Below are 288,358 nucleotides of genomic sequence, written 5' to 3'. Positions count from 1 at the left end.
AAGTAGCTATCACGTAAACTGTTGTCAAACTGATTTTTCCCAATTGAAATAAAAATTTAAATAATTTTTATTTGGTTGTATCATATATTACTATAATGAGAGTAATCTTTACATGGAAACAAAAATATAGCTATCAGATAAAGACCTCTAAACCTTAAAAAAATTCTTTGAGTTTTATGGATGTTAATAGCTCGCTGTAGTCATTCTTACCCTCATCATTCTCTGTCATCCGCCAACCCATTCCACTGAAGCGCTACGTATTCCCAAGAAATCCTCCGCCAACTCTACCTTTCATGTCTGGGGTGGGGGTGGACTACTGAGTTTAATTAAGACATCTTACATATTCACGGGTGAGAGATGACTTACTAGATGACAAACAGCTTTCCAATAGCTAGACCACCAATAAAATGACACCACTCTCCAACAACCATTAGCTGCCAATCATCTCCCAGGAAGGGACAGGGTCTTATGTGACTCTTCCTATCCACAATGAAATGACAGGCCAACTCCTGTGTGGGTCGTATGCAAATATCCACAGCTGCATAAGTTCCTGTGGCCAACAGTTCTGTCCTATCCAGGTGACATCTTTTCCTGGCATACTATCTTGTCTTCTGGGTTCATTCATCGTTTCTGCCCCTTCTTCTGTGGGATTCCCTGAGCCTTGGCAGGAGTGGTATAAATGTCCTGGTTAGGGCTGAACACTCCATTATCAACTTTCACTGGCACTTTTTTCAGTGCTAAGATGCTGCCTTAACGGCATTTTTTAAGAAACTTCTAATGATGGCCAGGAAAAGCATGGATCTCTATGTATAAACATAAACATTAGAAGTCAAATTAATAACATGTCCATTAGCAAGCACTACTAGTGGGTACCTCTCCAGAGCCATTGATCTCTCCAGCTATGGTGATCTTAATGAGAATGGACCCCATAGACATGTATTTGAATGCTTGGTCTCCAGTTGGTGGAACTGTTCAGAACAGATTAGAAGGTGTGGCCTTAGTGACACTACATGCTGGTGAGGATGTGGAGAGAGAGGAACACTCCTTCATTGCTGGTGGGAATGCAAACTAGTACAACCACTTTGGAAATCTATCTAGCGCTATCTTAGAAAACTGGGAATAAGGTTTCCTCAAGAGCCAGCTATTCCACTCTTTGGAATATACCCAGAAGATGCTCCAGCACACAACAAAAACATTTGCTCTACCATGTTCATAGCAGCCTTATTCATAATAGCCAGAACCTGGAAACAGCCTAAGTGTCCCTCAGTACAAGAATAGATAAAGAAACTGTGGTACATATACACTATGAAATGCTACTTAGCTATTAAAAATAAGGAATACTCGAAATCTGTGGACAAATGGATTGAACTAGAAATGATCATAATGAGTGATTTAACCCAGAAGCAGAAATACTTAAATGGTATATACTCACCTATACCTGGGCACTAGCCCATGGGGCATGTCCCATGAAAATCTTCACTTACCAGGAAAGTGAGACAGAGGGGAGGACATCCTATTGGGACTCTAGGTGAGAAAATCATGAGAGAATGGGGAAATAGAAGGATCCAGAGGGTCTTACAAACCTACAAGAACATTATGACGGGTGGATCTGGGCCCAGGGGTCCCGCTCAAACTATGGCACCAGCCAAGGACAATACAAGCAGTAAACTTCAAACCCCTACCCAGATCTAGCTAATGGACAGGACATTCTCCACAGTTGAGTGGAAAGTGGGGTCTGACTTTCACATGAACTCTGCTGCCCCATATTTGACCATGTCTCCTTGATGAGGAGGCCTGATGGAAGGATCAGAGGAAGGATAGCAGGCTACCGAGAAGGGACTTGATACCCTATGAGCATATACAGGGGGAGGAGGTCCCCTCAGTCACAGTCATAGGGGAGGGAAGTAAGGGGGAAATGGGAGGGAGAGAGGGAGGAATGAGAAGATACAAGGCATGGGCTAACAATTGAGATGTAATATGAATAAAATATAATAAAAAAAAAGGTGTAGCCTTGTTGGAGATGTTCAAGGGGCCAGGCTTTAAGTTTTCAAAAGCCCATGCCCCACCGTTCCCAGTGAGTGTGTGCTCTCTCTCTCTCTTCTCTCTCTCTCTCTCTCTCTCTCTCTCTCTCTCTCTCTCTCTCTCTCTCTCTCTCTCTCTCTCTCTCTCTCTCCTGCCTCTTGCTTGTGAATCAGATGTAAACTCTCAACTACTACTCCAGAACTGTACTCGGTTGCCTGCTGCTGTGCTCCCTGACATGATGGATATGGACTCACTTTCTCATAAGCCATGATAAATGCTACCTTCTGTGTCTTGCCTTTAACATGTTATCTTATCATAGCAATAAAAAAGTAACTAGACGCTAGCCACGAGCTCTTGGCCAGGTCTAATGTACCAAGCATGGATTCCTTACAGTAGGGCAAGCCTCAAATCTAATCAGAAAGCAGCTGATTTTTCCTCTTCATAATTAAGCCACTATTGCACCAGAGGCCACATCGTGCCTTGGCAGGTCAGTATGGTATCTCAGAAGGACTACCACTGGGGAAGACTACTGATGGCTTTCTACTCCCAGAAGCATAGCACGTCCTGGCACTAGAAAGCCCAATTCTAGCTTGGTTTCTCTGTGTTCTACACTCAAAGTGAGTGACTCATGTCTTTAACAATAAGGCCTTAGCATCAAGCTCTGGTGGGCAACCAAGAATGGCAGCAAAATATTGTATAATTTGGGGGACCTCGTGGATTTCAAAGAAAAGAGCCTCTGAGTACAAATGTCAGCCACTAAATATCACAAAGAGTATAATTTTGTGTTTATGTCAGGAATGTATATGCAGTGACCCACAATTAAGATAAAAATCAGTTGCTGATACCTCAGGCTTCTTCTCCTGGGTGGAATTTCCATTCTCTAAGACCAAGGCCAGATAGTATCTTGAATATTTCAAATGTCAACGATGTGTTTTATATGTCTACAACTTGCTATCATTAAGAAAGACAAGGTTCACTTATTTGCTTGGTTTCCGGCTACAGAATAACTGCATGCGCCCACGGAGGTTTTTGTTGTTGTCGTTTGTTGTTGTATTGTGGTTGTTGTTGTTATTGGGAGAAGTTAAGAGCAAGGAAATAATTTCTTATGAATGCCCATGTGTTGCACCCTGTCCTGTGCGTGAGCTACCAGACTGGCATGCCTTGTTGTGTTTTAGTCTCTTCTCATCGACTAACCAGAAAGATTGAGAGAATTTTTTACTTCTCCGCATTCGATGTAGATGACCAAGCTGATCAGGGAAAACACCCTTTTCTAACTTCTCAAGCTCCTCTATCCATTCATATGTCTTTCCCAGGTACAAGAAAACCTGCACATCCCCACACCTATATTTAACTATCACCTACTCCAAATATCAGCCATCCAAGAGAAAGTAGCCAGGAGTATACATCCAATTCCATAGGTCTCAGACTGCAGGGATCTTTCACTGTTGCTTCTATAGTCTAATTTGGGTAAAATGGAATCCACGATTTCTGAAAGTCTCCAGAGACTCAGTTATTAATTAATTTTTGTTCATTTTCTACACATCCAGTACTCTCATTCTTCTAGGTTTTGTGAAGACCATTAATAAATAAAGAAAGGGAAAGTCGTGATTAGGAGCCTAGATTGTGATCACATGTTTAAATTTTAATTCAGTGTGTGATCCTTTATTATGTTTTTGTTTAGTGGGTCTGAGAGGTGAACCCACTATTCTATGTGCTAAGCACATGTTCTGCACTGAAATGCACTTGCAGTTAACTTGTAATTTTGATTTTGGACTCAGCACCTCACCTTCTTGTGTCTAACTTTCTTCATCTGTAATCAGTTCATTCATCTTCCACCTATTAAAAAGATAAGATATATAAAAATTGTTATATTTGACATAGACAGGACAGTTCATATATCTGAGTATTTTATCATCATTATTTATAGTATCTACCATTTATATAATAACTGGCCATAACTGGAATAAAAGGTGAGATGGTAAGTGTTAATTACAGGTTCAATAAATAAAACAACATGGAAAATTAGTAGTTTGGTAGAAACATATCAGAAAAGAATTTCCAAAGATGAGAGAACACAATCTAACTTTTTTTTTCTTTTTCACAATCTAACTTTTAAAGTCTGTATGATATAAGTACTTTAATTCAAAAGCCTAGAGATCTATTCTAATGTCAGGTTGTCTCACAGAATTTATAATATGAGTAACCAAGTTCTTCAAATTATCTGGCATCATTTCCTGTCACTTTCTCATTATTATTGGGTTAAGGGAGCTGCTGACATTAGTAATTCCTCTACTATTGGTGAAAGCTGGAGAATTTGGGGATTTGTTGCTATAATTATTATTCTAATAAAATAAAAACTCACCTTTAAAAGACCAGCATCACATTTTTTCCTAAGAGATTATATATTTTTATCTACCCTTTAAGAAACAAAATGAGTATATGTTATTTTTGTTTTGATTTTTAAGTCTCCTAAATTTGGACTGCAGTATAGGCTTTCATCCAAAAACACCATGCCTTCCAACTTTCCTTACTACTATGGAAACTCAGATTTAAAATTTACTAATTTTACATTAAATAAAAGTTGACATCTGCCTCAATCCACCTATATATAAGCTCTTGATCCAATTCTGTCTTCTTCTCTGTTATCCCTGTTAGTGTCTGAGTGTACCCTTCCCCCATCCGACCTCATATAAATTAATCACCATCAAAATTTCCTAAGTAGGGTCTGGAGAGACGGCCAAGCAGTTTAAAGTTTTTGCTATTCTCATAAAGAACCAAAGTTTGGTTCCCAGCACCCATGTCAGGTGGCTCACAACCACTTGAAACTTCAGTTCCAAGGAATCTAGCGCCCTCTTCTGGCTTCCTCACACTACTACCACCACCACCATCACCATCACAATCACCTCACACATGTGTTATACCCAGACTGCTAGTTCTCCAAAGACCACCAGGAGTCCACAGCTGTATACAAAAACAAGGAGCCTTTATTCAAGCAGATCAGTAGTGAGAGCTCCATTGTTAGGCAGGATTTGTATTGTGGTCACAGCAAGGAATGGGAGTTTTCAGTTTGGCAGTTTGCAGGATTGGTTGACATTTAGCAAGGTTGGGTTGGTGGTAGGGTGTTAGACCAGCCTGACCACAAAATGCTTAAGCAATCTATCTATAACATCTGAGGACATTAGGTACTTGATTGCTTCTGGCCTAGGGTGGTTCCTTCCTGGAACAGTTTGTGGTTTTCCGGGCAACAGAGGTGAACTTAGGGACAAGCTCAAGATGGTGCCTGCTGACAAAATGGAGTCACATTAGCTAAAGCTTTTCACATGCACATAAATAAATTTTTTTTACATGTTTTTCTTAAGTGTCCATTTAGTACATTTGCCACCCTACTGTTAGCTTCACAAATACAACTGTGTTGCTTTTAAGTACCATCAGAATACTTCAGAATTTTTTTCTATCTTTTAGGAAAAGCACTATAAAACTGCTGAGTACCCGACGCAGTCTTTCTATTCTTCCTTCAGCTCACCTTGCAAGCTGTCTTCCTACCATGGCCCTGAACACATTAGTCCAATACTAGCTACATCCTTACCTATTCTATACATTCTATGAATTTCAAGTTGTGCCTCTGTGCAGAACATATTGCCCAAATCTTCTCTGGGATTACTTCTTCATCTTTAAAAAAAAATATTTACTCTGCGGTGTGTGTGTGTGTGTGTGTGTGTGTGTGTGTGTGTGTGTGTGTGTGTTTGGCCTGTGTGAGGTTATGTGTGCCACATTCCTGCAAGAGCCTACAGAGTTCAGAAGATGGTGTCAGATCCTCTTGAACTGGATTTCCAAGTGGTTGGGAGCCAGCCAGCATGTGAGTGCTGGGAACCTAGCCTGTGTCCTCTGAAAGAGAAACAAACACTCTCAGCCTCAGAGCCATCTTTCCATCTCCATTCCTTGACATTCTTCATTCCTAAAAGAAATCGTGACCTTGCCTCGTCAGTGGAAGCTTTTCAAGCTGCCTCTGCCTGTGCAGGCTATGTGTAGCACCACTTTGCACTGACTTTGCAATGCTGTTTAGATGTACATGCTTTAAAAAATGAGCAGGGGCGATTACGGTATAACCCATGTGCTATATTGTATCATAGTTCATGTAGACCTAGTTGTTCACTATTTTTAACTGATACACTTGTAAATTGTCTATGTCAGTCATTTTCCTTTTTTTTTCCCTCTTCCCTTGCTAACATTTTAAAAATGATTTTTAAAGACCTCTTTATGCGTTCAGAAAATCATAATCTTCTTGGTGGTGCGTGTCTCCACAAGCATGTGGGAGGCTAAGGGGAGTTCAGGATGCTGCAGGTGAGGCCACTAGTCCAGTGAAAGGCATGCTGGTCATTCCTCGGCTTGGCTTCCAGGAATCTGGGGTAATCTTTCTGTCAACACTGAGTTCTGTGGCTTCCCCAGCATCTTCTCCTTGTCTTCCTCCTGGTGCCTCATCTGTGTGCACAGCTCTGTGTTAACCACGCTTTGTTAATGTTCACACAGTATGTAACCACATGCTTTGGGATAGAAATAAAAGTGCCAGCTATCATTTATTGCTGATGCCCTGCTCACTTAGCTTTAATGCAGTGATTTTCAATTGTGGGTCGTAACTGGGGGGGGGGGGGGTCGCATATCAGATATCCTACACATCCGACATTTACATTAAGATTCATAACAGTAGCAAAATTACAGTTATGAAGCAGCAATGAAAATAATTTTAGGGATGTGGGTCACCACAACATGAGGAACAGTATTAAAGGGTTGTAGCATTAGGAAGGTTGAGAACCACTGCCCTAGAGAAACTGTAAATCTAAGGCACATATGATTCACAACTGATGTGTGAGGAAAGGCACAAGAGACCCAGTGAGTTGCTGGGCTAGTAAATGTGAAAACCCGCTTTTCAACACGTTTATGCCATTCCAAAACACCTGAACCTTCAGTAGGAGCAACACACTTATAGCACATACATAAATAAGAAATCAGGGTTTTCTGGTATCCCCTATGGAAAGAGCAAAAACCTAGGAAAAGTGCTAGGAATTCTGGTAAAATATAATCACGGCTATGGCAACAAAACCTGGCTTCCGAAATGTTTCTCCACCACCCACAGCCAGGACGTCGGTGTAAGAATTGAAATTCAGAAGGCAAGAGCCTCCGTCCAAACATCACAGATTTTCATCTTTGTGACCACGGTGGGAAAATCGCGTCAGCATCAGGTTCCTGTCTACAGCGGTGGGAAAGCACCGTGTTCTGTTTAGCTCTTGCAGCTCTGCAGTGCTGTTTATTTACTATCTTCATTTTCCTACAGAAAGTAGCACCAAGCACACAAAGAATGTTCCCAGTATTTATTTCTGGTTTTCGCACTTTAGCAAAGTGGTTGTTTATTTCAGTGACTTAGGGGAAAAAAAAGATAAAATAATTCTCCTTGAAATAACAGGCATCGTTTTACAGTTCCACTTCCTTACACCTGGGGTTTTCTCTCCAGGCTGTGAAGTTTTGCACGGTTTCTTCTGTGATTCACTCTTGACTTGGACAGCAGGCCTGTTTTCCTGTGGAAGTGAATGTGTTTCTTTCCCAGAGAAAAGATGGCTGGAAAGAAAGGCTGTTTCTCATGTTCGGCTGCTCTGCCTCGTAATCGTCACAGTTAGCCTTGGCTCGGCACTTGTGGAGAGTTTATGGGTTCTCTGAGACTATTTCCGTTCTCACTTTAGGGGGAAAGTGATTTAAAGTCTCTGCTTCTGAAATTGCAGTCGCTGAGGGACTTCTCTGTAGGGAACTTTAGAGAGAAGGAAGTTCTGATTGATTGTGCCTGCGCAGTGACTTCCTGGACCTGTGAAGCGGTACAGCACCCGGGTAAGAAGCAGGAGAGAAAAAGCCTGACGCTGGAAATATGTGCTCCTGAGCAGTTAGAAGCAGCCACCAGAATCGGTTTCTCAGCTGAGCATGGTGGTACATGTCCTAACCCCCAACACACGGGAAGCAGAGACAGGAGGATTCCTGTGATTCGAAACCAGTGTCATCTCCGTAGTAAATCCCAAAGCCAGCCAGCTACTTAGTGAAACCCCATTTCAAGAAAAGATTTAAAAAAAAAACAAAACAAAACAAAAGCAGGCTGTGGAGATGGTATGGCTGATAAAGAGTCTCACAGTGTGAGGAGCAGAGTTCAGAACACCAGAACTCCCTGTCTTTACCTAAAAGTGCAGAGTGGTAAGGGAAGATTCTTGACGTCAGCCTTGGGCTTCCACACACATGTGCAAATCTGTGTACAGCCCCATATATGCACACATAAGAACACACACACACACACACACACACACACACACACACACACACACACTCCCCTCTCTCTTTCCCATCCCTCCTCAATGCCTCTCTCCCCTGCTGAAAATATAAGTCTCAGTATTTTTCCCTCTTTCCCCTGTCTCTTAATATCTTAGTTCTGAGCTACAAGATATGTCAGTCCCTTACTGATTTTGTCTGGCCCTTTAGCATTTTCATTTCACTGAATACTTTTCGTTGGTCAACTTGCCACACATTCTTAAGTATGAGTTTTACCCAATTTTGTGTTCTTTATTAATTTATCTTAGTTTTATTTAATAATGTCTTTTCCCTAAGGAAATTCTCCTCAGGGTTTCCTGGGCCTTGGAACATCTCATATCCTCTGCTGTGCTTGATCAATACAGCATTTCTGTGCTTGGAGGCTGAGATAAATTTCTCCCATGTTGTTGTTGGAGAAATAGCTCTAAGTGGATATAAACTATATGGTTTTAAGTTCTTGAGACTCTAGTCAGAGTCAGGTCTAGACTAATCTAAGTTTCTGAAGCAGCTTTTTTGATACCTTATCCACATCACCAACTCAGCTTTCCTTTTAAAAGAGACTACTTTCTCTTGAGAGCACCCCAGATTTTGTGATTGAGAATTCTCTGCTGGGCAGCGTGGTTCACACCTATAACGCCAGCACTATGGAGGCTGGACAGGAAGATAAACAGTTGGAGGCCATGTAACTACATGTTGAAGAAAGAAAGATAGAACAAAAAGTAGATTAGTGAATCTATTCCTCAACTTAATGCCTCAATTGTCACTCACAAGTTTATTTTTAATTCACTGGTATAGAATTTTGTATATAGATGCAAAATAAGTTTTACTCTAGATACAGTGGTATAGAATTCAAATGTAAGTTTATTCTTCACATATTATATATAAATATTTCCACTCTAATATGAGGTATTATATGAATATAACTCAATTATAATACAAGGTTTACTTCCAATACCTTGAAAGTGCTAGTGCAGGCTGCTTAGGATAAGTAAGATATATAAGTTAATTGTTAGCTGATCAAATAATGGCCATGTAAATCACTAGTCTTCTTTTATCATGAAAATCTTAGGTGTGACAGATAGATATGTCTCTATAGAAAGATAAGGTAGGCTAGTTAGATGAGGTCTTCAAAAACGGCAGAGACTTGTAGAATATGGCATTTAAAATATTTTTATTATTTTGAAGATTCACTGACAATAAGACAGGTTACTCCTGGAAACACACAGCCTACCTCAAAGAGGATGATGAGCATCAAAGAACCTTCTTATGGAGATGGCTTCAAATGTAGCAAACAAGCCACTGGACAAAATGTCCTCATTTCTACCATAGACAGAATTCTGTCTAAAGAAGGAAAAGCTTGGATGCAGGCAGAACCAATGGCCAAACTCTGCCAAAACAGGGTAACTAAGCTCCTACCTCACAAGTATGTCTGTCAGATATATTGGGCCAGAAGGCTGAAGAAAATGTTCCAATGTGATAAGTAGGAGAATGGGCAAATAGAAGGATCCAGAGGTTCTTTGAAATCTACAAAAAAAACATCATGACGGTGAATCTGGGTCATGGGGGGGTGTTGCTCAAAATACTGCACCAACCAAGAACATTACAAGCAGTAAACATCAAACCCCTACTCAGATCTAGCCAATGGACAGGACATTCTCCACAGTTATGTGGAGAGCGGGGACTAACTCGGACATGAACTCTGGTGCCCCATATATGACCACTTCCCCTTGATGGAGAGGCAGGGTGGCACTCAAAGAAAGAATAGGCAGGCTACCAAGATGAGACTTGATAGCCTATGACCATATAGTGGGGGAGGAGGTCTTCCTCGGTCATAGACCTAGGGGAGGGGAACAGGGTGAAAGCGGGAGGGAGGGAGGATTGGGAGGATACAAGTGATGGGATAACAGTTGAGTTTTACTCTGAATAAATTAATTAAATTATTTTTTAAAAAGAGTTTTGGTGACTATTCAGGTAGAAAACTGTGTCAGTCTTCTCATTTGGAAAGCTACTAACCTGCACTGCTGTCATGTTCAGATAATCAAGCTTATTCCTGATCAAGTCTCTGATGGGGTTAAAGACCAGGTAGCTTAGCTTTCCAATGAAGCCTAGTTGTTTACTGGTTAAGATGTTCTTAGGTCTAGATAGGTGTTCTAAGTTGATAATGACAATATGTGATGGAGACTGATTTACACTCTGAATTTTAGATGCACCAAGATAGGAAAGATGTTTTCTTCAAGGCTGCCAAATACAAATAGCCAAAACACGAAGAATGTAACATTTATGTAATTCCTGATTGTGTCATGGTTCTTCTTGCTATAGGTAGTTTATTGTATATATGTGTAATAATATAAATGTACATGTAAAAATAAAAAGAGTTGTGACATCTGTGAGCTATTGGTAGGGGAATTGTACTCCTTCTTAAAATAGAGGGCACTGTGGCTCACAAGCTGCTGATGCACAAAGAAGCCCTTTCACAGGACATGATTGGGGCCTGTGATGGCTGATTTTATGACAATTAGATACAGGATAGAGTCACCTGAGAGGAGCAAACCTCAATTGGGAAAATGCCTCCATAAGATTGAGCTATGGGCAAGACTATGGAATATTTTTTAAATTAGTGATTAATATAGGAGGGCCCAGCCCACTTTGACTGGGTTGTCCCTGCACTGGTGGTCCTGGGTTCTATAAGAAAGCAGGATGGATAAGCCTTGAGGAACAGGGCAGTAAGCCTCATTCCTCAATGGCCTCTGCAGTAGCTCTTGTCTCCAGGTTCTTGCCCTGTTTGAGTACCTGTGCTGACTTCCTTTGATGATAAACGGTGAGTGTTATAGAAGGAAAAGTTAAATAAACTCTTTCCTTCCCAAGTTGCTTCAGTCATGGTGTTTCATTACAGAAGTAGTAACCCTAACTAAGACAAGTTGGTACCAGGATATTGCTGTGACAGATATGATCCTGCAAGGTTTCTTTTTTGGGAGGGAGGTGGAAGGACTTTGGAACTTTGGGCTAGAAAAGCCATTGAATGTTGAGAGTGCAGTGGGTTGATTTATAGGAACTTTGAAGAAAAGAATGTTGAGAGCAGTGAAGACAATGGAGGTCTGTCCTGGGACATTTCAGAAGGAAGCAAAGACTCTACCAGGCCATTTAAGTTAAGAACCTGTGGTTTCTGGTCCCCTGGGGCTGAAGAATCAGCTGTGATTAACAAGATACCAGACCCACTAGGGTAAAACATTTGTTATACTAGGACATTGGATGCTATGGATAAAACATATACAATAATAATAATAATAATAATAATAATAATAATAATAATAATAATAATGATAAGCCTTCTGGGAAGTGTTTTCTCAGGGTCAGCACTCTGAAGCTGTGTTTCAGAATTGGCCATGGTTGTGTGTCTTGCTGGCAGCTGAACTTGGTCATTTAAGAGTCACCTAAGTGGTAATGGTTTTGAAGGAATGAAGAAGTCTTGAATAGCAGCTAAGACTTCTCACTGTGAGAAGCCAGGAAAAGCTATTGGTGAAAGTGCAGCCCAGCTGCAACAGAAGATGACAGTGTTTTTGGAGATGCCAATACCATGAAATGACCACCAAGTTCAGCTGCAGCTGTGGAAAGGAGCCTGCCCAAGCCTAGTAGATAAGCTGTGGGTGCTACAGATCGTATAGCTAGAGACATGATGCATAAAAAATGTGACTGGATCCCAGACATTGGACAATGATTTCTTTACACATTTATAATGTTCAGATTGTGACTGTGCCCTCATTTTTTTTCCTCTTGAAGTAAGAAACTATTTAACTTACTTTTGACTTTATGGTAGCCCACAGTTTGAGAGACTGAATTTTTAGAAGAGATTTTGGATTTCAAAAGAGGCTTCGGATTTTTACAGAAAATGAGATTTTAAAGTGCTTGAATTGGTAAAGACTGTGGGACTTTGAAGTTTTTAATGTGTTCTTGTATTTGCAGTATTTATTATCTGATATCTTCAAAGTGAACTGAAAAAGGGAAAGGTTATATCTTTAAAAGCATTGTCTGTAAAGCTAATAAGGAGTCAATTGTACTAGCTAATTTTATGCTAACTTGACACAGGCTAGAATCACCTAAGAGGAGGGAACCCCAATTGAGAAAATGCCTCCAGAAGATTGGGCTATAGGCAACTATGCAGAACATTTTCTTAATTAGTGATTGATGGGGGAGGAGGCGGACCATTTTGAGTGATGCTACCCTTGGACTTGTGGTGCTGGGTCTTATAAGAAAGCAGGCTGAGCAAACCATAGTGAGCAAGCCAGTAAGCAGGACACCTCCTTGATCTTTGTATTGGCTCCTGCCACTAGGTTCCTACCTTGTTTGCGTTCCTGTCCAGACTTCCTTTGATGATACACAGTGATATGGAAGGGTAAGCCAAAGTAGCTTTGGTCATGGGGTTTCATCACAGCAATAATAACCTCAACTAAGGCAGATGATTTTCTTAACTTGATGCCTTGTGTCAAGTATTGACAATAAATTTGCTGGCATTTCTGGAGGCTATTTCTCAAGTTCCCAAGAGAAACATCCTATGTGCCTTCATACAAATAATAGTCCTCTCTTGAAACAGTGGGGCACATACCAAGAAACTAGGTGAGGCCATCCGTGTCTTTCTGTTATATTTCAACAAGTACACTTATCAGTCAATTCATATATCAATGGAGTAGGTTCTAACGTAAATATAAGTATAGCGGAACAATTTATCAACATATATTCTTCAAATCTCTTCTTGGATCTATTCAGATAATTTTTTAACTATTAAATAACTAGCTAGTGAATCTTAGATATAGTGCTATGTATTCTTTCTCTATCTCTTCTCCTTTTTTCTATCTTCTCTTCCCTTTATAATAATCTAACATCAAGGCTTGAGATAGGCAGGATTGACCAAGGTGAGGAAAACTGGAATATCACCTCAGCCACAAAGGGCAGAAAGGTAGTGACTAGTCAGCCAATATTGATAGGACACGACTGATTCTTGTCAAGACTGAAGGTCTTATTGTTTTGAAGCATAAAGTGATGCTTTCACTTGGGTGAGAAAAAATATCAGCACTGGTGTCAAATTGCTCACAATAACAATTAACAACAGATCACTCAGGTTTGAGAGGAAATCTCAGAAAGGTGTAGTAAGTACAAGCGTTTGTAGCTAGAGTTAAAAGTTAATAGTGCAACCAAACTGCCCTCATCTGGGAAATAAATCTTAGAAGTAGACTTGACTTCCAGATAAATATCATAATGCCATATGTCATAGATATGGTTCAATCTATTATAGAAGAGAAAGAACCAGGAAATTAATAGTATTAACAAGGGATCACCTTGAAAATTAAAGATTACTTTGGGTGCAAATAAATACCTGAGAAACTGGTTTAAAAAGTCATGCCTGTTGGTACAAGCACTTGTAAGAACAGATATCATAGTACTTAGACAGGAGTGTGACGTGTTCAAAGTTTGTCTGGGGAACACAGTGACTTAAGACAAGACTGCCTAACTCTGTAAGAACTTGTCACAAAATAAAAGGAAAGGAGTATATAGTATTGTGGTAGAGCCCTTACTTAGCATAGGCAAACCCCTTGTTCAAACTCTGCCTCACAACTAGGAAAAAGAATCACTAAGATCCTACTATCTCTGAGTATCCTCTCCCTGAGTGCCACCAGGCCTCCCCACCAAGGGGAAGTGGTCAAATATGGGGCACTAGAGTTCATGCCATGAGAAAGGATAAGCAGGCTACCAAGATGGGACCTGATAGGCTGTGACCATATGGTGGGGGAGGATGTCGCCTTCTGTCACAGACCTAGGGGAGGTAAATAGGGTGAAAGAGGGAGGGAGGGAGGAACAGGAGGATACAAGTGAAGGGATAACAATTTAGATGTAATCTGAATAAATTAATAAAAACTAAAAAAAATTTTTTTAAAGATTCTACTAGTTTAGGTATCAAAGATTTGGTCAATAAATGGATTGTTTTATTTTATTTTCAAATTATAATCAGTAAAACTTTGAAGTGCTTGGGGGAAGCAAATAGCCAGTGAAGAAATTTAACTTTTACAACATGTGTGAGATTTTGTTTTGGTTGTGGGCTGATCTGTGATGCTGAAATGACATCCTCCAGGGTGGTACAAATAAATAGTTTCTTCCTTTCTAGGCCTTATATTTCTGAGGGATAGAGGTTAGCTATTGATGTTTTAAGGTGTAAGAGGCTATTAAACAAGACATTTTGCTTTAAAAGTACCATCTCCTCCAAGAACTCTGTCAAAAATATGTGCTGGCTTCAACATTGTTATCTTTTTTTTTTTTAACACTAGAGATATACCAGTACTTTTTAAGGCAACCAAGAGCCTTGGTAATAACCTATATTATTTGGAAATTTCTTGGATTCCCTTGATCAACAATTCACAAAGAGATTTCCCATGCCTGGCACTGAGGTTTTGTTAGATGGTTATGGCTTTTGGGAGGAGCATTGTCACTCAAGTGGTGTAACTTCACTCTGTGTGTGTGTGGGTGTGTGGGTGGGTGGGTGTGCGTGCGTGCACGCGTACATGCGAATTTTCCCCTTCTGTAGCAAAATCCTCAGTTTTGTATTGGGAGACTTTTGCCCTTTTACATCCATGTAACCTTACCATAATTTAGCTGATCTAACTGCAAGGGTCTTATCTCTACCTAAGCTCATACAGAGAAGCATGCAGGATAAAGTGACATTGGCAATAAATAGTGGTCTCATGACAGAACCATAAAGATAAAGCTTGGAGACTCTTCACATAATTGCACCTCAGTATAACCTTGGGCTCCTCACTTACAGAAAAAAAATTGCATATAATTTAAAGCACCACTATATTTTGATTTCTTATAACTCGTAGCCAAACTTTATCCCTGTATCAAAATATTTTCTATAGGATTTTAAAAGAAAGACAGCCTCTTTAATATGGGAGTCTGGCTATTTAATAGAACAGACTGGCCCAGACCTTTTATGTAGTTCAAGTTAGCTGTCAGAGTCCCAAATTCTGAGATAACAGGCATATGCCACCCCACCTTGGCAGTAAACAATTTTTTAGAATTATGTATATTATTTCATGAGATTATAATATTTTCTTCTGGGAAATAAAATAAATGAATCTTTGTTTTATCTTATCAACTTTTGGTTATATCAGAATGTCCTTTTTAACAAACACAACCTTCCTTCTCTAAATGTATTTTTCTTGATTCTTTAGTAAAATTTCAGTTTTCCCTTTTATAATGAAATCTTTATTCTCCTTAGAATTTATTTGTTCATTTGTGGAAGATCAAGTGAGCACACTACATCAAAAATGCAGGAATACAATTTCAATTTTCTTTTGTTTGTTTGGTGACTAATTCCCCAAGCTCCAATTCATTGAATATTCCATCATTTTAAAAAATAACCAGCACTGCCAACTCTGTGATGCATCATGTTTCCATAAATATTTGTCTCTGATTCTAAGCTTATTATTCTCTTTCTTACCAGATTTTATTACTAAATCAATAGAGTGTATTAATCACTAGAGAAATGAACTTTGCTATCTGGTAGAAAAATGTTGATCTTTCACAAGAGCTATCTTAGATCTCTTCTTAGGGTTTTCTTGTACCATAAAAATACTTATAATGAATTCTAACATGAATTTTAGCATTACCTTTGCAGATGATTGCAGTCGATAATGGCAACAGCAAATAAATTATGATTTTAACTGGAATGTTTAAAAGGTACAAATATGAAATTCAAAGTGGATTTATAACTTTCTCAGCTCTTTAATGAATTATGATTTTAAAGATCATTTAATATTTTCTATGTAGAAAGTCATATCACCTAAAAATAATAGACTTTTTTCTTGTGACAATTTTATTGATAGTGCGAAGGATTTTTTGGAGAAGATTAGCAATGGCCTTTGTAATATGGGTAGGTTATAACCAATCAGCCAAGCAGTTAATAGAATAAGAAGGCCAACATCTTTGAACAAGAGAGAACTCTCCATCACAGCACCATATGACGTCCCTTACACCACTGGTGCTACTGGTTCCACCAATTGGTCCTTAACTGTGTGAAGCACTGACTTGTTTTCCACTAAGTTCACTTTAAAGACATTGGGTAAACATCCTTCTGTTGGTCCAAGGCTTGGCTTGAGAAAGTGGTACAGATGTCTACTGCTTGGCAACCTCAGCTTATTAGCATGTAATATCTACTTACAGCTTTCTCCTCTACTTTTAGCTTAATGCTTTATCTTCCCTTTGATTGGTCATTAGTTTATTTTATAACCTTTGAAGGCTTCTCAGCTAAACAATAATTTCAATTGATGTTTCTGAACTGTAATGTTATAAAACAAAATACAACTCCTTGTTACAGAGCAAATGATACTTGGGTAAGATGCTAGAAGGAAAAGGAAATTCTTTAAGACCTTCCTTCTGCATGACTGTGGACCTGCTATTTTGACCTCATTTTAGAAGTAAATACCATCACAGTAGCTTTAAACAGTTATGACATTCTATTTAGCTCTAGGGCCCAGACTTCATAAAATGCTCATGGTGTAGAGACTTGTGTCCCTGAAACATGCAAACCCAGGTCCCCTGATATACAGTGTAGATAAGGGTCCTTTATATGTGGGTGAGGTGTCTCTCTCATTCCCAAGAGAACTCTGAGTTTGACCACTTTCCTGGAACTCCCACCTGCATCATCTGGACAGACATTTTCTTCAGGCATGGTAGCAATCAATGCTTTAGGCTACACTAGACTGGCATCCTTTCCTCTGCCCACATCTAGGACAAATTTAGGTGTGTCCTATCACTTATTGCAATTTACGGATTAATCATCTTACAGAGTTAAACTCAGAGCAGATTTTTATATCACAATTCTACAGGATATAAATGTGTTTGGTTCTTCTTTATTTATGCTTAATATTAAACACTATTACTGCTGTCAAGACTCATATGACGATTATTTTTCCATTTTGTTAACAATTTTTAGATAAAATTAACAAATTTAAGACTGCATATAAATTCTACTTATTTTCAGTTGATATTTACTAACTACCATTTCATCCTAGTGGAAATAGTGATGCTTGAGGCCTGCATCCTGCCCATCTGAATCTTGATTCTCCGATAATCTAAAGAATTCTGTTCCTAGGACGTGTTCAAAGCTGTGTGTCACCTGAACAGAGTGGTTTTTATGCAGTTTCACTTCTCTAAACAAAATGAGATCTCAGTATGAAAATTCAGCTCCCGTGATTTCTAGACACTGAGGAGAGAACATGCATTCTGATGTGAACAGAAAGGAAATGGATTTTTGTCCAGGAGTGATGCAGCACGGTATCAGACATAAGAGAATGCACTGCCCGCTGCAGCCGCCATCTGTTGGTCCTCATTAGGATGCCATCAGAATGACACTAGCTCAGTGCAGAGGCGGTTGATGGATGTGCTTCAGAGCCTCCTCCCCAGCAGCCAACACAACATGCTGCCCTGGGTCACGTGGGTAGAAGCCCAAATCTGGCCTCTGGGGACAGACCAGGCCTTGTGCAGAAGTGGCCACTGGCTGTAACACTAGTCCTCTGTCAAGGGTCTTCCCTCTTAGAAGCCCAGCATTGTTTTATTGCCAGACTAAGGCCAGCGCACTGTAACTTGCTTTCTAGGAAATTGCCTGGTGTTGATTGGGAGAATAAAAAACATAACAAAAGAAAGGGAAAGAAATGATAGCTATAAGAGAGAAGGAAAGATAGAGAGGGAGGGAGGAAGGGAAGGAGGGAGGGAGTGAGGGAGGGAGAGAGAGAGAGAGAGAGAAAGAGGTCACATAAAAAGGGAAAGGGAAGAGAGAAAGGAAGAGAAGTAGAAAAGCAAAAATAAATTTATGAAATACTCAGAAATTCAGGAATACCTACCAAGATCTCAAAGCTGTGCTCTGTACCCAATTGGTGAGTAAGTTCCTAGTAAATCTGCTGGCTTTTTTCTTCTATTTCCAGGAATAAATCTCAAAAATAGCTGTCTTAGTGCATGGGCTTGATGATGACAGAGCCACCAGGGCTGCGCTCTCAAACTGTTCACTGCCATCCAGACTCATCCTATATCTCTGGATGGAATAGTTGTATACAACTTTCCTAAGTGCCTAGGGGCTGGCCTCATGATTCTTTATTGTTTTCCTTTTATTTACTTCCTTTGACCTATGCCAAAGCCCACACCATTTTAGCTATAATGACTTTAAAGATCACATTTATACTGTTTTTACAAGCCCTTGAGTGTTTTCCATTTTCTAAAATTGTCTTAAGCTACAATTAGGGTTTTATTCACTCCATCTCTATGTACACATTTGAGAGAGTCTTGTAATAATACAGAGTAATGTGCTGCATTGATTAACTAGTAATGAAAACACTAATGACTTTTATTCTTACTCCTTTACCCCAAAAACCAAGTGGAGATTCTTACTAAGTATAATGTTTTGTTTGCATTGATTTGGATTTTATATATAGGAAATTGTATCTATAACAAATAACAGCTATTTAGCTTCATCTTAAGTCCCCATTTCCGCTTCTCTCACACAATCAGCTGTTGTCACCTTTCAGCTGCAGTGGATGTGAACTTCCATTTCTCACCAGAGGGATGGAAGTTCTTCTAAAAGGTTATTACTAAGGGGACCATTTTCTCTGTTTGTTTGCCTGGTGAGAGGCCTTTTGTTCTGAGATATAAATATTCTTCTCAGGCCAAAATAGACAACACAGAAACATTAAAAAAAATATGGGCTCTCAAAGGAACATTTTTTAAAAACAGCCAAAACTGAAAAGATTTTAAATGGGCTACACTAATGTATACCATTCTTCAAGGGTTATCAAATGGCTTAAGTTTATTTTTTTGCTCCAATATAGAAGCAGATATATGAGTTTAGATATAAAATGTGCTGTGCTGAATTATACAAGACATCCCACTTGGCAATACAGATCAAATTTAAGATAACAGAAGAAGGTCGTTGAGAAATCCACATATTCTATAATCCCATTAAATTCTGATTTTCTAGACTGATAAATCAGAGATTGACATTCACTGTAGGCTGTGGGGCTGCTGGGGGCCACTGAAGTATGAGCAGTACTAACTCACAGTGCTCTTTTCTCCAGGGTAACTAAATTACAAGTAGGACCTGGTAGGGCATGCTAACTACTTAGACCAAAATCGCTGAACTTAACTCTTTAAATGAGTAAACTTTATATGTGAATTATGACACAATAATGTAATTTGAAAGCCTTATTCTCTCTCTGGGACACTGGTAGCACAGCACAAGCTGTTCTGGCTCTAAAGTCATCAGTGAAGAAGTACATATTTCTCCCATGTTACCACCTAAAACCCTTCTTTTATCCCTGCTGGCCTCTAGGATTTAATGAGTGCCTTTGTTTCTCTGTAAGGTCTGGTTGAGGGTGGTATATTCCAATTTCTGACAGCTGTTGTTATCCATTTCAGCTATCAGGCCTGAAATTTGATGGCATGTATAAATGACACATTCACTGAAGGAACTCTTGTGAACTGTCACTATAAATTACTATGTACACAGACCCCAGACGGTGCCAAAAAGACAAGGATTGGGCACGCATTACATAGTGATGGGATGTGATCAAAATTTGATGACTATTTTACAGGAGAATACATCTGCAAGCATATGTGTGTATGTAGACAGTACTGGCAAGGTAAAAAAGCACATAGATAACATTCATGTAGCATGGGGGTGTATGGAGGGAAGTGGGCCTTGCTACAAATCTACAAGTAATCAAGGGTATGGGTAGATATGAAGAACCACTTTGGGGGAGGAAAAGGAACTGGTCTAAAGCTGAGCTAATAAAAATTCAGTATTATGCATTGTTTTATTTTATTTTTGTTTTTGCTTTTATAACTATTTATTTATTTACTTTTATATTTTTAACTAAAATAAATCATTTCTTCCCTTCCTTTTCTACCCTCCAACTACTACCATATGCCCTCCCTCTGACCCCTCCCAGGCCTCCCCACTTTCAAATTGATAATAATAATCAAACACAAAGAAATTATTTTATTTTTCAGTACAACATAAAAGTGGAAATTTGAGACCAAAGCCTAGCTTAACTCAGAAATTGCTTGCTACCCAAACATGAAGACCTGAGCTCAATTGATGCCCTGGAAGCTGGATGTGGTAGTACATGTGTGCCTGGAGCTGTAAGGGAGATAGCACATAGCCACACCATGAGGTGAAACTGGCTGGTCACTGAGGCCTCATGGGTCAGTCTAAGGCCAATGGAAAGTCTTGCCTCACAAAAACAGGTGAATGGCAATCCCAAATTGTCCTCTGTCCTACACACACACACACACACACACACACACACACACACACACACACACACATACACACACACATGTGCACCTGCACACACATGAATACACACAAACACATACAAATACCAATAATAGTTTTATTATTCACTATAACATGTATCATTTGTAGATAGACCTTAATCTAAAACAAGCATTACTGCTGGTATTTTTATTTTGTTTGGTTTTTTGTTTGTTCTCTACTAAGAGTTGAACCTGGGGCTTCCTGCATGCTAGACAGAAGCTCTCCCAGTAGGCAACATTTACAGCTCTCCTCTTACTTTTAATTTTGAGACTGGCTCTTGTAGAGTTGCCCAGGCTGGCCTTAAATTTACTCTAATGAAACTGACCTTGAACTTATCACCTTCTTTCCTCAGCCTTCCAAATAAATAGGATTGTGGGTGTGTTCCACCAGGTGTGACTCTTTACATCCTTCAAGTGAATGAATGTATTAATAAAAAGCATGTTGTTGCTGAGTGTTCATGAAGGAAAGTTGTCTGCTTGTGATTTCTATTATGAGTTTCATCATTTATAGTTACTGGAGTCTGAGTGATGTCCCAGCTGCTCTGCCTGCCTTTCAGGCTTGTCTAGGTCATTCCAGGGAGGATGGAGCCCATCTCTCAAAGGAGATTTGTCTGGTAGTACTTTCCTGGTGGAAACAACATTCCACAGTTGCTAGAACATGATCCTCCTCCTCATCCTCCTTGTCCTCGTCTTCCTTCCTCTCCTTCCTCCTCATTCTTCCTCTTTCTCTTCCCCTCCCTCTTAATCTCCTTTTTCTTCCTTTTGAGACATGGTCTCTTTACATAGCTCTGGCTGTCCTAGAACTTGCTTTGTAGATAAATCTGACCTCCAACTCAGAGAGAGCTGCCTGGTTCTCCTTCCCAAATGCTGAGAATAAAAAGTCTGTCTTATTTTTTCTTCAACATATGAGCATGCTACCAGTTTGTCACCCCTGATTCTAAAGAAGTCTTTTCTCCACCTTCAGATAATGGAAGCTTGGTGTGGGTGGTATGCTATAAAATTTACTGACATTTAAATTGACACCTATATATGGTATATTCATATATATGTTGTATGTGTGCTGCTGTTATACTTTGTTCTTATTCATTACCCTCCAAGATAACACATTTGTACTTAATTTTGATGCCATGTCTGTTCAAACAAGTCAACCGTGAATTTTCTACATACAGATCATGAATAATATTGGACCCTAGACTCACTGAAGCATGAGAAGCTGGCACACAAAAGATGTGTGGAAGGAGAGAAGAAAAGAAAAGAAACAGAGACAGGATGGGACAAAGGAAAAAAAGAACGTTAAACTCTAAGCTGTCCCATTTTTTGCCTGCAGCACAACATAATAGGAATGAGTAGAATTTCTCCATGAACTACATATTCATTTGTTTGTAGGGGGTGCCCGAAGATAATTCAACATCATAATTAATAATATTAGTAGTAGTAGTAGTATTTTATTTATTATTTATTTGTTTAATAATTTTACAGCATGCTCCCAGCCTCCTCACTCCTCTCCTCCCAGTCCCGATTTCCCTCTGTCGTTCTTCTCAGAGAAAGGGAGGCCGCACGGGGTGACAATCCACTGTGGTACCTCAAGTCATGGTAGAACTAAGTGCATCCTCTTCCACTGAGGCCTGACAAGACAGCCCATCTAGGGAAAATGGATCCAAAGGCAGGCAACAGTCAGAGACAGCCCCTACTCTCATTGATAGGGGATCTATAGTTTGAACAAGCTGCACATCTGCCACAGATGTGTAGGGAGCCTAGGTCCAACCCATACATGCTCTTTGGTTGGTGCTTCAGTCTCTGTGAGCCCCCATGGGCCCAAGTTATTTGACTCTGTAGGTCTCCGTGTGGTGCCCTTGACCCCTCCCGCTTTCTTTATCCTTCCTCCTACTCTTCCACAAAACTCCCCAAGCTCAGCCCATTGTTTGGCTGTGGGTCTCTGCATCTGTTTCTATTAGTTGCTGCATGAAGCCTCTCAGAAGACAGTTTTGCTAGTCACCTGTCTGAAAGCATAGCAGAGTAACATTAATAGTAACAGGTTGGCTTTCCCTCATTGGGTAGGTCTCAAGTTGGTCCAGTGATTAATTTGCCATCCCCTCAATGTCTGTTCCATCTTAATCCCTACATTTCTTGTAGGTAAGACAATTTTTGGGCTGAAGGTTTTATGGGTGGGTTGGTGTCCCCTTTCCTCCAAAGAAAGTCACAGCTGAATGTAGGAGGTATTCTTGTGAGGATCCTTAACCCCACTGCTAGGAGTCTCAGCTAGAGTCACCCCTATACACTCCTAGGGGCCTCCCTTATCCCACTACCTCACTGTCGCTCCCTGGTGCCTGCTGATCAAGATATAGAACTCTCGGTTACCTCTCCAGCACCATGTCTGCCTGCATGCTGCCATGCTTCCTGCCATGATTCTAATGGACTAAACCTCTTTAACCCATATTCCCTTTACAAAAGTTGCCATGGTCGTGCAGTCTCTTTACAGCAATAAAATCCTAACTAAGACACTATGCATCTTACAAGCTCAGTGTGTTTGAGCAAATTGTTTATTAACTTCTCAGCCTTATATGCTTATCTGTAAAACAAATACAACTCCTGTCTCTGGGGCTTAGCTACAAAGTATTACCTAAAAGAAGCTAGAAAAGTAACCAAGTGCCTCTCTGCTCAGTAGAGAAAGTATCTGTGGGGCCAGACATGGGATTTAATGAGCAAGTGGTTTGGTGCACAAGCATGAGGACCTGAGTTCAGATCTTAGCATCCCTATAAGAGCCAGCACAGGGCACATGACTACTTTAAAAAAACATAGCACTGGGAAGAATAGATAGAGGAGTCATGGGGACTCACTAACAAGCCAATCAGCTGACATGATGGTTTTTAAGCTTAGTGAGAGACCCTGTCTTGAAATATGGTGAAGAAATTGAAGAAAAGACATCTCAGTGTCAACCTGTGTCCTTGCATATAAATTCACATTTGCATATACTCTCCATCCATACACAAATACATCTGTTATGATTGTTGAAAAGCCTTGATTTGTGAATATAAGGTCTTCTCAGCTTCTAATTAGTATATGGAACAAGGGAGGAGGAGGAGAAGGAGTCAACAATAACAGAGGCTATTCAGGTAACTGATTACAATCTAAAAAATGAAAAGGACAATAGAGAAAAATCTTCTCAGATGCCTTTCCATGGTGCAAAGATTTCCTACAGGAAGGAAAGCAATTGACTTTGCCTTTTGTCTATCCTCAAATTCAAGGACCATTCCATGTCTGAACCAATCTGAATGTTGAGTAGATGCCCATCTGGCCCATGGGTGCTGAGATCTGAGCTGTTGGACTCTGTCATTTCTGCATTTGCATGTGTCAACTCTAAACACATAAGGAAGGTGGCTACTTGGGATACATTTCATTCTGGAATGAATAGACTCCACACAGAAATTCTTATATGCGATAGGAAAGAATGGAAGGGGACAGTGCTAGCTAAGCACACACATTTCTTTTCCAGTGATTTAGAGGCCCGTGTAGCAGATGGCAAGGGGAGAGCTATCAGCTGAGAGATACATAAAATGAATGCCTCTGAGGTCACCCCCGCCATGACTACATAGGAGGAAAGGACCTAAGCAGTACGTGTGTGAGCAGAAAGGACAGCTGTGGACCATCCACTCACCCTACTTGTTGATAAATAATAAGGTAACAGCTGATTCACAGGCTGAAAAGAGAGGGAGGGAATATGAAGTTCCATATAGGAGAAAAAAATGTGCAATAGAGTGGAAAGAAGCACACCTTAGACCTTCTGAGGAAGGCACACAGCTGGGTATGGTTTCATTCAGAATTTAAGAGGAAATGTCAGGAGTTTCCTTGTCACCTTCAACAAATGAAGGAAGTAGGCTTTATGCAATAAAAGCACAAAGGGAAAAAGGGTTACATAATACTATCCATAACCTCCTTCAATGAGGATGGAGAGGAAGCATGTTGGGCTTTGTTTTTAATCTCAGTATTAATCACAATACCAGGTGAATGGTAACCGTATCGTCAATATAGAGTCAATATAGATGATAATCAGTATCTACTGCCTTTGTTCATCTCTAAGTGTAATGATTACCAATAGCATTTTCTTTTTATGATTTGATTGGATGGTATTGTAATAAATACAAGTTTCTAAATAAAGGAAAACCTATGAATTGTGTTCTTCAGTCCTATTAGCTACTATTGGCATTGATGCTGAATAGCCTGCTAGGGAAGGGACACTGACATGTGTTAAGATTTATTTCCCACCAAGCTGAATGCTTAATGTCCTGTCCCTCTCAGCTATGCTACAGGCATGGTCCAATCTCAATTCTACTTGCTCTCTTTCTCTTGCTATACTTCCTAGCAAACATGGGAAGATTCTAATTTAGTGACTTCTATTCTTCTGCTTTTTCCTCTAGGTTTTATCTCTCTTGCATGTAGGAAACAAAAAACCTGATATGTTTAACTCTGAAAGACATATTCATGACCTGATCATGGCAATGACAAAAAAGTCATGGACAGGAGCCTCACATAGCAGGATTCATATAAGAGAGGTATTCAGAGACACAGATTAGAAACTCACTCTGTCCTACACCTAAGAATGATATTTTTAGAGCCTCCTGTCTCAGCAATATGTATAGATACAAATTATATATGTATATATGTGTGTGTGATATATGCATGTATAATATATATATATGAAATCAAGGCTCAAATCCTTTGTGATGGAACAGTCAAATATGCACATGTATACACATAAGAGAACACTAAAGGTCCTATGTAAGATTGCCTTCTATCTAGTGAATTGTATCCTGGCTTTCACATTTTTTAAGGAAGTAATACTTATGCTCAAGACCCCTTTCCCAGGGGGTCATTATATTCTATTGGCTTTGAAATCTCTTTTTTCCAGATGTAACCAATAAAATTGTGGGCAAAGTCTAAGATTTGATCACCCTAAAAAACAGTAGGACTGGGGAGATAGCTCAGTCAGTAAATCAGTAAAATGCTTTCTGCAAAAAGTATGAGTTTAATTCCCAGTACTCATGTAAAAACCAGACATGGTGGCACATTCCTATAACCCCAGTGTTGCAAAGCAGAGATGGGAGTTTCTAGAGCTTATTGGCTAGACAGTTAGCTAATCAGAGAGCTTTGAGTTCAGAGAGAGAAAGATCTTGTTCCAAAGATTAAGGAGAAGAGCAATTGGGAAAGATCAATACTGACTTTTCACCTCCACACCCTCATGTGAATATGCAAACACACACACACACATACACACACACACACACACGTCTTTTTTTTAAAAAGAAGGAGTCCTCTAGTTGTTAAAATGAGCAAATGATATTTTAAAAGTCAGAAAAGGCAAAACAAGAGAGTCTTACCTCAGGCTTAACCTTGCATGGGTGTTTTTCTCCAGAGAGAACAGCATGAAAAATAATCATCTTACCTAAGGCATTTCTCCAGAAATGTGTCGTCAGCCACTCACTTGGCAATTTTCTTGTTTAGCCATTATGAACTCAGGAGCTTGGGAGTCTTTTATGTGTTACTGAAAATGTCAGATTAAGAAGAAAAGGGCCATATCAGTGAATCCATGTGTTACATAAAACAATAAATTTAAAAGGTAAAAAACACAAGGCTGGGGAGATGGCTCAGTGAGTAAAGTGCTTGTTGGGCGAGCATAAAGACTGAGTTCAGATCCGCAGTACCCATGTAAAAGCCTGGGTTTGTCAGTGTGCTTCTGTAGCTCACTGGCCGGCCAGCCTGGTGGATGTTTGCTGGGCCCCAAGTTTAGTGAAAAACCAGGTCTCAACAAAATTAGAGACTCAAGGAGGAAGAGGCAAACATCAGCCTCTGGCCTCCACATGTATGCACATGAATCCATGCTCTGGCACACACAAATTTTCAACACACACACACACACACACACACACACACACACACACACACACACACACACACACACAACATAAGCTTAGCACGATTTTCAAAGTTAACCAGAAAGACTGGCAAAATGCAACAGCTAGTTCAAAGAAAAATTTTAAAATTTTTATTTTATATAAAAAATGTATTCATGTAACAGCAACATTTAAAGACTGGTGAAAATTGACATTTCCAAGGATTCACAGGGAGAAGTGAATTGTCCTTCCCACTGGACAAAACTTGTTTGTGTTTTATTGAATTGGAATGGTCCTTTATTGAATCCTGCTTAGAACATTTGGTTCCCAACTTGTGTCGCTACTGTAATATTTAAGGTATGTTTAGAAGGTGGGCCTGGCTGGCAAAAGGTAGTCCCTAAGGGCAGAACTTTCAGAGTATACCCACTGCTGCCTCCTTGTTTGTGGAGCAGTGGCACTTCTTTACCACACACTTTCGCAGGCACAGACTGGCTACTTTTATCCACCCATCGCATCTTCCCAGCCAGGCAGAACAAAAATCTCCTTGAATCAGTTGACCTAAATAAAACTCTAATCTATGAAGTTGTTTCTATCAGCTATTTTGTCACAGTGACCCAATCATTTGCATTCTTATTAGCTATTCACAACTTGCTAATATCTCAGACACAAGAAAGACAGAAAGCCTCAGTGTTTTCCGATAACTCAGAGAGCTGTGCTCCCTTTTAAATATAAATTCACCTTCTAATGTGTTGGGTCTCCAGACTCTTCCGCAGATCTTCTGCATGGAATTTGATTGCTCTTAGACACTTTGTGCTAGTGTCTTACTAGCTCTTGCTCTCAGAAGTTGAGCACCTTCTACCTAGTTTCCAGAATCAGAGAACACCAGCGACCTGCCTTTGGTCTGCCCAACCCTCACTTTTAAAGTGTAGCCATCCTATTTAACATTAACTGTCAACTTGTCAGAGCATAGGGTCATCTGAAAAGCAAGTGTCAGTTGGGTTATAGTCTTGATCCTGTTGGTCTGTGAGCATATCTGTGATGGATTGTCTTGACTGATAATTGATCCATGAGAATGCAGCACAGCATGACATCCTGAGCAGATAGTCCTTTTGTATAAGGATGCTAAGAATTGAGCCAGCAAGCAGTGCTTACCCATGGTTCCTCTTTTGAACTTCTGCCTTGACGTCCCCCAGTGGATTATGACCTGGATGTGTATGCTAAATAAAACCCTTTCCTCCCTACCGTGTTGGGGTTTCTATTGCTTTAGTAAAACATCATGAACAGGTAATTTAGGATTTATTTTGTGCTTAAGGTTCCATAGGAATAAGAGTCCGTCACCATTATGGCAGGGAAGCATAGCAGCCAGCGCCATGCATGGCAGCAGGAATACCCAAGAGCTGCCAGCAGAAAACAAGAACACAAACATGGAATGGCGCGTGGGTTTTGAAACCTCAAAGCCGCCCCCTAGTGACACACTTCCTCCACCAAGGCCACACCTCCTAAACTTCTCCCAACAGTGCCACAGCTAAGAACCACATACTCAAATGTGCAACAGTATGGAGGCCATCTCAATGAAACCATCTCTCTCCCAGGTTGCTTGTACTCAGTGCATCTTAGCATAATGACAGAAAGGAAACTAGACCCCTAGCTCTTCCCTCAATCTGGCCTCAGAAATATTATCACCAGCAACACTAGTGTCCCTGTGTTCCATCTCCTTGCAGCTACTCCCCAGACTCTTGTCATCTCCCTCTTACACCATCACTAATGTGTAAGTTCTAAGTTAGCATAAGCATATGCACAACGCAGGTGAAGAAGACATAGATAGACATTGTCATGTCCTCCACTTGCAGAAGGAAACATCCTAGGCATGGCTGTGGTTGTCTTCTGTGAGCAACAGCACTTTGTACTGAATATTGTCTTCTCCATGCCCCACAGAGACCTTATTTACTACCCCTGGAGGGACCCTGTTCTGACATTTTCCAGATTCATCCTTGTAGACACCTGCCTTCCTACATGTTAGGTGAGCCTTGAAAATGAAGGTCATGTGCTTAACATCTTCATATGCTGTCATCTTCACTCAATTCTTAGGGGAAAAAAACAGACAGTTCAATTGAATTATGAAAGAGTTTAATGTGTGCCATCAAATAGCAAAGCAGCTGAAATACGTTACTTTACAGTGCTTCCCACAATAGAAGGTGAACTGTGCTGAGATGGAAGCAAATGAAAATCAGAGTGCAAAGGCTAAAAAAAAAAAGTCAACAAACTTGGGATCAAATAAATGTTGACCTATTCCAGTGGGTGTCTCGTTTCTAACAGTGTAAGAACATCCTAGGAAAGCAACCTCACTCCTTGACAAGGCTGAGCCCACCCGAGTATGTACACAATTTCAGTTTGCGTCACTTTCATTTGTATTATTGTGTCTTATTTGATACCCCATATTTCTACAGACTTCTTGGACCCAATCAGATATGTGATGCCTTATCAGAGCCTGTGCCTGTGTGCATCATTGTCAAGTGTTAACTTTATTTCAAGTCGGCTGAACGCATTGTCACATGTTTTCTGAAACCTACTAGAAGTGTGTGAGTACAGCTGACCACACTTACTCCTCCATACCCTCCTCGCCTCGCTTGCTACCAATCAAAGCCAATGAGTTCCATAAGAGCTTGGAATTCACTCCCACAGCTGTTGGAACAGCTCCTCCAGCTAAGCAGAAAACACGGGCATTGCTAAAGTTGATTACAATGGCCCACATTTCTCCAGTGTTTATTCTCTTGAGGGATAGGTCTCAACTCTAACTTCTCCAGATTCCTTTTCTGTATCCACTCCCCCCGCACCAGGGAAGAGAGATTGGGAAAGAAAAGCTTCCAACTTCTGTTCCTTTTTGTCCTTGGAAACACTCTGCATTCTTTACTTCTGACAGTATCTATTCTGCCCTTCTTTGAGCTATCAATTTCATAGAGTCTAAATTCCAATGTCAGGAACCCAAGGCCTGCCTTTTTGGCCCATAGTTCATATGGGATCATTGCATGACTGAGTATCTTTCTTCTATGCAAGCTTGATTTTAGTCTTATCAGCCCTTAGCAATCCTTTCATCTATGGCAGAAGCCAATTCCCCAACTCCAGGGTAATTTGGAGTTTGGTTTTGCACTAGGCTCCCAGGGGCTGTAGGAGAAGCATGGGAGGTGACGGCTGAGGGGGTCTGGAAGTAAGAGGATTGAACAAAAGCAAGTTGTGTTTGACAGTCAGAAATGCCAAAGTTTCTTCTGGGCAGGCTATTTCTTCCCCTATGGAAGCTCACCGGAAGTGCATTACCTACCTAGTTCACAGTCTGTTTCCAGAAGGTACTACGTGGAAGTAACATTTTACCCTGCTGGATTTATTTCTTACCTTGCCTTTGCTCCATCAAGGCTCAAAAAAGCTGCCATACAATTACAGCAAGCTGACAGGCACTTCACAGTCTTCCCAAGCTCTTACGTGGGTTTGCTTCCTCCCCGCCTTCAATTTTCCAAAGAGTAATTGGAGTGAGTCAGTCTCGCCTGTTGCCTCCAATTTCCAGTGCACCCTCCTTACAGAGGACTAAGGCAGGTACGGCTTCAGCCTCCTTACCACTTTGCAGTTGGGGGCCAACAGGCAACCGTGTTTTCACCTTTCCAGCTTCTGTTTCACTCTACTGAATTCAACGCTGGCTTATGATTTAAGAGTTCATTTTGATGATCAAAGTCCTTTTTGTTGATTCCAGTTCAAGCAAGACCAGCACTAACCCGTTGTGCTGCTCAGGCCAGTGTTCCTTCCCAAACCCACCCCCCACAATCCTATGATTTTACAACTTAGGCAATGTGTTTTCATTGTTGTTAAAACCTGTCAGGTTCTTTTTTTGTTCTATAACTTTTCTTATATAATTCTTCTTTAAAGTGTTTTTTTCAGTGATAATTAGTGGCTTGTACCTGAAATACTAACACTTGGGAGAGAGATAAGGAAATGGTTTTGAGTTCAAGGCCAGCCTTAGCTATGTAGAGAGCTCCAGGGTAGCCAGGGCTACAAAATATGACCCTGCATCAGAAACCCAAAAGAAAAATAACTTATGTGTGCATGTGTGCGTGCGTGCATAGTGTGTGTGTGTGTGTGTGTGTGTGTGTATGTGTGTGTGTGCACGCTCGCGCGCTGTATTGCTGAGTTCTGATGTTCAAGGTTGCTACCTTCCCAGTGTGTTGTTCTCCCCAGTGCACACTAATGCCCATTTATAGTCCCCAGAGACTCCTCCCTTTTCATTGGAAATGCTGGAGTATTCGAGCTGTTTTCTGTGTTCACGCTGGAAATGGACAGGCAGGATGATTTTTGGTAACAAGGACTTAAACTCTCTTGCTAGCAGAACTACCTCCTGATTGGAAAACCCCTGTGTTCTAAACAACAAGCCCACTGAATGTACACATATATGCTATATATGTATGTGGTACACATGTATAATGTATTATGTATGTATCTACACATATATGTCATATATACGTAAGTTGTGTGTATATGTACATATGTGTGTTCACACATGTCTGCTTGTGTCTGTGTGTATGTATTCATGTGTACATTGCATATATGTGTACTTATATGCATATGTACATGTGTGCATGTATGCATATACATATATGTATGTGAACATGTGTGTGAGGATGAATCTTACTTTCACAAGAAGACAATTATCCTACCCTAGCTACTCCTAGAATACATAAATAACTCAACTTTCTATCTAAAGATATCATTTCATTGCTTATCTATTTTAGTTGTTACTAACACTGTCAATTACATGAAACCTTGAGATTCATATAGATGAAGAAGCTTAAAGAATTACCAGTGTTGCAGAAAACAGATGGCTCATCACTGTGCCCTGCAGAATGTATGCACTGTTAGCAGAGTATAATTATCACTGGGAGTCCTAGTGAGGGCCACCTACTGGAGGTTCAGGAAAAGCTTTGCAATGCACTGCACATGAAGATCTGGGTAAAGTTAGTGAGATGACTAAAGCAGTCATGGGATCACTTGAGAGGAAACACATTCACACTCAGCGGGATAAGCAGGCCTGTTGAACCAGGGGTCTATATGCAGTAAAAGCACCAGAGGCAGAATAAATAGGGGCTGATTTTCAGGAACGTTGGGAAGAGCCAAGCCTGGCTACTCGGAAGCCAGAATGACCCTGGAGACTAAAGTGTAGAGCTGGGCACATACCACAGGCAGGAGGGGCAGGATGCGAGAGTTGTAATTAGCTTGCATTGTCATGAACAAATGCTCTTGAAAACATTCTTTTTTAGGTGAACCTTGGCTACATACACATGATTAACCGGGAAAGCACAGGCTACCATGTCCCTGGCTACTTCATGAGGTGACTACTTTCCCAAGTATGGCTTTACTCAGTGAAGTTATTTATTCTGGCAGGAACCAAACCTAACACATTCTGCTTCCCTCCACTTACCCTGAGTGTGCCTCAGGGCAGAAGCACACAGTGGGCACAGGAGCAATACATCTACCTCGAGAGGAAGTAGAAAAAGTGTCTTCATGTCACACTTATATGTTTTGTTAACATTAAGTACTTGCATGACAGAAATACAGAGATAGTAAAATGAGTCCCCTGCTCAAACAGGTTTTCATGAACTATAATAACATGAGCTCAATGCATGACCTCTGTGAAATTCTTCGGCTTGTTGGCCCCACTTCTCCTAGCACCTAGATAATCCCAAAAGGTCATCTGCCATTGCCCCACCTTAAATGTTTGTCACACCATGGATGCCCTTGAACAATGTATTATTGTCTTTTAATGTCCTTGAACTTTATAAAACATAGATCCACTTTTAGTGTAGTCTTCTAAGATGCTTTTATTAACAAGTAACCTGTTTCTCAGGCTGAGTCAGCCACACTGATGCATTGGCTTCCACTGCTGCACACTGTCAATCAGGTATAAATCTCACCGTGGGTATTTGTCCATCACTCTAGCAGCAGACAGGTAGGCTCCTCTGACTCCCACATTGCTGCTTCCTGGACTATCTTTCCATAAGACTCCCCATGGATTTTCAGCTACCCACTGCTGTGACTGCAATCAAATCTTACAAACTTTACTTTTATCTGATCTTGATAGTAGGAATGTAGTTATTAAATGTAAAGATCATTTTAGAGACATTTTATTTATCTACTTATTTATTTATCTGGTTATTTATTTGTGATGTGTAATGTGAGTGTCTATGTATGTGGATGGCCACCATGTACATACCTGGTACCCATGGAGCCCAAAAGAGGCTTCAAGTCCACTCAGGCTGGAGATATAGGCAGTTGTTAGCTGATATATAGGTTCTTGGAATAGAACCCAGTTCCTTTTCAAGAGGCAACAAGGGCTTTTAAATCATTGCTCCATCTCTTCAGCCCAAAATGAGACATTATGGTGTGATGTTTGAAGACTCGGAAAAATGTCAGCTCACACACATGCACTCACACACACATTTATCTACACATGCATACCATATGAGTGCACAAATTAAAAGAATTTTGTATATTGATAAAAAATCATGGTCATGTCAAAAACAAGTCTAATTTTATCACAAAAATATATATTCCAGGTCTAATAGATAGATATGATTCTATAGATATATAAGGTAAAATAGTTAAATAAGGTCTTCAAAAGCCTCACAGACCTACTTAAAGGTATTTTTATTATTCTAAAGATTCTTTGACAACAAGACATGTTAACTCCTGGCAAAACCCAGCCTACCTCAAAGAAAATGATGAGCAACAAAGAACCTCTTTATGGAAATGGCTTCAAATGTGGCAAACAAGCCACTGGGCAAAATGTCCTCCTTTCTGCCACAGACAGAATTCTGCCTAAAAAAATAGGCAAATTTAGATGCAGGCAGAGTTGGTGGCTGAACACTGCTAAGACAGGGTAAACAAATCCTCAATAGTTCCTGCCTAACAAATATTTCTGTCAGATATATTGGGCCAGAAGGCTGAAGATGATGCTCCAACATGTTGGGTTACTATTCAGGCAGTAAACTGTCTCAATAATTTTTTCATTTTGGAGCCTGCTAGCCTGCACTTCTGGTTCACTCAGGTATTTAACTTTTATTCCTTCTCAAATATCTGATGGGTTTCAAGACCAGAGAGTTTAGTCTCTCAATTAAGCTTATTAGGTTAGGGTTTAAGATGTTTTCATGTCTTTATAGATGTTTTAAGTTAATAGAGATGAGATATGATAGATATTGACCTTCGTTCAGAAATTTAGACCCAAGAAGATAGGAAAGATGTTTATTTAAAGCTTGTCAAATACAAATAGCCAAGTCACTATGAATATAACATTTATAGAATTCCTGATTATCTCATGGTTCTTTCTGTTGTATGTAGTTTAATTTATTCATGTATAATAATATAAATGTATATATTAAAAAGAAACAGAATAAAAAATAATGTAAATTTTACCTCTGAAACATTAAGGAAGGCAGAATATTTACATTTCTGTGAATATACAGATCTGATAAGCCAAAAGCAATACTAGAAAATAGACCATATATAATCCTATACAATAAAAGATCTTTAGGAGGAATCTCCATACTCAATCTCAAGCTGTACTATAGAGCAATAGTAATTAAAACAGCATGGTGCTGGCAGAGCAATAGGCTGGTTGATCAATGGAATTGAATCAAAGACCCAGAAATGAATCCACACACATATAGTTACTTGATTTTTGACAAAGAAGCCACATCTATTCAATGGAAAAAGGATAGCATCTGCAACAAATGCTGCTGGTCTAACTGGATGTCTACATGTAGAAAAATGCAATTAGACCCATATTTGTCACCATGCACAAAACTCAAGTCCAAGTGGATTAAAGACCTCAACATAAAGCCAGAGACACTGAATCAGTTAGAAGAAAAAAAGGGGAAGAGCCTAGAACACATTGGCACAGGAGACAACGTCCTGAACAGAATACCAACAGCACAGGCCTTAAAGTCAACAGTTAACAAATGGGACCTCATGAGGCTGAGAAGCTTCTGTAAGGCAGGAGACATTGTCAACAGAACAAAGCTACAGCCTACAGACTGGGAAAAGATCTTCACCAACCCTACATCTGACAAAGGTCTAATATCCAAAATATATAAAGAACTCAAGACATTAAACACCACCAAACCAAATATCCCAATTGAGAAATGGGGCTCAGAACTAAACAGAGAATTCTCAACAGAGGAATATCGAATGGCTGAGAAACACTTAAAGATATGCTCAACATCTTTAGTCATCAGAGAAATGAAAATCAAAATGACTCTGAGACTCCATCTTACACCCATCAGAATGACTAAAATAAAAACCTCAAGTGACACCACATGCTGGCAAGGATGTAGAGAAAGAGGAACACTCCTTCATTGCTGGTGGGAATGTGAACTTGTACAACCACTTTGGAAATCTATCTGGCTCCATGTCAGAAAACTGGGAATAGGGCTTCCTCAAGACCCAGCTATTTCACTCCTTGGAATACACCCAGAAAATGCTCCACCACACAAGGATGTATGTTCAACCATGTTCATAGCAGCCTTATTCATAATAGCCAAAATTTGGAAACAGCCTAAATGTCTCTCAGTTGAAGAATGGATAAAGAAACTGTGGTACATTTACACTGTGGAATACTACTCAGCTATTAAAAACAAGAAATTCCTGAAATTTGTAGATAAATGGATGGGACTAGCAAATGATCATACTGAGTGAGTTAACCCAGAAGCAGAAAGACTTACAGGATATATACTCACTTATAATTGGTCACTAGCCCAAAAATCATGTCTCATTAAAATCTTTTCTTACCAGGAGATTGGGATAGATGTGAGGACATCTCCTGGGATTCTAGGTAAGAGAAATATAGGACAAGGGGCAATAGAAGGAACCAGAGGGTCCTAGAAATCTATAAGAGGAACATCATGATGGGTGGATCAGAGCCCAGGGGGGTCTGCTCAAACTGTTATACTAACCAAGGACAATACAAGTAGTAAACATGGTACCCCTACTCTGATCTAACCAAAGGTCAGGACATTCTCCACAGTTATGTGGAGAGCAGGGACTGACTCTGACATGAACTCTGGTGCCCCATATTTGACCACCTCCCCTTGGTGGGGAGGCCTGGTGGCACTCAAAGGAAGAATAAGCAGGCTACCAAGATGAGACTTGATAGCCTATGACCTTATAGTGGGGGAGGAGGTCCCCCTCGGTCATAGACCTAGGGGAGAGGAATAGCGTGAAAGCAGGAGGGAGGGAAGAATGGGAGGATACAAATGATGGGATAGCAATTGAGTTGTAATCTGAATAAATTAATAAAATTAAATTTTAAAAAAGAAAAAAATAGGCCATATAACAGCATTGTAATCTTGACTCTACCTTTCTTATATGGCAAGAAGACCAAGAAGCAGTAGGAATGCAAAGCCTCTTTGTAACCAGCTCAATTTTTGACAGGTGGAGCTGGTAATAATAATATTGACAGCAACAAGCATGTTTGTGCTGTCATCATGCCTAAGTAAAGAAGCCATAGGAAGGCTTAACATTTCTTAGTGGGAATTAGGGGAGGTATTAGTGCTAAAACTGAACATCGGCATCTAAGACAGCACCGGGTGTATACATCAGGTGTGAGACTCAGTTGTCTCTCTCTCTAAGATCCATAGGTTAAAGTCCTGACTCTTGGTGCCTTATAGTATGAGCTTGGGTAGAGATAAGACCCTTGCAGGTAGAATCCATTAAATTATGGCAAGGTAACATGGAAGTAAGAGTCCCCTAATACAGCACTGAGGATTTTCTTACAGAAGGGGAAAATTTGCAAGTGTGCACACATAGACACCACACACAGACACATGTGCACACACACATGCACCACACACTTATACACATGCATACACATGCACATACATGCATGCCACACACATGCACATACTCTTGTGCACACATACACACATCCATGTACCCACATGTATCACAAATGCACACACACACAAACACACATGCATGCACTCACAAACCACACACATACATACACATGCATACACACATGCACATACATGCACACACATGCAACACACAGTGACATATCTGCTTTTATACCTTATTTGATGAACAGAAATAGACTCTTCAAATCAAGTTGGAAAATATATTACAAACTCTAAAATGTAATCTTCATATTGAATATAATATGAAATTCAGATGTAGAATTGTTATTTACTCTGATGTTACTTTGTAAAAACTATTTGTGTATATATTTACATGTGTGTTGCATTATGGATGTAGATATACATGGAGACCAGAAGAGGCCATCTGATCTCTAGAGTTGCTGGCAGTTGTAACCCACCCAACAATGTGGTTGCTGGAAGCCAAACTCAGATCTTCTGAAAGAGAGTCAAGTGTCCTTAACCACTGATCAGTCTTTCTAACCCTACCATGTTAGTTTTCTTACTATCAGAATGGAGACACTTATGCTATCATACAACATGTGAACAGCTAAGTCAATCACAATAAATTTTAATTTTTAAAATAACTAATACTTCAAATACCCTCATAAATTTACAAAATGGAAGGAGTCTCAAAAGTCTAGTACAGAGATTTTTGGGTTTCTCAAAACTATTTCAAGGAGTCTGTGAGGCCAAACCAATTTCAGGATAATCCGAATACACCATTGGCTGAGAAAGACTCATTCTTGCATTCATGTACAGTAGACATGTTCAGAAACTGTTAGTCATATGGTGCATATCGGATGAGGCTCTCTTCCTTTCCAGTTGTATATCCATGGGTGATTGTATTTTCTTTATATAGTTCAGCTAGAACAATGTGCCATAAAAAGTTGAATGCAAAAGCTCATGTGAGAATCCAGCTGACTGTAACTATCAGATACTAAAAATACTGGTAAAACCATGCCACTGTGTTCAGTAAACTCTTATTAACTTGGAAATAGAAAATTTTCATCACTTAAATATATCCCTTAGATTAACTAGGTTGTAGTGGGACTAATACTAATTTTTAAATAATATTTCCCTTCAGATTAACATGTGACAGAATAAAGTACATAAGAAGACTCTGCAGTCCTCCACAGATTTTGAGCTGTGAAGAAGTGCTGAGTCTGAAACATTAAGAACAGATACAGAATGTGCTCTCTCACTTTAGTAAGAAGTATCAAAACACACACACACACACACACACACACACACACACACACACACACACACACACACACACTGGCAGGATGCTGAATCGCTAGGGCAGATTGCTTGAGACTGAAGGGTTTAAAGGTTATTGGTATTTTAACATCTTTTAAGCATCTTATCTGTGTTGCTAACATTTTCCACTTCAGGACATGGGTTTAGTTTTGTTTTGTTTTGTTGCATCCAATGAAAGGCAATTTGTTTTCATTTGCACTGCTGTTCTTCCCTTAAAAAAAAACAAAAACAAAAAACAAATCTCCCTGCCCTCAAGCCATCATTTAGGGCCAAAAGTTGCAAAGTGTCTCTTAATTATTTTTCCAAAGAGTCTCAGCTCATAAAATTCTGCCAGATTTAAGGTCTACTGACAAATTAGCCATAAGCTGTTTGAAGGTAGAATTTATCAAAGTAATTTGTGTTGCACCAGCAGTTTTTATAGAAATGGCCTTGAAAACAACACCGAGCAGGAGGACCTATTTTCCAGGGAGTACTCATACAGAGACTTGAACGAAAATTAATTTTGTATTTAATTAACCATAGGTCCCATTACCCCAAGATGTTAGTATTGTCAATGATACATCCCAAAGATTTTGAGTAACACATTCTTTAGTAGCTCTGTTTGTTCATTTGTTTGACTTTATTTTGCGTTCAAACTGAGCCTGTCTTCAGTATCTACAAATAAGAACTGGATGCGTGACTTCGAGCTAGTTACCGGGGGTCACACACCATGTTCTTAATGTATTGTGAGATTGGTGGCATATGCTTTCCTGGAGTGATTATGAGCATTACATATTGTAATACATGAAAATAAACACAGCAGGACCTAATTGATGTGCAAGTGCTACAAAACACCCAATGCTATTTTTACTTTTGTAAATACTTGCAAATCTGTGTTGGAGTCAGCAAAACAGCTCCCTCACTGTCTTTGGAATAGTCTAGAATCTGTGGCCCTCCCTTTTTCTGTGATTCATATTACCTTCTCCTCTAGCCTCTAGAAACTCCTTGCTGTGAATCCCTTCTTCTCTCTGGAGTATCAAGAAGATCCATTGCCTAGAATATTTTTCAGTTTCTCTTTCTCCTATACCACATGCCTCTGACCAAGCAGGCTCTTCTGCTTTTGTTCTCTTCCACTTGATGTCTCATGCTTCCATCTATGGGACGATACACCTCTCTCCTGGGTTCTTCAACATCTTCCCTCTGGAAGTTGTGGGATTGTTATTCTCCTTGGGATGACTTTTAGACCCCCTCTCCCTCTCTTCCCTTTATCATTTTGATTCCTAGGAAAAATAGGAATTAAAATACAAAAATTAGCAAGGAATCTAAAGCAAACAAATAAATATCCCCCCCCCCTTTTTTTGGTGTTTTTAGACAGGGTTTCTCTGTATAGCCTTGGCTGTCCTGGACTCACTTTATAGACCAGGCTGGCCTCAAACTCACAGATAAATAAACCTTGGTTAGCCTTCTGTCTTGTCTCTCTGATATTTGAGATTAGAAAATGGCTCAGATTGAGTCTCACACAGAGAGTTTTTCACAAATCTAAACTCTCATATGTCAATAACTCTTCAAATCAGTTATTGTTAATTTCACCCTTCTCCCAGCAAAATCCTAGAATTACCCACAGCTTATAGAGATCAGGGAAGAGTGAGGGTCATTCAGCAAGCATTACTGTTGTATCTTCCAGATACAGGAAACTGGGAAATTCCAAGTAGACCTGAGCTTTTGCATCACCATTCTGGGCCCAAATCCCAAATCCAGAAGATACAAATGTCCTCAATATTATCCTACACCTCACTCTCCTAGGTGTTCTGAGTGCCCATTGTTTTAAAGTGGAAAAAGAGTATCAATCATTCATATGACTATTATAAAAAATAATAAACCATCTTTCCATATTGCCCTAAAACATCCAAACAGATTGTGAGTGGCCCTCTTGAAATTTGAAGCATTTATACTGAATTATGTTTAAATAAGAATTTTCCTTTAGTGAAGAAATTAAATCTGAATAGTATCATGTGATCATGTATGAGAGCTTCTGAACCATACCAGATGTACCAAATGGTCAAGATCAATGTTGCCATTCTCATTTGCTTCCCCATTTTCTACACATTCTTCAAAGGCTGGAATATTTTTATGACTGTAGACTACACTAGAGAACTTGGCAACTGCTTTTGACAAGGGAGAAAATCTGTCAATCATATTCTTTGAAGCATATAACTCTCTGACATTTACTCATCAGAATGCAAGTTGCAAGATGAGAATTAGAGCTGTTGTTGTTGGCACATTCTTCATTACTGTGAGCAACTTAATATTTTATAAAGTGCTGGGAAGAATCTGTTTTTAGGTTTAGTTTTACTGAATCCTTGTTTCATACTGTCACCAGTATGTACCTTATTTCTCTTCACCATTTTTGTGAGTTCCATGTTTCACATTGGCACAATGAATTGTAAGAATAAAGCAGTGTCTTGATAAGGCCATATATTCTCCACTACATAACAGCATTAGCAACAGTCAAGCCAAGAAATTGCTTCAAAGTCTTCTTCATATGACCTTAGCAAATGTCATTGTATCAGTCTGTTTGTTCATGTCTTTGTAGTTACACTGTTTACAGAATTTTAATGCATCTATCTTTACTTATATGTGTATAGGTGAATTCAAAATTATGCATATGAGTTTTATTTACAGTGCTTCAGAATAAAATATGTGTGTAGATTGCATATGTATATATATATATGCATATATGAATAAGCACATGTGCGTGTGTGTGTGCATGTGTGTGTGTGCATATGTTCCTGTGGGCTACCTTACAAATGCTAAATATTTCATTTCCCTTCTCTTTGGAAACTGAGAGAGCTCATCCTTTTTAACCTGTTGTTACATAAGCTGGGTTAGTTGAAACACTGGGTTTATCAGAAGGAAATGGATTTTGCAATTTCTCACTGTATCTGTTATTTCTTCCTTCCTGGCAGATGCTACTGATGTGACTGCTGATGAATCACGCTTCTGACAAAGAAGATGAGAAGCTGTTTAATTGAAGTAGCTTTGAGAGAGTGCACCTATTTTACTTTGCTTGGAGTTTATTGATGAAACTACGCGTCCTCTTTCGTCTCTCCAGCTTGTGTGAATTTGATGACGCTGATCAGGTTCACCCATGGAAATCTTGTCTCAGCTATGCTAAAATGAAAAGGAACAAGAATCCCAGTAGGTGGCAAGGTCTCCCAGGGTCAGCCGCTCTCTGCCCCGATTTGGGGTAGTAAAATCCAATTTCAACTCAGCCCATGTGAACTGGGAGACAGCAGGTGACCTCACTGGCTTGCAGAATTTGGGCTTCTTCAGTTGTGTAACAGGACCAATCGCATCTGTTTCAGTAGCAGGAAGATATTTAGGAGAGTATCAGATGGTCACGAACAAAATTGCGATCATTGAACACAAACATCCACTAAAGCAATAGATGGGACTCAGAGCCACACTCCAGGTTAGAGGCCCAAGATGAAAGAACAGTGTGGCCAGTAGAGCTGAGGCCCAGGCTATCCCTGCACTGGTCACAGGGTCTTTGGAACAGTTTCTCTAGGGCACAACTCTGTATCATTCCACTATACAGCTACCCTGAGGGGACTCTCTGTTCTGTTGTCCGTGGAATGAAATTTAAACTTTTAGTTTGTGACTTGAGGCCCTTAGGCATTAAGCTTCAACTTCTCTTTGCAGTTTGATTGCCTGCAGTCACTTGCTTTACACCATCTCCAAATGAGTCACCAGTTCCATGAGGATCCAGATCATCCAGATCCCTGAAGCTCCTTATATGAAATGCTTTATCAGGTTTCTGCTTTGTGTTGTAACCAGGAATGTTACCTATTTGCACAGTTAGTACCTTTCAGGACTGGGTCTGCATCAAGCACTCAAGCACGCATCCTCTCATTATTTTAGAGGCCTTTGCATGTTCGAAACATGAAAAAACACATTATGTGATGAAGAAATAAGTGAGCAGATGCATGGGAAGCATCCAACAGCAATATTAATTGTATCTTCTGATCACCTCCATGCATGCATGTTAACAGTGAACAATTAGAAATGTGCCATTATTTCATAAGCCACAAATAACTGAATCCAGGCTATTTCACATGTCCTGGGCCAGAGGAATCATAGAATCATAACAAAATCTGGTGAATCTAGGAATGAGCCTTATCTTTGTCATATAATGATATTATTTTTATGAAATAGAAAAGTCTAAAGAAATTGAGCGGTACTATTTCTTATAGTCTGTTTCAACCTTCTAGCTTTTGAAACCTAAAATCCCACTCCCAGTGACACACCTTCTTCAATAAGGGCACATCTTCTAATTCCCTCCAAACAGTTCCACCAACTGAGCACCTAGTATTAAAACATATGAGCCCATGGAGGTCATTCTAATTCAAACCACCACACCTATGCTCCTGAAAATGATCTTAATTAAATTTACAAAATAGAAGAGAGACAAAGCTAGGAAGAAAGTAGATATCAATGGGTGTAGAAAGGAGACAATAGTTGGGAATGAAAGGTGACTGTGGTCAAAAACATTTGAAAATGTAATAAAGCCCACTATTATATAAAATTAATACATAATAATTAAAAACTTAAAAGTGGGTATATTTATTAATTTATGTATGATACCCAATTTGATTAATGGTAATGAATGCTTCTTCTATACCTAGCACTTTGCCATATGGTAGGAATGCAAAAAAATCATTTTTATGTTTTTAAAAAGCTTTGGATACTGAGGAAGTGAATTAAGAATTTTACCCATTTGTGAACCACAATAAGGACTGCCTGGCAGACATATAGACTGAAAGCATGAATATTATGGCAATAAGCAACCACATTCTGGTTGGATTCAAAGCCCACCTCCAAGACAGAACTCATACCTGGTGCTCATAATTGAGCCAAAAAAAATCCATGGCTGGTTGTCTTACACTCCAGGGAGAATGTTATATTGTTCTGCTTTATGGACATAGTACTAAATGGCCACCCAGGTTTTTGTTTTTATATCCATAGATTAATAGATATTTCAACTCTCATAAAAGAGACTTCTTCACACTGTAGATGGAAACTAATACCAAGACCAACAACTGTTCAATGTCCAGAGAATAAGGGGCTATGGAATACATAGCCCTCAACAAGACATCTATATCACACCATCTCTTCCTAAAGCTCAGATATTACTGAGGAACCGAGAAAAATGGGTCTGAAAAATAATAATAAGGTAGATAACTATAGAAGAAAAAAAACTTTGTCAACTAGCTTCTATTCAAATTTATATGGCTTGCACATGGGCATACTCTTGCAGAAAACACATACACACATGCATCCACGCATGCACACAAACAAGCAAGCACATCAATAAAACCCAAAGTAAGAAATCTTTTGTCTGTACATATTGTACATTGTGCAGCTTGCTAAATGGAAGATCACATGGAGCATATTCCGGCAGAAGTAAGAACATGGCTTCTAGGAAGGCCGCTGAAGTGGCTGGCAACACGTGACTAATGATTTCATGGTGTCATTAAAGAGGAAAAAGAAAATGACCTAAAATTATACCCTAGAGTCAGGATAACACATCTAATCTCCCAGAGACAAGCTCTAACCACAGTCCCAACAGTTTCACGGCAACTGTTTTCTTTTATGTGCATACTCCCTAAAAAAAGTATATCTGGAAGCAGACAAGATATTCCATTTGCTCATTTTCTACTGAAAAGGAACAGAAAGAAAAAAAATTAAAACAAAAGTGACTCACATAACTAGGTTTGCACACACAGCTCAGGCTGCAACACCAGTTAGCCCACTGTGTTGTTCAAGAGTCATGGGGCATCTCTTCATCACCAGACTAAGAACAGGACAGGGGTACACATGACAGCAGGACCTAACGTTTCTTTCTGTACTTCCCAGAATGCCCTTCTCTACCAGAGCCACCTCAACCCCCAGGATGTATTAGTTCTGTGTTGTTCAGCAAATCAGTTGCTTTTGTAGACTTCATAGGGTTTCTTTGTACTTAGTTTTGTTTTCCCTTGTTAAATTAAGTTAATACATATTTTCCTAAAAATACTGAGAGGGTTAAATTACACTTCAAAACATCCGAACAAGCTTATGAAATGCTCAGCCTGTTGGATAATAAGCAAATCCTTCCTGCTTCTCTTTCCTCTACCTCCTTCTCTCTTTTTTTCCCACATTCTTCCCAGTAGACATCTGCACATTCAGATTTAAATCCTGTTGTCTTAAGAGTGGAAATGTCATTTATCTAAAACTTCAAGTTGTTTTCATGCTAATAAGATCCCCCAAATTGATGAAGGTAACTTGACAGAGTCCCTAGAGGCAGGGAGGCCTTCAAAGGCCCAAAGTTCTCCTCAGCTCCTTGACCTTCACCAGAGACTTGGATGCAGCAATAAACCTTCCAGAGCTACAGAATGACTCATCCTCTGCCAGGCCCATATGCAGACTTTTCCATCTCATTAACAAAATGCTTATTCCACACAAAACCTTGAAGAAAAAGCAATTCTCTCACAAATAAAAAATAATCTCTTCTCTCCAATCTCTAAAACTGGATTAAACATCCCAATATAAAAAGGAAAATATTTCTTTTTTTTTTATAATAAAAATGACTTTCTACTCCAGACCCGGCAAGAGACAGTGTCTTCTTTAGTTCTCCATAGCTATGTGGCACTTTTTTTACATAAAAGTACTAGCTATCATTTTGAGTCATACATAAATGTACAAAAACACCAGGGAAGAGAACTAAATAGAGGTTTGGCAAAGGGAGATATACGCCGAAGTCTCTGTATTACACTTGTGAAGGGAGATAGTGCCTTAGTGTACTGATAAACTTAATGTTCAATAACATTTAAATTCATAGTAGATAGGCAAAGTAATTGGAGTAAAAAAAAAAGAAGGCATAAACATATGCCTGTATCCAAGAAAAGTGAGCAAATATTTATAAACAAGAGAATAAATGCTAAATATAGGAAATATAGAAAACCAAATGCTATTGCAGATAAGAAATATTGTGTGCTGAGGAGCACTGCAGCATCAATCCTATTTAGGTCACCCCTGCAGAGTGTAAACCTGATCTACTAATCTAGTGTGCTTTGCAAGTGTTTCATCCCAAACTGACAACATTGATGAAGTATCTGACTCTAAGTTAAATTTCACGTTCTTGGAAGTTCATTCATATGAATTAGATTCATCAACAATATTGGGAAAGGATATGTTAGGAAAAGAAGCAGATGAGAGCGATCCAGTAGAAACTGACATACTTACGAGACAGTGGGATATTATATCGCTGCAAACTGATGTCAAATTGTGTCATGTCAATGATCTCCTGATAAAAATTTATTCCTCCCTATGTAGGTTAACAACCTTCATGCTGTTAGAAAAGAGACAAGGCATAGTTTTATGACTTTAAGAGAAAGTCAATCTGTAGTATTCTAGCTGGAAGAGCAGAGGAGACCATGCCCAGGCATTGTCCTCTATCAGCTAGGCATTGTCATCCAGCATCCCTGAGCATTTCATCTTGTGTTCCACCATGTTGTGTCCCTCCTGCACACCACATGAAAATTATAAAGTCTATAAATACTAGCTTGACAAAATGATGAGTCGAAATATTTCGAGGATCTCAGCTACAATTTCTATCAAACCGTGGGCTGGCGTTCAAATGCACCTTGTTAGTGACACTGACTTCCAAAGTTACCATCAAAGTACCTGTGCCTGTCACCATTTGGCATAGATGACCAAGATATTACTCCTAATTCTATCAAGCAGAAAAGAAAGAAATGGGCTGATTAATGGCTGGACTAATTAATAACTTGCATGACATATTATGGCTCTAAGATTTGTAGTCCATTGGAAATAGCAGTTCAGAGAAGGCTACAGACATAAGGCCTTGAACATTCCCTATCTTGCCTGTTCTTGGAAGCTAAGCAGAGCTGGCCCTGACTAGCACTTAGAAGGGAGAATTATCAGAATAGGAAAAGCAATAAGAAGTTGGAAACAAAAACAGCTGTAGACTCTTCCCTACCATCTTAATCACAGTGAGAAAGAGAAAGCTGGGCAAGAACATTATGATTTTGATTTTCTTTTACTTCGTGGCTCATGATAGCTTCTTTTTTCCCCCATAAATGTGCTTACCACTTGAGTTCTTTTCAGATATGTCTATTTATGTAATTTCCTAGCTTCTACATCAGATTATTTGGTTTGTTTTCTTTTTTGTAATATTGATCTCTTTAATTCCTGATAGGCTATCAATCTTTCATCAAATGAACACTGCAGCAGTTTACTCCCATTCTGCTCATTGATACATTGCTGTACAGAAAATTCTGCTTGGTTAGATTTTTCTATTTGTTTATATTTACTTCTCTTGCTTGCACTTTTGGGATCAAGTCCTCCAAAAATTGTTTCCTGTTGTCCATGTCTCAAAACTCCAGTCCTCCCACCCCTGACATTTGGAGCCTCCTGTCCTAAGCACTGTTCTACAGCTGAGACTCTGTGAAGGAAGCCTTGTTTTTCCTGTCTGGTTCTGACCTTGTGTAATTGAATGCAAGTTATTTACTAAAAATAAAAGGAGTATTGGAGGATAACAGAGATGAGATCAAAGGCATTCATGACTGTGCTTATCTTGAAAAATATCTAAGCTATTTCAAGACTTCATAGTTTATAGCAGTTGATGTGCAGTTAATAAGGATGTAGAGCCCTGTTGCTCTAAATGTAGCTATTTGAATTACTATCCTGTGGTTATCTGTTGCAATTACATCTGTACTTGTTGCATCAGTAACTGGTCCACAAGAAGGTATCCAACATGTGCAGCCAGCAGAGCACTCCCCTTCCTGCCATGCACATCAATGTGAGGTTCCCTGAAAATGAATGACACAGACAGTGCTCTCTTATGTGAGTTGTGGTGATAGGGAAAGCTGCAAAAAATCAACTGTTGTAAAAATTTAAGGAAGAAAGTACATTCCCAAGAATACATGCACTTTTTTGCTTAAAATTATATTACAGAAGATTTCTAACCTTCAAATTAAATATATTAAATATGTGCATTTCTTGTTATAAAAATGACTGCATAACTCTTGAGTATCAAATATACTTTGTTAATATAACATATTCAACACATTACACACTATTGAAGAAACCAGAGATATCCAAAATCAAACAATCTTAGGGAGCAATATGGCATAGTTTCTACAGATTCATATACTTCAGCATTGACACTTGTTAGAGTTACAGTTTCATGTATTGAAAACACCATTAAATCTACATAAAATCAGTGGTGTTGTGAAAAGAATTTGAATAAGGTATGTTGATGTGTATGGTACTACATAAATATAAATATTTTCTGTTCTTTCAAAATAGCATATTGTTTTCAGCTAGTATTCTGTCATTAATACCTTTTAAATTGTATTGCCAAACGATATTTTCATGAGTCAATAGAGAACTGTTTGTGGAGTGTGTGAAGTGTGTGTGTGTGTGTGTGTGTGTGTGTGTGTGTGTGTGTGTGTGTGTGTGTGTGTTAGCAGCAAGTTCATAAATTTTAAATCTTTTTTTCCTTTTTCTAAAGCAAAGGTCTTTCCCTAAATTTTCTTCTATGTGGCTTCATGATATCAGATCCTGCATTAAAGTATTAACTAATTTCAGTTGATCATTATATTGGATGGAAAAAAAATCATTTCATTTTCATTCTTTTGAATATCCAGTTTACCCAACACCATTTATTGAATATTTGCACTTTCTCTAATTTATCATTTTGTCTCTTTTTGTCAGAAATCACTTAGGTATAAACACATGAGTTTACTTTTAGACATTCCATTCTATTCCTTTAGTCTGTGTGCCAATTTTTAAATCAGTCGTATATTGCTTTGATTAATATAGCTTTGTAGTATATTTTATAATTAAACATAATAATGTACTTCATCATGATAATTTCATGCATGCATATAATTCATTTTGATCATATTCACTTCCAAGGACTTTTCTATTCCTTTCCCCGATCCCACTGGCCCCTTTCTCTTCCCAATCAGTCCTCTTTGGTTTTCTTTTCCATTTATGTCTTTGTTCACTTACTTATTTATTCATTCATTTGTTTGTTTATGACCTATCAAGTTTAATTAACATTGCTTCCAGAATCCTGACTAGGGGATGTTTTACTTGCTAAAGTAGGGAGATACTTACCTCTGTGGTATGCTCACTAGTAAAGTGTCCATTTCATGTAAGTGACCATTGGTGATCCTACGGTCACTACTTTAAAATCTACTCTCCTGATTTAAATGAGATGTTAGCCTTTCATGGTGACTGCAGCTATTAATATTGTTTATAGCTGCACCCTGCTTTACTTTCCATCTGTCTCTCTATTGGCCATTCCCATCTCATTTGAATGAAATATTTTCTTCGGCGTTACCTTTCATTTTCTATATCAGACTTTTTCATGCTTTTTTTCCTCTAGAGCTAATAATACACATTGTTTACCTACCAACGCCATTCTAGAGTCCACATTTCACATCTCTCTCTTTCATATAGCCCTTCATGTGTCATTTCTTATTTCTATGTCCTGCTTTATATCTAATGTTTTCCATGCCAACCTCAAAATAAAATTAGTTTAGGAATCGTTTCCTACCATTTTGACAATTAAATAGTCTTATTATTTTTAAGATAAATGTTTATGTTTGAGATTATGATATACTAATATTTCTCCATCCCTCTTCTTCCCTTGAAACTCTTTCATTTGCCCTTCTCTGCTTTCTTTCAAATTCATAGCCTCTTTTTTAAAAACTAACTACTGTTATATGCATACATGTATATTCACATATCTCCCAAATATAACCTATTTGGTCTAAATAATGCTACTTGTATATATGTTTCCAGGCTGATCATTTGGCAGAGGATAGTCAATTGGTGTGCTTCTTTCTGGGTCAGGCCACTCCTTCCAATTCTGACTTTCCTAGGTTGCCTATAGTTTTTTTGTGTAGAGTTGAGGCCTCATGGGATTTTCCCAACCCATTGATATGTCTACTGGTATCATCCTTGTTCAACTCATATTTAGGCAGTTGTTGGTGAGACTTTATGGATGAAGCTTCTGACATTACTAAAATATCTCACAGCAAAATCTCTCTGTTCCTCTGGCTCATACAATCTTTCCACTTTATCTTCTTCAGTGTTCCCTGAGCCTTAGTTGTGGGTGTTTCGTACATGTCTCTATTGAAACCGGGCTCCACAACTCTGAATTTTGATTTGCTGTAGTTTTCTGTAGTAGTTTCTGTCTATTGCAAAGAGATGTTATCTTGATGAGCCATGAGTACTACACTTATCAGTGAGTATAAGGACAAATATTTATAGGTTGTTGTTAGGGATTGTGCTGCATATATAAATCAGTGTTGCAAATTCTTCTCCAGTCACCAAGACTTCACCAGCACTGAGTAGTTAATTAGGCCTTCAATACCAGGAATGGTTTCCCTTCTGTTGAGAAGCTCTAATTTGATTAAAAGAACTATTGGTTACCACCAAGATATGAGTGTCACTACTTCACTCTTAGAGATGTTGTACCATGCTAGCCATTGTTGTGGGTAATAGGCATCAGAGCTGAGCAGAGCTATTGATTGCTTCTCTTCTTCAGAAGATTTCATGATGCCTTTATATACCATGAAAGATGGTTATCAGTGAGGAAGCTTTCAAGCAACAGCTCACGGGGTGTCTGGGCCTGGGATTTGAAGTACATAATGTCTCCTGCAATGTGGACGTATCTCTTAACTCTGGGGGAAAACTAATAGCAACAAAAATAGGCCATTTTGGAGACTCTTCAATAGCCCTGGTCAACAAAATGGGGCTTCTCATGTTTGTCATATGTGTTTTTGTTAGGTGGGTTTTGATCAGAGGGAACATCATCAGCTCAGATGAGAAAAGTTCTTTAAAATAATATACAAATATGTATATCCAGAATTATGTGCAATAATGTGGTATTATTTCAAGCTTGTCTCCATGTAAGACTGGATGTTTTGTATGAGTTTATTATATATAGCTTTTAGTGATTTGGTGTTTTGAGATGTTTCCTCTATTCCTACATTCTCTAGGACATCCATCATAAAGGCATGCTGGATTTTGTCAAAGCTTTAGATCCATTTCTGTGGTTTATTACACTTATTGACTTGCATATGTTGAACTATACCAGTATTTCATGGATAAATACAACTTGATTGCAGTGTATAATCTCTTTAATATATCTGTGTTCTGTTTGGAAGCATTATAATGAGTACTTCTGAGTCTGTGCTGATCAGGTATATCAGCTGTAGTTTTCTTCTTGTTGTGCCTTTACCTGGCTTGTTATTGGAGTCATACTTGCTTTGTAGAAAGAATTTGAAAGTACTCTGCCTGTTTTTTCTTTCTTATTAACAGTTTAAGAAGTACTGGCTGTAGATTGTCACTGAATGTCTGGTAGAGTTTTGTTGTGAATCTATCTACTCCTGGACTTTGTTTTAGCTGGAAGGCTTTTCATTACTATTTTAATCATCTTGTTTGTTATGGGTCTCTTTAGGTTGTTGGCTTTTTCATGACGTAATTTTGGTGTTTTGGCCAAATTTAGAAATTCACTTATTTCTTTTGTGTTTTTCAGCTTCATGGAGTAGAGATTGTTAAAATATTCCCTTATAATATTGTGAATTTCTTTGTGTCTGTTGTCACGTTTCTCTGTTCATTTTTGCTGCTGTTGTCTTGGATCTCTCTCTCTCTCTCTCTCTCTCTCTCTCTCTCTCTCTCTCTCTCTCTCTTTCTCCCCCCCCCCACCCCCATTTACTTGGGTCAAGGACCTGTCAATTTTGTTTATCTTCTCAGGAAACAGAGACAAATTCTGTTATTGTTCCTATTGTGCAAATGAAAAATCAATGAATAATGAGTGTTCCATGCTGCCAAAGGTCAATCCTAAATGGTAGAAAGAATGGGATTTGAGTTTTTTACTTAGGCCATATCTGAGTTCAAAATCCATGATTCTAACTCTTACTCCTCACTTATTAAATATTCTCCAAAAAAAGCCCTGATATTTTTATTCCTTCTTGCACAATGTATGTCTTTTCTTTCTGTCTTTCTTTCTTTCTTTCTTCCTCAAGATTTGTTCCTTTTCATGTGGTGTGTGTGTGTGCCTGTTCTTCACATGTGCCTACAGGGGCTAGAGGGCATCAGATACCTTGGAACTGGAGCTACAGGTGACAGTGAGTTGCCTGATTTAGGTGCTTAGTCCGTAAGAACAGTAACTTTTAATTGTGGAACCATCTCTTCAGCCTCTATTTCTTGAGCATAGTCCAAGTTTCTTTATACATGAAAACACACAGAGTACAAGTTAATACATGCCATAAATGTGAATTTGTCTCTGAGTATATCAACTACTTCACAATTTGTTTCTGAGCCTATTTTAGCTGCTGTTTAACATAATGATGGAGTGATCTGTAAATTCCCACTAAGAAATAAACCAATCCACCATCTGCCCTTTGATGCCAAGAGTTAATCTGCCTTCTAGAGACTTCTAGAGACTGTTTCAATATGCTTCAACCAAAATAAAGTCATAATCTGGGCATATTTGTCTTCCTCTCTATTATTTTACCCCAGACACATAAAACATTAACTACTGACCAGATACATTGCAAATGGTGATTTGATCAAGTAACTTAGCAATGGAAATAGAATTTTAATAGAGAATTGATCTTACTTTTTCCCCTTCAGGAAATATGAAGGCCCTATGGTGAAAAGGAAATAAATATACATTGAAATTTCACATTAGGAAAAAGATGAAGCCTGAATTTTGGAAGCATCAAAGTGTAATGAGATGACAAAATGTGTGTGTTTATATGTGTGTGAACATATGTACACATGAGTGTGGTGGGCAGAAGTCAACTTCAGGCATGGTTTATCAGGAGCTGTAAACCTTGTTTGGTTGAGACTGGATCTCTCACTGACTTGGTGTTGACTTATTTGACTAAGCCTATAAGACGTGTAGGGATAAAGAAAGAGCACTAATGCCTCCACACTATGTAAGAAAGCCAAACCCTGACACTATTGGTGGTGCAAGCCTTTAATTCCAGCATTCAGGAGGCAGAGACAGGAAGATCTCTGTAAGTTTGAAGCCAGTGTGGTCTACAAAGTGAGTCCGGGATAGCCAAGGCTGCACAGAAAAACCCTGTCTCAAAAAACCAAAAGAAAGAAAGAAAGAAGGAAAGAAAGACACTCTGCTTGCAGATGGGAGCGTAGCATAGCTGTCCTCTGAGAGGCGCCACATAGCAATGGATTAAAACAGTTGCTGAGGCTCCCAACAAAACATTAGGTGGAGCACAAAGAGCCTTGTGGAACAGTGTGAGGAAGGATAGGTGAACTTGGAGGGAACAGTAGCTCTACAAGAAGACCAACAGAGTCAAGCCCAGGGGGGCTAGTGGAAACATCAACCAAGGAACATGTATGGGTGGGACCTAGGCCACCTACACATATGTACCTGATGGACAGTTTTGTCTCCATGAGAGTCCCCTAGTAAAAAGACTTTTTGTTGAAAACTATTTTTCAAATTGCTAAAAACAAGCAAAGAGACATTACTTCATCACAGATTGTTAAAATTTGCATAATACCCAAAGATAGATAGATAGATAGATAGATAGATAGACAGATAGATAGTTGGATAGATAGATAATAGATAAATGATAGCGATAGAAGATGATAGATGAAGAAAAGAAAAAAACTAAAGTTAATTATGCCAAATATGATACCCCACATCTGTAATCTCAATACCCAAGAGACTGAGCTGGGAAGGTGGACACAAATCTGAGGCTACATAGTAGGTTCCTGGTCAATCTGCCTACAGAATGAAGCTCAAAGGCACAGATTGGCATAAAGGCAGACAGACAGACCAATAACCAAACCAGAAAGGCCAGAAATAAATGAAAGCATATACTGTTGCATGACTATTAACACGGTGAGGAGATTTCACAACTGGGAAAAGATAATCTCTTTGACAACATTAGAAAAAGTGAATATCTATATGCAAAAGAGTAAAATTAATCTCCTGTATCAAATCACACACACACACACACACACACACACACACACACACACACACACTTGTGCATGCACGCACACCCACACCCACATACACACACACCCACATACACACACACACACACACACACACACACACACACACACACACACTTCCTGGATTTTTTTTGAATGATTTCTGAGACTTTGGTCCCACTTATAAAGGCTTGGGTTCTTTCCCCTGGCATTCGGAGGTGGCTGACCTGCTACTGTCTGCTAAAACCTCTGTTCTACTGAGTTGCTTTTGATCTGCTTAGAAGTCTTTAACTCATGATCACTTACCAGATGTTATTAATATTAAAATTACATTCGTACTTAACCAACAAGGTTGTGAAATAATATTTAACAACTCATTCTTCTTCTTGTCCACAGCCATCTGTCATCAAGCCCCACTTGTCTTGTATTTGCAGCATCTCTAAAGACCAGCTACTATGCCTTTGTTCCCAATCTCCACTAGCTCATTCTTTTCACTTCCTGTCACCTGTTCCTGAGACCAGGGCTAATGTCAGCTCCAGCATCAGAATAGCCCCACCTTGTGATGTAACGTGATGCCCTCCTCACCTCTCATTTGCCATCCAAGTCTTACTTGCTTGCTCTTGCTATGGAATATTCTCGTAAATCTGTCGTGATTCCAGGAATCTTTCCTTGTCTTTATCCCTCCTACTCTGTGTCATCCACCTTCCCAACAATGCCGCTCCCGACCATGCCTCCCACTTCTCTTTCAAGAGCTGTGATTATAGGTGTGCACCACCATACCTAGTTTCATTTTACTATACTCTTAATGAGTCAATACACAAGGAGGGTTTTAATTATCTGGTGGGTGAATAGTTGAGAGACACAGCAAGAAGATTTAAGGATGGGGAGTTTTTAAAAGGAGGAATTTGAAGCCGTGCCAGTCTCCAATTGTTCTCCACTTTTTGCCACAGAAGAAGCTGACTGAAACAGTGGCGGTGGAAGAAAGTGTGTATTTAATAGGCTTGAGCAAGAAACAGACTGGTTGTTAGAGTATATCAGGATGAAAAGGTTTTGATCAGAAGAGCTAAGAGACAGAGGCTTTCACTAAGAACCTCCTGCTTGAGAGCAATTTTAATCACAATGTTTGCTGCTCCAGGGACACATCTAAGAGTTCTTTTGTGAGGCTGTTTCTTCTCAGTCTGGAAAAAGCCTAACTTTTAAAGCTCCGGTAGCTAGAACCATTATATATTGGCTTTCCCCTCGAGTGGACTCTTTAATTCAAACCCTGCAGGTGAATTTATCGGACTTCATTTCAAATGCTCAGCGCAATGGTCAACAATTTTTCTTCATTTGAGGCCCATACTCCATTAAGTCTGTGGCTGTTTGAGGGGACTAAGAGAGCTAAATTTCATGTCCTTTAAGAAGGCTTATTAAGCTATGAGAAATAAAAAGCTGATAGTAAAAGGCAGAGCTCAGATGTGATCAAAGCTCTGTGATGGGATACAGGAGACGGACTCCCCCACAAATGGTTGGAAGTGGGAAGCATTTTCTTTCTCACTCTTTGGACTGCATGGCTTTACAATAACAGAATCTATCATAAAACCAGACTAACATGGGAATATTGTATACCTGCTTTTAAGATCTGGATAACAAACAATCAGATAGGCCTGTGTTTTTGTTGTAAATGTGGTGTGGTCGCTTTGATTGTCAACTTGATGATATAAAATCTATAGAGATGGCTCTTTGAGCTTACCCATAAGAGCTTATCTTTCTTGCCTTAATTGAGATGAGACAACCCACTATGGTAGGAGGAATCATTCTCTGGATCTTGGACTGTGTACGTCAGCAGTTAACAACCTATAGGTTGCAACCCCTTTGGAAAACTTCTGTCTCTAAAAGTATTTACATTGTGATTCATAACATTCATAAAATTACAGTTATGAGGTAGCGATGAAACAAGTTTATGGTGGGGGGGTTCCATAGCATGAAGAACTGTATTAAAGGGTCTCAGCATTAGGAAGGTTGAAAATCATTGGTGTAAGTGAAGGAAAGAGGTTGAGCAGCATGCAAACAACATGGCACCCATTCCACTCTGTGTCTTAACTCTGGATATGATGTGGCCACCTACTTCAAGCTCTTGTTGCCTTGACTTCCCCACCTTCAACTATGAACTAAGATAAACCCTTCCCCTCTTAAACATTCTTATCAGGGTACTTTATCACAGCAACAACAACAACCAAAGAAACTAAGGTAATTGGTGAAGGAGTTGGCTGTGAAACATGAGTGTACGCAAAGTAGCCAGGAGGCACTGGGGACCCTCCCAGCTATCAGACTATCGAAACAATGACCCCAAAATACAGAAATTTCCTCCAAGATCCCCATGCTAGAGGAAGGGAATTGTTTAAACCTTGTGCCTATGAGGGGAAGAGGCTGCCTTGGTTTCTCCTCACAGGAAGAGATTCACAGTTCCCAAGGTTTCAATTAACATGTGAAGTTCTCTATCTATCTATCTATCTATCTATCTATCTATCTATCTATCTCTATCTCTATCTACCTATCTATCTGAATCTATAACAGTGCTATAGGGAAGCAGAGGAAGCTCCAAGCTTGCCACTCTCCATTTAGCCAAACTGAAATTTCCATTCTCCTTTGCCAATGTCTGCTTCCTAACATCTTCTGAGCTACAGGAAAAGTATGTAGTGGCTGTATGAAAGCAAGTGCCCAACAACGAAATGAGATCTGGTCTAATGGTGACAAACACTTAGAAAGGTCATGTGTTCAGATTTCACCTGGACTCCTCTGAACTTCAGAAATAAGAATGTTCCCTTTCTCTTGATGTAGTGGACACTTCTCATCTAAGGGTTTTATGAAGATGAGACAAAAATATGAACACAGATGATGCTTATGTGAAAGATCCAGCCATTCTCTGTGGCTGATTTTATTGAGTGCTAAACAACTAACATCAACCCTGAACAGACCATACTTGTCCCAAATATAAACACTGAGACTCTGTAAAGCTTCTATAGTTTCAGCATTTAGGTGTCTAGCATTTTAATGGGCCCTTATTTGTCTACCTGGCACTAAATGGTCACTTGCTGTATATTTATATAGAAAAAGAGCTAAGCTAACAGTTTTTAGACTGCTTACCACACTAGCAATGATCCATAATGAAATATATATTCAGGAGTATCCCATGACATATTTATTTGCTGAGTTCACATTAAAAAAAAACTGTTACTCATTGAATTATGCTATTTTATATGGTACATAAACAATTTCCTTGAGCACAATATTTTACACTAATTTTCTATTTGCTGTTACAGCAACTCTGTGAAGGTATAGATAGTAATTATCTCTCTGTACTACACATTTCGTCTATGCCTCCACAACCACAGCAATGCACAGTGAACAGATGTCAACTGAAATTTAAAACACAATATTTTTGCCTCCAAAATACCAGACAGTTTTTACTGTGTGGCTTTACCCAAGCTTAGTATGTTAAAGTATTCATAGCAGGCAGATGCTTTTCTATTTAATGTTCTTCTTTTGAGTTCTACATAGAAAACAGTTTTGCATCATAGAGCATACCTAATCCTCTAGAGTTAGCAAATACTCTTGCATTTTTATTCATTAGTTCACTTCACACAAAGAGAAGCTTCACTGGAATTCGGTCCCAACACCAGGAGGTTACAAAACTAAGATGCTTCAGACATTCACCCAATCTATATTCTCAGGAGACTGAACAGCAACTGTCTTGGGTAGGGCCCACATTGAACATGTTCTGAAGTGACTATTGACAGGCCATGGGTCTTGGTAGGGTCTCTTGTCACTAAAGATCTACATTCTTCCTCATTCTCTGAGATACCATCTCACTCCTGGAGAAGTAGAAGCAGCAGACCATGTTGACAAAGACGGATCACACAAGAAAGGTACATTAGAAGTAAGTCACTAAGTAGTTGATAAATCATGCATGCCACAGTAGAGCTGAGGATTGTTCTACTAAGTCCAGAATCTTTGGAGTCATGTGACAGAAACATACAAATCCACATTGGCTTTATAACTAACCAAATTTTGCTGGTACAGAAAATGAGACATGGGTGTGGTACCAAGATCTGCCTCTGACCTCCCCTCATCAGTCCCTGTGTGGTCTCTGTCACATGAAGTCCAGCAAGAACACAGAATATAGTGGACAATCAGAGTTTATCATCACATGAAGCACCCTCAATGGTGCCACTAGACAAAAGTCAAAACAAACATCGTGGAAAGCAACATTCTCAAGTTGTAAAAGTGGACAATGACCAAAGAATGGCTGAACACAGTGTAAAGTACCAGCTGAGTGTTTTCCCTGGGAGGTCTCAATTTGTACAATAAATTATGAACCTGGAAAAAAAGTGTTTTCCCTGGGAGAGTGGGCCTCAGCTACAACCAGACATCAGTTGGGTGCCTCTATAATAGTCATTACAGGCACCAGTGGCCATATCTCCTCAGGCTGGACATGATTGTAGCATGTGTTGTGCACAGCTGGGTAGAACTAGTGATGATTTTTCATTCCTAGCAGTATACATAACACCTCCCAGCACTATGAAAGCTAGCCTTTAGGGAGGAAAATTCTAGCTCAGATCAAGCTGGATTTCTCAATATCTTGCAACTCAAGTATGTGAGATCTTCAGTAATAAGTTCTCACACTACCATCTCAAGTGGGTAACCAAGAGATCTGGGAATAGCCTATTTGTTTTAGGGAACCCTTTGGGACCTCTCTGACCAACAGCGCAAAGGAAGGTATTTCATACCTGGCACTGTGTTTTCATTTAATAGCATTCAGCTTCTGAGAAGAGTATTACCCATCCATACAGAGTTGCCATTAAAGTCCTTTGGAAAAAAATAGATTTACAAAATAAAGGGCTTCCAGGGTGCTTTTTAAATACACCTTTTGTTTTGGTTAACTTTTGCCTCACCGTATCCTCTTCCCTACCCCTTTACCTCTATCCCCATGTAAACTTTTCCACTTTGATATGCCCCACCCACTTTCCTATTGTGTACATTCTGCTTTCATATCATATGTGTTCTACTATCCCTTAAGACCCATTTTTTTCTCTCCCTCTAATGATCTCTATCTACCTTCCTGGTCTTTATAAGCATTTCAAGGCAAACATTCCAGGCTCAGAATTCAAAGCTGAGATTCATATACGAGAAAGAGAATGATCCATTTGTCTTTATGGGCCTGCCTTACCTCACTCAGTGTAGTATTTTTAATACTGTTCTGCCTATTTTCCTGCAAATTTCATACTTCTATTTTCTTTAAAGTTAAAATTTTTGTACATGTGTATATGTATGTATACTACAATTTAATTATCTATTTATCAGTTGAGAGTCACACAGCAGGCTGTTTTCATTTCCTAGATACTGAGAATGAACATAGATGTACAAGTGTTTCTATAGCAGAACATGGTCGGGGTGGAGAGGGGTCAGAGGCGAGGGTTTACTATGGCCTTTGCCTTCACGGATCCAATGCATGTTCTCTTGGTTCTTTGTCTTTGTGTGGACATCCATGAGTCCAGAATGCAATAATATATGCAGATATTGGAAAAGATCAAGGCAAAATATAGTCCCCAAAGACATGCTTCTAATTTTCCCCATCTAAGCCCCACTTCCTATCTTTACCCAATTCCCATTAATATGTCATTAGAATCCATCAAAGGGTTAATCTATGTGTTCAGTGAAGCCCTCAGGATTTAACTGTGTCTACGTAAATAAATACAGACATAAATATGTAACCACAGACATGTCCTGACGTGTGCTACACCAGTCCTCCAGGCGATTATTGGTCCCATAAAGTTGATAACTCAAAATTAACCATTATGTCTTTCTCAGCTATGAAATCTAGGTGAATTTGTAGCTTTCTGCTTGTTCATATGTACAAGATAATCAATAAAATGGCATTGTTAGTAATTAATGACAATATAAAGTATTCAAAACAATGTTTACCCACATGAGAACTGCTTGAGAGATAACTATTATTGCTGACATGCTGTGAGCCCCCCGAGAGCACTGATTCACTTGTTTGCCTCTCATCAGGAAATCGCCTCCTCTCTATGTCTGCATCTAACCCATTTCTCATGCACCTACTGACATCCCACATTCACTAAAATGTCTGCTTCTCTCCCTGATCACAGTAAATCTCTCAATCGGCTATGATTGGTGACCTTGTGAGGTGCAATTTAGAGTTCCCTTGTGGTCCTGTTCATACCATTCCTGATACCACTGTGCTTCATGTGGGGAAGCCTGTATTATCCATTCAGAGCATGATCTATTAATCCCAGTATCCCCAGCACCTTGCCACCTGACATGTAATTGGTTCCTACTTGATATTAATTTGATTTAACAGAACTGACTTACAAATTTAAAAGATAATGTTAAAATATGCTATATAGTCAAATGTATAAAATTTTTAAACAAAACACTGTAAGTTTGGTGTATTTGCATGGCTTCTACTCAGTTCTGTGAGGTATAGCCAGGCAGCTTGCTTTCTGTAGTCTGTTGCTTCCACACTACAGGTTGAACTGTAAATAGGAGAAAAAGTATTCAAGATGTCATGATGAAACATAATCCAAAAATATGACCAGCCTATATAGTGACAAGTTCAAATGAAGTGTTAATTTTCTCAGGAAGTCTCTGGAACATAAATTATTGATTAAGTTATCACACTCCTGACACTGATCATGGAACATGAAAAGTCTTATTGATCATTGATTCTTTTTACAATAATTGTTAATGTCATAAAATGTGAGTGGTAAAAAAAAAAAGAAATGAGTCATGAAGGAAAAAATGTAAAGTCTCAGTGTCTGTGGATTTGTCTTACTTTCAATTATAAATAAGTAAAATATCTTCAGGCGAGGCTGTAAAGTCTCCTTTCTCCCATCCATTCATCCACACTTTCATCTATCCATCTGTCCATCCATATAAAGAATATAAAGGACAGCTGCAATTGGGTTTACAGGGTATGAGAGGAATCATTGTGCTGATTTCTCTAATTTGAATATATTTGGAAATTTTATCAATAAAGTATAAAAATTAAATTTAGTGTTCCTTGAAAAGACAAGCCATAACCAACACCAATTGGAAGTATACAGTAAGCAAAGAGCTCAAAGAAGAGGACACTGTGAGTATAGTAGCAAAGCAGTGAAGAAGGAATGGTTCTGCGCAGCCAGAGGAAGGCAATACATGACACTATGCCAGGATGGTGACTACCCAGAGAGACTTGTTTGACATCAAGGTTTCCAACGGAACAAAATGCATAGATGACCTCACAGCCTTCATTCAGCTTCTCGGCTTCATGAAGCAGGATGTGGGTGGTGCCTGCTTCTCCTCAGATGATAGATATGGTAGGCATGAAAGATTGATCCAGAAGCATTAGAGAGACATACCATGCTCTTTTCTGCAGATTTGACTATGAATATAATAAGAAGTAGAGAACATAGGGTAATTAGAAGGAGGGGCAGTCCACGGACAAAGAGAATCTACTTGAAGAAACCCCGTATGCTGAAGAGTTGGTGAAGAGAATGGGAGATGGAGCACTCACAATACTAGCATATACAGTGTCATTAGGCTGCCAGGCTCCAGCAGGCAGAAGATGAAGTATGGTCAGGAATTGGTCCATCTGCTCTGGATCCATCAGCCCTGGATGAGGATATCCATTAAGGAGAAGGTGGTGACTTCTGGCATCTGCTAAGGAGGACGTGCTGGGGAGTAGACATAGTGAAGATCGGGACTTGCTTCCATTTGACTTCATGTCCTCTTTCTCCCTTACAGTCCCATGACCTCAGTTCCTCTTTCCATATGGGTCAAATCAGGGAAAGTGTTGAGTTGAATAACCATGACTACTTGTTCAGAGTCAACAAGTGCATGACCATAGGGAGCAACTGGCAGATGCCAGAAATTGAAAATGATTCTGAAAAAAAACCTTGACTAAACTGTGCAGGAATAGTAGACTTGACAGAGCTAAAGAATTGGAGGAATCCTCCTCCAAAGGTCTCAAATTGTGGTCACATGGAAGTAGAGCATTGAACATACAGAGGACCCAGGAGGCAGCATTGGTGGAAAATAGCAGTGGGCTTCCTTTCCTGTACAAACTTCTATCTGATGAGACTGTGGAAACAGACCTCAGCCATTCCTTTCCCATAACTGAGAATTAAACCTTCCTGCAGGTCTAAGAAAGACAGATCCTTTGGGTCTGAATGGTATTTTTAACTAACGTAACCATTCCCTACTGTGTGGCATGTACGGAGACACTGCAGCGCCTAGAGAGGAACCGTCCTGTTAACAATGAAGTAGAATCAAAGTATCTAAATTTCACTTCTTATTTCATAAATGGAGATGCCGGCTAAACTATCATTTATTTTAGAGACATAATTAATATATTTTAAATGACAGTGTACTTAAATAAAACAGAGAACAGGACTGTCTAAATTCTAACTGTATGACCCATTACCCCAGCTGTTGCAGAGGCCACTGGTAAAGTGAATTTTTCTGGACAAATTGGATAAAACATAGCAAAGGAAGGGAGGGAGGAATGAAGGAGGGAAAAAAGCAGCTGGAAAGCGGAAAGAGGACTAGCTGTCTCTAAATTAAGCAGCCTGGCCGGAGATGTTAGAGTTTTTCAGCAAGAGAGTTCACTGGAAGCCTGCAAGGCCTCTGGCCTTGGGTTTGCTTTGCAATCTGATTTCACCTTCTGCACACATATTATCTGCCTTCAACTCTGCTGGCAGAGTCTGTAAATTATTTCCTTCCTTCTGCCCTTGATTACACATTTTACCACTTGCAGCATTTGCCTGGACGATGACCATTTCTTGTTCCAGACATTGCACATGTCTTGAGCATCTCTCGGGACTCTCCAGTCTTGGCTCTGCCACGCTGGAGTACGATAGTCCAATTGCTTGTCTCTCTATCACTGGAGACCCTGGAATAAAGGGGTAGACCTTACTGACTTTATTACCCCAATGCCTGCCCCTTAAAAAGGAAACCCCCATCGGCCTCCATAGGCCAATGAGTCAGGCATGAAGGAAGACTTACCTCTCTGAGGTTCTTACTGAGGTTCTTGTTCATATCTACATAACCCTTCCATACAAAATTTAGCATAGGCTGTAGTCAGACCGTGAGGGAGGAGGGCCCTCCCTGCCAGAGGTCTAGGGGAGGGGAATAAGGTGGAAGAGGGAGGGAGGGTGGGAATGGGAAGACACAAGCAAAGGGACAACAACTGGGATGTAATATGAATAAATTATAATAAATAAATAAACAAATAAATACAAGAAAAAAATTAGCACTTTATGACACTGTACCTAGAAAGTGTCTCCACCAAGACTATTCTATTACACCAAAGAGTACTTATAAATGATGAGTAAATGGTGTTCAGAACACTATGAAGTGAGGGGGGAGGATAGTAGGAAAGATTGAAAGGTAAGCCAGGCATGGTGGCTTATGCCTTTAATCTCAGTAGTCGAGGGGCAGAGGCAGACAGATCTTTGTAAGTTCAAGGCCAGCCTGGTCTATATAGAGAGCTCTAAGATAACCAGGCCTATGTAGATCTCTCAAAAAAAAAAAGTCAGGTGGTGGTGGCATGACCTTTAATCCCAGTACTCAGGAGCAGAGACAGGCAGATCTGTGAGTTCAAGCCCAGCCTGGTCTATATAGATAGCTACACAAGTTAGGGTTATGTAGAAAGAGCTCTCAAAAAGACAAGTACGGCAGAAAGAGAGAGAAGGAGAGAGAGAGAGAGAGAGAGAGAGAGAGAGAGAGAGAGAGATCATATTTTTGCTCTTTCTCATACACAGTTCCTTAGTCTTTCCTTGAGCTCTCTCTCTCCCCTCCCTCTCTCTCTCCCATCTCCCTCTCCCTATCTCCCTCCCTCTACTCCTCCCACTTCCTCATCCTCTTCCTCTCCCTCTCACTTTCCCTAATCTTCTCTTCTCTCCTCTTCTTGGTCTCCCCTTCCCATCTGTTTCCGTAGTCCCCACACCCAACTTGGAAGCCAGGACTACAGCAGTAGACACTGTACAAGAAGGGACTGTACCTTGAATGATTCCAGGTGTTTTGCTAATTGGGGGCACCTGGGTCACAGGGTGAGTCTCTGAAACAGACACCTGAGCCCTGTGCTCTTGCTAAGAGCCACATTCACATTCGTAATTCTTCTATGACCTGATGCTGGAGGGCCAGAAAAACTGGGCCAAGCAGCAAAGAGCTTCCCACTGCCCAGAGCAGGTACAAAGCATCTATCTGCCTCGCAAGCAAACCTTTCAATATTTTAAAGATCCCTTTCCATGAAAGGCACACACGTGAAGAAATTTCAGAGTCTATTATCAAAACATAGCATCAGTGGAGACTTTAGCTTGATGATCTTTATGTAGCATCCCTAAGCATACTTAAACATATGTCTATGACTGAACAAACAAGTGAATGAATAAATGAAAGATGAGAGTGTGATGAACTAACCAGATTCACAACCAAAATAATTCAAGCATGACCTAACCCCTAACCTGGTTTTCAATGCTTGCACCCCACGAGTATGATGAGGGGGCTCAAACACTCTTCTGTGGGGTTTCATTGTGTTTTTTAATAAGAAAAAGACTGGGTTTGATTATCCCATGTTTGGTAAAAGCACACCCTCCCCCCAAAAAAAGTTAATTGTCAGCTAAAGAGAATTTTGTATTATTTCATTCTAAATTATATGCTTCTGGTTATAGGTTTGGGGGAGGTGTTGGTGCTCCCTGCTCTGGCACACAGCGGCAGAATAGACACACTTGATTGCTTTTGATGGGTTTGCAGAGGGTGGAGTACACCCCACAGGCACCACACTTGTTCTTTTAGCTCTCGCTGCAGTGAGCACTGAAGTTTATTACAGAAAAGATTAAAACAAAAAGCAAAAAACCTCAGCGATGTATGAACTGGCCCACATCCTCAGCTACCCAGGCAGATAGACAGCTGCATCATGGTCTGCCTCCCTCGGCTTGCTATGTTGACTTCCAGGGCTACATCAGGTTCAGTGTGGCTGCAAGGAACTCCTTCGGGCTGTCTGGGAGCTAAGAACAACCTTGCTGGGCCATTGATTATCCATGACAGAGGAAGAGCAGAGCCTCGGGAAGTTTCTAGACAATAGCAGGGAAGGCAGCCTGAAGTTAGACATTTCATGGTTCATGAATTCCTGGGCAGCTCCAGAGCATCTGCTTTCTCTCTGAGCCGAATTGCCCGGTACCAATTACTGGTTCTTTGCAAAGCTCCTGAGACCACACTGGGTCTCTGTAGGCACCTACATTTTATTTGATGACAGTGACATTGGTGTACAATAGTTTCCACCTCCGCAAATGATTATGGATTCTATAACTGATGTGTTGAGGGATTTGCTGTAAAATTCAACACTGTAAGTAAGCAGCTCCCTCTTATGTGTGAAGTTTTTGTATTTGTGATCTAACACAGCAGAAGGATCCCTTGTCCAAACTGCTCGTGGCCAGAGCCCAAGGCTTTCAACTCTGATTCCTGTCTCAGTACCACCTTTCACTTTGACCCCACTACCTTCCTCTTCTTAACATACCTATGATTGTATTGGCCTATCCAAATGATTGAGAATGATTTCATGTCTGCATCCTTAAGCCATTCTGCACAGAGCCTTTAACTATGTAAATTTGCATTGTCATGAATTCTGGAAATTTGGAGCTAAAGTAGACATTTCAGCCTCTAGTGATTCGTTTGTGCTTGTTGGGATATCAGTTACATTTTGTTGATGGGATAAAACACAACCATTGTCAAGGGAACTTATAGAAGCAAGAGTCTGTTCATGCTTATAATTTCAGAAAGGGAATGAAGAAGTAAGCGTGACAGCAGGTAGCCAGGTCAGAAAGCTGGGAGCTCACATCTTCATCCACACGCAGGAAGCAAAGAGGGAACTCGAAGTGAGCCAAAGCTATTTATTCTCAAAGCACACCTTCATTGAAGTACTTCCTCCAGCAAGGCTCACCCTCTTAAAGGTTCTATAATCTTCTCAAACAGCAGCACCAGCTGGGTTCCAGGGGGCCAACTAAGCATGTGAGCCTATAGGAGACACTGCCCATTAAAACCACCATAATTTGTAAACATAAGATATAAAACAGCTGGGGCTGGAGAGATGGCTCAGTGGTTAAGAGCACTGCCTTCTCTTCAAAAGGTCCTGAGTTCAATTCCCAGCAACCATCATGATTCACAACCATATGTAATGTGATCTGATGCCCTCTTCTGGCATGCAGGTGTACATGCAGGGAGAGCATTGTATATGAAAGAAAAGAAGAAAGAAAGAAAGAAAGAAAGAAAGAAAGAAAGAAAGAAAGAAAGAAAGAAAGAAAGAAAACAGCTGGCCCTGACATGGGTGGAGGGTTGTTTGGGGTACTGAATAGTACATTTAGTGTCAAGATGAAAATACCAAGACCACGCAGAGGAAAAGCACAACCAGTCAGTGATACTGCTACTGTTTATTTCTATAACCCCAAATGTCTTATGCCCAGTAGAATTTGCCAGGGCAGACTAGAAACATTTTCCATGTTTAATAATAAAAATGCAATTCCTAATATTTTATTTTATGGTTTGGTTTGATCCCTTAAAACAATTTAATGAGGGGGGAAACTAGAAATTTTATGGAACTTGTCACTTGTCTCATGCACTGATTTGTTCATTTGAAAAGAGAAGGCACTCTCATTAATGGGACTCGTCTCTAGCCAGAGACTCTTCATGGATAAGAGTAAAGTAAGATTAGAGAGCTACAGTGTCACAATGAATCCTAGCTACCCCCTGCTTGACACAGATCCTTTTAGCTGTCACTTAAGATACATTTAAGATTAGATTTCTTTTTTTTTTTTCTTGCTGCTGTTTTGAGAAGCTTTAATCTTATTTTATTATCTACGCTGCTTTGCTTTTGCAGTATTGCATAACAAACCATCAAAATCGTCAGTGTCTGAAATCGGTGATCAGGTGTCTTGGCAGGGTATGCCTGACCAAGTCTGTCCCTAGTGAAGTACACTACAGTTACAGGGCAGTGTTCAGCTGGAAATTGGGGTGCTTGGCTGGGTTCCTGTTTATTTCCTTCTACCTGGGGCTGGAGTCTAAGCTCAGTTGGAACACTTGGCATCCTCCTATCTCCATGCAATGTCAAAGGCTCTCTCACACCCCTCCATCAAGGTGGGTAGATTTTTTTACCTCCTAGAGAGAGTGCCCCTCACCCAATTCTCAGGAAGCAGATATGGCTAATCTGTGTGTTCATGTCTGGAAACTGACTTAGCAATCCTTCTCTACTGGGCAGACTAGGCAGAGTAGGCCTCCCACTAAGGCTTTCTAATTTTAAGAGGCAGGGACACCCCCATTCCAGATGAATAGGCAGCGTTCTCTTGGAACGCATCTCAGAATCAGGCTGTGGTGACCCTAAGCCACGTTCGCTCCTCAGTCCTTTCATCTACCCACTGCCATACCCAGCAGACCCATCCACTCCTGTGCCAGGAACATGCTACCACCAGCTCCATGCCTACCCATACCCAGCACTGGCCCCGGAGCAGAAGAAGGTGCTGTCTGGCATCGCTCACAGAACTGTATCATCCTGGATACAGATGAGTCCACAGGAAACAATGCCAAGAGGCTGGAGTCCTTGGCACCAAGAACGCCGAGGAGAACAGGTGCTTCAACCACCGGTAGCTGCTCAGTGCTGATGACTGCGTGGATCCCTGCATTGAGGGTAGGGGGAAAGTGATCTTATTCCATGAAACATTGTACTGGAAGGCAGATTGATGGACATCCCTTCCCCCAAGTTATCAAGTCCAAGGGCAGTGTAATGGGCAGTATAGATAAGGCAGGAAGCAAAGAAGAGACACTACCCAAGGGCCAGATGGGCTGTCTGAACTCTGTGCCCAGTATAAGAAGGATGGAGGCTGACTTTGCCAAGTGGCATTCTGTGTTCAAGATTAGGGAGCATTCTCCCTCAGCCCTTACCATCATGGAAAATGCCAATGCTCTGGCCCATTATGCCAGCATCTCCCAGCAGAATGGCTTTGTGCCCATTGTGGAGCCTGAAATCCTCCCTGATGGGGACCATGACTTGAAGCACTGTCAGTATGTAACTGAGAAGGAACTGGCTGCTGTCTACAAGGCTCTGAGTGACCACCATATTTATCCAGAAGGGAACCTAACATGATCACCCCAAACCATGCTTGCACCCAGAAATTTTCCAATGAGGAGCTTGTCATGGCAACTGTCACAACACTTTGTCGTACAGAGCCCCCTGCTGTTCCTGGCCTCACTTTCCTTTCTGGAGGGCAAAGTAAGGAAGAGGCATCCATCAACCTCAATGCTATCAACAAGTGCCCCCTGCTGAAGCCATGGGCCTTGACTTTCTCTTCTGGCCAGGCCTGCAGGCCTCTGCTCTAAAGGCCTGGGGTGGGAAGAAGAAGAACCTGAAGGCTACCCAGGAAGAGTACATCAAGCAAGCCCTGGCCAACAGCCTTGCTTGTCAAGGAAAGTACATTCCAAGTCGTCTATACGGAGCCACAGCCAGTGAATCTCTCTTCATCTATAACCATGCCTATGAGCCAGAGGTGGTCTAAGGCTGACCAACACTCTAGGCTCCTGCCTACCCACTTGCTATTGAAGAGGGGTCCTTTAGGCTCTTTCCCATCACTCTTGTTACCATCATGACTGGTATGTGGTGTTGTCTGTGAATGCTAATTCTGCCATCCTTTCTAGTCCATTGCCAATAAACAACTAATTAAGGGGGGACAAGAGGTGGGGACAGAGATCCACTTCCTAATATATAGAATATCTAAGTGTCACACATGATACAAAGCTACAGTTCACCCCTACTGGAGTCTCTCTCTCTTTCTCTCTCTCTCTCTCTCTCTCTCTCTCTCTCTCTCTCTCTCTCTCTCTCTCTGTGTGTGTGTGTGTGTGTGTGTGTGTGTGTGTGTGTGTGTGTGTGTGTGTGCAAGTGCCCCTATGTGGATGCCAGAGGACAACTTGAAGAAGTGCCTTCTCACCTTCCACCATGGAGGCCCTGGGGTTTGAACTCGGATCACCGGCCATGTCTGCAAGATTCACCAAGCTATTTTGCCCCCATGAAGAAGTTCTTTTTAGAGATCTGCATGAAAACAAAGTTGAAATTTTTGTCTTGAATACAGAAAACATTGTAAGGCCAACCAATATGGAACAGAGTTGGAGATTCATTAGCAGATATTTTTACCATGGATCTTAAGGACAGGGGTCCTTAAGTAGGGGAGAGAATAAGGCATGTTCAAACACAAGTATGGCCTTTTCAAGGGGCAGTAGCACTTACCTGACTCTTTTTTACAGTTGTTTGGTGGCTTTCAAGTTACATCTCTGAGTGTTGCTAAGAAACTCCAACACACACACACACACACACACACACACACACACACACACACACACACACTTTTTTAAAGGCATTCCTCAAAGTATAGTTACAAGGTTAAATGTTCAAAGAGTTTTTAAGCAAAGTTACACTGTGGGTTTATAAGGGTCGCAATTCAGACTCAGGAATAAAAGTAAAGGACTAAGGCTAAAAGATTCAATGCCATAGATTATTTTGTCCTTAAGAAAGCATTGTTCCTTTTAGTCTTTGACACATGTTATTAAAACACCTATAGAAAGGCATGGACTATCTTGGTAAGTAATTCTGACCTCAACAGTCATACCTTAAGGTTCCTGACTCTCTGAGCGCCATAGGCAAGCCAGACTCTATTATGACGAAGGGGCATTTTCCTTCCCCCTTCAACCATGAGTCATGCTCCTTCCTATGTCTCCGTCATTTTCTCCATCTTTTTATGCTGCCTCAAAGGAACTTTCAGCTTTTTGCCATCTGTTGTAAATGCTAACAAATGTGTGTTTCCTGTGTTCTATCCATAAGAGACCAGACAGTCACGAAAGTCAGAAAAGGACGCTACCCCAGGAAATACTATGAAATATTTTTATCGTCATCCCTGGCAGGCACACAAACTAAACTGAAATAAGACTTGACTGGAAATAGCAAAGGAAAAGCAAGAAAAACATTGAGTGAGGACACGGCACTTCAAGATGGTGGCAGCTTGCACCTGACACGTCCAGGGTCAGCCAGCCAAAAGTGTGTAGTGCCTGATGATATTCCTGGTCTCTCTGAAGGTTATCAGGGGCCTCTTCCATCTGTCTTCTTATTCAAATGAACATTTGCTGAACTTCTACTGTCAACAAAGCTTATTGCCGGTCATGGTGGTATTAAAGATGGATGTCTCTTCTTACAAGAGAAAACCATGAAAAATATAGACATAACGTGCTATGATGCCTATGATTTGTTCTTTCCAGAATGGTTTGAGTAGCAAAACTAGGTTATACCAAACCAAATTACTTAGGAAATTCAGATAAATAAATAAATAAATAAATAAATAAATAAATAAATAAGATTGGGTTACATCTATTTAATTATTATCCTTATAATTAGTATGTAAAATATATCCCATGATGAAACTTAACTGCTGAATTTCCTTAATGTTCTGAAATTTTCTTTTCATTTCTTTTTTTTTTTCTTTTTTTGAAAAACTCTTAAGTTAATAATTGCTCACATCCCAGCGCAGTATGGTTTGTTTCGCAGTCCTGACTCACCCTTTACACAATATTGATTGATGTACTTGTTATGCACAGTCCTTAGATATGACACAGCCTAATTTTTTTGGAGAAATTCAGGTTCTCTTTGGTGAGGGACACAAACCACCTCTTGCCAGTTTCTATATCATGACATTCAATAGATAAACACCTTTATGTGCTAAGTTCTAGCCTATGTGAGGATAAGATGAGGATAAGGAAGATAAGGCTTCCCTCATGGGCCTAATATTCCCACATAGATGCTAAGACTAAGGAAGTAAACAGGTGTGTAAATATTATAGTCTCAAAGAACTGTATGCTACATGAAAAAGAAAAATCATGAGAGAGTGAGGTGAGAGGCTCATGCATATATATGTATAAGTAAGTAATCATCTCTCAGGAGATTAGTCTAAGAGAGCTGTTCTCAACCTGTGGACCAATACCCCTTTGGGGGCTGAACAACCCTTTCACAGGGGTCACACATCAGACATCCTACATATCAGATATTTACATTCTGATGCATAACAGTAGTGAAATCATAGTTATGAAGTAACAATAAAAATAAATTTTATGGTTGGGAGTCACCACAACATGAGGAACTGTATTAAAGAGTCATGGGAAGGCTGGAGAGATGGCTCTGTAGTTAAGAACACTGCCTGCTCTTCCAAAGGACCTAGGTTCAATTCCCAGCACCCACATGGCAGCCCACAACTATCTGTAACTCCAAATCTGACATCTTCACGCCAATGCACATAATTTAAAATTAAATAAAATTTAAAAAAAAAAAGAGTCACAGGATTAGGAAAGTTGAGAACCACTGCTCCCAGGCTTCATTTGGAAGAATTTGGTATTACCTGGCTTGGTCAATATGCTAATACATTTAAGCAGTAAGCATGGAAGGAATAGAGAAGTGTATCTGTGTGGAGAAGTTACATTTCTTACCTGCATCCTCAAGCCATAGAACAGTCAAGCGAAATAGTCAACACCAGCCTGTATTTTGTGTAATCATGGTCTGCATTGGCTGCCTCAGAAACACAGCTCCATCAAATTCTCCTGACATCTAACCCAAAGGTAGATTTTCCTGTGGTCTGAGAAGTGGCGTCCACCTAGTAATGGCAGAGCTGCAGCTTCACTCGAATGCTGTTTGGCTAGCAAGTCTGCATTATTGCTGTTTGCCTTCTATCAACAGCAACAATGTTTAGTGTTTATCAAGGCTGTCACTTGGACGCTTTCCAGTTCTCTGATAATTAGCATCCCAAGACTATCCACTTAGCTGTTGCCACATAATGTCCTCCTCCAAAACAAAGAAACTCAAAACAAGCCCAGACCTTGCATCTCATAGTGGTCAGCGGGTTGCTCCTGGGATCTGTGGCACTCAGGAGTCCACACTGGGTATTAATGCTGCTTTGTAGGTAAGCAACCTTCCTTTCAGGACTCTGCATTGCCGGCTAAAGTCAGGAGTTAAGAGGCGTGCTCCTGACTCCATGAGGCCTCAGAGATGCCCCCTGAAGCAAGAATGAAAACCTCAATGACTAAAGGCCATCAAGGCTTAACTATCATACTACTGTTGTTCAGGCCAGACCAAATTCCAAAGCCAGGGTCACTGTGAGAAGAACACAGCAGGGCATGGAATTCCTATGGCCATTTTCTATACAACATGACGTCATACTCTTGGTCAAGTCATCCTTAGTTCATTTACTTGGCTAGTTTCAGCTAAGTGTCTATGTAGCTGGATTCAGCTTGGGCTGAAAAAGAGCCTTAGATTTTGATCTGTGGTTTCCAAGCTAGCAGGGGAGATAACTGTAGGAAAATGTGGCCAATGTAGTGTTTAATGTGACAGAGAGGCTGCAATCTGATTGGACAGCTCTAACAAAATCCCAGAGACTGGGTACCTTATGAAGAACATGATTTCTCTCCTGAGGTTCTAGAGGAAGTGCACGCTAAGATCAAGACCCTGCCAGGTTTGATGTCCATATGATATGAGTACTGGCAACTGAACTCATGTCCTCTCGAAGAGCAGCAGTTGATCTTAACCACTGAGTCATCTCCCTAAGCCAGTGGTTCTCACCCTTCCTAATGCTGTGACCCTTTAATACAGCTCCTCATGCTGTGGTGACCCCTAGCCATAAAATTATTCTGTTGCTATTTCATAACTATAACTTTGTTACTGTTATTAATTGTAATGTAAAAATATGGCATACAGGATATCTGATATACTACCACCAAAGGGGTCTTGACTCATATGTTAAGAACCACTGCTTTAAGCCCTCAATAAAAAAATCTGAAGGTTCTGCTCCCCACGGTCCTCTCCATGATCTTTCGTTCTCCACATAACCCTGCCTGTACTGTGTGCAGCAAACGCTAGAACTTGGCATTGAGGTGATGGTCAAGAGTGCAGACCTTCAGCCAGTGCACTTAGGTCAAGCACTGATGACACTGGTTATGTGTCATGGGGTCTTTGACAAGTTACAGAACCTGTGCAACTTCAACCTCCTCCAGTGGAGGCTGATGATGGCATCTACTGTGCAGGGTTTGTATTGCAAATTATCAGAGCTAATGACACGCCTAGTTTACATGTCATTGAGTTCAGTCCCTTCACCATCTTTGGCAATCCTGGGAAGGGTCACCACAGGATGGCTTTCTAATGGCACACCCATGTCACAGCAGCCGCAGCACGTAGATGGATAGCCTACCTGAAAAGCAGACTTGAAAACCAATGAATATGAACCTCACTTACAACTGGACTTCACTGTCCTGGGAAGAGGCAGAGCTGGGGAAGGTCCATGGCAAGCCTTTTATAGCTGTCTTTGTTCCATGAAACAAAGCTCAGATTCTAAAATTAAACCAGCACCCCAAACTGCTGTGTGCATTTGAGTGTTGCCTACATTGAGAAAAGGTTTTTCATCTGATCTCATTACCATGGTTACACCTGTGAGAGCAAAAATTACACGGCCGCTGCCTTTGTGCAATCAGGCCCTGTTTCAGAAGGTTCTGGCCTGTAGCTGAAATGTGGCTGATGGCTGCTCTCCAGAGAATCTTGACCAGATGATGGAGATGGGGCGGGGGGGGGGGGGGCGAGGCTGCTTCCCTTCCAGATTCACAAGAGCTTCCTAACACAGGGCTGGAACTCAGACTTAAAATTCCCTCTGATTCGACACTGAGTAGTAGTAAAGGCTGCCATGGAAATTAATTAGTGGCACAAAGTTGGTGAGACTGAGACAGTGATACAAGCATCATACAAGTCTAGAATGCTGCATTAACCATGCATGTGCTCCCTAGCATCTGAGAAAGACACACACCTGAATCATGGCACAGAGGACGTAGCAGAGGCTTGGGCTTCAAGCAGTAACCCTTTCCCAGTACTGGCATTGCTAAGATATAGAAATAAAAAGCCAGTAGTCCGAGGCTGGACCACTTATCAGTGGTCAAGTGGGCTGGAGGATTTGCCTCCGATTCACTAGAGGATGAGCCCGTACTTCATTGGACACATTAACTCACTACTACAGCCTCTGCAGATCAGAGGCATCTTTCTGACGCCTGAGAAGCTGCCTGTGCATTCTCCCACATGCACCACTGAGCAGGTCTGAGTCATTCATTCTGATCCATCACTAAGCAAAACATGTCTTCCAAAGGTTTTTGCAATTGGTCGGCAGCTTGCACTGAAGCCCTGTAAAGGGTCAGGTAATAAACATCTTACATCCTCAGGCTGCATAAGGTCAGGTCCACACTCCTCTTCCCTTCCTCCAGCCCTAAGCCATTAAATGTAAGTAAATCAATAGCTCAGCTCCTGGGCCAGACAAAAGCAGGCCATGCTCACTTCTTTTTATCCTTTATCTCAGTGGTGTTTGGAAATCAGAGCCCTGACCTTAGTCTGATTCTGATCTACCTTGCTCGGCAGACAGCTCACAAATGCCTGTAACTCCAGCTCCAGGGCATCCAACACTTCCTACTGGCCTCCCTAGGCCCTGCATTCCTGTGCACACATCCTCACACAGACACGTACATATGCACTTGATTACAAATAAGAATGGGGTATTTAAAAACAAAGAAATCAGAATCCTATGTCCCACTTCAGACCCACTGACGTGGAACATGCATTTAAGATCCCAAGGCAAGTTTAAGTAGTGCTAGAAAATTCCTCATAAGAAGGGAGAGAAAAAAGTGTTTCTCTAGAGAAAGAAAGAGAAGGAAGAAATGAGAGAGGGAAGAAAAATAAAAGAAAGGGAATGAGAGAGAGAGAGAGAGAGAGAGAGAGAGAGAGAGAGAGAGAGAGAGAGAGAAATCTTTAAGCCCCTGAACGGCAGTCCTCTTCAGGAGCATGTGTAGTGCGTTCTCTCTCTCTCTCTCTCTCTCTCTCTCTCTCTCTCTCTCTCTCTCTCTCTCTTCTCTCTCTCTCTCTCTCTCTCTCTCTCTTCTGTTTGTCTCTCCTATTCTTCTTCTCTGTCTCTCTCTTTCTCAATACGTAGCTGCATTTTCTCTTTCTCATTCTTCTAGTAAGAATGTGAGCTGAGATAAGGGTTAGTTGAACCCTAGCACTTGCATATTTCCCTGACAGTAAATCCTTGAGATATCTCCATGTGAATTGAAGGAACGCAGCATATCCAGTTTGGATACACAAAATACTGGGATAACATGTGTCAGAGGAAGACGGAGTACCACGATGCAAGATTTCATCCTATTGTAGAGAACTTGAAATTTACAAAGGTATGTATTGAATTATGAAAGTTGTACTTGATATTTTCACATTGTGCAAGACTGTGGCTAGTCAACGCCACAAATAAACCAGTACCATTGCACTTGGAACAAAAGTTTCAGGACCCTGGAAGTACCCAGATAATGAAGATGCTGATCCTTGAGCCTTCTGTTTAGTTACTTGTTGTGAACGAGTGCCACCTGCTGGACACAGAAGATCATAAATGATGTCCTCAAAATCATTGTTACACCAAAGGGGATGTGAGTTGACTTGACTCTGCTGTTCTCGTTGATGAATGAGAAGACAACAACAAAATGCTATGTGGAAATTATAGAATTTTTCACACTCAGTATCTTATGAAAGGATAGGAAAGACCTAGGGGGAAAAGACGAGCAGCCAATGTATGTCTACATAGTCTCAAAGCTGACACACTTAAATTCAATACCATGGACTTTATATAAATTACTTCCATTTTATCAACACTTCAACAAACTTATGCTGAATGTGTTGAGTGCCTACTGTGTTTCAAGAACTGTATGAAGTGGGTTGTAAGGCATGGAGACATTTTGAGAGAATCCTGAAATAAGATTTGAGTAGGTAAGGAAGAAATCTGCTGCTTTAGTGTCTGACATTTATACGTCAAGATCAGGGGGAGGAGGAGCCTCCAAAGAAAAGTTCCAGAAGCATAGATAATCCCAGAATCTCTTCAGATCATAAGAAGCCTCCATGACTGGAGTGGATTTAGCCGCAGAATGATAGAAGGGATGAGAGAGGAAACTCAGAGGCAGGGTGTGTCAGCTCTGTTGGACCTTAAAGACAGAATTAACATGTTACAGTGGAAAATCATTAGAAGACTTCAAGGAAGGCTGGTGTAATCTTGCTGAGAACCAGGAAGTGTCGTTCTGGGTCTGAGAGGAAAGGAACACTGTAGACGCAGCTGAAGCAAGGCCAACCAAGATAGCATTGCATTTTCTTAACTAGAAATGTTAGCTGCTCAGACAAATGGGGCTGGCTTAAAGAAAAGAAACATGTGCAAAGGAAACATGGTATTATGCTGGGTGGTGGTGGCACACATCTTAATCCCAGCACTCAGGAGGCAGAGGCAGGCGGACCTCTGAGTTTGAGGTCAGCCTGGTCTACAGAGTGAGTCCCAGGACAGCCACAGCTACACAGAGAGACCCTATCTTGAAAAACAAAACAAAAACGACATGGTGTTAGAAAGTCTCAGCTCTTCTTCCCACGCTTCACAAAGTTGTGAGAGCAACAATAGAAACCATGGATCTTGGCTTGGGGAAAGGGTTCCCTTTCTCTAGACTTGGTTGTCCATCAGTGCATGGATGGAAGAGAAGATGTGGTGTATGCACTAAGTGGAATTCCATTCAGCCTCAATAAGGGAAAGAAAACCTTGTAACTCACAGCATGGGTGAGTCTGGAAGACACTCAGGATGGGGTAAGATTGAGAAGAGAGGTAAAAGGGTGGGTTAACCAAAACCAAGGAAGTACGGAAAGCCCTGTAGAAACCGACAAGTTAGCAAACTAATTTCAAAACACAATGAGCTCTGAAAACATACATGCAAGTAACATTAGGCAGACTGAGCAGTATACATATAGCTTCATGTATCATGTATCTACATGTAAAAAAAACAATATAAAAGGAGATCATTAATTTGAAATAGAGCAAGGAAGAGTGTATTGGATTGTTCTGGGGAAAGAAAGGGAAGGAGGAAAGATACAATATCATAATCTCAAAATAAAATAGGAAAAGACTTCAAATAGAATTACTCTAAATTGGTTAATATTACTAATAGGGTACACAGTTATTCATGAAAATTGAAATGTAAGGCATAAGACACCTCCCTATGATGTATTCATCAGAGAGGCCCTAAAAGAAGTCTCAAAAACAACACAAGCTATTGCCATTTTCCTTAGTTAGCCACAGTTCGTACATGGTAGGATTTAGTTGCTACCCAATTCAGCTGAAGGACATAAAGAAATCAATCTCAAAACAAGCAGGCCACTTCCTGGATGGCTTTCATGGTGCTGGAAGGTGATATGTCAGCTGTTGGGAAAGACAAGACATCACAGGTCTTACTCAATGTCTTGCTTTTTGTCGCAATACCTATCTGGCAGGTAAGAGGTGTCCCCTGGTTCATTAATGGCATGGTTGTTACGGGATATCAAACTGCTTTCTGACTAGACTTTCAACCTACACCACACTTGGTAATTTTAAGCCTGAAACTACAACCCTGGTCAAAAGTCGATGGCTGAGGAGGTCACGTGCCCTAGGGTAGAACTTGCTATTGCTATTTTGTTAAGTGGTTGAGCTGTGACATTGCTTTCTAAATATTTGCTTATAGACGTAGACTAGGCTGCTCTCAGCCTTAGGCATAGAAGATTCTTCTTGCAATGGGGAGCAGTCAGTGGGGAGATACATAATTGTTCAATGTTCTGAGAATGAGAGACTGGGTGATCCGCCCGAAATGGAACATCTTTATCATTAATTTCTCCACCCATTAAGGCTCCTAAAATATCACAGAAGAGGAGGCAGAAAGAAATGTGAGTTGTAGAATGGGTAGGAGTGCAGTGAAATGCTATCTTCTGGACATGAAATGGCTATACCTCTCATTAACTGACAGCAGCTGGGCTCACAAGATGAAGCCAGACAATATCCCTGCCTAGAAGTAGAGGATGATCTCCAGGCTCCACTTCACACTTAGTAGCTTTCAGCAGTTGATGATCTCTGGAGAAGGGAGAATTATTCTTTTCTGAATGACTGGTAAGATTGTCATGCCTCAGCGAAGGCCGTGCACGTATAGGCAGCACTAATTGAACTTAGTAAGTTATTTTTTAAAAAGGCATGAGTCAGCAGGGGATAGAGAAGGTTTTAGAAGAGGAAACTGGGCTCCATATGATCATATTTTATTGTATGGCTATATGATGTTCTCACTAATAAATAAAAGGCAATGCTAAGAGAGATAACTCAGTCCTGGAATAGGATTTTTGTTAGGCTTTGATGTCAAGTAGGAGCATTGTTTCCCCATTATAGAAATACTTTCGGACCTTCTACAGTACTGTGCTTCCACATGACTGTCTCAGAAGGTCTTTAATGTTAGCTATCCCTCTCCATATGCCTTCCTCTACCCGGTCCTTCCATCCTCGCCCCATTCAACCCTTCCTATCCCATTATTTCTCTTTAACTCTTATCTCATTTTCTTCTATCTCCTCCTTTGAAATCCTGCTGTCACAACCCTTTACTAGCTCCATGATCTCTACAAGTATTCCAAATGGAGCACAAATGTCTGAATATTCAAAGATAATGTGCATCTTTAGTACTTTCCTGAGCTGTATTATATAATAACATCTTAGAGAATAAAGGAAAAGGAGTCAGCTTTATTTCTAAAGTATTTTATGCACCCTGCTTCTGTACCTGTCACACCCATTGGGCATCGAAATCACCACTCACATTCAGTCTGTAAAATGGGTGACCCTAGATGACTCACCACATACTCACTTGAAGTGAGTCATGGGGATTCCATTTCACCAAGTGGCCACTTTGCTTATATATTTAGAGAGTTGCTGTCTGTGCACATAGTCCCAGAGAAGCCCTAATATAGACTTTCATATTAGCAGCAGATATGTTTCTTTAAATCTGGGCACCTGTTCAATAGTCACACACCATGCAACCTCAGGTCACTTTAACCACGGACAATGGTAAACTAAACAAGTCTAACTTTGCTGGATGACCACACACCATGAGTATAATGTTGAGTAATTATTCATGCTTGCTTACCTTTGACTGGAAGTTCTGCAAATTAGACTTGAACATCTCAGAGTTGTGTAATTAATTTCATGCAGCTTCAATAAAGATCACTAATTGATTCAAGCCACCAGCAGGACACCTGGCAGTGTCAGTTACACATTACAGGTGGCCTCATGGGGCCTAAGATGACAGTGAGATCTCCATCATTAAAAGAACTTAAGTTCTCTGTTTGACTGAACTCTGGTTGTTTATATTTAGCCCTGAGTTGAAACATTTAATGCCCAGTTTTCAGTAAGGAGTCTTTGAGCAACTGGAGTATAACAAAACTAAATATAAGTAATGTGTTAAGTGTATTTCTAAAGGTTGGTATTAAAACCAATAAACACTGTGATATATATATGTTTGTATATGTGCATATATATTAATACATGTACATGTATGTAGGCATGCATGTATGTATGTAAAAAAGGTCATGGCAGAAACATAAGGACATAGCCATATACACATATATGGTTGTTTGCATATGTGCTTGTAGACATATGTACCTGTATGAGAAGGGCCTTGGTAGGCATTTGCAGAGAAAGAGGTAAGGATATATGTTAAGTTTCCCCCGTTTAGCCTTTCCTCGTCACACAGGCCTCCTAGGATCAGAAACTATGAAGGAGGGCAGGGCCAGATATGGCAAGACATTCAGTGAAAGCAGACAGCCTTTCCTTTCTGGTAAAGGGGTCTCATGGGTTACTTAGTGATTCCCGTTGTTGTTGTTGTTGTTGTTGTTGTTGTTGTTGTTGTTGTCGTCATTACAATTGAGGAAAATGTTTAGAGCCTTTCTACAGTTTTCTTCAAGCCCCTACACTCAGCTGTTTTGTAGATTAGAGATTGGTGCTTACGTGTTCTGTCAATCCATGTGCCTAACACAGGGGTGTTCATACCAGGCTTTAAGTGCAGAGAGAGTACACCTCACCAGTGGGTGAACGCGATCAACTTAACCTATGATTCATTCCTGGTATCCTACGCATTGGAACTTGCAAAGGGGACACAGACTTACTCTGTGAGTAACATATACTTTACACCTTCATATACTTAGTTTAAAAAATAATCTGCGAGGCATTTATCCTTCATTGAAACAAAAAATAAAGCTATATGAAGACTAAGTTTTTCTTTGAAAGAGAAAATCCTGTGGATATGACCTTAATTTAAGTTTAAGAAATTTACAACAGTAAATGTTTAAAAATATAAGTGTAGAAAAAATGTTTTAAAACATGTTTTTCATTAATCATGTAGAGGCAAGTACATAAAATACAAGAATTCTAAGAAATTAATATATTTTGTAGATGAAACTTCATCTTGTAGGTTTCACAATGAGGATCATTTATTTTCTCAGTGTTTGTAATCTCTGCTTGTTATCCCATAAGATTTTCTTTCCAATGACTAGAAAACCTAGGTTGGAAGATAGCCGTAGTCTACGAGGGATCCAGACTGCCACCAGTCACCCAGAAGACACCTCAGGATATTTACAGCAGAGTCAGTCACTTCAGATTGACTTCCTTCAGAAGGGACTATGTGTCACAGAGTGGTGCCCTCTGCCTGTGGGCCTGAAGGCACACGCCTACGATCCCCTCTGCATGACAGAGCTTTGGTGACAGTTCCTTCCTCTGGAGTGTCTGACATTGAATTCCCCTGGGTCCTGAGTGGTTGCCTCCATAAAACTCATGAGCCAGTTAGCATCTGATTGAGACTCAGGTGCCCCTCTTTCACACAATAACAAACATGATCTTAGTAAAATTCCATTTACAAAGTTCTCACTAAAACACTGAACAGTCAGGCTTTTGCCAGAGCTGACCTGGGAAATAACAGGTCATGGGTGAAATTTATTTGGCACCTCCTCCTAAGAGGAAGTAAGAAGTCACCATCCAGCTAACTTTCTTATGACTAAACATTCAACGATGTAAGGCCAGGATTCTTTTCTTTAAGTCTGGTTTGAAAATGCTATGCAACCATTTGTGTTTTCCTGTAAAACATCCCACCAGTTGTGGAATTTTCCAGCAGATCTGCTGAAGATGTCTACTCACAGCAAATCCTTGAACTAAAATATAAAGTCTATAAATGAAGCATTTAGGTGCTACTTTTAACAAGCTTCAAGCTTTTCACAAGACTCTCTGGGAATCATTTTCTACAATGTGCTTGCAGCTCTGAGTGTGCACACCTATTTCCTGTACCGAGGGAACTGGCCTTTATTTGGAATGTGAATAAAAATAAAAGTAAAAATGAGGGAAAGAAGAGAGAAAGGATAGGAGAAGAAGAAAGAAACTGCCCCCCGCCCCCCGAAGCCCTGGCAGCCACTTATGTGCAGAGGTCAAGGAAAGAGGAAAACAGCAAGGGCTGAGAGATGTCCCTGGAGTCAGTCTTGATCAGTCCTGAGGTAGAGGAGAAGCCATTAGGAGCCAAGTGTAGAAGCAGGGAGACCGTTAGCACGCTAGCTGGAACATGCCAGGTAACAGAACACAGTGGCTGGACCAGAGGAACAGCCTTGAGGAGAAGGAACAGCCATCTGTTGTACTTTGAAGGTAGACACATCAGTCCACACCACTTAAAACAGGAGCTATGCAGCCATGCTTGTATGAAAGCAGAGGAATCACTTAGCAGCCTTTCTCAAGCCGTGAGCTGCGACCCCTTCAGGGTGGGATGATCCTTTCGATGTGGTTGCATATCCGATATCTTGCATATCAGATGTTTATAACTGTGATTCATAGCAATAGAAAAAAATAAAGTCATGAAGTGGCACCAAAATAATTTTATCACTGGGGTCACCACAACAGGAAGGGCTGTATGGAAAAGTCACGGCATTAGGAAGGCTGAGAACCACTCAGACTCTCCAGGTCATTTATCGCTGAAATAGCAGTTGTTTTGCTAGCAAGCTCACTGTGGCTTAGCCTAAGAGCTGATCTCCTTTCTGCCCAGCTTGTGTTGGTTTCTTTATATATCCCAATACGAGATAGCACTTCAAGAACTAACTTGTGCCTACACCCCAGCAATAATGTTTTCTTCTTGGGCCTTGTAAATGTCGTTCTGCCTTAATGAGGTCTCAGCCACTCTCTGAGATGATAATAAACATCACTGAAATAATTCTGTAATCCAAGGCCAGGTATCTTCAAAGCAGAGTCAGCAGCCCGGAAGTTAGGTACTTCGTTATCTCCATCGCGTAGGAAGGGGCAGTGAACATAAAATGAAGATGTGTACGGTCACAAGTCTAGGCATGAGAACTAGGGCTCAAAGCCAATTTTTTGAGGATCAGGCCTACGTTCTTAACTATCATCCCTGTCACTTCCCTACATAAACCTGCCTCGGTGCTCATAATTGGGATTTTGAAAGAGGGTGAATCATAAATTGCAAAAGTAAAAATAGCTTTAATTTGAACGTGGTGAGGAGTGGAGCCTGACAAAACCACGAGGTAAATTTGTTTTTAGTTCATCTCTAAAATATGTTTCATTTTCAAATGCAATTTTTGTTCTGGGTGCTCACCCTAAGCAATTTAAAATATAAAAGGGCCAAGTGTGCCGAAGGCTCGTTAATAGTGGGAAAGTGCTCACCAGATCCTGTTGCTATGGCCTTAACCATTAAAAGTGTAGTGTTAGCTGATATTTGCATTTGGTGGACAAGACTCAAGGAAACATCCCTATTTCTATCTTTATCCGCTTAAGAGCTTGAAAGGCACATCTGCATGTGCAGGAGATCAGGCCCCCCAGCAGGAATTCAGCCACCAGCATGATCATTCAGGGCAATAAACTTTCTATGCACATGGCCAGCTGCCGCCCACACCTGGTGCCTAGGGACTGAAATCAAAACAAGTCACCTAAGAAGAGCCATCCAGAATCTTAGATCTAAGGAGACTTGTGCTGGATCATGGACTCGAGTCTCCATACACAGACACTCTGTAAGTGACTGTTTCTCCCTGTAAGATGACGGTGGCATTCCCTTGTCCCTAAACCCCGCATTTGTTGAAAAGTCTTCAGAAATTTCTGGTTGATTCTGCCCCACCACCTCTTTTTTCCAAAGCAGGTTACCATGAACCACAGACTCAATCCCTGAGCATTTTAATTTGCCAGTGGGAGGCACTCAGCAGGGAAATGGAATGTAAGGGTGAGGCACCTGCTGCTTGTGTGGGGAAGGCCAAGAGATCAGACATGTTGTTTGTCAGCCTCTTCAATTGGCTTGCTGAACGTAGGGCTCCTCGTGTGCTGCCTGCCTTGCTGCTTTAGGATGAAGTCATCCCTTACCATCCATTCTCCCACGCCCCATCTACAGGCTTCTAGAACTGTCTGCTTCAGCTCCTGCCACCTTCATACAAACACTGACTCCTATCAAATTGGTGCTGGCTTTCTTCTCTTAGCTTAACTCGGGGCAACGTGTGAAACTCAAATAATAACCCCTATGGGAAGTAATTTACCAGCAAGAAATGGCCGTGAACACAGCAGGGACAGAGCGTATAAAGGGCATGAGGAGGTGGTAGAGGAGACGGATGGGTACAGGACACTCTGAGCCAGTGAGTTGCAGCAATGACTCCCTTCTGTCGTTGCACATTGAGCGAGAGTCTCTACTGATTAGATCCAAAACGGACAAAGAATCAGGGGCATATTTGTAAGGGTGGAAGCCTGATTCCAGAGCCTCCTAGTAGTGCGGCTTTCGCTGAACACGTAAGACAGCTTTCCAGCACTGTAATAAATACTCGCGATAAATTTATAAGGTAAACAGTTTGTTTGGGTATGTAGCTTTAGAGGCCAGCCAATGATCAGTTGGCCCAATGCTTTTGCGTTTGTGATGGCTGGGGTAGGACATTATAGCTGGGGTGAGGGCAGGTCTTAGAGGGAACTGCTCATCTCATGTCTGGGAAATGAAAGAGGAGAGAGAAGAAAGGGAGAAACATAAGTCCCTTGATTCCCTTTCAGGCGATGTTTCCAGTGAACTAATGCCTTCACATCTTAAAGTTTTCACTCCCCTGTATGAACCCTAAGCTGAGGACTAAGCTTTTAATGCATAAACTTTCCTTTAAAGGACATTTAAGGTACAAAGTATAACATTGAAGTCTGGACCCTTTGGGGCTTTAGTTAAACTTCCTACCTTCCCAATAAACCCACGTACAATAATAACTCTTATTTTGACATTTCAATAATGTATGCATAACAGACAAAGTTCAAGTTTGGCATGTAGTAGGCATCTGACAAATGTTAGTCATCTACATAGTGAACTCAAAGGTCGTAGAAGTTGGAGTAAGAAAGACGGAGGAGGACCTGAAGCGAACAGTGCTTCCCAGACACAGCAGGGCAGCTGCATGTTCTAACTCACAGCAACTGTGACAGCATGCAAGACACCTGCCCAAGCTCTGGCTACATTAAGTCCTGTAGGAAGCAGGACTGGGATGGAGGCCAGCTGATGGAAATTTAGAGGGCGGGGGCTGGTACTTGACTGGCCTCCTGCTGAAAAAGTAGCCTTAAGTCAAATTAACAATGGTGGGTGTCCCAAGATGCTAGGAGGGAGGAATCTCAGACCATAATCTGTGTGACTGTCCTGCCCCTTCATCTAGTCACACAGACTAAGAAATTCCCTCTCCCCTCCGTGGACTTGGCTTTGTAGAAATAAGTGGGTGAGGCGCTACTGCTCTCTCAGCAACTCTTCAGCTCTCAGCATCTAAAAGGTAAATGTTCAGCATCCTTAAAACACTGAACACACACACACACACACACACACACACACACACACACACACACACACACACACACACACACACACACACACACACACACACACACACACACACACACACACACACACGGCGCTGTTGTCCTTCAGGGACAGCAGGACATCTGCTAAACACCATCCTGGAGCCTCATAGCTATTACCAAGCCAGTAGTGTTAGCGTTGTTTCCTAACAGTTGTAATTGCCACCTTTGGCCACCAGGAGGCACCACTTACTAAGACACCGGACACCGCAGCTCTCCAGAAGGTCGTTTGAATGCCCTTGAAGCTTGATGATCTGCAAAAATGTAACTCAGACAGATATTTCGTAAAGGCGGTGGGGTGCTAGATCCCAGGGGATGAGAAGGAATTCACGCATAATCAGATAACAGAGAAAAGTAAAACGTGGGCAGAAAGCTAGGGGAGAAAAACAGGCTCTTCACCGAGTGTTTGCATAGCCAGGTTTGATGGGCTAGGTAGGGGGGATGGGGCTGAGCACCACCTCAGTACTTAGTCTGGCCTAATTGTCCCCACATTCCCACCTCTGCCTCCTTGACCCCGTGTCACCCAGTACAACCTCCTCCCACAGCTGTGAACTCCAGGCCAGGAGTATGTCGCAATCTTTGTTTTGGGGGGCAGAGGGGGCGGGGAGTGCGCACACACACACAAGACAGTTGTTTCTCTGACCTAAGGGGTTTGGCCTGTGGGCCCTGCAGCTGTTTCTACATGAGCTGAAGGCCAGCAGGGCTAGAGAGACAAGATCAGGAGGCCATCTCATCAGAGCCTGGTTCTGTCTCTCATAAACTCAGCAAATTCCAATGAGCTCTTCATCTATGCCAGGCGGATGGCCCCACTTCCAGGTACTGCTCCATAACAGGCAAACACAGAGGTGATTCCTGGGTAAAGGTCAGATGATAGAGAGAAGAAAAGTGGCCCGCCAAGGGGAGGGCAATACACTCTAATTCTGATGGGGCCTTGGGTTGCTCTGGAAAGGCTGATACAGCTGGACAAATGAAAAAAAGGAAGAAAGAAAAGAGCATGCCTGCTCCGAGGTATGCTGGAGGAGAAAGCTTACTGTAGATAAAAGGGAGAGCATAGCCAGAGGCAGACACATCTGGGAGATTCTGGAGTGCTCATGACCCTGAGCCATGTGAGGAGTGGGAGAGGGCAAAGAAGAGGGTTAGAGAGGGGGCCCAGGTACAGCAGCCAGGAGGCCAAAGGGACAAAAGGAACAGGAAACGGAAATGGCTAGATTATATAGGGAAGAGCCTCTCAGGGAAGGGCAACACAGGCCCTGAGCTGAAAAAATTTAGGCTAGAGGGCAAGGTATGCCAGATACACCCCGTAACAGGTAGGATTCTGGGAGAGCCTAGCTTCCAGATCTGCTTTGAAGTGTTCAGCAGGCACCTCAGCCATTTGTCCCAGGAGCTGAAAACAGAAGGGTGAGACTGGGATGAGATGCTGAAAACAAAGGCATCTATCGTGCCATTAGGAAAAGCCTGAGACTTGAGAGGGGAAGAATTTTGATATAGCTGGGACTTTGATCTTAACAGAAGGGACGTCTAGAACAGAGACAGGGAAGGGCTGGAGGGTGGGCAGCAAATCATCTCTGTGTGGTACTGAAAAGCGGTCCCACTTTATCTGGGTAACGGATGACTGCCATAGTGCTTTATGAAGGAAAATGCTATAGTCATTCTCCCTCGTGGGAAGATGGTGGCTGTGGTATGCTGCAGAGACAGATGGTTCGAAACTGCTTGCGGGAGGGCCTATGCCAAGTTTACAGGTTGCTGTTCTGCAGCTGGATAAAGATGCGTGACTCAGGGTTGCGGCCATAGAACCGAAAGCCTTAGGAGTACTGTGTGCCAACAATGACAGCCAAATAAAAACAAGTCCCCTTTCTTGGTCAAAAACATCCTTTTGATAATGCCACGGAAGAGCAACCCCCAAGATGGAATTTAGGTGTAAGTCAGCCTGTCTTTTCTCTAGTTGAAAGAAGAGGATATTTGAAGATCTTGTCATTCCCCTCTTTGTTCACTGATATTTTCTGATGAAATTGTTTGAAAATCCCAAGTTTAATATGCCTTGGAACTGTCCAGACCTTAGCTGTATACAGTGTCATTTTCTACTCCTCCGGAGTCACTGGCCTCAGTAAAGCATCAAAAATACACAGAGAGGATGAAGCCAGAATCAAAAGGCAGAAAATAAAATACGTAATGATGAAGCAGGGAGGGTCACGGGGCTGATTCCTTTCACAGTTGTTTTTACTCAGTGTTTATATCAAGTCTCCAAGGAGTGTGGACAGCCCTCCTCCATGCCCCCACTGCCCCTCCTCAGAGGTAACTCAGAAGCAAGGAGGGCAGCCAAGTGCTGGACACGTGAGAACGGCTCCCTCAGAGCCCCAGCGCCTGCATCTGCTGGATGCATCTGTTCTCTGAGTACTTTGCAAAACCAGGCCACGAGCCCCAGCTGCTCCTCTGCAGTGTGTCCTACAAGGAGCTTATCCTGAAGAGCTGCACTGTGTTACACGCCTCTCTGTTTAGATCCAGTGCAGGTAACCACATCAAATAAATTGCCGAAGGACAGAGAGGGTGGCTCTGTCCGTTGCAAAATGCCAAGGGTGTTTGTGGGGTACACAGCACCAAGAAAATTCTTCCCGAACCAAGTGACTAGAAAATGAGGCTATTATTTTTGGAAAGCCAGAGAGAGGCAGGGGGTAGTTTGGGAACAGGGTGCATCTGACACTGAATGGGAGGCAGAACTGTTGGCTCACAGTCCTGACTTCATAGGCAAGCAGCTATACAAACCTTATACAAACGTCAACCTGTTAATTGGATTGTCCTCTGTTTGGGCTTTTTATGCCCTCTTCTGTCTCATCACCCTCTTCTGAGACAAGTGAGAGGGATCAAAAGAACGGCCTCTGCATTCCCATGTCACATACTGGTTCCACCAAGACTATATCACTCAATGATTCAATGTCAATCGTCAGTTGAGAACAGAAGATGCAACGCAGATAACTACCCATCCCTTCATGCCCATATATCAGAAGGTGATGTTACATCTTGACAAATACTATCCTGCAGAGAGACAGAGGGCAATGAGAAGAAAATACTGGGGCTGCACAGGAAGAGAGACACCAGTGAAGTGATGGCGGGGAGGCCTGAAGGATGATGGAGGGCCTGAGAGGCACCGGGTAAGATAGGCAGACGAGGTGAAACAGCACGTACAGTACAGGCTGAGAAAAGCATAGTCCGGGCTCCAGTGCCCTCATAAAGATCAACACATGTGGCATAACTGGGAGGAACATGAGGAGCTCTTTGTTCTTAGAAACTACTCCAACTAAGTGTGGACCGCGCACTTGGGTAAACTGAAGGGAAAGAGACTGGACCCAGGCTCCTGCAGAAATCCAACTGCATCACTAAAACCATACATACATCACCCTCTTAAACCTTTTAACAACTTTTGTTGCCACAGCTATTATCTCCAGTTTAAAAACAGAAACCAGACAATTGCAATGTGAAAGAGAAACCAGACACCACAGTGTGAAATAAATTGCTAAACTCTGCCCTGGTCACAAGGACCTGCTAACTCCAGAACTCATGCCTAGGAGCTCATGCCGTGACAGAGAACTACTATGCTGAAGGAGGGATCAAGACGGTAGGGGTGGACAGATGCAGATGAGAAAAAATGTATACAGCCAACAGAAACTGCAGTCCTGATGGCAGGAGGTCAGAAAGCACATGGTCTTCCAGCCCTGACAGTGGATTGGGAATAATGCATTCACTGGACTCCCAAAGCAAAGTGTGCTAAATAAAATGGTGTGCTAAAGCACCATAAATTTGTTTTCTCCCAGCTCTAGAGAGTAGTTAATGTGTACCCTGGCTGACAGTCACATCACTCTGATCTCTGCCTCCATCTTCCACAGCCTCCTTCCCTTCTCTCCTTGCCTGAGGACACTTATTTCTGGACTTAGAGCCCATGGTAATTCAGAACTATCTCAGTCAGGGACTATCAACATAATTACAACTGCAAAGATCCTTTTTTACCAAATAAGGTCACATACCCAGGTTCTCATATGCTTTTATAAAAAAAACCCACACCACCAGCCAAGGTCAATAGTTTAGAAAGAAGAAGAAATTAAAAAAAAAAAAACTGTCTTTAGTAAAATATCATGACTCCTGTGTTTGCAGTGCCAGGGTGGAAGTGACTCTGAAATTTCTGAGCACAAATATGTGGTAGGTACACTGTAAATACTGGACTATCAGACATTGCAGGAAATGACCCAGGAATCATGTATTAAGATAAAAAAAAAAGGGGGGGGTGGAGCTTAGAGAAAATAGACAGGAAGCAGGAAGAGAGAAGGAGCTCATTAAAATAAATGAATTAAATAATAAATATAAGAATGGTTTGAGACTAATGTGGGGGAGGTAAAAGAGAGTGATTCACAGGAAGGAAGCGAAGCAATCCAAGAAGCAAGGGAGGGGTTGTGGGGGCAAAAGCCACCAAGCAGCCAGTGGGAGAAGTGTTAAAGCAGCTACACGGCACGTGCGTCAGATATGTGGTAGCCTTTGGTGACATAGTCTCAGTTGAGAACCGAGAGTAAGACACAGGTGGCACGGACAAGCCTAGTTTTGAAAGAGAAATGATAAGGGTGCCATCATGGGAAGCGTACAAAGGACAGAAGCAACAGGGACTGTAGAGAACGATCCGGGAAGGGGAGGGATTCAAAGTCCGGGCACAGTGTGAGCAGGACTCAGAGGAAGCGTGAGGGTGAGGGAGTAGGACTGTCTAGGATGGGGCATATGGCACAGGGAGAAGGCTTCTGTTGTAGAGAGCAGCTCTTGCCCAGAGAGTGGTGGAGTAAGTGATGCGTCTGGAGGTGTGAAGGCAGCAAGCCGAGAAGAATGGAACCTGGCACCACCTGCTTTCTCTGTGAAGCAGAAGATACGGTTATCTTGCATGAAGGGAGTGGGAAGTGGTGGGTGGAAACTTTGAGAATTGTCGAGAATGTTTTAAATAGCTGCTAGGGGTGAGAGCACTGATGGGGAAACAGAAGGACTGCTTGGCAGTTTTGGCAGACCATGATGTCCTCAGGTGACAGTCTTCACAGTGATGTGAATCTCCCTAGAGGGGATGGTTACAGAGAGGCAGGCCGGATAGCAACACATGACAGGAAAGACACTGATGGAAGCAGATGAAGGCAAAGGGATGGGCCCTGAAGCCCAGGTTGAGGAAAGAAAGAAAAAGGCAAAGAAAGATGATAGGGAGAAAGAAAAGGACCAGAGAAGGAGAGGATGCCTTGAAGGTGAGAGGAGGATTCTGAGCAGGATGCTGTGCTGCACACAAGGATTAGAAAGGATGGAAACCAGCCAGGGCTCCAGCAGCACCAGAGGCTGAGGGCTGGGCAGTGGGTTCAAATTTAAGACTCTTGTGCACAGCGCCCCAGGTTATGGGAATATCCATTGGGGCACACTGCAGTCCCAACAGAGGAGGAAGGATGCTATTTTCGGTTGGGTTTTCCAGAAGTAGAGCCTGAGCCCCTAGTTTCTGTGGCTGTGATTCTTGGGGTGGGGACCAGGCAAGGGTGTATGGGATCTTGCCTGGACATGCTTCTTTCTGCCTGGTCCAAGAGAGCTCCAGAAAACAAATTGGATCATAACATTGGCACCCCCACTGGAGCCGAGGGCAGGAGGCCAGTATTGTATAACCTTATGTCAGTCTGCTGTTGGCCCCTTGCATGAGTTGGCCAGGTTAGTCAAGGGCTATTTATTCATTAGAGAAAGGAGGAAAATGAAGTAGTTGGCAGCCAATATGTATAGCCCCAAGGAACTGCTTCTCATAGCATGAACCTCTGAAATTGCGTAGACCTGGTCTCATCACTAGCCACTTGGAAATGCTTCAGAGCAAGGTACCAACAAGTTCTGTTATGGATGCAGCTCAGCTTCCAGTCCCTCATGCTTAGACCCAGGGAAGGTCAGAGGTACCACAAAAGAAAGTGCTGGTGATGTCATGTCCTTCAGAAGATAGACAGCTTGATAAAGAACCAGGGGAAATAAATCTCCATTAAATCAGTAGATTCAAAGACAAAAGAAAATTCTAGCCTGGCCTTGTCCTAGATCCAATCCTTCCACTGTGCTTGTAAGCAGAGCCTGAGGAGGAATCCGTAGAAGTCTCTGGGCACAGCAGGAGATGCCTGCACTGTCTAGTTCTTTTTTTCTTTTCTCTTTCTTTCTTTCTTTCTTTCTTTCAACATAAAAATGCATTTATTGTGGACAATAGAAAATATAACAAACTTTTTAAAGTTTCCTCAGTTTACTGAATCCTAAAACTTTGATGTAGTTTGGTAATAGAATGCTTGTTCAGCATTCATGAAAGACTTGATTTTAGTCCCATGATCACAGAAGGGTACATACATACATACATACATACATACATACATACATACATACATACATAAATACATACATTAAATACTCTCTGTTTATTTGAACTATACTTTAGCTCATCTTTTGGAAAACAGCCAAATACAGTTTATCACAAGGTAAAGTATCTTTTTGTTTAACAAAATCATTTCTTTTCTTTTCTTTTCTTTCTTTTTTTTTCTCTTTATTTTTTTTGGAAGGAGATTCTGTTTTTTAATGTTTTCAAACAATTGTGTGCAAAATCTAGATTGAACAGTTTCTACTGGGTGAATTTAATCACTTTACAGCCAGACCGCAGGCCCCTCCCTCCTCTCCTCCCAGTCCCATCCTTATGCTCCTCCCCCTTCCCCTTCTTTCCAAAGAAGAGGAGGCCCCCTCCACGGGTACCAACCCCCCCTCCCCCGCACATGGAGTTGCAGCAGGGCTAAGCATATCCTCTCCCGCTGAGGCTGACATGGCAGGCTGACTAGGGGAAGGTGATCCAAAGGCAAGCTAACTTGCTTTTAAGTTTGTATCTCCAGCTGAGCTCAGTCAGGGCCTGTCATTCCAGGCTCAGTTTAGCTAACTGGAGAGCCATGTTCCCATACAAGTAATCCACAGTGACAAAACATCATCTCCGAAGTGCACCATATAGCAAGTGACATTAGTGTCATTGGATACACCAGTCTAATGAGCCAGGCCTGGGGAGGGGCACAGGAGAAGAGTAGATCACTGCGGCTGTTAGGAGACCCACTCTATAATTCCTCTTTCAGTGTGAAAACTTGGGTTCAGGATTTGTAGGTTACCAAATTTCTAAGTCATTAAACAGCTCCAGCATCCTAAGTGCTAAGCTAAAGAAATCAAAGCATCTTGGCATCAAAATACCTGGGTGGGACTGGGCTCCACAACTCTACAGATTGATTGGCTGTATGGTGATTCCAAGCCCCCTACCCCACCCCACCCAACCCCAGCAGCTACGGTTTTCTGTAGTGAACTTTATTTGTTGCAAAGATAAGGTTCCTTGATGCACAATGAAGACTACACTTATGAGCGGGTATAAGGACAAATGTTTGTAGGCTGTTGTTGGGGATTATGTGGCTGTAGATTCTCCTCTGATAACCATTATTCCACTAGCACTGATTAGTGAGCTAGGTTTCCTGTAGTAGGAAGAGTATCCTTCTTGCGAGTGGCTCTGGACTCCAATTAGAGAGCAGTTGGGTACCGCCAAGGAATGCACCCTATGGCTGAGGTAGGGTTATCATGTCATGCTGGTCATTGACGTGGTTCATACATGTCCTACCTGTTGCTTGCCTCCCTCCTTTGCAAGCTTGTATGATGCCTTGTGGTACCCTGAGAGTTAATCCTCAGGGGTTGGGGGGGGCCTCATTCAGTTCCAGCTCAGGAACCCCTGGCTCTGGACCCTGTTAGGGAAGGTTTGGAGGGAGAAATGTTATAGTTAAAATACAATCTCAAACATAAGCAAGGAGATGACCTGGGTGTATTAGCTTCTCTCATATTACTTGAAACTATGGCTTTTGACAAATTCCTTGACCTCTCTGAATATTATTTTCCTCATCTGAATGGTGAAGAATTCCTTAATCCATCTTCCAGGACTTTTCCCCCACACTAACGGAAGGTGTGTGTGTTCTACTCCTCAGCTACCATCTAGCCTTTAACTCAGCAAGTAGGGTAGGACAGCTAAGTGGTAAGCCCCAGAGATGTGCCTATCTCCTCCCAGCACTGATTCTAAGCACATGCTATCATACGAAGGTTTTTTAGTGTGGATTCCAGGATTAAACTTAGGTCATGATGCTTGCTTGCAAGGCAGGTGTGGTACTGGCTGAGCTAGTATCTCCCCATCCTTTCAAGCAGAAGAGTAACAATGTACGTGCTGTGTTCCTGCTCATGGCTTCAACCCAAGCAGATATCTCCTGGAAACTTGGGCATCCTTGTATTTAGCACAGTAGACAGAGACAGGGCACTAGTAGAAAGAGAATTCTATTCTACTATCATTCTTGTAGTTATGGGCTTGGTTTTCACTGAAATTCAGAACCCTGGGCCCAATGAAGTATGCGTTCCAAGCAGAACAGTATTGGGGTGTAACGCTGAAACTGTGCAGACGGAGCTTCATCATTGGCAAACTGAGGCATGCTGGTTATTTCTCCTGGGGGGGGGAGGGGTGGACACAAATAAAATGCTTCTCTTTAGAAAGCATCTTTGGATTACAAAATTAATTGTTTGAGAAAACTAATGAAAATACTAAAATCCCTTTTATTGTTTGATTTTGTTAGTTTTTGTTGTTGCTTCGTTTGTTTTGTTTTTGAGGCTGTCAGGTGACAGGTGAATGACTGGATGGAAACATTGTGGCAGACGTCTTGGTGATGGATGCAACAAAGTCTGTAGTGTCTTCCAGCTCTCGGCAGATCTCAGAACCTATGGTGCAGATAAACGATGACTCTAACTAGCTGAGACTCAAAAGGAGGTGAGAAGCAGATCAGGGAGACTCTTTAAAAGGAACAGAACTGCTGAATGTGGTGGCACACTCCTTTAACGCCAGCATTCGGGAGATAGAGGCGGGTAGATCTTTAGGAGTTCAAGGTCAGCCTGTTCTACATAGTAAGTTCCTGCTGAAGTAAACAATCAGACCTTGTCTTGCCGGGGTGGGTGGGGGTGGGATGGGGAGGGTGAAGGCAGAAGAGACAAAATTTCACATTACCTTTCAAAGGCAAGACACTGCATTCTTGTAAAGACTTTTGGAAGACTTTTTACCAACTTCCAAAGTAATAATAACCAGCACATGAGTTTACCTGGGTTCTTGTTGCCACCTATCAAGAAGATTAAATTGCTGAATAAAACTTCGCAGTCATGGAGACTAAAAGTCCACAGTGGAAATGTCATCAGAGTTTGGTTTTCCTGCCCACCCGCCTTGGTTTGGAGATAGCCACCTGTTCCTGGTATCTGCCCAGGGTTGTCCCTATGTGATTCTGTGTCCTGATCTCCTCTTCTTATAAGGACGTCAGGCTTTGGATAAGGGCTCACAGGTGTGGGCTCATTTGTTCCTTTATCACTTTGAGATGCCAGGGTTTTATGTCTTCAGGAGAAGAATATTGAGTTCATCTCAATAACCCATACATATTTTGTTATGTGACAGAATAGCATACATGGAGGCAATCCACTTCATTCTTTATCATCACTCCTCACGAAGCGATGTGAGGGATAACATTTAGAAGCCGTGGCTACCCTTTTCTCCGTCACCCTTGGGCCATGTCCTGGGCTGGCCTCATCTTTTCTAGTTTTCTTCAATAGCTAATCTGAATGTAAAAGTCTGTTTTAGTATGAAATAAAATGCCTAGACACTGTATAGATTAAACTTCTCCCTTACTTCTTTCTTCTCTTTCACCACCCATCCAGTTGTGCCTACAGGTTGCAGCAGCCAGCATGCTTTTCTTTCTCAGTCAGGCTCATGTTATCATGTTTCCATACATTCTAGTGGGTTGAGGTCAAGTTGTTCTATCAGTTTCATAGATAGCCATGTCCCATAGTAATGGGGAAAATGATCTGTTCTTTTCTTCCATGAGCTGGGAGTTATACTAAGAAAACCAAAACTGTTTACAAGAAAACTTTCACATTTTCACTCCTCTACCTTATTTTAAGTTAAGAAGTAAAAAGCCAGTATTTTTATTTTTCCAACTGCCCTGAATGATCACCTACCATTTATTTTATTGATCTTATCCTGTGAGATCTAAGCAGAAGCCAATACAAAATGTCCTAAATTCCTTTGCAATATTTTTCCACATAATTTCATTTTTTCACGTAGTTTAAGAACCAGCAGAAATCTCAAAAGAATCTTAAAGTACACAAAGACTCTGGGTGGAAGAGACTGGCCAAAGACTAGCCACAAAATAACAGGATGCTCATGGCCCCAACGTCATACCCGTAGGCTCTGATGTCCCCTATATGCCACAGGTACCTAAGGTGATACAGTATCTGAGCCTTGCTGTGTAAACTGAAGAATACTTCATTAACAGTATATTAATGCATGTGATTGAATTCGCTTTCCAAATGCTTCCATTTCCACATGTTTTGAATTTATGTCCCTAGAACTGAGGTTGTCAAATGGCCTCTGGCTGTGAGGATAAGAGGATGTGAGTGAGCTCAGAGCTTGACACAACAGCAAAAGCATGCTCACGTCTTGGATCCAACGCCACAATCCACTCATGGGTTAAGCATTTTGTAACTTTTCCCTTTCATCTCAGGTTCCTCCCCTTATTCCCTGAGTATCTCCTCCCAGCACAAGGGTGTTTAAATTCTAGAAGACGAGCTCCCATCTGCTCTCATATTCTCCTATCACCATGGTTACTGAGCCCAGAGTGGTCTCTGTGGAGACAGAGGCAGAACAGTAACCAGGGACAACTACAGAGGAAAAGGCTGGAATAGTGATTTTTTTAATGCCATTTAAACTGGCATGCCCATACTGATCTCTCTTTGCTTCCTTCTCTCCTCCCCTCCCTCCTTCTTTCATAACGACACATCAAGTTTTACAGTCTTGTGGTCCAAAGCAAAATGCAACGTGCCTCAACAACTCTCTATGACTGTGTTTTGTTTGTCTTGAGGGCTTGTTGTTGTTGTTGTTGTTGTTGTTGTTTCTGGTTTTTGGTTTTTTGTTTTGTTTTGGTTTGGTTTTGGTTTTTGTCTAATCAATATTTAAGGTGTGCTTCATCTAAAATTCTGGAAGCAAGTGATGTGAGCAGTATGAAATTGGTAGTCAGATCTCAGCCCATAAGTAGAGTGTGGTCAATCCGGAGTCCAGGTAGACTGAGCTTATAAGAAGTGGAGACGGAGCTTTGAATTAAACACAAGAAATAGGGGAAACCACTGTGGTTACTTTACCTCCGCAACTTTATTATAACCCCCTAAACAGTCTCTATTATACCTCAGCTTCTGCAGCTACTGTGGACTAAATGTGCCCCTCCCCCTACTGAAACTCTCATCTAAACTTGATGGTGTTTAGAGGTGAGGCATGCAGGAAGTGACTAAGCCATGAGAGTAGCACCTCATGGATGTGTGGATGTGTGCGCTGTGTTTCTGTTAGCTCACACACTTTCTACCTTGGGAGGGTTCAAGAAACCCACAGCCCACCACAAGGAAAAGGATCTGCACAAGAACTGAGCACATGACCAGTCCATCTCAGATTTCCAGCCTTCACCACCCAATGGATTCATACTATTCTTAAGGTTCCTTGTCTGTGGTTACTTCCAGATGGCCGTCTAACATGCCAACACCATCCCTAACCATCTTTTGAAATGTTATTTTCCATTCATGTGGGCTTTTGATTGTGCTCTGGGCCCATTGGCTAAGGAAGAAGGGAACAGGAAGAATGCTGACATGAAGTTTAGAGGGACCACTTCCCTTTTGGTATTCAGGAGTGTGAGCTTCAGAATCACAGGGTCTTAAATCACCAGCTTTTGCTTGACTGTAAATGCTTGGACCATGGCACAGGACACTTCTGTCTAAGCAGTTGAGATCAGCGCTGGGGTGGGGGTGGGGGGTCCTTAGTCTTCAGCAAAGCACTTCCACCCTGATTGCACTTTGGAATCACCAGGAATGCTCCAAAAATGCCACAACCCTGGATCACACCCGATACCATTAAACCAGGATCCCAGTTTAACATAATTTCTATAACTTTCCCAGATGTGGTTAAAGGATTTTTAGGTAAAATGCATTGGCACAGAGGGCCTCCCTCATGCCTTCTTGCTGTGAGCTATGACTCCATGAACAAATGAGAAGAACCTTGTAATAAAAGGAAATACCCAGAGTGGACCACACACAAGTGTGGCCAGTTGGCAGGAGGCTCCGGTGCTGAGGGTGCTACTGGCTCTGCGCCTCTTGTCCAGGCACGTTCAGGGCTGAGTGGGGTCCAGAGGCACAGCTCTGTGTCAGCCAGAGGAGCTGGCACTGAGAGAACTGAACCATAAACCAGCTGGGTGGCCCGAAGAAACTCTTTCCGACTTACAGCTTCCTTCTCTAAAATAAGAGAGGCAGTTCTCTGCGAAGTCAAGCCTGTAGAGATTCAACACTGTCCTAGTTCGTGTACCTTGAGAAGAATGAGTTAATTAACCTCTCTAGGCTTTAATTTCTCACCTACAAACTGCAAAGAAAAGCGGGGCGGAGTGTAAATGCATGTAAAATGTTCATCTCTGTCTCTCTTTATTAAATATTCCATAAATGGTGAGGCTTACGAAGCAACATGACAACATTACAGATTACACAGGCTAGACAAGATGATGTCCTTAGTCACTGAAGCTAGGTTCTATGTAGCACAAAGAACCCCTGGCAGAGCGAGGGTATGGGTACCACCAACAAAGAAATAGAGGTGAAGGACACCTGTGTGCTTATAAGACTAGGAAGAGGAACTGTAGAGACAAAGGGTGGGAGACGTACCCAGGGTTTAGGCTTTATCCTTAGACAGAGTAGCAAACAGAAGTGATAGGAGCTAATGTTGGAGTCAGAACTGGGCTAGTTTCCCCACGTCTACTCATCTCAGAACCAGCAGCTTCCAAAATATTTGTGTTTGTATCTGTAGTGTATGGATAAAAGAAGCCCAACAGAGCTTTCCCATATTCCTACAGCTTCAGATCAAAAAATGTCTGTCATCCCTCATAATTCATTAACATGTATGAGCCATTTCATTACCTTAATCACTGTTCTATTGATGTGAAGAGATACCACGACCAAGGCAACTCTTGTGAAAGAAAACAAGAAAGTGTTTTACTTGGGGTCTTGCTCACAGTCTTGGAGGTTTAGTACATTTATCAGCATGGCAGGGAATATGGTAGTTTGCAGGCAAGTGCTGAAGCAGTAACTGAGAGCTACATCCTGATCTTCAGGCAGAGAGAGAAAGATACTGGGCCTTGAATGGGCTTTTGACATCTCAAAGTCCACTCCCAGTGACACACATCCTCCAACAAAGCCACACCCCCTACCTCTTCTAATCCACTCAAACAGGTCCCATTCCCTGGTATCTAAGCATTCAGATATATGAGCCTATTAGGGGGCCATTCTTGTTAAACCAGGATAGCCAATAATAGCCAAGGTCAAAGACAGTGGAAGAAGCGACATTCTAAGAGAAGCAGAGAAGGCAAGAATGATGAACATATCACAGTACTTACCCCAGGTGAGGGTGATGAGAAACCGAACACACCCCAAAATGGAAACTTCCCTACCCTCTCTTCTTTGGCAAGCTTCCAGTCTCATACCGGAAGGGCTCCCTGACTCTCAGGTCGTCTCCAGGTTTGGCATTGTCCCTTCTGCTGGCCATTTTCTGATGGAGATAACAAAATAACTGTGTGCTCAATGTGAGTTGCTTCATGAGGAAGCATTGAGAAAACTCTTCAGGATAAGAGGGTGAGGGAATAAGCTCAGAGGGCATCCCACACCTCTTCCTACTGTCAAAAGCTGATTTCAGACATAGCAATGTGATAGAATAAAGGCTTTGTGGGAAAGACGTGGGGTAAAATGATAGTCCGATATACTCCAGTCCTATGACCTTGGACACATTCCCTCACCTTCGTATAAAATAAAAATAATGGTAATTATCTTGCATTATGGTTATTGATTTTCAGTTCACTTACTGTGTAGTTATATCTCAATAGCTCTTAATTGGATCTGTTTCTTTAGTCTGCACATATTTTGCCCATTTCTCTGCGTGGCTATGTCTTATACCAACTTCATCCATCTCTATAAAATACTGAGACTACCCTCAGTGTTTTATATCAATTGTATCCACTGTCATACTTGACCTCCTTGCCCTTTTTGCATTTTCTATTGTATTTAAGAACATTCATTAGGTACTTGTTTCTGGGCAGGCTAAACTCTAAATTACAGACACTGGGACATTGTCATTTAAATATGTTTAATAATCCCCATAGTTCCATTAGCCATAGTGATGTCTAGAAGCCTTTATCACATTCTTCCTCAATTAATGATCATCACATCCACCACCTCCCACCACCACACCTGACACACGGTGCACATTTAGCAACCAGCAGCCATTGCTGCCAAAGCAGCCTCTCCTGGCCCATCCTCACTCTATGCCCGGACTCTTCTGACTCTGGGGGCAGAGGATACAGCTGGCCCAGAGAGAGCACTGTCTATCTGTTCAGACACCTGCCTGCGTGCAGATGGACAACATACCTGAGACTTTTCACGCCCTTCACCCTCTTCCTCCATGCCTAACAAGCAGAAGAGTCTTGGTCTTGAGGGCCCAGAGTGGATGCCACCATCTCTCTTTCTCTGGGGGCCCTGAACACATCATCATCCCGCCTGCCATCTGAATCACGGGCATTCAGCTCTTCCTTAAATGCCTCTCTCTGAGCGAGGCACAAAAATCAAGCCGGAAAACTGGACTCTCATTAAGCACATCCACAGACATCCACAGACCCATTCTATTCTGCTAGAAAAGCCTTTTTTTTTTAATGGCAGAGTGTAGCAATGTAAATTGTGTGCCTGAAATCAGTTTATCAAAAAAAAAAAAAATACTAGTCACAATCTTCAACATTCGATGATGACTTTGACCGTTGTGTTACAAGATTTGCGGACTCCCTGAAGAAGTGAGATCACACCGGGAAGACCAGAGATACCAACACACAGAATTCAGTGGAAAGGAACTGCAAATTAGCTCAAAGCTCAAAAGTCCTAGTCCAAAGGTAGGTTTCAGATTAGGAGCAATTTGTCTCATACCAAATGATTCTACCTTATTTAAGTGAAGTTGGGCTCAAGACTAAATAATTTATTAGTTCAAAAGTGTCCTATATGTGAGACATGTGTCCACTCGAGTTTCTTGTCACCCTCTTCATAATAGCCAACTTACAGAATTACCTTAGGTGGACATGAGGTATGGGGGAAAGTGAGGGTGTGTATGTGTGTGTGTGTGTGTGTGTGTGTGTGTGTGTGTGTGTGTGTGTGTGTACATATATAGTGAAATTGTATCCAACCAGAAATGTGAATGAAATGGATGCAACTTGAAGTCATGATTCTTAGCAAATCAATTCAGACTCAGGAAAACAATTGCTTGGCTTTCTGTCACTTGTGGATCTTACATGTTATATAGATACATAAAAGTGTCTGTGTCCTTGTATGCGTGTGCACATGTGTGTGTGTGTGTGTGTGTGTGTGTGTGTGTGTGTGTGTGTGTGTGCTCATAGCCAAAAGAAAAGAAGAGGACTAGTCTGGAGGGTGAGAAAAATGAGTATGGAGGGGTAGATGTAGCCAAAGTGCTTGATATGGTTAAATAAAAATGGTGTAATAAATTCTGTCACTATGCAGAATAAATATACAGCAATAAAAAAAAGAATGGCCTCTATATCAACCATGTGCTAAGTTCTGGCTTGGATCCTAGAGATAAGTTTAAACATAGTCCCTGTCCTCAAGGACCAGTTCTTGTAGAAAGACCCAGCCACATTCATAGTGAATACCCAAAAAGAGGAGTGCTGTGCCTTGCTGGAGCTATGGCCGAAAGACGGGAGTGAGTACCAGACAGTGTGATGCTCCTAGAAAGCATCTGCGCTTCTTCAGATGAGAGGAGAATGCGCTCAACATGCAAGCTCAGAGCAGGATGGATGCATTCTGGACAACGAGAACAGCCCGCAGTGTGGTTTTGTGGGGACAGAGAGCACCAGAGTTCAGGGAAGTATGTGGTGCTTAGAAGGGTGGGGAAGATGGAAATTTCTATATGAGAATGCTCCTTCTGCTCCCTTTAGAACACTACCAAACACAGCTACGGGGGGTTACTTTAACTGTGTGCTTTTTGCATAGCAGTTTAATGACACAAACTGTTCAGCCTCTGCTCCTAAACCTGACTTAGTCAGAGGCTGTGCCTTTCAGATGTATAGAGCATCTATGGAAAAAAGGTCACTAACTTTCCAGCAGGTCCCAATCAAATGGAAAAGGCCATCTCTCTCTCCACCTGCCATAATGATATGTACCCACATTCCTGCTTTAAGGCTTTCATGGTTCAATTTACATGTGTATTTTCCAGTCTTTCTGATCTCTGATCAGACTAATGCTATTTGTTATCATTTGATTTGAATGTCCACCAAGTGACTGATGTCCTATTGAAGGCTTGTGCCTGTGGTGCTGTTGGCTGATGGGCCAGTTGTTCGTATGTATGGCTTAGAATAAGGAAGTTAGGTCATTGAAATCATGCCCTTGACGGAGATATTGGGACCTCTATCCTCATCTCTGTCTCTGATTGCTGACTGCCATTAGAGTCATAGATTTCTCTACCCCGTGCTGCCACCACCCTGCACTGTGCCATCAAGTCATGATTGGTTGAATCCTCTAAAACCATAAGCCAAAATAAAGGCTTCCTCTGTGCAAGTCATCCCAGTGTATGTTGTCACAGTGATTTCTAGGTAACTCACATACTATTGTCATTTTAAAGTTGCTCTACAGCCCCAGACTGTTCTTCCACGGTTACTTATGTAGGGCAAAGCCATGTGCCTAAACTGGCCTGCGTGACACCTTGCATCTAGCTCTCTCTACCTTCTCACCCCGTCTCTAACTCCTCCCACACTGAACATTTGTTCCCACGCCCAGCAGCCTCTAGTATTCAGTCCACATGCATTCGCTTCTTACTTAGTTCTCCTGTTATTTTCCCACCTTTCTGGAATGTTCCCACCCTTTCGCTAGCTGAGTTCCCACTGAGCCTCAACCCTTGACTCAAGTTTCAACATGAGTGTTTTCTCTGGGCAAGGCAGCGTTTCTTACCGGCTGTGCACTTTACAGAATTAGCAGCGTCAGTGCGTTCTTTGATCCTGGCTTGCTGACTTCTGCTCAGGTAGCATGCCATTCTCTCCTCTCCTAACACTCACTTTCCCCTCAAGTAGGGTGCTTCAGGCCCATGATACTCTCAAGGGAAGATGAAAATATTCCAATCACTTCAAACTAAAAGACAAACTAAGCATAGTTGCTATGCATATGTAATAATAAATCCAGCCCAGATTGCCTTCATCTTTATGCTGATGCAGTCAGAAGAATATAATTTTCCATTTCACATATCTATAATGACAGAGATGGTAACAGTTCCGAGTCATAAAGCAGCCTTCCATGAACTATGAACTCCCTTCAGACCAGCCTCTATGGTTCCTTAGAGGCTGGTCTGATGGCTCCTCCCCTGCTGCCCAACTCAGCACCTGCTATGCTCATCAGAGAAATACTGGAGAGACTGAGTACCCTGGGGTGGGGCAAAGGGAGAAGCAGCTGTCAGTGTCCCTCTCAGACAGTGGTTCCCAACCTTCCCAATGCCACAACCTATTAATACAGCTCTTTGTCTTGTGGTGACCTCCAACCATAAAAGTATTTTCATTGCTACTTCTTAACTGTAATCTTGCTGCTGCTATGAGTGGTAATGTAAATATCTGTGTTTTCCATTGGTCTTAGGTGACCCCTGTGAAAGGGTCACTCGACCCTACAGGAGTCATGATCCACAGGTTGGAGAACCACTGTTTTAAGAGAACCAGCACACCAAGTCTTAAGGAATCCATCCATGACCCTGAAAGTAGTGATATGAGCTACAAAAGGATAACTTTGAGTAATTGGAAATATTGGGGAAGGATACATACAACAGATGTCTTGGATTTCAGAGATACGTAAAATGTTATACGTGGTTATATGAAAGGCTCTGGCAGAGTCCCCCAAATCCCTGTAAAAATGAAAGATTCCAATGCAGCAAATGAGACAGACCTCTCAACCCCATGAAAATGAAAAGTAAGTGACATGTTTTCACTTGATGTGACTTTTCAATACATGGTTCTGGGACCAAAATTTCATACGTAACCAAAGTTTTGACACTTACAGCTAAATTGCTTACCAACAAATTAAAAGGCCGTCTATGTTATCTTAATAAATTGAGATTCCGAACGTTTGGCTGAAAACATTTTACACTCTCCAGTGTACAAGATAAGCAGGGTCCAACAATAAAACCAGGAAGAAAGAAGAGCTCAGTCATAGAATCTTAGATGTGCTAAACCAGCAAGTGACACAGAGAACATTCCAGGTCTCCTCCCACCACACAGACACAGGCACTGAGGTTCTCAGTGGAGATGAAGAGGCCCGGTGTCATGTATCAAGGTACCCAGCAATGACAGAGCTTAGAGTGAGTGTGGCTTAGTCCCTAAGGTCTAGTCTAATGATCACCTAGCCATGCCTCAGCTCCATATAACAAGAACAAAGAAGACATTGTGCAAATATTCGTTTCCCTTTTGAAGTTTCAAGAAACCCAGAGGCAGCTGTAGGAGTATTGAAAGCTGTTTCTGATTGCTACGATTGTAAAAGCAGATGTAGCGTGCTTCGGACTACACTGGGGTCATTTTCTGTCCAGTGGCTCTTGGTCCCACCCTGCCTGCCTGAAAAGTCTCAGCCAGAATATCGTGAGAGCTGGCAAGTCAGTGTTTAGCTTCCTGCCACAAGACTGTTAGACCAAGAAGAGGGCTGCAGAAGAAGAAGCTACAAACCAGCTCCCCATCTCAGGACAATGCCCACAGTACAGACAGCGCAGTGAGGGCTCCCTTTTGTGCTGCAGGTGCGCACTCAATGGGAGGTGTGGGTTACTAACGACAGCACACTGAAAAGTACCTACTTGGGGAACCTCCCACTTCACCTTGCTGCCTGGTGAGGAGGCAGAGAGAGTGGGGGAGGATCACCATTCTCACCTTCTGTCTGAGAGGGTGATAATTCACTCACCACAGTTTTCAGTTCCTGTGAGTTCCCTAGCAGACTCAGAATGTTTTAAAGGAAAGAATTGTGTTGTTTTACTTATCTGAATCACGGTGATTCAACCGGGAATATCAGAGCAGTGAAGTTTAATATGCTGACTGGGGTGAGTGAAGGGGAAGTCCCTGGTTATTGCATTCTTGTTTTTAAAATGTATTGTACTGCTCACACAAACTTTGAGTCAGGCAATGGGATTGAAAGATGAAGGATCATGGTCCTTTGTCTCTAAGAGGCTCTGGGAGTGGTCAGACAGAGTGGCCATGACAGTTGTGATTGGTTTTAAGGCTGAAGGATTTTAGAGTGGAAATTTGAACGATACCATTTGGGTAGAAAGAGGTTCGCTAAGACACAGTCTAATTGTACTTTAAAAATGGGAAGCAAACTTTGTCCGTGGCTGACAGAGAGGGGAGAGAAATTCCTTAGAAACGCATCAAGAATGAGGCCACACTTTATTCATAATAGCCAGAACAGGGAAACAGCCTAAGTGTCCCTCAGTAGAAGAATGGATAAAGAAACTGTGAACACTTTATTCATAATAGCCAGAACAGGGAAACAGCCTAAGTGTCCCTCAGTAGAAGAATGGATAAAGAAACTGTGATACATTTACACTATGGAAATCTACTCCGCTATTAAAAACAAAGAATTACCAAAATTTGTGGACAAATGGATTGAACTAGAAATGATCAGAATGAGTGAGTTAACCCAGAAGCAGAGAGACTCAAATGGTATATACTCACTTATAACTGAACACTAGCCCAAGGGGCATGTCCCATGAAAGTCTTCACCTACCTGGAAAGTGGGATAAAGGTGAGAACATCCTACTGGGACTCTCGGTGAGAGAAATATAGGAGATGGGGGAAACAGAAGGATCCAGAGGGTACTAGAAACCTACAAGAAGAACACTATGATGGGCGGATCTGGGCCCAGGGGTTCTGCTCGATCTATGGCACCAACCAAGGACAATATGTGCAGTCATCATCAAACCCCTACCCAGATCTAGCCAAGGGACAGGACAAAAAGAAAAAGAAAAAGAAAAAAAAAAAAAAGAATGAGGGCAGAGGCTGGACATGTCTAGAAGTCACATGACTCTGAAAGGATGGGTGTGCTGACCTCTGGGTCTTTAGAACTTGGGTTTTGATAAACAACAAGTAGATAGAAGAAAATAAACGTGGACCTTCAGCAGACTTGACTAAATCAAAGATACCCATAATTGCCAAACTGCTTTGTGGAGCTACACTTTGGGTGGAAAAGCAGTGACAAACCCTACCATCCAGTGGAAAAAGAAATTGGATTTGATTATTTCACACTACAGCATTTAGGGAAGGTCACTGAATCCACTAATATATAAATTAGTAGTTAATTAATTTTAAAAACCTACTTTTCTTATGATAACAAAATGTTAGCCTGTGCTCTTATTTGTTGTCAAAGTTAAATTTTCCTATATGCTAATATAACTACGTAACACATAAATCTAGTGTTTAAGTGTTACTATCCCTAGGTTGTAATTATTGTGGAGAAGCTAAGATCAAATCCTCTGTGGTCAAATACATATTCAACAAAAGCAGCAATTAACTCCACAAATAAAAAGCTGAAGGACATGCATCTACAATCAAGACTAGGTAAACAGCGAGGGAAAATGACACCATCGGGGTACATGTAGATAGTGCAGCCAGAACAACTGAGGGTGCATGTGTCTCCTGTGCACAGAAGATAAGAAACATCATCGTTAATATTTTAAATAAAAGAGTAATTAAAATTTTAATAAATAATTAAGTTAGTAAAACCACTTGAGACAGGTACAAACAGGAAAAAAAAAACCAAAGATAAATTCTAGAGCTGAATAAAATGAAAATGTGTTTGAGATTTTTTTTTTTTATGTCTAATTGAAGAGTGAAAAGAACATTTGTGAACTCGAAGTCTGGCCAGGATGTGACCACAAAAATGACAAACATTAAGGAAATACAAGAAATGAGCTTACAGAGCTGTGACCACATGGTGAGAACAGGCAGAGGAGTGGGCAATGGAGGGCAAAGGCCTCACTATGGCTGATAATCAGTGTTCCCAGGAGAAAAAGACTGTCTTAGTTTCTATTGCTGTGAAGAGACACCACGGCCACAGTAGCTCTTGTAAAGGAAAACTTTTAATTGAGGCTGGCTTACAGTTTAGAGGTTTAGTCCATTATCATCATGGTGGGGAGGCATGACGGAATGCAGGACGACACGGTGCTGGAAAGGTAGCTGAGAGTTGTACGTCTGGATCTATAGGCAGCAAGAAGAGACAGCGAGCCACTAGGCCTGGCTTGATCTTCTGAAGCCTCAGAGCCAACTCCCAGTGACACACTTCCTCCAACAATGCCACACCTACTCCAACAAGGCCACACCACCTAATAAGGCCATTCCCAATGTGCCTTTGGGGACCCTTTTCATTCAAACCTTCACAAAGACTGACATAGAAACATTGTAGAAAGACAACATTGGCTGATGGTTTTTTCGTAACCAATGAGAAACAATGACTCTCACATTCAATGATTACCCCTAAGTGTCGTAAGTAAGAAGGATCTACACCCATATATCATTCAGGAAAATTCCAACACCACAAAACCAAAGAGAGACTCCTAAAAGAAGGCATGACAGAAAAGCCAAAATCCCTATAAAGGGATTTAATTGGATTGAATCTGCCTTTTCAGTAGCAGTAATTAAACCACAATCTGCTATATCTTCACTTTTTTGTTTTGTTTTGTTTTGTTTTAAGATGCTGGCCTGGAGTTTTATCTTGGGTCTTAGGAAGGCGAATAGTAATTTGTGGAGAAAAGTTGGAGAACAAAGAGGCAATCATAACTACCCACTCATTAAACTAGTGCAATCTGTATAATCTATACAGCTGAATAAGAGGGAAAGAACTCGAATTATACTGCCAACATTAAGAATGCAGTTCAAAGATGAGGGCTTATCTCACAAGTCTTGCCCCAGGGTTCCATCTCTCACCCCCACACAGTAAAGAAGTAAAGAATTGGAAGGATAAAGTGAATAGGAATATGTTATAAAACTCATATTTTGAAAAGGTTACATATATTAACTGTTTTATTAACTTAAACATGTTTATGCAACTTCTATAAAACTACACAATATATGCAATTTCGATATATGATAGATTTATGTGTTTACACATATAACTTTTGCAATTATTGACAACAATTAATACATCCAAAAGAAGCTAAGGTCAGAAAAGCACATGATAGAAAACCTGGTTCTAGAGCCTAGATTTGCAACCCACGGGCTGAAGGGTTGGTGCCTAGCTGTGGTGCTATTGGGAGGTGATGGACCCTTTAAGAAATGATGCCAAGTTGAAATTAAGTCATTAGGACATACTTTGAAGGGGATTTTAGAACTCTAGTCTAGGCCATCTCACACTCTCTTTGTTCACTACTGCCAGAAGGCAAACAGAGCTCCTCTAACACACACACACACACACACACACACACACACACACACACACACACACACGTACACATGTATGACAGGATGAGTAACCTTGCTGACATCAGAAGCAAGAACGTGATGAATTAGGTAAAGGCATTCAGAGATTTCCAAAGAGTTGGAAAGTAAAGCAAAGGATGAGCATATGGATATTCATTTTATTATTTTTTTAGAGTATTCAGATACAATATGTGTCTACGTTACTCAGAGGAGAGGTATCATATTTGGATGGTGAATAGAAGCCCCCCAGATGATGTACTGGCCAGCACACGCAGCCTCTGGGGCAGCTCAGAGCACACAAGTGTGGAAAAGTACAAGTGGCCACGTTAATCAGCAGCACAGTTTCACTCAGGACCTGGGGGAGACATGGGTGGGAGCAGGGCAGGCGCCAGGCTTGTTTGCAGCCTTGTTTGTACTCCAGTGTCATGAGCAGGAAGGCATTTTGCAGGCTTGGAATTTCCTCTTGGTGATGGTCTGAGATGTAATATTTTATGTGGGTGACAGGGAAGAGATTCGTTTGAAGTAGAGAACACATAAATCTTTATTCTGAACAGCCTCACCAAACCTATGGTGGAGGAAGAACTACAAATTTCAGCCCAGAGGTGACAAGAAACATCTCTTCAATAGGAGAGAGAGAGAGAGAGAGAGAGAGAGAGAGAGAGAGAGAGAGAGAGAGAGAGAGAGATGGAGGGAGGGAGGGAGGGGGAGGGAGATCTTCACAGATACAGACTGCCAGCATTTCATCCAAAGCAAGCCAAAGAAACTTTTCTCCTGGGGTTGGAAAGCATCACAGCTATATTAAATCCGTTTACTTAAAATGTATTTTCTACTTTCAAGTACAGGATCCTATTTGAAGTTTCAAGTCAGATGGAGAAGTGTTGGCCAAGAGACAAGGAAATTGCCTAGGACCACTCACAGAAACTAGTGCCAGAGCAGTGACTCGAATTCTGGGCTCCTAGGAGCTCTGGAGAGATGAGAAACCTGGCATGCAAACATTCTGGCTGATCCTCTCTACCCTGGGACTGCAGATAGGAGGACAGCATACTCCAGTGATACCTGGAGCGAGCTTTTGGGGCATGGAATCCATGAGAGAAGGAAACTTGTAGAATGTATTTATAAATGGAAAATGAACCCCACTCTCTTGAGGGGTCTGTGGCACCAAATACTGCACCAAGAGCTAGATTACTGTGCAGAGAATACAGGGAGGAGTCCCTCTGAAAAATGCTCTGATTTCCAGTTCCATCGACCCATGTTCACATCCCTTCTAGTCCTCAGGAGTGTATTGCTATGCTAAATGTCCCCTCATTAACTGAGGAAGGTAAAGATTTGGTGCATGTACATTTTCCTTTTAGCCATTCTTCCCAGAGATCACATTTACTTCTCTTCTAACTGTGCACTGACCTACATTTTCTTCTCGTGCGTGGTCCCAGATCTATCAAGTCTTTGATGTTTATAGTCCAGTTAAGTTATGAGAAAGGCAGTGTGGCACACATGAGACATTCCTCCCTGGTGGTGAGATAAGACCAGTTGATTGTTGCATCGTTTACTGCCATGCTTCCTCATGTGTAACAGAGTCAACTAATGACCCTTTAGAAAGAGAATCAGCTCCTAGTAAAAGCCTGATGAATCATAGTTATCAGGGGTCAGGGGGAATAGAAGGAATCCAAGACACCAAACAGAACATTAAATGCAGAAGCTTAAGCTCTAAGTAGAGAAACCACCAAAAAAAACAATGCCTCCACTACCTCAGGCATCTCAAGACTGTGGCAGGACAGCACCTGCTGCTCAGATCTGATGAAAACACACACACATCTGGTAGATGCTAATGGAAATGCTGGCAGACGTCACCAAGTGTGAAACCCCTGGGCATTGCTTGCTTTTTATTGTTCATTCTTTCTGTTGCATAAGGAAAAACTAGTACAAGAAACATTCTAAGGCCAGGGGTGTAGATCGGTTAGTAGAGTGCTTGGTGGGCACTCGTGTTTGATCTCCAGGACTACATAGAGCCGGGCATGGTGCCACATGCCTGTATCCCAGCACAGCGATGGGAAAAGCAGAAGGACCTGAAATTCAAGGTCACCTCCAACTATGTAGCAAGTTTGGGGCCAACTTGGGTTATGTCAAATTCTGGCTCAAAGGGAAAAAAATAAATATGTTGAAAAGATGAGATACAGTTGAGTTGCTGAGGTTCCCCTAAATCCTTGTCTGAAGAGGAAAGTAAACATTTTAATATTCCATCAGGCCCTTATAATAGGAAACCATTTGAATGTTGGTGATCAAACAGCTGTTAAGCCCCAAGAAATTTGTTATTGGGAGAGTCAGAGAATATCTTAGGATTCCAAATGGCTGAAAATCAAACGCCTGAGGGTCTTCAACACAAAATGCCATTGTTTTGTTTGTTGAAGATCAATTTAATGTTGCAATTTGTTCCTAAGAAGAGTATCATCTATGAAGCATTCCCAGAAAAAGCATTCTATCTTCTCTCCCTATGGGTGAGAATACTTTCCTATCTACCTCCTATCCTTGTCAGTTTCCCAAGGTGAATGTTCTCCTAGGGCGCGTGTGGCACCCTTGTGCTTTTAAATAACTGAACAGGATTGCCGTCTCCATAACACCTCGGTCACACTTACATTAATCACATGTCGTTGTTCAACTCTATTTTCTGACTTCATAATATTCCACAGGCTTCCTCTAGGATGAAACTCCAAACCTGTGGGTGTCCAGTATCCCCAAGTAAACATATATGCATACTCATATTTTAGATTTCTGGGTAGTTTCTAGCCTATTCCTTAGCAGTGGATAAAAAGCCAACTTGGAGACAAGCAGATCTCAGTCCTCTTCTGTTTCTCAGAAGATAAGATCATATATCCACAAAGCTGGACACTTTTACATCCTGCAAAGTCCAGTCAATGAAGGTTGTTTCATTGTTCTTTGCCCTCTTAGGAATTTAAAGGAGACGTAAGTGGAGGCAACTTTCCTTGAGCCACTCAATGAGATGGAAAATCTATTGATTTGTAGCTGTGCCATACAGTGGGGCTCAGATCTTGATGTCTGACTGTGTGCTGGGTATTTGACTGGAGAACTTGGTACATCTGTAATAGTCACATTTAAATAGTCACATGATCTACTCTCTGGGTTTTCATTCACACCTTCCCTTACTTGCTGCCGACAAGTCTCTGTCCTCCTTTCTGAACCATGTGTGCACACAAACATGCCATCCTGATCATCAGTGTCCTACGTTCTGCCCATTTGACCCTAGGTTTTCATTCACAGGCCTCCAAGGAAAGCATAAGATAGAGAAAGGCTTCTTAGCATCCCTTTTCTGTGGTTTGTCACTTCCCACCCTTTCGCAGGCATTTAGTGTTTCCTTGTATTCAACTAACATTTGATGGAAGTCTTATAGAGTCTTAACAATACTTCCTACTAGAAATCACCCTTCTGGTTGCTCAGTTTGGTACATGAAGCAATCATGAAAATAAACAACTAGAAATACAGGAGGATCAATGAGAGAACTGAAAAGTACCCTACATTCTCTGAGATCACAAAATCAGTGACTATGAGAAAAGGGTGAGAATCCAGGTTTCTATGCCTGGGATAGAAGTGAAAGTTTAGGTATTATTATACACCTACTCTGATGGCACCAATGTGCTTAGTTTAGGATGTTAGCAAAGTTTGCCAGGTAAAAAAATACAGTAAGATTTCTTTCTGATAGATCAAAAGAGACTTAGTACATTAATCTGGTTGTCCATATCAATGAAGAGCTTCAAAATGATTCAATGAATAAATAGCCAAGAGAGAGATGGAAGGGGAAGAAGAGAAGGAGGAGGAGAGGAGGAAGGAAAGGAAGAGAAAAAAAGAAGAAAAGGTTTAAAAACCAGAACAATGAATATACTAGCACTGTATTTTAAGAAGACAGCTAGTAAGCACCACTCACTGGCATAACTTTCTCAAAGCTTCAGAAGTAGGCTCCAAAGTCGTCTGGGGTCAGCATGACTTCCAGAAGAGAGTTGGAAAGCCCTGTACATCGCAGACCAGGTGCTGGACCTCTCCAAATAACAGCTCTTTTTGGGCCTTTTTTTTTTCCAATTAAGGAAAGTAGATTGATGTCCCTTTGGATATTTTAGACAAAGTGGACAAATTCCAGAAGACATCAGAAGAGACAGAGGTTGGGTATTCATTGTAGTGTACTCCCCCTGGCTCTAGTGGAAGAAATATTGGACAAATCCCAAAAGCAAGAGAAAGAACACAAATTAAGTGCAAAAGATGAATTGTGATGAGGTAGAAACCCTCAATTGCGGAGCCCGAGTACCTGAGTTCCTGTGCTGCCTCCTCCAGGCTGTGTGTATACAGCAGCCACTGTTGCTTGTATGCAACAGAGGAGTAATGAGTGTGGTTCCACAGGTGCTGGATTCCCAGGAGGGCAGAGTGGGAAGGATAATGTCATGAACACGACAGCAGTGTTGAGATATTCCAAGCTTGAGAGAGTTATGGAAGAACTGGCCAAGTATGCACTAATTCCAATTCGCAGAACCACCCACCAGGTCATTCTTTCATTCTGCCTATAAACACTTCCTGTCTGCTTCTGCCAAACCCTGTGTGAAGTTCAGATGCTACCACGAAGTGACACTACCCCAAAGGCACCAGCAAGGTAGTGGACAGAGACATTCTAACAGGTAGCCGAGTAGAGTCAGCAAAAGGTAGGAGCACACAAAGAAGCGACTGCCTCAGCTCTGTGAGAAAGGGCAGCCTCTCAGATGAAAGAAACCAAACTATCTCTTGAGGGTGGGTGAAAGATTGAAGCTAGGTTTAGGATTAGAGGCGAAGAAAATACAGTTCAGTCAGGAAAAGGAGCCCAAGCTGCTTGTGCAAGAAGACAATCCCATGCAATACTGGCTCCTCCATCCTAGCTAAAGTCTCTCCCTCTCTCTTCCTTGCCTACATTGTGACGCAGGTGCCCAGGAGCATGTGCTGTGCTCTTTTCTCACTGGCACTCATGGGAATGAACGCTCTGCACGGATTCAGAAGTACCAAACCTTTCAGAAGTCTCGGGATGTCGGAACTATTTTAAGAGATGCTGTGTAATTGTTGTAATATATCTGGGAGTATGTTTCTACATTTTTATGTGGCTGAATCTTTATGTTTGTGCAAAATTCAGGAATAGTGCCTACAAAAACCAGTGTGGAAACTGTGCAGTCATCCACTGGAAACCCAGGCATCCAGGGCCCCGCCCCCCGCTGCCCCCCCCCTCCACCCGCCCAGGTCCCAAGCCTGAGCTGTGTTTGTAATTACTGGGATAAAGGAAGGGATTCTTGGATGGAGTTTTGAAACACGGTGCCATTATTCAGGAACAGGCACGAAATTTCCATGCTGCATTATTGATGCTCTGGGAAGGCCTTTGTGTGCTCCACGGACTGGTTCAAGTAATAAATATGCCTAAAAGAAAGCTGTGCTGAATCCTACCTCCGGCTGCATTTACGTCCTTCCTGCTCCAGTTTCCTCCGATCACAGAAAACCTCTGCACAAGGGACACCATCCGTACAGCCGCGCCAACTCTTACCGCTTCAGACCACTTTCATCGTCCCATCCTCGTACCACCATTTTCCCAGCTAAGAACCAAATCTTGTAGCTCTCAAAATAATGTCTCATTGCCCATTGGGAGCAAAGGGGCTGGGTGAGAGAGTCTCATTATGTCATACAAGCCTGAAACTTTACATCTTTCGCACTCAACATCCCATAGGCTAGGATGACAGGCATGCATCACCCCCACCCAGTGTTTTCATTCCTTCTTTGCTGTGGAGTTTGGCATTCCACAGAATGTGCATGTTGTTTGCCCTTTTTTAGCTTTGTTCTGCCTGGAGCACAGTTGTGTTGAAGGTCTCAATGGAGCATCCTCCTGACTCCTGTCTGCTAATGCTCTAATGTGAGCAATCCTCCCAACCATTCTTGTGTTAAGTGTTAAAGCTGTGGTCTCCAGTGTGGTGACACTGGGAAATTGTAAGAGATTTTTAGATCATTGAGATAATACCTTTAAAGAAGTCATGGGACCCAAACCCTTCCTGTCTCACTTTGCTTTCAGGCTCATAATTTGCTCTGTACAAGCACCACCATAATGCAGTGTCATCACCAGAGCTCCAAAGCAAAGAGGTCACTTGACCTGAGTCGAAAACTGCAGAACCATGAGCTATAAGAAATGTTTTTTTAGTGGCCTTGGTTATTTCATTACAGTAATGGGAAGCCAACAGTTATCTCTGGGCCCCGTAGCCCTCTAGGACACCTGCCATCTGTTGCCAATCTCTTTTCTATGAAGCTGCAGCTGGCACATTGATCTTGCTCTAAATAAATCAAAAATTCCAACTTTTGTGTTGAGTGGATCATAAATCTTGCTGGTAAGCACATAAGTTCTCCTGTACCCTTCCAACTCTATTTCCAGTTCCACCTGAGCACAGTGAGCTATTTCAGAGAGATCTGTCACCTTCATCTCCTTCATCCATGTGGCTATGTACTGTGGTGACTCCATATGCTCTCTGCTTGTCATCAGATGCATCACATTCCTTCCTCCAAGAGTCTGATAGAGCCTCATACCTTTAAAATATTGTTCTAAATCATGGTGAACTTCCCCAGGGCATACATTGCTACTGGTTTTCCAAGAGACTAAAATTATTTATTTTTGGATGTCTTTTTTTTCTCCCCTGAGTTTATATGTCAACTTCTTGGCTGGATAATAAATTTCTCTAGGATAGGAATAATAAATTACAGGTGTGGTCCACTGGGCCTGGCACATAGAAGATGTTTAGTAAGTCCTTTGAATCAAGGATTTATTTTTGAGAAGTTGTCAGAAACAGATTTGTGTGTGTGTGTGTCTGTGTGTATGTGTGTGTATGTGTGTATACATATGCTCATGCATACATGTAAGCTCACATGTGTGCTTATGTTTCAAGTCAGTGGTTCTCAGCCTTCCAAATGCTACAACCCTTTAATACAGTTCCTCATGTTGTTGTGACCCCCAGCCAGAAAATTATTTTTGTTGCTATATCAAAACTGTAATTTTACTATATGTTATTAATCATAATGTAAATATCTTAATATGTGACCCCCAAATGGGTCATGACCCATGAGAATCATTGTTTTAAATAAAAGAAATATTACATATTGTCCTGATAATTATGCAATTATTCTGTTAATGTAATGCCTAGTAATTGTAAGAGTATCACAGTTTGAGACCTCAAAGAGAATTATCAACATTTTGATTTACAGGTAAAGAAAGTGATGTACAGAAATGTGTCGATTGTTTTTTCTTGAGGATTATAATAAACTGTTTACAGCATACGCTGTTGGGACAATGATGCGAGTGGATGAGCCTGATGATACAAGTTGGAGAAGATGACTTCATGGAGAAATGCTGAACTCACACTAGGGAAAGACAAAGCTTGGGGGGCCTAAGAAAAGCTCATCTCCCTGGGAATGGGTGTCAACCTCATCTGATAAGCAACTTAGTTTACATCCTCATGAGCCTTCTGTGAGACTTGCTTCTGCCTTATTAAGCAGAGTTTTCAAGTGACCATAAAATCCCTCCTCTACAATATAAAGTCCTGAGATGCCTGGGGATTTTCATAAGATATTCGTTCCAAAACCTCAGAAGCAAATATAGCCTTAGCTCTGGTCAATCAAACTGGATGTGGTGTTTTTTAGGAGATGAGTGTGTGTGTGTGTGTGTGTGTGTGTGTGTGTGTGTGTGTGTGTGTGTGTGTGTGTGTTGTATTTATTTGGCTCCCTCCTATGCCTGCTATATGAATATAGGATGTTCAACAGAAAATGAAGGCACCACAGTTCATGGCCCAATAGATTTACTCTAAGAAGATTACCTGTTTCTTATAAGAAAGATACCATAGATCACATTCATGCTTCCCGTGCTCACAGAATGACACCCATGTGACACCTTAGGTCAATGGTTCACAACCTTCCTAATGCTATGTCCCTCATGCTGTGGTGACCCCAACCATACAATTATTTTTGTTGTTATTTCATAGCTGTAATTTTGCTACTAGTATGAATCATAATGTAAATATCTGTGTTTTAGATGATCTTAGGCGACCCCTGTGAAAGGGTTATGTGACTCCTCCAAAGGGGTATGACGTACAGGTTAAGAAATGATGCCTTGGATCAGGTGTAGGTGCAAAAGACAAAGCTTGACAAGACAGTTTATGCAGCATCCTGGCCATTGAGGACACATAGGCCTCTAGTATCCCTCTGGCTCAGCCTGAAAGATTCCCAGCAGCTTTGCTGGAAAGTTCCCATATAGGCCAAAGACATCCTACCTTGCACATCTGCACATCTCCATCTGAGTATCTGCTTCCCATGTAGGGATAAGCTGGCTGTGTCAAGTATAGATCAAACATGACAGGAAGTGAAACATGCCTTATCCAATGAAAAACAGGCATATGTAGTTAAAGACTTCTGTTCCTGACTCTCAATGGGTAGTCATGGTCTAAAGACTTGACCCTGTGGAAATGTTTTGCCAAAGCCCAAGCTAAGGCAACCTTATAAGCAAACTATACTTGAGAGTTTATTTTTTAATATATTTTATTAATTTATTTATATTACATCTCAATTGTTATCCCATCCCTTGTATCCTCCCATTCCTCCCTCCCTCCCATTTTCCCCTTACTCCCCTCCCCCATGACTATGACTGAGGGGGACCTCCTCCCCCTGTATGCTCATAGGGTATCAAGTCTCTTCTTGGTAGCCTGCTATCCTTCCTCTGAGTGCCACCAGACCTCCCCATCTGGGGGACATGGTCAAATAAGGGGCCCCAGAGTTCATGTGGACAAATGGATTGAACTAGAAATGATCATAACAAGTGAGTTAACCAAGAAGCAGAAAGAGTCAAATGGTATATACTCACTTATATCTGGACACTAGCCCAAGGGGTATGTCCCATGAATGTCCTCACTTATCAGGAAAGTGGGACAGAGGGGAAGACATCCTACTGGAACTCTAAGTGAGAGAAGCAAGGGAGAATGGGGAAATAGAAGGATCCAGAAGGTCCTAGAAACCTACAGAAAGAATATTATGATGGACAGATCTGGGTCCCGGGGTCTGGTTCAAACTATGGCACCAGCCAAGGACAATACATGCAGTAAACTTCGAATCCCTACCCAGATCTACCCAATGAACAGGACATTCTTCACAGTTGAGTGGAGAGTGGGGTCTGACTTTCATACTTAAGAGTTTAAATTCTACCTCACGGAAATGAGAAATCAATAAAATATTGTAAGTGGGGAAGTAAGTTTGTGTGTGTGCGTGTGTGTGTGTGTGTGTCTGTGTGTGTGTGTGTCTGTGTGTGTGTGTGTGTGTATACATATATAGTTGTACATGGGCTACATGTATGAGAGTTCTCCTATAAGGTTTTGAGAAGAGAGTGTAGATGTATGTGTCTCTGGCTCTGCCCCTAGAAACTGTCACTCAACTGGATGGCAGGACTCAAGAAATCTAATGTCCCTTTGGCATGAGGGTACACAAGACAACATAATATGCATGGGGGAGTGCCTAGATAAGAATCCTCAATACTCGCTTATGGGCAAGTCTTGCAATTGTCATGCATATATCTTTGTGTGGTAATGAATCCATTAGGCCCTTACTCAGCACTGACTACATTTAAAACCATTTGATGCCTAGCACCATGTGACCCATTTGTGACAACCCACCAGACCAGTAAGGCAAATGCTGTCATGATACCCAATATACAATGACCTAGAGCTGTGACCACCATTTTAGTATATAAATATACTCTATGATGTTCTTACAATGTCAAAATCACCTGAAAACAAATTTCCCAGAATGTCTTCCCACCACGCAGCAAAGCGTGCACAGCCACATGAATGCATGTTTTTAGATAAATGTCTTTGATGTGGTTTTAAAGAAGGAAGAACTGTAGAGTCAAGTGAAAAAAAGGAGAAGCTGAGGAGATACCACAGTAGTTAAGACCTCTTATTGCCCTTTTGTAATAATATTTTACTTTGTGAAGTTATAATATATTTACATAATTTTCCATTCCTTCTTCCATGTACTCCTCTCATGTATCCCCTTATATTCTTTCAAATCTATGGCCTCTTTTTCTTTAACTGCTGTTGCATACATTTCATAAATATATATACACATATATATGAATATATATGTGTGTATATATATATATATATATATAAATGCAATCTAATCAGTCTATATGCCACCTGTATATATATATGACGTCAGAAACTGGGCACAATTGCATAACAAATTGGGAGGCTCTCCCTACCCAAAGAAAGGTCATTTCCCTGGTTGCCCATAGTTTTTTGTCAAGAGTTGAGGCCCCACAAGCTTTCCTTTTTCCATGTCATCATGACTACCCATGTCATCATTATTCTAGTCTTGTTTGGGCAGCCATGTGGATGAGAATTCAAGTACGTAGTCCCTCTGACACTTCAAGTAGACATACTCATACGATAAACATCCTGTGCCTCTGGTTTTTACAATCTTTCTGCCCCTCTCCCTTCTTCCACAATGGACCCTCAATCTTAGGTGCAGAAGTCGTACTTTAGGGACTGGAAGCCAGACAGTCTCTTGTTCTCTGCATTTTGATCAGTTGTGCATTTTTGTAGTGGTCTCCATCTCTTGCAAAAAGTAGTTTTTTCAATGAAGAATGAGAACCATACTTATCTGTTAGTATAAGGATACATATTAAGAGTGCAGTTAGGAAGTATGCTGGTTTAGTAAGGTGGTTGTTGTAAGTTCACCTTCAGAGTCCATGATGTCATTGTCCCTGGATTGTTGGCTAGGTTGTCATTACAATACACGGTTTTCCTCTAGTTGAATAGGCATTAGATCCAAGCAGTGGGCAATTGGCCACCACCATGGTGTTTATGACACGATTGAATCCTTAGGGATTTTGTGCCATTTTGGTCATCGTTGCTGTTTGCAGGCATCATAGCTGGATAGGACTATTAGCCGCTTCCTTCTGTCAGAGCCTTGTGTGCTGCCTTCTGGTACCATGTAAGATAGTCCTCATGGAGGAATCTTTCAAGCCAGGTCCAGCTCAGGTTCTCTTGGCCCTGTGTCTGAAGAGGATGATGTCCTCAGCGAGAGGGCTTTACCTTCTACCTCTGAGAGGCAGCCAAGGGAAACAGCAAAAGCCTGTAATGCCGTAGCCACAACTCCGGGGGGGGGGGGGGGGGGCGGGGAGGCTTCTTGTGCCTGTTATTAGAGTCTTTGTTACATAGTCTATGGACTGAGTATCTGTTGAATAGAACATAGTCAAACCAGATGAGATTTTTTTCTTTCAATTCTATATGTATATTTTTGCACAGCCTCTTATGTATTATTTTTTTATCTTTTTTTAAAAATTAATTTATTAATATTACATCTTGATTGTTAGCCCTTCCCCTGTTTCCTCCCATTCCTCCCTCCCTCCCACTTCCCCCCTTCTCCCCTCCCCTATGTCTGTGATTGAGGGAGACTTCTTCCCCCTATGTATGCTCTAAGATTATCGAGTCTCTTCTTGGTAACTTGCTATCCTTCTTCTGAGTGCCACCAGGCCTCCCCATCCCTATGGTACATTTACACTATGGAGTATTACTCAGCTATTAAAAACGAGGAATTCCCGAAATTTGTGGACAAATGTGTGGGAAGCTGCGCCCACATTCGCCATTACAAGATGGCGCTGACACCCTGTGTCCCATGCTGACAAACAACTAATCTGCGCATGTGCGAAGGGATTTTCCACTCGTTGTGCTCTGCCTCTCCCGTGGCATCATCTCGCCCAATGAGCAACAGCCAATCAGGGACTGACACGTCCTAAGCGGAGGACAGTTTCCTATATAAGGGAGGGGTTTCTGCTGTTTGCTCTCTCTGTCTCCGTTTTTCGTGTTGTAAGCTTATGCTCTTCCTCTCAAGAGGCAGTAAAGCTTTACTGCAGAAGGATCCTGTTTGTGTGTGCAGCGTCGTTCTTGCTGACGAGACGGTAACGCTAGCCACATATGGTGCCGAAGCCCGGGAAGACCACACCATCGTCAGCACCTTCAGAGAGCCCCTGACTACAGGGAGGATTCAGAACGGCAGGGTTGGTAAGTTCGGAGAGGTATGCATATTTCTGAAATTCTTGGGCTGATTCTAGCTGTAATGTTTACTGCCATAATTGTCAAGAGGGCAGTAGATGAAGGACAGGTCGCCCTAGAAGTTCAGGATAGCATGTCAGAAACCGAACGTAGTGAGAGGTTGGGTGCGGGCGGGAAGAAGAATGCCCGTAAAAAGAAAAAAGCGGGCGGGAAGAAGAATGCCCGTAAAAAGAAAAAAGCTCAGGACCCTCCTGTAAAAGGAGTGCAACCCCCCTCAGGACCTAGTTTACCGCCGAGAAAAATATCGCAAAGGTTTTATCCTTTAAAGGATCTTGAGGCATTGAATATTGATAGCTCTATGAGCTTTAATACCTCTGACAATGAGACTCTTGATTCGGAGGAAGAAGCCGAATCAGAGGAAGAGGCAGTCAGGTATGAGGAAGAGAGATACCACCTAGACGAACGAGAGGGTAATAAACAACCCTCCCTCAATTTATCTCGCAGGGTGGTACCCACTGCTCCTCCACCCTACGAACTGCAGTCTGGATTTTCCTTCTGGCCGGAAAAGATTCGTAAAAAATTACATAATTTTTTTCCTGTGTTTGAAACAGAGAACGGGGGTCGAGTCCATGCACCAGTGGAGTTCAATCTAATAAAGGACTTGGCTGAATCTGTTCGCAAATATGGGGTTAATGCAAATTTCACCCTGGTAATGTTAGAAAGAATTGGCGCTAGTGCCCTAACTCCTTCTAATTGGCAGATGGTGGCCAAGGCCGCACTTCCAGATATGGGCCAATATATGGAATGGAGAGCCCTGTGGTTTGAGGCCGCTCAAACACAGGCTCGGCCAATGCCCTTGCACTTACCCCTGAACAGAGGGATTGGACCTTTGATTTGCTAACAGGTCAAGGTCAATTTACTGCAAATCAGGTAAATTACCATTGGGGAGCTTATGCTCGGATTTCACAAACTACAATTAGACAAGTTTTTCAGTCCGCGGTAGAGCGGGGGAGGGTTCTCAGGTTGTTGAGACAAGTTTTTCAGTCCGCGGTAAAGCGGGCGACGTTCGGAGACCCTTTAAAAGTGGGAAACTCTTCGTCATGTCTGATCAGGGCGGCTCAGAAAGGGCTGCTGAAAACTAAAGACTTGAGAGACTCATGCTAAAAATGGAGTCGCTCTCGCAGAAACAGCACGAGGAGGGTAGGAGGAGGAAGAAGGCGGAAGAGGCCGCGCCCAAATGAGATAATCCGCCATCTTGGCGTGCCTCGGAACTGGCACCGCCGCCTTATGCGGACACTTCACCTTTATCAGCACCACAGGGGAACTATCATTCTCTGTGCCCAGAGGTTTGGAAGCAGGCTCGTGCCACCTTCCCAGTGTTTGAGGATGCCAACACCAATGGCCATGATTAGTGGAGGAGCATTTGGTAATGCTACTCTCAGCTGGAATACATCTGACTTTTTTGAAACTTCTAACAGGTGATTCAGCTCAGATGTGAATGGAAATGTCAGGGTTATGCATTACATCTGTGCCATATAACAATTTTACACGTGCTGCTAATTTGTCTAAGAGTCTTTCAGCTTATCTCCAGGGGAACTGGTCTGCAGAGTTTGAAGAGATCTGCGCACTGCGGCCATTGTTACATGCGTGGATGTATCCACCGCTGAAGGCCTTGCCTCCTGGATTCAACAAGCTATGCATCATCTTAAGGAGTGGGCAGGTATCGGGGCTTTAGCTATGGCCCTTCTGATTATCAGCTTCCTCTGCCTTGTGTTCCTTCGGCGCTTGGTCATATCCCGAAACAGAGACCGTGCCCTAATTGCACAAGCCTTCTATGCTATTGAGGCTGGACAGTCCCCTCAGGCTTGGCTGGCGGCCTTTAAGTCCTGATCCTCGTCACGTTCGGGGTGCAAGGCAAAGCACTGCACAGGAGGTACATTGTTTGCAGTTAATGGCTTCCTGGAGAGCACGTCTGATTGCATGTGGGCTGACACCCGAAATCCCACCTCCAGAAAAAGGTGTCGGTCGGGTCCAGAGCTAGGCTGGGGCCGAGCCCCTAGCTGAGTTCTGTTGCACATCAGTGGCCAAACTTCAGGGCGGGTTCCGCACATGATCAAGGTGAATAACCTGGGTTATGGATGGTCATACATCAGTGCCCTCTGGAGATCAGACCTCTACTCTCACCCATTTCGTCCTGCTCTTACAAAATAAAACAGGGGGGACTGTGGAGAGCTGCGATGTGCCGTGCCTTAACAAGGCACAGGTTTCCGCCATCCCGACGGCGAGCGCTCTCTAAGATAAACAAGTCCTTATGTGGCAAAAGGCTGTGCAAGGGTAACTGGTGATCTGATGACGATGACGAGCAGTCCTGCTCTGACGCTGACCTATGAGGAGGTGACACCTGGCATGAGCTGATTGGCCCTTGAGTTATACTTAAGCTTGGCCCTTCCCTTCTTCGGGGCCATTCCCACTGAGCTTAATCCTGAGTAAAGATCTCGAGAAGAAGTCTGGTTGTTGGCTTCTTATTTCCGCTGGACGGTCCGGCGCCAACAAGTGGTTTTAACTGGCCCAACTGAGCTGTGAACAAAAATTCCCTGGATTATGTGTTATCTCGGTTCAATATGAAAATTTCACTAAAGCAGCTAATCTGTCAAAGAGTCTCTTTCAGTTTATTTTACAGAATTGGACAGCAGAGTTTGAACAGACCTTAAGAGAATTGCGGACTGCTATCATTCAAGTCAATTCCACACGGCTGGATCTGTCACTTACAGAGGGATTCTCATCGTGGATATCCTCAGCCTTCTCCTTTAAAGAATGGGGTGGGATTGGATTGTTTGGAGCTGTAATCTGCTGTGGATTAGTGTTGACCCTATGGTTGGTCTGTAAACTCAGGGCTCAAACAAAAAGAGACAAGGTGGTTATCACCCAAGCACTTGCTGCTTTAGAGTCTGGGACCTCCCCTGATATGTGGCTAACCATGCTTAAGCAATAAGTCGCTGGCTGCTCAGCTCTTGCACCCTCAGAGTCTCATCTCATTGCACGAGGTAGAGTGAGTAAGCTTCAGCAGCCCTGGAGAGTTGCATAGCGAAGCATTGCAGTAGAATGGCTCTGCGGCATATATGAGCTAATTCTAGGGAGGCATGTCATCTTGCATGAAGGTTGCGTGTCCCAGTGTCCTTCCCCCAGAAAAAACGGCACAGGGCCAGGCTATGACCTCTCCGGGTGAAGAGCTTAGGGGAGAGTTGTGTATGCAGGCCTGATATTTTGTTTGGGGATTTGACCTCTGTCTCCACTCTCCCTATTGGGTGTCTTATTGCTTCTTAATAAAAAGAAAAGGGGGAGATGTGGGAAGCCGCGCCCACATTCGCCATTACAAGATGGCGCTGACACCCTGTGTCCCACGCTGACAAACAACTAATCTGCGCATGTGCGACGGGATTTTCCACTCGTTGTGCTCTGCCTCTCCCGTGGCATCATCTCGCCCAATGAGCAACAGCCAATCAGGGACTGACACGTCCTAAGCGGAGGACAGTTTCCTATATAAGGGAGGGGTTTCTGCTGTTTGCTCTCTCTGTCTCCGTTTTTCGTGTTGTAAGCTTATGCTCTTCCTCTCAAGAGGCAGTAAAGCTTTACTGCAGAAGGATCCTGTTTGTGTGTGCAGCGTCGTTCTTGCTGACGAGACGGTAACGCTAGCCACACAAATGGATTGACCTCTTATGTATTATACAAAGTTTTATGTAGCTAGATAATAATATGATGCATTATATGAAACAGTCTTACTATGTTTACCCTCTCCTTCTTTTCTTTATATTTATTCCTTCCCCTCCCCAATTAAAGCCTCCTCTCTTCCCATTTTCCCCTTCATATTACTGGTACCCTGCTAGTCCCTTTTCTTTTGCTCCTCTGTGCACCATAGTCACCTTTTACTTCCTGGTTTCTGAAGTTACTCCAGTTTATACATTCACATCTAAAGACTTGGAGCTAGGAACCACAGATAAGAAAGAATATGCCATATTGTCTTTCTGAGTCTGGGTTATCTGACTTAATATGACCTTTCCTAGTTCTGTCAATTTACATGCAAATTTTATGACTCATTTTTCTTTATTGCTGAATCACACACATACATACATACATACATACATACATACATACATACATATCACATTTTCATTATCTGCTCTTCAGTTGGAGAACATTTAGGTTGTCTTCATTTTCTAGTTATTGTGAATAAAACATCAATAAACATGGCTGAGCAAGTATCTGTGGAGTGTGAATGTCAAGTCCTTCGGGCATATTCTGAGGAGTGGTGTAGCTGGGTCACATGGCACATTTATTTTTAGCTTTCTGAGAGTTCTCCTTGATCCCCAAAGTGCCTCCACCAGTTTGCAATGCCACCAGCAGGGGATGAGGGCTCCCACTCTCACCTCCTCTCCCGCATTCATTGTCAGTTCAGTTGTTTCATTAATCTTTGCCATTCTGACTGGAGTTAGAAGAGATCCCAAAGTTGTTTGGATTTGCATTTTCCTAATTGCTAGGAGTGGTACACTTTTTTGAGATATTTCATAGCCATTTTTTTTTTTATTTCACCATTTGAGAAGTCCTGTTCGAGATCCCAAACCCATTCTCAAATGATTCTTTTTCCCCCCCTTTGGTTTTTGAGTATTTATGTATTCTTGATATTAATCCCATCAGATGTATAAATGGCAAAGATTCTTTCCCATCTTTGGTCTTCCACTTTATTAGATTAATTGTTTCTTTAAGAATCACTTACTAAAACACTAAAATTAAGAAGAAAAAAAAAAAAAAAGAATCACTTACTACTCTTGCAGATGACCCAGGATTGACTCCCAGCACCCACATAGCAGCTCTTAAACATTTGTAACTGCAGTTCCAGGGGATCCAATGCTCCCTTCTAATGTCTGCAGGTTCCTGCATGCACAGGGTATATATAAATTCACCCAGGCATACATATATTTATAAATAAAAATAAATATCTCTTTTTTTGTTTTGTTTTTTGTTTTTCGAGACAGGGTTTCTCTGTGTAGCCTTGGCAGTCCTGGACTCACTGTGTAGACCAGGCTGGCCTCGAACTCACAGCGATCCTCCTGCCTCTGCCTCCCAAGTGCTGGGATTAAAGGCGTGTGCCACCACGCCCGGCTTAAAAATAAATATCTCTTAAGCGGGGAGGGGGGAACCCAACTAAGAGTTTCTGAACAAAATTGGGGCCAAATTCTAAGTTAGTTATAAGGGAGGCATCAAACATGTAAACTCTAACCCCTGACTTTTGGAGATACAGCTGTTGCCTTTCGTATTGATAGAGATTTATATTTCCAAGTGGTGGCCCACCCACTTTTACTGGAACCTCTAATTACAGAATTACGCACTTTTGCCAGGGAGAAAATGCTGCCTCCCTGCTGAGTCATGGCCAGTTGCTGAATAACATCCTACCCCATGCAGAACAAGAACTTTTTAAAAAACACTTTTATTATTATTGTTATTAATTAACTTATTGTTCATTTTACATCCCAGTCATAGCCCTCTCCCTCTTCTCCTCCCAGCCCTACCCTCCCTCCATCTTCCCCTAGTCCTCAGAAAATGGGAGCACCCCCCATCCACCCACCCAAGCTCATCAAGTCCCTGACACTATTAATGACGCTCTGCTATGCTTACAGACAGGAGCCTAGCAGAGTTGTCCTCTGAGAGGCTCCACCCAGCAGCCACTCAAAACAGATGCTGAGACTCAGCCAAACAGTGGGCAAAGCATAGGGAGTCTAGTGGAAAAGTCTTGTGGTCAGGAGGGGATAAAAGAATCTGGAGATGACAGGAACTCCACAAGAAGACCAGAGGAGCCAGCCAAGCAGGGCCCAGGGGGACTAGTGGAGGTTGAAGCTTTTTAGCACTCTTGCTATGTCTCCTGTGCCAATTTTTCTCTTGACCTTCTCACAGAGCCCAAGAGTCCCGGTGTATTAGGAAAGCCCACATCCGGGGTTAGGTGAGCTGTTTCTCATCCCAATTCTGCCCATTACTTGTCTTCTCTGAACTTCACTTTTCTCACGAGGAAAAGCAGTGCAAACCCTTTGAAGAGGCTGCCCTAGGTAATTGTTCTTGATGCTTGTTACTGGCACAGACTGTATAAAATTGTACCCTTCCTCCCATGCCTCGCCTCAGCAAGAAGCCTAGCCAGGGTGGTTAAGCTTGGAAGGCAGCTGTTGAGTAATGCTGTTCTCTGGGCATGACATAACAAGCTCTTGCCCTCTTAAACTCTCAGCAGGTGTAATTACCTTCAAGAGAACTGTACAAGATTGGACACATAATCATTCGCCTAAGGGGGTGGGGGCACTGATGAGGCCTTTCCGTCTTCTTGCAGGACGCACAGACAGGTAGCCATGCAGAAGGACAGAGCAATTTTCCTCAATGGTGGATGCATTCATGAGTTGCCTGGACTCCTGTGGGTAACTTGAATTAAACCACACTTGGGTGCAATTACTTCTTTGGTGTGTTATCAGTCTTGTGTGGAGTGAATAGATTCTAATTTATCTCCCCAGGAAAAGTTTACATAACAAGGACTGATAACTGATTAAGGAGATTTCTAAGATAAGCATGAGGCAGCACCACACCAGCACACATCTAACTTCCTCAGTGCCTGCTGTGAGTCTGAAGTGATGCACCAGACCTTGTCAATTAAAGAAAAGGGGGATGGGTGAACAAATGAAGGAAGCTAGCTGTGAGCTGCAAGCTCACTTCATGATCAGGGAAGAAGAAAAATATATGTGTCAGAGGTGATGGCTCAATTATATATACCAGAATGCCCAATTGTGAGAGGAATCCAGTACCACTAGCCATGATCCTAAGGGAACTAAAGTTCTGAGAGGAAAGAATATGGGCTCTTTAGGGTGCCTCTGCAACCTGTTACTCGGTTGCTAACAGAGTTTAAGACAATGAAGACTCGTTCAGGATGAGATACACCCAAGAGAACAAACTACAGAGATCATAGATCAAGATCTTCTTTGAGAAACACTTGAAAAATTTTTGAATTTTCTCAACCTTCATGTTCTCAATGTCCTATACCCTCACATTGTAGCCTTTTGTCTGGTAATTGCCAATTGAACACAATTCCTATCACTCATCTGTAGGGATATGGTGAAGCACCAATAGGCCCTGAGCACAGACCACTGTTAAGATAATGTGATATGTGGTGTCTTTTGAGATATTAAGGGAATCCACTGGACATAAAAATGCTCTCATGATCCTCAGTGACAGATGACACAGATGTGCACCGAAGACCACACATTATTTGAGAGAGATGATCAGCTGAACCCTGTTCCTCCCTGAATCTGGCTCCTAACAAGAGTCTGAACTTATTCAGAGCTCCAGTAGGGACAGCACATTGTCACAGCAGGTGACAAACTGGGCAGATGATGCAACCCTTCAGAGTCTCTGAGTAGAGTATCACTCAATCAAGTGGACAGAAGAAAGGGTGAGCTCAGAAAAAGTGGCATCACAGCTAAAGACAGCATGGGCTCCGAGCCTCCACTTTAGTGTAGCAATGTCTCTTCTTTATGCTAGACTTTTATACCCAAAGCCCTGTAAGCTTCTCCAGTGTCCCTAATACAACATATCATACAGTATATGCTAAATATTATGGGAACTGCCAAGGACACAGAGATACTGTGATACGAGACCTAAGGTGGTTCTGACAGACATCCAGGGCCCTTACCCCATGTTTAAGAAATTTTCATCTTTGACAAAAAGATATCTAGAAAAGAATATATACACATGTCCATGCATACATACATGCACTCACACTCACATACATGCACGGATGTGTACATTCATGCATGAACACGTGCGCGTGCGCGCGCGCGCGCACACACACACACACACACACACACACACACACACACACACACACACTCACACTCCTCCCAGGAGTGAGCTTGTCTTGTGACAGACGGAATCTATTTCTGTTTCTGAGGTACAGTCAGCTAGAAGGCAGAGAGCAGAAGAGGCGGCTCAGCCTGGCCTGGCCTCACATCATTGAGCAGGTTTTGGGGATGGGCTTGGAAGCTTCCAGTTGCCAGTCATTTGTGATGAGCTGACACTTCCCAAATGCTATTTCTTTCTGATTCTGGAAAGTCTGCATAGCTACACATGTCGTTATGGCAAGTTGACAGTGTGGGAGTGTGGGGGTTTATTTTTTTGTTATTGTTAAAAATAGATCCAAAGAGGGTCATAATTTAAAGTCACTTTTCAGTTTCTGGTTTGTGCAAAGGGAGACCCAAAGAAGGCAAGTAGCTTGTCCAAAAACACGCAGTGGGTTCACAGAGCACCTGGAAAAACAAACAAGCCAATGGCGCCAGCCCAGCACATTCCCTCTAATGAAGTCATGCTGCAGTTCTCTTCGTAAAAGACAAGACTGAGCTTCTGTCGAGGAATCAAGTGCACTGACTCCCTCCTCCCTCCATGCTGCCCTCTGGGGTTCTGACTCTGGGAAAGGGAGAAATAATAAGCTCAATGAAGCAAAACCGTATTTTATTGCCCAAGAACACATCTTTGAGTTGTTCCTTACGTAAATTGTTCGTCTTGTTCATCCTCTTCTCCTTGGACTCTTTCAAAGCGGCGTTGCTCTATCTGCTCTTGCTTTCGAACTGTCCTAGGTAATATTGATCCACCCAGTGCCAAGGACTAACAGAACACAGCTTAATACACAGAAGTCCATAACGTTAGAGGGAGCTGCACTCTTGTAAGGAAGTCCCCAGCAAGGCTGGGACAAAGGCTTGTTTGCAAAGCTCCCATCCCTAGTCCTGCACCCCATATCACATAGCAGCTGCTCTGAAAGCCTTTTTCCTTTTCCTAAGGGACATCTGGGCTGTATTTCTGAGCCACCCTCAGGTTCAGTGGCCACATCGAAGCATCGCTGCAAGTGCAGAGGGATGTACACGGTGGTACAGAGGGATGCTCGTGGTCAGGGCCTGGTCCATGATGAGCTGTCTAAAACATATGTCACAGCTCTCTCCAGTTGTCCTCCTAAAGGTCCCATGCCAGATAGATTAAGATGGAGCTGACAAAGTCACCAACTCCAAAGTGATGTTTTTGATCCTTATTGCAGCCTCTGGTTTTGACACACTCCACATCTCACACCTCTTGACTCCTCTGCAGCTCATTGCCAGAAACGGAGGTCCCCAAGAAGGAAGACCCCCTTGCAGTGTGGCACCCCTATGTATGTTAGGTGGTATTCTCTGTCTGAGCCATCCTTGAAAAATGCTGTCATCTGATTATATGGACTCAGGAACCAACTATCAGAGGTCTCTCAGAGCAAAAACTTGGAGTGCAGCTAGAGAGATGGCTCTGTTACTGAGAACACCGCTGCTCTTGCAGAAGACCATGGTTGGTTCCCAGCACCAACATAATGGCTCACAATCACCTGGAACTCCAGTTCCAGGAGATTTGATGCCTTCTTCTCCACTCCATTGGCTCTATTTGCAAGTGGTATACACACACACACACACACACACACACACACACACACACACACACACACAGAGGCCCCAAATATTTTCAAACCTAGGAAGCAAGAATTTGTGGAAAGGTGGGGAGGAAATAGGAGCCATACCATTTTTCTGGGCACCCTGAGATTGCATAGCTCATGGTCCAGAGCAGAGCAGCCTTTTCCATCATTCCTCCCATCATTGTTCAAGGCAGCATCACAGACAGGACAAATTTCACAGCCTTGCAGGCTAACTCCTGCCTGGAGCCCTAACTTTCTGCTTGAAAACATGCTACGCAGGCACGATAAACTCTTTAGGGAATGATCTTTCACATTGGGCCCTCCGTGTGACCTCTGAAATGTGGGAGAAGTCTGTCCAACAGAGCCCCATAGGGAGGGGTGTCATACTCCTTGGACTAGTTCAAAAAGGCTCACAGATTCTGAATTCTGGGGCTCAGGGAGCATCCTCCCAACCTTGCCTCAGATTGACCCTTTGACCTTTGACCCACCTCCTCAGAGAATGGCACCAGTGTTCCAGAACAGGCCTTGGCTTCAGCTTCTGCCTTAGGAATCCCTGGATGCCAGACCAAGCCCGCCCCCCCCCCCCGTGGGGCCTTCCCTCGACTCCTGACCTTGCTATGTCTGCAGTCATGCTCCCATTGGGTGGGGCTCTACTTCTTCTGAGTGCTGGGCAGTCTCCCAAGGTCAAATTTGGGGCCCTTATGCTACAGAGCTTAGAAACAGAGCAGATCTGGGACTCAGATGTTCTCAGCATCACAGCTGTGCACAGAGGAAGCAGGGTAGCTATGGGAAATGAACTCTCTGCCTAAGAAACAAGCAGGGCACTAATCCTTGAGAGAAGCTGGGCATGTGCACAGAGAGCAGAACTATTCCTCTATATGTACAAACACATGCCTACATGTATATACATGTGTGAGCTTATGAGCACATACACACGAAGGTCTTATGCTAGTATGAAGAACACAGCCACCTAAGAAAGCAGAACATGAAAGGCAGGCATGTCCAAAAACCTATGGCTGGATCATGAGAACCAAAGGTGACAGTTGATTATCAAAACAGGGAACTCTGGCACAGAGGAACATCTATTTCACAACCCTATCGTGTAGTTCTGTTGTGTGTCACCCAGATTTCCCATGCAGAGATGAGTCACTGATAGCCAAGCTGCCAGAAGTATTGGCAGCGGAGGACTCCAAGTTCCTCTAAACCCGAATCAGGTCCTTTCCCTGGGTTCTTGCTTTGTACTATCCTAAAGATAGACATAATTTTAAACACAAGTCTGTAAACCCAGCTCTTGGGAGGATAAAGAGTCCAAGGCCAGCCTGAGATTCATTAAAATCCTGTTACAAAAAGAAGACAGAGAATACCTGCCCTGAGGTCATATTCTTAGACATGGCTCCCATCCAACTGTTACTCAGCAACAACAGGCAAAAAGTTCTGAAACCTTGTGTCAGCCAACTTCTCATAATAATGAAATACCTAAGACAATGACATAAAATGTAAAGGTTCATTATTGTTCACAGTCCGTCCAAGAGAGGGTAACTCGTTGTCTTTGTGTTAGGCCTCTGCTGAGTTGTGCTGTAGAGAAAGGGTAGGTAAGTTCAGAAGCACCAACTGCTGGATTCATGAGAAAGGACAGAAAAGCAAACGATGAATAGGCCAGAGTTCCACAACCCCCATCCAGTGCAGGTTCTCACAGACCTACAGACTTCTACGAGTGCCAGCCTGGGAATCAATCCTTTAGCACATGGGCTCACGGAAGATGATAGTCAAAACCATAGAATCATCCTTCTTCCACTTCAAACAATCCTTCTTCAGAACTATCAAGGCTTACCATGTAAGCAGGAAGACCTGAGCACGGGACCCCCAGCACCTATGTGAAGACAGTTGTAGCAATTTGGTCATGTAACCCTGGCATGTGATGGAGGTGAAGATGGGTAGAAGGTTCTGGCTAGGCTGGCAGGGTGGCCAAATCAGCAAGCTCTGTGTGCAATAAGATACACGCGTGCACACACACACACACACACACACACACACACACACACACACACACCACATATTGCATACACACCCATACACAGGTGATCAAGCATACACACACACACACACACACACACACACACACACACACACACACATACTCACACATACACACACAAATATAGGGCACGACCTGTAGCCTTTCTTATCTCTCTAAAAACTCTAGCAGTCCATTTTCCATGTCTGTATTACAAAAAATAAGCTTCCAAAGTGATCCTTTGTTTGTTTGCTTGTTTCATTCCCCCCAGTTAATGTATATCAAGGCATCATATTGTAACCATAGATTTGTAACACACATAATTATTAGCTAAAGCCATAAAGCACTTGAAAAGGTTTTACTTAATACAACTTCACAAGCAAGAAAATTTAATGAAGTTCATGGCTGCCCTGATTTTCTAGAACATGCTGGCTCACCGATGTCAGGGAGCCACCCTTGAGTCAAGGTGGATGGGGCACAACCAGGCCTTCAATTCCCTCTCACACTGTGAAAGTATAATTCTTTATACAAGCAGTATAGCGTTTCTTCCACACTTCAGGCCACTTCTAACAGGAGTGACCATCAAATGTGACTGGAAAGTAAACAGGAACAACCAGTGTTTTATAATTATTCCATTTCTGGCTCTGCTGATCCGTACTAGTGACAGGAAACCAGACTGCCAGAGCTGGCTGCTGACTTGGAGGCCCTTACACACGTGCACTGGTCACGTTGAATTCTGTCACCAGATTCCGGGTGCATCCATGGGCTTCATTTGCATTAAATGAAAGGGTGTCCAAAAATACACGCTGTTGCTAAGGTTACATCTTGCTGTATGCAAATGAAGATGTGTTTGTTCAGACCAGTTAAAAATATCTTGGCACTAGCTAATTTCCCCATTGGCGTAACGGGAGTGATCAGGGGCCTGTCGAACAGAGGGCTCAGGTTCACCTGACTCAGCAAGAGGGGTCTGGAAACAGCACTATTTATGAGTTACATTTTTAGAACTTGTAGCAAGTACTTTTTATGAATTCAAATGCTGTCTGGTTTCCAGAAGGTTATAAACATTCTCTAATACCAGCACCCACCATCACCAATACAGAGATAGCCTTTCCCTGGATGCAAAGGAACCGCTTGCTTGGGTAATTTTAGAATGTGGTAGACAATGGGATTACCCAGGGGTGAGGCCAGCAGGCCAGCATGGAAGGTGAGCAAAGCTAACACCATTTTCACCTTACAGAGTCTCTTAATGTCATTTAAACTGGAAATGGGGGCACAAACCTGTAATCCCAGCTCAGGGAGGCAGAGACAGATGGATTGCTGTGAGTTTGAGACCAGCCTAGTCTACAAAGCCAGTCCAGAACAGCCAAGGCTACACAGAGAAACCCTGTCTCAAAAAACAAACAAACAAAAAGAATGTTATTTAACTTTATTCTCCTGTTATTGACACAAGGCAAGTTGTTTTGATTTCTCTATAAAATTGGGAAACTGGGGTGAGAAATATCCCACCACTCTGTATAAAGCCTGAAAAGTGTATTTAGAATCACTCTTAACTCTGATCTTTTCTCTATATCAGGCTGTTTCTATAACCACAGACGAATGATTAAAGAAAAAAAAAAACCTTAAATCTGAATAGGAAATGTGAGCCAGAAAAGCAGTTGAAGTTTTGACATTAAAACCATTTAACAGATATTATTTAAAATTGAAATTATTTTGGCTTTTTAACCTAATTTTATAACTCTTCCAGAACCTAACTCAACACCCTGAAAGCCAAGGACAAGTGTTCCTGTTCCCCCTTCATTCTGGAAGATGGCCCATCCTTAAAATGACTCTCTCTCTCTCTACTTATCAAATACCAAAGTGTCAGAGCCAGAAGAGACCCCAACAGTCATCGCGCCCACCATTTTGAGGCAGAAGTCGCTGGCACCACTTCCGGAAGGGAGGCCACCCAGCCATCTGCTTAGAATCCTGCAAGCTGACAGCAGCTCGGGTACTGGGTGCTTACCCAGTGCTGAACACATGGTGCTCTTCTGTGTGTTTCGCCTATTTTAATTTTTAATTTATGTAACCCCTAGATCTGCCCAGTGAAATAGGTACTATTACCTATTGTACAAATGAAGAAACTGACATAGAAAATTGAAGTAAATTGCCCAAGCCAATATAGTTTCTAAATTGTGGAGATGGAATTAAATTCCATATAATTTAATATTCTGAGCTCTGAGCCGCTACACTTTATATTCTCAAAGAAAGCTCCTGCTACACAAGATAGCCCATGAGGTTGCATTTAAAGAAACACGTTGTCTATGTAATACTCTCTTTTACTTTAGAATTCTTTAGACTCTGGAAAACTGGCCAGATGTTAGAACAATGGAGGAGGGAGAAAGAGAAAATGAAGGGGAAAAAAATTACGAACTTAGAAACTCCTAGTGCTGGGTGGGAGTAACTGCCAACTCCTTCAGGGGAAAGAAAACAAGCCAAGGAGTTACATCACACGACATGACAGTCATGACAGTCACAAAGAAAATGAAGGTCTCAGGGACCTAGCCACATGTCCAGCCATACAGGCCAGTGGTGGCCAGGCATTCAAACCAACAGGACAAATGTGTTCTCTTTTCCTGATATGTATGCCCTTTGACCTTTTGTCTATGTTTTCTATAATTTTCTATAATTAAGAACTAAGACCAGGGGCTGGAGAAATGACTCAATGGTTAGGAGCCCTGGCTGTTCTTTCAGAGCACCCAGGCTCAGTTCCCAGCACCCACATGGCAGCTCACAACTGTCTGTAGCTCCAGTACCAGGGGATGTGACACCCTCACACAGACACACATGTGGGCAAAACACCACAAATAAAATTAAGAAAGAAAAGAAAGAAGGAAGGAAGAGAAAGAACTGAGGCCAGTGTATAGAAATAATATGAAGCCAAATTTAATTTTAGTTGTAAGAATGTCCAAGTACTGCAATTTACTCAAAACAAAACAAAATTGCATCTCCTGACAGCACACTGTAGTCCTCCCAGCCTGCATGCCGCCCCCCTCGTTCCTCACATTCCTGTCACCGTCCTCCAAGCATCCGTGTGCTCTGTGCACTTTCCAGAGAGCATTGTCCTCACTCTTCTCATGATCTCTCCCTTCGAATCTCATGACTTGCTGCATTTAGTTTTAGTTTTAGTTTTAGTTTTAGTTTTCGTTTTCATTTTCGTTTTCGTTTTCGTTTTAAGCTTTGCTGTAGGCTGTTAATGAAACTTTAGCAGACTTGCTGCACTTAAATGTTTGCTCAAATATTTAGATGACTAGTCCCAGCCTGTTGCTTCACTTATCCCCCCTGGCATCTTTACTTCTATTTCTAATAAACATTTAAAACACAACAGATGAGCAGACACTGTGACTCTTACCTCCTTCAAAATGCCCAGGCACCTCACCTCATCAGAGTTACAGTCAACAACAATGCCGTCCCTCCAGCTACTCAAAGCCAGAGCCTACACTTCAAAATTAGGACCCACTTTTGTTCCAGTGACTTCCTCCACCCCCAAATCTTGCCTCTCCATCAGCCCCATGACTCCATCTATGAAATTCTAGAATTCTCTGTGTCTCGATTCTTGTGATATAATTACCATGGCTAAGCTCTTCATCTGAAGAGCAAGCAGAGTGGTGTCTCTAAAACATAAATCTCATGATATCATCATGGTTTTTATTTTTTTCTTCAAAAGCTCCAGTAGCTTCCAACTGAAGTTAGAATAAAAAACAATTTCCTACCCTGTCTTGTGATTTTTTTTTTACTGGATTCTCCATATAACTTAGTTTAAAGCACTCCCCTTGTCACTCATCAATATCCAATAATACCGACTTCTGTCCCTTGTTTAGCACTGCCAGGTAAGTCTAACTTGCTGTCTCTTCGGATTGTAAAACCATTCTCTCTTATTTCAATGTAGATGGCTATTTCTTACCTCTCAGGTCTCAAACTAAATATTCCCTTCTGATAAGCCTTTACGTAGTCCTCAGTCTAAAAAGAATATTCCCTTTAGCAAGGTGGTGGTGGTGCTCAGGACTCAGGAAGCAGAGGCAGGTGGAACTCTGTGAGTCCGAGGGCCAGCCTGGTCTACAGAGTGAGTTCAAAGACAGCTAGGAGAGCCAGGGCTACTCACACAGAAACCCTGTCTTTAAAAAACGAAAATAAACTAGCCAAACAAACAAACAAATAAACAACTAGAAAGAATGCTCTCTGTAAAAACTCAATCATATCTCCCTATATTCTTTTTATAATGTTTACCAATATCTATCTGGACCTCGCTTATCATGTGTAATGGCAAGTGATAACTGTAAACTTGACAGGACATAGAATAGCATGAGATACCAGAGCCTGGACTTGCCTATAGGAGATTATCGTGATTAAGTTCGTTGATGTGGAAAGACCCACCCAATATTATTGACACCATCCCCTAGGCTGAGATGCTGAGATGCGAACTAAGTCCCTGCATCCCTCACTGTCTCACTCCTGACTGTGAATACGACATATGGGACTCCCTCAAGGCACTGCTTCTGTGCCTTTCCTCCCACAGTAGACTATAAGCTGGAACCGTGAGCCAAGTAAGTAATTTCTCCTTTAAGTTGTGCTTGCCATAAGATTTTATCACAATGGCAAAAGAACTAAGACGCTACATTGTGTATTCTCACCCATTGTCTATACCATACCACAGTATACACCAAAGGTACAGTATCTACCTGTGAGGCACATAGAACTTACTCAATACAACCTTCTTGAATGACTATAAATGAATGAATTACCAGCTTACCTTCTCTCCAATTTCTCAGGCAGATAATAAATGAAGATTAGCATAAATATAAGAGGGGGTCCTGGAACCTATGAGCTGAATTAGCCTGTTCACATATGGATTCTAACTCATAATCTGTGCATGCTACAAGACATGATCAGAACAGAGGATGTAGGTCATGTGTTTTCAATATCTGCTCCAGAAAAGGTCAAAGGAAGGAATTAGGCCCAGGGCCAGAAGGCTGGGCCTTGAACCTGGGGATTCTTTCCAGGCCTTGAAACCTAGTGGAATTTCCCCTGGTAGATACTTCAATTATTTAGAGTCAGCTACTCCCTTTTACTTTCTAGTTCCTCTTCTTTGCAATATAGATCTCTATTCCTGTTCCTATTGCCTATTCCCGTGGCACCACATGTTATTCAGACCTCATAGGTCCACAGAGAGAAACTAATATAGTCTGAGGCCAGATCACACTTAAGAGTTTTGCCTGTGTTTGATTTATATGGTTGACATAGGCAGATCTGGAGGTTTTGAGCTGACTGTAAGTAGGACTATTGGGCTTTAGGTTAATGCTACATTGGTATGAGTCTTTTGGAGACATTGGAATTAGGTCTGAGTATTTTGCCTGTAGGGTAAAAGTGACTCACTGGACACCAGTGTCGAGTATAGTAGACTCAACATGACCAATTAAAACATAAACTTCTAACTCATAGAAACTGCAAATATTGCCATATATGGCAAAAAAAAAAAAAAAACCCTGCAGTTGTGATTGAGAAGCAGTTCTTGAAAAAGGTAGGCTATCAACATATAGGCTATATACATATATATTCCATATATTTATTATGTAAATATACGTGCTTATTATATATCAACATAACAAATAATCATGAGTAGAAGGAGCATTTTTATGTTTGTTTATTTTATTTTATTAAAGATTTATTTATTATTATGTATACAGTGCTTTGCCTGCATACATACCTGCAGACCAGAAGAGGCCATCAGATCACATTATAGATGGTTGTGAGCCACCATGTGGTTGCTGGGAATTGAACTCAGGACCTCCAGAAGAGCAGTCAGTGCTCTTACCCTCTGAGCCATCTCTCCATCCCCATGTGTGTTTATTTTTAATTTATTCACTTTACATCCCAACTGTAACCTTCCCTCATCTCCTCCCGGTCCTACACTTCTTCCCTCTCCCCTTTCCTTCCCCTAGTCCACAGAAAGGGGAGAGTCCTCCTCCCCTACCATCTGACTCTAGCCTATCAAGTCTCATCAAGACTCCCGGCATCCTCTGTTTCTGTGGGCTGGCATGGCTGACCCCACCAGGGAAAAGTGATCAATGAATGGGCAACATGGTCCACATCAGAGGCAGCCCCTCCTCCCCATATTATAGGTCTCACATGGAGATTGTGCTGCCTATCAGCTATATCTGAACAGGGGGTCTAGGTCATCTCCATACATGGTCCTTGGTTGGTGCATCAGTCTCTGCACATACCCCTTGGCCCAGATTTGTTGGCTCTGTTGCTCTTCTTGTGGAGCTCCTGTCCCCTTCAGGTCTTTCTATCCCCCAACTCTTCCATATGTCTCCCTAGTATAGAAAAATTTATCACAAACAAAAACCAAAAAACAACTGGCCCTGGAGGAAGGGACATGTTTGGCAGAGTGATCATCGAACACCAGAGGCAGAAGGAACTGAGGTTCAGGCTCTCCTCTGAGTCCTCTGAAGGAAGCAGGACTCTGCTAATGTCTTTCTATTGGCCCAGGGATATTGATTTTACATTCCTGGGTCCCTGAGCTAGGTCAGAACACCTTTGCGTTACTTAAAGGCACCAAGTTTGTAATGATTTATTGCACTAGCCAATGGGAAATAACAATAGGCAATAGGAAAGACCACTTGTTTTTCCATAGAGTGTTTGCTGTCTATTGCAGGCAACCCTTCTTTGCTCATCACCATTACCAAATGAACTGTACCCAGTCCCATCTCTGCCTGTCAAATTCACTTCAATGTTGAATTAATTTCCTCTTTCTACCTGAATGTTGAAAGCAATGAGGTTATGTGGGAATAGTTCCTGGAACACATGTGTAACTATTACACAAAGAAAATTGCACTGACTTCCAGCTCAAGGTGGCTGATGGACTATGCACTCATTTCTTTAGCTAAGTTCCCAAATCCCTACCAAAACAGAAAGCACAAGGATGCTCTTTAAAAGGACCAATTCAGAGGCCTAAAAGACTATTCATTGAGACTTGGAGGTGATGCTGGCTCTTGATGGAGGACCTCAACTCTTCTACCTCTTCTTAACTTCTTTCTAGTATGGTGAGTAGGTTTCAGGGAGCATTGTTCCTGAGGAAAAACAAGAGAGAAAAGGGTTCAGTCATAGCACCTCTATTCATTACTTTTCTCCTTTTCTCATCACTGTGACAGACTATGTGACAGAAGCAATGGCGAGGAGGAGAGGTTTCCTAGGGCTGAGGTTCGAGGATACAGAATGCCAAAGTCAGGAAGAGAGAGCATCTGGCTCCTCTAATGCCTGGGGCTTTTGCAGAAACACTCACGTTGTGACTGCACATAAGAAAAGAGGACCGTGGGTTGGAAGGTAGAGAAGTGCTCCATTCTACTGACCTATGTATGTCCAGTGCCAAGAAGATCTACCACCTCTCAAAATAGGGTGACCAACTTGAGGGGGCGGGATGCTAACAGCTGAGCCCATGAAAGTCACTTCATATTTAAACTTCTGACTTTTGGAAGATGGTCTTAAATGTTACACAATGTCACTTTGGCCATACTGTGTTCTGTAAGGGTGTTATGAAAGTCCTGGCAAGCTTTGTGAGGGGAGAAAATAGATGCTGCATCTTGCCAAGGAGTGGGAAGATTCTAGAAGATCATATGGAAAATGTCTAGCACTGGAGTTTTCAGATGATTTCAACCTCAGCCCCCAATTGTCAGGAAAACTCCTGTAAATGGTCCGTTGAAGATGCTGAGTCTACAGAACATATTTACATCCTGTCATAACTAAGACATTGATGTGGGCTCATTTGTGCTGCCCTGAATTTCAGAACCCTCACCCTGGAATCTCAGAACCTATGCACATTTGGAGGTTAGGTGGCATCTTCATTTCTTTTTTTTTTTTCTTTTTTTTTTTTCTGAGAGTGCACTTTTTTTCTCCTTTATTAATTTATTCTTGTTACATCTCAATGGTTATCCCATCCCTTGTATCCTCCCATTCTTCCCTCCCTCCCATTTTCCCCTTATTCCCCTCCCCTAGGACTGTTCCTGAGGGGGATTACCTCCCCCTGTATATGTTCATAGGGTACCAAGTCTCTTCTTGGTAACCTGCTGTCCTTCCTCTGAGTGCCACCAGGTCATTTCTTTTTGTATTGCTAAGATAAAGTCCTCTGACAAAATCAACTTAAGGGAGAAAAGGTTTACTTCACATCATAATTCATGATCCAGTCTGTCAAGGCAGCAGAAGCCTGAAGCAGCTGCCCACATCATTTCTACAGTCTGAAAAGAGAAAGCAGTGAATCCTGTGCTAGTGTTCACTTCCTTTTCTTCATCATATGCAGTACGAGATCCTCTGTTAGAGTAATGGTCCCATCTACAAGTAAAATGAGTCTTCCCTTATTAATTAATATAATCCCCCACAGGCATTTCAGGATGCCCATCTTCTGGGTGATTCTAGGTTCTGTAAGATTAACAGTTAACACTAAGCCAGGTGTGGTGGTGCACACCTTTAATCCCAGCACTCGGGAGAGAGAGGCAGGCGGATCAATGTGAGTTCGAGGCCAGCCTGCTGTACAAAGCAAGTCCAGGACAGCCAAGGCTACACAGAGAAGCCCTATTTTGAAAAAAACAAAAAACAAAAGACAAAAACAAAACAAAACAAAAAACAATTAATACTAACCTCCCTAGGCAGCCTTCTGCAAGCCAATGAAAGAGCCCTGATCAGAAAACAAACTCTACTAGCACAGCTATGGACTTCCTGGCTTCAGAAACATGAGAAAATTAACTGCTATATTTTAAGACACACATTCTATGATTGTTGTGGAAGTTATACAAAACTAAAACTAGCCATACACTGGAGAGGAAAATCATCATTGTACAAAACAAAAATGCATGTGTTCTTTAAACTAGATGTTTTGCAGCATGGAACATCTGCACATGAGGCATGACAGTACAGAGGAAAGCAGCTAAGCTCTTAAAGACAGTCCTCTGCTGTGGAGTAAAAAGTTAACATTTAAAAGTATTTAGGTATGAAATCAGTGAGATCACTCAGCGAATAAAGGCATTTGCTATGCTGATGTGAGCCCCAAAAGCATGTTAAAAAGCCTGGTGTGGTAACATACATCTATAATCAACACACTCATACAGGCAGAGACAAAAGAATCTCTCGGAAGCTCTCAGGACAGCTAGCCTTGTATGTGCAGCACCATAAGAAAGTGTAGTCCCAGGCATGTGAAGGAAAGAACCAATGCCCGTAAGTGTTCCTCCGATCACCACATGTATGCCGTGATGTCCTAGTGCTGTGACAAGACATTTTAACCAAAAGCATCTTGGGAAGAAAAAGGTTTATTTGGCACACATTTCCAGATTACACTCCATCACTGAGGAACCAGAAGGCAGAAACTGATAAAGGGCTGCTGCTTATGCTAAAAGGATTGATGGCTTGCTCTCTGCGGTTTCCTGAACCTGCTCCCTTATACATGTGGGACCATCTGGCCAAGAATAATACCACCAACAGCAGTCAGGGCCCTTCTACATCAATCATTAATCTGGAAAATGCCTCCACAGACCAATCCACAGGCTAATCTGAAGAAGATATTTTCTCAATTGTGGTTCCCTCTTCCAAGACAGTGCAAGCTTTTGTCAAATTGAGAATCAACTAACCATCACACTGCATGTTCTATGTGTGTGTGTGTTTTATGTGTGTGTGTCTCTGTGTGTGGTATATGTATCTATCTGTGTGTGTGGTATATGTTTGTGTGTGTGTATGTGTGTGTGTTATATATGTGTGTCTGACTGTGTGGTGTCTGTCTGTGTGGTGTGTGCCTGTGTGGTGTATGTATGTGGTGTATGTGTGTTGTGTGTGTGGCATATGTGTTTTGTGTGTTTGTGGTATATGTGTATGTTTTGTGTGTGTGGTATATGTGTATACATTATATGTGTGTGGCAAATGTGTGTATGTGTGTAGTTTGTGTCTGTGTGTGTATGTGTGTGGTGTGAGTGTGATGTATATGTTTGTCTGTATATGTGTGTTGTGTGCCTATGTATATGTGTGGTGTGTGTGCCTATGTATATGTGTGTGTGCCTATGTATGTGTGTGTGTGTTATATGTTTCTCTCTGTGTGTCTATGTGTGTGTAGTGTGTGTGGTGTGTGTGTGTGTCTGTGTGTGGTGTATACATGTGTGGTATATGTATGCTGTGTGTGTGGTATATGTGTGTGTGGTATGTGTGTATGTGCGGTGTGTGTCTCTGTGTATGTATGTGTGGTATGTGTGTGGGAGTCTGTGGTGTGTGTGTGTGTGTGTGTGTGTGTGTGTGTGTGTGTGTGTGCAAATCCATAGCAGAAGTTCTGGAGATACCCCTGTCCTAGTTACTTTCCTGTTGCTGAAACAAAACTTCATGACCAAAGCAACTTACGAAAGAATGCATTTCACTGGGCATGTGGTTCAGAGACTTAAATTCATGTTGGCAGAGCAAAGGCATGGGGGCAGGAGCAGCTAGAAGCTCGCATCTTGATGCAGAGCATGGACTTAAAATGGTAAGAGTCTTGTGAAACCTCAAACCACACCCAGTGACATACAAGGCCACACCTCTCGATTTTCCCCAACAGTTCTACTGATTGAGGACCTAGTATTACAATACGTGCCTCTATGGAAGTCATTCTTATTGAAACCACCACAGCTTTCAAAAAGGTGGTTGTGGCCACTCTAGAGAATAGTTAGTTGCAGGCAGCCATGAGTATTTCAATCCCTTGCTTCAGTTTTATACATATCTAGTTTGTTGAAATGTTTGAGTGTGTGCTCCTGCACTAATGATGACTTGATAATGTGCACAGTCCTGTAGAAATAAAGCTGTGTCCTCAACTAAATGCCTCTATCTTAATTAACCTATTATAGTTCCAATTTCCAGTTTGTCTAGATGAAGATTGCTACATGGCCCTACAATGACCTAATCCCATCGTCTCTAACCCCCTCCACTATATGGGGAGCACAGCTTAGATTCTCAAAATTTTAGTTTGAGCCAAAGTGCTTGGACAGAAAGGAAAAAAAAGAAGTTAATTAGTTGACTTAGCAGGATACAGGCTGCTAGATTTGAAAGCAGTGTGAAAGCATCCATGCTTCTGGCTGGGAACACTGTATAAGGTTGCTATGGTGGCCACAACACTTGCTTCCATTCTGGATTCCTCCCAAGACAAAGATGGAGACAGACTGACTTGAAAAATGAACTGTTTGAATTAAGAAGAAATTGTTGAGTACCTACTATGTGTCAGAACCTATGCTAAAAAATGTGTAAACATAGACCATTTAAAGCTCTCAAAAAGACAAGACGGTTCCCCTACTTCTACAGAGGTAAGCTGAGGCTGAGAGCTTTCATTTTCACTGGAATGCCTCTGAAATCCTGCCTGAAGCACTGCATTCTCTTAGGGAAAACAAAGTGTACACTTCCCCTACCCCATCCTCCCTGACACTAACTAATGTCCTTCACTTCCTGCCTTTTGTCCTTCTCTGGACATATCCCCTAGTCCAGCTGATAAAGCAACCGTGGAGAGGGTTGGAGGCCTTTGTACATTTTCTCCTGTGTAGATTTCCCTGATTTGTCTCTTCCTCTCTCCCCAGCTCAGGAGCCAATTCTGTCTGCCCTAGGGACAGAGGGGACTCCAGGGAACAGAAAGTGGAGTTTTCACCTATCAAAGAATAAAGCCACTGGAGGAAATGCCAAACACATAGTGGCTTGCTTCAGAAAAGAAAGAAAGAAAGAAAGAAAGAAAGAAAGAAAGAAAGAAAGAAAGAAAGAAAGAAAGAAAGAAAGAAAGGAGCTAAGAGTAGAACCAAGGATGAGGAAGTCTAGTTATCTTTTTTATTTTTTCTGGTTACTTGATGCTAGGATCCTGGACCTAAGTCACTGTACAGACTCTCCCTAACTGGCTAGCTATTATTTAGGTAATGGAAGAATGCCCCCAGGAGAGTATTTTTTGCAAACAGAGCCCATGCCCTCAGCTCTTCTACCTAACTCTCATCCTCTGGCAGTGGCAGGGATGCCTCTGTCCTGCTCCTCCCAGGGCTATTACCACAGAACAAGACAGATGACCTCTATGTCCAAGAACCCAGAACCATTCAGCCGGCTTGACCCCCAGAAACCATGATGAAGACTCTACCCCGGCTCTGTCCCTTGCTCATCCCACCTCATGCCCACTGACCACCCTGATGCTTCTTCATGTCCCTGCTTAGGGTAGTGGCTATTCCTCCCTCTTCCAGGGTCCTAGGAGTCAAGACTTACTTCACGACACCCAGATGTGTGTTCGCATTCCATGCTATACATGAGTAAAACAAATCAAGGGACTATTTAAAAGTAGAAACTCAGGGACTAAGAAGCAAAGAATTTGTCACACAAGCAAGAAGATCCTACTTTGGGTCCTCAGTACCCATGTGAAAACATGAGCATGGTAGCATGCCCTTTAATCACAACACAGAGGATCTATGAGGAGCACTAATCAACCAGGTAGTCAATGGAGAAGCTTCAGGTTCAGTGAGAGCCTACCTCAAAAGACAAGTGGACAAGTGATTGCAAAAGACACTGGCATCAACTTCTAGCCTTCACACACATATGCATACCCACTTGCACACACAGGTATACACCACACATACCACCACAGAGACTGACAGACAGAGAGAGAGGGAGGGGAGAGGGGGGAGGAGAGAGAGAGAGAGAGAGAGAGAGAGAGAGAGAGAGAGAGAGAGAGAGAGAGGGAAGGAGGGAGGGAGAGAGGGAGGAGGGGAGCAGGAGAGAGAGAGAATATCATGGCAGAAAATATTCAGAAGCTTAAGACACACAAGAAGCTTATTTGTTCCAGTTGCCACCGCTGGATAATCAGAGTTCTGAGACTGACCAACTTAGCCTTCAAGGAGAGCATTTATTCTTGGAAAGCTGGTATAGGGCATTCCAGTGATCTGGAAAGCCCTGAGCCCCATCCCAAGAGCACAGCCAATATCAGCCTCTGGGCTCCTTGCAAGCCTGGAGTCTTAACTAAGATTTGACTTTCATTCTCTATGTAAATAGGGAGGACAGAATTAACTGAGGGAGACACAAAGATGCATACAGAAGCATGCACATGCTCTCTCTCTCTCTCTCTCTCTCTCTCTCTCTCTCTCGCACACACACACACACACACACACACACACACACACACACACACACACACACGGGCAGGGGGGCAGGGAGGAGACGGGTTGATTTATTGATTCTGGTTTCTCCACATTAAAAGGCAATCCTTCAGACTCCAGATAATCTTCCTGGATGGTGCCATCCAATGGTCCCCAGACACCGATCAGATCCTTTCATTACCAGGAGGGCAAGCCCACACCCTCAATAACACAGGAAACACTTGAGTACTCCACAGAGAACAAAAACCTGTCCTAAAGATCCTTATAGCTCATGGGCAGGCATGCAGCAGAAGCACAAGGCCCAGGAAGAGGACTTCAGGTACTTTCCTTAGAGCAGTGATTTTCAACACAGAGAACCATGCATATCCCTGGGAGCTGTCACTCCAGAGGCCTTCTCTATGAGCTCAAAGCAAACAAAAAAGGGAGACAGAGGGTTGAACATTTAATGCAATATTTTAACACATCAAATTTTGTTGCATGTAAATATTAAGGCAAATTTAGATGTAAAAAACATATGAAATTGGGCACCACAAAATCATGTTTAAATAATTCATGGGCTGAAGAGAAAATAAAATTGAATATTTATAAGTGAATAGATTTGCAATTAAAATTATGAGAAGTTAGGGCAGTACATAGACTATGAGGGCAAATGTACTAACTAGAAAACAAGGAAAAGTTAAAACAAATGAGCTGCCAATAAAGAGGAATAAATAAAAACACAGGAAAAGACCAGGTAAATCTGACTCCAGTAGGGTTGCATAAAATGTATAAATTGCTATACATTGAAGTTATGTTTAATATTAGGTCTTTTCCATTCAAGGCTGTTTCAATGCCTTAGTAGTTTTCTAAGCGATGTATAGGTTATGTATATTTTGTTAGTGTTTTCATTGTGTGTTTTTAATTTATTTTGTAGCAATGGAATTGAATTGTTATTAATTTCTAAGCAATAGCTACATTATTCTGGACCTCATTAAGACTTTTTTTTTTTTGGTCTTGAGTCCAGCCACATAGCAAAGTTATTTATTCCAATATTATTCTCTAAATAATTAAGTGATCAGTAAGTTTTCCTTTTTAGTATTTAATGCATCTTACTCTTTGATTTACTTATTTCATTGAGTGAATGTGTTGTCTATATTAGATTCATTTTATGATGGAAGCATATTATTTCCTTATGTTTTTTGTAGTATGGGTGTGCATCTGTGTGTGATTAGGAATGTCTATGAAATCTATTAAGATGATCTCATGGCTGCTTGTTATGTATTGAATAGTGAATTTGGTTAGATGTTTCCCTGATAGGAAACTATCATTTCCTATGTCAAGTTTAGACAAGGAAAAACCTGAGATATTTTACATTTGTTATGCTTACTTCCCTTTAGTTCACATGGTTCACAATTTAGTTCACGCTGAAAATTTCAATCTTAACAAAGTGCAATTTTTCTAGGTTTTGTTTGTATGTTTTGGATATAGGCCATAATTTGCAAAGACCAAATTTGTGTGTGTGTGTGTGTGGTGTGTTTGTACACTACTTGGGACATCATTAAATCAGCTCTGGGCTAGAGTACTCATCCTCTGTGTGTTCCTGACCAGTTCATATAAAATAAGAACTGTCAAAAAAAAAAAAGAACCGTGTCATTTTAAAAGGGAAAGAGTGTAAATGCCTTTCCCATTTCTCCCACCTTAATAGATAAAATATGCTACTTTTTATTGAGTTAATTTTTCTAAATTCTCCATAGTTTTTAGTGTTTCTTGTATCATTCCTTTGTGAGTTTGAATCATTTTTTATTATCATGTTGGATTTTCTGTGGGTTTTTTTTTTTACCTTTTTATTTGGGGGATTAATTTGTCATTGTTTTTTCACTCCCCCAAACCATCACTTTATTTCATTATTCAGTCTTTTGATCCATTTTAAGAGAATCAAAAGGATATATATTTACTAACATTACATTTAAAAATCAATCTTTTTTTTTTTTTTTTTTTTTTTTTTTTTTTTTTTTGGTTTTTGCGAGACAGGGTTTCTCTGTGTAGCCTTGGCTGTCCTGGACTCTCTTTGTAGACCAGGCCAGCCTCGAACTCACAGCGATCCACCTCCCTCTGCCTCCCGAGTGCTGGGATTAAAGGCATGCGCCACCAAGCCCGGCTAATCAATCATTTTTGGATAAGTCATTTTGGAAATAGTTCTTGATTTTGTTACATCATTGTCTGAAATTTTTATCTATATTATGTGTTCTTCTTTTACATATTTTGAGGTTCAATTTCCTACATATATTTTTAGGCTCACATAGGAGGTAATATTTGTTCATGACCTCTTCATACACACCCACCTCATCACTTTCTTCTCATTCATTTCACCCCAACCAAGATTTTCTTAAATATTGATGTTTCAGAAAGAAAATGTGTTCTTCCTTTTTATTGTTACAGATTTTCACAGAATCTATATGGATGTGAAGGACGGAAGTGTGTATATGTGTGTCACTGTATGTATATGTGTGCACATGCATCGTGTTTTGTAACAAAGCATTTGATTGCCTCTTGTAATTCCAACATTGGTTCAAGTCGTGACACATCCCACATGGATGTTTGCTAGGACAACCCTCGCAGGAAATGAACAACCCTGTTGGAAGCCAGAAGTAACTGGCCATTGGCTGGGGCTGCTGCACGCCCCCACAGGCCATTCCGTGGCCACATGGATCAATATCGCAGCACTTGTGTGACCCATCTGTGGCCCCCTGCTGTGGGAAGGGTCTCAAGTCCTTCCTGTTTGTCTGCCTAACTTGCTGATTGTAGTTAAGAGAAACAAATGCTAAAACGTCCTAAGGGATGTGGAATTCATCTTTCTCTTATCATCTCTCACTTTTTTCTCTCTACATATTTTGCAGCCAGATTGGTAGAAGTCTAAAAACAAATTATGATATTTTTGGATTCTATATCTTTTTTAAAGTTATACTTTTCACTGATATTTTATTTCTGTGGTTCTCACTTCAGATTCGCTCTGATGTAAAGTAACTTTTCTATTTTGGCTTCTGTGATACAATAACTTACCCGGTACAGATGAGTCTTCAAATTAAATATAGCCCTTTATGCTCTGCTCTGTTTGGGTAAGTAGCACAGAGTGGTTGCTCCGTATGAGGATCTCGTTCCCTTATATTCACTGTAGCTATGGTTTAGATGGGTTAGACTCACCTTTACAGTCAGATTTTCTGCTTAATAACTTGTCTCTGTCCTTATTTTTTATTTCTCTCCCTCCCTCCCCCCCCCTCTCTTTGAGACAAGGTTTCTCTGTGTAACCTTGGATGTCCTGGACTTGCTGTGTAGACCAGGCTGGTCTCGAACTCACATCAATCGGCCTCCCTCTGCCTCCCGAGTGCTGGGACTCCTTTTCTTGTTGTTGTTGTTGATCTTAAATGAGTTTTACTCACTAATCTTTCCTCTGCTTTTGTGTTTGTATATCCTACTTCAAATTTTCCCAGTGACAACTCTGAAGTCATTGTCCCTTGCATCAATTCCCTGAAACCCATCAGCCTTTATTTTTATAAGATTTAAAATATTAGTTGCCCTGCCAGATACAGATGTGCAGATGGTCCAGATGTGAAATTACCACTACTGGGTAGGCTGAACCTAGAAGATAACAAGAACATGAGGTAGGATGAGCAAGGGGCAGAGCAGGGACAGAGTCTTTATTACGGTTTCTGGCTGTCTAGCTGGCTTCTTTGGCTAGAGGCTGAGACAGAGTCACTGTGGTGGTTTGAGTAAGAATAGGCCCCATAAGGCTGGAGAGATGGCTCAGTGGTTAAGAACACTGGCTGCTCTTCCAGAGGACCTGGTTTCAATTCCCAGCACCCCATGGCAGCTCACAACTGTCTGTAACTCCAATTCCAAAGGATCTGACACCTTCACACAGACATACATGCAGGGAAAACACCAATACACAAATTATTTGTGTGTGTGTGTGTGTGAGAGAGAGAGAGAGAGAGAGAGAGAGAGAGAGAGAGAGAGAGAGAAGAAGAAGAAGAAGAAGAAGAAGAAGAAGAAGGAGGAGGAGGAGGAGGAGGAGGAGGAGGAGAAGGAGGAGGAACAGTACTTGAAGCCTCGCCTTTTCTGAAGAGAAACGGAGGAGTGATTGGAGGGAGGGAAAGAGGGAAGGACTGGCAGGAAAGGAAGGGGAGAAACTGTCCTCAGAATGTAAAAAGACTATGTCCCATCGGACACACATATTTGAATGCTTAGTGATCAGGAAATAATACTGCTTGAGAAAGATAAGAGATGTGGCTTTGTTGGAGTAGGTGTGGCCTTGTTGGAGGAAGCGTGGCACTGACAATTGCCTTTGAGATTCCAAAAGCCCAAGCCAGGCTTACTGTATCTCTCTCTCTCTCTTCCTGCTGCAGTCCAATCTGGATGCAGACCTCTCAGCTACTGCCTGCATGCCACCATGTTTCTCGCCATGCTGATAACGGGCTGTAAACTGTGAACAAGCCCCAATTAAATGCTTTCCTTCTTAACAGTTGCTGCAGTCATGATGTCTCTTCATAGAACAGTGACTAAGACACTCCTAGCTGTTGGATCATGATGACTATGACTGCTCTTAAGATGGGGGCGGCAGTGTCCCTGCAAAGTGTTGTCAGAGTCTCAGGAGCTGGAACACAGTGTAGGTAACTTTCAGAAAACAAACACACACACAAACAAAACACACTTCAGACCAATGCACCACAAGGGCCTGTAGTCTGCTGACACCTTGAATGAATTTGGAAATGGATTCTTCTCAGAGTCTCTAGATGAAAGACCAGCCAGCTCCTGCCTTGCTTTTGACCTTTCTTCTTAAGACTGAGAGAAAGAATCCAGACAAACATGCCCAGACTAATGAACTGGGCAATAATGAATGGGTTTTGTGGAAGGCCTGGTGTGTAGTGATTTGTCACGCTGCAATAGAAAGCCACAGAAGGCAGGCATTTATCGGTGAGAAAAAAATGACTGGGTTAGGTGGTCAGTGGGTCCCTACTAGATGGGATGATGGAGGGGTGGTGAGCCACATAATCTCCTTCCTGTAGATGCACCTTTGTGCACACACACACACACACACACACACACACACACACACACACACACACACACACACCTTATTTTAAATGTTAGAGCTGTAAGGAACATGAATTCTACATGTAGTAGATTGTTTTAATTTTTTTTTTAAGCAATAAAAGCAGCATTATTGACCAGACCTCAGAAGGGCATGGATGCTGATGTATGTCTCTAGTCTCTCACAGATTAAAGGGAGATGGTCAAAGTCAATTTCTCCGACATTGGAAATGAGTATTAACATGTTGGGTTAGGGATTTGGAAATCCACACATGTCTGCACTCTCTCATGTGCTTAGCCTAGGTAGAACATTCCCTGCATATTCATAATGATATAGGCGGGGCAGACCTCAAACAGGGTTAGCCTTGTTATTTTTAGGGACTCTGGAGATGACTGTAAAATATGTGAAGAAAGTGGTCAAGGCAAGCCAAGGAGCTGATGACACAGAGCAGACAGCCTTCCCTCCTTCAAGGGGAAGGGTGGAGGTGGGTGATGATGGGGGAAATATGGAAGTCCTCAGGGAGATGAATAATGCTGCGTCCAGATTATAGCAGACAAGTAGGAAAACAGAAACGGTTCTGACTGAAAGAGGAAGAACACCTTGAGGAGCCACTCTGAGCTGTAGAAAACACACTGTCGTTTTCACTATTCCTAGCATGGATCTTGCTACTGTTGATCTGTGATAACACTTTCCACACTATTAATTACACACCACTTGGTGCCATATTGTGCTCACACCAGTAAATGCTGTTCTTTAGTGCTGTACTGCCAAAGCCTACTTTCTCATGCATTGTATCAGAAAAGTCTGTCTGATTTTTTTCTTCCCTACTGATTCTATGAAGAACAAATTTCATCAATTTTTACCCATTCCCTCTCCCTCAGCTCATTTCAAGATGCTTTGTGTCACTCACACACCTATGGCATCCCCTTTGGCCCCTTCTTTCCTCTCTTTCCCTTCTCTCTCTGTCCTTTCAAAGACACTAATTATTAACGCACTGTTAACCTATCTCTGTAAAGTGCTCTTCCCACCTAAGCCCACCAGTATCACCTTCCCAGTGCCAGCTGAGTCCTGAACCCTTTAGGGAGACTTCAGATTTGGCCATTAGCTTGCCCTAGCATCATAGCTTTTCCTCTTGTCCTTACAGTGTGACCCATACATTCTGAATCTCTTCACTTCCTTGCCTGCTTACTTTTGGTAGCACTCTTACCCATGTAGTCCAGTGAGGCACAGTCAGTAGCTTCCTTACCTGGTCCAGGAGTCTGATGAGACAACAACAGCAAAGTGCCAGGCTCTGGAAAGTGGATAAAATTATGTATTGAATTAACCTGCTTGTTGTTTACAAGTTATTATAATTTTAATATCCTCAACGGACTGTAGTATGTGGGTGTGGTGTGAGAGCCAGAGTGACCTAGTGAGCAAGTGAGGGAGGAGAGGGAGGAAAGGAGAAAGACAGAGAGAGAGAGAGAGAGAGAGAGAGAGAGAGAGAGAGAGAGAGAGAGAGAGAGAGAATAATTGGGTACAATTATGAACCAAGGTAATAGTTCCAGGATCTTCAGAGAAATTTTCAGCACCAGTTCTTCTTTCTCGTTTGCTTATGGAAAAATTTGCATACCTGCATTCACGGATTTCCTCCAACCTTCGGAGGAAACACTTGCTACCCATACAGTCTCCTAGCATCAGGAAGAAGGAGACTATGACAAAGAGGGAGGAGAACATGAGCCCCACCCAGGTTAATGTTCCCAGGGCGATCCCTGTTCTGGGCAGCTGATGGCTTCAGATCCAGTAACCTTTTATGGTAGAAATAAGTCAAACCCCAGAAAGATTTGGCAGAGGGTAGGACAGTGGCTCCACAGGGGAAGATAAAAGGCCATGGGTCAACTGCCTGCAAGAGTTAATCCTGCAAGGAGGGGTGACAGTCTACTGGAGTCCAAACCTGGACAGCCCATCAGTGGCAGCCACACTGTGGATGCCACTGGAGCTTCTGGAAGCCATGTAGGCAGCAGCCATGGATCTGAGAGCAAAGAGCACAGCCTAGTACAATTATGAGGCCAAGAATAACACTCACCAGTGGCCTCTGCCTTTCCAGGGACTGAAGACTATAATGATGTCTACACCTATATACACAAGCTGAGGATGCAGCAGAGGTGAGCGGTTCCACAGTGAAGTAGCTTTTACCCATTGGAAAACTAAAAATTGCCTCATACGTTCTTTATAAAGACTAAACTACATTTTAGACCAGGTCAGCAAGTAGGTTTGGGTGTTATTTCATATGGTGTGTCTAAATGGGAATTTTTAATGTGTCTAAGTGTGATTTATATGTCTATGCGTGCTTGAGCTCTATTGGTGGTTGAAGAGGAGGTGGAGGAGAAGGTGGAGAAGGAGATGATGGTGGAGGAGCATGTGGAGGAGATGGTGGTGGTGGTAAAGGTTGTCATGGAGGTAATGGTGGAGATGGCTGTGGAAGTGGTGTCCTTATGGTAGTCGTGCTGGTGGTGATGCGGTATAGTGTTACCATATTCTGTCTAATTAGCATATGTACATTTGGAAACAAAATCGCCAAATTATAACATTAATCGCCACTTTCTCTGTAAATTTGAAGAGTTAATTATGTGACCTCTTCTCTTCATCACCTTCTTAGGTATTTCAGGAGGAAAAGGAGATAGGGATACACTCCCAAGAAATAGTGTAACCTGACATTTATCTGACTTCACTGTCCCACCACTCCTGCAAACATTATCTCTTGTGTATTCCTTTCATCTACGCAGTCCTTCCAAGCTTAGTTTCCCCTAACTTCCTCTGTGCGCACATGTGAGGAGGCTTTACAATTAGAAAGCTGCCCCTTCTTGTGAGGCATTAGCTTCCCCTCTCTGGCTTGTCTTAAAGTCTTTCTGAAGCCACCTTTTATTTCATTGTTTATGTTCTCTGGCACCTCAGGCTGAGCCTCAGTGGACACAAAGAGTGAAAATTGATAGGGAAGATGAAGAGCAACAGGAGAAGCAGCCTGGCAGAAACGTGGGATCAGATAAGGACGGGAACAGAAACGGCAGAAAGGATTCTCTTTAAGGAACACAAAAATGGCTTTTGTGTGGAGCAGCCCCGACTGGGAGTCAGGAAGTAGCCTGGCCAGCCTGTCTTCAGGAATCTCAGACCATACTATCAGGTGCCCTCCAGCCTTGTTTTCTCCTCAGCTTCCTTTCTATCCAGGCGTTAGACTGATGGGTGGCACAAGCTGGGGTCTCAGCAACAGGTGCCTATGAGAGAGGGGAGACATATGGCCGTCAAACAAGTTTCACCATTAACTCAAGCCACTTCCGCTGATTGTTCGGCTGTGAGCCTGATACTGCCTAAGAGTCAAGTTTCAGCAGAGGCCCCTGCATCAGTGTCATGTGTATAATGAAACAGGGGGAGCATTTACTTGCACTGGAGATAATCAGCTGTAGATGCCACTGTAGGTACCAACAAGTCTCTAATTTGCAGTGAGTTTCCATCAAGCTTCACATAACTCCTCAGTAAGATGATGTACCCAGGCCAATGTGAGCTGGCAAGGCTCAAATTCTACTCCCAACCCATCTTTGCTCCCTATCTATATACTGAATACTTTTCCACTATGTCTGTTTTATTTTGTCATGAGGATTACGAGGCAATTCTTGAGAGTTTTAGGAATATTAACGTGGTTACTTTAACAGCTATTTTAAAAACCATAAAAACTTAAGTCATTTTTCTTGTAAAGTAACGACAAGAGAAACACCCATGCGCATGCGTCACACACTCATGTCTCCTTCATTATTCTCCTTCCTTGAGTCTTCTGGGAACAGTTGGTTGGCCTCAAAGTCAAGGTGCACATTTTAGGCCTGTGGGTCTGTGCGGCACAATAAAATTGGCTGCATCTAGTTATGCAGCTTTGCTTTGCAGTACCATCCTGGTTTCTGGGGGCCGGAGTGCTAGCCCTGAGTATGTGGTCTGGCTCTGCCAGGGTCAGGTGACTTCTCTATGCTAAACTTTCACTTGCATGGAAGCTCACCGTGGAACTAGAGGTTTGTAGGACACACCCCCCCCCCCAAAGCCTTCTATACCTGGGAAAATAAATGCCTTGAACAGTTTTTACAACTTCTTCTGCAAAGAAGTACGCCACGGGTTCTAGACAAGAAGTTCTATCTTACCATCCAGTGGATTTGGCAAAGACAACACTGTTCATCGTCCCCATGACCCATTCTTCCACTGAGCCCTCTTCCCAGAACAGCCTGTAATCCTTCCCCTTCCCTTCTTTTTATGAGTTCTCAGAGCATTGCTTATGCTCTTCTGTCACACTCTCACTCTCCCCTCCCTTCCTCTGCCCTTCATCCTTAACCAGGCAGGCAGTTGCAGCCTCCTTACACATAGCGTCGACCTCCTGAACCCTCAAGTCGCTGCCAATGGTGCATTTGCAGACTGGCATTTGTAGACTTGCATTCACACAACCCCATGCCTTCCTCGGCCAGTTCTCCTAAAGCTGCCTACCCTCCCTAGAATCCAGAAAACCTCCAGGTGAAAGGGCCTGGCCTAGTATAGAAATTAAGCCAACAGCAGCCTTGGAACGTGGCCACACAGCCTTGTTCCGATGCATGGAGGAGCAGCAGGCTCTCTACCACATCAACTATGACTTGCCAATTTGTGTTGCTCTAAAAGAAAAATTCCTCATCAAGGACAATTTTTTAAAAAGCTTTGTAGAGTTTCTGGAATGCAACTGGCCATGGCACCTGCATGACCTGAGGCCAGAAACCTACGATGAACTACATAAAGCCATACGAGGAGTCAGAGAAAGCTTAGGGTTAGAGCAGCCAGTCTCTCCTAGGGCCCTGAGCATACTGTGACACACAGCACCTCTTTGGTAGAGTTGATCTCCCTGTAATGTTTATCTTGACCTTATTGCAGTCTTCTGTGGCTACAGGGAATTTTGAGCAACTATTGTCCCTGGGTTTCTAGAGCCTTCCTTTTCTCAGTTTCAGTGCCTTGTAGTAGTGACATCTCTTAAAAGGTTTGTATATACCCATGTCCCTCTGGATTTCACGTTCTGCTTTCTTTTCTTTCTTTCTTTCTTTCTTTCTTTCTTTCTTTTTTTTAATAACTAGCTTTTCTTTCCAGTTGGATCTTCCAGTACCACCACCTGAAAGCCCCAGCTGAGAGTCCACGATTACCACTCTGCTTTTTTTTTAATGAAGCAGTAAACGAAAGTCAGCTGTTTTCTTTTAACTGCTGTTGCAGTTGTCTCGGTCGTGTTGCTTGAAGGAAGCTGTTTTGTAGTTTTGTTTTATTGCTTTACAATTTGTAAAAGGAGAGACTCAATTGTATAGCCTCTATGTAAGACACCTCATCTTATTTTTCCCCCTACCTTCCTAGCCATATCTAACTTCTTATGAAGAAACTAAAGCCCGCAGGGAAATTAGGTGATTCCCAGGGCCCTTAACTGAGAATACTACAGCTAGGACTAAGCCCTAGTCCTTTGACCCCCTTCCCATATGTTTTTTTCCCTAACACTTCCTATTAGCCTATTTTTTAAATAAAAATCCTCCATACTCCAGTCACTCATGTAAATTATTCACTTGTTCAGGTGTCTGTATACCCCCACCTCCAGCCCGAGTAACATGACCACCCTCCTCTGCCTTTGATAACATCAATAAATGCATACATTATCTCTAATTAAGCCTTTGTGGGTTTTTCTCATTTGTCAGAGCCATGCACAGTGATCACATGATTTCTTTTGGGGAGGGAGTCGTGAGTTTTAACAGCAGCCTTCACTGGGTCATTTTCAGCTCCTGGGAACAAAGTTACAGTTCTCACATCCCCACACTTACCATTGCAACTTCAAAGAAACTCTGCAGATGAAGGGCGGTGCTACTTATTACATTGCAGCTCAGGCTTTCTCCCGTCCTTTTGCAGCAGCACGCTCAAAATTTCAATTCCCCAAATAGAAAAAAAAATGAACTGAATAGGCATTAACAAACTAATCTCTCCACTTCTTTGAAAATTGCAAACTAGCTGGATTTTTCTCTCATGGCTGGCTATAATAGCCATGAAGAAACCAATCAGAATTCGTTCTCTTCAGCCTCGGAAATGCATCATTTGGAGAAACTTCCCTTATTGGAAAATAAAATGAAGAGAAAAACCATATTAGAGACTAATGAACTCACACAGTGTTACTTTCATTACATAGTAACCTCTGGGAGTGGATAATTTTCTTTAAGCAAATCTTTAAAATGTGTACTAAGGGACATGCATTTCTGAAAGCCTCAAGTTATCAAACCCTAGTGACTAGGTTTTTTTTTCTTATAAATTTTAAAACATAAAGTCAGTCTAGATTTTCATACTGTCGATCACCTTCAATTTCAATCACATATCCTAGTTAAAACCATTAAGTCCATGGACTGACCAAGATTAAGAAGAAAGAGGCCATCGTTTCTAAAGGCATGTACATTCAGGATAACAGCTATGACCATTGCACCCATTGGGGCATCACAGATAATTTTACACAGTTGATACACACGCAGTCCAGATTGCAAATCCAACTGCGCACCACCCATAGTAGGCAAGAACTAAACTGGTCCCAGAAAGACAGGCACAGCCTCTGGTGACTTCAGCAGTCCAAAGAGTTGTCACAGAAAGACTGTGTGTGTGTGTGTGTGTGTGTGTGTGTGTGTGTGTGTGTGTGTGTCTGTGTGTCTGTGTGTCTGTGTAACCAGGCAAGGCTGAGCACTACAAAATATGTAACATAATTTAAGAATGAAAATAAGATAACTTCAATCCTTTCTTTTTTTATTTTAATGAACTTACAAAGTGTCTGAGCAGCCCACAAGAGACTCTACCTACGTGTTGCTTACCACATGCATGTGTCCTTGGGTCCTCACAAGTAAGGAAAATTAAGCTGATACAGAAGACAATCTCCCCAACCAAAGCTCCAGAGGAATGGTGGAGTTTAAAAGGAAAAACAAATTTTGAGACCAAAAGAAGGATGTGAAGAGTCAATCTCAGAAAAAGGAAGTGACAATTATAACTAAAAGTATTATCAAGAAATTGGAAGATGAGACAAGACTTAACAGCTGGGACTAAAGATTACTGCCGCAGAGCAGGGAAAGTTTACCCAGCAACTCCTCTTGGGTGGGCAACTGGAACTGATCTTCCTAAACTGCTTCTGCACTCAGAAACAACAAAACCCAAGAGAACCGAAATAAAATTCCCATCTTTTAGGTGGTTAGTGGTGGTGGCAGGGGAGATACACACAGCAGTAAAATATCAGAACACAGGACAAACGTACAAATTCAAGCCACTCAAATAGTTCCATATGCTAACGAAATAGATTAACGTAAATATGTGCACAATGTGTTTAAACTTTAGCAATCCTAGCAGAGATACACAAAGCTGAAATGTAAAGTAAGTCACAAGGGCTTCTCAAGGAAAACTATTCTGGCTGACAAGGTGCTCAACAGCAGAGTTATAAACCATGCAAGGAAATGAATGAGCAGGAAGAAATGCTACCAAGACGAATAGCAAACACCCCTAAATCATAGCACAATCTTAAGCCTATAGAGCAAATATTTAGAATGTTTTCAAAACTAGAAGATATGGCGTCTGAGTTAGAGTTTCTATTGCTGTGAAGAGACAACATGACCACAGCAACTCTTATAAAAGAAAACAGTGAGTTGGGGTTAGCTTAGAGTTCAGAAGTTTAGTCCTTTATCATGGTGAGAGGCCTGGTGGCATACAGGTAGACATGGTGCCGAGGAAGAGGCTGGTAGTTCTACATCTGCAGGCAACAGGAAGAAAGTGTGAAGCTGGGCCTGGCTTAGCATCTGTAACTTCAAAGTCTACCCCCAGTGATGCATTTCCTCTAAAAAAGGCCACACCTCCTAATGGTGCCACTTCCTATGGGCCTATGGGGGCCATTTTTATTCATACCACCACAGATGGAATTCTAGTGTAAGAAGTTTAATTATGAACAAAGGAAAATGACTTCTAGAAATACCAAAAGAAAAATCATAACTCTTCAAATACGGGGACTATCCGTTCCTTTGTCTTACATAAGAGCTATTTATTTTTAAAACACCTTAGTATTAGTATATAAAGTAAAATATGATATTTAATTAATAAAAACAAAATTTTAACATTGTAAATATTATGTTCAGAGAATTTCAGTTTCCAGTATAAAATCTTTAGCAGCACCCATCCTGTCAACAACAGCAAAACAAAGAGTTGAACAAACCGGAAATCAACAACACTTCATAGATGCATCAAGAGAATGGGGCGTATATACCATCAACTCTGAAGTTGCAGGTGTCTTACCAAAAGCAGAGACAATGGGTGAAAAAGATGAACTTAGTCCATTTTAGGCAAACCAAGGAATGGCATTGGGATAAAAGACTTTTCCTACAGAAAAGATAATTGGGATTTCCCTTTCCTTCAAAATGTTCTTCAAAATTTATCTCATATACATCTAAGCGAAGCATAAACTATAACACTAATAAATGAAATAACTAAAAAAATTGCCAAATTAATACTAGGAAATACTTTCCTGTTTATGGAATTTAGAATTAAAAAATAAATATAAGAAAATAACTTGACATCAACAAAAGAAAAGAAACCCTTATATAAGACAGTAGATGCCACGAGCTAGTTAAAAGGCAAATTGCTGGCTGTGTGCAGCAACATGTACAGGAAGTGAATTGTTATTCTGAATTTAGCTTCCTACATTTTACAAATAATGGGCAATCTATTTAATTTTAAATTATAGATTGCAAGTCAAGTAACAGATGTAATTTTATAAGATAGGTTATTTTTACAGAAAAGAAATCCTGAAATAATCAACACAACTAGGAAAAGATCGTCAATACCTACTAAGCCTTAAGTACACCTGCTGCCATAGCTCATATGTTGGGAACTTAACCCACAATGCACCAGATGGAAAGAGGGGTCTGAATGAGAGGTCAGAAGGTCATGAGGGCCCTGCATTCATAAGTGGGTTAATGCCATGGATGCCCCTGTAAGAGAATTATTTCAGAATTGGCCCTTTCTCTCTTGACCTTTTGCTCTCCACCATGAGATACTACAGGAGGAAGGCCCATGCCAGATGCCAGCATTATGCCCTCAGACTTTCCAGTCTCCGGAATTGTGGACCACATAAAGTTCTCTTCTTCATAAGTTACCCAGTCTGTAATATTCTTCTAAAGCAAGTGAAAGAAGACCAAGATAGCATCACTCAAATCCAAGAAAATGCCAGTGAGAATACAATCACAATTTACAAATACATCAGAAAATTTGAAAATAGAAATTTAGGAAATATGTGGATATACTAGCTCACTGCCACGTTAGTAGTGTAAGATTAAAATAATAAGATCATTTGGGAGATATGAATATTTGATAAAACATAGCATGTACAAAACCAAAGAATTTCATAGTTAGCATAATGGTTAGCTCTCAAAACACGTGCTACTGTGTGGGGCTGGGGGTTGGGGGACTGCTCAGTTGTTAAGAGCACTGGTTGCTCATCTAGAAGATCTGAATTCAATTTACAGTGTCCACATGGTGACTTACACCGCCTGTAACTCCGGTCCCAGGGGATTTGATATCCCTTCTGGCCTCCTTAGGCACTACACACACGTCATGCACAAACACATATTCAGACAAAACACTCATGCATATAAAAATAAATAAAGTCTCAAAAATAAAGAGTGCAGGCATGCTAGTATAGATAGAGGGTTGGAGGAGAGGAGTCTGGTGAGGAAGAGCAACAGCAATCAAATTCCATTTTAAAATATCATAATGAAACCAAATAATTTGCATGTTAATTTAATTTTTTTTAAATTATAGGATGAAAATTCCAACCAGTAAGTAAAGAAACATTAAAAACAAGAATTTAGAGCATTTATGTAAACATTTGAACCGTGCGCTGGGCTACTATATGGTAAGCATCCATGTTTATTTGGGAATATTTGAAAATGCAAATGGAAAGATTGCCAGCAGCTTCATGATAGCAAATGTCTCTCAGTGGTGAGAACTGAGAAAAGGCTGGGGTGGGGATGGGGCAGTCAGTTGCTTAGTACAGCTGACTGTGATAACAGCTCCAAGAGCAACAGGGTTGGGAGGTACACTGTTGGAAAGTAAATGTTCCAACCTAGAGGTGAGTTACAACTGCCCACAGAGCATTGATCAGAGCGTGTCACATGACCCTGCAAAAGAGGCAGGGAACTAAAGTACTCCTGTGGCCACATGGAAGGAACTGAAGATTAAGCACCAGAAGTTTGTAGTCCCCATGCAGGAGCATCAGGGTTGCCAGTTGATCATTAATATTCCTTCATTTAATGAGAGACTGAAGCATAAGCTATGCAATGCTAATCTTCCTGGTGATGGGCACACGGGTGTCTGTTAGATTCATCTTTGTCTAAATATTCCTTGGAAAGGGGAAAGCACCTCTCACTCATTATTCTTTAGCATGAGTTAGACTATCAATCTATCAGATCAAGTCAAAGAGAGAAAATGGGATGTATGCTCAAATCAAACCATGGTAACTGAAAAAGCATTGTGTCTTTTTCAAAAAAATATTACAATAAGCCTATCAAAATATGCCAGAAGTGTTCTCGGTGGTGGCCACTATCTAAATCTGCTTCCCTTTTCCATCACTTCACATAAAAAATATTCCTGAAATCCCCTGTAAACAGACATACAGTGAATTTGATGCTTCTCCTTACTTCTTCATTTCATTCATCCTGTCAGTCTGGCTTAACTTACATGTAGAAAACCGTAAAGCTTGTTCCAAACATCAGTGACACTTTCTGGCAAGAAAAAAAAAAAAGAGCCAAAGACAATCTAACCACCTGTGGAAAATTTACATCAAATGATTATGCATACTACTTTAACAATAAACAAAGAGAAAATATTCCATGCTTCTGTAGCTTCCGGAAATGATTTTTTCATAAAGCCTGTCACAGTTTTCATGTCTGTCACTTCATTTGGTTCTTTGAGTATTCCTGTAAGGAAAGTGGGGAACATGGTGAACAAATGAGAATTTCAGAATTGGCGAGGCTTTCTGACATGCCCCCAAATCATACAGGGTCAAAGCTGAGCTGTTCCATGTCTAGATTATAAGACCTGGTCCTCTTCCTGCTCTGTCACCCTGCCTGTTTGGAACTGGTGAGATTGTTCATCATGCATATTTATCCCATTTTGGGGATGTGACTCAATTTATGCCCATGTCATAGTTTATGAGTTCTTTAGGGAATCGTGGAGGAAATTTGATAGTTTGCCAATAGAAAACTGGCATGCTAGATATGCTACAAGCTGTAAGCTTTCTCATTAAAACTGGAGAAGATATTCCTTCCGCATTGGGAGAGTGAAAGCACCACAGTTTGTGACCCAGCTCTGTAGCTCACTTGTCTCAAGGCCTTGAAACTACATTCCCTCTCCGGATCTCAGTTTCTCCAATGTGTTAAATGAAGAGACTGATGAGGCTACCTCTAATTTTGTTTCTACTCTCAAAGATGGTGAAATATTGAAATACATATAATTAAAGGTAGTATCCTCTTTCTGTCTTGGGCCTCCCCTCCCCCTGCACTCACTAAATAAATGCACTGAAACCTGGGTATGAAAGAAATGCAAATCAGAAATCTGCATTTATGTATAAAAATATGAAAACCGCCAGATTTTCTAAAATCTTTCCATCTCTTCTCATATTAACAGATGGGACACAGTGTGATGGAGTTGATCAGATGAAGCAGCTGCCATCTTCACAGCCACACCACATGAGTGACACTAATGAGACAGGTGAGACATCCAAGAGCCCAAGACGTGCCTCAAGAAACCACTGCTGCTCTGCCAGGGTCATAGTGGGTCTGTTTGTGGGTTTGTCATCAGCTCTAAAAATAGACTGTGTGGGTAATATTTCCTCTAATGATGATGATTATTATTTATAGTCTTCCCCAGCCTAGCAGGCAAGTGTCCCAGAAGAACAAAAGGATGCTTGATATAATTGAAACAAAGAAAATGTAGAGGTGTTGGCATATGAGAAAAGGGAATGTTTCAACATCATGAGTAGAGTCGTCGCTGTTGGATTTGATGAGTTGTCACTAATGGGGAGTTTGTTTCAGGATCACACAACATTTGTGGGTGTACTGTTTGATGCACATACCCAAATGCACCCTAACATTTCTCTTCTTGTTAAAATAAAGTTCTGTGTTGCTCTTCTAGGTATGCATATGTTTTATATCCCTGTAAATAATGTGAAAAGGAAAGTCTCCTAATCTATGGGTCTTGAACATAGAGAAACATCAATTAATTTTGTGAGTGTTTATTACATATGAATTATTTTTCTGACATTGGGAATGTAGATGTGAGGTGTGTGTGTATGTGTGTGTGTAATTTTTGGAGGAGGGCTTTGTTTTGTTTTGTTTTGTTTTTGAGACAGGGTTTCTCTGTGTAGCTTTGGCTGTCCTGGACTGACTTTCTAGACCAGGTTGGCCTTGAACTCATAGAGACTCACCTGCTTCTGCCTCAACAAGTGTGTGGCGTGTAATTTCTAAATTAAAACTTTGTAATGTGTGCTTTGGATTGGAGTTCAGGACAGACTTTGTTACATTTCATATGAAAAGGGGGATGTTTCACAAAGGGTGGGGTGCAAGGTACAAAGTCAGAGAGGTGTGATATAATAGTTTGCTTTTAAAATTATGAAGACAACTAGAAATGATCATACTGAGTGAGTTAATCCAGAAGCAGAAAGATTCACATGGTATATACTCACTTAGAATTGGGCACTAGCCAAAAAGTCATGTCCCAGGAAAGTCTTCACTTACCAAGAGATTGGGATAGGTGTGAAGACATCCTACTGGGATTCTAGGTAAGAGAAATATAGGAGATGGGGAAATAGAAGGACCCAGAGGGTCCTAGAAACCTACAAGAAGAGCACCATGATAGGTGGATCGGGGCCCAGGAGGGTCTGTTCAAACTATTGCACTAACCAAGGACAATACAAGTTGTAAACATCGAACACCTACTCTGATCTATCCACTGGACAGGACATTCTCCACAGTTATGTGGAGAGCAGGGACTGACTCAGATATGAACTCTGGTGACCTCCCTTGGTGAGGAGGCCTGATGGCACTCAAAGAAAGAATAAGCAGGATACCAAGATGAGACTTGATAGACTATGATCATAAAGTGGGGGAGGAGGTCCCCCTCGGTCTTAGACCTAGGTGAGGGGAAAAGGATGAAAGAGGGACGGAGGGATGAGTGGGAGGATACAAGTGATGGGATAACAATTTAGTTGTAATCTGAATAAATTAATTAAATAATAAAAAATTATAAAGACACAGGAAGAACGATCAAGTATGGACAACAAATGAGTTCTGTCCAAATGGAATAGGGAGCCATTGCAAGGTTTCCATGAGGGAACTTCTGCTGCCATGTTTTCTTAAAGATGGCTGCTGGAGCTTCAGGGAGACAGTGAATTGAATGAAGAAAGAATATCATCAAACAACTATTCAGAAGCCATGAAAACTCAAATGAGAGTTGATAAATGGGTTGAGTAGGTAACGGGAGGATAAAATAGAAGGTAGCAGCTGTGGAGACGGCTCAGTGCGTAAGGTGAGGGCTGAGAGTTGGAATCCCCAGAACAAGGTGGCTAGCCTGATCTGTGATGTCTGGGTTCGTGTGAGAGACTCTGACTCAAAATAAGTGGAAAGTGGTAAATGTAGAAAACGTACACCACAAAACACCCTCATCCCACAGAAGATAAATGTAAGTTGCTTCTATATTGAGTTCCCAGTAACAGTCGATAATCTGGTTGGGCGGTGGTGGTGCATGCCTTTAATCCTAGCACTTGAGAGGCAGAGGCAGGTGTATTGTTGTGAGTTCGAGGCCACCCTGGTCTACACAGCAAGTCCAGGACAGCCAAGGTTACATAGAGAAACTCTGTCTTGAAAAAAAATGTCAATCATCTAAGGCATTACTCATATGGTTAAAAGTTAAGAGCGACAAACAAAAGAAATTGAAAAATGCTCAAATGAGCCAGGCATGGTGGCCCATGCCTTTAATTCCAGCACTCAGGAGGCAGAGGCAGGCAGATCACTGTGAGTTCAAGGCCAGCCTGGTCTACAAAGGGAGTCCAGAACAGAGAGCAAAGGCTACACAGAGAGACTGTGTCTTGAAAAAGCTGAAAAAAGAAAAAAAGAAAGAAAAACGTTCAAACGGCCATTTGCATAGTGATTGTCACATGCGGTCATATACATACAGCATGACACCTTCTCATGTTGGCAGTATGGACTGGCAAGAAGCTCCAGTCAGCTTTGTTGGCTGTGATAAAAGTCCTGATGCTGTCTTTAGACCCAGATTGTGTTTTCCAGATGCCTGAGTTGACAAAATCTCTGGTAAGTAGAGAAAACACCTTGACCTATGTCTGAACTAAGTCTATTTGTTCATTAATGTTTCATGGGAAGAAAAACAGATCTTTGCAAGGAGAAGAGGAGGAGGAGGAGGAGGAAGAGGAGAAGGAGGAGGAGGAGGAGGAAGAAGAAGAAGAGGAAGAAGAAGAAGAAGAAGAAGAAGAAGAAGAAGAAGAAGAAGAAGAAGAAGAAGAGGTGGATGTCCAATAGATTCGAGTCCTGGCTCTCAACTGTGAGTCATGACACCTTTGTTTGACTTTCATGGCTATGATTCAGTTTGATGACTTGAAAAAGTTACACCAAGCCTTCATTTTCTGAACTATAAAATGGGTACAGTCATAAGTGACCCCTACTTAGCTGTTTGTGATGCCACACAGATGACTGGGGTATGCCTTTAAAATACTCTAAGCCTTTGCTCAAAGCTTGCTTAATGTGTCATTACTCCGTTGGTAGTTATTTGGAGATCATGTAAGCTTCAAGGGTGGTAAGCTTGGGTCTCCTAAAGAGGTTGACTCATTTGTCAAAGGCACCAAAGATGATATAATCAGCAAGGATTGAGGTCAACTGACCTATTAAAAGCACCAGAGGATTTGTATTTAGAAGAGAGAAACCATAGGTGCAAAAAAAAAAAAAAAAAAAAAAGAATAGAAATAAATTTATGGTTGAAAATAAAATACAATAAGTACAATCACATTTCAAACGTAGTAACTTGAGTGGCACTGGGCACTCGTTGGTTTTATGAACATTTCTTCTTTTGTTCAGATTTCTATTCATCACACAGTAGGCTCACGTTTAACCACACATTAAATGTCAGTTGCTTACACAACTCTTTCTGGCCAGTGCTGTGATTAATACTTTCTCAGGTTTTACATGGACATGAAGAGAGAGAAACATACTCATGATGCACTGCTGTTGGAAAAGGAAGACAGCTTAGATCTGCACACAGCTCAGTCTGTCAAGCTCCTACAGTCTTCCTGACTTCCTGGCTTACAGGTGTTCACTTCCCTTTTCTATTAATACTCTGCCAGCCTTGTCCCTTTCAATTTCTGGGCCATATAATTTTCTCTATCACTGGCCATTGTTTTACTCTGTTTATACAAAACCTATTCTATTGACCATTTTCTCTTCTGGATGCATGACTGGCTGTGTGCCAGATAAGAGGCGGATTCCAGAATGTTCCTTATGTTCAGTGTTCAGGGCTCTAGTCAAATGACTGATAAGAACCAGACTGAATAACTGAGTGTGGTTGCACACACCTTTAATCCCAGCACTCAGAGGCAGAGGCAGGGGGAATCTCTGTGAGTTCAAGGCCAGCCTGGTCTACAAAGTGAGTCTAGGAGAGCCAAGGCTGCACAGTGAAGCTCTGTCTCCTAAAATAAAACAAAAACAAACAAACAAACTGAGTCTTTGACATCCCTCTGAAACAATCAGACATATTTTTCCAAATTTAGAGGTATATATTTTTGGCAAAAAAAAAAAAAAAAAAATATATATATATATATATATATATATATATATATATATATATAGAGAGAGAGAGAGAGAGAGAGAGAGAGAGAGACTGTTTGAATGGTCTAATTATTTAACTGTCATTCACTGAATGCTAACTCTTTATGTATTGAATATTCTTTGGGGTGCTTAGAAATTATAAATATTGACAAAGCATTAAAAAAAAACCATGGCCTTCCAAAGGTCATAGTCTAGTTGAAAGGCATGTGTAGGTTGCTTCTTATTTGTTTCCTTGTTGAAACTTATTTTTAAAACCAGGCAGTAGTGGTGCACAACTTTAATTCCAGCACTTGGAAGGCAGAGGCAGGTGGATCTTTGAGTTTGAGGCCAGCCTGGTCTACAGAGTGAACTCCAGGACAGCAAGGACTACACAGAGAAAACCCGACTTGAAAAATCAAAACAAGACAGGCAGTAGTGCTGCACACCTTTAATCCTAGCACTTGGGAGGCAGATGCAGGCAGATCACTGTGAGTTTGAGGCCAGCCTGGTCTACAAAGTGAGTCCAGGACAGCCAAGGCTACACAGAGAAGCTCTTTCTCGAAAAACAAAGAAACAAACAAACAAAAAGAAAAGAAAAAGAGAAAGAGAAAAAAAGAAAAGAGAAAAGAAAAAAAGAAAGAAAAAGAAAACAAAAATTAACCTACTTATTTTCAGTAGCTGGAGAGATGGCTCAACAATTAAGAGCACTTGTTATTTTCCAGAGGACCTGAGTTTTATTCCAGCATTTATGTCAGGGAGCTTATAATTGTCTATAATACCACCTCCAGCGTGTTCATTGCTCTCTTCCGATCCTTGTGGGCACTGCACTCATATGGTACACATATATGCACGCTCTCTCCTTCTCTTTCCCTCCCTCTCTCTGTCTCATACATAAAATAAATACATATATATTAAAAAGTTTTTATCCCCCAAATTAAACTAATACTTACAATGTTTTGAAGGGTTTTTTTTTTTGTTTGTTTGGTTTGGATTTTTACTGTTTGCCTCAACCAAAAAATCCTTAAGTCATCCTAATGCAAATGTTCCCAGTGATACTGATTGAGATGCTGGGCATTGCCTTTCCAGCCTTCATACTCTCTTTATTTTGTGGGTTACCCTGTAGTGCACGCTTCTCATTTCTATGCTTTTTGTTGACAATTTCACTGTCTTATGTGGCCATGAAGAACTATACAAAGGTACACAACACAAGAGGGTCATGATACTTGAGAACGAGAAAATATGAGCATCAAGTACAAGCAGGGACGGGACTATTGGCATTGGATTCAATGCCAGGGAATCAACAACATGTGTTAAGTGTGGTGTCTCTAAATAGAAAACACGGCGGTTTGCTGGTGTGTTAATGAAACTTCAGCGAGATGCTTATAACCACCCAATCCTGCATCTCCCCAAGTTGCTATGGTCCAGTGTTTGTGCAACAAGCTCCAGGGTGGTGACTTGATAAAACATAGTTATTGTGACTAAGGTGAACTGACTGTTTAATCAACTGATTCCCCAAACACAGTTAAGTGAGAGTATGATTGCAATGTTATAGAAAAAGTCATTACAGAGGGATTGCTTTTGAGTCTACTCTTTTAAAATATGAACACAAGTTCAGTGGAGAATCCTGGATGGCAGATCACTCAAGGACTGGAGAACTGTGTGTAAAGAAAGGGGCACGTGAAAGACCTGACAAGTGAGCACCCAGAAGGGCAATGAAGTCACAGAGAACTTTAGTTACAAACTGAGCCACAGGCAGGAGCTTTCAGTCAGTACAAAGTTTCTCTGCATAGTTTAAACTATGGTTTTCATATCAAGGAAATATGCAGCATGTCAGCTGTGAAAATTGGCTCAATATTCATAATCAAATCTATTATGCTCCTGCTGAAGTCTGGCCCATGTTTCCGTAGAAACCTCTAGTTACACAAAGGGCCCCTGGGCAGCTATTGGCAAGAAAACTCAGTCCCCCTGGAGGCCACTATAGTGATGCCAGAGGGGAAAGTACGACATAGCTCCTGGTGAGACCAGCGAGCTGGGACAGCGAAGTATTGTTAGCTTGTAGCATGTAAGACACAGAGCACTACATGGAATAAGAATGCAAAATCCCCCAGTCTCCCCACCACGCCCCTACCTATGAAAGATCCTGCCTACCAGTATGTCTGAACCTAGCACTCACTTGACATCTAGTACAACTCAGGGTGCACATGAGGGTGACATTCTGAAAAAGCTTTTCTTTCATACTTCCAACGCAGTTGATATATGCCCTCGCATCTGCCTCCTAAGGAGGGCTACCTGATTCCCATTGTGTAGAGATAGCTCCAAAGGACAGAGCAGTCTTTTGTCAGTCTACCCAGCTTGCCCTGGGACCCTTAAGGAATCATCTGTTTGTTTGTTTGTTTGTTTGTTTGTTTTTTTCCACTTGAGGCTTAGAGGGGGAACTGCCCACAGGCTACCCTTCTGGGCCTCCACTCCTTGCTTAGGCTTGCACTGTCTGCTGGACTGCGGCATCTACCTACCTTGCTCCTCCACGTGACCTGCTCTTGCCCTATTGGCTGCCAATTGAAGGCTAGGCTATCTCTCAGAGTTTAACCCCTCAAAGCTTCTGCTTCCATGGTAAATTCCTTCTACTCCAAGTCTGCACGGGCAACACCTTTATTGCAACCTCTTTCCTGTTCCCCGATGTCACAGCCTGGGCTGGCAGCTCTTCTGTGTTCTCAAAGCCCCAAGACAAGTCCTCATTCATTATTTAATATATAGTTCCTGGCGTTTGGTTAATGTGCTCTATCAACACAACAACAGCAAAACGAAAACCCACCACCTGAGTAGGGTGTCCTTGGATTTAATTGAATTAGGATGGTAGAGTTCATGTAGACAAACATATGCAGTGGATGAATACCAACTGGAACAAACTCTGAACTCCCCTGCCCCTAATTGACAGTTTAATTTCACTGTAATCTTTATTATGACAACTTCTGACCTTGTCATTAGCATTACTGATAAAGTTGAAAGACTATTCCATCTGATTATTGTGTCTTAAGAAACACTTAATTATTGAATTCCACACTGATAATTAGAAAACCCTATTATTTCATAATGGGCTCGGCCATACTGCCCAGGTATCCTTCAATTACTGAAATAGAAGCTGCCGCCAAGTGTGCTACAGTGAAATCTCACACATCAAGGACTCTCTTCTCACCAACATGAACTGTTTTACTAGAGACGGGAGAGTGTAAAATAAAGTCTGCTTGACTTCCAAAATGATAGTGTGCAAGGCATGAGCGGTATCTGGGGCTGATTCATTCCTGACCTTCCCAATGCCTGGCCAAAGTTGAAGGAAGATGGACTAAGTAAAGGAGAAAAGAAGCTAGGATGGAGGTGTGTGTGTGTGTGTGTGTGTGTGTGTGTGTGTGTGTGTGTGTATCTGTGAGTCTCTGTGTGTGTGTGTATCTGTGAGTGTGTGTGTGTATCTGTGAGTCTGTGTGTGTGTGTGTGTATCTGTGAGTTTGTGTGTGTGTGTGTGTGTGTGTGTGTGTGTGTCTGTTTGTGTGCATTTGGGGGAGAAACAAGTCAAGGCTAAAGTCATGGCAGCAAAAAACAATTCTAGTAGAACCATAACAGCATAAAGTAAATTGTCTTCAGAAGGACTGACAATACAGGCTAGTGCAGGATGAGGACCTCGAGAGACTTTTGCAATCCAAGGACCATTTCCAAGCAGACTATATTATTCTAACTAGACTGTGCCCGCCCAGACCTTGTCTGAATTTCTGCCAAAATGGAACCAAACACTCCACTAAGCAGTTCCTGAGGGCCTGTCAGAAACGCAGACTGTCACAGCCTCAGGAGGCATAGGCAGAGCAAATTCTTCTTGGGGATTCATACTAGCCTCAGGAAAGGGACAGTCCCTGACAATGCTCACCCTGGAGCTGCTAGCACTGTGGGGGCCCCAGGCTTTTCCTCTTTCTGTTCGCAACCTAACTCAGTATCCAAAGAAGTCATGGCAGGCAGCACAGGGCCTGACACAATGGGAAGGTTTAATAGGAAAATTTTATAATGATCTTCAGGGGTTGACTGACGGGAAAAGAGCAGTCGGGGTCTGAAAGGCACCCCCCCCCACACACACACACACAAACAAGGCCTCTGACTCACAACCTGTTTGACACAACTCTGTCTTCTGGGCTTCCGGAATCTCCCTCTAATGCACAAAGCCTCCACGACAGATGTTCTCAAACAATGATCCGTGACAATGATAGTTTAAGCTACTTCGGAGAATTTTAGACTTACTGTTTAGAAGAATGTTGCATTTCCTGGGCTACGCATTTGGGAAGACGTTTTTTAGGGAATCCCATCCAATAACTGTGGCTCTTAAGGCTGGGTGTGTGTTACTAGGATAGACAAGGAAAATGTGAGAACAAGCTGGGTTCACAATCGGAAGTAACTTGAGAGCGGGGCGGGGGGGGGGGCGCTAAGGTTTTAGTGTGATCTGGCTTGGGCACTAGTGTCAGTGTGGGTGTATGTCAGTGGCCTGTGGGAATTGTGTCTTTTGGGGGTTTGTTTGTTTGTTTGTTTGTTTGAAGGGGAAAGGTGGGTATGGAGGAATGCAGGCCTCCTGGTGAATAGCAAGGCAAGTAGCCCAGGCCAACCGAGGGCAGTTATTACCATGAACTGGGAGGTACAGTGCTAACTCCTGGGTGCAGCTCCTGGTGCCTAGCCTGGCTAGAAGAAGGGAACCTGGCTCTCTGGGTGACAGCAGGGTGGGATTCCCAAGCCAGGGCGGGGCGTGCCTTGGGGCGGGGCGGGGGCGGGGCGGGGCGGGGCTGGAAGCCGACTCTCGGGTTGCGGTTGCCGCTGGAGAGGCGACTAGAGCGGCGGAGCAGGCGGCGGAGCAAGAGCTAAGCAAGAGCTAGGCGGCGGCAGCGGCGGCGGCGGCGGCGGCAGCGACTCCGGTGAGCATGGTGCGGTCGCAGCTGGGGCGCGGCAGGGAGCACGGGCGGGGACCCGCCGGAAAAGACTATGCTGAGGCGTGGGGGCCTCCCAAGAGCGGGACATGGTGGAGCGGGGCGACCGTGGCCCTCCTCGCCAGGCTCGCGACGCTCTGCAGCCCTGGGCGAGGGAGGGAGGCGGGCAGCTAGCTCTTCGAACCGGTCTGGAATCGTTCTTCTCGGTTTCTGAGCCGGAGGTCTGTGCGTCCATTGCTCCTTTCTTCCGGGACTGTCTCCCGATTTTATTCCTTTTTCAGACGACTCCCTTCACCCTTTAACCACTCCCACTCCTACTCCCTCGCCACCCCCCCAACCTTCATCTCCAAAGCTATTCTTCAGAGACCCCCCAATCTTCCTCCTCCGGGTTCCCCGCGAAGGCTCCCGCCTCCACTTCCCATCTTTCTGCAGCCTCAAGGCGTGGATGAAGCCCACCCTGTCCCCTTCACACCTGGACCCTTCTGCTGCCACCTGCCATAGAGGTGCATAGCCAGCAGGCAAACTCTGCTGTGCTTAGGACCTCGCCTCCGCTGCATCCACTCCCCCTCACGCCAGAACTCCCAACTAGAGTCCAGGAGGAGGAGACTTCCAAGCTGGAGCTTCGGGAACAATTTGACCCACTTCCCAAGGCATTGGTCTCAGGCCAGCCATGCTTTTTGGTAGACACACCTGTCTTGTTTGCCAGTCCCTAGACTGACAAGAACACCTTCTTGTCAAAATGTGCCAGTCTGTCCCCATTCCTTCCCCATGCTGTTAAACTTCCTGGCCTCTGTCCCCAGAGACAAAGTCTAGGGCCTTTGCCATTTAAATCTGCTAAAGCTCTCGCCCCGCTCCCAACCTCCATCCCTGTGAAGATTCCCAGAATTCTATCAGCCATCATTGGAGAGGAAGGGTCCAGTACGAATAAGGCCACCGTTCTGGGTTCTGGCTATGGTTTCTTCTCCTTTGTGGGTGATTCCCTGCCTGTTCCATAGAGAACCCCAGGAACTGTCACCGGGCTCCCCTGAAGCTTAGTGGTTTCCCTATTAGAAACTTTCCCTACTCTCACCAGTCACCATGTCCTCTTCCTTGAGATTGGCCTAGGCCATCTGCACAGGGTTGAGTCCCCAGGGCATGGAAAAGCTAGGCTAGGACCTGTGAGAGGCAGCAAGAAGAGGGTAGCTCTGGCCAGGCTTCGGTTTGGGAAGACCAGTCTGTTAGGGTTGTTCTAGTCGGACTGGATTTCACATTGCTGGTAGAGGAGTTTGAGGGCTTCATGTGAAGAGAGGAGGCAGTCCAGGGGCTGTTTTTCCTGCCTGTTTCTGACTGTCTTGTGTTGCTATGGTGACAGTTTTGCCTCTTCCTCCCCCTGACTCTTCTGGGAGCTGGTTTTTATTGGTCTGTTGTCCTGTCTTTTATGGCTCTAATTTCTTCTTTCTACTTGCTCTGAAATAAACAGTCATAAACATGGGCACCCGGCCCAGGTTGGGGGCTGGCAGAATTCACCCCCTGCAGGCCCCAGACTCCTGTGAGGAGAGAAGACTGAATGAGGAGGAGTGAGATGGACCTACAATGTTCCTTCTTGCTCTTGGCTTGGGGAAGAGGATAGTAGCATCCCAGGCCCTGGTATACAGTTGGTAGCACACTTTTGGGGGTGCCAAACACTTGCAGTAGCTCACTGGGGTGCTTTTATGTTCAGGATAATGCTCTGGGGGAGGGACAGCACCCACACCCCACTTTGCAGATGAGGTAACTAAGCTCAGAGCAAGTGAGTTGTTTCCTATGAGCTCCTGCTGATGTGAGCACACACTCACTCAGCCCGCAGATTTGATAAATGGAGGGAAATTATGGAGCTGATCCACCGAGTTTTCTGCCTTCCATCCTGCTGTGCTCCCTGGTCTGCCTCCTAGAGGACTTCTGTGCATCAGGAAGTTGATTAGAAAAGGTTCCAGTCCCCTAACCCTGGGGAGGCAAGCTGCCTTCCATGCCCTTTGGGCATTCTGAACCCCAAGTGCTGGGGACCCAAGTTGAGAGCAGAGTGAAGCCACTTGTGACTTCCTGTTTTTACTCAGCACTGAGAGAAATTCAGTTTGCTTTTGCTTATGCTCTCAGGGTCTAGATGCGACCGGATGAGTCAGGGACACAGAGCCAGCCCTGAGTGAGGAGTTCCCAGAGAGCTAACCCGGGGCTGTAGTATTTATCACCCACTGTCCCTTGTCAGTGACACTCTGCAGCAAAGCTGCTCCTCCCTTCCCGGTTATTTTTCTCTTCCTTGCATTCTGTCTGACTGCCCTTTGTATGGCAATGCTCTGGGCTTGTTGTATTAGGGCAGCATGAAAAGACGAGGACATCAACAGACTCTCTGTCAGCTGTTGACCCAGAGGAAGTCAGTTCACTCACATGGATCTCATTCTGTCTTTAAAATAGACTTGGCAGCATCTTTATCTTTCCTGTTGGGTGTTGCTTCTTCTTTTAGGATAGGGGGGATTAGCCTACCAGGTGTCTTTTGAATGGTTGAAAGGGTGAAAGACCTTTGATGCCCCAGGTTATATTGGGAGATCTTAAGTTTAAGAAATGCCTGAGCCACTACTGGCTGGTTGAAAATTTTAGGATTTTAACTCATAATCTCTCAAAGCTAATGGCATTTTCTCCTGTTATTTTGTGGACTGTTCATGGAATGCATACCTTTATTATTACACCTTATATCTATCTATGTACCACACACAGTGCATGGATCATGGAGATGTGACTCTCATTGCTAAACAATGTGGTCTGGTGGAAAAAGTCGCTCTAGAAATATTTTGTTTGTTTGTTTGTTTGTTTGTTTGTTTTTGTTTTGTTGTCATGCAGTCAGAGGAGTGTTTTGACAAAGGGCTAGGTGACACGTGGTCCAGAGATGGCTCTTGGTCAGATCATCCCTCAGGCTTGAGTTGTGGCTTTGTGGCTGAAGGACAGCCGTCCCACTATTGTCATCTTGGAAGGCCATCATTATTAAAGAGAACCCCTCCTTCAGTTCTGGTGAGGGCATGGCAAGGAGTCAGTCCTGCCTGTCTCTGTGAGTTTTGACTCATTCATAGAACCCTCTGGCTCCTACTTCATCTTGGTTTAAAATCCTGTGTGATGTGCCACAAGAATTCCAAGACTGGCACTTATGGTGACTGGAAAGAGAGGATGTTGGAATCAGACAGGAATTTAAGCTCTGTTTCTGGTGCATCCTGGCTGTGTGGTCCTGCAAGTCTACCTGACCTCACTGAGCCTCCATTCTAGTGGCAATAAAATTTCAGTACTTACACTTGCCTTCCTCTGGATTAAATGGTCTTATACAGTTATAGGGCCTGGCATGGTGCCAGCCTCACAATAGACTTGCTGTTATTTAGTTGCATTGATTAGAAAAGAATTCGCTCTTTACTGGGCCTTGGGGTCCTCTTAGAATCCCAGGAGAGGGCTTTCTCGATGGATTCTGGCCCGTGGAGATCCATTCATTATCTACGAAGGTTAAAAATTCCCCACAGGCAGAGTCCGCTATTTAATCTTCTGGTTATCTCTCACCAGATAAGCCATGTTCTCTACCACCAGTACAAATGCCAGTCTCTTACACCTTTTCAAATGGAAACACACTTCCAGAGTTGCAGGAATGCATTCTATCTCTGAGAATCCTTGAAAATAAATGTTTGCTTAAAAAAAAAAATCCTGGACCTACCCCCTTATTTGTTTTTACACCAAGAATACACATGTACACACATTTGCTTGTCTCTATTCTGCATGTAAAGAAATGAGGGGAGGAGGTAAAATCACTTCCACTACTAAGTGGCAGGCCCAGAATTTAAAACTAGGTCCTGCTTACTCTTTGTGCCATGGCATACAATCTTGTCATTTCCTTGGCTGGTATGTCAGTGACCTAAAATAAGTGTGTTTGGAGAATTTGAGTGGATTTTAGTAAGGGTGTAACTGGTCAGTGCTGTGGTAACTCAGACTCATAGTAAATATTTAGAGAGTTTATTAGGGCTTTGCTCTCAGTGCAGCATTAACAAGGCTTTCTGCAGCAGGCTACAGATTTCTTTCTGCAGGAGATGAACAGAGGAGGACGGTGCATGTCTTAGTTAGGAAAAAATGGCTGGTGAAATTCCAAGTGGTTTTGTTAGCACAAGAATTGGGTTGTTGGTTTGTCATTAAAAGAACCTGAATCTTTGGGCAGCCCAGGATTTTATCATTGAGCATATGAACGGAAAACATCACAAGTGTTTCCCTGAGTCGTAGATACTGAGACAGGACATACAAAAGAGTTCGAATTGTTGGTGGCAGGCATGAGGGCAGGAAGCTTTTCAGAGACAGAGCTGATGTGGGTCTGCCCTGCCAGTGCAGCTCATGTCCAGGAAGATGAGCATGAGACCTGGTTTGAGCTGTTCCCTAGCCTTCCCTAGGTAAGGTGGAAGCCCAGCATTTCCTCAGGAGCCCTGCTGCCCCAAGTGTTGAAGACAGGGACCAAGCTTCCCAGCAGTCTGCTCATCAGGCCCAGCTGAGCACCGCAGACAGATGCGGATCTAGTTGCAATTATCTCAGGGCCTGAGTCTGGTGTCTGCTTATTTAATGACTTCACTTTCTAATAAAAATTCTGCATGGCATAGATAATTAGATTTTTAAAATGAAACTGGGAAATAGAGAGTGCCCCCAAAGAGTTTAATTGCACTTTTATGATAGATCAACCATAGAAGTGGGATCATTCATTCATAGAACAAATGCATAGCATGCGGCCTTGTGCCCTTTGCCTGCACTGCGTTAAGAGTGTAAGGATCAGTGTGGCATCATCCCTGCCCTCAGGTAGCCCTCACTCCAAATGGGGAGCAACTGAGGAAGCACCTCCCTAAGCATGGCCAGAGTCATGAAACAGCTAGCTAGAGGAGCAGGAAAAACGATGCAACTAAACCCCTTCTCCTCTTGTATTTACGTGTCATCTGAGGGCACCCCAGTTCCCACTAGAATGCTGGGACATAAAAGCGTGTGCCCAGGATTAACAGCTGTGCACAACTCTCAACACCCAGCCTGACTTCTGGGAATAAGGGAGGAGCAAGCTGGTGGGCCCCAGTTTCTCTGTTTATAAAACAGGAAGATTTTGATGACTTGAAAGGACTTTTCCACATCTAGTCTGATGATCTTCAAAACCCTTTGGGTTATTTTACCCAGTCACCTGTGGAAAAGGGAGTCCTGGCAGCTTTAGTGAGCCAGCTTGTTGAGAGACAGCTGGGGCTAGGCAGAGTTGAAAGTACTGCTGGGAACTCCTTTTAGAGACCAGGGAAACGCTGCTCCCTCCCAGGAAGGGAGCCATTTTCTGACTGAGCGCCACCAGCCTCTCTACCCCCCTGCCAAATGATTGAAAGTCAAAGCTAATGAGAGCAGAAAGCCAGGGAAGGTGGAACAGAGCTAATACCTTATTCTATAACTTCCATTAAGGTAAGCAGAGACGGGGGCTGGACTCACAGGTGCTTGCCACCTACAACCATCTTCTACTTTGAATTAATGTCCTTAAAACCTTTTTTTTCTTTCCTTCCTTCCTTCCTGCCCCCCCCCCCATTTTTTGGAGGGGGCAGGGGTGCTTGTCTCACCTTTTAAACTAAATTAAAATGCCCATGAGGCACATTGAACAATATATTTATCCCAAGGCCTTCTTCTCAGAGCCATTGGCAACTAGGTCTTAGTCCACGCAGGAGCAGCAAAGCAGCTCAATCCAAGTCAGCTGAAGTGGAGAGACAGCATGCTGTGCACAGGGGCATGAATGGAGAGAGAGTCCGAAAACAACACAAATCTTACGTCCACACCATCTCCTCACTCACGTGTAACTTCAGCTTTGACAAGTTGTCATTTTTTAAATTTTATCTTGTTTTATGTTTGAGTCTTCTACTGCCTTTGGTGCTATGTGGACAGCAGCATTTATGGAACTAGAGAAGGTCTTGTCAGTAAAGACAGTAGCAAGCATTTGATAACTATCTGGGGCAAAGTTCTGAAGATCATGTGCAACAGATATTAACTCTGCCTTGTGGCTGGAGAAGCTGCCATCCAGAGGTATTTATAGGAGCTTCCATAATGTTCCTCCACTAGGAAGATGGCCTAGATGATGTCTGCTCCTATGTAAAATGCTTTTCACAGTCATTTTCTCTCCATCACCCATCTATACCATCTGTGTAAGTAAGAGCCACACATACGTGAGGAATGTGGTACTCATAAGCAAGTGTCTTGGTAAAATATGCATTTCAAAAAGATAGCAATTCCATGTTAACCAGAGACATCCATACTTTAAAACTGAAATAAATCAAATAAAATCAAGCTTGTGTTAAACATTTTCCTGTGCCTGACTGATGTCTTTCAGGGTATCCTTTGCTCAGCCTGCTTTGTCAAAGGATGTGATCTGATAGTAATGAGCTGAGCCTGAACCTAGCAGTGGTGGGTCCCTCCCAGTTGAGGCAGGTGCTATGCAATGTATTTTTTATACTCTTCCCTGGGACAGCTGGCAACCCTGGGAATACAATAGCACTATGTTCTCAGTTTACAGAATGATAGAGTCAGTTGTGCATGAATACCTCTTGTATCTTTCTTTGTCCTAGTTTGAGCAAAGGATGGATGGATTGATGGATGGATGATAGGTGGGTGGATGGATGGATGGATGGGTGGGTGGATCAATGGAGGATAGGTGGATGGGTAGATGGATGGATAGATGGGTGGATGGATGGGTGGAAGGGTAGATGGATGGATGGATAGATGGATAGATGGGTGGGTGGATGCATGGTAGGTGTATGGAATGGTGTGTGGATGGATGAATGGATGGATAGGTGGATGGATGGGTGGGGGTGGGTGGATGGATGGGTAGGTGGATGGATGGATGGACGGATGGATGGGTGGATGGAGGGAGGATAGGTGGATGGGTGGACAGATGGATGGGTGGATGGGAGGATGGATGGGTAGGTGGATAAATGAGTGGATGGTTGGATGGATGGATGGGTGGATAGATGGATGAGTAGATGGGTGGGTGAATAGGAGATATTAGAATAGGAGACATACAGAGGAGAAAGGAGTGAAGAGAAAAGATAGATGAGTGTGAGGAGGAGAGAGACAGTGATATACATATACATACATGTATATGAGAGGAGGGGCAGGCAGGCAGACAGACTCACTCTACAAGTCTGAAATCCAGAGTAATGGCGTGTACCTGGGAGTCTTTGAGCTTCTTTGAAGCAGTCAGATATGAGCTGGAATCTTGGCATTTTCCACGGCCAAATTCCTTCAGTTTGTGAAGTTTTCCAGTTTGTGCATGGCAGTTGATGGTGTTTGTGTCTCGTGGATAGTATGAGGGATGTGTGGATTAAATATTTATCAGGCTCCCTTTTTGCTTGGGCTTTGAATAGAATCTGTTTGAAAAGTTTTGGCTGCTCCTGTAGCTTCTTCCTCTTTGGTGTTCTGATGTGAACTACCACAAAACTTCCCCCCTTTTCTCTGACAACCCATCGCTGAATCTCCCCTGAAAAGTCCCGGCCTAGTGTCTCCTGGCTGTAGCCTATGAGTCTTTTTTGTTCCATAGCTGGATCCTAACAAGAAAAACCGAACATCAGTCTGTGCATGTCTGTTATCAATCTCCTTGCTCATTCCTGTGTGTGTGTGTGTGTGTGTGTGTGTGTGTGTGTGTGTGTGTGTGTGTGTGTGTGTGTGTTTTGAGATTTCAAACCCAGGCTCTTGAATACCTTCACAAGTAATAAATAGGGTCAAAAGCAATTCTCTGATATATCCACATCCTCTTATTGTTGAGTTCAGAAATCTAAAAAGCTCTAAAGGTGGAATTATGTTTCTATCACTCTTTTGGAAGTAAAAGGTAGCCCAATTTTATGTGAGCCTATTTATAACTCTTATTTGTCTCACTTGGGATAAATGAGTTTTTCAGCAGAAAGATGAGTGCTTCAGACCCTCCAGGGGGTACACGTAATAGGTGGTTATGTGCTTTGTTCCTTTCTGAAGTATAGAGAACTCTGAATTTAGAGGCACATCTGGTCTGAGAAAAGCAGTTCACTGAGACCTGATGGGCTTTTATTACAAAATGCCTATAGGAGCTCACAGTTTGCTAGGGTTAGAACAATGCAGCCTTCAACCTTTGGAGAGAGGTGGCGCACTGGTTGGGTTATTGGCATCGTGACCCAAGCTAGTGTCGTGTGGGAAGAGGGTCATCCAGGAATAGAGAATCTCAGTTGAGAAAATGCCTCCATCAGATTGGCAAGGTAGGCCAATCTGTAGGGCATTTTAATTAAAGATTGGTGTGTTGGAAGGCCTACTCCCTGTGCGCAGTGCCACCCCAGGGCTGGTGGTGAGTGGTGCAAGGGCACAGGCTGAACAATCGCATAAGCAGTGTTCCTTTATAGTCTCTGCTTCAGTTCCTGCCTCCTGGTTCCTGCCTTGAGTTCCTGCCCCTGACTTCCCTTAGTGATGGGTTATGATTGTGACATAGCATACCATAGCAGGTAGCTTCCATGGTTGCCTTAGGTCATGGTGTTTATCACAACAATAGAAAGCAAACTAGAACAGATAGAATGGTCACATGATTCATTCCATTCTAATCAAAAGTATCAGCTGCCACTTTAATACTTTTTTTTTTTTTTGCTTTAATTAGAATGCACTACACAAACATATTGTTAAGAATAAAACTTTAACAATAATTTGCTCCCAAGAGTTTCTCAAGGACAAAGCAGTTTCCCAGTGAGTAAAAATGAGTTGGAATCTTGTTGTTGTTGATGTTGTTTTTAACCAAGTGTGGCATTAGGGGAAGATAGAAGGGACTTTTTCAGTCTGACTCATCGTTTTAGCCTTGTGAGGAACCAGGCTTGAAGAGGGAGCTTGGGGAAGTGAGAAGCCCCTAAGCAGAGCGTGAGAAGATCTTGGCTCTCCGTTTGGGCTTGCTCTTGAATTACTGAGTGACCTTGGACGTGCCTTTTTCTATGTTTAAGTGAACGCCTTTGTCTTTCCTTGAGCCAGAGTCCCTGAGGACAGGAATAAGAGTGAAAAGGGGACTGCACTGACTGCCTGCTGGTGGCCTCCTATGGCCTGCATTCAGTTCATGCAGACTTAGCAGGACACAAGAAGACCTCCTGTGTATTCTTAGTTTCTTCTGGAACTTTCCTTTACTTCTCTCTTAACAGTGATCTCTCCATGTGGTCAATTGCTGTGTTCCTGATGCAGTTTGTCCCTGGAACCTCCACTGTCATTCCTAGGGACAGTACTATCAAGGACTTGCTGGCTGATGGACCAAGAAGATAGTGACCACAGCCCTGATTTGGCCATTGTCAGTGATTGCGAGGCTCTCTGTAATAAGTCGAGAACACACTGAGCATTGTGGTGTCAAAGAGGGATGGAACAGTCTCTCTTGGGGAGCAGAGGATCAGGGCTAGGTCTTCTCAGAAAAATGGAAGGATGCAGAATCCATTCTTACAGTCAGCTTCTTTGTGTGGACCAGGTATTAAAATGGGAACATTTCGGGGGGAAATGTATAAGCAATGCTCAAGAAACTCCTCATCCCTTCTCTTTCTTTCGCTGTCTTTTGAGTTTATACTTTCTTTTTTATGCTGTCTTTCTCTGAGTTTACGTTTAGTATGTGTCATAATTCTAACTTCGCTGTCTTGAAAGTTGAACCTTATTCCAGGATCCACTAGGTGTGACATGTTGTAGTTCTACGTTCTTTGGGGACCTCCCCTGACCATCCAGAGGAGATTCTCTCTCTGCAGCAACTGTGACAGGATGGGCGCTTTAACAAAGCAGGGAGTTTCTACAGGGCAGAAATGACAGTAGGGTCCTGGGCCGTCAAAGCCTTTGACGGATACAGACTGTCAGAATCTCATGGGAACTCTAAGTAAGGCCCACCTCAGAGTACAACTGTAGAGTATTGGGCTTTTCCTGTTATAAAAGCCTGTGTGTGTGTGTGTGTGTGTGTGTGTGTGTGTGTGTGTGTGTGTGTTATACAAATCTATTTAATATTTACTTATTTAGTGTGTGAGAGAGTATGTGTATGTGTTACTCATATACAAATCTATTTATTATCTACTTATTTAGTGTGTGTGTACACACACACACATGCGTGCATGCGTGCTGTGACACTTGGGTGATGAAGTTGAGAGGGGAACATGTGGGAATTGTTTCTCGCCCTTCACAACATAAGTTCCAGGGACCAAACAATGCCATTAGGTTCGCCAGCAAGAACTTTAACCCCCTGAGCACTCTCACCAGGCCTGGTGTGTTCATATAATGTGGTATATGTGGGAGGTGTGTAAGTGTGTAGCCAGTATATGTTTGAGAGAAGATCAAATGTGCAGAATGAGTCTGTGTGTGCGTTGCTTGTGGATGTAAGTGTGTAATCTATCTGGTTTGTGTGTGTTGTTCTGCATCATGCTGTGTGTGCATGCTATGAGTGTACATGCCATGTTATAGGCGTGTGAATGTATGTGAGGTGAGAGTATGGATGTACTGCATGGGCGTGCTTTGTGTATGCTGGATGTGAACATAGGACTACACATTGCGGTGTGTGTGTGGAGTGCACATGATAGGGACACTCGTGTTTTCTTTCAGAAGTCGGGCAGAGTTGCTCCAGGCCTGGCTCTTCTAGGCTTTATAGACATGGCTTTGGCTCAAGCCAACCCTTGTTTTTGTGTGGTTCATGAAAGAAACTGGCTTCTCAAGAGCTCCTGCACCTTCTGGGACCTTGCAGGCACCAGTAACCACAGAAAAAGGCAAAGCTGAAAGTAAGTGGCAGAGTGTAACTACATCAGGCCCCCCTGGGAGAACTTTCTAACTCTTCTGCTTCAGAAACAGAACCAAGGTAAAAATTCATTCTCAATGTATTTTTAAAAATTCAAGACAAATGAATATGGCTTTAAAAAAAAAAAAGAAACTTGAATACAGGTTTTAAAAGAATACAGGACTAAGCATGTACTCCATTTTGTTTAACGTAGTCTGCTGGTGGAAGTGGGAAGGAGGTGAAAGGAGGTTCTCAGAGGAGAAACAGTTGAGTTGCCTTCTTTCTGCGTGTTCTCACAGGTCACACCAGCTGGGCTAGGGCTGGTAACAGCCTGGGACTAGCCGGGAAAGAGAGAGAACAGACGAAAGGATGAGCCGAGCTACACAGTTCTGTTCCCTGAGCTGGTGGCCGTTAATGAGATGCTCCTGAGATGGGTCGATGGGGGAGCAGGGGGGAAGAATAAGATCTAGCCTGAGGTTATTCTTGTGGAGAGTCTTTTGGTGCAGAGTCTAAGTTGGGGTTCCCTCTGGATGTGAATGTGGGGATGAGTGTGAACATACTAACACGGATATACCACATTATATACATAAGTCCTGCTTGCTCCCCACTTTAACCCTCTGTGTGCCGGAGCCCTTCACCTCCCCTCTCCTCCTCTCTCTTTTCCTTTCCTCCTCACACTGTCTTACTGTAGCCTACCAGTAAGGTAGTGAGTTTTGTAAATTTATCTGGTAAACCTCAAATGCAGCACCTGGCTTGAATAGCTCATATAAAATAAGAGAGCTACGGTGTGTTTGCTGCTCTATAGTGCATATATGTGAGTTGTTTTTTCTAACCAATACTTTTTAGGTTACCTAGACCTAAGTTGGTCCCTAAGTTTTCAAAGAATTCTTACATCTTCTACTGTATTAGTTAAAATGAGTTATGGTCTTCAGCAAACATTTAGCTGTTAATAGGTGTTAATTATCTTGCTGGAAGTCTTTTGTATATACTTCCCAAGCAACAGATACTTGCAGGGTGCTTCTTTATTCCTTTCTTAAGAATCAAGCCTCAAGCCAGGCTGGGTGGTGGTGGCACACTCCTTTAATCCCAGCATTTGGGAGGCAGAGGCAGGTGGATCTCTGTGAGTTGGAGGCCAGCCTGTTCTACAAAATGAGTCCAGGACAGCTACGGCTACACAGAGAAACCCTGTCTTGAAAAACCACACACACACACACGCATGCACGCACGGAGACTAAGAACACTTTTTGTTTTCCTGTAATCACGTGAAGACATAGGACCCAAAGTGGGGAGTATAATTAGGGTACAGTCTTTCTGTCTCTGAATATTGTCTGCATTCCCCTACCACACAACTTTTGGTGTTTGTTTGTTTGTTTGTTTTTGCAGCAAACAAAAATCCCATTTTCTGTCCACAACTAGTCTCATGCTTCAGAAAAATAGAAGCCCAGCTTGATCCCTTTGCCTTTTTCCCAAATGGAGCTTCATGCCCCCCCCCCCACCTTAATGTATGTAAATTTCATGCAAGTAGTATCTTCTGTTTGCCATGTGCTTCCAAAGTGCCAGACGCTGCTCTGGAAACTTTCACATGTGTCAAGCAATGGGAGAAGATGCTGGGTGCTCATTATTGAGAGAGCAAAACTTAGACAGAATGTTGCACTTACCCACCCTAAGGCAGATCGTTTTATGCAGGAGCCAGTCACAGAGCACAGGTCAGGGATTATCTGGTATTTTGTCCCACCCTCACTGTACTGGGCTTCCCCATTGTCTTTCTGTGGTTAAAACTCAGACTCCTGGTTGTGGAGAAAGACGGCTTCCTTTTGGCTCTTCCCATGTTGCATCAGCCTGCATTGTGGTTGGTTTAATTTCTTACTGTTGGAAACTCTTTTTTTTTTTTTTTTTTTTTTTTAGTTTTATGGGTCATCAATCATAGACTTGCATTTATTTTGTATTAGCTTCATATGACAGAACTAAAAAGTGGAATATGATTTTCCCCAAATCACATGAGTTGCATCCTCTTTCCAAGGTAGTCTTTACTGCAACAGATCCTTGGGCACTCACCTCTAATAGACCTTTCTTCTGAAAACCTTCCCTATTCCCCACCAAATTCATCCATCCATTCATCTATGCGCTTGAGTATCCATAATCAAGTACTTTTTTGGGGCTTAAGCAGTGACCAGGCAGATAAAACTCCCTGGCTTCACAAGTATGATTATATTCTGATGGGGAAAGATGCGCCATGGCACATAAGTAAGTAAAATAAGGGTAGTAAATTCCAGAAGAAAAGTGAAGCTGAGATGAGTATAGAGCAGTGGTCCACATCCTTCGAGATGCTTCAGTGCTACAGTTGCTCATGTTGTGACCCTCCACCATAAAATTACTTCCGTTGCCGGTTCCTAACTGTAATTTTGCTCCTGTTGTGAATCATAATGGAAATATCTGATATGCAGGATATCTGACACACGACCCCTTGTGAAAGAGTCATTCCACTCCCCCCCTCAAAGGGGTCACAACTCACAGGTTGAGAACTGCCGGCCTTGAGGGTGAGGCTTGGCTAAGAGGAAGTAAGTAAGTGTAGTCACTATTTTGAGCAAGATGGTCAGGGAAGGCCTCACCAGAAGGTGGGGACTGTGTGAAGACCTGAAGGAAGTGAGAAAATGAACCTCATGTAGATAGTCATGGGAAGCTGTTGTCCTCTTTGAGCCTCATCGAATAACAAAGCAAGGACACAGTGTTCCCAGCCTGATGGTCACCATAGCTGAGTGAACGTGCTGGGCTTCAGGTGATGAGGTTGCCAGCCAGCCTGGGATTTTAGTACCTCCTGACTCCCTCTAACTGAGAAGGGAGACTTCATATTTACTGTCTCTGTCTCATTGGTATGTCTGACACTAGACTGTTGGGCCCAGAGGGCAAGCCTGGGCTGGTTTGTAATCACATCTCTAGCACACCCCAGGAGGCCTGGAGCAGGGGGAGAGTTCAGCTATTGTGAGTACATCTGCGTCTTCCTTTTTTCAAAGCCAAAAGCCCTAGTTAAAGATGATTCGAAACATGGGCGTTTTGGTGGTGCGCTGGCTCCACAGCCCACTTGGCTAGATTTCTGCTAAAAAAAAAAAAAAAAAAAAAAAAGTATTGGGCAGGACTGCAGTAGAATGAATGAAGTGCCAGGAAAATCTGGAAGTGAAAGTACTGGAGGGGAGACTCTTAATTGGAGTCCTGAGGATGAGGACAAGCCCCCAAGGATTCACAGCTGGGGACCGGTGTTTTTAAAGTGTGACTGCAGGGCTGGACCCAGAAAGCTCTCCAGACACCCTGAAGTGTGCTAGGATTTCATCCAGGCTTCCCATTCAGAAAAAAAAAAAAAAAAAACCTCTGATGAAGGGACCCTTCGTCTCACAGAGCAGGGCACTCCTCTTGTGTAAGAGGTTTGAGTTTATTCTCGGGTGGCAAGCAACAGGGAGGGATGCAGGTGAGCTGTGGCGGAGAGAAGAGGGCTGTGAAGAACACCACGAGGGCAGGGGACCTCTACACTGCCTGCTTCGCCTTCCTGCGCCTCCCAATCCGAAACTTGCCTCCCTTAGGGCAGAAAGAGGCCCCTAGTAGCCTTTGCCAGTGTAAGCCTGTTCGAAGATAGTGAGTGGGAACTGAAGAGAGAGAAGACAGGAAGTTCTGGGGAGGCCATTAGGATGTTTATACAGAGGAATGATGAACTTGGGATTTCGACCAAACTCTGTGTGTGTGTGTGTGTGTGTGTGTGTGTGTGTGTGTGTGTGCGCGCGCGCGCGCATATGTATGAACTTACATGTTTGTGTATCAGTTATTATAATCTTGCGACAAAGACAAGTGAGGAATGGTTTCTGTTGGCTTATATTTCAGAGGGCTTTGGTTTGTCATAGGGGAAGGCACAACATAGCAGCTCAGTTCACGGGGGCAATGACAGCACATGGATGAGGCTGTTCAGACACCCAAGGACTGGTCCCCAGTGATCCATCTTCTTGAAATAGGCCATAACTTTCACAGTTTCCCTCACCTCCTCCCCCTGCCCCCCCCCCAAATGGTACCATCTGCTGAGGACCAAGCCTTTGAAACGTGAACATATGTGGGGTACACTTTCAGGTTAAAATTTTAACAGTGTGTATGCCATAAGTGTAAAATGGTACTCACTCAAGTGTGTTAGAGAGAAAGTAATTCTTTTTTACTGGTGGGTCACAGGTGGAAGGTTTGCTTAAATATAATATAAAGGGAAAACACTGAGAGTTGCCTTCATTTTATTTTATTTTTAGTTAAATAGCCATTTTTGAGGGATGAACTGACTGTACATGCACCTGGGTGGGAAGCCAGAGAGATGGCTCAGTGGTTAAAAGCATACACTTTCAGCAGATGATCCAAAGGGTGGTTCCCAGCAAACATGTTAGGTGGCTCACAACTGCCTGTTGCTCCAGATCCACGGATTACACAGACACACACACACACACACACACACACACTTACACTCACACACACCATGTCTTTTTCTGTTCTCTAGGCATCTGCAGGCAGTTATACATACCTGTCACACACACACACACACATACACACACACACACACACACACACACACACACACACACACACACACAGTAAAATAGATCTCAAAGAAGCCTTGGGTATGGAGACTAAATTCTTCCAAGCGCTAACACTTGTGATAAGTTGTCTGATTCAAACACACATTCTAAGCTTTTGAAGATGTTAAAAACAACAACAGCAACAACAAAACCATTTTGGGTACCTGATATTAAAGAACATAGAGTTAGTTCCATGTCTGTCAAGGATATTGTATGGGCTTTTCTCTCCCCATGCTCCAATGGGGTTGATCTCTGTCCTGCTTTCCTCCCTCTGGAGGGTGTTTTACCAGAACAAACGAGCTTTGACACAGATTAGAGTTCTGTGCAAACTGCAGTGTGTGAATCACATGCCTATCAGGGACCTCTGTTCACTATGTGATGCCTGCGTTGAGATGAAGTCCTAACATTTGTTCAGAACTCGATTTGTGTCAACTTTGCTCCTCTTGGTATGTCTCCAGCTGCCTGTTTGGGCTTCCTTCCAGCCTTCAGAACTACTTTTCCTGATTTATATTAGTATTTGGTCTCTGTAGCTGAATGTAATGCTTTAATAACATACACATGGGCGCTCTTAGCTGACGACCAGGAGGTGATTATTTTCTTTAGTTGCTGTTGTAGTAATGGGGGGCAAGGGGGGAATGCTTAGAGGAGTTGGGCCTGGTACTGCATGGAAACATCCTCTGTGGGCAAAAGGGGAGGGTGGTGTCAAAATTCAGCCTAGCCTCGGTTAGCATTGAAAACCAGCGATGTGAATTGTGGTGGGAAACCACGAGCAAGGTGCCAGTGCCCCCAGAAATAGCTGTTGAGAAGCAGGCTTGCTAGCAGAGGGCTCAACTGCTGCAGAGTGCCTTTCCTGTCTGCCCTCAGGCTAGAGTGCGAAGCCTGGAGCCAGGGGGAAGTGTGTCTAAACTGATGATCAAGCTGGCTCACCCGCGTTGTTGAATAGGTTTTTCTTCTTCTTCTTCTTTTTTAATTGAAAGTAAAAGGGAAAGGAGAATAAAAAAAGAAAAAGAAAGGAAGGAAGGAAGAAGAATGAAAGAAAAAGAACAGTAAGTTTTGAAGCAACAACAGGAACAAGAACATTGCATTAGTCACTGGAGTCAGCCAGAGCCTGTGAGCTTCTGTCCTGAATAAGCACCTCCTGGAGGAGGCTCAGAGGTCAACACTCTGTCCTGCTGACATCACACACCCACCGTCTGTTAGCATTCTCCATTCCCATTCCAGGCATGTGGTGGGCATTCTGGGAATTTTTGTCAAGGAGTCTTAGACCACTCCTCATCCTGAGATCAGGAAGGTTTCACAGGGCTACAGAGGAGCAACTTCCCTCTGGTCAGTGTGACCACACGGCACCATTCAGCATTGGGAGTGAGAGATGAGGAGCCTGCCCATCACGTAGTTTTTATTCGGGTGTCTTTAGCTACATGAGCCCACCCCACACCCCCTCTCTCTATATATATATGTATGTATGTATGTATGTATATATATACACATACATACTATAGTTTGTTATGGTTTTTTGAGACAGGGTTTCTTTGTGTAACCTTAGCTGCCCTGAACTCACTTTGTAGACCAGGCTGGCCTCGAACTCACAGTGATCCGCCAGCCTCTGCCTCCCAAGTGCTGGGATTAAAGGCATGCGCCACCCTGCCTGGCTGCCTCTTGTTCTCTTGCTAGACTGTTTCTGGCACTAGGAAACGTCCCAAAGACCAATGAAACCGTTATGGTCATAGTTCTCTTATCTGATCCATTATAATGGTTGTAAACACAAAATGAGTTGGGGAAATATTGTGTAGCAATCAGTTTTGCTGAGGTAAGAAGTCAGACCTTCATCCCAGTGAGTTGATAGCAATAGTTATCCCACTTAGGTTCCATGTCAGAGGCTGTGAGTGGGCTTCTGTGGTTTTTTCCACACTTATTATATCTGGGATCTGGGGTGAAGGACAAGATGTTTTCTGCAATGTGCCAAGGGGGGCTCTGTGCAAGGAGATGAGGGTGAGAAAAACAGCACCAGTTTGAGAAGGCTGCAGAGGCTTTTGCTGGGATGCATTCTCTGTGCTACTCACCTTCCATTTGCACAGCACAGCAAATGATTGAGTGTTCTATTAGTTGATATCCTCCCATGGAAGAGTAGGTGGCACATGCAAGTCACATGGCAGCCAGTAAGGCTGTGTGACCTTTTGGAGTTGGGAAAATAGTGTAGACTAACCCCCACACAGTACACCTATTATATAAGGTGTGAACAGTATCTTAATGGCATGCAAGGAATGGAGTGTGTATCTGATGTCAGCATTTTTTTTTAGGGAAATCTCTAGATTATAGAAGCTCCATGACGGAGGAAACTGGGCTATTGACCCTTCCATCTGAGAAGCCAGCTTTGCATTCTGCCTGGTAAATAGTAAGTGGTCAATACACACAAATTGTTCCAAATAAATCCATGAGATCATGGTTGCTCCAATATTCTAGAAACCCAAGAAAATCAAACACAGTTGGTCCTCTATATCTACAGACTCACATGCTGCACTACACTTGCCACAGTAGAAAGCATTTGAAAATAGCTTGCATTCCAGCTGATGTACCCCACATCAGTGTGACTGTTAGGCCTGGGGAGCTGACAGTGCTGAATGTGCACTTGTGTTTGTCTTTGTCATTATTTCCTAAGCAATGCATTATGAAGTGATTTAGATAGCATTTGCATTGAGTAGGGTATTATAGGAGGTGATTTAAAGTAATAGAAAACACATGTGCAGGTGATGTGTAACTATTAAGCTATTTTGTAGAAGGATTTGAACATCTGGGGATTTGGATGTCTGGGGGAAAGACATCTCCAGTAGATGCCGAGGGATGACTATGTAACTACACTCACTACAATCTACTTGTGATTAGAAAATTTGACAGTACACATTTGTCAGCGGTGATAGAAAGATCCACATATTTATCAACTTATGCCTTAAATTAAAGCAAAAACCCAGTTTTGCCCTATGTTAGAATTCATCATCATCTCAAAGAGTATTACTGCTATATCATAACTGAGGGTCCCAGCATCGTGATGATCAATGTCTTTGACAGGATAGTAATCACATAATACTTTTGACCATTGAAGCATCTTTCTTTGGGGCTGTCCTGAATGCTTATGATGCTTGCTACCTCTTTCCTGTATTGGTTCTGTAACAGTTCTACTCTGTCTTCTTGAGGTACAGTGGTGACCTCCTCAACTTATAGGAAAGAAAACCATTGCACCAAGACTCCAGGGCAGAAACAGAAGGCCTACTATGGGTGTCTTTACAGTTCTCTATCCTGAGTAGCTTTTCCTCACAAAGATAAATCTACCTGTGGCAACCTTCCCCTACTCTCTCTCTCTCTTTCTCTTTCTAAATAGTCCTGAGACATTCCTGAATGTGACTGTGCTACATTATTCCTTTCTGAGGAACGAGGACAGCATTGCCTATTGCTCTTTTGTGTTTGAGGACTCAGTGAGGTCATCCATGCAGAGTGTTTGGAATCTGCACATTTGGGGATGGGGGTGTGTATTGTGTGGTTTGTGGGTATTTCTTATAGTGAGGATAATTTGAAGCACAAAAGAAATTCACAGAGACTTTATCGCTCTTGGTCATAGACCTCTGGATTGAGTCTCTTGCTGGCCAAGGTCAGGCAATGATAGTCTACAGAGACTCAAGCACCAAGTGCAACTCAGGGGCCATGGTATGCCAAGAGCCATCACAGGAGATGAGACTTACAGAATGACAGGGAGAGTTAACTGTAGACAAGTGCTCAGCATTCTAGGCTATCCACACATTGGAAGCACAATCACATAGCCTCTGAGGTGGTGGCACTCTGTCAATCTTTTTCTCTCTAAGATCTTGACTAACTCACATTTTTTTTTGTTTTGTTTTTTGAGGCAGGGTTTCTCTGTGTAGCCTTGGCTATCCTGGACTCACTTTGTAGACCAGGGTGGCCTCGAACTCACAGCAATCCACCTGCCTCTGCCTTCCAAGTGCTGGGATTAATGGCATGCGCCACCACTGCCTGGCTCTAACTCACATCTTAAGAGGCCAGTGTGACCCACAATGTGACCTTTCAAACAATGAAATGTAATTCTTCTGTCTATGCGTGTGTGGAAATTCTAGGACATGTAGTTGATATCCTGAACATCTAGAGATTTTTTAAATGTCCTTCATCATCTCATCTTTTGCCAGGATTATTAGATATCATAAAGACAAAAAAAAACAAACAAACAAAATAAGAAATTGAAAACTGGTACAAGTGTGCTTCAGCATTAAGAAACTATAGGTCTTATTTGTACATCACGTGTGTTTAACTTCTGCTGACATCAGTGAGGGAACACTCAGTACCAGGCTCTAAAGTGACATGGTGTGCTGAGAATCCTACATTGTGACCTTTGATCTTCATAATCATCTTGGGAATTACATCACATTACCACTTGTCCCCATTTTGTGGAGAACAGAAAAGGATCTCATATATGTACAGATCACATAGGTCACATAGCTGATAACTGGAGGGTAAAGGATGTGACCCTTAATGCTGAGTGTGTCCAGTCCATAATGCATGTTCTTGTCTTTGTAAGGACAGTGGTCAGGGGCCTGATGCCCTCTACGTGGTACTAGGGAAATTTAGCTCTCAGATGCCTGGGCCAATGTGGCTGAGGACTTATGTTGACAAACACCTCTGTAATATAGCTTGAGAAGATTGTCAGGAGGGTGTTGGTGACGAGGAGAGGCCCATGATATTGTCCCCTCCCCTTTCCCAGACACATGTTGATATACAGAACAGGTGCTGCTTTAGCCTGGGCTTCCAGTAGGTAGCTTCTACCCATGGACAGCTTGCTTGCTTCTCCCACACCTGAATGGCTATCCCCTGATGCTTCTGAGCACATGTAGTTGTATCAGGACTGTGGTACTGCGCCTAGTTCAGTCCTTCATTTATCTTCTCATTCAGTGGATCCAACAACAATGTTGTTTACCTCAAAGTAAAACCCCTGGCCTATCATCTATTTGTTGGTCTGTCTGTTCCAATGTTTACATTGCGTTACAATGCAGGTAGGAGTGAAAAGCATTTACAAGTGATTCGAGGAAGATAGTTTGATGACTGGATAGATGAGAGAAGTTGGCCAGGTTGAACCATATGAATATCTCAAGGGAAAATGTAGAACATACAAAATAAGAGGAAAAAGAAATTAGAGAGACCCTCCCTCACCAGGGAGAATATGGTTTGTGAATTCAAGGAGCTGCAGAAGAGGGCATAGTATCTGGGATAGAATTAATACAACCATAAGAGATCATGGGGTGAGGTGGAGGCTGGACCCTCATCTGGAGGACTGCAAAGGATGGGTATTGAACAAGGAGAAGGAAAACCAACACAGAAGAAACTTTGTATGCTCAGCTCTGGGCTGGCTCAAATCTTTTTAAAATAATTTTGTAAAAGAGTCTTTTATAGGCAGTAGAGCTGAGGGAGAGTGACTGAAATGCTTGTCTGCCGTCAGACAGCTCACCAATGACAAAACCAGAGTGTAGACAGCTTTGGGCTTCAGAGAATATTCTAGACCTACATCAATCTTACAAAACATAGTTTTGGAAGGAAGACTGTAGCCAGTGTAATTTCACTGCTTAAAAAAAACATACTAGCAATTCTCTGTTACCTGGTATATTATTTTATCTAGATCTAGGTGTAGTTGTAAGTACAGAGATATAGATTAAATAGATGATTGATACATAGGTGATAGATGATGATGTCACTGATAAGATAGAGTGAGAGAGTGAGTGAAAGAGAGGGGGCAGGCTCTTATGGAACTAATTTAGGTAGTTATAAAGACCCAGAAGTCCCAAGATCTGCAGTTGGCACAGTGGAGTGCCAGGAGGGCTGACGGTCTGGACCCAGCCTGGAGCTGGAAGCCTAAGAACCAGGAGAGCTCACAGTGTGGTTTCCTGTTCTAGTCCAAGTCTAAACGCATTAGCCCCATGTCCTAGTTTAAAGGCAGAAGCAGAATATTCTCTACATGCTCTTCTACTCAGGCCTCCAATAGACTGGAGAAGGCCCACCCACGTGTGAGAGGCCACTCTGCTTTACTTTGTCTGTGGATTCAAGATTCATCACACACACACACACACACACACACATCCTTGTGGCCCAGGCAAGTTGATATGCACAGTTAACTATGATGGAAAGCATTTTAAAAAGTATCATTTACCATGAGGAAGCGTCATCTTTTTTCTGGGGCTGCCTTGGCCATATCCGGAGGCCTGAGTTTGTTTGCCCCACAGCCCCATCAACTCCTAGTACTGGCTGGTTTCTCTAGATTCCTAAGATTCTTCATTTGGCCTATGTGAGCATGCGCCAATTTCCAGGAAACACTCAAGTTGGAGCTAAGACCTGTAGTTCCAAACGCCACACCTTTTCACCCATTCAGGATATTTATTTGCTTACCTTAGCAAACGTTTGCGGGGTAAATACGCAAACCAAGAAGAGGTGAGTTTGCCCACTCAGAGGCTCCCAAATGCCAAACCTAAGTCATTTGTAATTTTTGTCTGTGGTTATGAAATTGCTGGCAACAAAAAGTGAAAGGATTCTGGTTCTCATGGATCTGCTCTGCTCGCCTGCCAGCTCCCCTGGAACGTCTGCAAGTCCGATCGAAATATGACTTTCAGATGAAAAAATGTAATCATGTTCCAACTATTCTTTCTCTCTGGGTTTCTACTACAGTGAAAAATAAGAGCGTACCCTTTTTCATTTTGATGTTAATTGCTTTGCTAGATAAATCTTTATGAGCTATTCTTAATGAGCTACTGATCTCTAAGAAGCTGAATTATGTTCCTGTGTGTGTGTGTGTGTGTGTGTGTGTGTGTGTGTGTGTATGATGTGCCCATCTTGATTTGTTTTTCTGCTCTACTTTCTTATTTCCCATAGCAATAATTGACCCCCTTCCATATTAAAGACCCCCCAAAGGTAGGAGAAGGCACACACAGTGATGCCGGACTCATCTTCCATATGATTATCTATGTGTGGCCTCCAAGGAAGTTACTTCTGGAGCCTAGTTAATTCCTGACTTTAATCAGAGCCCAAAAGCCCCTAATCATGCTTCTGAATTTGGTAATGGCAAGCCTTTTTGCAAACATCTGGGAAGGAAGCAGAGTTGGGGCTTGTGATGGACAGCAGTAGTTAAGCACAGCAGCCCTTGGACAGCTGCCTCTGGGACATGGTGTGCCTCAGCTCCCGGGAAGACATAACAGGGACAGTTCACAGGAGAAATGGTCATCTGAGGCCAGGACATGGGCTCTGTTTCAAAAGGTCTTTAAAAATCCTTCTGTCAGTGAAGACAGATTCTTCCAGGACCCAGCTCATCCACTGCAGGGAGAAGACCTTAGGTTAGGGACTTTTGGACTTGCCTGGTAACTATCATGTGTTAGAAGTAGGTATTGTAATTGCCCAAGGGCTGACTCCACAGCATAACAGCACTAGGACCCAATAAGCTACAGCAGTGGGAGAGTCCCAAGAGGCTGGCCCTCAAGAGTTAAGATGTTCCCTTGACCACAGTCGGGCCAGCAGGGAGATGAACTTGACTTTATGTCTTCAAATGCAGGTCAAGTAATTGCTAGTAGTCAGGCAGTCTGCCAGGCATAGTGGGTGGGGGTAGGGGATGAGATTCATGGCTTGGGTGCTTTGAAGGTCAGCATGATTGAGAACTGCCTCAGAACACACAGTTCCATCATGGAACTGGTCCTGGCAGGAGAGAGGTACCAAGCATCCTGCATCACTTCACCCACAGGCCACTTTTAACACATTGTGATTAGCTGAGCACTGAGGGTGTGACGGTGAACAAGACCAACATAACTGAGGCCAGAAAGCATGCTTACTAGAGTTCCAAATGTGAGAGAACAGAGAGGGAATGAAGGATGTGTGAGTAATAATAACTTTCAGCATAAAGGTAAGAAAGTGATATTTGAAAAAGGTGTGGGGTGTAAGCATATCCTTAGGTGCAGGAAATGTGTTTGGGGAAGGAAGGAGGTTAGTGTAACTGATAGATTTGAGTATCAGCAAGGAACCAATAATAGAGCTTCCAGAACAAAGGAAAAGCAGGGGGTGACGTCAGACAGGCTTGGAGGAGGGTATGGCCATTTTAGTATGTCAAAGGGGGACTACTAGACAGCCTGGACCAGGAGGATCATGTTGGTATCTTGGTGTTCTTATGGCTCTGGCTGTTGTATAAAAAGCACACCACCAGAGGATAAAGATGGAACTGCAGGGATCTGGTGAGTGGATATTCTAGCTAGACTGAGAGTCAGGGTATGGGATTTCCAGAATGATTGGATGTGGGTCATGAAATAAGTAGGTAGGTGACTCAGTGTTTGTCCTGAGATCCTGAGTGCCTGGAATTGCTATTAGCTGAAATGAGCACATCCCTGGATGAAGAAGTAGGAGGAAAGATGAGAAGTTCCCGCTATTAGAGCTAGAGTTACACATCTGAGTGTAGATTCCACATGGACTGTTGGTTATGACGAACAAGGGGCAGGTCAAAGATGGATGGATAAATTTGGAATTTATCAAAATATAGATGATATTTATATCTAAGGAAACTAAGGAAAGACCACCAAAAGAGTGTGTCCTGGTGGAGCACACAAAGGCTGAAGGTTCCAGGGAGTGCCAGCATTCAGAATTTGGAAAAGGAGAAGGAATCAGCTGACCCCAGTAGACTGAGGAGGAATAGCCATTAGCTGTAGGACAATTAGAGACTTGGGTCCCTTAGGGACCAAGGAGATGAAAACCTTATAGAAAGGATGGTGACTCACATGTGTCTCCTACTGATGGTTCTGTGGGTTTAGTAAATATGAAAATCAGGACCAGACCTTTTCCTTTAATGTCCTGGACCTCACCACATTCTCCACTGTAACTCCACCTCGCCTCCTCTACCTGTTTGTGTGACTTCAGTTCCTCTACTGTACCTCCCCAGTCCTACAGGCTCTTGCTCACTACTCACTCACTCACTCACTCACTCACTCACTCACTCGCTCGCTCACTCACCCACTCACAACTGATATGCATGCTAAGTACCCCCTGGGTATCAGGCTAGAGTGAGTACACAAAGATAAACGCTATCCCTCCACCCTTGGGTGCAGTGGTTCTCAACTCGGTGACCCCTGAATAAATACAGTACCTACCTCATGTGGCAGTGACCCCCCAGCCATAAAGTTGTTTCATTGCTACTTCATAACTGTGACTGTGCTTCTGTTATGAATCATATTGTAAACATCTGGTATGCAGGATAGCTGATACGTGACCCCGCCCCCAAGGGGTCAGGAGCCACAGGTTGAGAACTGCTGGTATAGGGCAAACAGTAAGATAAATAGAATCTATGGCAGTAGAAATGAAAGGGATTAAGAAGGGTGAGTAAGTAGCACTGGGAACTTAGTAGGTCTAATGGAATGAAGAATATTTGGCGCAGAGGGAAGATGTGATCAAAAGCACACAGGTGAGAGTTGCTGGAGGGACCCATCACTCCAGGAGCAGGTTCTGGGGGGGGGGGGGAAGAACCAGACTCTGAGGATGAGGTTGGAATTTTGACCAGGCACTTAATGAGGAAATCCTTGGAAACGGGATGCTGTGCGCTTATGTCTAGTCCACCAGGGCATCAACCACGGAGAGACGCAGCAAAGGCAGTATAGAAGCACTTGTTCCTTCTTAACCCATCAGAAGAATGAGGGCAAACAATGACATTTCTCATCCAAAAGGTGACGTTTTAGATGATGGTCTAAGAATTTCTTATCTGGGGGAAGTAATATGTTCTAGGAAGAGAGAGAGAGAGGGGTCCGCATACTGAATGATTTGAAGAATCCAGAGAACAAAAGACAAGCAGCGGGTGACATCAGAGAGCTTTTGCGGGAGAGGAGGACTATCGTTCCTGAGTTTGAACCACAGACGGGTAACACTGGTGTCTAAATATTAGTAGTGTTACTCTAGCTGCCTTGAGAAGGAGATCACTAGGCCACCAGGATGGAGTGATGTCCTGAGTCAGGGGCTGGAGACAAATGGGAAACACATCATAGAACCATGAGGTGGAGCCAGGGCTCTGAGACACCCCACCCACACCCACACCCCCAGAAGCCACACTACCCTTAAGAACGCAGTACACTTGGCCTCTGTCACTACATGCCATTGCCTCATCACTGCATCCCCATCTCCTACCCAACCTACGGCTTCAAGATCAAATCTCATTAATGACTCGAAGCATCTTTATTTGGGGGGAACTCTGTGACTAACATCATCTCTCTGTTAAAGAAACAAAGGAGCCCTGTGCCTCCCAGACTCTCCACCTGCACCCCGCCCACTTTAACAAGGCAACCCTAGAGCCCGAGAGACTGACCATTCTGATCCCATCAGGTCTGAACTCTGTTGGTTTGCTTCTCTCCAGTATGGGCAGCAGTGAGGAACTAGTGAGCAAAGCACCAGGGAGGGCAACACACAGCACCACCCGACCAGTGGACAGTGCCATTACAACCAGCAAACAGCCAGCCAACCAGATGGGGCTCCTCACTCTGCCTCTGTAAAACCCAGCCCAGGCAGACTGCCTGCTCATTCTCCCTAGAAGACCAGGCCCTGGAGAAAGGCCACTGTGGCAGAGAATAGGAACCTGCCCTGGCTTCTCTCTGTCCTTCAGCAGCCAGGAATACTGGGACATGGTGGGTAGTGGCTCACAAAGACATCATCAAGTATTTCTGGAGGTTGGAACCCCAGCATTACCGGGGGAAGAGGGGGTGCAGTCTGGCCTGAGGCCAGCCCCCAGCATCCCCAATCCTGTCGCAGCTCAGGGAAAGAGCCTTTGTGGCAGGCACACAGGCAGGCTGGCTTCCTCCTGAATCTGCCCATAAAAGGATAAAAGTGCTGTTATCTGGTCGGCATTGGGTATGATGGCTGATAATAAATTTTTTTAAAGTGTGGAACTTTACTCCCCCCCCCTCTTTTTTTTTTCTTTCAAAAATGTGTGCTCATGTGTGTGCGGGTGTGCCTGCTATGGCACAGTTTGCAGTCTGTGTGTGCTAACAGATGGATCCAGCCTCATCTTTTATCCGGTGTTACAGAAGATAAAACTGAAACTGAGTGTCTGGCTGCCTCTTCGATTTAAAGGAGGAGGGAAAAAAATATAAAAGCTTTTCAAGGGAAGCCCTTATGCTACAAAAGAGTGATCCAAAATCTCATCTGGCTTTGCTTGAACAGCAAAAACACAGCAGAACCATTTCAAAGTGGCTTTTTTTTTCCCTCCCCCTTCTCGACTTCTCCAAAATATATGATCTCTTGTCAGAAGTAGGCCAAGCTTGAAGGCGATCATGAATTATATATCAAGGGACATCATTACCCAGGAGCCTTGAACAAATGTCCCATGCTTTAAATTTTACAGACTTTTTTTTTCCTACCTAGTAGCAGCAATTTCTGCCTGAGATAGATTCAGAAAGTGTTTTTACAAAATGGGCAATGAGACGTTATGCTAATAAAGGTGATTGGGCAATGGCTGGGAACTATTTCTTTCTGAAAGAGGGCTTTTATCCCCCACACGCTGCCTGCACTCCAGGTACTCAGGCCAGCGGTCTGCACTTGTCTTGCCTTTATTTCCGCAGGAGTCAAAGACATCTAGAGTGAGGGCTGATTGAGAGAGGGAGCTGGAATCAGCTGGGTATTCTGGGCCCACCCTTTGCGGCAGAGACTCTGTCATTTTCATTTGAATACCAAATATGCTTCACCTTCCTATTTATTCACTAAGATTCACAAAGGCTTTGTGAGAATCCTCTTTACACCCCAAACTGGAAGCACTCATGTGGGTAAATAAGAAAGGAGGATTTGGGGATGTTCATGTTTTGCTTCTTTATTGCTGTGCGCTCATCAGAGAGCTACCCCCCGTACAGGTGCAGGCAGTGGTTTCAGGGCACAGTGCCTTAGACCAAAGCTTCTTAGCCTGTGGGCCATCTATGGGGTCCTGTAATTGAATGTGGAGGTCCTGAACAATTTGGAGACAATAAAAGATTTATGAATGTGCAACAACCAAAATTTAAATCAGAATCAGATGTATCATGAATATAGGTGGTCCCGATGGCACTGGCACAGGTCACACTGTGAGACTTTGTTGCATCCTCGGTTTTGAGCACACAGCATGTGCAGCCATGAGATGCTGAGGGAAGCTTCCTGCAGCATGTCTGCTCAGAGTGGAATTGCAGTGGTTTTGCTCTACATGCAAAGTTTTCTCCTTTTATAGAAACAAGGGTGTAATTATGAAAAATAAAGACCTTTAATATTTTCCTACCATTGTTTCTTAGCATGTACCAAATTATATCTTCTGGTTGGATTGTTTTTTTAAAAAATAGGTATATCCATCTTACTAGTGTGTTTATTTGCTTTTATCTTTAATAAATGATAAAATTGTATAAAGGACTTGTTTTTAGAGTTAACTTTTTATGATTTATTATTGGTAAGTGTTTGATTTGTATAATTATTGGATATACCTTTATAACTGGGGTCCCATGGTGAAAGGGGCTGCGAGTGGCCCTGATCTACGTGGTGAGAGCCATAGCTAAATAAGTGGCCTCCTCTGCTCTGAACTAGAGTACCTTTCCAGCACATTCTTTTAGGTGGAAAATTACAAATTTGGATATTCTCTCTCTCTTTCTCTCTGTCTCTGTCTCTGTCTCTCTGTCTCTGTCTCTGTCTCTCTCTCTCTCTCTCTCTCTCTGTCTCTCTCTCTCTCTGTCTCTCTCTCTGTCTCTCTCTCTCTGTCTCTCTCTCTCTCTGTCTCTCTCTCTCTGTCTCTCTCTCTCTCTGTCTGTCTGTCTCTCTCTCTCTCTCTCTCTCTGTCTCTCTGTCTTTGTGTGTGTCTGTGTGTGTGTTATTTGGATAGGGGTACATGCAGCTGTTTATACCCATGAATGCACATATGGAGGCCAGAGAACAACATTAGAGTGTATCACCCTCCATCATTTGTTTGTTTGTTTGTTTATAGCCAGGGTCTCTCACTGCTCCTGAAGCTCACCATTCAGCTAAAAAGTTCCCAGGATCAGCCAGGGGTGGTGGTGGTGCATGCCTTTAATCCCAGAACTCCTGGAGGCAGAGGCAGGCAGATCTCAGTGAGTTCAAGGCCAGCCTGTTCTATAGAGTGAGTTCCAGGACAACCAAGGCTGCACAGAAAAACCCTGTCTTAAAAAACAAAAACAACACATACAGTTCCCAGGGGCTGTCTGTCTCAGCCCATCTAATGCTGGAATTACAGATACACACATCCATGCCTGGCTTTAAAAAAAAAAAAAAGAAGATGCTGGGAGGTTTCCTTTTGCTTTCACAGCAAGCACTCTTACCCATTCTCCATCTCTCTAGGCTGTGGTTTCTCACTTTTATATTATTCTAACATTGGGGATGTGGAGGGTGTGTGATGTTTCCCCACATTAGAAATGTAGCTGTTGCTAGAGCAGAGGTATAGATATTGACAATGTAGAATATGTGCTGGGCATGGTGGTGCACTCCTTTAATCCCAGCACTGGGGAGGCAGAGGCTGGTGGATTGCTGTGAGTTTGAGGCCAGCCTGGTCTACAAAGCGAGTCCAGGACAGCCAAGGCTACACAGAGAAACCCTGTCTCAAAAGAAAAAAAACAAAAACAAAACAAAAAACAAACAAAAAAAACCCCACCAAAATCCAAATAAACAAAAAAGAATATGTATATAAAGCAAAATACAAACCAGGAGTGCTTGACTCCTCTAGTCTAAAGAAAGGTAAAAGTCTTTCTCAGAGTATAGATTCCTTTGGATTTCCTGGGTCCTGTGATCTCCATGCCTATGCCATATTGTAACCTGGACCTCTCATATAGTCACCATGATCATTTTCCCTTACTCCTGTGAGTTCCATCTTGTATTCATTTCTAAAACTTTGACATTTTAAATTATGTGTATGGGACAGGGCAGAAGGAGGTACATGCATGTGAGTGCAGCTGCCCCTGGAGCACAAAGGCGTTGAATCCTCCAGGACCTGGAATTAGAGTGACTTGGCTCTCAATTGCTGAGCCACCTTTCCAGCCCACTTCTGTTCATTCTTACTGTTGCCTCTTGCCTGAGCATCTTCCTTACATCCCTCATCAGCTTGGCTAAAGGCTATGCGGCTCAGCTTGGGGACTGGTCCCTCTAAGTGTCCTTTCCCAGCCAGAGATGCACCACCGTGCAGGTGGTGATGGAGTCCTGTACACATCACTGTGCTGCCCACCTGCTCTACTTCCCACCATGGTGATGGCTACACTATAGTTAGCTGTCACACCAAGTGTTCTCTTCTGATAGCCTTTCAGCTATTATAGAAAGAAGGTGGAGTGGCCATATTTTGTTCTCAGAACATTCTTACCAGGAATGGAAGAACAGGAAGTTAATGGGCGTCTGAAGATGGGGGTCAGTGAGATTCATCCTCTGTGCCTCTGTCCAAACGTATCCAAGAGGACTCCATGTACTTGTGGGACTCCAGGAAGATCTTGTGTGGCTTTACCCAGAACCTAAGATAAGGTCATAGTTAGCACCTTGCTTATCCCCTATGACCCTGGTTCTCACTACCATGTCAGCTGACAACCTGAAGGAGGTGACTTCCACAGTCTATGGCTTCTAGTCTACTGCTAAGTTAGCACAATCTCTGGTACAGAAGGTGGTCCCACTATGAGAATGAACACCCCCATCTGATCCAGACACCCTCTGCCATTGACTAGCTATGTGCTCTTTGATATTTACCTATTGGCTCAGGTCTTTGTATCTGCACCAATAAAAGCAAACAGAAAGATGCTATGAGAAGCTACTTTGATAAGGAGACATTATTTTGCAAAGAGCTTTATTCATAAAAGATGTGCATAGATATTAGCCATCATTAGAGTGAAGAAGTTCTGGGTTGCAAGTGAGCAGATCTAGGGACTTATTAATGATGCAACAAAGTGATTCTCACTGGGACCCATTGTCTTAGGTCAGGGCTGCTGGAATAGAATCCATAGACCTATGGCTTAAGCAACAGAAATGTATTCTTCAAGGTTCTGGAAGCCAAGGAGTCCAAGATCAAGGTGCTGCAATGTCTGGTGTCTGGTGATGGTCTGCTTCCTAATGTTAAGATGGCTACTTTCTGTGTGCTCATAAGAAGGATGGGGAGCTCAGCCTGTTAGAGTCTCCCAGTTCCCCAGTCTCATCTCCATATACCATGGTATTGGGAATTTACTGTTCATCACATGGGTTTGAGGAGGTACTATCATTTGGTTCCTAGTACTTGTTCTTTTGCTGCTTTAATTTTTATTTATTTATTTACTTACTTACTTATTTTTTGTCTTTCGAGACAGGGTATCTCTGTGTAGACTTGGCTATCCTAGACTCACTCTGTAGACCAGGCTGGCCTTGAACTCACAGAGATCCAGCTGCCTCTGCCTCCCGAATGCTGAGAAGAGTTATTTAGGCCTGAGCATTCAAATGAAAGAAATCCATTCGCTGTTTGGCCAGCATTGGTCTGTATTTTGTCTTGCTGGGATGTGGACTTGGAGGAGGTACGAGAGAACAAGGCATGGGAGGGACCTCATTCAGCCATTGGGACCTGGTGGTTGGAAGCTGCTTTCTCTGAAGCTGTCTTACTTCTCTTCTGTGGCTCCAAATCCTACCTGGACTATGTCCAGCTTGTCCTGAGCCCCAAAGAAAACTTAGGGAGGGAGTGCAGAAAACTTAAAAGCCACTCTCCCTGGCAAGGTGTGGTACTCAGGGTTAAATGCACTCAAGGCTGCATTTGTCTAAAAGTCAGTGAGGAAGGTAGCCAAGGCTGCCAGGCCCGGGGCATTTGCTGCCCCCCCCCACACACACACACACACCTTGACCAAGTCATAGGCCTCATCCACAGGGACAAGGGAGGGAAAGGTACTTGTTCAGGTGGCTTCCAGCTCTGGTATTCAGGAAGTGTAATTTATAGCTGAGCCAGCTGTCATTCATAGATGAGGAAAGGCAAAATTATCTTCATTACCCTGCTTGCAGTTCTGGTGCCTGCAAAGCCACTGGGTCCTGCATGTCTAGAATTAGCTCTGAGCCCTTGGGCTTTTAATTAAAGGGCCGGATGAGTCAAATGGTTTATGGTTGGCCTTGCATCTTCAGGGAGACATGGAGGGAGGTCCTTGTTCTTCCTCTTTGGAAATCAGCTGCCTCTCTGGTGTGAGGGTGTGGCTCGGGAGTTTAGCAGAGACTTCCAGGAAGAGCCTGTGGCTAAGCTTCTCCCTCAGCTCTATAGACACTAGGCCCTGGAGGCTCTCCACAGTAGGTATGCAGCCTGCTACTGGTCTTTTTCTTGGGAGAGCCTGAGTTGAGCCAGCCCCGTGGGATTCTCTTGTGGTTCCCTATGCTCACCACAGCTTGTTAGTGTTTCTTAACCCAACGATGTGTTCCACTTTGGACGGTTTGTGCTAAATGCATTTCAGTCCTTGGTGGTACAGAGAATAAAAGGATTGTCTTTTTAAAAAGTGTTTTTTTTGACTGTGTTGGAAGCAAGGCTGCCTGCTGTGTGTCTCTGACAATTGCCTCCCCAGAGAAGTGCTGGGAAAACCATATCTTCCCAGCTACCACAGCTCCTCTAAATAAAATTGTCCTTCTGACCAAGGCTGAGAGGGTCAGCAGGATAGTGATTATTTATCTAAGCTGGGTCTCTTAGGTGTAACTTTATGCCATCCTTCCCAACACCTTCCGGAAGAAGACAAGTTTGGTCTTTCACAGGGTGTCACTGTGGGGGATATATGCGTACTGGAGGCATCCGGTGGGAGAGTACGACTTGCTTAGACCCATTTACCTCTCCCACAAATATCTGTGGTGTGCCCAGCACCGAGTGAGGGTGAGAGCTCCATCTCCCACCAGTGTATATCAGAGATGACTCAGTGGTTACATGCACTTGTGGCTCTTTCAGAGGATGCAGGTTCTGTCGCCAGCACCCACCTAGGCTAACAACTTTCTGTAACTCTGGATCCAGGGGATCCAAGGCTCTTTTCTTGCCTCCATAGGCACTGCATACTTGTGGGTCATAGACATACATCAGGCAAAACCATCGTACATATAAAATAAATAAATAAAGAGGCAGAAATAAAACAAAAAAGAGGCAAATAATAGCCTCTCTTCTCACTGGGACATTCTGCACTGTGGAAGTCAGTGTTTAATTAATTAATTTGGTAGGATAGAGAAAATAAAATTGATTAGGGTATATGTCCATTCCCACAGTGAGAACACTTCTATCATTGCTGCTTTCAAGGTTTTGCATAACTTCACTGAACATGACATTGGGAAGAGAGACAGTTGACTTTGAGCAGGTATTAGAGCTTCTGAGTGCCGTGGACTTGTGTATGCTGTTCGTACAGCGACCAGCACTGTTCTCACTACTGTGATGCTCTGTGGTGTTGCAGGATCTTTGATCCCATGGTGACCCCTGAGATTAAGAACTGTAGAAACCTGTCTCTTGTTTAGTGTGGTTGAGCCCTAAAACACACCTTTAATCCAAGAACTTTTGGTTTATTGTAAGGAGATTAAGATGTGGTTCAGCCAGCCTTTTAATCCAAGAGCTTTCCCTACACAGGACTTAATAAAGTTAACCCTAGGTCAATAGGCAGAGCAAAAAACCAGCTGACAGGGGTTAGAGAGTAGGAGGGACTTTGAGTTGAGGAGTATTTAAGACAGTGTGTAGAAGTAGAAGGAGCCCTTTTATCTCTTTAGCTCTTGGGCTTCTCTGCCTTTGGCTTTTGGATCTTGAGCTAGAAAGGCTTTGGCATTGGGTTTTTTTGGTTTTGTTTTTTGTTTTTTTGTTTTTCCTTTTCTTCCTGGGTCTCCGCCCCCCCCGCCCCCCCCCACTTTTCTTCCTGGGCCGTCAGCTGAGCTAGTGGGCCTTTTGGGCCCTCTCCATCTGACTGTGAGCTTAGTAGGAAGGTCAGCTGGATGCTTTCTCTGCCTCTCTGAGCGAGCAGGTTTTTCACCCCAGCATCTGGCTCCTGAGTCTTTATTGGTAAAATAGAAAGATCTGCAAATTTTCCTTTAAAACAATGCTGTGGGGGAAAGCTTTAGCCCATCGTAGATTTTTGGTCACCTGTTCTCACCATGGAATGGCTCGGCTGGTCTCCCTTGCCTGTGAAGTGACTGTTTCTTTCCAGTCCTCGTTTAAAGCCTTTCAGAAGCAGTATGATAGCTCTTGGTGCAGGAGCCTCAGAATATTCACCTCAGGACAATCTTCCAGACAGAATTACTTCTGGGCAGGGACTAGAGTGCTGTTTCTCTATAGTGACTATGTTGAGGGTAAGGTGCCCGAGAGAGATATGTGGGATCTGTACCAAGAAAGATAGTAACTCTGCTGTAAAGTGAACTCAGAAGCCTCTTGCCCCCTTGTTCCTCGGTGGAATGGTTGGTTGTCATAGAAATGTAAGCTTTTCACCTGGGCCATGGCTCAGTGCGAAGCGCTGCTAGGCAGCTCTGTGCATTGTTCCTGGAAGAGTGAGAAGGATCACAGTTGGTCATCCAGGAGTGGGCGGTCTCCTCCTCTCTTTGATGTCATGTCATTGAGTAACTCTGAGAGTAGCCTGTGGCTGGAATATGGATAGGTCCAGGAAAGAGCTAAGTGCCCTAAGTGTACCGTGGGATTTTATCCTGAAGGTGATGGGAGGTCCTTGAAAGATGTCTAAGTAACAAAGACACAGGTCATCAAAAATATATATATATGTGTGTGTGCTTTACAAATTCCCGTCTTCATGCAGAAGTCAGCATCACAGCCTGAGAGGGAGGAAACTGGCCACGAATTTTGAGGAACAGTCCAGTTAAAAATTGATGAAGCAGTCATGAACACTAAATAGCAAGAGGTCAGAAGGGTAGAGATCCCTGTGAGCTGCAATAACAGTGGGAATCTGAAAAGACTTCCTGGAGGAAGTGACTGCTGCTGACTCTCAAGGATGACGTAAAAGGCAGAGGGACACCTAGCCTGAGAGAACTTGAAGCCATATAGTGACCGCCTTTGAGTTGGGCTGACTTCTTATGGGTCTCAGCGAGTATGAGCTCATGTATGGAGGCATGTGAGCAGTTGTTTTCAGAAAATGGAATTTGCTAGAAAATGATGGGTCTGGAAAAATGGTAAGAATGGTGTGAATGTGTGTCCGGCTCTTGTCACGACTTTTTACTTCTCCCTTCTCCCCTCTTCTCTCTCTACTTCCTCCTTTGTCTTTTTTTTTTCCCCTCCTTGACAAAATGTGAGGTGCCAAGGGTCCTGGTATGAAGACACCTTGTTCCTTGTTCCTCAGGGACGGAACAATCTTTTGGTTTCTGAGGGTGAATGAAGTGCTGAATGCTGATTATGTGACTCCCTCCAGATTTTTCTTTTCCCCACAGCAGGAAGCCCAGGGCCCAGAGCAGCTGTGCCTTTGTCTAGAGCCCAGAGCCAGTGTTTTTTGGGCTAGGGGTAACCTCGTCAGTTCTACTGATAAGCTAGTTTCCAGCTGTCATAGGTGGGTCAGTCCGCTCTCTGTCAGTCTCTTACCAAGAATGATGCAAGGGTCCTATTTCCCTGGTGCCTCCTTTCTGGCAAGACCACACTGCTTCACCTGTTTGGATTCCAACATGGACCTATGCTATATGAAAAATCTACACAAAGCACCTGACATAGCTTCCAAGTATGTGGACGGAGGCCAGCGCCTTGATAGGTCCAGCCTGGCTTAATTCAAGTGTTATTTGCTATGTGAAACCCATGTGGCTTTGAGTTCCTGAGTGCTGAAAGACTGCAAGATAACCCTGGAGCTTGCAGCGCACTGGGGTAGCGGGAACTTTAACAACCAATGCCTGTCACCACAAAGCTTTCCGCTTGTGCTCAATAGCACACAAGTGTGCGCCCTTTTCTCACTTCCGTACTTTACGGAAGTGGCACTGCCTTCAAACCCCTAAAATCTTTTACCAGATGGCCCAAGGTAGCTTTGCCTCAATAAATTAGACCAACCCTGTTTGCTCAAGTTCAAATGGTCACTTTAAATGCCAGATAGCCCTAATAACTCTGGAATGGAGCTAGTAGTTCTGTCATGGAAGAAAGGGCAACAAGGTTCAAAGAATACATTTGCATGGAGCTGTTTGACCAGAACCGTAGACTTTTGCCACAGCTATGTCCTCACTGTACTGTGTATAGATAATGGCTGCCCACTCTGCTACCTTTAAGTCCTCCTCCGAAGCCACTGAATGCTCATTGCCCTCGGTGACATTGCATTTAGTGAATTAAGACATCCACACTCCTTTTTGATACAGACCTCTTGACTAGTCACAATAAAGAGGAGTGGGACACTGGCCGGCCATGTTCATCCCATGGTGGATGTAAACAATAAACACAGGTGGCTGTGATTTTTGGAAAACAAAATTGCTTTGATTGTCAAAGTTGCCCAGAGAGGCCTGCCGGTATGCCATCGCTATATGAACAGCCTTAGTCAGCCAGGATTTCATTGCAATATAAGAAAGTTAAGGACTGACTAGGGACTTCCCAGCCAAGGCCAAGTTCAAGGACAGACCCAAGGTTCTAGTGCTATAATGAAATCAACACCGTGGCTTGCATGTCCCGGAGATGGTCGGGCACAGATTTTATGCTAGCCTGTTTCTGTCTGTCTTACTGCTTAGCTTCCCTGCGGAGACTGGATAGGATGTCAGCTGTTGGCATCTCTGACTTCCTTAAGTTGTACCTCTTACCGCTTCCCAAAGGTGACATACCTGGAGTTGCTTCTCTAAAGAGAGAAAAGGGTGCCTGGCATTTAATTGTCTTTGTACTCCAAGTAGTCAGAGGAGGAGGCCAGCTGCAGCTGCAGGCCATGTGCCTGCCTTCCCATGAAGTACTTCCGGTAGAGAACATGCTAGAAACCATCTCCAGGAAAAGGATTCGCTCTGACCTTTTGCTCAAGAAATGAGTTGTGGGCGCACTCAAAGGTTGAGTGGCGTTTTCTGGAGATCACAGGCCACCTTATGAACCTGAAAGCACATGTGTTGTTGTTCTTAGTCTTGTTCTGCTACTATGGGCCACTAGCATCTCCTTCCCTGCCTTGACCCATGGGGAATGCCTGGACCAGCCTTCTCAATGGAGCCCAGAGACAGGGGGTCCAGATGCACACTTCCCTACTCCAACATTAACACAGGACAGCAGTCACAGCTGCATCTAAGATGCTCCCATCTGTGTGGTATAGATACCAGATGCAGCACTGTTACCAGGAAGGATGATCCGAGTCCCAGGGAAAGACCCAGAGAAATAGTCACCAGGTTCTCACCACAAAGTGAGGGTGACGGGTATGACTTTTGGTAAATAGGACAGACATCTCCTCTGAATTAGGGAACATGCCCCTTTATGTCCCTCTGCAAACAGTGAAGAGCTACACTGTGTGCTATTTCCGGTGAGGCCTGGAGCCCTGCTGCCAGGCTTTCCTTGAGTCTCAGGCAATCCTTAGTCTATAATATCCTCTAGACAGATGCTAGAAACTCAGCCCCTTCAAAGCATGGGCGAATGAATGGCCGCTGCGCTCCTGTTAATATTTCATTTTGCCTGTATTGGTATGTGAGTTGACTTCATGAATTCATGGCTGATGACCTGGTTTCAGAGGAAAGGCAAATACTTTTCTCTTCGTGGCCTAAGATTCTTAAGGAGGGTTCTTGGGAGAAGATGTGAAAACAAACGGCTTCTTAAGTAATGGCTCCTTCCTCCTCTGGCCCAGGACAGGCAGGGAAACTGCAGCTGGTCACCCTCCAGGCAGGTTAGGACAGTGCTTGCAGAGGAGAAGGCTAGGACTTGGAGCATTGTACTGATCTTAAAGGAACCTGGGGCTCACATCCCTACTGTAGGTGGCACACTATGTAGTTGGTATAGGCGGCAGAGTCATGTCTACTACATCGGTAGCCTATCTAGCAGCCTAAATATGTCTAAGGCTGTAGATCTACCTACCTACCACCAAACCATCACTTCTGGAGGACCAGTTGGTCATCAAAACAACCAGTGGTTCAAACTGTGGATGCCACAGGGAACCTACCAGCCCTCCTCAGATAGCTTGCCGAACCTTTGCTTCTCCAGGCACACGGCTGTCTTGAACTCATGACACATGGCCTTATGACCTTAAGAAACTTATAAGTCCGAGGAACGAAGGGAAGAATACTTGTTACAGAGGAGGGGAGTGGAAGAATTATCCAGAAGAATTCCTGTGTAATTGGACATGAGAATGACCAATCCCATGGGACTGTGAGTTGTATGTGGGGGACTGTGTCCCCAGATGGGTCTGGGTCAGTCCTGGGTTTGTCATTTGTCCCAGCCATGTTACCAGCAGGTCTGCTTTTTGTTCTCAGAGACATCAAAGTCTCGTTGATACATCATAAGAGCACTGTAATTACATGTGACCTATATACGCAGAAGCAGTTAATAGCACTGAGCCTAGTTGTGTAGGGTGGGTCACAGATTTCAGTGCTGTACTGTGCAGGGTGCTCTAAGAGCTCAGAAGTTAGTTATGGGTTATCATGTGGGCAAGTCCCTTGACCATTTGTTAGTAATGTGGCTTAAAAGTGAGATGGTGTGCTGAAATGTCACATGAGCTGTGGCTCCGAGCATTTCTCATAGCCTGCTACCTTTGACCTTTATAAAATTATTTAGTTATCTCGACTGTGAAGTAGGAACATGCACATGGACCTCCAAGGGTTTGAATGGTGATCTACGCAAAGCATCTGGCTTTCTTCCTGATGGAGGGCAGACTGCCAATCAACTGTCGTTCCTACTCTTAGCTGTTCCAGGGTTGGTGGTGTTTGCCTTTACACTACATGTAACACTGAGGGGCAACTCCTGACGTACCTTGTCCCTTCTTCTTTGTGACTTTGAAACCAGGCAGCCAGGAATCTTGGGAGAATATATGCCATTAGCCTGGGGACTGTGAGCGGGAGTTGCCCGCCTGCCCCCCCCCACCCCAGCTGCTCCATCCTCTGGGACTTGAGAACTGACTTCCTCAGGCATCCTCATCCTTTCCACCCACCCTGATGATCCCGGCATACTCAGGCCTCAGGGGTCCAGCCACTTCCTTCTCCCATGAGTGGGGCTATGTAAACACCAAGACCAGGATGTCATTTACTGGTGCTGGCTGACCCCAGTGGGCTGCCAGCCAAGAGGGCCCAGGGACTAAACTCTCCAGCTGGCTCTGAGCACTTTGTGGCATTCCCTGCCTGGAGAGCTTTCCCCTTCCGGATGAAGTGTCCTCTGTTCCTAAGGGACCTGCTTGTATTTAATTCTTTCCGGGTTTTGCCCTTTAATATCGCTGCCTTGGGAAGGAGTTTTAGGAAGTGCTTAAAAGCAAGAATTCCAGCCAGAGTGCCTAGGTTCATAAACTGACCCCATGTCTCAAACCCTGAATCTCTTAGACAGGAGGCCAAGCCACAGTGTATCTCAGCTCTCTTACCTATGAAAGAGTCAAAAGCAATGCCAAGCCAACAGGATTTCTATGGGATTTTAGGGGAGAAAAGATGTATAGTTAAAGCTTGGTGCACAGTAAGTCTGTGATATGACACTGTTTTGTCTACCACTGCCATTTCATTTTTTCCACTGTCGTGTCCCCAGTCCTGCTGCTGTGGGAAAGATGTCAAATGAAACACTTTCAGATAGAGACCTCGCTCTGGTTTGGAGAGTAGGGTATTTTAAAGGGGTCCACTCCCATGCTGGGCTTTACGTTCCCTGTCTGTCCAGTGTGGAGGCAGGATTGGGTTTTCTCGGGCCCTTGGCCTCATCCTCTTTCTCCTCTTCACTTCTGCTTGCCCCCGCCGTGTCCTCACACCACAGACTCTCAAGAGTAGAAGGCATGCAGCTGTCCCACAGCTCCTTCTCTGGAAAGGAGGCAGGGGATGATGTGAGAGGGTTTGTTGCGTTGGGTGCCATCCGTAGATGTCTGTCAAGCTGTGGTTCCGTTCTGTGGCCCTGGGTGAAGCTTTTCACATTTCTGGGTTTTGGCTTCCCACATTTATTAAATGGTCTTTGTCACTCTCTCAGGCTGAACAAAGGCTATGGTATTGCAAACACACGTTTCTGGTTACCGTGTGCTATGAAGGGGCCGTCCTCCTTCTCACCTACAATGCCATCAGCTGCCACCGTGTTCACAATGCCAGTAGCAGAAGCCAGTAAGTGTAGTAAGATGCTAGGTTGCGTTGCTGTGGAAAGCGAGAGTTTGGTTTTACTTTCCTCACTTCGTTTCTGTTCTCACAGTCCGCCATTAGCTAGTTACCACTTCAAAGAGCTTGGGTTCATGACAAAGATACGCTTACTCTTTGTCGTTCCATGTTTATTTGGATATTACAAAATGATTTATAGACTCCGGGACAAATCCCCCAGAAGGCCATTCGATGTCAGACCTTGAGGCAGTCCTCATTGGGTCTTTGTGACCATGTCTAGAAAAAAGAGGAGATTGGGAGCATGATGAGCGCTGAGTCAATTCCCTTTGTTACCCAAATGCTAGCCAATGGATCCAAGCCAGAGTGGTGACAACAAGAGCCGCACCAATGCAAGCTTCCTGGTTCTTGGACTGTACTGTTTATTAGCTTTGCTGATGCACAGCCAGTTAGGGGGAGCCACTGGAGTGGTGGGATGTGTTGGCTTGTTTGCTAAAGGTTCTGAGTTCTCTGCTCCTTCCTGGTGCCTGTGAGAGAATATTAGTAGGAGGGGGGGGGGACAGGGAGAGGGAGAGGGGCAGTCAAGCAGGCAGACAGACAGAGACAGAGATTCAGAAACAAAGATGCCCACTGATTTGAATTAGGGCTGTTTATGAAGATCATGTGCGTGTATGGGGGCTTATTTACTGATTCATGAACCACATAGCCAGTGACTGGACACTCGCCCAGCACTAACCATTAACTACCAGTAGTCCCCCAGGGAGCAGTGCGGCCTCCACACCCTCTTCTGTATTGGTAGAGCTGTTGCTGTGAGGTTGCTGAGCTCTCCGGATGATGTCATGGAATGATGTGTATCTGGACATAGGGAAGTTCTGGAAGCATCTCTGAGTATTGAAGTGAACAAAATGGATAGAAAACATCAGGGCAGGATCATAGCTGTGCCGTGAAGACTTAGTGTTCTGACCTGGATTATCCGGTTGAGGGTAGCTGGTCCTGTTTGGGTGAGTGAGATTCACTTATGTCTCCTGAGCAGCCAGTAATCTGAGAGTGATTGAGAGAGAAAGCAGATGTTTGGGGGCATGGGGAAGCTTTCCTCAATGTCTGGTCACTCAATAGCTTCTCCTTTGTCTGCAGAACTTTCCTGGCTCACCTGGTTTTGTGGGGGAGACGGCTTTAACACACCCCCCCCAATCCTTTGGAGGTTCACTTTCTCTAGCGTTTACACGCAGCCTTGTATTGGACAGGACAGGCTCTGGGGCTGGGCATAGAATTTATGGGCATACAGCCACAGGACCCTCTTCCTCTTTTATACCACACCCTATTTTCCAAAAACACAGGTCCCAGCTCCACAAGCCTGTCGGAAAACACTCTCTCCATGAGGACATTTCAAAGTGGCTGTTTTCTCTATCATTTCCTACCCCCTACTTCACTTCCTGTTTTTTTTTTTCTTCCTCTTTCTCCGCCCCCACCCCATCTCTCCTGGCATGTCCCTGGCTGTCTGAGAACAGGAACAAAGCCCCAGAGCGTTGATAATCTTGATTTCCTGTGGTGCCCTCTGGCTGCAGCTGCCTATTGCTGTGTGAGTCCAACCTCCCCAGGCCTAGCAGGGAGCTGGGCAGTAACCCTTGGCTTTCAAAGACCCCTCCACCCTGACCAGAACAGAACCCAGTAGGAATAATCCTCCCTGGCTTTCTGAAGGCCTCCAAAGCACTTTGCCCTGCATTTGAGGAAGACAATGCATGCATACACAACTTTTGAGTTTGGGCCCCAGTAACTGTAATCCCATTGACATGAGCAGAAAGATCTGAGAGTTGGATATGGCACTGTTTCTTCTTCTGTTTTATATTTTGACTTTTTGCCATATTGATCTTGCTACCTTCTCTCAGCCCCTCCCTCTACTGGTGAACTCCTTTTTCTCTTCTTTTCCAATTAATCTTTCTCCTCTTTCCTTGCGTGTGTGTGTGTGTGTGTGTGTGTGTTTTCAAGGAAGCCTTGTACAAGATTGGACTCATCGCTTGCTCTACCGGTCACTTTCTTTAAGCCCCAGGAAACACTGCGGCTGTAAAAAGTTTAGGGTTCTGTTTGTTTGGCCCAGTGAAGTTCATGGTACCTGGCAAGAAAAATTTTACGCCAAATTGGGGAAATATGTGTATAAAAGTTCACGTGATACGCAGATATGATTTGCTTAGCAAATGTTAGTTACTTGCTGTGTGTCTTTCGATTCATTTTCTGCATAGCAGAGCGGCTGTTCAAATACACAGAGCAGTCAAAAAATTAAAAAATTGGTGCTTAAGGGAAGAGTCCATATCTTTTCCTAGTTTTCTGAGAGAAAGAGAGAGAGAGAGAGAGAGAGAGAGAGAGAGAGAGAGAGAGAGAGAGAACTGTTGCCACTAAGAGGTAAGGGCCACCTACTGCTGAATCCCAGTGAAGTCTTTCATAACAATATTTTTCTAATGAAAAGCATGGATACCATCCCAGCCACATGCCAGAGATGATGGACTGTTTTTACCAATTTAGTCCCCTCATGGTGAAACCATAAAAACTACACAAACAGCAGCCAGTGGAAAGTATCACCTCTCTCCCTCTTCCTCCCTCTCCCCCCCCCCCCCTTCTGTGAAATCTGTTTTTAAAAGGGAGGGGAGCTGGAACATATCTTAGTATTCAAAATGCTTGCTGTGCAAGTGTGAGGGCCTGTGTTCAGAGCTTCAGTACCCATGTACGTGCTGCACAAGCATGGTGACCCACTTAATCCCAGAGCTCAGGAGGCAGAGACAGGGGCTCCCTGTGCAAGCTGACTAGATAGACACCACAAAGAGGTGAGCTGGGAGGTCAGTGATAAACTACTGAACAAGACACCTGATGTCAACCTCTGACCTCTGCACACATGTGTACCCACACATCTGTGCATACACGTGTATGTGAACAGGCATACATACACACACACACACACACACACATACACATGTACAGTCAAAGGCTTCCCAGTCAGGGCCAGCAGCCACTCTTAAGTCAGCCTGACTGTGAGGCTGCACTTTAAAGTTCCAGTTGCTAGAGTCAGAATCCAGTCTGGCTCCTATTCCCAAACTGTTGATCCTCACAGCGCTGTTGTCTTCAAGCCTTGGTTTCCCCAGCTGCAGAGTGAATGAATTGGACAAGTTTATCTCATGGATGTCTTATAGCATCAGTTGTTCCCGATCCTGTGATTTTTCTCTGCTTGGCTTAAAAACTGCATTGTGATGGGAGAAGGCCTGGAAACTGTCTGTCTTAGTAACACGGCTTTGATTCCCTTTCTGCAGAGTGCTACTCCCATACGGACAGAGACCCTCAGGGACCAGTCTTGATTTGGGGAAGTTCCTTCCTGTGGCCTCATAGCTGCTCCACTGGTCTGTCCCTTCAGCCTGGATTGGTGACACGCGACCACTGGAGATATTTCCAGGTAATGAACCCTGAGTTTGAGGATGGCCAAGGGCGGTAACTAGCAAATTGGTAGGAAGTGTGTAATGTGCACGTTTGGAGGTCACCGGAAAGTACAAAGCTAGGCTTGTCATCGCTGATTAGAAGCTGTGGCTCCTAACACTGTGTCTAAAGAAAAACAAGATGAAAAAGGACATGATTAAAAATTGACCTGAATTCCAAGGAAGCTGTGGCTAGGAAGTGGTCTAAGGCCTCTGGGCTGTTTTAGCTGCATTCTTGACGGTGTCTGGACAGCTCTAGGTGTTTGGGATATTTAGGCATGCAACAGGAGTTAGCATGACATGTAGGCAGGAGTAGAACAGAGCTGGAGTTTCACTCGTTTAAGATGGAGCACACAGCTGAAGTCCTCTCCACCTTTGTTACCTCAGCCAAATGTAAACCAGCAGAAGTCGTTTGGTAGGCAGCTTCCTGGGGTGGGATTTGGGTGTCCTGCTGGAGGCCTGATTTGCATCCCATTTGCAACATTTTCAGGGAGAAATTTGGTTTATGGAGTTGTCATCCAAGGGCACTTAAAATATACAGGCTATAGTGCGCCTTTCTCATCGCCCCTTTCCTGACTACCTATTTGTTTCTCTCATAAGCCTCTCCCTTACCTAGTCCCAACAATATTTGAGAGTGTTCATCTTCCTATGAATAAATAGCACATGACTACATCTATTTGAATTTCTTGACTGAATTTGCATATGACGTGGGGCTGACAAGCCTCCCTATTTGACTAAAGATCAGCTTCCTGGACTTGAACTTATTAGCACATCTTCCTTAGGCAGACCTGGAACACCCACCACAGCATGACAAGATTAGAAAGGATGAAGGCAGCATTCTCACCCTGAGATGACTGCCCACTTCACTCTCTCACCAGTCACTGGGGTTACCTGTCTCTACCTCCTGTGCTGAATGAAGCTCTTTTTCACAGAGATGATCTTCAGTTTCCTTGAAAGCTAAAACCAGAAGGAGTTCAAGAGCTTAAGGCTGAGGACAGAGCCGAGTCAGGTGACCACTGAGGCACTAAGATGTTCAGTTCCCAGAATCTTAGGCTCCACCCTTGTTTCTTGTGTGTTCTTTGGTGAATAGCCCAGCGTTGGGTTCCCTGAGCTGTGGTACCATCCAGAGGAAGGAGAAAAGCTCAGTGAATTAGAATGAGCCTAGCGTGTGCTCGGCTGTGTGCTGACTCAGGGGCTCTGCTTACATCCTTCTAAGTTGCTGAGCCTGTGTCTCTCTGCCTGTAGCACAGGGACAGTGCTTATGTCCAGAGCCTGAAGGACATAATTTGTTGGTATAGTTTCTTCCTTCCAGTGAACCACAGCAAAGGTTAGATCCTTTCCCCACCCCTTTTGTAGCGATACTTAATCATAGCTCTAACCCCATAATGGATTTTGTGAGCTGCGTGCCTATAATCTGTGGGCAGACATTGTCCCCAACACCAGTCAGTCCCCAGCAGTTAAAGGAGGAAGAGAGGCTGTCACCAGGTTTTGCATTCCAAGTCTTTTCTTTGGCTTGGGCCAGGGCACCCTCGCCAGCCTAGGTATTTGGAAAGCTTTCTTTTCTTTCTCTCTTTTTCTTTTTTAAAAAAGATTTATTTATTTATTTATTTATTATTTATACAGTATCCATCCTGTATGTAAGCAGGCCAAAAATGGATACCAGATCTCATTACAGATGGTTATGAGCCACCATGTGGTTGCTGGGAACTGAACTCAGGACATTTGGAAGAACAACCAGTCCTCTTAAACCTCTGAGCCATCTCTCCGGCCCCTTGGAAAGCTTCCTGTGTGCACTGCCATAGGCAACGTCAAGGCCCAGCCCTCTCCCAAACCCCCTGCCCATATCTCTGGTTCCCTGAACTACCAGTTATCAATGTTCTTCTTTTCAGGAGTTTCTTGCCTTTTCTGATCAGCTCATGCGTATGGTCCAGAGGTAGGGCCATGGGATTTGGGGCAGGTGTTCTGATCTGGAACTCAGCCAGAAACTTCAGTTCCAACTACCGTCCCCTCCAGACGTCCTTCCTTGGCTGTTAACTGTTAAGGGTATTTCACACACACACACACACACACACACACACACACACACACACACACACAGCCATCCATTCATTCAGCAAATATTTGTAGAGCATGCGGTATGTGGCATGTGGCAGGTGTTTCTTAGTGCTAAGGGTAGCAGTGCAGAACGAAACCAAGTTCCTATTTGCAGGGAGCTGGCATCTGTGTAAGGCCAGGGATCGGGAGCAATTAGCATGTGCGCAAGTATTATAGAGGATGCCTTCAGCACAATAGGAGAAGTACAGCAAAGGAAAATAGCTAAATCAAGCTGAGCCAGAGGGCCAGACTGTCCCTGAACAGGTATTGCTGAGACCACAAAAGTTGGGCAGGAGACTTCTGACGAAGAGTTCTCTCAGTATGAAGAGAATGGGGGACAATGAAGTGAGAAGGGACTGCTGATACAGAGGCCCCAGGGAAATCCTGCATGGCCCCCACGGAGCTAAAAGTAGCTGGTGGGGGATGGAGCAGAGGACTGCAGGCGGAGTGGAAGGAGGTGAAGGCAGGAAAGTGTGGGCAGGTGGTGAGGATCCTTGAAGGCCACTGTCAGCACTTCAGTGTTTATATGTCCTGATTCCTTTACCATTCCTCTCTTTTCCCCAGTCCATCTCAAAGCCTCATCCCTAAATAGACACGAAGATAAGCGCTCTTACCCAATGGAGGATTAGTCATCCATTCAAAAAGCCTTTTCTGGGCTCTGGCTCCTAAGACTGGAGATGAATGCCTCTTTGGCTCTAGCCTTTAGGAGTCTCCCTGGTGCGTGTTCACAGCTTTGTGGAGAAGTTCATCAGTAGGTTAGGTCCAAGTGACTAGTTGTCCTAATTTGATCAGAGTACAACCAATTTGCTAGAGTGAGATTCTTCCCCCCGTTCCACGACACCACCCCACCCCCCATCCAGACGCACCCAAAGGTCATTTCTACCAATGCTTCTGGAGCTCAGTTACATAGTAGGCTTCTCCTGGGCTTGCCTTCAGGCTAAGGGGAGATGAGTTCACTCCGTGTTTGGATCCCCTCGATCAGCACACACATCAATCCTCAGCAGAACTGCCTAATGCACCGAGGCTGTGCTTGTTTGTCAGGCCCTGTAGAGGGCAACGCATAGTTATCAGCAGTGAGGCCAAAAAGCTGTCAGGGAACCCGGGAGAGGCCGCTGACTCAGACCCAGTATAGCCAAAGGCCAGAGTGGAGAAGCTCCCCGGGGGTGTTTTTCCTCTCAGACCTAGCCAGGAAGTCTACAGGTAAAATACTGGGCAGCCGAGCAACTCCATGGCGAGGCGTGATGAGTTGCTAGGACACAGAGCAGCAGGAGCAATGGCCGTGGCTGCGGATGTGGACTCGGCTTTCCCAGTGGCTGCAGCCGGAATCTGAGAACCCTCTACAGAAGCCGAGCTGTGAGTGTAGGACCTTGTAGGCCAGGCCAGGTGAGTTGAACTTAACTGAGGACTTGTGCAGTGATCTTGACAGGCTTTAAGGAAAGAAGGATTGTCAGGGCTGGGGAGGTATGGTCATGGGAGTGCAACGACCTGAGTGTGAGATCCAGAACCCGTGGGAAACAGATCCAGGTGTGTGTGTGTGTGTGTGTGTGGTGGGCCACACTTAAAATCCCACCACTGCTGGATCAGAGACAGATGGTCCATAGGGCTGGCTGGCCAGGAAGCCTAGCCGGCTTGGTGAGTTCCAAGCCATGGGTAAATCCTGTCTCAGGAAGGTAAAAATAGAAAACTAGCTTGTCAGTTCTTGAGGAATGGAACCCTCTATCACAAACACACACACACACACACACACACACACACACACACACACACACACACTTTTATATTTAAAGATTAAGGCACTAAGATATAAGGTAATATGGTATAATAAGGTACCAGGCAGCAGATATTATGCTGCAGAGGAGTTTATTAAATGAGCATGGGGGAGAAGGAAAGGGAGGAGAGGTGCCCCAGAGGGAGGGAAAAAGAGGGAGAGAGGGAGAAAGTAAGATGGTAGAGCAGGTAGAGGGGGTAGAGAGAGCGAGAGAGCCACATGGAGGTGTGCCCTCTTATATGGCCCTGGAAAGGGCCATGCCCCCATGGCAGGTAAACAACGACATCACAAGTAGGCGGGCTGAAGCAGAATCCTAACACACACATACACACACACACACACACACACACACACACACACACATGCGCGTGCAAATATATGTGTATATAAATATACATGAGCATACACAAACACACAGTCACACAAAAGCAAATATATGTATACCTAAATACACATGCACCTACCACACACACTCATAGACACACACACACACAGAGGCACATATGCCCAAACATACCACAATTATATGTGCACCCAAATATACATGAACACACGCACACACAAACACATACTCACACACACATGCATGCATACACACACATAGGCACACATGCACATACACACACACAGACACACAAATATATGTACCCAAATACATATCAACATACACAGACACACACACAGAGTCCCACACACTGGATGGTCTCATAGGATTGGGGGTTTCAGAAAAGAAAGGGCTTGATTTCCTTTGCTCCCTTTCTCCCCTCACCCACCCCAGTTCCTTTGAATGCTGGCTTTACTCCTCTTCTTGTTACTAGAAGACCCAGTTTTCTTAGGTCTAAAGGAGATCTCACATGTGAGCTCCACAGAGGGTTCATGGGGTGGATGGATACAAGGGCCTCTCCCACCACCCAGTGAGTGGGGAGCACCATGCTAGGCCCTTCTACCACCCAGTGAGTGGGGAGCACTGCAGTAGGGTTCTGGTGCACCGGTTGCTGTGAGAGATGGATGGATCTGACACCCTCTTTCTTACAGGCAGGCTGCCTTTATAGTTCTTATAGAGGAAGAGACTATAGACATTTTCCTTCAGTTGGAAAACAAATGCGCAATTTCCATCTCTTATCCCTTTACCCACTGACACTAACATAGAAGTTTCCCTTTAGAAGACAGATGTTTGTAAAAACAATCAAACAATAACAACAACAAAGAACACTATGTTTTTACCTTCAGCCATGCACTGAGCTCAGCCTGTAAATACCCAGAACTGGACACAGTCAAGGAGTTTACGGTTAATTGACAGCTGCAATGGAGCCAGTAGTCAGAGGAGCGGTGTGGAGGAAGTGATGCAGATGGGATGAGAAACATGCTGTCTCTCCATAGATATATCAGAGGTCTCAGGAAGGTCCATGTGAGCTGGGCACTGAAGAATGAGTAGGAGTTAGGGGCTGGAAAAGAAGGGCTCCTGGTACAGAGACACTGTCTATAAATAGGGAGCAGCACGCAAGTCTCTGCGTTAGGAGCGGGGAGAACAGCAAAAGGACTTGTCATGCACACATCATGTGCACTTACGTTTTACAAATCCATTAGGAGCTACCTCCTCAGCCTCCCACCAGGTCCCAGCGCTGACGAACCAGCAGGGACTGACGGATTTGCCGTGCTCTCTCTTCCCTGTGGAAGAGTCTGTGAGCATAATGAGATCAGAGGCACCAAAGAAAGAAGGAGAAAGAGGATGGAGGGGGGCAGAGGAGGAAGAGAAGGGGGGAGGAGAGTGTCTGCAGCGGCGACGGCCAGCTCCGTCCTCCATGTTGTACTGAGATTCCCTAGTGGTAAAATGCAGCTTCCTAAAGATGGGAATCTGCTCTTGCTTTGGGAGTGTACAAACCAACCCTTCCCTCTTTTTCTAGGAGAGAGACAGAGGGCTGAGGGTGGGGTGGATGTCTAAATACGTGTGTGTGTGTGTGTGTGTGTGTGTGTGTGTGAGAGAGAGAGAGAGAGAGAGAGAGAGAGAGAGAGAGAGAGAGAGAGGAGAGAAAGGGAGGGGGGTTGTGCATGTACATTCTACATGCATGTGTATATGAGTATATATGTATGTGTTTATACACATTATATTAGATTTATTTCGGAACCTAGTACAGAGCCTGGTTAAATCGACTTTCTACTGCCTTTGCTGGCTGGAAGATGAATAGGTGGGTGAGAGTTAACCTTGCCAGCTACATACCTCTTTAGATAGGCCAAAGTTAATGCACTGTGTGCTATTTTTAAACCAAGAGAGGGCACTAAGATGAGCCCCCCCACCCCCAAAAAAAGCTGAAGCTCAGAGTGGTGACATGGCTCACCCAAGGAAGTCAACATCCAAACCCTAGAATCATCCCCCCCCCCCACACACACACTGCATGCCATCTTTTCTATAAATAATAGCAGTTTCTGGTCAAGTGAGGTCTTTCTGTGTCCTTGGACAAGTCCCACTTAACGAAATGCAGAACTGGGTAGAGCCATGGCAGGCAGAAACTCTGGAAACTCATGCAGCATCTTGCCCTGCAGGTGTCTGCCCACGTGTTTCCAGGAACAGGAAATCCTCTGTCTCACGGCGAGGACTCAATAGGCGGCTGGGTCTAGCTTCAGATGCCATGCAACCCTCTATGCTGAACCCAGCCAGGCGTCAGCCATCATGGCCGTAAACAGCTCAACAGTGGGGTTCTGAGGGCTGTGTGCATTGCTGCTCTGATGGGGTTTCTTGGGAGATCAGTTTCCTCTCTGCAACCAGGACTTACCTGCCTTTTGCTTCTCGGTATCTCAGTTGTCCTGGCGGGCTGAGGTTAGAGGTGGATCCACGCCATTGTGGATTCTCTTCGCTCAAGAAAAGACTTCAGCCCAAACTTTCTATCACCCACTTCTCCATGGGAAGAGTGTCTTTCTTTGACAAAAGGCTTTGAGAAGATGCGAGAAAGGAGTGGCAGGGAGAAAGGAGGGGCCAGTTGCAAAGGGCTCTTGTTTACCCTATGGTGCTGCCTCCTTGTGGTGCTTCTTAGTATTGCAGGACACAAGTAGTAGAGAAACTGGCATGGGGGGGGGGGGGGCGGGTGGAGGGATACTACCAGCCAGGAGCCCAGTTCAGCTGCAGTCGCTATCAGCCCCTGGACACATCGAGGCTCTACATTTGTTTCTCCTCCTCTGGATTGGGAACTAGTAGAAGCAGATTAGGGTTGTGTGGCTAAGCCCTAAAGCTGAGCCAGCCTCTCTGTTTGGTCACTGAAGATGCCAACCCTCTGGCCTTGGGATGGAGATGTTAACTTACTTGGAATGTAGGAATATATTCTGGGGTTGAGGGTGTCTGAAAGCTGGCAGAGATGCCATATAGAGTGGCTACCCCTTTATTTCAACTAAGGACTCTTGCTTGGCTACCACTGCCTCTCACCGGAACCTCTTGTGAGCATTCCAGTTCAACGAAGCAAAGGAATGGCAGTCTACCACGTGTCTGTCTGTAGTTGTAGTCACATGGGGTACAGGCGGCCTGGAAATTTGATGATGTTAGCAGAGCCATTTGCACTTGCTTCCCGAAGTTCCCATGTGACAAATAGTGTGCATATTAGGGGATGGATGGCCTTTGGCCTCTCGGATTTCCTTCTAGAAGCAGGCTTCTGCGCAGAGGAGCTTTTTTGTTTTGTTTTGCTTTGCTTTGCTTTGTTTTTTTCAAGACAGGGTTTCTCTATGTAGCTGTGCTGGACTCACTTTGTAGATCAGGCTGGCCTGGAACTCACAGTGATCCTCCTGCCTCTGCCCTGTCAGGTGTCTGTAGACTGTGATATCCAACCAAGGAAGGGTGGTAGGCCATCAGAGGCAGGAGCATTCTTGAACAAGGAAGTGCTCAGAAGAGGGGGCGGGCGGAGGTTAGGGAGGGTCAGGACAAATCAGTAGGCTGTAGGAGTGCTGGCTGGAGGGGTGGCCTAAGGGTGACTCAGGCCTAGGACTAGAAAGGAAAAGTATTCTGTTTAGATTTTTTTTTTCCAGTCAGTGGGGCTGCCACTTCTATCTGAAACCCTGGCTCTAAGTCTGTAAATCCTTCTTCACTGGAGGACGACAAGGATGTAGCAAGTGAAAGTGTCAGGGGAAGAGAGTGGGAGGGGGGCGGGGAGGGGAGGTGGGGGTTGTCTCAGCAGGAGGGACTTAGCAGGCAGCACTCTGTTCCAGAACTGGCCCAGCACAGGCCCCTTCTCTGTGCAGCCTGGGCCCGGCTGGCCTGGTCCTCTTGAAGGGCTCAACAAAGACTTGCCTGTTCCTTTCATGACATCAGATCTTACCCTCAGGATTTCTCTGTCCTACTGGGGCAAGATCTCACACAGTGATAATAGAAGGAAGGGGAAGAGATGAATCAAGAGAAGACTGTCGCAGACGTCACCATGCCAACGTGCTAGGCCTCGAGGGGGAGGAAGACGATGCCTATGAGGGGCATTTTACCAGCTCATACCCGGGCCAGGTTCCAGGGGCTGGGCCATGGGTCTCTGTTCAGATTGTCCCCAGCTGCCCAGCTGGATGAAATGATTTCTTCATGAAATGCACTGATTCTTTTCTGCCTTCTTAATCTTTTTAAAGTATTCCACTGAACAAACTGACTTTTTTTCTTTTGCTTCCCCCCCCCCCCTCCTGAGGGCACAGGGTCAAACTTGGTTGTCCTGGCTGGCCTCAAACTTGATTGTCTTTGCATCTGCTTTCTAAGCGATGGGATGCCAGGCATGTGTCACCAGGCCGGGCTGGATTAACTCCTATAGCAAAGATGTATACTTTTATGGAAATCTCATAAAAGTATAGTGTGTAGAGGGCTGCAGGTGCCCCTTCTATCTGGTGTGTGTGCATGTATGCATGTGTGCATGTATGCATGCATGCATGTGTGTGCACGTGCGTGCATGTGAATGTAGACAGCACAGTCTGCAGTGGTGATAATTTAAAGTGTGCCGACGTTAGCCATGTATTCTCAGGCTTGAGGAATGAAATAGTGTATTTGGAAAGGCAGCCCAAGGCCCGGCCCATAGTGCCCACCCACAGATCTTATCCCCATGTACATTTTCATCAGCACAAAGTAGGAATCAACGAGCCTGCTTATTAGACAAAATGCAAATTAAACCAGTGTGAGGGCATCTCCTCATCAGTCCAGGGAGACAGGGGTAAGAGGAGAATTGGATGGTGGGATTCCAAGTCCTTTTAGTGGAGTGCAGTGGTCCCCGACCTTGAAGCTCCTGGGGACCGTCCAAACAGAGGCAGGCCTTGCAGTTCCGCATATGTGATGAATCTGTGAGTGGACACCAAGGGTGTTGCATTAGGTTGCTAACATGAAGGGTGCAGGAAACTCTGAGGAAAAGACTATCTATCACGACTAGAAATAAATGGCAGCAAAGTCCTTCCTGGAATTACTTATGGGCAAGAAAAGCTTGCTGTGAGCATGAGGACTTAAGCTTGAGAAACACAGAACCCCACATGGAAATTCTGGGTGTGGTGGTATAAGAATCCAAGGGCGAGGAAAGCGGAAACAGGAATGTGCTTGGGGCTCCTCAGCCAACCATTTTAGCCTATTGGTGGACTTGAATGGCATTCTCAGAGATGACACCTAATGGCGTCCTCTAGCCTACACACACACACACACACACACACACACACACACACACACACACACACACCACACACACATTCACACACACACACACCACATACTTGTGCATACAGGAACACATGTATGCGTAGTAACTTTTTTAAAATCTGCTTTTCAGAGGGACTTGAGGAACTAGAAAGGGTCAGAAAAGAGCTCTGCATCCAACCCGCTTTCAGGTAAAGCCAGCTAGGAAGAGAGATGTGGTCCTTGGCTGTGACTCTGGGTGGTAAGTGGCAGATATCCTGGGCCTCCATTGTCCCCGCAGTTAGTTTCCACCCTCCAGTGAGAACCAAGTGGCCGGAGGTTGTAACACTGTGATAGTTTGGATGAGGATGGGCCCCATAGGCTCATATACTTGACTGTTTGGTCCTAGTTGGTGGAACTGTTTGTGAAGGATTAGGAGGTGTGGCCTTGTTGGAGGTTGGAGGCAGTGTGTCACTGGGAGTGGGCTTTGGGGTGTCAAAAATCTGTGCCATTCCCTGTTGTGGAATATTTATTAGACACTAGAGGGCTTCTCTGCTATAACTACTTTCCAAATAATTGAGGCAGAGACATTTTAGGTTTATAATAAGCTTTAAAGTACAATAACTGGGCAGAGATCAAGCCTCTAAGCTATTTTGCTATTTCCCAGCTACACACGCCCAAGTTATTTGCCATAATTGTTCCTGCTTGAGCTGCTTCTGTCCCATCAGACCAGCCCTCATGGCTGCTCATGTCATGGTCATTACTGGCCTGTGGTGACTTCCTTCCCTCAGGCTTTCTCTCCTGTTTCCCTCGCCCATTGTGGTCCTCTTCTGAGACTTCAAGCACAGGAACCTAAGCTCCGCCTACCTCTCTTTTGCCCAGTTACAGGCTTCTAGCTATTTTTATTAACCAATCAACTTTAAATTGGGGAGCAAGGGTTACACAACAAAGGCCAGTATTTAGCATCTGAATACATAGCACCAGACCAACCCCCAACAATTCCCAATGAACTCTCTCTGCCTCATGTTTGTGGGTCAAAATAAACTCCAAGATACTGCCTTGGTGGCATGCCAGCCTGCTTGACACTGTATTCCCTTCCATGATGGTCATGGACTCTAAGTGTCTGAGACTGTAAGCCAGTTAAACTCTTTTGTTTATAAATTGCCTTGGTCATGGTGTTTGAGCACAGCAATAGAAAAATAACTAAGGCACAAAACCCTGAAAACCACTTTTTCTGCTCACACCTGCAGTCAATCTTGGCAGAGAAGTGCAGTTAATTTGAGGCCAATTTAGGCTTATAAGTGTGACCTTGTCTGAAAATGCTCAAAAGGAAGGGGGAGAGGGAGGGGGAGAGAGAGAGAGAGAGAGAGAGAGAGAGAGAGAGAGAGAGAGAGAGAGAGAGAGATGGGGGGAGAGAGAGAGAGAGAGAGGGAGGGAGGGAGGGAGGGAGGGAGAGAGGGAGAGAGAGAGAGAGAAGAAACTCCTTTTGCTAAAAAGCATTGACTCCTCACTTGAGCCCACAGGAAACTGCACGGTACCCAAGGTATGACACACACCACACCTTCCCCCCCCCCCTCCAGATGAGAGCTACTATGTATGATGGAGAGGCTGTGCTGTGGAGGAGACCCTCTTATGGGAACCTGATTGATCCGGTTTTATGATGACAGTGATCAAGATTATAGATCCTTGACCTCCTCACAGGGCAGAAGCTGAAGTCCTAGTGGGTTGGACAGCACCTTGGCCAGGACTGCTTGGCTGTTTTGCCACTACCCCAGTTATTTCTCTATTTAGACCCGAAGCTCCTATCTGTCTCCTGAAGAAGAGTCAGAGTCACTGGCAGAGTGTTGCTTGTGGGTCTGCTGGAGACAGAGCCTTTGCCCAAGAACTGTGGTTCCCAGGACCCTTCACTCAGCTGGACTCTCAGTTAGAAGGCACCCAGGACCAGCTCCATACAAGGCACTGTCTTCCAGTGGACCTACAAAATAGCCCAGATAGCATCCCATAGGTCTTTGCGGCCTGCAGGCCCTCAGAGAGTGGCAGGCAAACCAGCCAGACTGCCTGAGTGCTCAGTATGGCCAGCAGACACCACCCCGGGAAGTCTAGTGGCTGCAGAGTCTGTGCGGGTGATGGAGTGTGGCCAGAGAGTCCTCAATAGCTGGGCTGGGCCTAAACAGAAATCCGGAGATAAACTTTAAGAGTTTGTTTGTTGGGTTCCGCCATGGTCTTGGGTCATTCATCTAAACAGGGGAGTTCCCGGGAACTGTGTTGCTTCTCTTGTGTATTTCAAAGCTTCCTGCAGAGGCGTCTTTTGTGGAAGCTACAGATGGAAAAAAAAAATCTCTTCTTCTGATGGTATTTCAAGTGGCTTTTTTAAGTATCAATGGTGTGGTGTGGTGTGTGTGTGTGTGTGTGTGTGTGTGTGTGTGTGTGTGTGTGTTTTTACATGTGTATGTTTGCATGTATGTGACTGTGTGTGTGTTGTATGTGTGTGTGTTACGTGTGTTTGTGGGAGTGAGGGGTGTGTGTACCTATGCTTCAGTAAGAGGAGGAGAGCCTGTGTCCTGCTCCATTACTCTCCCTCCACATTACTCTCTTGAGACAGGGTCTGCCACTGACCCTGGAACCATTTTGCTGGTAGGCTTGGGAGCTAGCATGCCTGTGGTCTGATCCACTCAGCCACCTGTGTTTCCTTTTGTCCCAGATAGAATGTGCCCAAGGCCAGCTCCACAGGAGATGTTTGATTTTGGTGTCTTCCCGTGCAATTAAAGAACAGCCCAGACAGAGTCCCATCTGCTTGTGCAGCCTGCAGTCTTTTATGACCACACTGGCTTTTCTGCGGTGCTGGGGATTCAAACCCAGGTCCTCCTGCTTACACAGCAAATGTGCTTACCCACTGAGCCATCTCCCAGCACCAGATCCCAGGATCTTGAGCCAGGAAGCAGCTTTGCCTATCCTGTAATAGAATTTCAATGCCCCGTTGAACTCCTACACTTCCAAAATGAAGTCAGGTCAGCCATAAGGCAGATGTTTTCCTTCTTGGAAATAATGATTTCAAAAATTAATCAAAGGAGGCAGAGGAGGGTAATTACTGAGCCGAATGACTAAATCTATTCATTTTTCCCTCTCAAAAATCGTGACTCCATTTCTGGCAAGCCAGTCCTCAAGACTCATGATTCTGAAATTACTACGTAGGAGTAGGAATTGAGTGTCCATGTTAAGTATTAGGTGTTATAGCTCTGAGTTCAAAAACACTGCCCTGAAAAGAAATACTATGTAGAGCGATTTTGCAGGTATTGAAGCTGGTCCTGCTTTGTTCTCTTTGTAAACTGGTTTTGTACGCAGAACCCAGCACTCATTTTTTTTTTTTCATGTGAGGCAATAACTCCCTCTAGTGGATAAAGCCCTTAATTGCAAGCTTGCCTATCTAAGGCCCTCCTTTTAGCAGAAATAGCTAGTAGTATAAGGACTCAAGCTCAAACACAGCCACTTGCGTTCAGGGTTCTGAGAAGAATTAGGTGAGGTGCTCTGTGTGATGAACACAGTGGTGACGGTCAGAGGCTGGTCATCGGATTAGGAACACTTGGCTTTGGTGGAGGCTTGGGCAGGAGAAGAAAGAGGAGGGCAGGGACGTTGGGTCTCTGGTATCTCATTGGCAGGACACTCAGTGTCAGCTCTGATATGAATCTGGAGAGGGACTGAAGAGGAGTATGTGTTCTTACCTGGAACAGAACTGTGAGCAGTGCCCACTTCCCTGAGGTTGGAGGCCGCAAGTTCGATTCCTGAAACATTCTGTGGTGCCAGCTCGATGCCTGCTCGCTGCACAGACGGCGCTGTGGCACAGTGTCGTCATCTATGAAGCAGTCACCTGCTCCGCTCTGTGTAGGGCCGATGTGCATGGACTTACTCTTTTGACTTTTCGACCACTCTGTAGGAACGGCAGCTGAAGCTGACTAAGTCCCCACCTTCAAACACCTCACCAGGCACGTGCAGAAAACCTGGGTATGAATGTTGATGTGTTGAAGCTGCGTAAAGCAGGAGGCTTAGTCCTGTCATGGAGACAAAAGGCAAGGGCGAGGAGGGGTCCTGAGTGAGTGGAGGTGAGAGATGGGTGGAGTTAAATATGAGCTAAAACATCAATAGATCCATTCCAATTAGACTGATAATTTCTGGACATTTTGGCAAAGACTATGACTCCTTCTAACTAGATGCTGCCATCCCCTGGGCAAAGTAAGTAGCTTCAAAGGCCTCTCTCTGGGTCACTAGTAAGAGCGCTGTGGATGTCATAGTTTTGATATTTATAAAACATTCTCGACTTTCATGGCTTGGTGTTACAATGTACTATTAATAGAAAACAGAGAGACATAATTCGAGTTCCTGGGGCTGGAAATGTCGCATGTCCTCAGTTACCTCTAGAGTCCCGAGGGGAAAGTTTGAGTTATAGAAGTATTGTCCTAGCCCTTAGATATAGCTGGGCAGTACGGGTAGTGGAGCCTGCTTTACCGGATACCTAGAAATGATTTGTAGTTAGCATATCGGTACCTTTCATGATGTAGGATGACATGGGTATACGGAAGGGCTGGAGAGCAACTTTTTTGTATGTTGTTCCATCCTGTATAGTTTCTGTATTTCTTCCTTCTAGAAATAAGCTCTTTGTGCCCTGTGCATCCTTTGTACCATGGCTAGGTACAGCATCGTTCTTGCTGTACCTGACTGTCACCACTGTCCTTCCTGAAGAATTTAAAGTGCACCAGTCTGCCAGGAAAGAGCCCGCTGGTCCTCAGCTCTGTGTCTTACACCTGAGTGGCATCCTTTCTCTGACCAGCATAAGCTTGTGGTTTGGCCATAGTTTGTTTCGATTGTGTTTGGGAATTTGGGCATGCTCAGTGGGTACAGACTCAGTGGAACAAGGAAGGGTTTCAGTGACCATCCAGCCACCAGGTCATAGATGATAAAGACTGAGCCTCAGTGCAAGCAAATGACCTTCCCCAACATCGACTTGGCCGGCAAGTAACTGAAGTGAGATTTAGACACAGTTTAGCTCGCTGACTTAGAAGCAGGGTAACCACCAGCATCTTCCTGGTACCAAAGGCCTGAGCTACGTTTCTGCCCTGCTTGTTGAGCACAGATTTTCTGGACAACCAATCCCTAGCCAGCTCCGCTATGCTCCCACCTTTGCCACCCCAGAACAGACCTTCTGTTTTATGGTGACAGTGACGTGCCGCCCTCAGGAACACTAGGCTCACAAACATGCACTTCCTTTTCTTCTCCTGGGATAACTCGTCACTCCAAATGAGCCTCCTGCTACTTTCTGAGGCCCACATCCTAGTGTGGCATCCAAGAAGCTTGCTCAGCACCCTCTTCCACAAGCTTTAAAAGGGAGTCATACTCAGTGTCCTGCAGTAGAACCCACAAACTGTTTTACGGCTTCTTGGGTGTGGCTTCTCCAACGTCGCTCTCCTTTCCTCACCACCACAAGCCATAAGCAGTATGTTAAGCTATTTTGTGCTTCTCCAAACATTGAGTGACATAGTTCTGGAGATCAAATGAGTAGGCCGACACACTGGCTTAAAGTGTGAGTTTCCTGGGATGCCCTGTGCCAGGTGCTGCCTGTAACTATACAAGCTACTCAACTTACGTCTGTGTTCTTACTTGTCGGTCAGAGACAAGAGCAGCGCATAGCCTTGTGGGCGCACTTTAACAACATCTATGAAGTGTTCAGCACAGTGCCTAAGCCAGAGTACATAGAGTGTGTGGAGCTGGGTGCGTTAACCAGAGCCCTATGTAAGGGAGAGCAGTCAGGTTCATGCTGTCTTGGCTATAACTCAATACATATGAGCCGTGCGCTCTGACTGCCAACACTTCCCAGGGCCATCCTGGTCTCGTCAGTGGAAATGTAGGGCACAGATGGAGGAAAGCTGGAAGCCTGATGCTTGGACCACACTTGAGGGACTGCAGTCATAGTACCAGAGCCTTGCTTTGATATAAAAAAGTGCAATAGAGAGAGGAGACAGACAGAGAGAGGGAGAGAGAGGGGCAGGGGGCAGAACATGAATCTCAGGGAGCCTTGAGAATTTCCGCTTCCTTGTGATATGGAGGAAGGAACTTGTTTCTTTAAGAGGAGGCACTATGGCAGAATAGTGGAGGGTCCTTTGTTTATTTCATACTATATTTGTATGCATACAGATAGATAGGTAGACACAGACAGACAGGTAGACATGTATATACATACATACATACATACATACATACGTACATACATATATGTACATATATAGTTACACACAGATGAGCCCCCTGGGGATGGTGTGTGGCAAAGTACTACTGTGGGCATGATAGTTAGTCTGGGCTTCACAGGAAAGCAAACTGAAGAGAGACCTGTAGAAAAGCCCCTCAAACAGAAGGACTAACAAGCATGGCAGAGAGCTGGAGTTGGGGGCACGAGCTGGAGCAAACAGGGACAAGGCCAAAGTGGGTAAAGCAGAGCAGAGAAGCCCTCACAGGTAAGCACACCACATGGGATCTGGCTGACTGTGAAGTGGGGGTCACAGGAGAGATTTAAGCTGAGGGGTGACATGGGGTGATTTTGAACATTTGCGTGTCCAGAAGCTCATTCAGTTGCTGTTTTCTGAGCCAGAGAAGACCATTCACGGGGCTGCTTTTGAGGTGAGGAGGCACTACCTCAAGCCTTTATTTCTGGACTTGATAAGTTTGAGATCCCTTTGAGAATCTGAAAGTCACTTCGTTGTGTGGACACAGTGGGTTACAAACTGAGATGTCATCAGCACTTGTACTTTGGGGTCTTCTTAAGAGAGTCCTCGTAGATACCAACTGTGAAGAGAAGAGAGCCCTCTCCCCCATTAGTCATGACAGAACTCAGGCTAGCCGGTCTTAAGGGGGATGGCAGTTGTGGCACCAGCCACCCGTGTGTTTGGAAGCGATTGAAACCATGCATCACTCAGTGAAGTGCAGACTAAGTGGACGTTAAATGCACTGGCCGAGACGGCCGAACTAGGTAAAGGCTGCTCTGATATTTCAGGCAGGGCCTTCCTGATTCTAAACATCAAATTCTTGCCGCTGGGCTACACCTCAGGAGCCAGGTCACAGCTCAGTGTGGGAAGCTCGGTGAAGCGATCAGCTCTGTCACCAAACTTCGCCAAATCACAACCTTTGCCAGGCGGTTCTGCCAGTTCATCCGCAGCATGAAGTTAAGACTGTTCGAACGTGGGGCGTGCCCGATGCCAGGTGAAACAGTGTGTCCAAGGGCATATACATGCCTTCCGTACCAACACATGACACAATGTGGCTTCTCTAAAGTAGAGGTAACTGCAGTGTTGGGAATTCAGACTCCAGGAGTCAAGGGCACTGTTCTGATCAAAAGATGAACACACTACCAGTAGTCATTGTACTTTTCCTTTTCTGACTCCCTGTGAATGATGTGATCTTGCTCAGCCTGTTGAAAACAAGCCTAGAAGAGCATTTTCGTCACCCTGACTTAAGTGTCAGGCAGGTACTCTCTCTATTTATATGGTTTCAGAGCAGCTAAGTGAGCAGAGTGAACTCCGGTCATAAAGTAATATTTGAAGGGTTATATGACTTGTCAAAAGTGCTGAAGCTAGTACCGGTTGCAGTTGCAGAGTTCCTGTTCCCCAAAGTTCATGCCCACCCCCATTTTAAAGCAAACGGCAAAAGAACCTCAAGTCCCCAGCATTCTCCAGGTACAACAGTCTCAGTATCCCTGGACTGCAATTCCAGGAATGGCCAGGAGAGGGAACCATGCACCGGGTTTCTAGAGCTCACTGCCTGAAGCCATATTGAATGAGCCAATGTCTGCGGTGCGGACTCTGAGATCTAAATGTCTCCTTGGCAGGAAATCCGCGAGGAGCAGGACGGGGTTGTGCAAACAGCCTTACAATGTCCGCTTGTGTGTGAGCACATGGCTTCTCCCGTGTCGCCCACAGTGCTCTGTTTTGGGGGAGGATAATGGGCCTCTGTGGACCCCCTCCGCCTTGTCATGCAAAGGGAGTGACCTGTATTTGTCATAAACGGGCTCTTGTATGATTAATAGCCCTGTGAATGAGCCCTGTGCAGCCGTTCAGCGCCCGCCTTCCCCAGGCGGTGGTCTGTATCAGCTTTCTTTTCTCCGCTAGAGCAGCTGCTTCAGCTTTTCTTACTGAAAGGAAAATGAGTTGCTCGCACTGCGGCTGCTGCAGTTCTACGGATGCACGACAGGGGGCGCACACAGCTGGTGTTTGCTTTTGGGATGAGCAGGGGTCCAAAGGCAAGCCTAGATCTTCTACCAACTTTCTCTTATGTGTGTCAAAAACTGAAAGGGAATAATTTGCCTTTTATGGACAAGGGAAACCCAAGAATCTAGAATAAAATGACAAATGACGCCCCAAGATCCCCAACACTCACAGTGTTCCCCCCCCCCCCCCCCGCGGAACTCACCATGTAGCCAAGGCTGCCCTTGAACCTGGAGAGTTCCACCTACCTCTTGCCTCACAAGTGCTGGGATTCAATTAAACACACCCACCACCACTACCCAGTGTGAGTCTCCTTTTTACAGGGAGATCACAGGTCCAAACGCCTTCTTCATACTGATTGGCCATCTATCTATACGTTAAAATTCCCCCATTTTAACATAAATGAGAGATTCCGTTCCTGGGATCTGGTGTGCTTAGTGCGTGTCCTGGAAACATGTCTCTGTGCACATGTACAGTTTTAGTAGAAGGCTGATTTTCCAAAATAACGTCTTGGGTTCCCAAAACAAAAGGTTCAAGCACTCTCCAAAATGTCTCAACAATCTGGGGGAATGCTTATTTTCTACTCTGTCCCCTTTTGGTTTTTCGAGACCGGGTTTCTCTGTATAGTCTGGCTGTCCTGGAACTCCCTCTGTAGACAAGGCTAGCCTCTAACTCAGATCCACCTGCCTCTGCCTCCCAGAGTGCTGGGATTACAGGCCTAGCTTTTCCCAACCCTTCTTAACAATGACTACTGGGTATGTTTGGACTGCCATTGCCTTTATTTTCAGTGGCTCCTTAGCTAATGCTTCTGATCCATTTCAGAGTGCAGCAGTGAAGAGCACTTGTCTGTCTGGACCCTTGCGTGATGCAAGGATGTAGGCAGGTTGTTGTTAGAATGAAAAATGCACTGAGTTAAGAAACAGCCCCTTAAAAATGCACAGCGAGAAAGATTGCTAATTCTGCCTGGGGCTAGGGCTTGGAGGTGTGGTTTTCGAGGGCACTTTGAGATTTGGCTGCCAAGTTAGGCCTTCACAGGGGCACGAGGGGGACAGGGTGTCCTGGGCAAAGGAAGAACGGAGAAAAAGAAGCTGGAAGGGGGGCAGAATTCTGTGCTAGCCCCCATGAGCTTCTCCAGATCTGAAATCCAGAAGGGAGCTTTGAGGCACATGTATGGGCATTCAGGACACCAGAAAATTCTTGGGGCATTTGTGCTGAAATAGCCATGGTTGAGGCCCGGGGTGATTTCTGATCCTGCTTGCCTCCTGGAGTTTCACTTGGGAAGTCATCCCAGATGCCAGACTACACCGCAGGCTCTGCCTCTACCGTCTTTCCTTCCCTAGGCGTGGGTCGCTGTCTGTGCAAGCTTGCTTAGGGCTCAAGGCAGGCCGTTCACCTTAAGAATTTAGTTAGGCTTGTGGGGAAGAGTGACTTCAAATCAAGGCAATTACTCCTTTCGGGGACATGGACTCAGCCTTGTTTGACTCAGGATTCTCCAGTGAGATTTTGCTACTTTAGGCATTCTATGTTCTCGACATTAAATGGAGCTCGAATGCTTCTGGAATTTTGGTGTATGCAGTGCATTTTGATGAAGTTTTTGATACTTATGTAAGGCCTGGGATCTCAGGCACTCTCCCCTATGGTACTACCTTTCTCTGCACTTTGACTGCTTAGATCATATTTTCTCCCCAACCCTCAGCCTGAAGCTAGAAACTTCAAGAACAGATGGGGCTGGGGGCGGGGCCCAGCTCAGTTAGCGAAGCATGAGGACCAGAGTTTAATCCTCACATCCCATTTGAAGAAGCTAGATGTGGTGGGTGATGCTTGAGGTCTCTGTGAGGGAGGCAGGTGGATTGTGGGGCAGGCTGGCCAGCCAACCCTAGCTACTCCGCAAGTTCCAGGTCAGTTAGAGGCCCTGTCTCATGTAACATGGTGGACAGATCCTAAGGAAAGTCACACTGAGCTACACCTCTACACACACACACACACACACACACACACACACACACACACACCATCTGCCATTGGATTGAAACTGGAAGTAGTAGGGGTTTAATTTATCAGCTTTCATTTTGCATATAACATGACATCTTCCATGATGTGCGCAGAAACTGGTAAGTGCCAATAGCTCATGGGAGAGGCTAGGGAAATGATGCTGTGGTTGTGGCTGGTAAGAAAACATTGTGCTGAGGAAGACGGGGATCCAGGGCAGGAAGTGGAATGGAGGGTGAGCCTAGAGAATGTGCTAGAAAACAGGGTAGGTTATAGAGAGCTTCTGGCTGATGTGATCGGGTAGATCCTGGTGCCTTAAATACAAAACACGAGATGTCAGGGAGCATAGAGCATGAGTGTGTTATTGCCAAGCCAAGTTGCAATGCCTGCGGGATGTCCACCCAGATGTTTGGGCCTGTGGCTGAAGGCCAGAGTTGAGATGACATTGGCATATGGATGGAAAATGAAGTTGGGAAGATCTCAGCAGGGTAGGTGAGGAAGTGTGAAGAAAGAGGGTGCTGTCAGAGGACACATCCTAGAGATGAAGGATAGAAGAGACAGATGTTGCAGCATCTTTTGAGGAGGAGGGTATGGCCAATGGTACACAGGGCACACCTGCCTCTGTACAGCCCCTGTCTCCCAGGAGGAGGGTGCCATCTGTGCTTTGCTGGGAAAGAACCTTGGAAATCAGTGTATTACTCTAGAGGAGCTGGTGGTCTGTGTCAGCTCATGAGTGTTGGAGCAGCCTGGATTGCAGGTAACTTCTAGGTGGTCCTTTCATTTTCCAGGCCAAAGCTGAAGCCATCGGGAGACAGTGGGAACATTCCCAACACTGCTGAGTAAGTTGAAGGCTTTTCTGAGCCTGGTGCTCTGGCTTCTGGGGCTCCTTGCTCCACCCATGAGATTCAGCTCCTCTGACTTGGGTGGGCTGACACTCTCAGCTTTCTTAGGTAAAAAGCAAACACTTCAAACTGTTTCCCCATAGCCCCCTCCTGAATTCCATGGGAAGGCTGAACAAATTCACTAACACGTTCTGAACAGCAGGCTTGTCCAGAGCTGGGTGAGGTCTCAACTTGATGGCTGCCACAGTCACTAGAATCTGAAATGCAGGGAGGGGCACCTTGACTCTTACTCCCTAAAATGAATCTAATTTTGCCCTCATTTCTTGGACAATCTTTGCTGCTGTAATATTGGTATTTATGAGAGAATTAGCTGTGATGAGGTAAAAGTCTATTTTAGAAAGCTGAACTCAGATATTGAAGAGGCTATTTTAGCATGCACTTAATTGCTCAGTTCCATTATGGTCTCTTGGTGTGTGTGTGTGTGTGTGTGTGTGTGTGTGTGTGTGTGTGTGTGGTGAATTCCTGTGGGTTGGCTTACAACTGGACTCTAGCAGCTTAGATTCCCCAGAGGATGCCAAATCCTTCTGAGGAACACCTCAGTATTAATGATCGTGAGACTATTGAAGACATTTTCTCATTTGAGCACCATTACTTGTAGCGTTAAAACGTTTTGAAAACACATTTAAGCCATTAACTCATTTTTATGATCACGTGGAAGTGCCTAATAGACTCAGTTCTACTTTACTCCTCCTTCATTCTGGAATGGAATTGTCTGTTGGCTTCTTGGCAACTCATTCTGCAGCGGAACTGAAAACCCTATGACTTAATCCCAAAATGCCAGATTGGTGAAGACTCACCACCCAGACCAGCTAGTTTACGCTACAAATCTTCCTGGCAAATTGAGTTTCCTAAAGTTAACAAGTTGAAATACTTCATTCTATTGATGTAATCACACACACACACACACACACACACACACACACACACACACACACACACACAAACACACAGAGGCATGCACCCACACAATGCACATAGGCACACATAAGCACACACTCACACACATACACACACAAAGTGCAGCGACTTATGATTTAAGGAATGTAACATCCCTCTCATTGAGAAGTATTTGTAGGGTGTTTGTGTGTGTGTGTGTGTGTATGTGTGTGTGTGTTTACATGTGTATGAGCACATGTGTGTGTGTGTGTATGTGTGTGTGTGTGTTACATGTAAAGACCAGAAGACAACCTCAGGTACTATGTTTTTATGAGACAGAGTCTCTAATTGACCTGTAGCTCACCAAGTAGACTAGGCTGGTTGGCCAGCACTGGGATTACAAATGGCATGCCACTATGCCCAGGTTTTTCTACATGGGTTCTGGGTAATCATTCTTGAGTCTTCATGCTTGTGAGGTGTCTTAGTCCGTGTTCTGTTGCTGTGAAGAGACATCAGTTTCAGAGTTTTAGTCCATTAGCACTGTGGCAGGGAGCATAGTGGTATGCAGGTAGACACAATGCTGGAGAGCTAAGTGAGAGCTCTACACCTGCATCAGGCAGCAGGAAGAGAGGACCACTGGGCCTGACTTAGGCTTTTGAAACCTTAAAGCCCACCTTCAGTGACTCACTTCCTCCAGCAAAGCCGTATCTACTCCAACAAGGCCACACCTCCTAATCCTCAAGTAATGCCACTCTCTGATGATGAAGCAATCAAATATATAAATGTATGGGGGCCATTCTTATTCAAACCATTGCACTTTACCTATGAGCTATTCCCTCAACCTAAGAAGCCTGTTTTGCTGTCATTGTTTTTACAACCACCTATTTTGTATCCTATGTAGTCTAGGTTGGAGCCAATGGAAGATAGTAGTCTATTTTGCTTACAATTCTAAACAGCAAGGTGTTATACAAGAAACGCCCAGGATAAGGGCGGCTCTACTGTTACTATTTTTACTGAGCATCAGACTTATCAGGGTGAGACCCTTTCCTCTGAGGACACCTCCTGGGATTCCAGCAGAGAGTTCATTAGAGGAGCCAAGGTGTCTGGGCCTTATAGAGTGGTCCCCATTGCCCCACCACAACTCTGTGTCTCGCTCGTCACCTTGGCAAGCACGTGGTCCCCTACTTCTTCCCTAAAACTGCATCTTGTCCTTGATGCATTCCTCCAGCCAAAACTTGGCCACTTTTCTCCAGTCTACTGGGGGTGAGTCATCACTGAAAGGAACTTTGATTTCTCTAACTGAAGAAGGCCCCACAATGGAGTGGACCAAAACAAGCTGCCAATGGGCAGATTGTTGAGAGCTGAGACACACACATTTCATTAATGGGAAGGTGAAACCCTCAGGCCAAGTATGGCACCCCAAAGAGGGTCAGGTGGTTAGGTCTTAACTACTTTCTTTATAGGAGAGAGAAAAGTGGGAGCTGCCATGTGCTTTGGTGGAACACAGTGATTTTTCAGGAGAAGACAAATAGTCCAAAGGATAGACAAACGGTGGGGCAGCATGCCTGGCTGGGGAGTGTGCTGTCAGTTCTCCTCTTCCTTCCTGCAAGTTAATCTTGCGGAGAACATGGCCTGTAGCAGAGAAGGGAACCTCAGAAAGGTCCTTTTTGGTGTGTCAGGAGGGAGAAGGGGAGAGGAGCTGTTAGTGGGATCAGAGAGATCTTGCTCCTCCTCCGGTTCAGAGCACACGGCAGGCCAGAGCATCTGCATTCAGATGATGCCTTGTAGACTCCCCACCCCACCCCACCCCACCCCACCCCACCCCATCCCCGCTGCCAACAAAGTGAGACGCCAGTGTTACCCGCAAGTCAGACTTAAGGCAAAGCAAGGTGATGAGGAAGCAGTGCAGCAAAGTCACTGTCCTGGATGGGAGGCCAGGACCCACTTGTAGCTTTGCCTCAGCCCTGGGCAAGTCACTGTGTTCGTGAACAGTTCCGGGATGCCCACGTTTTATAAGCCAGTAGAACTTCAAGATAAACTCTTGGAAGCGAAGACACAACAGTCAGTTGCTTTCAGCATGTGAAATATGTCAAAACAGAAATATAGACGTGTGTGGTTAGCATTAGGTCTCTGGAAGGCTCCTGAGGTCACCTTTGCTTTTCTCATTTACTTTAGGCGAACTGATGCTTGGGAACCCCTAGACAAAGGCTTGACTGTCTGCCAGGCCCCGTTCTAAGTGCTAGGAATGCGATGAGGTGTTAGAACAGCAGCTCCGCCCCAGAACACCTCACGTTCAGAAAGACCTGTGAGGAAAGCCTGTGATTATGGTCCCAAGCCATGTCACATGCTGCACACAGCTTGGTAAGGGAGCAAAAAGAAGCCACTTGCTCAACGGCATAGGGTTTATTTGGGTTGCAACGAGGGGGTTGCAAATCGGGATGACTTGGGGTTTCTTTCCAAGAACGCAGACTCTCACACTCGTTCTTGTTCTTTTCCTGCATACCCCGTGGAGTGCGATTACTACTGCTCATATAGGCATGGGTGTAAGACTAGCCACAGGGCCGTGGTCCGCCTACCAGGTCTCGCACTCCTAAAGAAACCGCCTCTCTGGGAAGCCGTCAGCTTCAATGGCTCCTAAGTTGGGGAAAGGGGTAGTGTGAATTGGGATCGTAACGTTTTCCACTTCATGTACTGGGCTGTGAAAGTTAAACATGACAAGGCATGCAATGCTGTTGCCACCTGCAGGTGATTGTGAAAAGAAGGGATAGAGGAAGTGAGCAGGGGCTAGTTTTTCTGTGTTTATGGTGAGCATTTGGGGGCCTGTTGCCCTGAAAACAATGAATATCCATGGGAACTTATGGCTGCTTATTTGTGTTCAGACAGATTGTACAAAAGTAGTGTGGAGGTGAATGGGGAGAAAGGGGAGAATAGATTGAGCTTGGAACGGTCGGGCTGGGTGCTCTCTGCAGGACACAGGTAAGCTCTACCGAGAGTCTGCAGTGATCACACTCCACGGGCAGGTAGACTAGTGTGTGTGCACACCTTCTGATGTCCTTGTCAAGGGAGAACTGGGCCTGCTCAGTCAGCAGGTGTGGCAGAGACACTTCTGACAGAGAGTACAAGCCCTTGAGTGACATAAGCACATCGTACCTTACAATGTTATGTTCTTACTTTTGTGACAGTAAACAAAGTGTGAGATTGTGATACAGGATATCTGGTCCCCCTGACTCTAATCCCCTGTGTCCATGGGCAGAAGCCATTTCTTTTGACCTCTAAATTGAAATATTGAAAAGAAGCTCCCAGCACTCATGCCCAGGGCCTTCAGGAACAATCTGAGGGTGCACTGAGACTCCAGGCTCCATCTGGAAAGCCAGAGAATGGAGCATTCACTGTCACCAAAGCCATCGGATTCTACTGTGCAAAATAAGCCCTGTGATGCAGGTCTCCAAAGCTTTACAAGCTCGTGTTGAAGATGAATGTGACCAGATGCATCCTTAGCAGAAATGTGATGTCATATGAATACATGCCATTCATATGAATGTATGTCTTCATGATGTACTTAGGGTTTATGAACTATGTCACAGAAAAAACAAAAGTTACATCAATCATAACTTTCCATTCCCCAAATATGGAGCTGCAGATAATGTGAGTCTCTGATTCTTAAAGTCTTTGCACTGAAAGACTAAATACTCTAGATTCAGGAAGATTGTGTGGCTCATCTAGAGTGCTAACAAACACCAACCTTTCACTACCCTGACTAATTCCTATCTTAGGCCTAAAAAAATTAATTAATTAAAAAAAAAGAACAAACAAACAAAAATAAAAGAAAAAACAAAAACTGTTGCAAAACAAATATAGTTAAACCCGCCATTTTGTTTTCTCTCTCTGACCTGATTGCTCTGAGTTCCTGAAGATTGATAGAAAGCAGTGTGGTATAGAAATTCACTTCCCACCCAATCATAACCTTAAGAGAACGTCTTCTAGATGGTCTTATAAAATATTCATCTCCTGAAAATTGAGCACAGAAATTTTGCTGTACACAGTTCAAAGGTCATTATTCACACTTTCCCACAACCTATTATGTGTGGTTTGTGGAAGACAACGACTTTCCTTGCATTCTTACTTTTCTGTGACAGTGATAAAATATTATAACCAAAAGCAAGTTATGGATTTACCTTTGCAGAGGAATAAAAGTCCGTTGTGGCAGGGAGACATGGCAGCGGGAGCTGCAAGCTAGGGGATTGTGTCCTCAGCTGCAAACATGAAGGCAAGGAGAGCCAACTGCAACTAGAGTGAGGCTATGAACTCTCCGAGCCCAACCCAGGAACATATTTCCTCCAGCCAGCTCACGTGCCTCCCTAAACAGTGCCACTGATAGGGGACCAAGCATTCCAACTCATGGGCCTGTGGGGGCCATTTTCTCCTTTTAACTGCTGACTGCATCCCTTACACTATGGGCACAGCTTCTTTAAACAAGCCCTGATGGCTTGCATTTAGTTTTATATTCTGGGAAGACAGCTAATTCTGGCATTTAAACATTTTCTTCTAAAGCAAAGTAGAATTGCAGTGTGTGTGTGTGTGTGTGTGTGTGTGTGTGTGTGTGTGTGTGTGTTTTCTCCTTTTTTGAAACTGAAAATGTTAGCAGTGGATAATTTCTTTGGAAAGCTGTGGATTTTCTACTGAATGATAATAGAGCCAGTTTTATAAATGTCAATTGAACTGAGAGCCAAGAAAGTGAATATATATATATATAATCATTTGTATATCCACAAGTGCCAGACCTTAAAAATGATGCTTCCATGTCAAGACCATGCAGGCTTTCTTTATAGATACTGGCATGACCAGAGAAATACCATTTGTTTTGACTATTTGGAAGGTTTTTGGCCACCCTTTATATCTTTTATTTCCTAACTCCTTTTATTTCCTATCCCTTCAACCTATGTTCTCCAGGCCCCTCTGTGGGGAGGTAACTTCCTTCTTGAGTGACGCAGACTCGTCCAGGTGTTGCCCCATTTGGCTCATTGCTTCTCCAAGTTACTGAAGAATATAAGCTTCCTCTACATGCCACTGAGCAGGGATGATGCAGAGGAAACATCCTTGGCATCTAACAGAAGCTGAAGCCTCTCCAGAGAAAAGTGACATGTGGCTGTAACAATAACAAACATAATACGTTCTATATATAATGACTATAGATTTTCTCATGCCCCCAGTCAGGGAGCCCTGGAGAGTCTGGTGTGCTACTTTGTCTCCAATAGAGAAAGAGCTTTACACTGCTTCCACATTGGAACATGGAATTTGGAGAGACCTAAATCTGCGCTTCCAGGCCTGGGTCACTCAAAATGACTCTAAAATAAATTATCTCTTATTCCCTTAAAAAAAAAAAGAAAGAGCTTTACTTTGTATTCTAAGACTTTCAAAGTCAAGTGTGAGACTTTCAAGGTCATTTTCCAGTTATCCATTTTGAACCCCATTTTCTGCTGTCAACCAATGTGAACATAAACACATTGCAAGTTCTTACAAGTTGTCATAAGATTTGAACAAAATAAAATATGGGAAAGCTTATAGACACACAGTCGGTACTCTATAAAATGCTGATGTTCTTCATAAGTACCAGGTACATACTATTATTTCCACACATTGGTGGATAACCAATGAACATCATTGAGCACTTACTATGTGTCAGGATGTGTTCATGTACTTTCAGCTAGATTAAACCCCTGGGTGGGTGCTAGGCTCTAAGTAGGCTGGGTACCACCTCTTATTGAGATCACAGCTTCTCTCTCTGAATGTCCTGTGCAAATGGATGCTCAATCCAGGCTCCACTAGTCTTGAAGGGCAGTTACGGTAGTGGTCTGGTTTCCTATAAAACCGAAGAGCAAGAACAAGTTGCTGTGCATTGTTCTCAGATGGCCTTTTTTAAGGGAAAAGTTCACGGGGGCTCTGAGTACCTTCTGCATTGCTGTGTTCTCGGTGACGTAAGCCCCTGCGGCTGGGGAGGAATGACAAGCAGCTGGCAATCCTTGAAATGGGAGCTGCGAGTCATAGAAGGATGGCAGCCATGAAGTCACTAAGTAGGATGTGCAAGCCAGATTTCCCAGCTCTGCAGAGCATGCCCCTGGACCGCTACAGCAGGCAGCTCTGCACCCATCTGTCTGCTCTACCACGGGAGCCACGACTCAGTGTATCCTCAGATATCCTCTTTGAAGCAGCTACCCTGAGACAGAGGGGAATTTTCCTCGTCTTCAGTCTCTGAGCCATGCTGTCTGTATTTGCCCACTGTAATCTTTATATTTTTATTTTTTGAATACTGAATCCTGAACGGGACTATTTTTTACCTCCTGGCTCTTTGATTCTGTAAAAGCTCAGATGCAAAATGTCTTCTCTAGCTACTCGCCTGATAGCCTCCACTTTGTGCCCTGCTTCATGATCCCAGTCAGCTCTTTGTATTTTTCATTGCTCCAACTTACTTATGTCAGAGTCTGTATCCTTCAGTAGGGTATGAAATATTATTCTTCTATTGAGTGACATAAAATATGTCTAATCTCAAGTATTACTCTATCTTAATTAAGCTGTCTCCCTAGCACTGTGGTGCACTGTGCATGAAGAAGCTATTTGAACAGATCAGAGAGGCCCTGCCATGAAAGATTTAGGCACAGGGGTGGTGTTGGAGGTGGGGGTGGGGCAGGGTGTGCTTTCTAAGTGGAGTTTGGGATTCAGCTTAAAAAGAACCATGTTGGCCTGAGGATGTAGCTCTAGATTTCAGTGATAGTATATTCAAGGCCTTGGGTTGCATTCCAGATATGTGTATAATAAGGAAAGAAATGGCTCTGTTTGGTGGCCATCTTTGTGATGTTCCTGTGCATGTGGTAGACTTAACTGAGAACAGAAGCTCATGTATTATTGACTGTGGAGAAATGTAGTATACATCACATCTTTTCCCCCATGAAGAAGACGAAATGAAATATTTCTACAGGAACTTAGAGGTCTTACATTAAATTTGGAAGATGTACTTCCAAGTTTCTATAGGAACAGAGTTAACCCCTAAAGTGTGTCATGCCCCTGAGTCATTGTTCCAGATGTTTCTGGCTTGAGATCCCACACATCTAGAATTCCAAATGTCCCAGGTAACTAAACATGGCTAATGTTGGAACTGTATTCCAAAATATTTACCATAATTGGCCAACCATCTCAAATAACCTTATGAAGAGTTTAACATTTGGTGCCATCTCCACATCTGTTTGTTTCAGGCTTTTACACATTTCAAAGGCTCGGCATACTCCCCACATTCTGGCAGGACAGTCAGGTACAAGACCAGCACTTAGAAAGAATGCGAATCTGAGATACCTTCTTAACAGCAAAATCGAGGAGTTAATATTTAACTTCCATTAAGTTGTTAGGCACGAAAGCCAGCCTACTATTAAGTGAATCATCTTCCTTTAAAAAGTGCCTGCAGCTCAGAACCAGAATTGCTCATAACAGGGCTTGAGAATATCGCCTAGTGTAGAATGTGCTGTACCAACCCTGAGCTTTAGCGTTTGCATGTGGCTTGCTCAGATGCATTTACACAGGAAGTGTGTGTACAGGCAGGGGATGAAAATCAGAATGGCAGAAAGGAAAGGTAAAAATACTTCTTCAGAAGAGAGAAATGCAACGTATTCCTCCACTGGTTTTCTCCTCTGGAGAGCAACATGCAGCCTACCAAACCCATCTTCGGGCAGGGGGTGCAGGGGAATCCTAAGTGTGTCTGAGGGCTCTTAGGATCATCATGACGTGGTGATAATGGCAGTGAAGGGCCATCATCATCTATAAAGCAGAGGTAGATGAAGACCTTCCAGAGAGCGCCAGCCCTGTCCTGATTTCAGTCCCATAAACATGCTGAATGAGAGAGATGTGTGGGTGAGTGGCCTCCCAGAAAGCAGGTGATGTCTAGGGCTGAGAGCTGTAGAAAGTTTGATGTTTACTTTTTTAAAAATAATGCTTTCCATTCAAAACAAAAACAAGAAAATTACCATTCTTTCCATTTTAGGTTGACGACTGTAGATCCTGTAGATGCGCTAATAGAGCTGCGTTTCTCTGCTGGTTTTACCTGCATTTGTACATGTCTCAGGCTATTACTTATTTCTTTCAACATCTGTTTTTAGTTTTATTCATATTATTAGTTATGTGTATGAGTGTTTTGCCTGCATGTATGTATGTATACTGTATGCATGCCTGGTCCTCATGGATGTTCAGAGAGGACATCAGAGTCCCTAGAATTGGGGTTACAGACAGCTGTGAGTCATCATGTGGATGCTGGCATCAAAACATGTCCTCTGCAAGAGCAATGGGGGCTCTTAATCCCTGAGCCAGTTCTCCAGCCCTGTGGGCTGCTGTTTCATTGAGAATGACTTTCTTGGTATCATCCTTTTCATTTAAAAAAATGTATTTACTATTATTATGGTGTGTGTGTGTGTGTGTGTGTGTGAGAGAGAGAGAGAGAGAGAGAGAGAGAGAGAGAGAGAGAGAGAGAGAGAGAGAGAGAGAGAGAGACTCTCATGTGCATGTACTGTCACTTATATGTAGAAGTCAGACAACACCTTAGCAGATGGAGTTGGTTCTTTCTTTCCACTGTGTAAGGTCTGGTAATTGAACTTGAGTTGTCAGGCAAGTGCCTTTGCTTTACTGAGCCATCTCAACAGCCCAGGGCTTTACATCTTTGTATTTTATGTAGCAGTGTTTTATCACTGAAACGCCAAATGATGAAAACCTGTCACTGGCCTAGGAGTTTCAATTTGAAAAATCTTGCATCTCATGTACATCAAGAGAGTCCCTGGGACCCTAAGTCTGTTTCCTGCACTCTTTCTCACAAGCTTTAGGAAATTTATGCTGGGCATGGTGACTCATGCCTGGAGCTTCAGCACTTGGGAGACTAAGGTGGGAGGATCGTGAATTCACAGGACAGTATGGGCTACATAGCAAGACCCTAGAAATCTGAGATACTTAGCAAGTCTGAGAGAGAGATGGCAGGAAGGGAGGAAGAGGAAGGAAGGTAGGGAAGAAAATTTGAGAGAGAGAGAGAGAGATATGGAGGGAGGGAGGGAGGGAGGGAGAGAGGGAAGGAGGGAGGGAGAGAGGGAGGGAGGGAGAGAGGGAGGGAGGGAGGGAGAGAAGAGAAAAGAAGAGAAGCCCTCTCCATTCCTGGCAAGTATTTTAATGACACCCTGTGTGTCATACCTGTCAAGTAACATGATTTGGTCTACACCAGCAGGAAACAAAGCAAAGCAGAGGTGTCATGTATACAGTTACATGGGCTTGTAAAAGGGAAAGGGGAATATTTTATAGGAAGAGCCAAAACTCTGCTTCAGAGATACTTCCTTGCTAAGAGGTTGCTCACTTGTTACTTTCTTTAGTGAATGAGACGCAGGACGCAAGAGTGTTCTTCGGAGGCCCATGGCACACATTTCCAGAACTGCTGTGCTTTGGAAAGATGCCCCTCAGAGACATTTAGCTCTCTGCAGCTCAGGGATGAGCTGTGAGGTGACAGTTCTGAAGGTTCATCTCCAGTAATGGAGCTGCTCTCCTCAGGACGTGGAGGAGGAGGTGGAGCTGTGTGCATATGAGTCAGCTTTTCACATTCCTGACGGTGTTTGCTTCTGTGTTGTCTTCCCCAGGTTTGCTGGCATGGGAAACTTGCTCAAAGTCCTGACCCGGGAAATTGAGAATTATCCACACTTCTTCCTGGATTTTGAAAGTAAGTTCTAGCACTATAATGCAATAATGGAAACTTTCACTTGCTTTGTAGCTTGTTCTTAGGGAAATTATAGAGACTTTGTATGAGAGTCAAACCAAATCCAAATAGTACCTTGCATTTCTTTATGGCATTGTTTCCAAGCCTTTTCCTTCACCTTTTAAAAAAAATTTTTATAAATATTTTCTTTGATTTTTATAAGGATTAGCTTTGGCAGGATATACATAAATCTCTATCATAGATCTTCCCTAACATTTTGTATATAATACTATTCCACATTCTAAGGAAAAAATGGCAAGCACGTTAACTGACATGGTTCATCATTAAATATCCCTATGCATGAGAGGAAAAAGTGACCACTACCAGAAATCAGGCTCCGTACTTCTCATCATAGCCGTATATTTTATGTTTTCTTTGATAGTATAAAATTATTTCAGGATTATAACCATTTTGTCCAAAAGGTTATTGTCCTGGATTTTATTGTCAACTTGACACAACTTAGGGTTTATTAGGAAGAGAAAAGCTCAATTTAAGAATTACTCAACCAGATTAACCTGTGGCTGTGGCTGTGGCTGTGGCCATGTCTGTGGCTATGGCTGTGGCTGTGGCCGTGGCCGTGGCCGTGGCTGTGGCTGTGGCCGTGGCCGTGGCTGTGGTTGTGGCCATGGCTGTGGCTGTGGCTGTGGCTGTGTGGTATTGTCTTGGTTGTTTACTGTGGGCAGCATCATCCCTAGGCTGCTGATCCTGAACTATGTAAGAAAGCTAGCTGAACATAAGCCAAGGAGGTAGCCAGAAAGCAAACAAGTAGGGATATTTCCTGAGAGTTTCAGTTTCAGTTTCTGCCCTTTTTCCTTCAGTGATGGGTTGTGACCTAGAAGCATAAGCCAAATAAACCTTTTCCTCCCTGAATTGCTTTTGGTCAGAGCATCAAGAAAAAAGCTAAGTAGAACAGTTAGGTCTCCTTTACCAAAAACATTATAATTAAACATTTCTGATGTAAAATAGACTAAAGGTCTTTATTAAATAAGCAGACATTCTGTTTTGCTAATTTTATTGACTGAATCTATGCTGATTCAAAGTAGACTGGCATTCCCACTCTCTTCCCCTTTGTGCATATGGCCTGCCTGCATGCAGATGTGTGGGTGACATATGGGGGTGCACACAGGCTACAATATGCATGTGGAAGTCAACTTTCAGGAATTTATTCTTAGTTTGCACTTTGTTTGGGCAATTCTCTCTTCTTGGCATTTCTGCCTCCAACCTGCATACTTGAAGCTCAGCAGCCAGCAAGCTTCTGGGTGATTCTTCTGCCTCTGCCTCTCCTTTCATCTTAGGAGTGCTGGGGTTATAGACATCCACTACCCTATCCATTTAAGAAAAACAAAACAAAACACGGGCTCGAGGTCTCAGGCTTGCATGGCTAGTGCTTGTACCCACTGAGCCATCTCTCTGCTCCCATAAGTGCCAGGACAGCTGGATAGATCTCTAATGTGTTCACAGCTGCTAAACGTTTTAACTTGTTTGAAACTTTAATTTGTCAACTATTTATCTCCATTAAAGAAAATGGCTAGAGTGTCTGCACATATAGATTGAATTATCTAGCAGTTTTGTTAATTAAATACCAAAAGACCTTTTTTGTACAATGAAAGCTCTACAGGTCTTGTGTTGTGTCCTTGATGTGTTTAAAACAGCTGCTCAAAAAGGAAAATGTCTCCAGAACTCATGACTTCTGATGGCTAAACTCTAATTATATTCCCTGAAAGATACTTCACTTCTGATGTAACTCCGCTCCTCCCTGTTATCCCTTGGCTTGGTTTAGCTTAACACTATGGTCTCATTTCCGCTTAGTTTGATAAGGATTTTAGCTCAAGAAATGAATTTATCTGTGATTCTTCTGAAATCTGTGTCTATATGTATGTATGTATGTACGTATGTGTGTACATATTATTGTTAAAGTAAGATACATCAATAATACCCTTATGTAAATTAGCTGCAACCCTAACATCTTACTTTGTTACTTTAACTTTAACCATCTCTTTCCGTTTTTATAGCATGCATTGTGCATTATTGCATTCAATGTATACAGATGTTATGGATAATGTTAAAGACTCTATTTGTTCCCAGTTTTAGAACATCTAGGAGCCCAGAATAACCCTATGTCCACCCTTTCTGGGAAGCCCTCAATGCCGTATGCATCTACTGTGACTCCACCCACCTGCTGGAATTTGGAGGCTCCCACTACTTATCTAATTGTCTTGATTTTTTTTTTCTTTCTACACTGCCACCAATGTCAAGCCACTTGTCAGGGTTAATCTTCCAAACCTTGAAAGAGTACAAATAAAACCTTCAAGGATTTAAGACAGTGGTTTCCAACTGATCCTCCCTGGGCTCAAGCCCCTCCCTGCCGCACAGCAGGCAGGGTGGCCAAGAGCTGGCACAGTTCCTTTTCCTTGTTGTCATGATACTCTGATCTGCTCAGCCCTGTTCTTCGGACACTGTTATGCTATTTAAGGAAAGGTCCTGGGAGTAAAATGATGTGTTTAGAAGGACTGAAATTTGATGTCCATGATATAAAAACTCTCTTTACAGATATTGTAATTTCTTCAAGACAAAGAAATGAATGCTGGATTTCTGTGTCTGGTGGCTTTTTGTTAGTATAACTGTATACTTTGTTAGTATAGTATAACTGCAATCTATAAGGAGAATCTAAATTTAGAAAAATGTACAAAATTCTGCTTCTTTTTCCAAAGATAAAATAAAATGAATCCCCTTTTATATTTTCCAGAAGGTTAGTTTTATGTTCCCTAAACTCTGAGCTGTGGTCACACAAGGAATGATTAGGGAGGTGACATGGATCCCTCTAGCTCTCCCTCTCTGCTTTCCTGGCCCCAAATGCTCCTCAGAGCAGCGTTTTAAAACCACGCTACCATCGTTCTGTTCCTGACAGGGAAAAACTTGTCTTATTCCTCACCAAACTAAACACATCTCGTGAAAAAGCAAAACAAATAATTCAAAACAAACATTTTTCTCCTAAACACACACACACACACACACACACACACACACACACACACACACACACACACCACTGAGACAGGGATTCTCTGTGTAGCCATAGCAGTCTTAGAACTTGCTCTGTAGATCAGGCTAGCCCAGAACTCAGACATCAGCCTGCTTTTGCCTCCCAAGTGGTGGGACCAGCTGCTATTAAAGGTTGCACCAACCCCACCACCCTTGGCTTAAATATCCTATTTCTTGAGGTTTTCAAGAAAGAACAATTATTGATTAGAGAAATGGAAAATGTGGACTTCAAGAAGGATTTTCCCTTGAGTCTGTAGGTTGCAGCTCTGCCAAGACAGGGTATGCTGAGTATGATATGACATCCATGTCGGCCACACCCCAGCGGGATTTGGAGCTAAATGAGAGTAGCTTCATGGAGGAGTCACAGGAGAGCCCAGAAACCAGATAGACATTTAGTTGAAGACAAACTAGGAGACTTTTGAAAGGCACAATAAGCCACCAGAGGACAAAAGGGATCGAAACTAGCATCTAGGCTTTGGAAAGGGAGGGCCACAGAAGGACTAGAACATACATTGCAACAGGTGGCATTTTAATGAGTAGTTTTTCTGCAGGCACAGATGGGGTGAGGAGTTTTCCCACAGATGGAAATAGTGTGATTAAAGACACGGAGATTTGAAGAGGAAGGGTATTTGAAGAACAGAAAGAAGTCCAATTTACACAGGGCCCCCAAAAGCCTCTTGGGAGAAAGAGGACAGGAGATTTGAACCAACAGAGGCTTGCTTAGGCTGTGATGAGTGCAGGTGCCAAGCCGAGGCTGAAGGACCACAGTTGGGGCTTACCTCCAGACAGAATAGCTGAAGTCTCTACGGAAAGTGGGAGAAGAGATGAGAGCTGAACAGATGAGAACTTCAGGCACCACACTGAACAGGGTTTGAGCGGATAAACGGTCCTGGGAAGATGCCACAGTAGAGAGATAAAGGCTATCCTACTAAGTGGAGTCCTGGGGGCAGAACCCCTATTTATTTTGTGACCCAGCACCTAGCCTTCTGCTGAGCAGGGGTTAGAGGGCCACATGGGTGTCAGGGGTAGATGATGGCCTTGTGAAAGAGGAACAGAGCAGGCCAAATCTAAGCTGTGAGGAGAACACAGAGAGTGCAAATGAGTCCAAATATAGACACACAGTGATCGAGGAAAAGACCAATGAAAATGGGAGATGCTCGCTCAGCAGTCAAGTGTCACCAGGCACCCTGGGAAAGAATATTTGTGATTCCTTGCTTTCTAACCAAGGCCGGGTGGTGGAGAGTTAAGGAGTGAGGGGCAGAGAGAGGAAGGAAGGCTGAGCAGCCTGTAGTAACAGCTTAAATGAATTTAGCACGTCTGCTTTTAGTGTTGACTATTCCTTTTGAAGTCAGTGATGGGATATAATTGGACTGGGTCAAATAGATATAATTAAGCTGGGTCAAAACATACTACAAAATTAGCTACATGTGTCCTTGGGTTCCTCGGTGGCAAAGATCGGATTTAAATTCCTGTTGACCTTTGCGGTCAGTTCTACACTTCATGTTCATATTTTTTCCACAGACCTTTAATACCTTTTTTCATTGCATCTTTCATCCTTTTGCTTTTTTTTTTTTCCTTCTCTCTCTCTCAGCCTCCTCACTGTGCCTCCATTTCCTCTTTGACAGCCAGGAGGCAGGGCTGTGGTGAGGGAGATCAAGGAATGCCATTTCAGTGAGTGATAGTTTGAAGGACATTATGCGAGAAGCACGGCTGAAGCCCTGTCTACTGCAGATTGCTCATTCAGAGCCTCCATGATGGCCCCCAAAGTGGACAGCAGGCATCCGCTGTGGCTGCAGGAGTTCCCACACTGGAGTGATTAGACTCAGCTAATGAACTCCTTTTTATAAAGGTAGCTAAGCTTCATCCCCCCAAAAATCTGACTCAGTGGTCTAGTCTGCTTACCCCACGGTTCTGGCTGCTTCTGATATTCAACCAGATTGATAACCACCTTTAACTAATGCATCCCGTTACCCACTATGGTGTGTGATGCCAGGGGAGCTACAGCAAGTGACCTTTTAAGTTTTGAGTGATATTCTCCAACACAGTAGAAGTTCAAGTAACTTACAGGGTTTCGTGATTGTGATACCACTTAGGCCATTACAAAACTGTGATCTTAGAACTCAAGAAATAGACGAAGGAATGTTGTGAGTTTGAGATGATTTGTGACTTATGATAATAATAAGTATCAATTAATTGTATTAATCAAATTATTAATAATTATCTTAAACTATTCAAAAGCAACTCACCTGGAAGGAAGTTTTTGTCTACCAGAAAACAGTGTCATCTATCAAAGATTGCTCTGAGATGTGAGCAGGCATTTCTACAGCAAAGATAAACAACTATCCATGGGAAATGAATATTCATTATCATCAACTAGGAGAGAAATGCAAGGTAGACAACTACCATGAGCAAATACCCACTAGGGTGCGTGTCATCAAAAATGGAGATGATAATAGTGCTAGTGAAATAATGAAGAAATTAAAATTCTCAGGCAAGTGGGGAAGGAAAATGGTGTATCTGTTTTGAGAGATATTCTGAAGTGTTCATAGGTTAAGGTTCAAGTTACTATATGATCAGACTCTTCTTGTATATCCCCAATAAAATGAAAACATACGCATAAAACACGTATTTGACTGCCATGTGTGACATTATTCATAATAGCTCAGAAGTAAAACCCAAATGCTCATGAAGCAATAAAGAGGCAAGTAAAATATGGCAAATACATTCTATGGAATTTTATTAATCAATAAGAAATATAAATTACTGAAACATTCTACAGTATTGACAAACCTTGAAACCATTGAGCTAAGTGAAAGAAGCCATGGCAAAGACCGCATACGGAGTCCACTTGTAAAGAGTGTTAGAATAGTCAGATCTGTATGTAGAGACAGGGAGACCAGCTGTTCCAGTGGTGTTTCGTAGCTGGTTGTTCCCTGACTCGCTTGAGTCAGCTCCATTTCCCCCATGTTGCTTCCTATAAAAACTCTGACTTGACTGTGGTTCGGAGGCCACATCTCTTGACTCCCATGATTCCATAGGCTCCTATGGATGACCACTGCTTCAGACACTCACAGGACCCAGAGTGTGGGAGTATTTAAAACCTGAGCTCTTTGCTATGCCTCCAGCTAGACCCAGTGCTCCACGGCCACGGCATCTTCTTATGTTTTGTTTCCTGCTCTCAATTTTTCTCGTCAGCATTGGGTTCATGGTACCATGCTGACAAGTTGACACCAAATTTCAATTCTGTCATGAACTCTGAGAGCTTGTTGGCTTCTGGGCCAGTGTCTGTGCATGGTTTAACTGTGAATATTTCCGTTATTTTCTTCCTACCTACATTTGTGGAAGCTTTGCCTCCCTGCCTTCATTGCCTAGGGTAGTTGTCTTACTTTTTACTCCATACACAGCCCCAGCTCTTGCAATAAAAATCTCAAAGGCTTGCCTCGTGTACTATATGGCTTGTTCTCTTTGTTAGAAAAAAAGGTAATATTCTTGTGATTTTTATTTGTTTTCATAATAATATGAGGATTCATTACAGAGCTAGATTTCTACACAATAAAATTAATGTTCTTTTGTGTCGTTGAAAATATAGTTAGCACACAGTGAGGTTTCCTCTATTGTCTCAAAATGAAAACTAACAGACGTTTTTTTACTAATTAAGATTGAAACTGATTCACAAATAAAGTTTTAATTATTTTTAATTCTTTGGTATTTTCTGTTCTACCATGAGTTCTATCATCAGATCAGATCTTTAGTTGTACAACGCATTGCTGTTAACTAGCCAAATCATTGCACCCTGCATCTAGAACTTACTCATTTTGCTTAACTGAAGCTTTATCTCTGCTAACTAGCCAGTTGCCCCCGACCCTGTGCCCCTGATGCTACTCCACACTGCATCTGTTACTTGATATTTTCATGTACATCACATAGGTGAGATCACACAGTGTGCATCTTTTTGTAACTAGTTTACGTCAATGAATATAACATCTTCAGGGTTCATCCTTATTTTGTGTACTGTAGGACACAAGAACACCAGTGTACTTGTATTTGTGCTGCCTTTTCCACTCTCCCTTCATTTTAAATGGGAACAGAATGATTGCCTTATAGTTATTATGATCCAGCTCTCCAAGCAACCTTGAAGGGTATTCTGGATACCAGTGGCTCTTAGTCTTGCTGTAAATGACTGGAGATCTTGCAGTTTGCTCAGGGAGGCAGGCAGAAAGCTGCCATCTGTGATGCAGTGCTGTTTCAGGCATTATGTGACACCCTATCAGCCACTGAAGAATGTAGGTTTCTGCTGCTGTTGTATAGTATCCTCATCACTAGTGTTCACTCTCTGGAGGTGAAGATGTATGGAAAACCATGTCTTAGATGGTTGTCTCTTCCTGTGTCTGCCATCTTGTTGAGCATAATTTCATTGGTTTTGGTGGACACTAATTGAGTGACCATATGGAAAGCATCCTCCTATTTTTAAGGAGGCTGCAGCTATGAACATGAATACTTTCTGAGGGCAAAGAGACCTGAAAAGATAAGATGTGCCATAGTACTACAAGTGTCCTAGAAGGACTTAACCCCTTCTTGAAGGCTTGTTGGCTTCTGGGCCAGTGTCTGTGCATGTTTTAAATGCGAATATTTCCATTATTTTCCATTATTTCATTGGGAAATAAAATATGAGCAGAGCAGAGACAATAGTATGGGAATTGCATACCTCCCAAATAGAGATCAGATACTCTACTAGCCAGAAGAGCAGATCCTAAATTAGTCTAAAGGAATATTCCTTAGTAGAGAGTATGTGGGGGGGGCTGGGGAAATGGTTCTGCAGTGAAGAACACGTACTATACCCACAGAGCCCTCTCCCCATATTCTTCTTGCAGAAGACCCATGTTCAATTGCCCACACCCACACTGGCTGGCTTACAACCTCCTGTAGTTCCCCTCCAGAGGAAACCAATGCCTCTGGCGCATACACACACAGACACATATAGTTAATAATTAAATATAAATCTCTTAAAAATGTGTTCTTCTGAGACAAATTCATAGCTAAAAAAATTAATTCTGGGATAATAGTGATGTGTAGAGAGTGATTATAAGAAACCTATAAAAATCACCCTCTCGATGGACTTACAAAAGCCCTTGGTCTATTCTAGGGAACAATGGTTCGTATCAGGCTGGTCTCTCATCTAGGATCTCTTTAAGGACTCAGGTCCACTTCCCGCCACAAGCGATCTCTTTTTCCACCTGTTGTCTGTCATTATTTCATCTGCTAAAGTGGCTCAGAGGAGGTTGGAGAATCTTCAAGAGGGAGAAATATTGTTTTTTCTAATAAGATGATCACATGTCTTCTTCTAGTATGCTTACTTGACAAAAGACAAAAAAAAAAAAAAAAAAAAAAAAAAAAAAAAAAAGAATAAACCTGCAAAGCAGTTTACGGATCTCACACAAATACTCATTGACACAGATGCTCTAACAGGGGCTGGAAGGGTGATTCAGGGGCTGAAGTGTTTATTGTGCAAGTGTGAGGACCCGAATTTGGACCATGCAGAGTCATGCAAAGCTGGATATGGTAGTGCACGTCTATAACTCAGCGATTGTCACCTCGAGATGGGAAGGAGAGACATAGGAAGCCCTGCAAGCTCATGGGCCAGCCAGCCTGTGTACACAGTGGTGTGCAAGGGACCCTCCCTCAAACAAGGTGGAAATAAGGACTGACACCTGAGGTTGTCCTCTGGCCCCTGGACATATGTGCCTATAACACACACACACACACACACACACAGAGAGAGAGAGAGAGAGAGAGAGAGAGAGAGAGAGAGAGAGAGAGAGAGAGACAGAGACAGAGAGAGAGAGAGACAGAGAGAGAAAGAGAGAGAGAGAGATTTCAAATTCCATAATATTCTAGCACTCCAGCTTTCTATGACCTTTAACCTTCTCCAAATCCACCCCCCCCCCACCTCCCTTCAGGTAGGAAACACACAGGGCTACTATTAACTTCCCTTTCTTGGCCCAAGATCTAATCTAGAGCTTAGAGAGGTTGGCTGGCTTGCCCTGAGGGCAGCATTCAGTGAGTGTTAAGTTGGTATAGGATTTGATCTCAAAACCACACCCTTTAGAGTACCACCTCCACCTAGGGATCCCAGTGTGGCAAAGTAGACATGCCTTCACTAACTATCGTTTACCCACCCAGTCCCTGCTGTGATTGTTCCATGGAAAGATCTCTGGGCTCTGGTGTGTGATGACTAATGTCCTGTCCAAACAAATGTGTCAGCCCGGTCTCACTTACATTTTCCAATGGCCTTTTGCAATTTCATGCTGCTTCCGTAAACAGTATCTTGCTATAGATTATTACCGTTTTACATCCCCCAAAGTTAACACCAGGCAATTATTTATGTCTATTAGTTTATTCTGAAGACAGGAAGGGTTGCGAGAATAAGGAAGTGGGTGGGAAGAGGGGCCATAGATTTAATTTATGGCTTGGGTGAATCCCTTCTGCGGTTCCTCGCTGCTGTGTTTACCAAGCAGTCATTGGGGCACCGAGACAGTCATACATCCTCATGATGAAATGCCGAGGCTGCCTTCAAGACCAAAGATGTCTCATAAATTGCATCTTCTCCTTAGATTATTTTAGGTTAACTCACTTCTCTGTCAGATTGTCCTTCTAGGCTTAAGTAGGCTGTGGGGAAAAGGTGAGGCCTTGGCTGACTTATAGAGATTAAGCCTTTGATTTGACAGCCTCTTTCTAGTTTGAGGCCCACTGTTGTTCCCTGTGGTAGCTTTACTGAAAATCCTTCTGACAAACAAAGGTAGCTCCTTTCTTCCCCATTAGCACAGAGGAATGCCAAGCATTCTGCTTGCTTTGAAAAAAAAAAATCAGAGTCCTCCACAGGGATATCTTCTACCTAGCCTCTAGTGACACCCAAAGCATTGGCACTTAACAAGCACCATCACTGGTAATTACAAGCTGAAGGAAGAGAGGTCAGTGTATTCCCTGCCTGTGAGCAAAATTAACATCCTTCATCTTAACTGATCAATGGTGTTTCATCTATTAAAAATTGTAGGCACGTGCAATTTAGTGAGTTCTTGACAACAAAAGTGGGTGTGTAAAGTCACGGTATGTATGATGTGTTGTCACACTTTCCACAGCATCGAGTCCAAAATGAGCCTTAAATCATCGCCTGGATAATGACTAGGATACAGGTGCTCCAGACCTCCAAGGAGTATTGGTTTCTGAAATTGCCTGTGTAAATCACAAGGACTTTAACAGCCCCACCGTCAGACAGGATGAGCACTCACTTCATGTGGCCATTCTTCTCAATTCACTGAAGTAATGGAAGGTGATTAGAAGTTCAGAATGTGAGTCTTAGAAGAAATATCACCAAAGAAGTCATTGGCTACAATTGGAAATAAGGACCCATTGCCATCATGAGTGGTGGTGTGAATGTGTATATGTGCTTATATGTGTATACAGTGTATGTGTGTCTGTGGATGTGTATATTAATGTGGATCATATATGTGAATGTGTATATGTATGTGTGTATATGTAAACATATGTGTACGTGTATACATGTGTATATCTGTTATGAATGTGTATGTCAATATGATAAATATGTTCAAGCTTCTATGTTAAAAATAGAAGAGCAAAGAGTTCAGAGTTGTACTTCACTTAGCAAATGCTCTCAAGGTTGCTGGAAGGTTAAACACAGTAACCTTTTCCAACCACTAATTCTTTCAGGGTCCCTTACAACGTATCATTACGTGACATCTGCAAACTCAATAAACTTTTAAAATCTGTCAACAGTTGAGTCTGAATATGGAAGTGCTGGAAGAGTAGCCAAGTCCTTTCACAGAGTTGTCCCAGAAAGCAAGGTAGAGGCAATCACAGGACCGGAAGGGGAGACATTGGCAGCTTTTCATTCTCTCAGATAGAACAAATGCCCAGTAGTGTGCCAGCCACCCTGAGGCTCAGAGCAGGGGGAGATTTAAGCGCAAGTGTTGATGGAACAGAATCAATTTGGTCACAGGTGAGTATGGATGTCTTAAATGCAGGCATGAGACAGTGTGTGAGCTATTTGTGGAGAGGAGACAGGACAGAATCTGGGGGGACCAGAACCTTTATTTACTACACTGCTTCTTAGGACCCACATTCCCCCACTGAGTCACCAGTTTCCCTCATGCTTTTTTAATATCTCCATTAGATGTGATAATAAGAGTACTGAAGATAAGTGTGTAGACCCTATAACTGAAAGCTCAGAACTCAGAGACAAACAGAAAGCCATCCTGAGACTGGGCTGGGGGTGTAGCTCAGTCTGCACAGTGCTTGCCTAGCGTTCTTGGAGTCCTGCATTCCATCCTCAGCATTAGCAGGTATGTGCTGCACACCTGTGATTGTGGCACTTGGGAGGCAGAAGTAGGATGATCAGAAGTTCAAAGCAATTATTAGATACATAGTGAGTTCAAGACTAGCCTGAAACGCATGAGACCCTGTCAAAAAGATCATCCTAAAACATGTGAATCATCCTCTCATGCAACTATTCAGAACATTTTCCATAAGCATATACTATACACCAACCAGGCACTGGAAATATGCAATCAAATGAAACAAATATGTCCAAAGTCCTACTTCTATTGGATAAGATTCTCATTAATTAGTTCTGACCTATTCCCCCTAAACGTGGGATGAATCATTGGGATTCCATAAGGATCTGAGATGATGTTAGAGGTCACTTAGGAGTTACACAGTCCTTTCCCTACTTGCATACTGAGCCAGACACTAGAAAAGGCACATCCCAGGATAACCATAAGTGTGCCTCCTCCACCCCTTTGTAGGTGACAACATGTTACAATGTCAAAAGTTTGGACACTCCTGAGACTAGAGTTCTCTCAACTGTCACTCTGTACCTGGGAAGCTGGCCCCACCAGTGAATTGAGTTTCTTGAGAATATTCCATATTCTGGCCCAGAAAGCACGGTGGCCTGTGCGCTGGTATGAGGGACCTAGTTGTGGCTAGGAGAGGAAATGACTTCAATTCCATGACAGGGAAGGAGAAAATAATCAGCTATCCCCGGAGACTAACAAATTATGGGAAAAAAAAACATGAGCCAACACACCTCTAAGCCCTAATGAAAGAGGGAGCAAGTTTTCTGCACCCCACCCCCTAAACAGGACTACACAAACATTCCTAATGGGCGCCCAGGACAGCTGCCAAAGGGAACAGTTTCCCAAAGAAGGAGACTGGGACTGGTCCTGTTTTACACATCCTCTAGCTGCCAGGAGAGCAGCTGTGTCAGGTAGAAAGCCTTCACCTAGCACCCCAAGTCCACTTCCTGTGGAGTAGAAGGGACCACCGCCCCCCTGCCCCGCCCCCCAAGCCACTCATGCAAACTCTTTGTGGTCACAAGAATGTCTGTGTCAGTTTATATAAGAAAGTGTCACTTCACCTGCTATGGAGACAGGAGCTGGCTGTCTCCAGCTGCAGTACCACTTTAAGGCTATTCTATAGGATGTTTATTTTGAAAGCACTTAAGGCATTCCTCTGTTTTCTCCCAAGCTATGTGAACGTTCTCTGCCTTTGTGTTCAGTGATTTAACAACAGGATGCTTTTTGGATTTTATCTGTTCTCTGATAGCCCAGTTAGTTTCAATTCTATTTCATATGACACTGTTCCTTGGTGACTTGTTAGGGTGGGACCATGTGACAGAGGAGATCCCACACATCTTCTCCTCAGAATCTTGGACACAGACTCTTTTCTGGCTTGTCCCTTGTCTAAATACCTCATCTTAAAATTTTCTGCCTTACACACAGTGTGATCCTGGATTTGAATAAGTGAGTGCTTCTTGGGGTTTTGTTGTTATTGTTTTTGTTTTGTCGGTTGGCTGCTTTTCTGTAGTTTGATGTTGTACTTTAATTTCATGTGCAATGGTGTTTTGACTGCATGTGTGTCCCATGCATGTGTGGTGCCCAAGGAAACCAAAGAGGGCATCAGATCCCATGGAATTAGAGTTACAGATGATAGTTAGCCACTGTGTGGTTGCTGGGAATCAAAGCCAGATCCTCTGGAAGAGCAGCCAGTGCTCCGAACCACTAGGCCATCTCTCCAGTGCCTCAATACCTCATTTTTTACTTGGTTTGTAGGATTTTTGCTTTTTTGTTTTATTTTGTTTTTGTGTTTGTGTTTGTTTGTTTGTTTTCTCTTGTGTTCTCCTCCCTGCTGCTATCGCAGTTTGGAAACTTCCAGCTGTTCCTTGGATTTGTTCCGTGGAAGTGCACTCTGCAGAGACAGGCCTCCTGGTCCATGGATGCACAGGCTCCTCTTTATAATTCCATATTGCTTTAAGGAAACCTTAGAGAAGAAGCAAGAAAGGATAACATACGAAGTGATTCAAATTGGGAGAAACAGCAGACAGACCTGATAACATGTACCCATTGTTTGTGTGAAACAGAGACAGGATTCCATGACAGAGGCATAATCAGTTGTGTTTTCCTCCGTGGTTTCTGAGTCAGCCTCTGATCTCTCTTCTGACATCTCCTTCCCCCTCCTGGCCCAGCTGTGCTTCATCCAGCCACCAGGCCCTTGGCTACCCAGTTCCCTTCTTGTAGAGGCGCCTCCTCCCTTCCCCCACCTCTGCTGCCACTCTCCACACCTGACTTCTCCAACTCCTTCCAACCACATTCATCGTGTCCTAACCTACATGAGCCCAGTGCCTCCTCATTGCCTAAATGGCATTGTATTGTTTCTAGAAAACGGTTTTCCAGGGTCTAGAAACCCCATGAGGGCTTATGACTTTATGTCTTATTTCTAGGTGTTACTTCTCCTTTCAATATGCCAGCTTCACACCTGTCCACAGTGAATTATGATCAGATTCACCCCCATCATCCTTTCTTATTTCCCACCAGTGCCATTAAGCCCCTAGTTCTCTCTAAATAGCCCCCTCCTAGTTTATGGATTTTCTTTTCTTTTTTTAAATTTCCATAAAAACCACCAATTTCTTTGACTTTGGCAGGGCCTGGTGAATCAACAGGCTATGGGCATCATTCTTCGGGAGTTTGGCTGTAGCTTATCTGGCCTTATTTGGCCATCAGCTCTCCCCTGATGCTCAGTCTGCTTACACACTCAGCCAGTGCTCGCTTTACTGTCACCTGTGCTGTGGATCTGTCTGTGACACCTCAGAATCCCACTAGTGACTAGTATACATCACACATTTGGAGCCTCTGCCCTTTATATTGTAGAAAGATTAAGCAAAATCAGGGTTGGGTCTGGGGCGTGTCAGACTTCATACAACTCTGTCCTCACTCAGTTAGTGAAATCTGCTGACAGCATCGTATCTCTCAGGATTTAAATACTTGGAAACAAAGTTACATGACACAGATGTCTGTCCCTCTCTCCCTGAGCCGTGACATTGTTTTTACAGAAACTAGCCTTATTCATTCATAGAAATTTTGAGGGCAGTGAAAGCCTGTGTTTCTCACCTGTCAGTCTCTTCCCACAGCCTCCTTGAAATGCTTCTAGGGGGTAAGAACCTGCACGGGCTCCAGAGATGCCAGAGAGTGAGAACTGGCTGGTGAGTTCAGACAGCACTTTGTGGCTATCAGAACGCTGCCTTTGTTTATATGAGCCAAGACACATCACACATGTCTGTGCGCAACACAGTCAAGACCAAAGATAAGCAGAACAGGCATTTTGACAATGGACTCCCTGGGTGTCCTTGCTAGGAAACTCTTGTGCACACATCCTGTCTACCACTGTTGACCTCTGTTTTTTTCTAGACTTGTCCTTCCCATTTCTGTGGACTTTCTTTTCTAGAGTGTTGCCATGCACTGGTAAATGCCCAGGAGACTCTGCTCGTTTCTTGAGTCTTAGACAGGATGTGTATATATATTGGGATGTCTCCATGTTTTCTGTATTTCAGTGTTCTGAAGTGATGTGCTGGTGCCATCCATCAGGGGCTAATCACCCAAGTGTTTCTTATGTTTATTACATTCATTTATTTTGGAGAGGGTGTGCCATGACACACATGTGGATGTCAGAAGACAACTTTCAGGAGTTGGTTCTCTTCTTCCTTTCTGCAGGTCCCAGGGATCAAATTCAGGTCATTAGGCTTGGGCAGCAAGTGCCTTTACTTGCTGAATCATCACACCAGTCCCAAATTATATGAGCCTTAAAGTTGATTTGTGTATATAAATATATATGTAAGTACATATAACATAATATATAATATAAAGTGTATAAATATAAATAAAATATACAAATATAAAAATAAAAGAAATATTTATAAAAGGGGAGTTTTCTTCATCTATACTCAAGTGTGCAGTTCTCCAGTGATGGAAATGTCCTGTGGTTAATCCTGTTAAGAAACACACCCTATTCATGCCCATCCTGCTTTTTTATTGTAGATATTTTCATAATTACATGAAGAATAAATATGAGGATTTTTAATCTGAAAAAAAAAAGAAAAAAAGAAACACACCCTATACAGTGTTTTGGCTTTTCAAGATCAAGAGAGCCATGGAGCTACATAGTGGGGCGCGGGTTCCCAATTGCACCAGTAACATTGCTTTCTCCACTTAAAGGTGTACCTTTTATATTATGTATTTTAACCACAATGAAAGTTATAGTTTTCGGGAAGAAAAAACACAATAAAAAGGTCATTAAAAAGAAGTTGGCTCCCCAAAACAATGTTTACTCTTCCTATTACCCAGTGTACACATGAGGTATACAAAAAAAGCATCATATATAAATAAATTAACAAATGAACACTTAGGATGGTTTAACCATACTAGGTTTATTGTGTACAGAACAATTGTTGGGTACTTTGAATTAAGTCATGGACAGAAGTTGTGTTCCTTTTCCTTTCCTCACAGTGTGTAAAGTTATAGAGTAACTTCCAATGCTGCAGGAAGCGACGGGGCTGTTTAGCTGGTCGACCTGATTGTTTATGGCCTTTGAGAGCTGTTTGTAAACACCAGCCTCTGTTTCTCTTGGTTTCTCTATCACTTAGATGCTCAGCCCACAGAAGGAGAACGAGAGATATGGAACCAGATCAGTGCTGTCCTCCAAGACTCCGAGAGCATCCTCACTGACCTGCAGGCTTACAAAGGGGCAGGACCAGAGATCCGAGATGTGAGTCAATGATGGTATTGAATTGCTTAAACCATGTGTCAGGATGCTACTCAAATAGTCTATTAAGATATGGCTTTTCTACTTCAAGGTCTCCTAAGTATAGAAATTATTACAGACTCACAAGAATGGAATGTGTATCGTGGAAAAGGCACAATAGCTGCAGCCTCTACTCTTTGTAATGAGCAGTTTTTAGATTAATCAAGTGTTCATGGAGAGACCTAAGTCTCTTCCTCTTCCGATGTATTTTCTTCCCAAGAACACAGCAGCAAGTGAGATGAGTCAAGATCTACCTGGGACCCATTAGCTTTATGCTCAGGTGTTGAAACTGCCTTCAAGAATGAGTTCTTTGAGGGAACTGTCCAGATAAGCACTGTCAACTGAGGTGGTTCGAATTCTGAAAGCACACTAGGGGTTGCATTTTTAAAAACTAAATCATTTAGGGTACTTTGGTGTGGGCTTATTATTTTTCTTAAACAGAACACTCACCACCACCCCCTTTTTCTCCTGTAGGCAATTCAAAATCCCAATGACATTCAACTTCAGGAGAAGGCATGGAATGCGGTCTGCCCTCTGGTTGTGAGGCTGAAGAGATTTTACGAATTTTCCATCCGGCTTGGTGAGGGTTCACTTACAGTTTTCATGTCCCTCGTGGAACTTCTTCCTATGCCACTTGAAAGGGTAGACAGAACAGCTCTACACATTGGGAAATGTCCCACAATTATCCAGTGCCATTATATGCTGTGAGGACATTCACCAGCCACTGCCATCTTTCTTGTTTCTTTTCATCTACTGTGTGCTTTTTTACTCTGAAAGGTACTGATCGACACACTGACAGTCTCTGCTGGCTCCTGGTTTCTTGACACTTTGTCACTGTGTTCATCTGCATCCAGTTCTTCAAAGCTTACTGACCTCATTTCTCAAATATTTTATTTATTATTGCTATGTATGTGTGCCTGTGTGAGTTTAAGTGTACCATTTGCATAGAAGAAATTTGAGAGGCCAGAAGGAGGTGTCAGATCCATCGGAACTGGAGGTACAGATGGTCGTGAGCTGCCACGAGGGTGCTAGGAACCAAGTCCTGTCCTGCGTAAAGTGCTCTTAACAGCTGAGCCATCGTTTCAGCCCAGTCTCGGTTGTTTTTTTTAACTTATTCTTCTCTCATACATTATATTGCAACCAAAGTTTCCCCCACCCCATCCCAGATCCATTCCTCCTTCATTTTTCTACAGAAAAGAGCAGGCCTGCCAGAGATATTAAGCAAACACAGTGTATCAAGTTATAATAAGACTAGGCACACAAACCCTCATATCAGTGTTGGACAAGGCAACCCAGTAGGAAACAAAGGGTCCCAAGAGCAGGCAAGAGAGTCAGAGCCCCACAAGAACACCCACCCAGCTACATGACCATAACATATATGCCGAGGACCTAGGTCACACCCATGCAGACTCTGTGATTGTGGCTTCAGTCTCAGTGAGCTCCTATGAGCCCTCCCTAGTTGATTTTGTGGGCTGTGTCTCATGGTGTCCTCAACTCCTCTGGCTCCCATAATCTTTCTGCCCCTCTTTCCCAGTGTTCCCCAAGCTCTGCCTAGTGCTTGGCTGTGGGTCTCTGCATCTGTTCCCATCAGTTGGTAGATGAAGCCTCTGATGATGGTGATGCTAGGCTCCGGTCTACTGGTCTCAGTTCTTAATAACAACCAACAAAACTTGATTAACTGAATGTGAAATGTAAGAAAATAAACTTAGCATTTTTACTTTAGCTTTAAAAATAAAAGCAAAACTATGAGTAGCATGACTCTGCAGAAGCTGGGTTGGAAGCTAGTGAAGTTGACAGACTGGATCCATTGTGAGTACTTGGGACTTCATTTGTTAATATTGTATATCTGGAATGAGAAAGGTAGTCAGCAACTTCTGCTTTAATCTGCCACTAAGGCAAGTGCTACATTTAAAGAGGAAAAAACCAAAGTTAATAGTTAATACCAGGACTGTGATATTGAGAAGACTCGATGTTAAGACAAACTAATCTGTGTGAACAGATTTCACAAGCACAGAAGGCTACCTCAAACTCTCAGGTGGAAGAAAATTGAGTTCTCTGTTTCCTTGGTATGCATCTTGATGCCGTGGTCTGAAATTCCTAGGAGCTGAGTTCTACTTCAACAGGAAGAAAAAGATGCATCCATCAAAGCAGGCTAGGTACACCCTGTTGCCTCTGAAGATAATGTGTTCACATTGGTGGGGATGCCCAAGAAAGTTTAGAGGCATTCCCTATAAAGAGGCTAAAGATATATCAGGACTACAGAGAGACAGTGACGTCAACTTTTTCTGTTATGTACTAAACAGTAAATATTTGTGTCTTGTGAGCTGTCCTATCTTTTTAATAACTCAATTTTACCATCATAGTACCAACACCAACATAGCCATAATCAATATAAGAAAGGATGGGCATATCCACCTTTTAAATAAAACTTTATTTATAAAAACAAGCAGTGGGCCAGATTTGGCCTATGGGTCTTACATTATCAACCCCTGGCATCGAAGATTGGTTAAATGTCTCTGCTGTTAATATATATATATATATATATATATATATATATATATATATATATATATATATATATATGAAACAAAAGGATGGAGAATGATTAGAAGAAATAGACAAATGGAAGGGATGATATTATTGTAAAAAACAATAACTAAGGTAACTATGGTGGTAGATTTATAGAGAAATATCCTTGTGGGGGGTAGAAACAGCGAGTGTAGAAACCGAGAAGCACACTAGAGATCTAGAATTCCCACCATGTTAAACAAATGAGTTAACCCATGTTGGTGTCTTCTTCTGTTGCTGACTGACTAGCTAAACTTCCTGGCTCCAGAAAGCTCTGACTCTTCTGTCGCTGTCCTCATGCCCAACTCCAAAGCTAGAGTTGCATGCCTCTACCCCAATACCTGGGGAATTTCTGTGGGTGCTACAGGTAGAAAGTAGGTCCTCCAGTTTGCCCAGCAGACATTTTACTGATGGTGCCTTCTCCTTACCCCACTCATCTCACCCTGCATCGTTAGTGGCTCTCACTCATACAAGCTCCATATAGTTGTGGTTTTCTAAAAGGCTCAGGGATTGAGGTTACTAAGTGACCTGAGCTTGGGAAACACATGAAAGGGACTAGCCATGCAGGTTGCCTCCGAGAACATCAACTTGAGCTCAGTGCCGTGTTTCTAAAGGATGCCTGTTGGTCCACCTGCTATATCTCTCCATCTCTCTCTCTCTCTCTCCCCCCTTTGGCTTCCAGAAAAAGCACTTCAGAGTTTATTGGAGTCTCTGACATGCCCGCCCTATACACCAACCCAACACTTGGAACGGGAGCAAGCCCTGGCAAAGGAATTTGCAGAAATCTTACATTTTACCCTTCGATTCGATGAGCTGAAGGTCAGGCCACACACGTGCTGTGAAAGTTGAACTGGGTACCACCACTTTATAGCTATTCTGCCACGGCTATGGAGTGGGGGTGGGAGAGTAAGATGTACCATCTTCCCCAAGGAGGCTTATAATGAGGTGAATATTTGCATTCGGTGTGGTTAGAGTAATCTGAGGGGATGCTTTCCTTACATGTGGAAATTTGCAATCTGTCAAGTGAGTGGAGAGAAAACCCTTATTAAGTGTCTTTCTCTCACTGGGAAACATGTTTCCCCTGAAATACAGGCCATAGTAAGAACAGGACATAATTCAGAACACTGGAGTTATAGCCTCTTATTTTTAACTGTTGCTCTGGCACTTGGATGAAAAAGAGAATCCTGCCATATTTCTAAGCTCTTGTGTCTGAGCTCCTGATGTTGCTCCCTCACCTGTTTCTGGGAGCTCACCTTCTTTCTTCTCTCCTGGATTAGATGAGGAACCCAGCTATTCAGAATGACTTTAGTTACTACAGAAGAACAATAAGCCGTAACCGCATCAACAACATGCACGTGAGTACCTGCATTTCCCCAGAAAGGCTGGGGCTGCAGTCTTTCTGTGGCTGCTGTGACTTCTGCCTGTGGCAGGGCACAGAGAGGAGGCGGAGTCCTTGCTAGTAACTTGTTTGTGGAGATGGTGACTTGCTTTTTAAAACTGTGTCTTCTCTTGTTTCCATCAGCTAGACATTGAGAATGAAGTTAACAATGAGATGGCCAACCGAATGTCCCTCTTCTATGCGGAGGCCACGCCCATGCTGAAGACTCTTAGCAATGCCACAATGCACTTTGTCTCAGAAGTAAGTGCAGCTGAGCAGCACAGAGTGCCGTTTCATCACCTTGCCTGCATGCTTCTAGTAGGGCTAATGTTCATCTCTGTCTCTCCATTTAGAATAAAACTCTGCCAATAGAGAATACCACAGACTGCCTCAGTACCATGACAAGCGTCTGCAAAGTCATGCTGGAGACACCGTAAGTGACACCAGAGGTGTGAGCATGGCTAAGTGTTCACCCAGCTTGGACCTGTTCAGATGTGATGATGGTGACATGTCCTCTTTCAGATGTCATGTTAAAGTTTCCATGTACAGTATTTGCTTGTTTCATAAGTAACTCAAGGGTGGTCCATGTCAAAGGTGTATATCCATTTCAGAACTGAAAAAGCTGAGGCCCTGAGGGTTGATTGACCTCACCAAGTTTTTACTGCTTGTCTGATTCTATAAGACTCGCAAAGAAATGGAGAGATGGGCTAGATGTGTTGGTATTATTACCAACATACTGTAGAGATCTAGAATAGCAATGATAAGACTATTGCAAAAGTAATCCCCACCCAACTCTCTTCACTTTCTGTTTCTTTGTTCCTAAACTGGTTGCCAAATGTTCATTGTAAAAGATGGTTGAGGTCATTAAGGATGAAGCACACAGTCATGGGGGAAAGTTGGGGATAGACTTAGTCTGGGATCCTCACTATGACTATGAATGAATAGTCTGCCTTCTCTGGACCTTCCTTGTATTCTGCCTCCATTAAAGTTCCCATAATTCCATCTGCTCTTTAAAGTGTTTTGGAGCCTGAAGTGTCACAAACACCATATAAAATCTGTTTTCAAATTTAAAAAAAATGTTTTTAATCCTTTTATATGTTTGCCATGTATCTATTGCGTGGTATTCATGTGTCTTTCATTTGAACCAAGCTGGCTAGTCACTTTGCTGCAGGCATGCCCTGTCTCTGCTTCCTAAGAATTGGGATTGCAGGTGGGCCACTGTCTTCATCAGGATTACTTGCTGTGATGAAACACCATGACCAAAAAGCAAGTTGAGGAAGAAAGGGTTTATTTGGCTCACACTTCCACATGGTAGTCCACTGTTGGAGGAAGTCAGGACAGGAACTCAAGCAAGGTTGGAACATGGAGATGTGAGCTGATGCAGAGGCCATGGAAAAGTGCTGCTTACTGGCTTGCTCCCCACGCCTTGCCCAGCCTACTTTTTTATAGAACCTAGGACCACCAGACCGGGGATGACAACACAGTGGGCTGAGCCCTCCCCCATCAATCACTAATAAAGATAGTGCCCTGCAGACTTACCTATAGCCCAGTCTTCTGGGGGTGTTTTCTCAGTTGAGGTTTTCTCTTCTCCAGTGATTCTGGCTTCTTTAAAGTTGACAGGAAAGAAGCCAGCGCAACCACCACATGCCTGTCTCACATCTATATGGGCACTGAGGGTCCAAACTCGGTTCCTCTTTCTTGTGCACCAAGTGCTTCACCTAGTGAGCCATCTCTCCTGCCCCATAAAAGGATATTAATTTCAAATATTTCCTTCATATCAAAGCTAAGATTTATCTCACAACAAAAATAGTAATCTCCTGCATCGTAGGGCCAATTCATAATGAAATTGATGCTAAAAGCGTCTCCAGCATTGGCCCAAATTATTGCAATCATCGGGGCCCCTATCAAGGCAAGTGAGCAAAATTTAAACTCCTCAAATAACTCCCAGGTACATAATTTCTTTGAGATATCTGCCAATCCAAGTTCATCCGCAGCCTGTTTCTTAACAAAGGAGGGGACTCCAGCTGGAGACAAGAGAGCTGTGTAGAAATGAGGCTGAGTCTCTTTCTCTGTAATGAACCCATTATTCTCTATAATCTTGGACAGCCAGAGGGGCTGGCTATAAAATATTCAAGACTGATGGGCAGGAGTTGATGTACATGGTGAGCTAGCTGCTGAAAGGAAGCAGAGAAGGGAATTTACTGCCCTCTAATTTACCTTATTTTTGCACTGAATTGCTCGTAGGATGGATTCAAGGCAAATTATCATCTTGGGTCTTTTCAAGAGCATATTAACCTGGTTGTTGCAGGTCCTGGATGAGCTCTCCAGGGTGGGGGTGGGGGACTGAGGGGTGGAGGCGTAGCCAGTTGCGGATCTCAGAATGCTTGTGTTCCAACAGGGAAGTGATGCTATGGCTATGTCTTCTCTTTTAGGGAGTACAGGAGCAGGTTTACAAGTGAGGAGACACTGATGTTCTGCATGAGGGTGATGGTAGGGGTCATCATCCTCTATGACCACGTGCACCCCGTGGGAGCTTTCTGCAAGACGTCCAAGATCGATGTAAGAATACTCATGCAATGCACTTTCCACATACAGTTCCATGAATGCCGGCAGGTAGACCTTGCTTCTCTTCCTCTGGCCTCCGTCCCTCGCTGAGAAAGGCCTCTCCAAGATTCAAAGTCTTGTAGATGCTTGGCATATATCTTCAAAGCAAGTAGTTTACTCTCATGTGATTAAGAAGGGACATCCAGCTTCCTATTGAGCAGAGATGACCCACCCTTCACACTACCCTTGTGTCTATCCCAGGTTCTGCGATAGACTGTACTGTCTCTGTGCTGTAGAGTTCGGAGTTTCTGCATTGCAAGGCATGATGGTCAAGGACCACATGGCCTGCCAGTTTTCTCTTTGATCATACCTTGCCTGCTGCCCCACCAATCGTCCTGCCTTTTCATATTGCAATATCCATGAGTCTCTCCACTACCTCCTCTTCTGGTTGGTGGATTTCTTCCAGGAAGATGTAGCTCATTCTGGAACACACTTCCTGTGCCCCACATAAGTAAAGCCTTTCTTCTCCTCTGGTCCTCAGATCATTTAATGGTTTGCTTTTTGTAACATTCCCACAGCCTCCAGCTTTTTAAAAGGATAGAGGCCATGGTCAGTGCACCTAATGTCTGGGATATTGTGTCTGATACCCAACAGATGCCCCCGTGGAGCTTCTATTCAATGCATAAGTGTGAGGGAAGGAGGGAAAGAAAGCTAGAGTGCATATGCAGAGACCTTTGGAAGCACATGATCTCTGCAGTTGCTTTCCCCTTGACTGCAGAATACGACACTATGCTTTAAGCCAGCATTTACCTATAACACTGTATTAATTCATTACTTTTTCTATTGATGTGATTAAATACCCTTAAAAAAAAAAACAACTTACAGAAGAGTTTCTTTTGGCTCACAGTTCAGGGCACAGGCCATCATGGTGGGTTGGCAGCAGGAGCTGGAGGTAGCCCGGTCCAATCCATTCATATTTAGGAAGCAGAGAGAAATGAATACAGCTCTTTGTGTTTTGATGGGTGGATGTGCCTAGCAAATCAGAATCCTTCTCTGTGCACTAATTCAATATATATTTCACTTGCAATAAGAGTATGTTGTGAAGACCTTACAACAAAGAAGTTGATTGTATTCATTGTGGGGGCTTAAGGCCTTTGTGCTACAGACTGAGTATAAGTAACTATGAAAAACTCCTAGGGTGTCTTAGTTTACTATAGCCATTGATTACCTTGCCACAGAGTCACCGACTAAAAATATACTGGGCAAAATGAGGCCTTTGTGCTCTTCACATTCTCTTTGTGATTTTGTACATGTGTGTGTTCACATATGTTTGTGGATTTGTATGCTGATGCACACACCTGCAAAGATCAGGGGAGGACATAAGGATTTCTGGGCTGTCACTTTTCATCCTATTCCTGGGAGACAGGGTCTCTCGCTGAACCCGAAGCTTGTGCATTTGATTAGACTGGCTGGTCTGTCAGCTCCTGGTACCCACCTATCTCCACCCAGAAGTCCTGGGGTCATGGGTACATGCAACCAGAAATGACCTTTGTGTGTGGTTTGTGGGGATTTGGATTCAAGTCTTCATGTTCTTTGTGTGTGTACCACAAGTTTTCTTATCCACTGAGCTGTCTGTACAGACCTTCTCATCCTAAGCTTAGCTGTCTATGCTATTTACTGAAGCTGTTCTCAAGCAGAGAATATGTTGATTTTCCTGGGAATTATTCGAGCCTATTGATTAGTGCAGATTAAGAAAGGCTGGTTAATGATGAACTGTGCATGTGCCTCTGAGAAAGTTTTAAGCTTATGAAGCACCAGACATATCTGAGGTGAGTTTGTTCTTCCAGATACCACTTTGTTTCTAAACCGGCAGTTATAGGCTCTGGCCTCATAAGTCCTGAGGACACTAGGATCAACTGTGAGGCCCCGGAAGAGATGCTGTGTACACACACAAAGGGCATGGTCTGGTTTGCAGAAAAGACATGCAGAAAGTGCTAGAAACTAGTTGAGGGAGAGAACAGTCTGTCTAGAGGCAATGGTATAGGAAGGGGTAGTTGAGGTCATCCATCAAGGATTTTTTTCAGATGGATAGAGGGATGGGAGAGTCAGAGCAAAATCACTAAGACACGAAAAGATGAGATAAGGTGGCAATCTTGGTGGAAAGAACGCTGTGTGGGGATGAAGTAGTGTTCTCAAGCGATTCCCACAGCATCTTAGGAAGTAGCTCCATACAGACTTACACCTTAATGTCTATCCCCTCCAAGACCTTGCCCGCAATTCCAGACCACACTTGTTATGGGTACATGAAACATGGCCATCCCCAACTACAGGTCCCTGGTAAACCCTATATCAGATATTGTCCCATTCTCTTATTGAGAATCTAAGCTAGAAGAAAACCCGTCACCCTCAGGTCCTAGGAATTGTCTGTGTCCCCCTTCCTCATGCTCATAAGTCATTAGGGACTCACTGTCCATCCTCACGCTCATAAGTTACTAGGGACTGACCGTCCATCCTTGCCCCCTGTGTTTCAGCTCACTGCCACCCCCACTGTCATATCCTGAGGGTTTTCTACTCATCCTTGTCTTCCTGTCTTTGTTTCTTCTGGTCCTTTTCTATACACATATACTATATTTATTCAATGCTTAACACCTGCCAAGAGTATTTTCTACAAGGAAAAGCCTCCAAATTCCTACTGTGTTGCTAAACCCCACACTGGCTCTGGCCCTGAATGCATTTCTGACAGTTTCTTGTTCTTCATACCCACAGTTTTAATCATCCTAAAATGAACTAGAAACTCCTCAACAGTGCCCACTGCACTTCCATCTCCTTCTTCATCTGTGCTCTCACTGGCCCTTGGGATGTCGTCACATGTACACTTAGCACACTGTGATAATGAGCTACCTGTCTTTCTCCTCCCAGTAGACTCTCCGCTGTAATGGAAGAGGGCCAAATGCTCTGCATCTCCAGGCCTGATGCCATCACAAACCTAGGGTGGCACATAACTTGCATACTTGTAGCCTCTCTCCAAACTTGTATCTTTGTGTAGTTGACTGTGACATTCATTTTTCTGTGACCTCTAAATACTTCCCAGTCCTGGCTACCTTCAGCAACTGTCTGGGTCGATCACACTATTACCGTAGAACTTTTGCATATTAGAAGTTTGACCATAGGAGGTGCTGAGAAATTAGTGCTCTGTAAGTTGCTGTTTGGTATAACCAAACTCATCAGATGCCTGCACACTGTGTCTAAGATTAAAATAAGTAATTGGCTTTTTATAGGAAGATCTTTGCTTTTCCAAAGCATAAGTAAAACACTACAGGGTATGCATAAAATTTACAGGATCTATGTAAATTTTAATTTTCATGGCAGAATTAGATAACTTTAATTCCAAGGCCCCAGAAAACGTAGAAATGTGTAGAACCCCATGCTCATACAAAGTAGCATGGATTAAAAACTAGGCTTTTGGCCTCTATAATGTTCATATTCTTTATAACTGCCCTTTACCAGTCTTCTGAAAGACAGGTAAGACACAGGCCTGCACTTCCAGGAGTTACTGGTCTATGAGAGAGACAAATTATTCACTTGGGGCTAGTCTATCCTGAGTTATCTAACAGATATACAAAGCCATACTGGGATAACAAATCAGTGGTCATGACTATCTCTGGTATGGACGCTAGGATTCTGGGGTCCATGGTGATAGCTCAGTCTGCATAGTGTTGACCTAGCAAGCATTAGCAGTGAGTTGTCTCCAGAAGCCATTTTTTAAAAAGCCATATGTTTTTGGTGTGTTTGCATTCCCAGCCCTGGGAGAGAAGAGATGGACAGATCCCTGTGGCTTGCTCATCAGCTAGCCCACCCTGGCTCAGCAAGCTGCAGGCCAAAGAGACCCTGTCTCAAAAATAGGTGGAGAGTACCTTAGGAATGACAGCTGAGCTTGTGCTCTGACCTGCACATGTGTGCAACACACAGGTGCCTGTACACACACACACACACACACACACACACACACACACACACACACACACCTGGGGGCTGGTGAACTTGAGACCTTACAAAATATTAAGAATGTGAAAGTCAACAGCTCAAAAAGGAAAAGCATTCCTAGCAGAACGAACATTCAGTTACTGAGTGTGTAAAACGCTTAGGGACTCTCAACCTGGAACCAAGGAGAGCGATTTCTACTCCTGGGCTGGGCTCCAGAGTGTAAGGCAAATGTTTCTCCCCAAAGTCAGCGAGATACACACTTGTGGTACAGGATGAAAATCAATAGACACTCATTAGACATAGACAATCATAAAAAACTCCTGAGGAACCTGGAGAAACGGTGTACCATCCTGAGAGAGTATAGACGTTTGTATAGAGTCTCCAGGTGTCACTGCTACAGAGAGCTGTTAGTATGGACAGATGTCACCGTGGACAGAATTACCAATGCAGTAACAAAGTTCTGTACTTTCTTCTTCCAGATGAAAGGCTGCATAAAGGTGTTGAAGGAACAGGCCCCAGACAGTGTGGAAGGCCTGCTGAATGCTCTCAGGTGAGCCTGTCTCTGGGGTAGGCTGATAGAGCCGGTGCCCTTGGAAACCATGCAGATGTGGATGTGGTTGGGAGCCCAAAGACTGAGCATCAGGCTTAGCCCTTCACTTGTTTTAACATCATTCATCTTCCTAGCAACACCAGGAGGTCAGCACCAATTTTATTCACTTCCTAGAGATGGGAGAAATTGAGGTAACTTTTGGGGGGGGCGTTTGAGGTTTTTTTTTTTGTTGTTTTGTTTTGTTTTTTTTAGGGTTTTGGTTTTCAAGGCAAGGTTTCTCTTGTAGCCCTATCTGTGCTGGAACTTGGCTCCGTAGTCCTGGCTGGCCTTGAACTCAGGGATTCACCTGTCTCTGCCTCCTGAGTGTTGGAATTAAAGGTGTGAGCTACCACACCTGACTATGTGAGCTCAAATAACTTTTCAATGTCCAATTGTAAAGGGCCAAATTAAGACCTATCCGCGGGTGTGGGTGGCTCCCTGGATCTTAGGTGTGATTCTTGTCCATGACATTGTGTGAGTAGTGGGGGTCTCCTGAAAAGGAAAGTGTCCAGTTCTCCTGTCTCTCTTCACCAAGGGCTCCCAGCCCTGCCAATGTGGGAGGAAGGTGAGGGGAGTTTCCAGGCACTGAGGTTGCAGGCCAAGTAAGTTAAATCACTGGCCTGGAAGCTCAAGCATCGTGTGTGTGTGTGTGTGTGTGTGTGTGTGTGTGTGTGTGTGTGTGTGTGTGTGTGTGTGTGTTTGCTTCTGTTTGCTTGGTCCCAGCTCCCCAAAAGGACTCCCAGGAGCAGCTGCCAGAACCTGTTACTCACTGCTGGATGCCTGAACATTCAGCCAGCTGTAGCTTGTTTCCATCCCTTAGGCATCTTTCACTTTTCCCAAGGATACATTTGCCTAATCCACTTCAGGGAGGGGAGGGTTATTTTTAGCTGCGCTGCATCCAAAGGAATTTGCTGAACTGCACAAACCACCCTTCTGCAGGATTTCAATCAAGAAGACTTACGGACCCTACTGTCTTAGCCTCTCAGTCCCCTCGGTTCTATGCAGTGTAATGCCTGCAGTAAACATGGGTAAGCTGAAGAGTGATGAGGCAGAGCTCGCTTCTACATGCAATGCTCGACCTCTAGCACCTTGTCACGTGCAACCATTGCAACCCATAGACTCAAGGGTGATCTGTGATCCTGCCTCAATCGATGAGAAACTAGCTGTCTCAGGACACCAAAGTTACTGCTTTTCTGAGTTGCCAAAATCTTTGAGACTATGCGTATTATTACCATAAAAGCCTCCTGAATCCTAGGTTTTTCCCCAGAGAGGACTGTAAACATGCCTTTTATATTCATTAAGAAGACTTTAGCTTCTGAATTTCTGGAACCGTCCAGTTTCGTTCTAGCTGCCAAAACATCCTGGAGATTAGGGCATTGTGTCAAGCCATGAGCCCCATCCCAGAGTGGGAATTTGTATTTCCTGAAGACACATGATGAAGTGGGAACAGGGGAGGCTTCTGAGGTAGCCAGGCATAGGCTCAGGCCAAAAGTCACAGATTGTTCACAAATCAAAACCATATGCTGGGCAATCCAGAGCAAGCCAGTTTGACCTTCAGCTTTCTCACCTGTGGAATCAAGTCACTTACCTCATTTGGAGAGTTGTTTGTGACTGGAATGGGATCTTACACAGAGCACCTGACATATGGTCAAAGTTTTGTTGCAGGTCATTTTTTTTAAACATTCCTTTGCACACAAGATTCAGTAATGAATGAGACTTTTTTTTCTTTTTAAATTAAATAATTTTTATTTTTTACATATATATTTATATATTTTTTCAGTTTTTAAATTAATTTATTCTTGTTACATCTCAATGGTTATCCCATCCCTTGTATCCTCCCATTCTTCCCTCCCTCCCATTTTCCCCTTACTCCCCTCCCCTATGACTATGACTAAGGGGAGCTTCCTCCCCCCTTTATATGCTCATAGGGTATCAAGTCTCTTCTTGGTAGGCTGCTATCCTTCCTCTGAGTGCTACCACGTCTCCCATCCAGAGGACGTGGTCAAATATGAGGCATCAGAGTACGTGTGAAAGTCATACCCCACTCTCCACTCAACTGTGGAGAATGTCCTGTCCATTGGCTAGATCTGGATAGGGGTTTGAAGTTTACGGCCTGTATTGAGGAGACTTTTTTTTTAGGTTGCAGTTTTGTGTACCTACATTTGTGCCCCCTGGTGGTGGCAATGGTGATAAGCACAGCCCCTACAGTAGACAGTCATCAATGTTTAAATTCTAGGATGACATATTTTGAATTCTATATCTCAGCCTTGTTAGCTTCAGTGGAGAAGATGCTGAATTAAGTGATGTGAACTCTATCCCTTGAAAATTAGAACAGTTTTGTCTCTTCTGTGTGATCATTTGATGAGCTTTTTTTTTTAATGTTTTTGCTTTTTTTAAAGACTTGGTTTAATGATCATCACACAAGAAAAATCAAATATCAAAGCTGCCTAAGAAGCTTGGCATTGTGATATGTGCCTATAATCTCTTTAACATAGAGGGTGAGACAGGAGGATTGCCATGAGTTTGAGGCCAATTTGGGTTCAGAGTGAGGGCAATGTCAACAAAGCAAAATCCAGTCAGAGTCAAATCAAACATCAACTTACAAGGAGTATATGACGTGAACACCAACACATGGCTCTTTGCCTAAAGAAATGAGCCCACATTTCTTATTTACAAATTTCAATTGGGCGAGTCCTAACATCCAATCCTCTTTCTCCGTTCAGGTTCACCACAAAGCACTTGAATGATGAATCGACTTCCAAACAGATTCGAGCGATGCTTCAGTAGAGCCCCGCTCAGAGAAGAGGATCTGTGTGCTGACCTCAGAAGATGTATATGTTTACATAATTTAATACAGATTGATGTTAATACTTGTGTATTTACATAACCATTTCCTTCTTGTCACTGAAATATATGGACCTTAATTTGTATCCTAGCTAATTCAACCCAGCAGAGCATAAATTGACTTGAGAGCCTTACCTTTGATGTCTGACACGAAACTCCTTTCTCCAAGGGCCAAACTTGGAAACTTCGATCTTGGCTGTTGAGTCCTGTAATGACACCTGTAACAGTCAGAAATTCTTAATAGTTTGTGGTATTGTTTTAATTCTAGATGTGTTATCTCTCTGGGAATATAGTTGATAGAAACACAAAGTACTTGATTTCCTGTGTCAGCTCAGATACAAGAAACAGACACATCTGTTACCCTGACAGAGAGAGACAGACAGAGAGACAGAGAGAGACAGAGAGACAGAGAGAGAGAGAGAGAGAGAGAGAGAGAGAGAGAGAGAGAGAGAGAGAGAGAGAGAGCGCCATGTGGCGAGTGGAGCACACGTGTTCTGAGTTCGGCACACCCCGCCCTCTTCCCTCTGCCTGCAAACCCCACGTGCAGCTTTTCTATATGCACGTGTTTTATTAATCCAAATATTCTCCTTTTGTCTGGATTTGTGTCCCTTTTCTTCCCTTTTAGTTTATGCAAGAGGAAAACTGCCTGTGTTTTAATCTGCTAATGAGGAGGCAATGGGACAGATAGAGGGGTTCTTGCAGGAGGGTTGAGGAAAGTGGCTATCTTAAGAGTATTGGAGAGAGTTGGCATCAGGACAGTCATATCTGTATCAATCCTCTGCCTGCAGGGACAGATAAATGGAAGTCTGGTTGTGAGAGCAAAAATAAGACCACTCACCTTCCCAGGAGACTGCAGAGTTCTAGGTACTTCGCCCCTCTTCATAAGAGAGCCTGTTTTCTCTATCAAAAAGTCAGAGCTGAGAACTAAAACACTTTGTTAATTACCAGAAAACTGGAGCAATTTAGAGAGAAGAAATCTTAGATTTTTTTTTCTGATTAACTGGTGTCAGCCCCCACCAGTCTGAATACTTTGGCAAATTCACTTTTAGTCTCACCTTTCTCATATATAAAATACTGTCTTGGGTCTGGAGAGATGGTTCAGTGGTTAAGAATACTTGTTGCTGTTGCAGAAGACCTGGATCCAATTCCCAGCACCCACTGGATGGCTCACAACTACCCATTACTCCAGTTCCAGGGAGTACCCTCTTCTGATCTCTATTGGCACCAAGAATGCACATAGTGTACTTATATACATGCAGGAGAAACACTTATACACATAAAATAAAATAAATGTTTTTAAAATGTAAAATAGATCATTTCTAAGAGTCCTGGAAGGCTAGTAGGAACCACCCCACCAACCTTCCTTCGTGCATAAATTCCAGTGTATTTTCCCACCCATCTTGATGATTATCAGTATGGCCAGGTCTGTAGTCATTCTGCCTGTAGGTCAGAGCTGAGTTAGGTTGGAATCGTGGAAACATATTCTGACCTCCAGTGGAAAGAGATGGGCATATACGATGACTCCTACATAGATCTAGATCCCGAGGCGTTTCCCACCTGACTCTACATGCTTTCCTTTTTACCATGCAGCCTACAGATGTATACAGTGGAGTAGCATATTGATCCTTATAGAGACATCCTGAGTATAGCCTGGGTTATTAATTGCATATCTCTGCTAGGAGGATAGAATTTTCTAGACAGCTGATGAATGATAATCCTAGAAGTCAGGTCTAGGATGATCAGGGTGTGGCATCATTTGGTTTGCAGCATTCAAAAAAAAAAAAAGAGCTGTGAAATATCAACACTTCCAGACTAGGATGGTCATCCAACTTTTCTTTCAATCCTCCAAGAAAGAGATTACTTGATTTATTTTTTTAAAAATGCAAACAAATGGGTTTATGTGTCAGTGTAGTCAAGAGAAAGGGGAAAGGCCTTGTCCCCTGGAGATTTACAGAATCATGCTAAATGGCTTCTATTACCTTATCAAACCTAAGAATTCCAAAATCCAGAGAAAGCCAGAAAATGTGGGGTGAGACTTTCTCCAATATTCAGCTTTAGGGATGCTCTATTTGGTAGCCATAGGCAATGCTTAGTTGGGCAACTCCCAAGCCAACAAGACCAGGGATGCACAATACTTAAAAGCATTCATCCATTTGCCCTTTCCTCAGTAGATGAGATTACTATTTCAAAGATGGAAGGACTGCCCAGTTTCTACTGGGCTCTTAGATACAAACCTGAGCCATGAACCCAAGCCACGTATCTACACCATAGCTGCCTCTCAACTGGCTATGTAGGAAAACATTAGGAATTATCTTTCAGATTATATATAAGTACGTAAGGACATTTGTATCTTTTAGTTCAACTTTCTATTCAGTGGGACCAAATGTGTGTATGGGTGCTGTCAGCCTGCTTCAGTCTAGCCAGTCCATTGTCTCCAAGATGAGACCCAACAGGACTTGGATTTTGAGAAGCCCAGGGCCAAAACAGTTGTCTCAGGTCATCAGGGAGACATGCTGAGTGTCTGTGATCACTAACAGGGAGTGAGCCTTGAGTCCACTCCAGAACTGTTGTGGGAGACCAATTCTCTTAACAGACTGTCCAGTAGGCACCAGGAGTCCTAAAACAAGTTGGTTTTTCTTCCTTTTTTGTTTTTGTTTGTTTGTTTGTGCTGCATGCACATGTATCTAACACTCATAGATGGTTTGGGGGGAAAGCACTAGTAACAATGTCAATGTTAATAGAACTTCATAATTGATGTCTCTTAGTTTTCAAATAAAGTGTTTTATTTGACTCTGATATTTAATTTGAGGCAAGAAAGAAGGTAAAAAAAAAATATGTTTCCCAGATATACTGCTACTTTGGCATGGTAAATCCACTCATGTTCACCTAGGCTTTGATAGCAAAAGTTGGGTGGAAATAGATATTTTTATTTGTGATGACACAATAGAGCCAGAATATTAGCTAACAACCATGAAGAAGGTGTTGGTTGTCTTTTAATATTTAGTCAATATATTCCTCATCAGCATAAACATATATTCTTAGTTATTACCATTATGGCAAACATGAATGGCAAGCCTAAGTTTTTGAGACATCATGACAATTAAGTCAAAATAATGCCATGCTTCTTCAAGAGCAAGATAAAGCCTAATTAGTCTAGGGATCCAGTTGCACAGTAGACTTCACACTTGTCACTCATAGTTACATGGTAGGCATCTCTCAAGTGGTCTAGAGAATAACTAACTTTGGGACTTTATCTTTGCCAGCCCCAGCCTTCAGAACTCCATTGCCATACTACACCTGTAAAGATGCTTGCTCATTAGAAGGGCTTTCAAAGCGGTTGTATGTTGTTTGCTGAAGTCACTGTATTTTTTTTTTTTTGCCTGCATTGCCTCTTTTTTTGTACAAAACTTTTGAGTGTGAAATGAAAATTAAAGTTTGGTACATACATAATTTAAAAACATGCTTGTATATGATGCACAGGGTAAAATGGGTGGTACAGCATAAAAGTCTGCTCGGCCTGCTATGAGGAAATTACGTCATGTCAGCTGCTCTTCCTCCCTCCTCATCACAGTTCCTTCCAACATGGCAAGGAATTCCCCAAGGGGCCTGCTTTTGGATTCACGGGTCTCATATTCATTTCAACGAGGACCTTTATTATATAAATTTTAAAGAAGAAGAAGACAAAGAAGAAGAAGAAGAAGAAGAAGAAGAAGAAGAAGAAGAAGAAGAAGAAGAAGAAGAAGAAGAAGAAGAAGAAGAAGAAGAGAATCAAGACTGGTACTTAGAGAGGAGAGCTGCTTGCCAGAGGATGCTACAAAACTCCAGTAAATGCTCTTTCACTCCTTTGAATGCTATTTCATGAATTTGGCAAAAATTGAACCTGGGGAAAAAAACCTCCTCTGTGTAAATTCATTTTTTGCAGACAATAAGAAGCAATAAAATGATTCTTTTAACTCTTCAGCACTGATGTTTTCCCAGAGGGACACTTTTAATCTCTATACTTTTGAAGCCAGAGACCTAATTGTATGTGTGCTCAATGAATTCAAATCTCCAAGAGGGACCTTCCATGGCAGCCTTTCTTGTGGAAAGGTTGATTGGGGGAAATAACAGAAATGGAGTTGAGAACCTTTCTGTATATTGATAGATGGTTAAATTATAAATGGTCAAAGGCTGGATAAAGCTAAACAAGAAAGGAGGCTTAGGGGTATATGAATTGTGTGTGTGTGTGTGTGTGTGTGTGTGTGTGTGTGTGTGTGTGTGTGTGTTATGTGTCTGTCTGTCTGTCTGTCTGTCTGTCTGTGTGAACCTCAGTAAGTTCTGAGAACCAGGAGGGCAGGGAATAAAGTATGTGTGTGCATGTTAATGCAGCTAAATAATGTTGGTGAACTCATTTGAACTGTGTTCATTAGATACACAGATTCCCATGCCCGAGTCCAGGTGGAAACCAGTAAAGAGCCCACTCATTTGACCCATGTAGTGTCTCCTACACAGTAAATAGAGGGCTTGAGCACTGCATACACACACACACACACACACACACACACACACACACACACACACACACACATCTGATCTTCAGAATGGAGAGGTACTCTTTCCGGGTCACGTTAGTCTGGTTGTGAGCCACCATGTGGTTGCTGGGAATTGAACCCAGGGCTACCAGAAGAGCAGACACATTCAGTCTGGTGAGACTGTTTTCCCTGCCATGGATCTTCTACCTCCTCTTCATTCCCAAAGATCTGGAACTGCAGTAATTCCTGGAAATGGGTTCTGTAAAATGCCTCCAGAGACTGTCCTTTGAAGTTATGCTGTGTAGGATTCTAGATAAATCTCAGAATTTAACAGCAAGTTTAAGTGGATCGTTTGTAGAAACCCCATGAAGTATACTCTCTGCAGACTTCCAGTTTCCTCATCACACCACGTGCTTCTTGATGCTTTCTTCCTCTACCTCCCTTTTCTGGCCACTTAGGTTCTCCTTGTTTGTCCCACAACTGGTTTAGTTTCAAGATAAGGGACATTTTTCATTGACCACTCTGCAGCCGCTAATGGTGGCAGTGGTCTAATTGGAGGAATAAAAGACTCAGTAGCCCCCTTCAAGTGTGGAGTTCTAAAATAAACATGAAAGTATTTGGGAGAGGTTATTGAAGTTTGTCTTCCAAATAACAGTATACTTAAAAATCTATGTCTCCCTGTTGTTTCAGAGTTCTCTGGCAAGCATAGGGAAGGGTATGCGGTTGGTGGTATTATATGTAAACATACAAGGATGAAATATGGAAGGCGAGGGACGAGGTATTTCCTATCTTTCAAATGACAAAGGACATTGACTCCCATGATGGTGACATCAGACACACCATCTCTTCTTCTGTGTGTTTGAAATCTGCCTGCTGATCAAGGCCAAGGCTTTCTTTCATTCTCCAAGGAACTTCCCATGTATGCCCCCCCCATCCCTACAACATGCTAAAAATGCTCCTCTGGATTGTTACTGTATATAACTTATTTTCCACTAGACATACACCACTGTAAAGCATTTGGAAATGTATATTTCATTTATCCACTGTGTCTTGAGTTTCTGGGGACAGAGAATGGGCCTCTCAGTCAGCCAAGTTTAATATAGGCTCCTGGCCAACAGAAGTTTCCTGCCAAAGTGAAACTCCAGGGTCTTGAAACCCAGATGTGCTGAAACTAATTTTTAAAAAATTGGTTTATCCAGATTAGTAGTCATTCACAGACACTAATTATCTGCCCCCTTGGGCAGTCAGTTTTATTCCTGGAAGAAATGATTACTTACTGCCAGGATATTTTAACCTCTCCTGACATAGACAGCTTGAATCTTATGGCCAATCTGCCAAGAACCCAGATGAGGAAACAGACTGCTCTTGATCAAAAGTCAGATCAACTCATCCTGGCACTGCAGGCAGCCAGTGCACTAAGCAGGTGGTGTCTTGTTTCGTCTCAGACAAAGGTGCTCTTTGGTAGGAATGCTGAGCTTGACACAACCAGAAGACAATTAATCAACTCAGTACAAAGTAGATTTGTCAACTTGACATAATCTAGAGTCATCTGGGAAGATTCTCAATGATGGAGTGCTTCCATTGACTTGGCCTGCACCTGTATGTGTGAGGATTATTTTGATTAAGTTAATTTACCTAGGAAGACACACACCACTGTGAGTAGCACCTTTACTTAGAGAGATGGTCCCGGTTGTCTGAGAGTGGAGAAATGGAGCTGTGCATAAGCAAATAGGCATGCACTTATCCATTTCTCTCTGTTGTTGACTATGGAGGTGATGCAAGTAACTGCTTTCAGCCCTTACCACATTGACTTCCACATACAAAAGGACTATAACATGTAATTGTAAACAAAAATAAACCTGTTCCTTCCTAAGATGCTTTTTATTCTTTTTAATTATAATTTTATTAATTTATTCAGATTACAACTAAATTGTTATCCCATCACTTGTTTCTTCCCATTTCTCCCTCCCACTTTCACCCTATTCTGCTCCCCTAGGTCTCTGATGCGGGGGACCTCCTCCCCCACTATATTGTCATAGGCTATCAGGACTCATCTTGGTAGCTTGCTGGAGGTGGTCAAATATGGAGCACCAGAGTTCATGTCAAAGTCAGTCCCCGCTCTCCACATAACTGTGGAGAATGTCCTGTCCATTGGGTAGATTAGAGTAGGGGTTTGATGTTTATGGTATATACTCACTTATAATTAGGCACTAGCCCAAAAGGCACATCCCACCAAAGTCTCCACTTACCAGGAGATTGGGATAGATGTGAGGGCATCCTACTGAGAATCCAGGTAGGAGAAATATAGGAGATGTGGAAATAGAAGGACCCAGAGGGTCCTAGAAACCTACAAGAAGAACATCATGGTGGGTGGATCAGGGCTTGTGGGGGTGTGCTCAAACTATTGCACTAAGATGCATTTTAAAAGAGCATTTTATCACAGCAACAAAAATGAAAGTAGGTTACTCGATAGCTACAAAACTTGGTTCAGCACCTTGGATAGCAGATCTTGCAACTTAAAGAATGTGTGGAATCTGAAACCACCACCCTTGTGGGTTCTTTTGAGTTTGTCTCTGGAACTTTGAGCATTAAGGGGTTGTAACTTTCAGTGCTATACCTACTGGGTAACTTCCAAGGCATTTTTCTTCCTCTTGGGACATCTGAGCGTTACATAAACAGGATAGGAAGCAGGTGGGGCATGCCCAGGAATCATGCCAGCTTTTCATATTTATGGTGTGCTGAAATAAGGCAACTTATCCGGAGAGCTTTTTCTTCTTCTTTCTTTTATTCCCCCTCTTCCTTCCTTCTTTTGTTCTCCTCTCTCTCTTTCTCTCTCTCTCTCTCTTTCTCTCTCTCCCTCCCCCCATCCCTCCCTGTTTGCCTCCCTCCCTCCCTCCCTCTCTCTCTATCTCTCTATTTTTCTTTTGGGACAAAGTCTTTCTGTGAGGCTAGAATTTCTGTGTATCTCAAGCTGACCTCAAAACTCATGAGTCATCAGTCTTGCTCACCCAAATTCTGTGCACCACAAATATTCATTCTTAAGACCTGTCCATTTTATTACCAATGATCACAAACCATAATACATATGCATTCTAAAGAGTCTCAAAACATACCAACTTCTCCTCAGTCTGTTTTATTTGCTTTTCCCTTTCTCATTTCTTCCTCAGGTCACCAGGCTACACTTCCCGTCCTCTAATCACTTCTGCACATAGGTGATAACTTACTTTGTTGTGGCACATATTTGATGATATTTGTGTCTTAGTAAATTTCCTGAAATACGGTGTAAGAGATATTCTTGGCATTTTCAAGGGAATGGATGATAATTTCCAAATATTGGTGTACAAAATTAAAGACATTACTTTAGTTACCTATTAAGTTTCATTACACGTTTTTTTTTATATTATGGATTTCCATAAATGGGCTGACTAAATAATTGGTATCATTCTCAAATGCATTTGTCTATAAAGTTATTTTGTATTTCACAGAACATAATTTATCATGGTCATTGTCACTCTGAAGAAACACTACAGACACTACAAAAGCCAACCCAGGAGCTTGAGACATAAGACCTTTCTATAGACAAACCGCCGAAGCTTCTTGTTCTTCCGTTTCAGTCTTCATATGTCAAAGATGCTACTGCACTCTCCTGTGACACACAGCTGTTCTCAGTCTTCTAGCTTACCATCAGTCTTTCCTATTTTAGGTGCAGACAATAATGCTGTTTCTTTCTTCCTAGTGTTCTATATCCCTCATCATCTGCTATGGGAGGCCTGGTCATCTTGAGGGCATTGCTCAGATGTCCTCTTTGAGCCTTTCCTTGAGCTACCTAGGCAAAGTTGGGTACACTTTCCTGTTCTCCCCCACTTCTTCCCCCCTTTCCCTCTCTCTTCCTCCATTTTTGTCTTCCTCCTTCACTCCTTTTCTGTCATATATGGAGACCAAAAGCCAAACTTCACCTTTGATTGCAGTGATGTATATTGTCTTAGTTAGGGTTACTATTGCTGTGATGAAACACCATGCCCAAAGCAACTTGAGGAGGAAAGAATTTATTTGGCTTACACTTCTAGATCAGAGTTCATCATTGGAGGAATTCAGGACAGGAATTCACACAAGGCCAGAACCTGGAGGCAGGAGCTTATGCAGAGGCCATGGAGGGGTGCTGCTTACTGGCTTACTCCACATGGCTTGCTTAGCCTGCTTTCTTATATAACCTAGGACCACCAGGCCAGGGATGGCACCATCCACAGTGGGCTGGGCCCTCCCCCATCACTCATTAATTAAGAAAATGCCTTACAGCCAGATCTTATGGAGGCATTTTCTCAATTGAGGTTGTGTGTGTGTGTGTGTGTGTATGTGTATGTGTGTGTGTGTGTGTTTGTGTATCCATGCAAGTGTTCTTGATCCTAGCAAAATGAAGCTCCATCTGTCTATTATCTATCTATGTATACATAGCAATATAGGTATGTATATAGACATACAACATTTAAAAGATATATTATTTTGATATCAATATTCATCATAAGTTTTAGGTATTTATTTTTACATACATATTATGTGTGTATTTTCTCTTTACCAAACACTGGATTCCTTAAAAGCAATGCCTGCACATAATTTTATTTTGATAAACTCTATATTTCTATCACCCAATATGTTCTGAGTCATATTTGAATAAATTTCCTCATCTCACCTACAGCTAAGTCCTGTCCCTGCCATTAAAAGCAAAGAAACTTCATGTATTATGCACACTGCAACCCTATAAGCCATGTTCCCCCTGATTATAGATTCCCTGACAAGCACTATGGTCCAAGGGTCCAGGGCCTTTATGTACAGTTTGAAATAGTTGCCAAGGCATTGGGGAGCCAACAAAAATAATGTTTAAAAGCATGCCAAAATACTGAAAGTTAAAAAAAGGTAAAAGTGTGTATTATGGGAATCACTTATTTTTTTAATTTTCGTACATTACTTCAATTTAACCTTTTTTTGCTTTTCTTTGCACTCCAAGTCCTGAGCCTCATATTGTCTGTGTCAGCCAGGAGCCAGATTCAAGTTGTGTTATCAGAAGTGTGGGGTGGATCACAATACTCATGCGGCTGGCCACTGAGAAGCACTGCTCCATTGTTTCTCCTGTCATGTATTTGAACCTTCTTATCTCTGGTTTCTTAGGAAGTTTCCCAAGATCCATAAGGTGTCATCAGAACATTCTAATAGGAATATTTACTCGAGACATTCAAGCTACAGCCCCAATGACACAGGATTCCAGTCACAGATGTACATAACTGAATTTCTCTGTATGAGCAAATTTTAAGTGGAGGGCTGGGGAAGCGACCATCAACTGCTGATAGTTCTCTGGACCAGGCTGAGGTTTTCAGGATGCCAAAAATAATAACTTCTCCAACCCTAGTATATCACAGCATCCCATCTTGGCTAATCATGCTCATATGACATGGAGATGCATTTGACAGGTGGAACAGTATTTCAACCACCTAAGAAGGTGAAGGTTGTCCACAATAAGGAAGGTAAACAGAAACCATTGATATAGAAGGCTATCTGCATTCACTATGGAAACTGTGCTTATTTAGAGAAATGTTTCCATCACTGGCACACAAAACTCAGACATCTTCAAAGTTTCTGGGTCAACCCAGTTCATAAGGTGTGTGTGGTGCATGCCATGCGTAAGCATGAGGACTTGGATTTGATCCTGAACACCCACCTAAAAGGCCAGGTGTAGTAGCACATACTTGTTATCCCAACACCGGGGAGACAAAGACAAGTGGAATCTTAGGACTGAGCAGCCTAGTCTGCATAAGAGCCCCAGGTCCCAGTGAGAAACCATGTCTCAAAAAAGCATTGTGATGGCTTCTGGGGAACAGTACTCAAGGTTGACCTCTGGCTTCCAAGTGAGTGAACATGTTATACATGTTATACATGTATGCTCTTCTGCCCAACATGTTTACCCACATGAACACACACACACACACACAACATATGCACACACACATACATGTATGTACATATGAGCACACATGCATGTACACATGCGCACTTATACAAAAGAATGCCAAGAGCACCCTTAGCTACACAGTGTTTTCTGCTAACCTGAACTGTAAACTTTGACCCCCAAAGCCCTCCCAAAGGGGAAACAATTTCTAAGTAACCATGAGTAGGTGTTCCTTGAATGAATGAAGTCAACAGAAGACTAGCCACAGGACCAGTGGAGCCATTACTAAAGCCGCTCTTAAGGCTCCCCAACTAGAGCATGTAGCTGGTTCCCATAATACATAATACACACCTTAAATCTTTTTGCTTTCAATATTTTGTCATGTTATTGAACATTATTTCTGTTTGCTCTAATAGAATAGGAAATTTTCTTATGTGAAAATAAGATAACACTATGAATATTTTATGTGTTGGTTTTTCGTGTGAAATAGAAAACAAGCAGCTTTTCAAGCCTGTGTGTGTGTGTGTGTGTGTGTGTGTGTGTGTGTGTGCATATAGACATAGATGAAGTTAAGTGCAAACACAAACAGTTTGTGAAACTGGGAGGAGGTTCATGTTACTAATTTAACCATTTTAATTCACTTCTCAAACAGATTTTTTGAGGTTTAGTTGACACACTATAGACTAAACATATTTAAAATGTCTGTGCTCATTTTGACACATACAAAACATGCACATACCATGAAACGCTCAGCACACTGTATGTAACAGCCATGTGTGTTATCCCTGAGCTTTTTCGGCTCCTTTGTAGCCCTTGTCCCTGCACACTCACCCCACCAGCCCAGCAGCATGGATGTATGTTCTCACTGTAGGCTCCTTCGTAGTGAATACAACTTTTATAAACAGAATTCTACTTTTATAAATTTTTATTTTATAAATTTATTCATATTACATCTCAATGGTTATCCCCTCTCTTGTATCCTCTCATTTCTCCCTCCCTCCTATTTTCCCCTTACTCCCCTCCCCTATGACTGTGACTGACGGGGACCTCCTCCCCCTGTATATGCTCATAGGGTATCAAGTCTCTTCTTGGTAGCCTGCTATCCTTCCTCTGAGTGCCACCAGGCCTCCCCCTCCAGGGGACGTGGTCAAATATGAGGCACCAGAGTATGTGTGAAAGTCAGACCCCACTCTCCACTCAATTGTGGAGGTTATCATGTCCATGGCTAGACATAGAATTCTACTTTTATAAATAGAATTCTACATGGTGAGTTCCCTTTTGTCTGGCTGTATTTAGTTCATCTGCTCACTCAGGTATTAGCAAAATTCTGTATGGCAATATGCCTCACTTTCCTATCCACAGTGTGGCTGTATTATATATTGAATTCTCTAAGATACTATCAGACTATTTTCCATACTGGTCATCCTATTTTAAATGAACATGTACCTATAATTTCTTATTTAACAAGTAGAAAGTAACTATATTTATACTACTGATAATTTCTTTTATCACACTTAATCAACTATCGTGAGTATGTGGTCATTTTGGGGGTCAAAGGACAACTTATGGGAGCCAGGCCTCTCCTTTCATCTCAATGGCCCTTGACTAATAATTTCGTTATATTTGACTAGAACTTTAAGAGTAAACCACTCTTTGGCATTAAAGCTAAATATTAAGAATTAATTAATTAAGACAAGGTAGGATAGTCTACATTCTGAGATAAGCAGTGATAGTGACTTCCTAGAAATGTAACATCTTCTTCACTATTAGTAGAAATAATAACAGTCACCTGGTACATCAGCTGCCAATCTTGGGAGAGATGGCTACCCATAAGGGAATTATGCCTGCAGTCTATAATGAGAAAATGAAAACTTATTTCCTTTCTTTAGTTAGCAGATTCATCATTGTTTTTGTTTTGTTTCAGTATAAATTGCCATTACACACTATTCTGGTTCTGAAAAAAATCCCCAAAGATTTTGGATAGTCCCATAACATGATAATAAACAGCACAAAATTAATTCTGGCAAGTAGAGAGCATATAGTCATAAAAACAGAAAGGGGAGCTGAGTCAAGTATATAAAGAACATCCAGAAATATCTAAGACAGATGATGGATTAATGTTGCTACTGGTAATTGGGGATCTTGTGTAATGTAAGATGTTACAGATGGTAAGAATTACGAATATGAAAGGTCCCACTTTGACAGACTTTGCTGGTGTTTTTAATAAATATCCCATTCTACCCTCAGACAGCGTTAAGGGGCTTGAGGAGCAGCCATGTGTGGCGTGTTGACTTAAACTACCCTCTATTAACTTCCCTCCTACCCTCAAGGTAGCCGTATACTTCTTCCCTCTGTAGAAGTCTGCACACTCTTTCCCAGAGGGTGCCAAACTAGCGCCTCTGCATTCCTGTAGCTGCGAGTAAAGATTGTTGGCCTGGAACAGAGGAAGTGCTCAGGAACGCATTCATTCTGGTTCCTCCCAAGCCCTGTCACCTGGGCATGCGTGGTGACGTAACTGAGTCATCGTGCTCACCACAGACACATTAGCAGTGTGCTTTTCAAAGCCAAGGGCTTCCCGTGTTCTGGGGGGAGGCTATAAAATATGATTCTATATGCCAACTGTTGTGATGGAGATGAATAGAAAGCCGTGCGATAGGAACGGTGGGAAGCCTGGCCTATGGGGTGGAGACAAAGTCCTTGGTGGTGGCTGCTGGGCTCCGCTGTGGAGACAAGAAGGAGACAGCCAATAGTGAAGGATGGGGGGGCGGGCAATTGTTACTTAGAGAGGTATCAGCATGGATGAAGGCAGGGAGGCACGACCCCTGCAGGGTCAGTCTATGGCTGGGACACTTAGTTCTGGGGATTTTTTTGCGGGGGGTGGGGTGGGGGGAGGGTGGGATGGAGAAATGAAGGAGAGGATAAATGATAGGGACTCAGTCAGAAATGAGACTGTAGAAGGAGCTGAAGGAAAACGGAAAGTTTTTTTTTTTTGATTGATTAATTGATTCTTTGGCATTTTCCCACATGTATATAACACATGTTGATTACACCAATCCTTCTTCCATCTCTTAACCTCCTCCCTCAATTTTACCAACTCCCTATCCCACTTGTGACCCTCTGGATTTACCCAGGGCCACTCTCGTGGCCATGGGTGTGAAGACAGTCTGGAACATAGGTAACTCTCTAAGGGCTACATCACTTAAGACATCCTTTCCTCTAGCATCCTTTGCCTGCCAGGACAACTCCCCTGGACAGGGTGGACCACTACGAGTCCCTCCCCCATCAATGACTGAATGTTGTTCTTGTGCAAGCCCTATGCAGACAGCTGCAGCTGTTGTGAGCTCATGAGTTCACAGCCATTTCGTACCCCTAACGCAGCATTTTTGCGGTTTCCCTACCTATTGCCTAGCTTTTACATTCATTTTCTGTGTTGTAGTCTCTGAGCCTTGGAGTGGGTAATATATGACTATCCTGTGTAATACTTAGCACCATGACCAGCCATGGGTGTTAGGTTAAGAAGGCACATGGTCAACCATTGGCTTTCCCATGGGTATTTTGGCTGCTGGATTAGTGGGTGGCTTGAGAAGTGGAATCTAGCAGGGAATGACAGGAGTGGATAACAGCACTTACATAGGACCTGCCGGAAGGTACATCCAGTAAATCAATTATGAATATTAGATTTACTTTGTGAGCTCTTCAAACACAAGAACTGAGTACTGACATTTTCTCTTCTTGGTTAAACTTTAGTTCTGCTCCTGGACCCTCAGACCAATGAGCTCCACATATCACTCAACTTCAGCAAGAATCAGGCAAAATTACTTTAATCAAAACTCACCCTTGCTGTCTAATCACTACTGGTAAGTAATCTTGGTCTTAGTTACCCATTGTCTAGGTGGTGTCTGATCACTCTGGCCTGTATTCAGCAAGAATTTGGTAGGTTAGTTTAGCCAGACCCTCTACCCAATTTCTTTCTGGTTATTTTGTGGAGCTAACCCTATCTGGCTCCTTCACTATAAATCTTGCTTGTGCCTGCTGTGTTATAACTATTTCTGTGTTGACTCTTATTTTTCTCCCCTGCCACAACATCTCTTTCTAGGGGACCTTGTATATCCCACAACGACTCTCCCCCTCTCCTGGAATAAAGTCTTACTGTATTAAAAAAAAAAAGTATTTCTTCAGGTAGATATGTTCTTGTACTCTAGCTCAGTGGTGCTCAATCTTCCTAAGGCTGCGACCCTTTAATACAGCTCTTCATTTGTGGAGACTCCCAACCATAAAGTTGTTTTCCTTGCTACATCATAACTGTAATTTTGCTACTGTTATGAGCTGTAATGTAAACAAATGATATATAGAATATCTGATATGTGACCTCCTGAGGGGGTCACAACCCACAGGTTAAGAACCACTGCTCTACAATAGTACTTAAAACAGCATGGTACTGGCACAGCAATAGGCTGGTTGATCAATGGAATCGAATTGAAGACCCAGATATGAATCCACACACATATAGTCACCTGATTTTCGACAAAGAAGCCACATCTATTCAATGGAAAAAGGATAGCATCTTCAACAAATGGTGCTGGTCTAACTGGATTTCTACATGTAGAAAAATGCAATTGGACCCATACTTGTCACCATGCACAAAACTCAAGTCCAAATGGATTAAAGACCTCAATATAAA

The 288,358-nt window shown here is 43.1% G+C and overlaps 1 protein-coding gene and 1 pseudogene across 5 annotated transcripts; both read left to right on the top strand.

The window, feature by feature from the left end:
* The first annotated feature begins 66,353 nt into the window (after positions 1-66,353).
* On the top strand, positions 66,354-67,429 carry LOC311604128 (fructose-bisphosphate aldolase A-like; annotated as a pseudogene). The gene has a single exon. The product of its transcript is annotated as a fructose-bisphosphate aldolase A-like (transcript).
* Positions 67,430-168,808: 101,379 nt separating this feature from the next.
* CYRIA (CYFIP related Rac1 interactor A) lies at positions 168,809-277,186 on the top strand. Of its 4 annotated transcripts, none has more exons than XM_084793017.1 (13): positions 168,815-168,937; positions 186,601-186,688; positions 211,732-211,871; positions 243,018-243,097; positions 259,164-259,285; positions 259,796-259,901; positions 262,572-262,708; positions 263,167-263,244; positions 263,412-263,528; positions 263,621-263,700; positions 265,700-265,826; positions 270,275-270,345; positions 273,108-277,186. In XM_084793017.1, exons 4-13 carry the CDS (start codon positions 243,028-243,030, stop codon positions 273,169-273,171), a joined length of 972 nt encoding a protein of 323 aa, XP_084649143.1. In that variant the 5' UTR covers positions 168,815-168,937; positions 186,601-186,688; positions 211,732-211,871; positions 243,018-243,027; the 3' UTR covers positions 273,172-277,186. The 4 variants fall into 4 exon arrangements, with proteins under 4 accessions (XP_084649141.1, XP_084649143.1, XP_084649142.1 ...); XM_084793016.1 differs by having other exon boundaries at positions 186,601-186,695; XM_084793015.1 differs by lacking the exon at positions 186,601-186,688 and having other exon boundaries at positions 168,809-168,937.
* Positions 277,187-288,358: the final 11,172 nt, after the last annotated feature.

Source organism: Acomys minous (assembly GCF_964271855.1).
Source record: "Acomys minous genome assembly, chromosome: 8".
Taxonomy (NCBI): domain Eukaryota; kingdom Metazoa; phylum Chordata; class Mammalia; order Rodentia; family Muridae; genus Acomys; species Acomys minous.
The sequence above is the reverse complement of the archived record's forward strand: the minus strand, read 5'-3'. Positions and strand labels throughout refer to the sequence as shown.

Coding starts and splice junctions, on each gene's coding strand:
- CYRIA (XM_084793015.1), top strand. CDS start 243,028: ATGGGAAACTTGCTCAAAGTCCTGACCCGGGAAATTGAGAATTATCCA. Junction 262,709..263,166: donor TTCGATTCGATGAGCTGAAG/GTCAGGCCACAC, acceptor CTCCTGGATTAG/ATGAGGAACCCAGCTATTCA. Junction 270,346..273,107: donor GGCCTGCTGAATGCTCTCAG/GTGAGCCTGTCT, acceptor TTCTCCGTTCAG/GTTCACCACAAAGCACTTGA.